This window comes from Patella vulgata, chromosome 6 (assembly GCF_932274485.2).
Source record: "Patella vulgata chromosome 6, xgPatVulg1.2, whole genome shotgun sequence".
NCBI lineage: Eukaryota > Metazoa > Mollusca > Gastropoda > Patellidae > Patella > Patella vulgata.
Genome location: NC_065884.2, coordinates 28,300,558 through 28,542,777, shown reverse-complemented (window position 1 = coordinate 28,542,777; position 242,220 = coordinate 28,300,558). Strand labels below are relative to the sequence as shown.

At 35.6% G+C, this 242,220-nt stretch overlaps 6 protein-coding genes and 2 long non-coding RNA genes across 11 annotated transcripts; 6 read left to right on the top strand and 2 right to left on the bottom strand.

The window, feature by feature from the left end:
• The first annotated feature begins 30,198 nt into the window (after positions 1-30,198).
• LOC126824329 (telomere repeats-binding bouquet formation protein 1-like) lies at positions 30,199-33,717 on the top strand. Its single transcript, XM_050553530.1, has 4 exons — positions 30,199-30,205; positions 32,152-32,294; positions 32,571-32,804; positions 33,706-33,717. The coding sequence occupies exons 1-4, from the start codon at positions 30,199-30,201 to the stop codon at positions 33,715-33,717; spliced, it is 396 nt and encodes a 131-aa protein (XP_050409487.1).
• Positions 33,718-71,077: 37,360 nt separating this feature from the next.
• LOC126825716 (unconventional myosin-Ic) lies at positions 71,078-153,515 on the bottom strand. 4 transcript variants are annotated; one of them, XM_050555482.2, is made up of 33 exons: positions 153,443-153,459; positions 138,597-138,649; positions 124,316-124,544; positions 122,165-122,280; positions 117,245-117,443; positions 114,856-114,936; positions 114,573-114,752; positions 112,143-112,238; positions 110,114-110,227; positions 109,488-109,559; positions 107,606-107,725; positions 107,221-107,288; positions 105,625-105,730; positions 105,361-105,441; positions 104,339-104,476; positions 103,886-103,981; positions 102,944-103,024; positions 101,956-102,061; positions 100,940-101,057; positions 99,538-99,651; positions 99,124-99,200; positions 98,419-98,487; positions 98,049-98,133; positions 97,539-97,698; positions 95,540-95,623; positions 95,209-95,302; positions 94,718-94,788; positions 89,580-89,721; positions 88,616-88,686; positions 85,352-85,390; positions 84,446-84,546; positions 75,816-75,915; positions 71,078-74,016 (listed from the first exon to the last, which is right to left on the bottom strand). In XM_050555482.2, the coding sequence occupies exons 3-33, from the start codon at positions 124,439-124,441 to the stop codon at positions 73,996-73,998; spliced, it is 3,126 nt and encodes a 1,041-aa protein (XP_050411439.1). In that variant the 5' UTR covers positions 124,442-124,544; positions 138,597-138,649; positions 153,443-153,459; the 3' UTR covers positions 71,078-73,995. The 4 variants fall into 4 exon arrangements, with proteins under 4 accessions (XP_050411439.1, XP_050411440.1, XP_050411443.1 ...); XM_050555483.2 differs by lacking the exon at positions 138,597-138,649 and having other exon boundaries at positions 153,443-153,515; XM_050555486.2 differs by lacking the exon at positions 85,352-85,390 and having other exon boundaries at positions 153,443-153,458.
• Positions 153,516-153,787: 272 nt separating this feature from the next.
• On the top strand, positions 153,788-162,222 carry LOC126825719 (G patch domain-containing protein 3). The gene is made up of 5 exons (XM_050555488.2): positions 153,788-154,210; positions 155,946-156,580; positions 158,212-158,386; positions 160,175-160,490; positions 161,096-162,222. The coding sequence occupies exons 1-5, from the start codon at positions 153,799-153,801 to the stop codon at positions 161,289-161,291; spliced, it is 1,734 nt and encodes a 577-aa protein (XP_050411445.1). The 5' UTR covers positions 153,788-153,798; the 3' UTR covers positions 161,292-162,222.
• Positions 162,223-162,355: 133 nt separating this feature from the next.
• Positions 162,356-170,731, bottom strand: LOC126825722 (uncharacterized). Its single transcript, XM_050555494.1, has 4 exons — positions 170,646-170,731; positions 165,861-165,958; positions 164,631-164,714; positions 162,356-163,162 (listed from the first exon to the last, which is right to left on the bottom strand). Exons 1-4 carry the CDS (start codon positions 170,681-170,683, stop codon positions 162,480-162,482), a joined length of 903 nt encoding a protein of 300 aa, XP_050411451.1. The 5' UTR covers positions 170,684-170,731; the 3' UTR covers positions 162,356-162,479.
• Positions 170,732-181,025: 10,294 nt separating this feature from the next.
• LOC126825723 (uncharacterized) lies at positions 181,026-183,124 on the top strand. The gene is made up of 4 exons (XR_007682153.2): positions 181,026-181,179; positions 181,961-182,074; positions 182,335-182,407; positions 182,612-183,124. It is a non-coding gene; the product is annotated as an uncharacterized LOC126825723 (long non-coding RNA).
• A 281-nt stretch (positions 183,125-183,405) lies between these two features.
• LOC126825724 (uncharacterized) lies at positions 183,406-187,031 on the top strand. Its single transcript, XR_007682154.2, has 2 exons — positions 183,406-183,661; positions 185,033-187,031. It is a non-coding gene; the product is annotated as an uncharacterized LOC126825724 (long non-coding RNA).
• An 11,734-nt stretch (positions 187,032-198,765) lies between these two features.
• On the top strand, positions 198,766-204,332 carry LOC126825718 (dopamine beta-hydroxylase). The gene is made up of 9 exons (XM_050555487.2): positions 198,766-198,916; positions 199,276-199,498; positions 200,131-200,359; positions 200,577-200,756; positions 201,029-201,183; positions 201,449-201,692; positions 202,025-202,121; positions 202,569-202,845; positions 203,203-204,332. The coding sequence occupies exons 2-9, from the start codon at positions 199,286-199,288 to the stop codon at positions 203,545-203,547; spliced, it is 1,740 nt and encodes a 579-aa protein (XP_050411444.1). The 5' UTR covers positions 198,766-198,916; positions 199,276-199,285; the 3' UTR covers positions 203,548-204,332.
• A 10,479-nt stretch (positions 204,333-214,811) lies between these two features.
• LOC126825720 (dopamine beta-hydroxylase) lies at positions 214,812-221,469 on the top strand. The gene is made up of 8 exons (XM_050555490.2): positions 214,812-215,015; positions 215,803-216,031; positions 216,132-216,311; positions 217,900-218,054; positions 218,351-218,594; positions 219,138-219,234; positions 220,060-220,333; positions 221,076-221,469. Exons 1-8 carry the CDS (start codon positions 214,812-214,814, stop codon positions 221,397-221,399), a joined length of 1,707 nt encoding a protein of 568 aa, XP_050411447.1. The 3' UTR covers positions 221,400-221,469.
• The last annotated feature ends 20,751 nt before the right edge of the window (positions 221,470-242,220 follow it).

The window sequence follows — 242,220 nt, the reverse complement described above, 5'->3', positions numbered from 1 at the left end:
TAAACACTAAAGCAAAGATATGCTAAACAGTAAATCTTATGCAAGAACCGATAGGAAAGCAAACATGGATAGATCAACCAGCACTTGACAGTTTTCATCAACCTTCCCTTGAAATGTCAAATTTGACAATGAACAATGTCAAATATGGCGCTATTGCGTGTTGCTCAGTGGTTCTTTTGGGGCGATAAGTTCTTCATCTGTGAACATACTCTCAAAGCATGTCAAATGTGACTATTTATCATATCGCAACCTGCATAGGTATTTACATTTCAACAAGCCAACAGTGAGGCTGATGTCCCCCGCCGAAATCCCCAAATAAATAGATGACACATATTAATTAATCGCACATCTATTTTTTTCAAAAGTATCGAGCAATCAAACTGATTATCAACTATACACGAAGTTTCATCACTCTCTATCAGATAGAATCAAAGTTATCTTGTCCCAAAGCATCGACCAAGGAAATTGCTTATCTCTGCTTAGCTTTAGCTCGATATGTTAATCATTGAACTCAGTCAAGGCGAACATCTACATCAAGTTTAAACATTCTACCTTAATTAGAAGCAGAGTTGTTATGTTCCAAAGTCTTGACCAATCAAAATGCTTATTGCTCCTTAGCCTAAGAAGACAATTCTCATCATCGAACTGAGTCAAGGTATTGATGTAATGAAATTATACACAAAGTTTCATCACTCTCACTTAATTAGAACTAAAGTTATCGTGTCCCAAAGCATCAACCAATCAAATTGCTTTTCTCTACTTACCATAAGCAGAAAATGCTCATCTTCGCACTCTATCAAGGCATTGACCTAATAAACACCTACACCAAGTTTGAACATTTTAGCTCAATTAGAAGGAGAGATATTGTGTTCCAAAGTCTCGGCCAATCAAATTGCTTATCGCTCATTATCGAACTTAGTCAAGGTATTGATGTAATGAAACTATACACCAAGTTTCATCACTCCCACTTAATTAGAACTAAAGTTACATGTATCGTGTCCCAAAGCATCAACCAATCAAACTGCTTATCTCTGCTTACCCTAAGCAGAAAATGCTCATCTTCGAACTCCATCAAGGCATTGACCTAATAAACACCTACACCAAGTTTGAACATTTCTAGGTCAATTAGAAGGAGAGTTATTGTGTCCCCAAAAGTGTGACGGACAGACGGACGGACAGACAGACGGACGAACCCATTTTAATAGTCCGCTGCTTTCTTCGAAAGGCTGGGGACAAAAATGAAATGAAATGGGGTTTATCACTTTAACGTCCTACTGTTCTGCTCCTAAACTGAGCTAATGAAGATGGGCATATGCCTTACAGTGTGCTATGAGGGAAATTATGCCCAGGCAGCGGCACTACAGCCTACTCTTATATCGAATTCCAACTGCCAAGGGATCTTTTACGTGCATACCCCGGTTTTTCATCCCATCCGCACGACTAGACAGCTGTCCTTGTCAGGCCCTCCATCCTGCATCACTGACAAGGGGAAACCACGCCGGAAAATCTGGATGAACTTTCTAGGCCAATGCAGGAATCGAACACCCGACCTTTAGGCTAGCGAGCCAGTGTCTTACCCACTTTGCCACCGTGATCCCCATTTACATTTCAATATCCCCTACTTTTTTTTTTAAGAGTATATTATAGACCGGAATTGAACATTTTGTGATGGAAAATTTAAAGTAAAAATGTATAATTGAGATCACAGGCTAACGATGACATGGAGAGTTGATTGTGGTCTGGATCAGTAAATAAATTCCTAATGAATAATTTAGACTTTCAGGCCTAAAGAAAGACCTGCCTGCAATAGGCATATTTAGCTCTTGCATAATATGCATGTTTAAGGGCTGATAGGCCTACTTTAAGTTCACTAGTCGAAAGAAAGTTTCTAGTTCACCTCATCACTGTATTTCTGATATCTGACGGGTTTAATATTCTTGAAGTATCGATGCAGATGCTGAGATCATCCCTTAGGATCTGATTTTAACAGTTTAACGTCGAAGATGCATCTGTACTAAGAGTCCGATTAGGCCTACCCAGGTTTACTATATTAAGAACCCTTAGCATTTAAAGGCTCAATACCACTCTTGTTGTAACTGAATAATATGTCCCAATCTTTATTCTGGTCAACAAATTGTACTATTTTACAATATTCTAATTAATTGATGATACAAATTTCATCTTAACACACCTAATTTAAAAAATTGGAAAAATTCAACTAAATGATTTGAAAAGCCTGACGTACGTCTAAAGCTTTTCAAATGTGACTTGGATTTAAAAATATTTTTGAACCCTTTGTACAAGTAAAATAGGATTTAATGGATAATTTACACAACAGGTAGGACACTAACACATCTAGTACTTATAAAATTGTTATTTTCTGGAGCTGTCAAGCCAGCAAGAGTGTTTTTGTCCCTTTAAAAGGTGAAATAAATAATCTGCATAGCACTTTAAGGACATCTTTACGCAAAGAAAATGTCGGGAATTCCTTCTAGAACACGCTTCCATGTCAAAGAAAATATTTTATCGAATATTTCGAAATGGAAGACGTACAGATAACAGTTTCTATAGAGAGAAACAGATTTAGTGTATTAAATCAGAGTTAGATACCTGTCAATCTTACTGTGGATTTCTGATGACAGCAGATCAACGGCATCACCCAATCTGAAAATTCTCACATTTCCATCAGTTTCATTCCATTCGATTACTTCCGTTGCAGGGGAGAATACTCCATTGAAGGTCCTGATTTTGCAAAAAAAAAGAATTATATTTGTTATAATATTTACTCTATACAATTGTTGAATATTTATTTCATTTGAACAATTCTTTACTTTCTTTTGCATGAAATTTAACAAAAATTGGTAATATATGCCGAAATAATGACTGCTCGTTGGGGGCCCCAAAATTTATTTGCCACAGAATGAGGGTAAAAATGAGATATCGTCAAATGTATGACAAATTCTCTAGAAACGTGTATTGTAGAGGAATGGTATGTCTTGGTATGCATCTGCACACCCAAATCCACAATTTAAACGATGTCATTAAAAACCAGCGGTTGTCATACAAGATACACCCACATTTTGCAAGAGATGGATAGAGAACAAGTTAAAAAAAAGGGTCCATTTTTTGTACAATCAGCGACCATAATCCAAGAAATGCACGAATATCGACATGGAATGCGATATTTGGGATATAAAGCTATGTTTTAAGTTTAGAGATAGAGAGTCCACAACCTTGGTATTACATACTTTTACACTAGTTAATAGTTTCGTATAAGGAGCGTCCATTTTGTCAGGCAGTTTCAGTTCGATTTTCGCGAAATTCGAACTCAATCGTCATTAGGGTGTAATGGAATATGGATACATCTAAACGCTTTTTAAAATCGGATAAAAATTGTGACCTCCAAAGGGTCCACAAGCTAAGTAAACACCTGATTTTTCGTACAATCAGGGGCCATAATCCAGGAAGTTACGGTCCGATATGCACAAATATTGAAAGGATTATAATCATACATTTCAAGTTTCATCAAAATCGAATAACAATGGTGACTTCTTGAGTATCAACAACCTTGGTACTTTCACACTATTTGCGTACAAGGAGGGGCCATTTTGTTAGGCAGTTTCAGTCCGATTTTGACGAAATTCGAACTCGCCGTCATTAGGGTATAACGGTGATATATTAAAACGTTTTTTTTTTTTTTAAATCGGATGAACATTGTGACCTCTAGAGGATCCACAAGCCAAAACATGATTTTTCGTACAATCAGGGGCCATAATCCAGGAAGTTACGGTCCGATATGCGCAAATATCGAGAGGAACCAAGATCTTTGGATTATTATCATACGTTTCAATTTTCTTCAAAATCGAATAACCAGCAACTGTCAGGCAGGATACGCCCACATTTTGCAAGAGATGGATAGAGAACAAGCTAAAAACAAACGCGATTTTTTGTACAACCAGGGGCAATAATCCAGAAAGTTATGGCCTGAAATGTGCAAATATCAAAAGGGATTGAGATCTTGGGATATAAAGATATGTTTTAAGCTTCATCAAAATCGGATAAAAATTATGACCTCTACACACTTCTACACAATTTGCGTACAAAGAGCGGCCATTTTGTCGGGCAGTTTCATTTCGATTTTCCCGAAATACGAATTCAATTATGGTGAAATGGTGATGTATTTAAAAGGTTTTGAAAATTGGAAAAAATTGTGACCTCTACAGGGACCATAATTCAAGAAGTTACCATCCGATATGAGCGAATATCGAAAGGAACCAATATCTTTGGGTAATAAACATTCATTTCGAGTTTCATTAAAATCGGATCCAAATTGTGACCTCTAGAGGGTCCACAACCTTGATTTACCAGATGTTTACACTATTTGCGTACTAGGGGCGGTCATTTTGTCCGACAGTTTTGACCTGATTTTCACGAAATTCAAACTCGACAAACATTAAGGTGTAACGGTGATATATTTAAAGTTTTTTTTTAAATCGAATAATAATTGTGACCTCTAGAGGGACCACAAGCTAAAAACGCGATTTTTCATACAATCAGAGGCTATAATTCAGGAAGTTACGATCCAATATGCGCGAATATTGACAGGAATCAAGATCTTTGGGTTATAAACATGTATTTCAAGTTTCATCAAAATCAGATGAAAATTGTAACCATTGGGGTGTCCACAAGCTAAAAACGTGATTTTACGTACGCATGGGCCATAATCCATGAAGTTTCGAGCCGATCCATGCCAATATCGAAAGGAACCGAGATCTTATTTATAAGAATTGTGATCTGTAGAGAAGTCCACAAACAAATTGTTAATGGAAATGCATTTCAAGTTTCATCAAAATCGGATCAAAATTGTTGCCTCTAGAGGGTCCACAACCTTGATATATTTACACTATTTGCGCACGAGGGGCGGCCATTTTGTCAGGCAGTTTTGGTCCGATTTATACGAAATTCGAACTCAACCATCATTAAGGTTGAACGGTGATATATTCAAACGTTTTTTTTAAATCGGATAAAAATTGTTACCTCTAGATGGACAACAAGCTAAAAACGCAATTTTTCGAACAATCAAGGGTTATAATTCAGGAAGTTCCGATCCGATATGCGTGAGTATCGACAGGAACCAAGATCTTTGGGTTATAAACGTGTATTTCAGATTTCACCAAAAACGGAACAAAATTTTGAGCTCTACAGTGTCCATAACCTTGATATACCATATTTTTTTTACCACTATTTGCGTAGGAGGAGCGGCCATTTTGTCAGCATTAAGGTGTAACAGTGATACATTCGAACGTTTGTCTTTTAATCGGACAATAATTGCGACCTTTAGAGGGTCCACAAGCTAATAACGTGATTTTTCGTACAATCAGGGGCCATAATTCAGGAAGTTACGATCCGATATGCGCAAATATCGAAAAAAAAAGATCTCTGGGTGATAATCAATCAGATGAAAATTGTGGCCCCTAGAGTGTCCACAAGCTAAAAACGTAATTTTACGTACAATCATGGGCCATAATCCATGAAGTTTCGAGCCGATACATGCCAATATCGAAAGGAACCGAGATCTTATGGATAAATGTTGTGACCTGCAGTGTGTCCACAAACATATTGTGGACGGACAGGGGCGACGACGTCCACAAGAAAATGACAAAATTATATACAATTGAATTTTTGATAAGCAGCGTAATACAGAAATGTAATGTTTTCAATTTTAATACCGACTTTGTTTACATGTTATGGATGGACCAAGTTTTACAATCCTTTTTTCATCAATTTAATTTATTTAAAATTTATTTAAATAGGAAGGTCTATACTGTTACATTGCAGCAATATTTGAATATAATTATTATTGATACTATATACGAGTACGGGTAAGAGAGAAAAACTTAGATGACAAGACCTTTAGATTGCTTCAATCCAGCGTTGGATTAACCATGGTGGGGGCCCTGGGGCCTGGAACATGTGGGGGGCCCCTGATCACCGACTGCGGAGCTGTGGCCGGTGAAGCCGGCCACTGCGTGCGCCGAAGGCGCGAAGCCCCGCAAGGGGGATCGGGGACTCCCCCACCCCCCGAAAATTTTCAGAAATTGGAGCCATTTAGAAGTACCTCCCCCAGAAAAAAATAAAATTCTGCCACAAAATTAGCGCATTCTGGCGTTATTTCAGTGGACCAATCCATGCGAGTGCTATGAAATGATGGCATTTCTAGAGGAGGGGGCTGGACGCAACTGAGATTTTGTGGGGGGGGGGGGCCCTGGGGCCTGTGCCCCATGGTGCCCCATGGTTAATCCGGCCCTGCTTCAATCAATAGTGCACTTTATTACCCAGAATAAGTTTTCATTTTTGGAAATAGTATAATAATTCTTTATCAAATACATTCAAAATGTAATACATACGAGGGCTGACTGAAAAGTTCTAAGCCTGTAAAGGATAGATCAATTAGGTTGAAACAAACTTTGCCATAAGAACTGCACCTGTAGTTTTATTATTGTCTTCGTACCAGACCATCGTGTGAACCTATCCATTGAAATCACTAGAAGTGGGCAAAACTGGCTATAGGGCAGTCATCAAGTACCTGCAACTGAAAGGACTAACCCCAACACAGATACATGTGGACATGGTCTCCGCTTTATAGGGGATGGTGCCCCTTTCTTTTTCACAGTAAAGTAGTTGGCTACAGAGAGAGTCTTGGCGATGACCCGCGTACTGGAAGGTCATCAAAAGCAACCATTCATGAAAACATTACCTGGATGCATAACATGGTAATGGCTGATCCACAATGGCTGACATATTGCCAGTGTTGTGTTCATCTCTCATGAGTGGGTTGAGCACATTATCGCCAACGAGCACAAGTATTGAATGATAAAAGTTTCTGCAAGATGAGGATGAGTGCCTAAGCTCTTGACTGCGAATCAGAAACGTGTCAGATTCCTGATGTCCTGTGACAATTTGGGCCGTTTTGAAGTAAATCCTGATTATTATGTGGCCAGATATGTAACCATGGATGATCTGTTTCCAAACATGAAAAAGGAAGTAGCCGGTCGTCATTTTCGTAGTAAGGATGACGTCATGTCAGCTGTTAAATTCAGGGTGGCTGTAGAAAATTTCGTCCTGGTCGACATCCATGCCTTGTATAAATTTTGAACAGGTCTTTCACAGTTAGGTTTAGAACTTTTCAACCAGTCCTCATATGTGTGTGTGTGTGTCTGTGTGTGATTGTGTGTGCATGGGTGTGTGTGTAATTTTGATATACATATCAAATGTTTATAGTTTATAGTTCAATCCTAATTCTTGCCAAAATGCTTGACAATGACATGATCACAGAGTTATGCAAATTGGTAAAGCTTGTTTTATTATTATTTTTTTTTTTTTTTGTAAAATGTACCCAGGCCCGCTTTTATAATTCTAATTTAGATTTAAAAAAAAGATTAGTGCCAATAATTCTTCCGTTTAATCGAAATTGAAAGCATTTCAGCCACATGACGCGAATGCTTATAGTTTTTAATTCACCAGTTTTGCCCACTAGGTACCTACCGATTTCCTCTACTTTACATACATTGTATTTTTTTTGTTGTTGTTGTTCTTGTTAATGTATACCAACAATTAAAAAAAACCAAAAAAAAAACCCCAACAACAAAAAACCGTTACTTGGCATAGCTCCGGACCCTTGGACAAGTGTCCAAGCTGCCCCCCCCCCCCTCTCACGGGCCCTGCTATTAATTCTACTTCTAGGCTAAATGTCTTTTTTTGGTACCGGCACTGTAGGCCTATTATATAGTATGTTTATCAACCAAAGAGTATGTTTAGTAGGCTAGGCTATTTATTTCAGGTTGAACACTAAATTATGCACCTTTGTAGCCTATGTTGTCTGCCAATTTGTGTTCGACTCAAGCCGCCTTCTATTATTTATTATTTAGACGAGAGATCTCCAATTAAATTGTATAACTAAGGTGGATTTCTTAAACGGCATACATATATTGGCTAAAATAACAATAATAACATTCAATTGTTTGCCTCTTAAATTAATGTGGAGAGGCTTTCTTTGTCAAACCGGGCACCTGTTGAAACGTCATAGTGTATTCCTGACGTAACACTGAAGCCTTGACAAACCAGTCTAGACCGGATATCGTCTGTCCATTTAACATCTCAGGGTGACGTCCCCTTTAAAATCACAACAAAACCAAAAACGACTTGCGGTGCATTTTAATTTAGTTAGTTTGCACGAAACCAGCTCATGGACTCTATTATAGTCTGAATAAAATGGATGGTAACATTGAAGCCCTAGACCTTGTCAATTTTTCGCCAGAATCGGTAGCCTACGGATACTAAAACGTGTTAGGCCTATCTATTTACTCTTCTGTTGCCAGCACTGCTGGTTTTGGTCCAATTTCAATTTGAGGGTGGTTCTACTACTTACTTCTATCTAGTCTAGTACTTTAGTAGGGTAGCCTACTCTAAGCCAATGACGTCTACTTTATTAATACGCCATAATACTAATGGCTATCTGCCCAAGTCAACCAATACGACAGTTTCCATGGTTAGGAATTAGGATCAAGAAAGGCGACGTGGGCAAATTACTAGTAGGCCTAGTAGTAATAGTAATGGCCAAGAACTCTCTACCCAACGATTCATGGAGTGTATTACATATAGTTATTTAGGTTTACTGTTTTCTTCAAGATTGTTTTTGGGTAAATGTTTATTAAATTTATCACTTAAGGCAGAAAAAGCTTTGATACAAATTAAGTTGCTATTTAGTAAAATTGACCACCCATCATAATCATTAAAGTTAAAGTGTATCATTTAATAGTACAGTATAATAAAACCTATTCTTTTATATGGCTCTCAAGTATGGGGCTATGAATATCGAGCGGATATAGAGAAGGTAGGCCTATACACCAGTTTCTGTAAATTTGTATTAGGTACATAAAACTTCAACAATCCCAGGCCAGGGGCATTGGGTTAATGTGGAAGACAGAATTTAAATGTATGTCCACTCGACACAAACCAGGTCATTTCGGGACTAACATATGGTTTAATTTTATTCCAATAATTCGATTGCGCGTAGGGGTCTTTAGCTGTGGGAGGAAACCGGAGGACCCGGAGAAAACCCACGAGGTTGGACAGGCGACCATACTTGACTCAATGACAGACCTTATGATACAGCGCGCACATACTAACCATTCGGCCATCTACCCCCCCCCCCCCTTATGCTTAGGAATTTAGATTTTGCAGGCCGCAAAATCTGGGTCTCAAACATTAGATTACCATTTTATTCTCTTGGTTTTGCTTGTGTAGGCCTATTTAACGTTGAAATAATTGGTGATACTAATAACTTTATTGGAGTCGTTAAGCAGAGGTTACAGAATATGGTCGATACGTTTAAACAGTTCTGGGAGCTTAAAAGAGTATAGACATTATAAACATGAATTATGTCAAGAATTTTACCTGTCTTGTAACGTAAGAATGGCATAGGCGAAATATAACTCACTTACGATTAAGTCAATTACCACTGGCGACCAACCATCATCGTTTACGTGTTAAAAATTCATCACTATGTCCAATGTGTAAGATGGTTGACGAAGATACTTACCATTTTTTTATTTGATTGTACAGCTTATGAGTCATTAAGGAATCAGATGCCTGTTAAATTTGCTAAAGGGTATTATGATCAAAATCGATTTTACAAGTTAGGCACAACTAAGAATAGAGATTTCATTATTGCCATATATAGAGAAGGCTTTATTGTTAAGAGGATTGAAAGTTAACCCCCGCCATTGAAAAAAAACCTTGAACATTATTAATGTATATATATTTATGTTCTTCGTATTGCAAATATATACAAATGTCATAATAAATGTCACTGTATTATGGGTCATTGACCTGATATATATATACTGAATAAAGATTTATTATTATTATTATTATTCCTAGAGGACTGGGCTCTAGTCAGGGCTCTTCTTAATCTTTTAAGCCCCGTTTATCCCTAGCAATTTTTCAAAAGTAAATTTACATCCACTCTGTTTTGTTCAGTAATTTGAGTTTACTACTAACCATGAATGGTTTATTATGATTAAAAAGAAAATATGTATCCAGAATCCTTAAATTTACGTCTTCTAGGTTGGGAAACCTTGCTCTAGAAGTAAATGTCCCCCCCCCCCCTTTCGCTTTGGATTTACACGTGTAATCACTACCGGTAGTGGAATGAAATTTGCAAAAGGCCTAGACAATGTTATTGAAACTTACAGTAGATAAATCTACCGAAAGGGTAATCAAAGTCAATAAAGATACATTGGAGGCAATATACCAAATACTATAAAATAGCTGGCTTTGTCGGTCGTGGCCATGTAGTATCAGGTGTTTTGAAAACACTTAGACACCTAATCCATTAAATTAAGCCAAATTGATGAATCGATAGACCTATGATCTAATTGCCTTTGACTATAATTCATGTTCTGTTCTCTTTTATAATTTCAGAAATAGAAACTGATATAAGAATATTGCTAGAATGTCTTCGATGCCACCAAAAAAATCCAAAAGCGCTATCAAGAACACTGATGACATTATCCTCATTTCTAACAACAAATGGTACAGACAATTACAATTGAAAAAAAAACCTCCTTTCTAACGGAATTCCTTAATCGTTAAAAGTCTTGTTTCGTCAACTTTGTCGCTACAGCGACGATAAAATTTGTCGCAATTTCTAGACGTCGTCTTTTGGTTTTGTCGGGTTGTCTCCTCGGGTTTAGGCTACAAGTCATATTCTCTTTGATCGATCGAGAACCAAACCAATTAACAATACTCAAATGCCATATTTCAGAAGATGCAATTTTTATTTTTAGAATAATATAGCTTATATTTTCAGATGAGGCTAAAGAATATTTTCAAGAAGAAAAAGGTTTGCAGTATGTGTACAAGATATTATTGAATGCTAATTGCCCAGAGCTCAAACATGCGTGTATGTTTTGTCTTGCTTGTGCCGTAGATAAAAATGGTAAGTCGTTTAGTAAATTGCATTGAAGGTTATGGTAAATGAAATGAAAGGAAATTGGGTTTAACATCCTACTTTTTTGCACCTCTGTATCGACTGGGATAATGAAGATGGGCGCACGCTAATGTGCTATGAGGGAAATTTTGTCCGGACAGCGGCACTGCGGCCTACCCTTATTTCGAATTCTGCGAAGGATGCTTTTACATGCACACAAATGTATATCTGGACCCCAGTCTTTCGACCCATCCGAATGACAAGGCACTGTTTACTGTTACTTGTCAAAACCTCCGCCCTGCCCCACAGACAAGGGGAAACCACGACGGAAGTGGGCTAAATCTATATGTTACGGCAAACTAAATTTTCGTCAAGGTTGCTGAGATGTAAATAAGGTTTAGGAACGTGATTAGTGGTTAGGATAAGCGTTGGGCTATTTCCAGGATTGGCATTAGCGCTAGCCCTATTTACATTTCGGGACCTTTGACCAAACTTGAAGCTGGCCTTACCAAATAGATCTAACCAGTTCGTCATTATTCGATATTTGTATTGTCCCGTGAAATAAAGACACAACTCGGCTATTAAAATTGGTACTTATGGTCTGTCTACGTTTTTTTTCAGTCCTTTCTCAAACTATTCTTACCAAGAGTGAAATATTCGATTACCTGCACACAATCTTGGAAGACGATGACAGACAAAGTGTGAAAATTAAACAGGCTGCCATATTTCTTTTACTGTGTATAGTTGCAAGTAACAGTAAGATTAATCTCTCTCTCTCTCTCATTATTGCCCCCACCCCACCGTTGTGAATGTCATAAAGGACAAAGTTCTCCTTCAAATTTTTTAAAAAATCAAGTGGGATATATGAGAGTTATATCCTTGTTTTATTCTGTTGCTCGCGATTCAGGACAAAATTAGGTAGGAATTGTTCACTTGCCTTCCTACAATTTTCCATACCGATACAGTGTGCTTTAGCCACAGGTTATGTCTATGAGGGACGCGATCAAATTCTTAAGCTAAATATTTGTGAGATTATAGATGCATAATCTCTTGTCATATTGAGTAGCGTATTATTGCGTGGATTAAATGTGGAGGTATGGTTTGTTAACTTTTGATAATTATTTACTACATGATTGTGCCTAAATTATAATCAATTTTCAATTATAACATTGACCACTCTACAGAAGCAGGAACCCCTTCAGAATTGGGAATATCTGAATAGAAAGTTATTTCCCTTTTTACGTTTTGACTTTTAAATCAAGCGACTGCCGTACAGAACAAAGCTATAGTTAGAAATATAAGCTTGTCTCATTTCAAATTTGATTTTTTTATTGACGTGCCTCATGGGATTGATCATAAATGTCAGTTAAATGTAAACAATAACGGGAATTAAATAATTAAAATAAATGTATTAACTCCATTTATTCAGGCGTTGGACAGAAACTTGCCAGAGAAAGTCATTGTTTGAATGACTTGATGATAATATTAAGGTAAGAGTAAGAGCAATCCTATTACTGGATCGTCTCTTCAAAACATTGTCAATCGATTATGCTATTTTAGACTAACAAGGTAGATTCAAATGAATGAGTACCAACGATACGACAAGTCGTCTTGCGATAAACGGAATAAATAAATGAATGGAATGGGGTTTAACCCCCTACCTTTCTACACCAACCGAGTTAATGAAAACGGAAATAATGTGAATTAAAAAGAAAAACATGGTGGTTTGAAACTAGATTCCATATTAAAATTATTCTTTTTATCATCTGGTAGTACAAATACTACCGATCTCTTATTTAACTGTTAGCACGAGGGGCTTACTCTTAATAGAACACAGTATATCGAAAGTTCACATAGCTAACCGCTGACAATATAATATTGTTTTACTAGAAATGTTACTATTTTATTATTTTTAAAAGAAACATGCTGGAGAGTATGATTGAAAGAAAACAAGGAGTTAGTAGTGAAACATCTAAAGATTTGTGGTGCAGTGTTACTAGTACTCTTAGTATGTGTGTCAACAATCCACAAAACGGTAACTTTATTCAACCTAATAAATACGTATCAATATATTCACTGTTTTGTCTATAAAAATAATATACCAACTGTAAAATTTAAGATAATAAATAGTTTCGAATTTCTTTCTAAATCAAATCAAATAATTGAAGACTGGTGTTTTGGGTCAATATGGTCCAAAGTATTGCAAAACGTGATGGACGGGAAAATATATGTTATCCCAAATTTAAATGATTTCATAAGAAATTGACAAAATTATGGATAATCAAAATTTTGACAAAGCGGCAAAGGTTAATACGAACATGGATGAATTGTAGCTTACACTGGAACTATTTATCGGTGATTAGTAAAACTGGACTTTATAAATGCTGGAAAAAAATAGAATCTAAGCTGCAGATTAGGTAATACCTGATATTTTGTTTCGTTTTTCTTCTGTTTTTTTTTTTTACACTGTATTCAATTTAACCAACGTAATATCGCCACGGTGGTCTAACAAGAAGAGTAATAAAGTATTCCAGATGGAAATAACCCCATACGCTTTCCCATAATCCACATACGCAACCATGTAAATGTATATGAATAAAAAAAAATTAACAGCGTCTGAACGATGACTTAACATCATTTATTAGTATGGGGAGAATGTACAAGTCAAGTACACTGTATTTTTTCCATTTTCATTAACGGTTCACACTACTAGAATTTGTTAATAACGTAATAATATCTAAAGCATTATTTCATGATACCCAATCTATATCTTTCAGTTGAAAATCAACGCAAGTGCTGTATATTATTGCCTCTAGCTTTACAGTTTATACAGACGAATAATAATCCAACATTTATCCGATCTCTGTTGGCTTTTATTGGATTAACAGTAGCATCAAACGGTATAAGCATGGTAACTCTGTTGCATGTCTCTTAATATGAATCAACATTACGTGCCACGAAAACATTTATGGCAATCCATGTTTCAGACAATACCTCACGAAAAATAAAAAGGGTCAATGTCTAGCATTAAAGATTTAAACCCTACCTCCAATGCAACGTTTAACAAAATTGAGTGCGTCTCGGTATCTATCGATTCGTGGAGTTTTACAAATTTGTGGGGCTTAGTTGAAGATCTGTTTAGATTTTTTTGAACAGAGTTGCTGCATATGCTACATGGGTGGGGGCCCCTTGTGGATAATATTAAACACGTCTTCTTTCGGAAGCTTCCATAGATGATAGATATTTTTTTTTCTAAACAACATTTATTCACAGAAACTGGATTGGAGAACAGGCAAAAGCCTATATACCCCCTCTCCATAAAAGTACAAACATAAATATATAATGAAAAGTAAAGTAAAGTAAACGATTAAAATATGAGATGGCTATATACACTATATACACGATATGTACAAACCACAATCAGAATGTTTATATTTCATAAATTTACATACCGAATTTTCAAAATCTTTGGGAGATGTCGAGGAAGTTGTTTCTGTCTTCAGTTCCGAATAATAAATTTTGAGATGATGATAGATATATAATATTTTTTCAAAATGAAATTGCTGGACACTATAGAACTCTATGCGGGGGAACATGCACCATGAGTAGACAATTATTGGACATTTATTCATTGCCATTGATGTATATAATGTCAAACTATCCATTTAGCACAAGTAAATACAATCATTGTATAAAGCAAAGGGATGCTCTTGTATTTTGGTGCAGAAAAAAAGTATATAGACATTCTGGGGTAGTCCATTTCACTGGTCAGGCCGAGAAAGTTCATCAGGATTTTCCGACGTGGTTTCCTCTTGTCAGTGGTGCAGAACGGAGGGCTTGACAAGGGCAGCTGTCTAGTCCTTCGGATGAGACGAAAAACCGAGGTCCCGTGTATATATTGGAATGAACGTAAAAGATCCCCTGGCAGTTGGAATTTGCCCGGGCAAAATTTCCCTCATAGCACACAGTATGGCGTATGCCCGTCATCATTAGCCCAGTATAGGAGTAGGACGTTAAACCCCATTTCATTTCATTTCATTTCCGTTATCATCATGTATTACAGTAAATAACCAGGTTCGTGTAAGAAAATGTGGGGGTATAGATATAATTATGTCTAGGATAATAGATTGGATGAATCTAATAGATGAAGATTGTGATTACTTGTCATTAGCTGTGAATGCTGTTAGCACCATTCACTCTTGTATATCAGATAATGGTAAGTGAAACAATATTACACCATTCTTTACTCACTGTTTTATTAATGAATGGTTCAATTTAATGAATTGACTCCACATATTATATGAAGGTAATTGTGGTAATTGATTATCCCATCGACAACGTCACAGCCCAAACAGTACCGTTAAATGCCCGGCATATTGGAAATAGTGAGTCTTGAAGCTACCATTTCCCAACTGCCACTAACAAATGAGCTATATTAGATTTGGCAATATTATAGTTAATTGATTTTTATAATAACGAACTCTTAATATTTATTTCAGAATTAAATGGTAGAGAGTTTGTGGATGTTAATGGGGTGTCTGTATTATTTACACTTCTAAACCAACCATACTTAGATGTCACAGAACAGCTACAAATAATTCTTACCTTAGGACACGCTCTTCATTTAAATCAAGGTATTTGTTTTTTTAAAAATCCTTCATGAAATCATAATGAATAATTATTCTTTTTATCACGCGAGACAAATCTATTGTCACTATTGTCAAATCCAGAACATTGAAATTCTGTTAAAAATCTTAAAGTTCCCCGATAGTCATTTGCTTTTTGTTCGGATTTTATTTCAGCGGTTTAATTCGCCCTAAAATTGATTATGTAACATTTATTTAAGAAAAACAAATGCAAAATATCAACTTTAGATAATCTCCCGACTAGGATTCAGTCGGATTCAAAAGATGGCGCTGGCTTGCTTTGACGATTTCCCGTTTATATGATCCGCCGAGGATGCCAGATTCATATATTTGTAAATACTGAACGGTTTTCGACTGACATTTGTTTCTGAAATCAAGCTTTCACAACATTGTTATGTAGTTTGCAATGGATAAATCATCCCTCAAATGACGATCAAAGACTTCAATTTGTATTTTTTGCACAAGTATTAGTTGTTAGAATTGTACATCCCACCATATATAAAGCCTCAGATAGCATTTTTTTTCAGATGTGCTTAATTACGTAATAGCAACAGTCTTCACATTACAATAGTAGGGCCTACATATTTTTTATCAATCTGATTAAAATACAGATCTATATTTCGTTTCGTTTTTTTATACTTTCGATGGCCTACACTACATAAAGATTTGACCGGTTGTTGCGATAGGTCATGTCAAAGGTCATACGAGCGGCGTTTGACCTATGACGTCAGATATTATTAACCAATCAGCATTGATGTTACTAGTGGATTACCCACAGTTCCGTGCAAACCACGCCTAAAGCTCGCCGCAACAGACCGTTTCATTGGCTAATACCTCACACCATTCAGAAAACGTTAATGATAACAGCTCTTCCAGATCCTAGTGTGTAAAGACAAGTAAAACAAAATTTTGAACTATAAAAACGAAACGAAAGAGGATCTGTGTTTTAATCGGATTGATTTTTTATACGCCCCCATTTCAATGTGGAAGTATTATATCATCAACATATCCATCCGTCGGTCTGCCGAAAATTGGCTTGTGAACGCGACAGAAGCTACAATGTTTAACAGATTTGTTTCAAGTATGATGTGAAACAATAAGGTCATGAGAGCACGAACCCCATCGATATTCAACGTTTCGCAGTTACCCCCCTTTCCCGAAGAGGTAGCCACGGTGGCTAGATGGTTAAAACGCTGGCTCGCTAGCCTGGAGGTCGGGTGTTCGATCCCTGCATTGGCGGAGAAAGTTCATCCAGATTTTCCGACGTGGTTTCCCCTTGTCAGTGGTGCAGAACGGAGGGCCTGACAAGGACAGCTGTCTAGTCCTTCGGATGATACGAAAAACCGAGGTCCCGTGTATATATTGGAATGCACGAAAAAGATCACTGGCAGTTGGAATTCAATATAAGAGTAGGCGATAGTGCCGCTGCCCGGGCAAAATTTCCCTCGTAGCACACTGTATGGCATATGCCCGTCTTCATTAGCCCAGTATAGAAACAGAACAGTAGGACGTTAAACCCCATTTCATTTCATTTCTTTCCCGAAGACCCTGTTATCGCGATAGTGGCTACAGTTTTAAACAGGTTTCTTGAAGGCAAAATGGATCTTTATCAAATTTGGGCTTTCTTTCGAATAGGCTGCTGTCAAGACATAGTTATAGAGTGGGACTGTTTCCAGCTATGCGTGACTATCTTTTACTTATGACATAAATGTGAACGACCCAGCTTGTGCCTTTAATGGTTATTATGACAGTATTCCTTGTATTACGAACTTCTTATTGCATGACTTGTTTAAAATTGTTTTATTATATATATCTTAGTAGTTAATTTCCTTTGTAGACAGGAACGATCTATTGGAAGTTCGGAATCAACGGTTGTTAGTACATCTTCTTACAGAGACAGAAGACGAAGAATTAATGAAAGCTGTTAAATATGTCCTACAGGCGGTTTCATGTTAGTGTTACTATTAATATCATTAGTTTCAGTCGGTATGATAGTTCAACTTTTAATATAATTATTTTGTGTTAAAGTAGCTAAGTCTCTAACTTAATATCATCAAAAGTCTTCGACATTGTAAACACGAATTATTTGTCAATTCAAATCAACATCGATGTTGTGATCTTACCGGGAAAAGATGGGCTTCCGATATTTAAGACAAAATAAACATTTTACCATTGGTACACGAATCGTGTACCAAAATGCGTTTCAGCGCCATTTGTAACAAGGAACTCGAGGAACGAGACTAGACAAATTGTCAACCGGTGACGTCATATTCTTATCTGGAGAGCATGCGCAATAAATACTACCGGTGTAGACTGTAATAACCAGACGCTACAGATTGGCATTCGATTGAGACTTCTGGCATATTTCGCGGAACATAACTGATTATTTGAGAACGCGGGGCGGCCATTTTGTCTTGTCAGTTTTGGGCCGATTTTCACGAAATTCGAACTCAGCCGTCCTTAGGGTGTAACGGTGATATAATAATACGTTTTTTTTAAATCGGATAAAAATTATGACCTCTATAGGGTCCGCAAGCTAAAATCGCGATTTTTCGTACAATCAGGGGCCATAATTCAGGAAGTTACGTTCCGAAATGCGCGAATATCGAAAGGAACCGAGATCTTTGGGTTATAAACCTACATTTCAAGTTTAAACCAAATCGGATAAAAATTGTGACCTCTACAGTGTTCACAAGCTAAAAACGTGATTTTACAGTCCGATACATGCCAATATCGAAAGTAACCTGGGTCTTAGGGTGATAAACCTATACTTCATGTTTCATTGAAATCGGATAAAAATTGTTCACAAAAAATTGTGGACGGACGGACGGGCGGACAGGGGCGACGACAATATACGTCCACATGAAAATGTGGGCGTATAAAAACAGAAATGATTGAATGTAAATCAGTTTATAGTCATTCATATTTCATTATTATATGCGTGTCATTTCTAGGTCCCAAATATTAGCGATTTAGCTCCTTTACTGCTTAATACTATTGCTGAGATGATTTTCACAAATTCTAAGGCATAAGTATTATATTCTGTCAAATCTGTTTTCCAAAAAGTGCCGTATTCTAAAATATACCAAATATGTCATTATATAGTGATGCAAATTTTCTTGGACTGGTTTAAAGAAGCTTCAACTTTCATTATATATACCTAACTTATTTATAACTCACGTTATTTCAAATTGCACTAGCGGTTAGAAACTTCAAACCAGAATTGAAACCAAAATAAAACAAAATACTGGACTGGATAGACGTATTTTTTGACTTTGAAAGAAAATGAATAAACACATTCGTGTTCAATTTATACACTGTGAAAAATAAATGTAGAATTACAGTGATAAATATGTAATTATGTAAAACTACCACTACATGTTTTTATACCATAAATTTACTGTATTAGTGAGCTAACATGGGATTACTGTAAAAAAAAAAACCCTGTTAAATTAAAAATAAAAGTGTAGTTTTACAAGTTAGAACCGTATTTTTATTACACGTAATCTGTATTGATACAACTATGTTAGTTAAAAGTACATGTATGTTTTTATGGGTAATTCTACTATTCAAACATGTTTAAATACGGGATTTGTGTACAATTACAGGAAACGTGTAATTGTACATCTCTTTAGAACTTTAACATTGATAGACTTTTAAGGCTTCATTACTTTTCGTCTATAGTATAGTCCACTTATGAGGGGGTCACGGTGGGTAAGACGCCGGCTCGCTAGCCTGGAGGTCGGGTGTTCGATCCCTGCATTGGCCGAGATAGTTCATCCAGATTTTTCCGGCGTGGTTCCCGCTTGTCAGAGGGAGAGAGAGAAATGGGGTTTAACGTCCACTCGACACAAACTAGGTCATTTCGGGACTAACATATGGTTTTAATTTTATTTCAATAATTCGCTTGCGCGTAGGGGTCTTTAGCAGTGGGAGGAAACCGGAGGACCCGGAGAAAACCAACGAGGTTGGACGGGCGACCCTACTCCTTGTCACGTACAACCGGGGATTCGAAACCACGCCAGTCGACTCAATGACAGACTTTATGATACAGCGCGCGCACGCTAACCATTCAGCCATCCAACACTCCCCCCCCCCCCTTGTCAGTGATTGCTGTCTAGTCGTTCGGATGGGACGAAATACTGAGGTCCCATGTACACGTTGGTGTACACGTTGGTATGCAGGTAAAAGGTCCTTATTAAACTGTTAAAATTATATGTATTTACAGTTATAAGTATACTTCAAATTTGTAATATCACATAGTTTGTTAATTTACATTTAAAACCATGTAAATGCATATGAAAACAAAGCTTATGTAAGATTACATCAAACTTAATGTAGAATACAATTGCCATTTGAATTATTATTTTTACAGCAAATTGTAAATTAACTTTCAAATAGTGGCCACATCGATTATTCCCTCTTTGGCCACATGTAAGATTACATCAAACGTAATGTAAAAATACAGCCATATGTCATTTTACATTATTTGATCTGTATATTAAGAGAAATGCCATTTGAAATAGTATTTTTACAACAAATTGTAAATTTACTATCAAATAGTGTTCAAATCAGTTATTCCCCTCCGACTACGTATCGAATTTTGTGCAAAATATTGACTGTTATGTCAGTCAGATTAGTCTATTTTAGAGAAATAGGTTATTGAAAACCTGAATGCACCTAACTGGCGTATGGAGACAATGATATGCCATACATAGGGTCATTTTGCTTCGTGTTATGCCTCCTACTCTTTCCATTGTAAGAAGCAGAACAGTAGGACGTTAAACCCCATTTCATTTACTTTCTTCCCATTATCGAATGATGCTTTGCATGCTCGGCTGAAAGGTCAGCAAAACTTTATGTGTTCGCCAGGATCTAACCTAGGACAACTTAGCCGAGCGGGGACAAACACATTCAAAGTATATTTCAAGTAAATTTACACTTCAAATTGTATTTTACCGTAAAATGACTGGCAGAAAGTTCCAGAAAGTCCCAGTAAAATCACTGTATTTTAACACTGACTGGTAGATTTAGATTTACAAACACCACGTAAATTTACAGTGAGTGTGAAATAACTTTGAGGTAAATTTACAAACACAGTGTAAATTTACAGTGAGTGTAAGATAACTTTAAAGGGCCAATCCCGATAATATTTTGGAGACTAAAACTGGTTAATCTTGTGTTAAAAGCCCTTAAAATCCTCTACCTTAGGGCCGAGCAACTAACTCGATATACGTGATACGTTTTAAAACAACTTAAACCCGTCAGTCTTAATCTGGAAGTGGGGACCTGTGCCCAAAGCTGTATTATGCGGTGTCTGGATAAAACCAGCCTTTTATTTTATAAAAATAATGTGTAGGTGAAATTTACCTTTCGTTATCAAGTACAGCACATGGGTCATTCACTGTATAAACCTCTAAAGAAACAGGAATCGATTATCAGGTCACCCAACGAAAGAATTGACCCAAAAATCTTAAAAGGGTTACGTGTCCGGATAAGCAGTTTTGACGTTCACGTCCAAATGACTCAATATTTTGAGCTGAAATTTTGAGACAGGGTAAATACACCATTTCTTTATATTTTGGCGCTTAACTTTCATACGTACTCGGACTTTTAATTTTGAGACTCTGTTCAATTCGGTACAACCACAGTGTAAATTTACAGTGAACGTAAATTTCCCTACTTTCTATTTACAAGAATAAGTTATTTTACACTCACGGCAAATTTACATGCCGTTAGGTGAAAATTTACAAGTCAGTGTTAAAATACAGTCAATTTACTGGCACCTTTCTGCCAGTCAATTTACGGTAAAAATACACAAATATACGCTTCAAAAAAAGTAGGGGATATTGAAATGCAAATACCTATGCAGGCTGTGATATGATAAATAGTCATGGACACTTGACATGCTTTGAGAGTATGTTCACAGATGAAGAACTTATCGCCCCAACAGAACCACTGAGCTGCACATGCGACACGCAATAGCGCCATACACGTGGGAGGGGTTCATTGTCAAATTTGACACTTCAAGGAAGGGTTGATGAAAACTGTCGCGTGCTGGTTTATCTATCCATGTTTGCTTTCCTATCGGTTCTTGCATAAGATTTACTGTTTAGCGTATCTTTGCTTTAGTGTGTTACGTTTAATTTGATCGGGAGACGTGTTCGTCGACGTCAACGTCAACCGACAGCACTGCGAGAATTGGACGTGGCACTGCAAGAGGAGTTGGTCAGATTGCCCAAAATCGTGATTGGACGGTTGATTAGGAGCATGCCACGACGAATTGCTGAATGTCAGAGGATTGGTGGAGCAATTTCCTCATTATTAAGACAAAAATCAAAAACGTCCATTTTCACTTTTGACGGTGTATCTCCTTGCGAGTGAAATGGGGCTGTCAGATAAGCTGCCCATATGAACTGTTTATGTTCATGTGTAGGCAATTGGTCTGTTATTAACATACACTGGTTACCTCTAATAAAAACAGCAGTGCATTTCCGCCGTTTTGTATTGTTTCTGAATATCCCCTACTTTTTTCGAAGAGTATATTGTTTACAGTGTAAAACAAATACTCGACTCGATTGAGCTATTACTATTCCTGTAAACCTTAAACCAAAACCTATCAAAATACTGCACTTGACTGACATATTGATGTGGACTTTAAACCAAATAAACAAACCATGAAATACTGCACTAGCTATAGTATGTTTAAATTAAAAGAAAACAAAGTAATGCACAAAAACACATACTTATGGAAAAACAGTTACTTATTTATTATGGCGACGTTTCGAAGAGTATTCTCTCGGCAATACTATATACCGGAAAACACAGGAAAACTACCGGAAAACACCATGTTATACTGCATACCGGAAAATAACGGAAAAACACTAAATACCGGAAAACACCCTAAATAGGGTTAGGTTTTCCGGCTTTTTCCAGATGACCAGCGGTGGGTTAGGGTTAGGTTTAGGTTTTTCCGGTGTTTTCCAGAGAACCAGGCTCCGAGTTACCTATTTACGGTGTTTTCCGGTATTTAGTGTGTTTTCCGGTATTTAGTGTTTTTCTGGTGTTTTCCGGTATTCAGTATAACATGGTGTTTTCCGGTAGTTTCCCGGTGTTTTCCGGTAGTTTCCCGGTGTTTTCCGGTAGTTTCCCGGTGTTTTTCGGTGTTTTCCGGTGTTTCCGGTATATAGTAAAGCCCGTTATCAAGCTAAAACAGTAATACGAGTTGTTGTTTTTTACAGCTTTAACGTCCAATATAATAAATATAATATTTATGGACAGGTTGATTTAATTAAATTATTTACAAATGAAAATTGTTAAAAACACAAAATAAAAAAGTCCTCCGATATCCAAAGTTTCTTAAAACACTTATAAATTCGCTGTCGTGAAAAGAGAGGGCTGGCCATCTTCTCCCTTTGTCAGTAATACAAGAATAATGAGACCAATATATACAGAAAAACTATAACAACAATTCATGAAACCATACAAGATTAAAGGGGGTATTCTACAAAAACTAATTAACACTAAGGTTAAGTGTAGCCATGAGTAAAGTTGAGCAATTAAGTAGCTACCGACAGAATGGAATAGTACCTACAATACAATTATCATATACCATGGTATGTTTAGATAAACGGTAATTAACTTGAAGCAACTACGATCGTATTTCTGTGATTAGATGTTCAATTAGACTAAAATAAACCTTATTATTGTAATAAATCTAAAAAGGGAGTAGATATAAAAGATAATATTGATAATAATATTAGGAAAATGAAAATAATAATACTCATAAAAAGTTATTAAAGGTTGGCTTTTCCACAGTACTGAAGAATGAGTAGGGGTGATGGAAAGCACAGTATTTAGGTTATTTAATAAGTCCATCATTAGCAGGCCTACTAAGCAGGAATATCCATGTGTCACGGTTAATGTCTGGGCTGTTTCTTTTAATGTGTATGGCCTCAATAAGTTTGCGGGTTTTTTTCTATAGGGCGGTTGGCTGCCAGAGTTTTATATGTTTTAATTCTGTGTCCTGAGTAGGTCAAAGAAGGGACGGACTGGCGGTCGGAGTTCCGGTGATTTTTCCTACTCCAGCGCAAGACTTTTGGAGAATGGTGCTCTCTATCCTAAGTAAAAGGGTCCAACATTAACTTCTTAGGGACCCTCGAGTCTACCATACTCGCAGACTCCTTCTCAGTCCATCCCTTTGTCAAAGGTCACTATTAGTAGGACATGCACAATCTACCTTAAATGCATATTTCAGTAAAAGCGCAAAATAATCATCAAACTGCTCCTTGGGACTGCCTGGAGTAATACAAATCCTTCTGCGTAGGTCAAATGTCACCATTTGCATGACTCAGTATAATGCATATCTAGGTACAAGCACGAAATAATGGCGTTCTATTTCAGCGACTTCCCGCGTCTTCTTTCAAGTGCGACGTCTTGTCGAAAAGTCGACGTCGCTTTTTTACTCTACAGCGTAACATTGAAAAAGGCGTTGCTTTTTTGAAAGGCGAAGCGGGAAGTGGCTGAAATAGAACACCATATATACGAAATGGGTATCAAACCAATCTTAAGGACCGCCAAGAGCAATATGAATGTTAAGTTTTAGGGATTACCCCCACCCCCTCCTTCAAAATTTTACGTACACCTAGTGCACATTTTTATTCAAGTACATCTCAACTACAAGCACAAAATTGGTGGTCTTTCTGACATGACAATATGAAAGCCTCTGATTTGTCAGTTTTCAGAGATTAATCCACTAATGAAAAGGTCAAAGGTTAGCACGGGTTGGTTCTGTCAAGTTTTACATTCAATGCACATGAACGAGGACTTGTACTGGTGACATTAAAGGCGTGGTCGACCAATGGTGACCTTTGGCTTACTCAGATGTGTATTATACCCACAATTTACCATTCCAAAGTCTTGATATTGAACCTAGAGGGGCCCAAGGAACAGTTTGATAGCCAATTTTTGCTTGTACTTCGATATGAATTTAAGGTAGATTGGGCGTTGTCGACAAGTAGGTTAATCCTAAAAATTGGCTAATCAGAAGGATTTATATTGGTTCCTTTTTTTTTCAGTCGATGAAAGTGCCAGAGAAAAACAGAAAGAACACGAAGAAAGCATAGATAAAGAAAGGTGATCAGCTTTTGGTATACGACTCAGTTTTAAAAAGAAAATGAATATTGTTAAAGAGCCATTATGGCTGTTTTATACGCCCACATTTTCATGTGGACGTATTTTGTCGTCGCCCATGTCCATCCGTCCGTCCACCATTTGTTTGTGGACACTCTACAGGTCGCAATTTTTATCCGATTTTGACGAAACTTGAAATATAGGTCTATCTCACAAAGATCTCGGTTCCTTTCGGTATTGGCATGTATCGGACCATAACTTCATTATGGATTATGACCCCTGATTGTACGAAAAACCACGTTTTTAGCTTGTGGACACCCTAGAGGTCACAATTTTGATCCGATTTTGATGAAACTTGAAATGCATGTTTATAACCCAAAGATCAGTACGATTTCAAAATCAGACAGGCACTTTAATCAAATCATTCTAGAAAACGACTTACTAAATGGATCAAAGCAATTTTTTGTGAACAGTATGTTGACACATTAGTGATTAATTCATTGAGACATTACGAGAAGGTTTAGAGTCTGTATACAGTCTATACATCAGTATTTGGTGTGTCCAACGCGAGTGTCAATAACAGCAGCGCAGCGTCTGTACATGGAGTGGACCCGACGATTGATGAAAGCCATTGGCACCTGTAAACACACTCTCAGAAAAGCCTGGCGCAATCCATCGACTGTGTTTGGTCTCGGTTCGACGTTATTAAGTCTCCTCTGAATTTCACCCCAAAGATGTTCAATCAGGTTTAAGTCCGGACTAAGGGCTGGCCAGTGCCTAAGGTTGAACCGTTCTGCTGTAGAAAATCCCGAGTAACTCTGGCGGTGTGGGCACGGGTGTTGTCATGCTGGAAAACGTTGTTTCGATGACGTGGGAAATGTGGTATCACGTGGGGTCTGAGAGCTTGATCGATGTAGCGCATTGCTGTGATGCCGCCTCCTCTTCCCGGACCAAGATTTTGGAACACCACAGGATCCACTCTCTGGTTCAGGCCGATTTCACCCCAAACCATTATGCTTGGACCTCCCCATGAGTCTCGTTTCATAACATATTGGTCAGAATAACGCTGGTCTCATCAACGCCATATTCTGGTCCTGCCATCTGCAGTTGATACGCACTACTAACTCTCATCTGTTCTGGTGTTGTTGTACCGGTTCGGGGGCGATCACCCGTGGTGTTGGTGGCCCGAAAGCGTTGCTGAAGCCTGTAGATGGTCCGAACATTGATCTGGAAGTAATTGGCAACGGCTTGGGCAGTGTGGCCAGCGTCGAGTCTTCCAAGCGCCTGGTTTCCCCGAGCCGTCGTGAGTCGTGGCATGCTGCTGACGTTGTAGTGTGAATGATTCAACCAGGTATGGGGGTGCATTTTATAGGGCTGGTCCCCGTGAACAGCACGTGCAGCATACGTTACATGAAAATCATGGAGAACACATTACCATCTCAGAAGTCAGGTTGCGTTTTTGAGAACATTTCCTGGGTTCAATTCTGTGTATGGGAAGGAGCCTTATTGCTCAGGTAAAGTTGGAGATGTGGTCACAAATATACAATAAAAACATTTGGCAAGTTGTATGCAATGCGTCTATTCAGAGTAACATACCAAAATGACTTTTCTTTTGCTACTTAGTATATATCACAGTTGTACACTAATGATGGTTGCAAAAATATGGTATATCAAGGTTGTTGACCTCCCAGAGGTCACAATTTAGATACGATTTTGATGAAGCTTTAAATATATGTTTTTATCATAAAGATCTTGGTTCCTTTTGATAATCACACATATCCGAATGTAACTTCCTTGATTATGGACCCTGATTTGTCGAAAAATCGTATTTTTAGCTTGTGGATTGTCTAGAGGTCACAATTTTTTTCCGATTTTAAAAACCGTTTAGATATAACACCATTCTACCATAATGGAGGTTGAATTCGAATGTCGGGAATATCGAAATGAAACTGCTCGACAAAATGGCCGCTCTTTGTATGCAAATTGTGTATAAGTATGTAATACAAAAGTTATGGGCCCTCTAGAGGTCACAATTTTTATCCGATTTTGATGAAACTTGAAACACATCTATATATTCCAAAAATCCCAGCCCCTTTTGATATTTGCGCATTTCACACCATAACTTTCTGGATTATGGCCCCTGATTGTACAAAAAATCGTTTTTATTTTTAGCTTGTTCTCTATCCATCTCTTGCAAAATGTGGGCGTATCTTGTCCGGCAGGCGCTGCTTAACAAAACAATTTGCAATGGAGACAAAATTTGTTATCTGAGCTGTCAATGTCCCAATAACAGCATTTCAAAATTATCTTTAAAGGACAATATTGGTGCCAGTCATTATCACATATGTGATAGAGCTGGTTAAACACATTCCAAATATAATTTTATCTCAGAGATCATTGCTACGATAGCTGAGTAATACAGTTTTTCTGAATCGGAAGTGACGAACGCCAAAGGAAAACACGAGTCGCCTCTCTAAATAACTGATTGATGTGACGAATGATAACGGATATACGGGCGAATTTCTGCTCACTAATAATTCCTTCGGAGACCAAAAGTTATTATATGGGACTGTAAGAGGATACCTGACAATTCAATAAAGTAATTGAATGTCATTAGATAAGAGAACACGAGAAAAATAGAAATAGTCCGTACATTCCCTTGTTTATATTCATTCTATACCTTATAAAAACATGGTAATGTACGGACTTTTTCTGTTTTTCTTGCGTGTTCACTTCTCTAGTGACAGTCAATTCTTTTTATGAATTGTCAGATATCCTCTCACAGTCTCACACAACAACTTTTGGTCTTCGAATGAATTATATTTAGAAACGATTATAAGTAGCTACATGTATACCAATACAACACCTCACGCCTAAGGCTACTGGTAGCAGATAACCTTGGGCCACTAGCAGCAGCCAAGTGGTTTTAATACAAAAGTACTAAAATAATTTGTTCGTTACGCGTGAACTCCTAAGGTTCATTTGAGACCAACGCAGATATTTACATTCATCATTAATTAGCCGTCTTCTTTGACAAATTAATCATTCAATATATTTGTTTCCATTATGAAGCAATCATGTATAAATCGACTTGTGTCCGTTTAGATTTTTTTTTTTTTTTTTCTACGATATCACCTTACTTGGAAGTGGACGTAAAACCCCAGAAACCTACCTACCTACCTTTAGATTTTTCGCCTGTCCAACCTCGTGGGTTTTTTCCGGGTCCTCGGGTTTCCCCCCACTGCTAAAGACCCCTACGCGCAAGCTAATTATTGAAATAAAATTAAACCATATGTTGGTCCTGAAATGACCTAGTTTGTGTCGAGTGGACGTTAAACCCCATTTCTCTCTGTCTCTCAGTTTAGATTTAGAGTCTCCTCTGTGATTTTTTTGCTTATAGATTATTATCTTGATTAGGGAGACGAGTATGGTGATATTACAGAAAATAACAGAACTATCTAATAAACTTGATGCAATGGACAATGATATATTAAGTAGAAAGTCTGTTGATGTTCAAAACTGGTTAACAAGAAAAAGCGATGATAATGCTGAACAGTTTTCGGTAAAATATAAGGTAATGGTGCGGATTTTTAAAAAGATTTTGTTCATTATTCACTACAAGAATTGTTTTTAACAATGGAAAAAATACATTTCATGGTGTTAATAAATGGAGTGGGGTGGAGTTTAACACCTCGTCAACAGAACGTTTTGATCATTTTGAGACTAGCATTTTTTTTATTTCTATGGTTACGAGTGTTATTTGAGGGAGGAGAATTTTTCCAGAATTGTGACATTTTCTATTCTTCTTCTTCTTCTTCGATTTCCATCTGTAAAGGGTGCTGTTATACGCAAGCCATATCTGGACCTTGGGCTCTTAACCCATTCGGAGGGGTGGGGGGTGCGAATGGTTTTAACCTAATAACCTAATACCTAATAACCTCGTGGGTTTACTCTGGATTCCTCCCACTGCTAAGACCCCTACGTGCAAGCGAAGCATTGAAATAAAATTGAATCATACATTTATTTCAGTCCCGAAATAACCTAGTTTGTGTCGAGAGTGGACGTTAAACCCCATTGCCCATTGCTCGCTCTCTCTCTCTCTCTCTCTCTCTCTCTATGTTAACCCACTCGAATAACTAGGCACGCATATTTTGTCCCGGTGTTACTACAACCCGGTTGCTTAAAGGCACAAATAAAAGAAAAAATATGGTTCATATATCTCACAAATGAAAAAAGTGATCTTTTTTTATTGTAGACACTTTTTGAAGAATGGGCTGCCTTAATACTACTTTATATTTTTTATCTAAGACAGATAACGATGGGAGTGTAAAATCAGCAGAATCAGCAGATACTTGTACCAATATTAACTTGAAATGACCATACAGGATTGATCAATTTAAAAATTACGTGTAGGATGTTTTCTTATGGAAAAAAACCCCTACCCTGGAAGAAAAACCTGTTACAGGTTTAAAGAAAAACTTTCAGAAGAATAACCCCAAATTTCCTGACTTTCAGACCGCAAGTTATTCTGTGCATAGAATATACTCCAAAAATCAAAGAGATTTACCGTTACAGGTTTATAATTTTGTGTAATTAACCCACAAGACTAAAAATGAACTTTTGGTTGCCCTGTGAAAGCTACATGTATATCATTCATATCTCTCTTGGAAACAAAAGTATATGTATAGTACTGATTGATTGTTTTTGTTTTGTTGACAGGATGAGAGTCCACAAGCAGAGACATATGACACGACCGATACCAATCGGAAGAAAGAACAACTGTTATTAAAAGAAAGGACCACACTTGCGCTAGACTCCAAATCTGACAATTTGAAGTCACCTGAAATTAATTTGGTAACAAGGACTATCTGCCCAGACACCATCGAAGAAAATACGCACATAATTACCAAATTTACTAATTTTTTACGTTCTAGTTTTGAACTTTCAAATTCGGCCCAGAACACAAATTGCAACAACAATTCCAGCCAGGAAATTTTGAACAACTCTGATAACACTCACAAACAATTTGTTAATGATTCAACACTTCTTGCAAATACGGCCGACTGCACATCTTTCAGTTACCGAAATAATTCCACAGTTTTGGCAAATTATTGTCACGAACATTTAGTAAAACCAAATTTCAATAACAATAATGAACAGTTCGACGTAGCGAGAAACCCGGTTTACAAGTCCTGCGATTTGAATCACAGATGCCACCATTCCACGCCGAATCATTGTAAAGATCAAAATTTATGCATTCATTCGGAACTCTGTAGACATCCAGAGCAGTCGCCAATATTTAGTCCATCTAAACAGAATAAATCCATTGGGGATCGTATTTGTACTGACCCACTGCTTGCCTCTAGCGATGTTTACATCAAACCAAAATCTACTTCTCCGGTAAGATCAACAGCCGATAAAGCCATTATGACCGGTAATGCAATTGATTTAGATTCAGACATAAAACATACGGAAGATCCAGTTGATCTACTTAATAAATCTCGTCCAAAAGAACCACAAAACGGTAAGCATCAAATATTAGAAACAAAGATATTATCGACAAAAGATGCATTCACAAATGTTCATTTAGATGTCACTGATGAACAAGTTCAAATCAATACTGTAGAAAGGTCGATATTGAACTACCACCAAAAGACCCCACAGCAGAATGGAACGAAAAAGCTTAACGATGACCTAAGATTTGTAAACAAACAGGCGTCTAATAGGACACTAAATATACCAAATAAAATCACAACCTCGAATAATGAGTCGAATTCGTTACACTTCGTACAAAATCCAAGTACCATTATTAGATCAAAGCTTCATGACCAAGACTTGTTTCAAGTTATTGAGTCCAGCACCGAGGAAAGCGGGGTTATCGAGCAGTTTGCAAAACCAAAGAATCCTCCCCTGAGAAGGCGTATCAGACATACCCCGTGTATGGGTTCTGCGCAAGTCGCTGGAAAAAATATACAACAGACAATCAAGAGAATGGAAAGAAAGATACTACCACCAAGAGAATCACACCAACAGCCTGTTCGTCAAGATTATTCATGCCCGTCCCCTGCCCTGTCTGAGTTTGATTTCAAGCTACTACAAACAGCAAAACCAGATACCTTTCTGTCAAACAGATCTGTTATTAACGAGGACGTGAAAGTAAATAATATCAGTGAAACGTATGCTCCCAAGAGAAAAGTGCTTTCTCCAATAACTACACCTGCATCTTCTACCACAAACGGCTCATTCCTAACAGAATCCGATAGCTATCAGAATGATTTAAATGCTGACGAATCAGTCTCAGGTAAAAATATGAACCGATAACATAAATACATAAGAGTAGTACAACAAACGAATTTCAAAAAGTGTAAGTGTTCTAAGCCTCGTGCAGGACATTAGCTATTTTTTTACTGCAGCAAGGAGCTATTTTTTGGAATTGTTTGCAACAAATCTACCAGGACGAAGTAGTATCAGAAACAGACTCCCGATTCATTTGTTGCTAACTGATGCCAGTTGCTAATGCTAGCCGTTGCTAACGAAAATATAATCTCTTTTAATATAGCTTTAAATGGTTTTAGATGACGCTCGAGTGATGCGTGCAGAATGTCAATCATTATGGAAAATTCTCCATAAGATCTGATTAGTGGTCCATAAGTCCGGTCCTTAGAAAAAAGACAAAATACCTATCAAATTAGTAGATTGTCACGAGTTGACTAGCATTATCCATTATATATAGATTAGAGGTCAGGTTATCATTAATCCTATAATTATTCTTTATTAATAAATAGTCTTTTGTTTGCAGTCTTACTCAATCATTGTGTAGCAATATAACATTTTACTAATTTTAATGTATGGGAAATCTTTTTTTTTCTTTTTACAAATATTGTCTAACCAAGAATCGGGTGACGAAGTTATCACTGATAGAAACCACAATAAAAAGAAAAAATCTGGCTGTCCAGGTAATAAATATTGTATGTATTTGTCATATGAATTATTCAAATGGATTTGACCACCTCAGTTCATAATAAGTTGGAAATGCGCATTAATAGTCCGTCGATAGCCCTGTCAGAAACTTATTGATTGGCGTATGTCCTTGCGGTTCGATTAATTCAGATTAATACTCCTCATTTTGAATCTTTAATATTTATTCCGTTCTGACCTGTTTGTTATTAATATACAAACGGAAATCTTTTATTTCTTAATTACCCGTTGATGCAGTCATCTTGTGTATCATTACAGTATCAGATTGCAAATTCTTTTATTCCTTTTCTATAAGTTTGAAGTTGTCGTGTACATCATTACAATTATAGAAGACAGATCATGTTTTCCATTTTCTATATAATTCTGAACTTACCATTCCAATAACAGGATGTTGTGTACCAGATCTTGCAACACTTATCAACAGCCGAACTTACAACATTGTTCTTGAATCCAGTACACTGACTTGTTCTTTCCATCGACATATAAGGAAATTAGAGAGAGAGTTCATTAAAAACACAAAGTCACATACAGCAGGAAGTATACGTGTAATAAGAAAATCAAAAAGACAGAGTAAAAATGAAAAGAACTCAAGTAATGTATATGAGTTTCAAAGTCCTTGCGACAGAAAGGTTTGTTTATTTTGGTAGCCGATACATTTTCTACAATTCTATTTTTTGCATTTTTATATATTTTATATATAGTTTTAATGATATTTTCACAAAAGTTCAGAATGAATGTCGTTTGGATTTTGTTTTTCGTATATTGCCTGGTGCATTTATATGTATAATATGAAATATTTCAAAAATAAATATATCCAAAAGGTATCCCCACCAGAAGTTAACGAGTCTAGTAGTGACGAAATATTAGCATGGCGATTAAGGATGAAAAGGAACCAGGAAAGAAGGAACCGTGTTGAATACACAGACCAAGAAATAGATAATCTTATAGAGGGCATTGAAACATTAGGAAGTAAATGGAACCAAATTCTTCTTACCTACAAATTCCACCCTTCCAGAACCTCTGTAGATCTCAGAGACAAATACAAGAGTTTGATAGTAAGTTTGGGCTATTGGTTTTTTTTTTTGGTTTTTTTTAAATATAAGCCAAGTATTTTGATATCCAGATATTTTTAGATGTCCATAATATAGAACCTAATAATAATGTAAAGTATGCGGCAAGGTAGTCAAGTGGTCATGGATCAAACCTAACGACATATGTTCTGATTACTTCTTACATAATGTAAGTATCGAAATGAAATAAATGTGTTTTACGACCTACTTTTCTGCACCAACCGGGATCATGAAGACGACATATGTCAATAGCAAAGCGGGTAAAACAAATTGATTTTGTGTAAGGATCTTAATTTGTAGAATTGATGCCCAATAGCAAAATACCTCCCCGCATTTAAAACTTAAATAGCCATATGTGAATATTAATATCTGAAACCAACTATATATACAAAAGCGCATTTCAGTAATCGATAGGTAATGATTATGAAGACTGTAACATTTTTATACGCCCACTTTTTCATGTGGGCGTATATTATTGTCGTCTCCTCTGTCAGTCACAATTTGTTTGTGGAAACTACAGGTCACAATTCTTATCCGATTTTGACGAAACTTGAAGTATAGGTTTATCTCCAAAAGATCTCGGTTCCTTTCGATATTGACATGTATCAGATCGAAACTTTATGGATTATGGCCTCTGATTGTACGAAAATCCACATTTTTAGCTTGTGGACACTCTAGAGTTCACAATTTTCATCCGATTTAAATGAAACTTAAAATGTATATAACCCAAAGAGTTCTTTTCCTTTCGATATTCATGCATATCGGACCGCAACTTGTGGCCCCTAATTTTACGAAATATCGCGTTTTTAGCTTGTGGTCCCTCTTGAGGTCACAATTTTTATCCGATTTAAAAAAAAAACGTTCAAATATATCACCGTTCCACCAGAATGGTGATTGAGTTCGAATTTCATGAAAATCGGACTGAAACTGCCGAACAAAATGGCCACTCCTTGTACGCAAATAGTGTAAAAGTATGTAATACCAAGGTTGTGGACCTTCTAGATGTCACAATTTTTACCTGATTTTGATGAAACATAAAATATATGTTTATGTCACAAAGATCTCGGTTCCTTTCGCTATTCGCGCATATCAGACAGTAATTTCCTGGATTATGACCCCTGATTGTACGAAACATCAACTTTTTAATTTGTGGACCCTCTAGAGGTCACAAATTATTCCGATTTTAAAAACCGTTTAAATATATCAACGTCATACCATAAATTTCCTACAAATTGGACCGAATCTGTCCGACAAAATGGACCGAATCTGTCCGACAAAATGGCAGCTCCTTGTATGCAAATATTGCAAAAGTATCAAGGTTGTGGACCTTCTAGAGGTCACAAATTTTATCCGATTTTGATGAAACTTAAAATATATGTTTATATCCCGAAGATCTTGTATGGCAACCCCATACAATGAATATTGACTGAACATGTAACACTTTTGCCCTAGAATGTCCTTTTTGGGCCGAAACATCAATCGTCTTCAATCTATAACAAAATATGACTATAGGGGTGTCTGATACACTTATAGAAAATGGGAAAAAGTGACAGAGCTGGTATGAGAAGAAGACACAAAATACCTTTCTCCATGTGTGAAGAAAGAAGATTGAAACGAGGAATTAAGGTGTTGGGATATAACTGGAAAGGAATCCTTAAAAACTACAAGTTTTCAAATAGACGGACGGCAGAAGATCTTCGTAACAAATGGCGGAACATGAATAAGAAATAGACTAACAGTAACTGGTAGTTTATGAAATATAAGTTATTAACTTAAGCTATTAGATACTTTTGTTCTGTGTGATGTACATAAAAAAAACATTTACCGTTCTGTTCGAGAATTTTAATTGTTTACAATTGCTGTCGGGTTGATCTATTAAGAAATATAAATTAATCTTTATTGAGAATATCAATCTCATTAACTATATTTGTTTATTTATAGTGCATTCGTTTTTATCTATCACCGACCTATCTTCACAAATTAATTAGAAGCCTTTCTTTTTGGCGGATATCAGATAAAATATAATTTTATATTCTTATAATGTAATTGCTATGATGGTTACAATTGTTTTGTTTTTTTAAAAAAAAATCCTCCCATGTCTATATAAAGGTGAATGTGAGGTTAGTGGTGGATAATCCAAAACTTTGATTAGGCTTCGATATTTATTATAACTGGAAAACGAGTAACAACAAATACGAGCCATATATGGGGTCTCCCCTTATCAAGTCACGTGACAAACAAAGCTGATTAAAATAGATCCTCAACTGATGAAGTAGTAGCCTATTCTTGCGATTAAAATGTTTTGAGAAAGATTTGAAGCAAGCTTTTGATAGATAAATAAGTTTGAATATGTTTTTAGTCCAAATATATCATCAAATCACACAGTTTGTACGTGGGAAGCATCTTTAATCTGCATGAATTTTATTTGCCAACATGTTTCACGCAACAATATATGGTGCCTTAACACATTCAAGATTTAGTTTCAGCTTAACAATGAACCATTACAATGAACTATTGTTTTTATTAATCTGAATTATAATTTCGCTATTCTATGGCATATTTATTCTATCCAAAGAATTAACGTATGCTCATCTAGTGGTAGGACGTTGGTTCGCTAACCTGGGGGTCGTGTGTTCGATCCTGCATTGGTCGAGAAAGTTCATCGGGATTTTCCGGCGTGCCCACCACCCCCATCTCCCTCCCCCTTGTCAGTGATGCAGGACAAAGTGGTCTAGCAAGGGACAGCGTACAGTCGTTAGGATAGAACGAAAAACCGAGGTCCCATGTACACATTGGCGAGAACTTAAAGATACATTATGGGAGATAAGATGACGAGATGGCAGTTCTCGCTATAATAGTTAAAAACTAGATAGTGTAAAGGTAATTTGCTGAAAATTTCAGTCAAATTGATCCACTATGAGCCGAGAAAGAAGCGTGTGAAATTTTGGCATAGTCTCGGTCATCATTACTAAAATCATTAATATAAACAGCAAGTCTCGATTATCCACTTTTTTTGATTTAATTATCAACGGCCGTTAGCGGCATATAGGAATCTAATCCAGCCAACATCGAAGGCTAGCCTTGACATCAAGAGTTAATTATGGTCTGGATAAGTTAATTAATGTCTAATTGATAATTTAGATAACATTTCAGGCCTAAAGAAAGACTTGTAATAAGCAGTGCCGCTGCCTGGGCAAACTACCCCTCATAGCACACTGCATGGCGTATGCCCGTCTTCATCAGTCCAGTCGGAGCAAAACAGTAGGACGTTAAACCCCATTTCATTTGATATAAAGCTCATCTAACATAATTCAATATTTTATGTGTATGTCAGTAATGTCCATTGTTATAACGCCAGATGTTTTATTTGCTTAGCAATTATGGATTTGAAGTTGGGACACACAAATTCGAGAATATGACATTTTCTCATAGTCAGTTGTCGCCATTATCCCCTTGTCATTTGATCTTTGATTTGCAGTTGTTACTTTTAAGTTCTATTTAATTGTATTCAGCAGTTAATTTGTTATATTGGAATATCGATGCTGTTAATACATATTTATATATTTTGACCACTTGTCTTATTTCCACCGCCAATTCATATAATTATCCAACTTGTAGCAAAAAAATCATTAAAGTTGGTGTATTAGTCCTGCTTCATAATTATGTATCTTGACTTAAAATAACAACTCTAAGGGAATATTGTCTAGAAACGCATTAAAGGGAGTCATTGGCAGTCATTTTAAAATCCACGATTGCCAAAATTGTTTTCTAGCGAGCTGTCGAAACGCAGTTTGTAATTGACATAGACTATCCGTAAGCACCTTCATCTTGAAAGGCAAATGCGAAGCCTGAGCGGGGACCCCGGACCGCCTGCCTCGAGTGCAATTTCTTAGGGAGCGCATAATTTCCAAAGATAAAAATAAAAATGTATAGATCTGTGCGGAGTGGTTTGCGGTATAAATAAAAAAAATATTAGAGACTTTTGGCAAGCGGAATTTTTCACATCCGTATTGCGTATCCGTATCTAATCGTATACGTGATCCGTTGCGTCAATGTATTTTTAAGAATTTTGGCATACTTTCGTTCAGCGTACGTATGAGTAGCTGAGCTGAGCTTAGTTCTATTACAACATGATTGCGGTTATCTACCAAAATCACCATCAGTGAGAGTCAAGTGCCTAACCTACAATTGCCTAGACTCGACAGCAATTTTTGGTTACACTACCCTTTACTGTAGAATCACATCATTTACAGATTTGCATGGTCCCACCTCCCTAAATCAGCATGCAGACAGACAAACAGGAAAATACTAATTAAAAATAATGAATAAATTTCAGTCTTTGCCATGGTTAAAATCACATCAAATATACACCTTCGTGTTCTAGGATACACATAGATTCATAAAAACGCTATGACACAACATTTCACGTCTAAAAATAGCAAAAAAGACTATAAAAAGACAACGATTTTATACGGACCTTTCCGTATGAAAGCTGTTCGATACGCGCTGCCGTATCCGTGTGCCGTATCACGTATGAGAAATATACACTCATTGATAACGATAACGTCACACGGAAAATCCATACGAATACGGGACTTGAATTCAAGGGAATTAGAAATAACATTGCACAAAGCTCCTTGTCTATATATTTTTTTCATGTAAATTTGTTTCTTAAATCGGGAAATTGATATTGAAAATATGGACAAACTGAGGGGCTCAGGTATAAGTTAGTGTTTGGGTAACACAGATACGACACTGGTGTTCATGTTGTGTAAATATATCCGTGTTTAACACAATCTCAACATCACAGACCTTGATAAAAGATATTATCTTGTTAAAAATAACTCTAACACTAACCCCTAGGGGTTAAAAAAATATCAGTTCAAGTCATTTATTACAACACTGGTGTAAAAGAGCAGACGGCAAGAAGGGAATTTTTTTTTACGTGTTTTAGATTTTGTTTTAAGGCTTCAAACGATTTTTTATCCATATCATGACCAAAACGTAAGACAAAGAATTAATGTTGATCACAGACCTGCTAATTTACGAGAAATTTTAGGAAATTTCGACTGAATAATGATCAAATGAGACTACTAAAATTCAACATAGATCCCAGTTACTTAAATTTCTGGAAGCGGTTAGTTTTCCCCAATTACCTTTCTTTTGGTGTTTTTATTTTAGTTGGTCAGCTCATGCAAAGAATTGAATGCATTAGAACAGAACACAAAAAAAAGTGTAACATTTAAAAATAACACTTTAGTGTTACAGTTTTTTTAATTTATTTTCCACCAGTATTAACACTGGTATTAAACTAGTTTAGACACTGGTGTAAACACTAGTAGTGCTATATCGAGAAGCTCAGGTTAAGACACTAAAAAGAGCACTGTCTGGCAATGTCCATCCATGATCCCAGTAGTGATGCTGAGCAACTTATATGAGCATTTATACTTCCAGAAAATATCACAGGCTAGCGTTGACACCGAGAATTGATTATGGTCTGAATAAGTTAATGTCTAATTAATAATTTAGATAACATTTCAGGCCTGCAGATTTAGCTCTTGCATAATGTATATTTAATTTCTACATTTGTTAGATTAAAATATCGGTAGAATTATTGTAATCACAGGTGCTGAAAACATCCTTGTAGTGAAATGGGGTTTAATGTGTTACTTTACTGCACCAACCTAGATATTCCACCCACCCCATCCCCTCCCCAACCCCCGCTTCAGACACCAGAGTTATATTTGGGGAGATCGTCGGTACAGTGTTCGACACGTTCTTAAACCTTTTCAGGATTATGGGTTTAAAGAACTTCAAAACTGTTTTGTTTCAAGGGTTGTAGAGTGTCTGGGAATGGTGAAGGGTTGCGAATAGGGCCAGTCGTGTCTAGGGCCGGGCCCATACCTACAGATTGTTATAATCATCATGGTTTATAAAGGATTTAGCGAAAATGGGATTCCTTTGTATGCCCTTACGGGAAACAACCCTTTTCATGGGATGGAGAGGAAAAATGCGCTGAGCAAGCTGTAATAGTGAGAATTTTATTTTAGATAAAGATGCTTCAAATACGGAAATCGGGACTGTTTTTAAACCAGTTACAGAATCTCTAAAAGTAGCTTCTCATTGACTCCTGAGTAAAGTATACTACTCTGAAAGAGCTTGTGGTCGTGGTTCAATTGCAATTTACCCGACAATGCAGCTTGTATGTATTTAGCAAATTTTTACCTTTACGGATCATAAGAGAAGATTTCTGTAGGTTTATATGGAATGCTACAAAAAAAAGAATAAACTGTAGTTTTTTTTTCAAATGACTATAGATTCGAAATAATTTACTATAGGTTGCATAGGATCTTTAGTTGAGATTATTCACAGTGTCATTTCTAACATAATTCTTCGATGTTATAATTTTCTAAAGAACTAACTTGTATCCTCGTGAAACATTAAAGTTGTCTATGATATTATGCAGAACTCCATAGAAAATTATAAATTGTTCTGTAGTACGGTAGATTTCTATAGAATTTACATGTAAAATTAAAGATGCATTATTTAAGAGCAAAATCTGCTCATACTATTCGAATATTCAACAGGTTCTGAAATTTGTATTCGAATATTTTCAATATATTTAAAGTGGTTTATATTCAAATTTCAATTTATTATCATTCCTAATTAATTATTAAATACGTGAAATCTCTGTTGACTCGTGATCAATGCACAAGATAATATTTTAGCAATTGCAAGTAGCTCTTTTACGTAAACTGCCAATTTGTACACAAGAACTCGGCCTTCCACGACATCAAAACAAGTTTTTCCATCACCAATGTATAGGAATTCTTCCGCGCTGCATCCGAAACGAAAGACATCTCTTTCATTCGTGGGTCTAGCACTGCAGCAATTTCCATCATTTCACGGAAATCATTGTCGTCTAGTCGCTTTTCCATGTAAGCAGAAAACAGTCTCTCTATATTGGTGATGAATGTGTGTTCACCCAGATGTTTCTCCATGACGAATCCAAGTAAATTCATCGCAATGGCATATATTATGGATGATTTCGTACTGTGAGTTTAGCTACACATTTGTTCAGATCTAATGTGAAGTCTCTCAAGGGAGTCACATACTGATTTAGCTTTCACCCAGAATTCAGCATCGGGCTTCCTGGCTACTTACCGAATAACTGTCTCTGAAGACGGTATGTAAGGGCAGCACCCATAAAAGCTGAGAGAGAGAGAGAGCGAGAGCGAGAGAGATGGGATTTAACGTCCACTCGACACAAACTAGGTCATTTCGGGACTAACATATGGATCAATTTTACTTCAATAATTCGCTTGCGCGTAGGGGTCTTAAGCAATGGGAGAACCCGTAGAAACCCCCCGAGGTTGGGCATGTGACCTTACTCCTTGTCACGCATACGCTAACCATTCGGCCATGCCCCCCGCCCCCTCCCCTTACAAGCTGCAGTCAGGTAATCTAAATAAGCTTTGAATGTAAATGTGACAAGTCGCCTTCAATAATATTTGAGAGCAAATAGAATAAATAATGTAGATATTCGAAAATATTCGAATACGGTGATTGCTATTCGAATATTATATTCGACGAGCGAACATTCGTGCCGAACACTATTCAAAGTCTCTATTTGGCTTCAAATGTTATATAAACAATTGTTTAGACATTTATTCACACGGCAATCTAAATAAGCTTTGAAAGTAAATGTGGAAAGTCGACTTTAATAGTATTTGAGAGCAAATAGAATAAATGATGTAGATGTTCAAAAATATTCGAGTACGGTGATTGCTATTCGAATATTATATTCGACGAGCTAATATTCGTGTCGAACACTACTGAAAGTCTCTATTTGGCGTCAAATGTTATACCATTATTTAGACATTTATTCACACGGCATGTCGTTAATCAACTCTCTAGATAACCGGATGGCCGAGACTTATTTGGGTTGAAACACAATCACCATTTAATAATTTAATTTTAACATGGATGGTCTAGACTTAGTCTCGATTGTCAAGTACCGTAGTTACGACAATGAACAATCTACGCCACATCTTCCAACACTGATAACTTCGTTCAGAATAAAGTAATTTGATGAATTTTTCAGTATAATCATTTTTCATTATCTATTTTTAAACGCCCACATTTTTATGTTGACGTATATTGTCGTCGCCCCTGTATGTCCGTCCGTCCGTCCACAATTGTTTGTGAACACTCTACGGGTCACAATTTTTATCCGATTCAACGAAACTTGAAATATATGTTTATCACCCTAAGATCTCGGTTCCTTTCGATATTGGCATGTATCGGACTGTAACTTCATGGATCATGTGAACAGTGTGGAGGTCACAATTTTTATTCGATTAGGTTTAAACTTGAAATGTAATACATATAACCCACAGATCTCGGTTCCGTTCGATATTCGCGCATATCGGACCATAACTTCCTGAATTGTGGCCCCTGATTTACGAAAAATCGCGTTTTTAGCTTGTGGGCCCCATAGAGGTCACAATTTAAAAACCCGTTACAATATATCACCGTTACACCCTAAGGTTGGTTGAGTTCGAATTTCGTAAAAATCGGACCGAAACTGACTGACAAAATGGCCGCCCCTCGTTCGCAAATAGTGTCACAATATAGTGTATCAGGGTTGTCGACCCTCTGGAGGTCACAATTTTCATCTGATTTTGATGAAACTTGAAATGCATGTTTATAACCCACAGATCTCAGTTTCTTTCGATATTCGCGCATATCGGACCATAACTTCCTGAATTATGTCCCCTGATTGTAAGAAAAATCGCCACCCCTCGTACCCAAATAGTTTAAACATCTGGTAAATCAAAGTTGTGGACCCTCTAGAGGCCACAATTTTGATCCGATTTTGATGAAACTTGAAACGCAAGTTTATATCCCAAAGATCTCGGTTCCTTTCAACATTCGCGCAAATCGGATCGTAACTTCCTGCAATATGGCCCCTGATTGTACGCAAAATCGCGTTTTTAGCTTGTGGTCCCTCTAGAGGTCACAGTTATTATTCGATTTGAAAACCAGCGGCTGCCAGGCAGGATACGCCCACATTTTGCAAGAGATGGATAGAGAACAAGCTAAAAACAAACAGGATTTTTTGTACAATCAGGGTTAATAATCCAGAAAGTTATAGTCTGAAATGCGTAAATATCAAAAGGGAATGAGACCTTTGGGATATAAAGATATGTTTTAAGTTTCATCAGAATCGGATAAGAATTGTGACCTCTAGAGGGTCGACAACCTTCGTATTGCATACTTTAACACAATTTGCGTACAAAGAGCGGCCATTTTGTTGGGCAGTTTCATTTTGATTTTCCCGAAATTCGAATTCAACCTTCATTATGATGGAATAGTGAAATATTTAAACGGTTTTTAAAATTGGAAAAAGAAAATTGTGACCCCTAGAGAATCCGCAACCTAAAAATGCCATTTTTCGAACAATCAGGGGCCATAATCCAGGAAGTTTAGTTCGGGTATCCCTGATTATCAAAAGGATCCAAGATCTTAGTGTGTAATGGTGACATATTCACACATTTTTTTAAATCAGATAAAAATTGTGACCTCTACAGGGACCACAAGCTAAAATCGTGATTTTTTTTCAATCAAGGGCCATAATTCAGGAAGTTACGATCCGATATGCGCGAATATCGAAAGGAACCAAGATGTTTGGGTTATAAACTTACATTTCAAGTTTCATCAAAATCAGAAGAAAATTGTTACCTCTAGAGGGTCCACAACATTGATATACCATATTTTTTTTACGCTAATTGTGTAGGAGGTGCGGCCATTTTGTCCGGCAGTTTTGGTCCGATTTTCACGAAATTCGAATTCATCCAAAATTACGGTGTAACTGCGATATATTTGAACGTTTTTTGAAATCGGATAATAATTGTGACATCCAGAGGGACCTCAAGCTAAAAACGGGATTTTTCGTACAATCAGGTGCCATAATTCAGGAAGTTACTATCCCATGTGCGTGAATATCAAAAGGAACCAAGATCTTTGGGTTATAAAATTACATTTCAAGTTTCATCAAATCAAAAGAAAATTGTGACCTCTAGAGGGTCCACAACATTGATATACCATATTTTTACGCTATTTGAGTACGAGGGGCAGCCATTTTGTCTGTCAGTTTTGGGCCGAATTTTACAAAATTATGACTGCTATAGGTCCACAAGCTAAAAACGCGATTTTTCTTACAATTAATTCAGGAAGTTAGGTCCGATATGCGCGAATATCGAAAGGAACCGAGATATTTGGGTTTTAAACTTACATTTCAAGTTTCAACAAAATCGGATAAAAATTGTGATCTCTCCACAACATTGATATACCATATTTTTACGCTATTTGAGAACGAGGGGCGGCCATTTTGTCTGTCAGTTTTGGGCCGATTTTCACGAAATTCGAACTCAACTATCCTTAGGGTGTAACGGTGATATATTTAAACGGTTTTTTAAATCATATAAAAATTATGACCCGATGAAACTTGAAACGCAAGTTTATATCCCAAAGATCTCGGTTCCTTTCAATATTCGCGCATATCGGATCGTAACTTCCTGAATTATGGCCCTTGACTGAACAAAATATCTCGTTTTTAACTTGTGGTCCCTGTAGAACGAGAACGAGGGGCGGCCATTTTGTCTGTCAGTTTTGGGCCGATTTTCACGAAATTCGAACTCAACCATCCTTAGGGTGTAACGGTTATATATTTAAACGGTTTTTTAAATCATATAAAAATTATGACCCGATGAAACTTGAAACGCAAGTTTATATCCCAAAGATCTCGGTTCCTTTCAATATTCGCGCATATCGGATCGTAACTTCCTGAATTATGGCCCTTGACTGAACAAAATATCTCGTTTTTAACTTGTGGTCCCTGTAGAAGTTTAAATTCTAAAAAAAACAACCGTGTGAATATATCACCATTACACACTAAGATCTTGGTTCTTTAACTTAACTTCCTGGATTATGGCCCCTGATTGTTCGAAAAATCACATTTTTAGCTTGCGGATTCTCTAGAGGTCACGATTTTTTTCCGATTTTAAAAACCGATTAAATACATCACCATTCCACCATAATGAAGGTTGAATTCGTATTTCGGGAAATTCGAAATGAAACTGCCCGACAAAATGGCCGCTCTTTGTACTCAAATCGTGTAGAAGTGTGTAATACGAAGGTTGTGGACCCTCTAGAGGTCACAATTTTTATCCGATTTTAATGAAACATAAAACATATCTTTATATCCCAAAGATCTCTGTCAATTTTGATGTTTGCACATTTCAAGGCATAACTTTCTGGATTATTGGCCCTGATTGTAAAAAAATCACGTTTGTTTTTAGCTTGTTCTCTGTCCATCTCTTGCAAAATGTGGGCGTATCCTGCCTGGCAGCCGCTGGTTGTACAATTATAGCAAGAATGTCTAGCCCTTTATCTAAATCTTACGTAATGCATCTTTAATAAACCAAATGAACAAATACTATAGTCCCCAAAAGAACAATACCAGGAAAATAGGCTACACTGCCGGGTTCATAATGACATCTACTTTTCATTCATAGTTTAATATAATAGAATTGGTGAGGCGCGACGTAGGATTCTGTAGACACAGTTTCTTGCAGAATTCTCTTTGTAACCAGTATTAGCCTCCTTTATTTTAGTGTCTATACAAATGGGTTTAACGTCCTACTTTTCTGTACCAACGGGGCTAAAGAATATGGTCATACGCAATGCAATGTGCTATGAGGGGAATTTTGCTGGAACAGCGATACTACGACATGCTCTTATTTCGAATGCCAAATATCAATGAGACATCTGTTTGTCGTCCCACCTAATAAAAACTAGACGTTGTTCCTAGGCAGGCCCTCCATCCTGTCAAGTACAAAACCACGGCCGAAAATTCCGAGGAATTTCCTCCGCAAACACCAGATGCACCCGAGATCTCCTAGCTCGCGAACAAACGCCTTCCTCAATGAGCCACCGCGGCTTAGTGTCATAGCAAATTAAACAACAACCTAAATGAACTAGAGATGCTTGTCATCACGAATCAGGTGAACCTACGGCATAATGCAATATAATATCTACAAATTAAGCTTATCAATTTAGAAGAAATCATGGGCCAACTTATACTTTTTCCCCAAAATATGAAGATAAAAAAAAAAATCAAAAAAAAATCTATAGCATAGCAAAGTACCAATCCCCACAGAAAAATAAAATGTAATCACCTAAATTCCAAACTAGAATAATATAGTAATCGTTCCTATACATAACTGTAGAATTTCCTACCGAAACCTCTATTAAAATCTACAGAATATAGTATTTTCATATAGATATTTTGCCTGCTGGCACTTTAATCCTCATTTTAATCCTCATTTGAAGGCTTGGATTGTCAGTTCAGATCTTAAGAAATTGCAATTAAACACAATTACAATTGAGGAAGACGGAATATAGGCCCGTTATGCCAATCTCCAAAACTGGTGTAGTGTGAACTGAATCACAGGAAAAGTTCCTAAAAGTTCATTAGTTTGTGTCGAGTGGACGTTAAACTCATGTGTTTCTCTCTCTCTCTCGATTTCTGTTTGTGAATGTGTGGTGCGGTTCTCTTGCACTTTTATGTTTGAGTACCTTTGATTGTATACACATTGTCTTAAACTCTATATTTAATAAATATTCTATCGTATAGGGGCTTTAAACAAAGAAGTTTGCGCAGCAGATTTGAAACCAAATGTTGCATGCGTAAACGCATGCCCACGCAAATACTTAACTGTTGCCGGAACATCAGGCAAAAAAGACAGTGCACACTGATTTTCTGTCGCAATTTTCTTGTTAAATCACTTCTAAAATTCCGGTCGCCATAACGTTAGGTTTGTCGGCTGTACCTAGTGTCTGCCAGAGGCGCATATATATAACTGAAAATCGCCAACAAATGCATCCTCGCTATCCCAAGTGGTCTCATTCCGTTCTACTCCACTATACCCTGCGTTAATCTATAGGGTTTCCGCTATTTCAAATTATCTGCCCTGGCCTGGATTGTAACTAAAGTCTACGAACCAATAAAAAACAGTTTACAAACCAATGAAACGGCCTTCGTTTCGCGTTTGTTTTTATAAGAGTAGATAACCCTATTCATGTCCATTTACTGAATGATTTCTGTAATAAATGTATATATTGCTAATTCATTTATATTTAATTGTATTATCAAAATCTGTGGTATGAGTCGCTGATTTCAAAATATGTATAACATCTATATGTTTGACTTTTGTTATTATAACTATTCATTATTTGTCTGAAATGTTGCATTCTGTTATTTTTATTATTATTGAACTTGGCAATTTGATTCTCAATGAAACTCTTGAACCTGCATATAAACACCCGTACCGTCCGGTCTTCATTAATATATACTCTTCAAAAAAAGTAGGGGATATTCAGAAACAATACAAAACTGCGGAAATGCACTGCTGTTTTTATTTGAGGGCGGCTTTATTTCATTCGCAAAGAGATACACTGTCAAAAGTGAAAATGGACTTTTTTGACTTTTGTCTTAATAATGAGTAATTGCCTCACCAATCCTCAGACATTCAGCAATTCGTCGTGACATGCCCCTAATCAACCGTCCAATCACGATTTGGGGCAATCTGACCCACTCCTCTTGCAGTGCCATGACCAATTCTTGGAGTGTTGTCGGTTGACGTTGACGTCGACGAACACGTCTCCCGATCAAATTAAACGTAACACACTAAATCAAAGATACGCTAAACAGTAAATCTTATGCAAGAACCGATAGGAAAGCAAACATGGATAGGATAAACCAGCAAGCGACAGTTTTCATCAACCATTCCTTGAAGTGTCAAATTTGACAATGAACCCCTCCCACGTGTATGGCGCTATTGCGTGTCGCACATGCAGCTCAGTGGTTCTGTTGGGGAGATAAGTTCTTCATCTGTGAACATACTCTCAAAGCATGCCAAGTGTCCATGACTATTTATCATATCACAACCTGCATAGGTATTTTGCATTTCAATATTCCTTACCTTTTTTGAAGAGTATATTATATAATTACTGCTATTTGTTGTTAATAAATACGCATCAGTATAATTTGGACTTCTATCATTTAGGCTACCTTCTGGTTAATTGCGTTTTTCTTACTTTACCCGATAAGAGTTACTTACCTTTGCCAACTTCCTTTTCAATTAACGATTTATGGGATAGGTCGATAAAAATATCACAATCACCAAGAGCAGATAACTTGAAAACGTGCCCCCCCCCCCTCAATAGATTTACCCAGGTGTTAGTGGAGTAGAGCGGAATGAGACCACTGGGGATACCGAGGGTGCATTAAATGAAGCTTGGCATGCATGCTTGCCTTAGAAACTGGGTTTTTTTTGCCTGGATCCTGTGCTATTCGGAATAAATATAGTTAAAATACAAGAGGCGGCCGTAAACTTAACTTTAACAAAACAAAACAAACCAAGTATTTATTGATATTTGAAAGCGCAGAGTAGAGAGAGGACTACAGATGAATTATCCACGATTTTACGCTCTTATTATAATCGAAAGACGGGTATTTTCACACCAAATTTGAAACAAATCCGTTAATGACGGTAGTCTCTATCGCGTTAAAGGCAAGGTAAAGTGACACCATCTTGTTGTATAGTAGTCTCAACACCAACAAGGCTGAAAATATTATATTCCAACACAGAAAAGTGGTCCTTGGATACAAACGTCCAAAATAAACTCTATTACTCACAATACACTATTTCACTGACAATACCCCTTTAATTCGTACATTCGTATGTTATCACGTAAACGAAAATTTCAGTTTCATCACTTTCTTGCCCAATCGCGGTTACACCTACAGACAAAATGATAAAACTTGGGGACAGCTATTATCTCTCTATTTATACTCTGATCTATGTAGTACAGTAGTCGAGTCCTAGATTTTCGAGTTGCTTTCCTATTTCCTTGTAGTGTGAGATATCCACGTCTTGCTACCACGGGGTTTGGATCCGCCATTTTCTTTTCCAATCTTGAAAATGACCCTTCATGTCTTTAGACGAGTGATGCGAATAATCGTTAAACTGACAACGCTTAGCGAACATTGTATAGGTATGCTAAGGTTTCATTTACATCACCATACATACATTTCGTATTCCCTTTAGTAATAACACATTTCCCCGTGGTATAAATGTAAACAATGTTTCGTAGGTAGCTTTCGTGTCCGAATATCTGCTATGTCCTTGACCTTATGCTAATATCAATGAGCAAAGTGTTTATTTTAAATACAAATTTTTAATTTTTTAATTTAAACAACTGCGGAATATGATTAATTCATATCAAAATACAAATGAGATGTCATTTACGGGATTTGATAATATTAAAAAAATAAGTCAGGCATGAACTCATTGATGCGAGCAACACTTCCTTTGAGCGGTAATTCGGCACAGAAAGGTAAATAAAAATGCAGTAAATACTTTTTGACTAATACTATCACAATTATCCTTACATCAGGTGGTAAATCGTAATATTATAGACTATTGCGCTTCATTTGCAAGAACTGTCACATCTTTTAATATCAAAATTATTCATATGGACCGTTCTGTAAATCGATGAAAACAGAAATGTCAAAATCTAAGCTATCATGCCTGCCGTTATCAAGTGTTGGTAAATGTTAGCAAAAAAGGCTTGTTTCTAAATTTTGGATAGATTATCATTCATTTATGTTAGAATAATAATCATTTTGAGGGTCTCATATAGAATGTGTTACCTAGATATAATTTCTATAGAGTACCATTTGAAACACATCATATTAATCATTTAGCTGGACCTTTTCACATTCAATAGTGGACTATTAGTGTACAATCTAAGATTAAACAATGTGTTGAGTGTAAATAAATATTGAATAAAATTTATAATAAATTATTTTACTGTAGAACTTAGTAAAAATGTTCAATCTTTAATTGTCAGTACATCTTTATGCTTCCTGGCACAAAGTTTCAAGGGGTGAATTAAGAAGTCATACAAATGGTAACAATGTGTATTCGTTATAAAATTATAAAAAAAATTGCTGAAAACCAAAAGCAGTTTCAAGGAAATTGTGATGCAGTATTTACAATATTCCATTCAGACCTGAAACATTTAATCCAGATGATGTTTATGATGGGACTCCATACAAAAAGTCTGAAAGTAGTCCTTTGAAAAAAATGGAGGATATTTGAAAAATAAAAGCAGAGACCCCCCCCCCCTTTTTTTACTGCTGGAAATGCCTTTTCTCAGACCTAAATATGTCGGTTCCCAACCCGTTGCAGGGATCCCAAATGACTCAAACCATCGACTCAAACACACCAGTCTGGTCTAATTAATGCTTCCACTTTCAAACGAAGTCTTGTTGTTTAGCTGACGGTGCCCTAATCCTATAGAGTGACTATAGACAGACATCAATGAGTGCAACTTGATGTAGCATTGTTTCATGTGTGGACAGTACAAGTTACAAGGCTTAAATAGTGAAGTGGCTAGGGAATAGATTCGTCTTTTTTCCCATCATAATGCCTCGCTCGCCTTGACAATTTTCGAGTCGCATGTTCAACTGACTTTTTTGCTCGATTTTAAGACTCTTTTTCAACGATTTCCGAACGTTTACTTAGTCGAAAATATCAGCCAAATATATAGCTCTTGGAATGGCTACAGATGCAAGGATATGACGGATAATTTTCTTGGGGGACCCCCCCCCCCCCCACAAACCCCCCTCGCAGCGGCGTGCCCCGTCTCCGCGGTCAGTGCCCTCATTTTGCGGCGCCCCCCCCCCTTTCAAAATTCCTAGACCCGCCCCTAAAAAGGTTAATTATATGGACGTGGTGTGCTAAAACAAAGATAGTTATCAAAATTTGAAGTGTTGATGGTTGTAGTGTATATATTCAGGTATCTCTGTGAGACTTTGTGATTTCCCATGTTGTTTACCCCGAGGCTGTGCAGTGTTGAATGGTATATTTGCTTCATATTTTCAAAGTTACAAATTTCAAAGTCAATAGTCTGGAGGTCGTGTGTTCGATCCTTGCATTGGCCGAGAAAGTTCATCGTGATTTTCCGCATAGTTCCCCCTTGTCTCTGATGCAGGACGGAGGGCCTGACAAGGGACAACGTATATCCGTTCACAAAGTCCTGTGTACACATTGGTGTGCACGTTAAAGAACCCATGACAGTTTTAATTCGTAATAGGAGTAGGCCGTAGTGCCGCTATCCGGGAAAAATCCCCCTCATAGTATACTGTATGGTGTATGCCTTTCATCATTTCCATTTACAATGCTGTAACCATCTGTTTCGGAGAGTTGGGTGGCCGAGTGGTTAACGCATGCGCGTTGTATCATAAGGTCTGCCAATGAGTCAAGTTGCGTGATTTCGATTCTCCGCTTGTACGTGACAAGGAGTAGGGTCCTCCGGTTTCCTGCTATACTGCTAAAGACGCATACGCTCATGCGAATTATTGAAATAAAATTGAACCATAAGTTAGTCCCGAAATGACCTAGTTTGTATCGAGTGGACGTTAAACCCCATTCCCTTTCTCTTCTCTCTCGCTATCTGTTTCCATGTGTTGAGTGTGACTAGAACCAAATATACAACTATACCATCTGCTTGAAATCAACTGCCACTGTTGCTCATTGTCGCCAAGTCTATTACTCCAGGTATAACTTGATTCGTTTTGTTACAACGAATTACTTTCAAATAACGTTCTCTAAATCTTTTGCTCACGATCAGATATAACACGGGATTAACACAACACGATAGTTTGGCAGTCATCACAGGCAAAGCAGTAACCCACAAAGGTATGCCCTGTGGGTGTCCAAATGTGTAGCACAATGAAAATAAGGCGTAGGGCATCCAGCAAACCACGAAAACAACAACCAAAGTAAAGCAAACCTGAAATACAGAAAGATAGAATGTGATTCAGATACCTCATTATTTTACCACCAATCGTGAAGTTCATGCATGTACATACTAAAATACAATTTATATCTTTATTTTATTTTGATTTTAAATCTATTCAGACGTGCAGTCTGTGTTATTTATGTGACTGCAGTGCAGTGTCTAGTGAGTTTATATAAATAGATTTGTGGAATATGTTTTGGCGTACGAGGAAAACAAAAGAAACAACGAATTGAACTAGAACTTCGATGCGGCTTTCATTGATACCACGTTATCCTTGAGCTGACGTCATTTCCCGTACCAATGAAACCGTTAAAAACATTTCCACATACGCATGGCACACGTGTTATAAAATGGATGCCAAACAACCACTGATAAAAAAATTAAATGATATGAAATGAAAAAAAAAAATAAAAACGTTTAATATTGAGATTGTCTTCGTATGCATTATTAGTGTACAGATTTATGAAAGTTATGGAGAAATAATTCAAAATATAAAGACTCTGAATATAGCTAAATTTTACACTTCTTTTTCACCATAAAATCGAAATGGCAGAAATATGAAACCGAAATTAAAATAACTGACTTCAACGTTTTATATCCACCTATAGGGTCATCCATCTTACAAAAAGACAAGTCTCCGATCTATAAAATTGTAGTTTTTGTAAAAATTATGCCACTTCCGCTGCCTACAGAAAACTTTATCGGTAACAAAGAAAATGATAATTGGGGCCACGTGGCATATGAACTTTGTTTTATGAAAATAGAATAATAATTGACACTTTTAATGACAATGAACCTTCAGAAGTTACTTGTGGGGGAAAATCGTAATTGTAATCAATTTGTATAAATAATATATATTTGCTTTATGAATCAAATAGTGTCACCTTTATAAAAACACAATAATAAATGACTGTTTTACAGGCAAAATAACGTAAAAGGTGACTCTTGCGAAATTGCCTATTTCTCGGCAACTGCTCACATTACAAACTAATTTTGGCATAGATTGTCTTCCTATGCAGTAGTGCTACAGGTTTATGAAATTTATGAAGAAATATTAAAAAATAGATTATAAATAGCTACAAAGCCGAAATTAGAAAAAAAACCGTTTCAACATATTCTCCGCTTTAATTAGGGGCATTCATCTTGATCTATCATATTTGTAAAAAATAACATTTGCTTTTAAAAGATATTCCGACCTATCAAAATTGTAGTTTTTGGCAAAATTACGCCACTTCCAGTGCCGACTGACAACTTGATCGGTTATAAAAAGTTGAGACTTTGCACCATTGAGCATATTAACTATGTTTTATACAAATCGAACAATACATAATTAGCCTAGAACCCATAAAAGAAATTAGCTACTGGTGGCTAAGGAAAATTATCGAGACAAAAACTGTTTAAATTTTTGCTCAAATAAAATGATACTTTAACCCTGAGTAAAATGCCATAAAAAATATTCATGTATCAAAAGGTTTTTGTCAAAATTTGGCACCTAATATCCGAGAAGTTCAAAATAGTTTTAATATCTAAGTCACAGTCACTATAATGTTAACAAAAACAATTGTGTTTCACACAAGCTACGCTTTGTGAAACCCTAATAATAATCTTAACACAAACAAAGGTGTTTCACGCGTACTTTTTCATCGTGTCACTTTAACTGGCATATATACTATTAAAAAAAAGTAGGGGATATTTGATTTTGGGGGCATAATACTAAAATATGCAAATGACTACGAAAAAAGTCACTATAGAACCTAACAGAAGAAACATTTCCAGTTACATGTAACGCCCAAACGCACCAATAGCTACCGCATGGAATGCAGGTGATGCTTGGGATCATCATGGGGGTCCAACCCAAGATTTGCACGACTCTGACTTTGAATGTTACAGTCATTGTGGCATTGAATTCCAGGGTGGAAACATCAGTTTAATTGTTTTAGTGACCAGAAAACAAATTTTGATATGCGTCGGCTTACCCAAAATGAAAGGTTACGTGCCCTTGGCATGCTACAGATCGGCACAACACAGGCGGTTGTGGCGCGGACGATGAATGTTTCTCAGTCTGTCATAAGCAGGCTATGGTCCAGATACCGTGATACACAATCTGTACAGGACAGACCACGCTCAGGTCGACCAAGGGCGACAACTCAAGCCCAGGATCGATTTATCCGTACCTTGGCCTTGAGAAATCGTGTCATCACAGCAAATCAGATCAGCGCTCGTCTTCAAACAGTCACTGGTGTGAGAGTGAGTGGCCAGACGATTCGGAATCGACTGCATAGGGGTCACCTTCGCACCCGACGTCCTCGCGTGATCCCTTGTTTGAGAGATCATCACATTCAGGCAAGACGTCGTTGGTGTAGGGATCGTCAACACTGGGATAATCGACGCTGGAGCAATGTGATGTTTTCAGATGAGTCAAGGTTCACTGTTGATTTTTTGGACAGACGTAGGAGGGTGTGGCGTCGTCGAAACGAGCGCTTCCAAGACGTTAACGTCATCAGACATGATCGATTTGGGGGTGGTTCTGTTATGGTGTGGGGAGGCATCACTGTTGCTGGAAGAACGGCTTTACATGTTGTTGCAGGGCGTGTTACAGGCCAGTACTACCGGGACAACATCTTGGCAGTCCATGTTGTGCCGTTCGCACGACGTCATGGCCGCCGTTTCATCTTCCAGGATGACAACGCAAGATGTCACAGGGCCAGGATCGTTACAGGTTACCTCCAACAACAGAACTTCACCACATTACCTTGGCCAGCACTGAGTCCCGACCTCTCCCCCATCGAGCATGTCTGGGACATGCTTGGACAGAGGTTACGTCAACGTCAACAACGTCCTGCCAATGTCCAAGAACTTGCTGCTGCGTTGCAACAGGAATGGGACAATCTGGACCAAAATGACCTTAGACGTCTCATTAGGAGTATGCCACGTCGGATCAATGCTTGTTTGGCAAACAGAGGAGGATTTACCCGTTACTGACTTGGTTGTGATGCTGTGGTAACTTTGCTGTTTGACCCCGGGTATCATTTTACCCTTATAATGGTCAGTCTGTGCCTTACTTAGTCTAACGATCATTTGGAATAAATCGATGAATGTGAACTTCATTTCATTTTGTCATTTGTTTCTTCGTCAGTTTCATTAGGTGACTTTAATAACACTTAAAAATCAAATATCCCCTACTTTTTTTGAATAGTATATATTTGCATCTTACCTTGGTCAAAACACGGTCTCTCTTAACTCTTAGCGATATGATGGTCTCTTTACGTGTTACACACATGATCTGAACATAGCAGAAACACATAACAATAATACACAATGCCACCATGGAAACCATAATAGCTATATAGATACGATCTTGTAGTCTATGGCTATACCAGTTAATCGTGCACGAGGTCTATAATGAAAGAAATAATTATATATATAAAAGGCTTTACGCAATCCCCACGGGATTTTGACTGATATCGTTCAACATAACATTAGCACAAATTATTTCAACACCTATTAATAATTCCTACAGATCACTCAAAAGACTATTAATTAGTTCATTACAAAATATACAAAAGTACAAAAGTGGTGACAATGGTTCATGACTAAAAGGTCGGCTGGAAAACGTCGTTAGTAACGACGGTAATTAGTAGGTCTATACGTTATTATTTTTGGGCGTGGGAACCCGTAAGAATCGACATGAACGCTTTTTGGGTGGAACAGCGACCAGAGTATTGCGAAGAGTGACCGCCAAGAAATCATAATATGTTATTATGCACATTCTACAAAATCATATCCAAAATTTGATTCATTTGACAAAAACGGTGCTATACTAATCACGACCAAGAGCTGTTTTTGCCGGTAGCCCTCAAAGTATTGCAAAAATTGAACAACAATGAAAGATGTGTCATAGATACGAATACTCTTCACAGGATATCCAAAATAATTATGGATAATTGAAATTTGGACAATTATTTGGACAATTTCAATTATACATAATTTTGTCAATTATTTTTCTGAAATCCTTTAAAATTTTGGATATGACGTATTCTGAATAATAAATGACTTTGATTTTCAATCTGATTAAAATTAGATATCAATTACGCTTGGGGCTTTTTTTTAAAAATGTTATGCTACATTGCAGTGTAAAATCAGAAAAACGAGCTATTATAAACGTTCACGTGGCGCATTTCATTAGCAAACATTAATTTTGTATACAAACCAAAAAGGGCTCTTTATGATAATTAGTTCCGGTTATAAATGGTATAACACTCCACACGAACGACTGTATCCACGTCGATGCAACAGCTCTTATCATAAACACGTGTTTTCGACTAACTGAAACTAAAAATTGATGGCATATTATAAGTAAAATTGTAGTATTTGAGAAAAAAAACCCTTTAAAATTAAATTTCTGGCTAGTACTTTCATCGTGTTAAAACGAATCGTCAGGCCATTTTATATATAATACTGAAAACCAGAAAATGACCAAATTATGGGATTTCAATTATATGTAACCATGTCGTCATCGCAATCAAATTAAATGCGTTTGCAAGGTCAAAGTCATTGCGTCATTGTCTTTGATATTCTGTGCTATTACGTCGAACATTTCATTTCACCCGAAAACTTCCTAGATCGTGACATAAAGCCATTTGGAGTTTTAACAATGAATATATAGATTATCATACAAGTCAAATAATCAACCTCTGAGGTCTGCCTAGAAATGGTTTCACTACTGATGTCTTCCGTCTTGGTCCAGCCACAGTAGTAACCGTCCTAGGGCCTTCCTTTGAGCAAGTTTTGTAGTCAATTGACTACAAAAAAGTTACTTGCCTATAACTCCCTTAATCTCCAATAACACTGACCCCAAATGAAAATGTACTGTACATAGCTTAATATAATAAGCTATTTCCCATTGAAATAAAGGTGAAACCTTACCGTATAATTATATGATTTGATTATACCCAAGTGCTATGCGAAATTTCTGTTCAGTTTAAAATGGCTGCCGAACCAGAATCATGGGGTGTCATGTCACTCGAAAATACAGAAAAACTGTTCGGTAAGATAAGATTATGATTTCAGTGTTCTACTCTTCACTATTTGTAACATAATTACTTATTTCCATGCAAACTTTGATGATTTGTGTTGAAAATTTTGCAATAGAACCTGATTTTACTTGCTCAAAGCCTCGAATAGTGTATCAATTGCAGCCGTAGATAAGAATTATCACGGCTAAAAATTGCAGCTAAGGTCTGTCCAGATTAGTACATCGATAGCAAAAGATGCGTGTTATTATTAAAGAAGAAAAAAATGGAAATCAGGTGGCTAACTTAATGTAAGTTTAAGATGCGCTGTGGAATATTTAAATAAAGAGCTACTCGTTCTAATCTAATTAATATCACGCCTATCCGATTGCATAGAGAGTTGATTATGGGCTTGTCATGTAAATACATGTCTAAAAAATAATTTATGTAACATTTGATGCTAGAAGAAGACCAGCAATAGGCAGATTTAACTCTTACATAATACAAGTAAAAAACGTGATTTAGATAATATTCTGTCAAAATTGTAAAAAGATAATGCTTATGGGTTTCCACAAATACATCTTCACATCTGAACCTACAAATCTCATCTTCAAATCTCAAGCTGAAAATTAGTGAAAATCCCATCCCCAGATCTCAATCTAGAAATCTCATCTTGATAACTTAAAGGCTCAATACCACTCTTGTTGTAACTGAATAATTTGTCCCAATCTTTATTCTGGTCAACAAAATGGTGATACAAATTTCATCTTAACACACCTAATTTAAAAAATTTGAAAAATTCAACTAAATGATTTTAAAAGCCTAACGTAAACCTTTTCAAATGTGACTTGGATTTAAAAATATTTTCGAACCCCCTGGACAAGTAAAACAGGATGTAATAATGGATAATTTACACAACAGGTAGGACACTTAAACATCATTATATTTAAAATTGCAGGATCGATTTGTAAACGGAACTAAACTAAACTAAACTAAACTAAACTAAATCCCCACCCAAACTACACAATCTTTAGCCTGTATCTTATGGAAGACCAAATTGGACAATATTCATGATTCTTGTTTCTACATTCCAGTTTGAACATTTTAGACACGGACGCAACATTCTAAACTATTGATTCTTGTTTCTACATTATTATGTATCAATTGCATAACGCCCTCTGGTGTAATAATGTTGATAATTCATTATATTTTTCTGGACATTTTCATTTCAAGATTTTAACTTTAAGACTTTGAAATGTAGAAAATATTTTCATAAGAGTTTAATTTCCAGATTTTTTTAATATACTTTCAGAAACCAATGAATTGAATTCTTTGTCGTGTAAAATTAAGAAATTATTTTTTAATTTTAATATTTAATGATACATAAAAGTTACCGATAAAACGCCGAAAATGAAACATAAAGTCAATTTTTTGTTTAAAATGTTGATTTTGTGCATGAAATGTTGACATAAGAATGTAGAAACAAGAATCATTAGTTTAGAATGTTGTGTTCGTGTCTAAAATGTTCAAACTGGAATGTAGAAACAAGAATCATGAATATTGTCCCATTTGGTCTTCCATAGTATCTGACAAGTTTAAACTGTAATCTGCAACATTTTACGGTTTTAATAATAATATTACAAAGTCACATTAACGGCGAAATCCTGGTTTACAAAGTAATTGCTTCAGGAGTGAAGCACATCAAAACCGGTATAAGTTCTGAAATGTGCCATTTATTATTTGTTCAAACAAAAAATGATCAATAAGAATAACTGATAGTCAACCAATATGTAAACGCCAATTTACGAAATGGAACATCCTTATAGTTCGTACCTTTTGGTACATGACCCAATACATTAATTAATTCCCAATTGGTATTGTTATAATTTTTTGTCATAATCATCAGAAACGTAAATTACTGCGTTTTAAAAAAAACCCAAAAACTATACAGTGCACGCAATAAACGTGCAAATATGGTAATGAAAGTGCTTCTGATGAATTCAGTGATTGCTAACATATATTTTGATACTAACTAGTTCAATCTGTTATATATCGTGTCTAAAATCCCATATTTTACCGGCCATAGTGGTCGTAAACGGGGTCAAATCACGTGTGTCCGGCTCTTATTCGAAAGATCACTTCAATATACCTGTATGCCAAAAGTGAGCCAATTTCACTTGAGCGACCTGACTAAAAGAGCTTTAGCATAGAGACAATATGCACTGTATAGTGTATACCTATTTTTTTTACTAGATGTCAAAATTCTATACAATATGCGATATTGACGACATACCTGAATATTTTCGACAGATAACAAGATATCTTTCTACACTAATAGCGCAGGAACTAAGTAAAGCTGTACATCCAAATAAGTAACCCAGAAAACCATATAATTGGCACCCAATATCTCCAAATAACCATCTCTACAATAAAATAGTGCATATTTTTGTTTGTAACTGTTAATTAGCTTACCAATATCCTGATTTTTACAATCACAATCATTTGCGTAGTTAGGGGTGGACATTGGGTCATTTATTTCAGATATGTCAAGAAGGAACTTAATAATGCTCTTTACTGAATGTTTCACTTAGTGTGTGCGAGTGGGAGTAAGGGCGGGGTGGAGAGGGGAGGGGACGGGGTCACACTCAACAGTTATACCAATGTTAGTCATTTAAAAAATAGTGTTGTCCCAATCGTTCTTTTTGGAAATATTAATTACACAGATAGTTCGTTCATGCACTTTGTTCAAAAATTAAAAGAAAACTAGCGATACAGGTAATTCAAAATACTAGATTTAGATTGAGGCCCTTTCTTCTGACAACAGAGAAAACTGCATGAGCCGTTACTTAAAGAAACAAATAATATGGGTTTATATCATAAAAGCATTACGTGTTCGACCGATAACCAGTTTTCCGGTGATCTGGACACTTTATTTAATATAAAACATATCGTTTGGTAGATGATCTCGTCCGCTTCTGGATTGGTGGATGTCATCGTTTTAGTGTTTAGGTGCCAGGCCCGTCTTATCGTGGCCTCCCCTTACTCCACTATCCCACTCTCTGGGTTTGGTATCAGTTTTATTTGCGGAATAGTGTTTAGGTGCCGAGTTCGTCTGACCGTAACTCCCCCTTACTCCACTATCCTGCTAGTTTGGTAGATGTCATCTTTGTGGGGTTTGTGTTTAGGTGCCAGGCCCGTCTTATCGTGACCTCCCTTACTCCACTATCCCACTCTGTAGGTTTGGTGTCTGTTTTTGGTGGAATAGTGTTTAGATGCCGAGTCCGTCTGATCGTGACTCCCCCTTACTCCACTATCCTGCCAGTTTGGTATAACTACCCTATGTAATTTAGTGTTTAGATGCCGGGCCCGTCTAACCGTGACCCCCTCTTACTTCACTATTCTACTTAGTCCAACTGTGTCCATTAGGGCGTGGATTTGTTCGAAGATTTGCAGTTTCAGATCTGGTCTCGGGAAGAGTAGGTTCTTAGTGTTGAATGTTTTGTTGTTGGTCTCCATTGTTCTCACTAGTTCCCTTCTCTCCTCCTCGTATACCTCGCAGTCTACCAGGACATGGTTGGTGGTACATTCTTCTCCGCACTCACAGATGATGACTTGGTGTTTGTAGTCTCGCAGCCGCTCTTTCACCCTTAGCTTCCATATAAGTCTACAAATATCTCTTCTAGGGTGATTGAGTGTTGTCTTTGTGTAGATCTTGTCATCCAGCCGGAATCTGTATGTGTCAAGTTCAACGAGATTTAATTCCCAGATTGAATTGACCTGTCTTTTGACCATACTGTAGATTTCCGTGGTGCTGTAGTCTATGGTGCGCAGTGGTGCTGTGTCCTTGAGACCTTCATTGGCGAGTCGATCTGCCTCCTCGTTTCCTCTAATGTTGACATGTGATGGAATCCACACGAGTTCTTCTTTGCTTCCCTTCTCTAAAACCCTCTGGTACAGCTGCCTGATTTCCAAAATGACTTCTGGTCGCTTGGAATGACGAACTTACTAGTCTTTTGATGGGAAATCCATGATATAGCGTCACGAATGGCCACAAGCTCTGCAGTGTTCCCCGTTTGGCAGGTATATTCCAAACGAGCGTGTCTGCAATGAAAATACGGTGTACTTATAATAATTTAAAATCGTGTAGCCTATCCAGAATGAAAAGGACCACACAATCAAATGAAAGCATCCCGTCGCGCAGTATACGTCCGCATTAGATGTGGGCGTATAAAATGGATTGTTGTGATAGACTTACCCTTGTCTAGACTTACCCCAGCAAAATTTGAAGAAGCGACAAATGGAAAACAGCAAGCTGTCATGGCTACATCAGCTGCCGCCAAATTCATCAATAACATATCTACTGAAGTACGAAATGATTTCTCTGATATAAACATTATTAATGCTAAACTATTTCCAACAGTACCAATTATACCTGAAAAATTTACAAACGAAAGTTATAGAATTAATAAATAATACACGCAGTTCAAAAGTAACTAATGACTAATGAACTTTTAATCAGTATTTTTAGTCTCGATCTTTCTAGGCAAGCTTGTCTGTTTTTAGTTGCTTACTACGTCTAGACTTACACACGTTTCTGTATATGGCACGTATATTTTCTACCGACATAATCCTATATAATAAACACATTCTTGACATATTTTCAATACACTCATAATCACTGTGCGCATGCGTTACGATGATAGATGGGCGGGGGGGGGTGCAATGAAATGAAATGAAATGGGGTTTAACGTCCTACTGTTCTGCTCCTACCTAACATGGGCTAATGAAGACGGGCATACGCCATACAGTGTGCTATGAGGGAAATTTTGCCATCCGAACGGCTAGACAGCTGTCCTTGTCAGGCCCTCCGTCCTGCATCACTGACAAGGGGAAACCACGCCGGAAAATCGGGATGAACTTTCTCGGCCAATGCAGGGATCGAACACCCGACCTCCAGGCTAGCGAGCCAGTGCCTTACCCACTTAGCCACGTATCAATTAAAGGAGCTAAATCGCTAATATTTGGGACCTAGAAATTGACACAAATGGGTCGCGACTCATATAATAATGTAATAAAATGTATATAAACTGATTTGCATTCAATCTTTTCCGTTTAAATCTAATTTCAAATCAGCTATGTTAAATGTATATAAACTGATTTGCATTCGGCGAAATACGTCAGAAGGTTCAATCGAGTGGTAATTTCTAGCGTCTGGTTATTCCAGTCTACATAGTATTTATTGAGCATGCTCTCCAGATAAGATGGCGTCACCGTTTGACAAGACATGACTTGTGGAATATGTCTAGCCTCGTTCTTCGAGTCCCTTGCTACAAATGGGACTGAAACGTAATCGTGTACCAATGGTAAAATGTATATTTTGTCCTAAATATTCTATATCAGAAGCCCATCTTTTATCGGTGAGATTACAACATTAATGTTGATTTAAATTGACAAATAATTCGTGTTTTCAATGTCAAAGACTTTGGATGATTTTCAGTTAGAGACTTAGCTACTTTAAACTATGATGTAAAACATTAACACTATTAATGGAAACTAACAACCGTGTGTTACATAGTCTGCAAAACCGTGCCAAAAAATATAGGAAGCACAGCCACCAATTCATTGCTTCACGTTGTGTTTTAAAATGGACTTAGAATGGGACATAGAAATATACTTCCCCACGGACTAAATATGACTTCAAATATATTAGTCTCCGTCGTACAGAAAAATATCCGTACGTTGAAGACTATGACGTTCTGTGTGACCGAGACTACAAATATATCTACCTAATAACTCAAAGAACACACTGTGTTTTATATCAAGCACAGATACAAGTATATTTCAGTCTCCTTTAACCGAATGCAGATCCCTTTTATACCTGATTCCTGGGAAGAGCGATTTATTATATTTTTGATTGGTTAAAGATGGGTTCCCAGCAAAGTATTTATCGGGTGGTTATTTCCAATAAAAGTATGGCAATTTTGGCATATATGGAAAGTAGAGATATCCAATCTTACTAGAAAAATACTGGATTCCCCGAAAAACACTCATGGAGCGTATACAGGACAAAAATGTATGGGTTCCCCCAATCGACTGCCTGACGATTAGGAATTTCTGCACGCGTGATGTCAAAGGTCACACGCGAACATTAAGCGTTTGATGTACAACTTGATAAACTTTATGAAGAGTTAGACGTGTACAACACTTTCTGAGATAAAAATGACGGAAAAAGACGCGGGTAGTGGATAATCCGTGAATTTAATTAGGATTCGATATTTGTAATAAATAGTCAGCGATTAAAGACAACATCGTCTTATGTATGCAATGAATTCTCCTCTGACTTCCAAGAGAGGTAAGTCACGTGACGTAAACATGACCTAGTTTGGTCGAATTTTTATAGCAGGGCATTCCTTCGCAATTACGATGTTTGAGAAGGATTTGAAGCAAAATTATGACAAATTAATTAGTTTGAATATGTTTTAGTCCATATATACCATAAAATCACCCAGTTTGTACGCGGGAATGTATCTTTAAATTACGCCAGAAATATGCATGGAATTCATGACTTATAGAAATAGGGAGATGCTGACCAAAGTACTAATTTCCTATACGTAAAACTAGCTCTGACATCATGTCTGGTGAATTTCACTTTTTTATTTAACGCGCAAGTACGATATCAATTTGAAAACAAGAGAGGAAATGGTGTGTTTTTTTAAAGGGAAATGTCAGTACTAGTCAGTCACTGTATTTTGTTAAAGAGGCATTATTCAAGCGCTAAATCTACCGATTTGCAGGTTATTATTTTAAATGCATCGAAGCAATATTAAGCAGCGCCTTGTTTTCCCGCCTCTGCAATTGATACATTCTTCGAGGCTCTGCGCAATCCAAAATAGCTTGAAAAGAACAATTCTGAACACATAGCATAACAGTCTGGTCTCACCCCCTTTCTACAAATGTGAGAGCTTGAGTGGAAATATGTCGGTATGACTGTAGAAAGAAAGCGAAATTATCAAATGGAGTTAGGTGTGGGTGTGGGGGCAGAAAAAATTATGCTAAAATCTGAATATGCAATAGTTACTTTATATTCTACCCTCACTTTAAGGCTGTTGATGAATGACGCATCCCAAAGATCACGTGTTCCCATCTTCCGATCAGGGTTGAAAGGTACGAACAGTATACTAAGTACGGTACAACCAAGTGAAATATTTATACTGTCATGGACCACTTGCCGAATGACCTTAAAGTATGCACCCACAGCATTACAAAGCTCTGCATTATTCATGCAAAATATTAACAGCGGGTCTTGAAAAAAGAAAACATTCAAAATATCAATCAACAATGCACTACAGAAACTAATGATGGTTTTAGGCACATAAACCCAAATTTCCGGCAAATTTTCAAGCTCCAAGATTATTCAGATGTAATCCATCAGTTTGACCGATATTAGAATGTTTCACAACCGCCCAGTACCCCCTTTTCTGAAAACCTTAACACTAACTACAATTAAATATATCGTTAAACTGTGTTTAACGCTACAATTGATACAGTCTAAGAATCCTTACGCAAGTTCAAATAGGTTCAAACACACAACACAGTTGGGTTTCCTATCATATAGTAATGCGGTAAGGCTTCACCTTTATTTCAGTGGGAATTGGTTTATTATATGTTCAGCTATGTGCAGTACAGTTTTTTGTCAGTTTATGTGTAAATTAAGGGAGCTGTAATGGGGATATAATTCGTGCATTTATTCATTCGTTCCTTTATTAATTCATTCATTCATTTAATGTCCAATGTGTTGTTTTAATAACTTATTTAAATTTCAATAGATTTCTTTTAATACCGATTATACCTGAAGCCATTAATCTTTAACTTGGTAACCGATGGTGGACAGCCAACTCATTAATAGTTTATACTGTATTTTAAGCTTAATCCTTATTATTTCTATTATATGTAATTAGTATCTTTAATGTTTTATTAACGGAGTATATTTAATTTAATCCTTAGATGCGAGCTTCTTTAAATACCGAATTGTACATTCATTCAAGATTCTAGGTTTTATCCCGTTTCCAGGACAGTCACTCCGCCTGTCGGACGTGCTGTTTTGTGTATATGATATTTTATGTTTTCCGGTTTTAAACAGTTTAAAGGATAATTCCAGTGTGTATTTATTACCGAAGATTTACACTGTTACAGAGCTATAGGCCAGTAACGTTTTTGTAGTCATTTGACTAAAAAAACTTGCGCAAAGGAACTCGGTTTGACGAGCCACTACTGTGGCTGGAGTAAGGCGGAAGACACCAGCAGTGGAATCATTTCTATTTTAACACATGCTTATTTACCAAGTCGCAACGAGCTTTAATATCTTTTTTTTCTGTATACAATATCTCAGAAAAAATTAAAATAGTTTCCTTAAAACATCGTATTAATACAGACATCAAGTCTTTTAAGCTTTCCATACAGACAGCTAACTGATCGAATTTTTTCAAGTGTTTATTAATGCCATTGGTACCAACGTGCACTATAAGAATATTACATGCAATAGACTTAGACATGCAATGCAAATTATGAATTATATCTAAAATTCTCTTACCGGCTATGCACAACAGCTTTCCTTCCGTAACAAATGGTTTTAGATTAGACACGATCGGATTGCCAATAATGACAAACGGAAAATGAGATCATATCATGGAGGACAGAAAATTTTAAATTAGCTACATTTCCTTTAAGTTGGGGTGTTAAACGAACGACCCACAAATTCCACGGTAAACTTAATTTGTCTAGCTTGAATCCAGACTTCGAAGGATATAACACAGCCGATTTGTCCCCCTTAAAAGCCAACAAATTAGCTTCATGGCAGAATCGTGCCAACTTTGGAAACCATGCAGGGGTGGGAGATAACGCAGGCACTATAACCGTACAATGTATAGATTGTTCTTCCAAAAACATTAAGATGGATGGAATTAAATTAAAAGGGGGGAAACATAAGGGTTTTCATCATCTGTTATGATTTGAGCAAATACGTTAACTCGAGTCGATAAAGGCGTTTCAAAAGGTGTGTAATGTTTTAATGGGGAGCTATCCTAACCAATCATACAGTTAGAATCTAACGTCATTAGATTTAAAGTGTGAGGCCCAAAGAACTGCTCTACCCTTTTAAAATGTCATATGCGAAATACAAGCATCTGACTTGGTCAAGGTTCTGAAAGGAGCATCGGCTTCGTTAGAGGCAGACAATACATAAATCAAGTTAATATAAATATTGTATTCCACATTAAGAAATGACAAGTCCTTTAGGATGCTAGTTAGAATAGGCGACCGGCACATCTGATTATTCCAGCAGCAAATCAATACTTTGTTCTCGACACAAGCACCGAGTCTATTGTTTTGGCTTCCTTAACAGCAATAGGGACATCTAAGAAAAATTTGTCCAAATAATCATGGATTACACTTGAACCTCCTTTAAAAGTAAATTTAGCACTCCATCTATAATCTGAAGATATTCTGGCTTCCATGGATTAGAATCATTCCAGTTATCTAGAAAACGCCAAAATTCAAGTTCATTTCTTAATTTTTGCGAAATGCGTATCTTATCGCAACCATTTCGACCAAAAATTGAAATACAACGGAAACATTCGGAAACAAATAGCTTTGCTCCAGGTATCGCCAAAACAAACGAAATGCATTTTCCTGGGAATCTTTGAAGGGATAGCAAATTTACTTCCTTGTGAGAAAAAGTGAAGCTTACTTTAAGAATTTTCTAGGAACCGGGCCCTGATATCCAATATTTAAGAACAAATAAACATTTTACCATGTTTCAGAGTGCGTTTCAGCGTCATTTGTAACACGTGACCAGAAAGAACGAGGCTACACATATTCCACAACTCCTGTCAAACGGCGACGCCATATCTTATTGGAGAGCATGCGCAATAGACTGGAATAACCAGACGCTAGAAATTGTCATTCGGTTGAGACTCATGCCGTATTTCGCTGGGACATAACTGATTTGAAATTAGAGTCAAAACGGAAACAATTGAATATAAATCAGTTTATATACAATCAGTTTACATTATTATATGCGTTGCGACCCATTTGGGTCAATTTCTAGGTCCCAAATATTAGCGATTTAGCTCCTTTAACATTTGATGTTTTACATTTAACTCTTGCCTTAGAGATATTTTGACTTTATCATTACCGGTAGGCTATTAGGACTTTGTACATTGTACTTTTTACATACATTTGTATAATTAATGGTGGAAAAGACATTGTAGCAGAGCATTAATTAGCCTAATATTGGCAACGATACCCTTCCATAGTTTCCACATATCGGTAGAAATCAAAACGGACAATATTGCGCAAACATACGAAACGGAAATAAGAATCTCGCAAACTGTTTACACGTAAGAGGCAACAAACTGATTTTTTTCATCCACTTCGCTATGAAAAATCACAAGAAAAGATCCCAGAGATTGTGCCAATTTACTTGTTTTAGACACTGATTTATGACGGTCAAGGTCATAGATCTCGGGCTCCGGGTCAACCTGGGAGAAGCCGAGTATCCTGCTAGTATTATATAAAATGTTATAAAATCTGAAAAGGCACAATGAAGATAAAAACGTAAAAAGTATATTCGTATAAATCAAGATTCAAAGAGCTAGAATGAATTGATTTGGCCGGGTCCGCCCAAGGTTCTTTTTTTATATTTCTTTTTCGAAAATGTCGAAAATAAGAATTTAACACCTTTCAGTTCACTAGCCGTGGGTTAATTCCTAGAAATAGTCCCAAAATGACCTAGTTTGTGTCGAGTGGACATTAAACCCCATATCTCTCCTGCTATTCCTAGAAAAAGGTCCATATGGTTTTGCATCGTTTACACCCCCTCCCCCAATCTGTTTTACAGACCTAAGACGAATTGTAGCGGCCAAGCGAATATTCACTGCGGATCAGTGTGCCCCTCCCCTTGTTCAAAATTTCCTATTAAAATATAATAGCCTAAAACTGAGACAGTCTGTCCAGGGAATGTCCTAGTCAAAGTTACTGAGTCGTGAGACGAGAGAAAATTATAGAATATGCACGGAGCTCACAAAATCAAATTATTTTGTTCCCCGGCTTTACTGAGCTTGGTCTGCCTAATACATGTATATAGTAAGATGATTTCCACCCAATGAATTCATATAAGAAATTATCTTACAAACATGGAATATACTTTATATTTATTCGCAAAGTCCATTTTAATAGATCTTGAATAAGAATTCAAGAGGCATTGGCGCTTTGATAAGCCAAGCCCGTTGATACCCCCCCCCCCCCACACACACACACCCCAAATATGTTGGTTGTATGTTAAACAATAAAATTAGAATTCTAGTTCTATGGTTAAACTGGAGACAAGCCTGTAGCTGAGCTTTTCAAAATCCTTTACTGACTTGTTTTTTCTCTCCATAATTAGACTATTGAAAGTTTATTTTGAATACTACTATCATGTAAAACTATTCCCATTTTTTTTCTTGGAGGCCATTATAAATTCCGAAATTTTCCGATTTATATTTGGTTAGGTTTGACACTTACCCTAGAAATGTCTGAATTGTGAGATCTGTATATATTATTTTATTTAATATTTGTTCTAAATTGCAAATGATGAAATATTTTAAATTTCTATTATATCAGTACAAATAATTAAATATGGAAATTTTCTGAATATATCAATTCCCTTTTGTTGGTGAGAGTAATTGTCTTAACTATTCATATTGTTTATTTATGTGTCTATGATATCTGGCTGCCCTTCAAAAATTTAACAGACGCGTGGTTACTTGTATATTTCACCCCTAAGTTGAATAAAAGAAAACATACCTGTAAGTAAAAGGTAAACTCCTATTATAAAATACATCCATGGCTCCAATTCCTCTGTTTCGAGAATATCACTGAAATGTGTCCCATTTGTGTCCATCATTGTAAACTTTACTTTCACACAGTCCTGTCGGTATGCCTATTTCTAATGCCTAGTAATGAATCACGTACAAAAGCTCATTACATTTGGTTGGACGGGGACAATAATTATGGTCTCTAATCTGTATATGTAATATGAAAAAATAACGCTGGCCTTAGCAGTGCATGTTTTAACTAACAAAGGTAAAAGGTAAAGTTATTACTTTCGTAAACTAACTAATTAAAAAGATACAGTAATTAGCGCGTCGTATTAGACTGCATTAACAAATCGTTTAAGCGTACATCTAGGACAATCCTTATTGATTTTTTTTGTCTTTTGAAGATATAATAAAGGTATACACGAGAAATAGCCGCAGTTGACGTTCAATTATATAATCCCATTTTCACATGTCAACATACATTATAGCCTACACGGTTTTACACAAGCTGGGAACATTTTCATATTGTGATCGGCACAATTTGTAAATGACTTAAATTGCTATTAAAGGATCCGTGCTAATTAAATACCGCCAAAATATCAGTATTTTGTTTGATTACCAAACATTATCTACCTTGATAGTTAACTAAAGACATAAGTAAATATATTATACGGAAGACCATATAGGGTCAATTAAATGAAAAAAAAAATGAAATGGGGTTTAACGTCCTACTGTTTTGCTCCGAACTGGGCTAATGAAGACGGGCATATGCCATACAGTGTGCTATGAGGGAAATTTTGCCCGGACAGCGGCACTACGGCCTACTCTTTTATCGAATTCCAACTGTCAAGGGATCTTTTACGCGCACGCCAATGTGTACACGGGACCTCGGATTTTCGTCCCATCCAAACGACTAGACAGCTTTCTTTGTCAGCCACTCCGTCCTGCATCACTGACAAGGGAGAACCACGCCGGAAAATCTGGATGAACTTTCTCGGCCAATGCAGGGATCGAACACCCGACCTCCGGGCTAGCGAGCCAGCGTCTTAGCCACCGTGATTCCCAAGTTATGAGGTTCGGCTGACTATTGTAATTTCAAGATAGTCGTTCGCGGATTTCTTTTCATAATTAGTGTAAATTTTCAATTTCTAAGATGGCAATATATCTATCATAATTACAATCAAATATGAAATGGTATTCGTCTTCTATTTCATTATTATTACATTGTTTACATAAACGGTCATGTGGCAGAATATTTATTATAACGACTAAACTCACAGTAGACATTGATCAGAAAATTCATTAATTGGAAGTAGTCCTATATTAAATAAAGCAATTTCCTTAAATATGGAATGTTAAACTATGATACTACAACCGTTATAATGATAACATGTATCACTTAATTATAAAGTCTGGTCATTTAAACATACATTATGCAAGAGCCAAATCTACCTATTGTGGGTCTTTTTTTAGGCCTGAAATATTATATAAACTATTGTCATGAAAAGACCGTAATCAACTCTCGATGCGATCTCATGTGTTCGATTTTCGTGGACATGAATCCGATCTGCTGCTCAACGCTTATTGATGATTAAAACGCTTATTGATGATTAAATGCAAAAATAGATAATCGAGACTATGTGTTTTATCGTACCGACTTAAATAATGATGATCGAGGCTAGGCCTAAAATTCAATTGCTAATATCTCGGTTCAGAGTGGAACAATTTGACTGAAATTTTTAGCATATTCCCATTACGTTATCTAGTTTTTAACTATTATAATGAGGTGTCAGCCCTTTATCTAATCTTCCATAATGCCCATTTAAAATTCAATCGCTAATATCTAGGTTCAGAGTGCCACCCCTTTATCTAATCTTCCATAATTACGAAAGCCCAGAAGGCTCATTCCAAATTGTAATTTTACACAACTAATTAGTGCTAGATATCTGATGCCTGGGCCGGATAAATACACGTTCCAAATTACTAGATTTGGAATTTCGAATCTAGTAATTTGGAACGGGTGTTTATCCGGCCCAGGCATCAGATAGGTAAACTAGCACTAATTAGGTTGGTTGTGTTAAATTACAATTTACTTAAATTCTAATTTGTTTAATTGGGGGGGGGGGGCTGCCAATTTGGTATTTTATTGGTAAGACATGAATTTTGAAATTTGAAATTTGAAATTTGGCATTTTGAATTTTGGAATTAGCCTTCTGGGCTTTCGTACATAATACCCCTTTAAAATACACATGTTCGTGTTAGCACAAATTATTATTTACCTCGTTTCTGAAAATATTTTAATCACTTGTTACGTTTTTCGGAATAGTATCGATACATGAAATCTGAAAAGTAAAATAAGGTAATTGCTTGTCCCGATCCAGAGGATCTTCAGCATAAAATATATCACCCAATGTTCCATTTCGAGCATTGAAGCTACCATCTATAATATTGTTTAAAGAGCTGCGATGTCAAATATTTTTGAAGGTAATAATTAAACTATTTCAATACGTCGTTCTCAATACTGAAGATGGATTTGCTTATTTTACACCAAACTAAGTAACAGATGATCAGAGTTGCTACTATTTCTTGCACACAGAAACCTGTATAATCTGATAAAGAATATTTATAACAATCTAAATCTACTTGCTCTTGGTTAACCTAATCCTCCATAAAACAAACAAGATCTAAATTATTTACAAAATGTTCTATTCTACCTCTACTGGCTATATCATTTGTTGGAAGACCATCGATGTTCCAAAAACCCTATTATCAAACTATGCATTATTTAAGCCCCATGCAAAGTACAGAGAGTTACATAAAACAGGTAAATATATAATTATTATAAATCAAAACAATGGACTGGACTGGATTCCATACCACGAAATAATGAAGTTAATAAACCTGGGGCAGGCCCGTAGCTAGCCCAAAAATGTTGGGGAAGGGGGGGCGGTGTAAGGGTTTCTGGGTGCACCGATGTACCTACACCTGACGGTCCACGGCGAATGACAAGGTGGATGGCGCATCCCTTTACTGACTGCACAAAACTTGTTCCAATTGATCCACCCCAAATGGTAATGTACATTACACGTGACTGATGATGAACCCTGGACAGAAGAATCCATTTCTGATCTAGTGGGAAGTGTCACATAACAGCGGGGAATTGGCACCAAGCGACATGACTCAATTACAGACCTAATGATCTAAATCACATGCGTTAACCCATACGGCCACACATACCCCCAACACAGTAGGGATCAGATTTTTTGAAGGCATAAAGATAGCCATACAAAGCCCTGAAATATGCCAACACAGCAACTTTGTCTGGAAAACAACAGCTTTAGACAACTTATCCAAAAGGACAATTTTGCTGTGAACAATTTTGATAATGTTGCTTGCATGACAACTGCCTGGAAGAGTTTCATAATATGACCATTCACCACAACAACTACAATGATATCTTAATGTTCTCCTTTATTTATTGTTTGTACATATATAGTAAGCTAAATAAATGGTCTTTGAATTACAACAAAATTATATATCTGACATAACATCAACATAAAATACATCCAAATCAATCCCTTCTCTTTCTGTATAAATCAATTTAATACAATATAGATAGAAACCTTGTAGACTACAAAAGTTGAATATTTTTACAAATATATTGTAGTTATTTTTAAAACAAAATTGTGGGCACTAGAGTTCAAGTAGAAATGAAAAATGTCGATGAGATTTCATAAGAAAGCTTTAAACCATAATTGTTAGTAGTAATGTAGATTGGAAATTTAAAACATCCAAATATACTGAATTTTGACATGGTTCCTACATGCCCAAGTGAACAACTAGTATTCCCAGTATTGAAAACTCTAAGAAGGACCATTAATATTTTAATGTATATTTTCCATATAATAATTAAATTGTAAAGCTGATACCTATATAAATATATTATTCGCATATATTAATCATGCAATGATATTCTGTTTTGGAGCCACAGTAGCTCAGTGAGTAAGGCACTGGCTGACTTAGCAAGTGGGCCTGGGTTCCATCTCAGTGTTGGCCAACAAAGTTCTTGGGATTTTCCTTTGTGCTCACTTCTTGCTGGTTATACAGGGAGGAGGATCTGGCGAGGAACAGCGTTTAGTTGTTCGGATGTGACAAAAACAATCAAGGTCCAACGTACATGTTGGCATGCACATAAAAGAACCCTTGAAGTTGGTATCTGATCAAGAGTAGGAGGAAATGACACTGTCCAGGCAAAAATATCCCTCATAGCACGGTAGTGAATATTACCTGGGGTCCCTCCTTGAATTCATTACCAAGAAATCTATTATTTTAAACTATAAGGACGCCACAACACAACACATATATTTCTTTTTAAATAGTATTCTATTATATGCATATAAGGGTTATGATGTTTTTCAAGAAATAATGGACTTGAACTATCTTAGGGCTAAATTAACATGTTGTAGCTAGACTGCTCAATCTGACCAGGCTGAGAACTCATATTGGGTCAGGAATTACCTTTTAAAATATATATCGGTTGAGATTAATGTCACCATAGACAGGATACTATTTTTAGTTTTGATAATGATGTAATGTGAAATATAATACAAGATTAAATGATATTCCTAGTAACTGCAAAGGGTTGCCTGGACACAATGTGGCAAAGTCAATTACCAATCTACTTATAAAATAGTATTAGATCTAATTTAAATATCCCAGTATTAATATTAAAGGCTATAAATATAAAATATTTTGAAAAAGAATACATATCAATATTTTTAAAAATCATTTATGATATTCGTAGGAAAGTTAGATAGCAAGTAAATGAAAAAGATTATCACAGCTTATCAAATGCATCAGTTTTATATCAATAAAGCACTTTAGTAAATAGGAAAAAGTTCTACAAAATCTCTTTGACAAAATGAAATATATTATAAACTTTGTAAAAAAAAAAAGCATGTAGGTTTAGAGGATGAGTTTTGATAACATATATCAAGCATCAGGGAAAACCCCCAAAATGTTTTCTTGGTAATAATAAGTATGATTTGTTATATAACAACAATATAAGCTTACAGATATTATGGTTCTATAACTTATAAGCGTCTTTAAAAGGGAATATTCATGTAATAATGGCAATAAAATGCTGAACGACAAGAATCAATAACTATGGTACTGTCCTTGGCCATCTTTATCAGGAATTAATGATACCAAGATGATTTAAACAGATAACATGTATATTTGTCTAGTTAGAAATTACACAATAATAAAAAAACTAAATGTTCCAAATAAGATAACCAATTGTTTTTTGTTTTGAAATATTGTATATATTAAGTCACTTCCCGAAAATATAGCTTTTTTAATCAACAAAGAATGAAAGATCAACTGGGATCTATGTAAGGCAATCTCTGGTGTATTGCAAATTTAATCAAAATACAATCTTTCATTTGTATTTCCACTTTTAATGTTTAATTAACAATAAAACGTCCTTGACCTTTGTTGTATATTAAGGGTAAAATAAATTTATAAACAAGTTTCCACCTTCACTTAACAGTTCTCCCTCTCATCATGAATCATATAATGTATACTAAATAAGGACAAAATTATATCATTTCACAGCACTATGCAAGTTACATAAATTCTCTCTAAATATTAAACAATATGAACACAATTTGATAAAGTATAACCAATTCTTCAATCAATGTAAATTTGACTCTAAATATGCAAAAAAATAATGATATAAAACAATATAGATGTATATATAGAGAAATTTCCTTTTAGTAAAAGAATACTTTTACTTATTAAAGACCTTTTATTATTTTAGTAGCAAAAAGACCCTTTATCATTTTAGTAACAAAACGACCTTTTATTATTTTAGTAACAAAACGACCTTTTATTATTTTAGTAACAAAAAGACCTTTTATTATTTTAGTAATAAAAAGACCTTTTACTATTTTAGTAAAAAAAAGATTTACCTTTCAGTAAACAAAGGTTTTCTACTTTATTTTAAATGGTAGATGTTTTAACTACAACATGAATTTTATCTAGTATTTTGTACAAATTCTCTGACAAATCACTGTAGAAATTTGTTTTTTTCATTTTCCATTTACTTGACAAACAATCAACACTGATGAAAAATTACTATAGTTCGAGTAAATTACTGTTTTACTAAATAACAAAATAAATGATGATAAAAATTGATCACCATATACGTTTTTGTAGTATCATGTTAAACTGGGATGTACATGTATGTTGACCTGTCACTCCAGTTGTTGTGGAAGCAGTTTAGATATTTAAGCATCAAATCTTGGTCATCACTATAATATTTGAGATACGGAATGCAAATTTTTGTGCGAATTGTTTTTCTTCCTGTTACGACAATGGGGGGGCCACCTGAAAATATAAACACAGAGTTATATTTATAATATATTTACTCGCTTGTGCAGAGGTGTCTTTAGAGGAGATAGAACTGGTTAAACACTTTACAAATATAACGACAGATATGTAATACAGATTTGAAGAAACGGAAGTGACGCAGAAAAAATGGAAAACAAGATTTATCCTTCTATATAAAAGATACACAGACAAATTTCTGCTCACTGATAATTCCTTTGAAGACCAAAAGTTGTTATATGAGACTCTGAGAGGAAATCTGACAATTCATAAAAAGAATTGACTGTCACTAGATAAAAATGAAATCTTTTTTAGAAAAAGATTGTGCATTACAATGTTTTCATTAAGTATTGAGTGAACAAGCCAAGAGTGAGGCTGATGTCCCCTGCCGAAATCCCCCCAAAAATAGATGACACATATTCATTAATCGCACATTTATTTTTTTCAAAAGTATCAAGCAATCAAACAAGTTATCACCTATACACTAAGTTTCATTACTCTCTATCAGATAGAATCAAAGTTATCTTGTCCCAAAGCATCGACCAATGAAATTGCTTAGCTCTGCTTAGCTTTAGCTCGAAATGTTAATCATTGAACTCAGTCAAGACAATCACCTAATGAACATCTACATCAAGTTTAAACATTCTATCTCAATTAAAAGCAGAGTTGTTATTTTCCAAAGTCTTGACCAATCAAATTGCTTATCGATCCTTAGACTAAGCAGAAAGTTCTCATCATCAAACTTAGTCAAGGTAATGATATAATGAATCTATACTCAGAGTTTCATCACTCTCACTTAATTAAGACCATAGTTATCGTGCCCCAAAGCATCAACCAATCAGATTGCTTATCTCTGCTTAACGTAATCAGACAATGTTTATCATCGAACTCTATCAAGGTATTGACTTAATAAACACCTACACCAAGTATGAACATTCTACCTCAATTAGAAGGAGAGTTGTTTTCCAAAGTCTTGGCCGATCAAATTGCTTATCGTTCTGCTTAACCTGAGCAGAAAATGCTCATTATCAAACTTAGTCAAGGTATTGATGTAATGAAACTTTACACCAAGTTTCATCACTCACACTTAATCACAACTCAAGTTATCGTGTTCCAAAGCATCAACCAATCAAATTGCTTATCGCAAATTGCTTATCTCTGCCTACCATAGGCAGAAAATGCTCATCTTCGAACTCCATCAAGGCATTGACCTAATAAACACCTACACCAAGTTTGAACATTCTAGCTCAATTAGAAAGAGAGTTATTGTGTCCCCAAAAGTGTGACGGACAGACAGACAGACACGCGAACCCATTTTTAATAGTCCCCTGCTTTCTTCAAAAGGCGGGGGACAATAAAAACAAGAGAATGTACAGGCCTTTTCTATTTTTCTCCTATCTAGTGACAGTCAATTATTTTTTTTAGCTGTCAGATATCCTTTCACAGTCTCGTATAACAACTCTTGGTCTGTTATCGCTCATTACATTTTTGTCCTTCATGCGCTCCATGAGTGTTTTTCAGGGAAATCCAGTATTTTGCTATTAAGATTGGATGTTTCTACTTTCCATATATACAAAAATTGCCATACTTTTATTGGAAATAACCACCCGATAAACACTTTTCTGGGAAGTAGCTGTAACCAGTTCTATCAAATATGTGATAATGAATGACACCAATATTGTCCTTTAAGGTTATTCACTAAATACATCCGGGACAGCATTTTTAATAATGTGTCACCATTACTTAATTTCTTAGCTCTATATGTTACCTTATTTGTATCAAGATATTCTCATACTTACCACACAAAGTTGTCCATTTTTTCCTTTTTTAATATTATATGTTGAACCTTTAGAGAATTCAATAAGACCTTGTTTACCACTTAACATATCATGATTAATACTGAAAATAACAAAACAAATCATGTTAATACTGAAAATAAGGAACAACCATAATTAGTACTGAAAATAACAAACAAACATGATTAATACTGCCCCCCCCCCCCCAAAAAAAACCCCTGAACAATTGTGAATAATACTGAAAATAATGAGCAATCATGATTAATACTGAAAATAATGAATAATCATGATTAATACTGGAAATTAATTGAATCAGGATTTAACATCCTACTTTTGTAATCAAGTAACACAATTCTGAGAGGTTTTGCTTGAAATGTTAAATGTTGAAAACAAATAATCATCGTCCTTTTACTAATCTGATTCTAAACATATTATTTAAAATTCAAAAAGGGTCAATAATAAATTTAGTCTCTAGAGCGTCAAAAATAAATTGCGAATTTCAACACGGCTTAGCCTTATACAACCAACCTTTAAAATATTCAAAGAGAACTTTGTCATGGAATAAGTTCGCAAGTTTTAAAAGCAATGATGTGAAAGGTAAAAAATTCTAAAAGTTTCTTATTACCTATAAATCATTTATTGTAAATATACATTAATCGAGGCATCATCATTACTGACCATAATAACTATATATCTCTATCATTAATTAATAGCAGCAGACACACTATTTTCTGTTGTATTACAATCATTAACAGAGATATATTACCATAATATTACTTTTCATATAAAAATTTTGACTACAAAAATGGAACTGTTGAGCTATACAGTAAAATTCATCAAGATCAGTAAATGTCCATTAGTGCCTTTACCAATTCATCAATTCTGTATTATAATTATGAGTATCAATCAAAATAGCTAATTACACTGATTACAGAAACACATGAGATAATGAAACAAGACATTGTTATATGGTTAAATTATTTGGAATGATATATCGAAGCATATCAATTGATAGTAACCAGGAGAAAAGAAAGCGCTAGTGTGTACAGTATAAACGGCATAAAAAAAATGTCCCATCTGTTTCTCTGTTTTAACAAAAGATAATTATGACCGTTTCTTGGATCAGGTGAACCTGTTTAAGTGTTACTCATAATTAAATAATGTGCTAATGATGTCACCAAGAGTACTAGGTCTTTCAATTTTGATAAGATTCTCTTTTACTGACTATTCAAAAAAATTACAGGAAACTTGAAACATAGCATTGTCAGACAATAAATACACAAGCACCAGCAGCTTTATGATAAAAAGCAAAAGACTTTCAGCATTTACAAAAGGGATTGGTAACTCCACATAAACTTGATGTGCAACTCTGCATTCACATAGGGTTTCATCTTATGATAATTCGCTGAAGAATCCCAGCATACAACCAACATGCAATAATTTTGAGTCGTTTTACATTACAAGGTTTTATTGTATTTTTCGTCTTTATTATAATAAAATGATTCTTGTCTTCAATTCTACATGTTTATTATTCAAACACTTATTGCATATAAGACAATATAAGTTAAGTAGTATTAGTAAGTACAGCTTCGTGCATGGCTCTCATCATATCATATTCTCGAATGTTCAACCACATGTCTGATTCTTTATTATTGCGCATGTCCAATCTCACTGTGTAATAAATATAATAAATACAGAAACAATGTACAGCAATAATAAAACTTAAGACACCACATATTTCCCCCCTCTTGGAAAAATATGTAAACTAGGAATGAAATATAATATCTCATTATATACGGTATACAAATACTTATCTAAAACAGCAGTTCACATCAATAACTAATATCTCTTAAACATGAATAACATTTTACATAGAAATTTTCGCCTACATGTATTAAGTAAATTCACCATGTATATTCTTATAAGTATCTAGGAATTACTCTATTTCTCATTGGATATCTACGTACTTGTACTGGATTTACGTCTTGTAAAGGACTAACAACATTGTTATTATTTTGTACATCGAAATTTGTAAGGATTTCTATTATTTATTTCAGCATCCTTATACAGATCTCATTTGAACTCTTCTACATAGTAACATCATTAGAATGCCATTTTTTTTTCCATTTTTCACAGTAACAATATTTCCTTGTATCTCAACAATTTCTGTAGGCATTGAAAAGTTTGAACTTAACTTATTTCCATGAATTCTCTTATACTTAATTCTTACAATATCTCCAATCTTAAACTTATGTTTAACTTCTCTGTATTTATTATCATACCATGTTTTCATTTTACTTTGATTTCTGCTTACAGTATCATTATAAGCATTATTATTACCCATGTTTACAACATTTTCAAAATTATCAGGAGGTTTTAATAAACTGAGTTTTGTCATCATTTCCCTTCCTGTCATAAGAAAATAAGGGGTTTCATTGGTTGTATTATGCTTAGTAGATCTAATCGTTTGCAAGACTTTACATAATGCAGAAGTCCAACTAATTTTAGATCGAACATTAGTTTGTAATAACAACTCTATCATACTATTTAAGCCTTCTATAGCTCCATTGGACTCCGGATGATAATTAGGAGTTCTGATATGATGTATACTCAAATTATCTAAGAAATTGACAAATTCATAGCTAACAAATTGAGGTCCATTATCAGAAGTTATTGTAGCCTGTATACCCCATGTGGTAAATAATGATTCAAGGAAATTAATGACACAAGAAGTAGTTATACAATCTGACATACAAGACTTTGGCCAATTACTATAATAATCTATAACATTTATAAGATATCTAGCGCCTTGCGGAGCATTTTCAAAGAGTCCCTGAATATCAATAGCTATATCACACCATGCCTAACAGAAGGTTTCCTTTGATTAACGGACTAGTAGTTAATTTTGATGATTTATCACTAGATGCACATAAATAACAGTTATAAATTAAATCTTCAATGTCTTTATCCATACCAAGCCAAAAGCAACTGAACGTAATTTCTGTTTAGTTTTGACTATTCCGCGGTGTCCATCATGAGCTAAATTAAGAACATCTCATTGAAGACTTTTTGGAATTACTGTTCTTTCACCTCGACCAATGCAGCCATTACCGAACACAAATAATTCATCTTTGAGACGGAAGTATGGAAGCACATCGTCGCGAATATCTTTTTTAGCAGGCCAGGACGTACATAAATAATCAAGAACAGTATTTAAAACTGAGTCTATTGCAGTTTCACTGGCAATAACACTAGGTGTTAATTTCAGAGAATCGATAGTAAGGGAATTACACAAATTTATCTCACCAATTAAAATTTCTGAGGCACGAGCATTTTCGCGAGATACTTTAAGTAGTCTTGATAAACCATCAGCTATTACATTGTGTGTACCCTTCTTATATTCCATGACAAAATCATACTCAAGTAACGAAGCTGCCCAGTGAGCAATTTTTGCTGGCTTATGTCCGGAATTGTTTTCCGTAGATTGTAACAATGTTATTAATGAACGGTGATCAGTGACAAGTTTAAACTGACGTCCTCGCAAATAATGATCCCTTTTCTTTACTGCCCACGTACAAGCTAAAGCTTCTTTTTCGCCAATGCTGTATTTTCTTTCACAATCTGTAAGAATTTTAGACGCGAAAGCAACAGGTTGAATATCACCTGAATCTTGAAGTTGTGATAATTCAGCACCAAGTGCATAATCTGATGCATCACATGTTACATATGTCGGTAAATCAGGAATATAAAATGCGAGTATTGGGGGTGTTGTCAGGAGTGACTTCAACTGAGTAAAAGAATGTTCTTGTTCCTTTGACCAGTCCCAAGGTACATTTTTACGAACTAATTTAAGTAATTTACGAATTGGTTCTGTAAGCTTTGCAAAGTTGGGAATAACATTTGAGTAATGGTTGAAAAATCCTAGTATGCTCTGAACATCTTTAACATTCTTCGGAGGCAAAATATCTTGTACAGCATCAAAATTTTTATTTAACATATTTACACCCTCTGACGAAATACAAAAACCAAGCCAATTCACCTTACTGACTTTAAAGTGGCATTTCGACGGACTTATGTAACATAACTTCACGTAATCGAACATCATGTTTATCTCCAGTGTCAGTTACTATCAAAATGTCGTCAAGTAGGTTATATACACCATCACAACCAGTCAAAATAATGTCGCATCATTTTTTGGAATGTGCCTGGTAAATCTGATAATCCAAATGGTCCTGTTAAGTAACAAAATAAACCAAAAGGAGTAATGAATGTAGTGATTTCCTGTGTAGGGACATCAAGGGGTATTTGGTGGTAAGCAGAGTTCATATCCAGTTTAGTAATAAAATTGGCCTTTTTTATTGAACCGATTAAAGTCTCAATATTTGAAAGTGGATATTTAACTGGGAGAAAGTTTTTATTCACACATCTTAAATCAACGCAAAGACAGATTTTGTTATTTTAACGACGCGGAATTACAACTGGGCTTACCAACTCTTGCATGATCAGCTTTTTCAATTATTTTCTTCTGTAGTAGATTATCAATTTCTGATTTCATCTCATTTTCCAGTGCATAAGGTATAAGTCTACTTTTTTGAGTTACAGGTATTGCATCATCTTTAATAATAGATTTGTGTTTGAAATTAATAGCTTTTCCAATCCCATTGAACACTTTAGGAAACTCTTCTTTCAGTTTATCAAAACTTTCTATGCGATTGATAACAAATTCGGATTTTACCGTTGGTCCTAAGGAAGCACCATACACAGGCCAAGTTTTTACACAAATAGTCATTTGTAATGCAGTTGTCAAGTCAAGTCCTAAAAGATTATCTCCAGCATAAACGACAAAGAAATCTGCAAATACTTGTCTGTCTTGGAACACTACAGGAAGTTGTACCACACCAGCAACATCTAAGGGAGTACTATTATATGATCGTAATGTTATTGTTGCTAAAATATTTATCATAAATATCTTTATGCAACAATGATAACGGTGAACCTGTGTCGATAATGAAGTTAATGAGAATACTATCAACTAAAATATCACAGAGATGTTTCCGAGGTGTAAATGTTGTATCTACTGATAGGATTGTCATCTGATTAACATGATCTACTGAACAGATACCTGATTTACATATATGTGCGAAGTGTCCTTGTTTGTTGCATTTATGACAGTATTTGTTTAAAGCAGAGCAAAAAGGATAGGAGGCTCTATGTTGAAAACTACCACACCTAAAACAATGTTGTTTTGTCTGACTAAAATTGAGCGGAGGTCTAGTTTTGGTTGGCAATCCTTGCATTTGACAACTGGGTCGAAATTGTTGATTATTTGCTGTGCGAACTGGATTACGAGGCTGAAATCTTAGCTGAAAAAAACTGTGGTCTTAGTCCTCTAACTTGGTAATTGGATCGAAATTGTACTTTGTTTGGCACATAAAAATTATTGTAATGTGACTTTGAAAACTGGGTATTACTCCAGCGGTCATTATTATTATTATTGTATGTGCGATAATTTCTGTTACCGATACTTTTAATTCTTTGCACAATATCCATCATGTGATTATTATTTGGCCTCGATAGAAGAGATTGACATTCAACTGTAGCAAGTTCGATTTGTCTGGCAATTGTTATTGCATTCTCAAGTGTCAAGCCATTGCCTTCCATCATTAAATGTTCCTTTATAGTTTTACTATTCGTTTTTCAATGAGTACATCACAAATCATTTGAACAAGCATCCCTGCATGATAATCACAGTTTACACTAAGTCGACTTAGTTCCGATACATATTCATCAATAGTTTCGCCATTCTTTTGTGCACGGGACATAAATCTACAGCGTTCAACAGTAACATTGTACCTTGCTCCAAAATAATTATCTAACACATCAAGACAACTTTCATAAGTTGTATCTTCATCGTTGAGCGAGTCGTAAAATGCCTTGCCGCGTGTCCCCAAGCAATGAAGTAATAAAGATTGTTTTCTTCTATCAATATACAGCAATAATAACACTAAAGACACCTTCAGGTTTTTAAGTCACACAACCAATAAATCTGCACAAAATTACTGCACACTTTTAAATGTCTATATATAGGGTTGACAGGGGCAGTAACTCTAGAAAATAGTAATAGACGCCAATTTGTTGTGTGTGGAAGGTTTTTAGAAGAAATAGTGAATGGTTATTGAGATTTGTCACAAAATGATATCCACTCGACTAATTAAAAAAACCTATCCTCTTTATGAAACCTAAATCATTTGAACTAGATCCCTTAATATCTTGAACGCTAAAAGACAATATTGATCTTTTTCTTCTCCAAAATTTTAAAAGCCAGTCATCTCAAAAGTGGTGGGCTCGAAAGACCATAGCAAAGTAGTCATCAGATCCCTTTTGAAAAAGCCATCCTTAGATCTGGTTACCTTAAAAAGCTACAGACCCTTAAGCAATTTAAGTTTTATCTGCAAAATATGTCTTACTTAACCTCAAGAACCATCTTCAGTCAGCATAAGCAATACCACAGCACTGAAACCACCCTGATAGATCACTAATAATATTTATCGAGCTTTAGACAACCAACAGTTTGTAATCCTTCTACTCGACCTAAGGGCAGCATTCGACACGTTAGATAGTGAAGACCTACTTAATGCTCTCTGGCAAGGGTTGGTCTCTGCGCTACGGTATTACTGGGGTTCAAAAGCTATCTAATCAATCGTAGTGTCACTGTAGATGTCAAGGGGAATAAGTTGTGTGAACTCTCTCTTTTATGCGGTGTGAAACAAGGCTCAGTTTTAGGACCCATACTATTAATCATATTTTACTAAATCATTAACAAAAATAGCAGAGAAACACGGGTTATCCATACATTTGTTTGCCGATGACAAACAGTTATACTTGTGCTTTGATACCAATTCTCGCATACAGACAGTTAAAGATACAGAGAAAGGTCTGGCTGAAATACATGACAGGATCACTAGATATTTTCTAAAATTGAATCCTGATAAAACTTAACTTTTGGTTCTTTGAACAAAACAACAACTATCTAAATTCGCTGAAATAAACATTCATCTTCAAGAAGAAACAATTCTCCCAAAATTAAAAGCCAAGAATATTGGAGCTACTATTGACCAAAACCTGTCATTCAAGTATCATATACAGTCAATATGTTCATCTGCCTATCACTACCTTAAACAGATCTCCTGAATACAGAAATATCTTACTCCAGCAATAACAGAAAATCTCATCCATGCCTTCATCACTACAAAACTAGACTACCACATTGCTCTGCTCTATGGACTTCCCGACTATCAAATCAGAAAACTACAAAACATTCAATCATATCTCCCCAGTCCTCCATTCCCTTCACTGGGAATGCAAAGTTTCAAGATGATATGTTAAGAAATGTGGCCTGTAGATGACAAACAAACAAATACAAGAAATGGAGGTGGCTCTGCCCCTGGGGGTCAGGCATGCACCAGAAACAATAGAGATCATCCTTAGGGTATAAGGAATGAGTATTTAAAGTTTCAAGATGATCACTTAAGAATTGTGGCCTGTTGGCGACACAGACACACAGAAAGGGGCGAAGGCAATATACATCCACATTGATTATGAATGTGGACATATACTCTTCAAAAAAAAGTAGGGGATATTCAGAAACAATACAAAACTGTGGAAATGCACTGCTGTTCTTATTAGAGGTAACCAGTGTATGTTAGTAACAGTCGAATTGCCTACACATGAACATAAACAGTTCATATAGGTGGCTTATCTGACGGCCCCATTTCACTCACAAAGAGATACACTGTCAAAAGTGAAAATGGATGTTTTTGATTTTTGTCTTAATAATGAGTAATTGCTCCACCAATCCTCAGACATTCAGCAATTCGTCGTGGCATGCTCCTAATCAACCGCCCAATCACGATTTGGGGCAATCTGACCCACTCCTCTTGCAGTGCCACGGCCAATTCTTGCAGTGTTGTCGGTTGATGTTGACGAACACGTCTCCCGATCAAATTAAACGTAACACACTAAAGCAAAGATACGCTAAACAGTAAATCTTACGCAAGAACCGATAGGAAAGCAAACATGGATAGGATAAACCAGCAAGCAGCAATTTTCGTCAACCCTTCCTTGAAGTGTCAAATTTGACAATGAACCCCTCCTACGTGTATGGTGCTATTGCATGTCGCACATGCATCTCAGTGGTTCTGTTGGGGCGATAAGTTCTTCATCTGTGAACATACTTTCAAAGCATGTCAAGTGTCCATGACTATTTATCATATCACAACCTGCATAGGTATTTGCATTTCAATATCCCCTACTTTTTTTTTAAGAGTATATAAAAAGGTTACATGTCCGGATAAGCGGTTTTGACATTCATATCCAAACGACTCAATATTTTTAGCCGAAATTTTGAGAAAAGACAAATTTCCCCTACTTTTTTTTTGAAGAGTATATAAAAAGGTTACATGTCCGGATAAGCGGTTTTGACATTCATATCCAAACGACTCAATATTTTTAGCCGAAATTTTGAGAAAAGGCAAATTTCCCATTCCTCTATATCGGAGACTCTGTTAAAATCGGGATGGTCCCTTTAAATAGTAATAATATCATCTACATATTTCATATATAATTTGACTTACTTTCCATCTGTGGCTACTTGGACAACATCTTGTTTATGACCAGCTATAGCAATCTTAGTTACTGCCTCTATCACATAATCACTCTGTAGGATCAAATCACCCTAAAATTATATAATTTAAATATAAACACCCACTGGCACCAACACCCATGTTATAGTCAAATATAAATATCTGATTACTGATAGAAATGAATGATGAACATAAAAAAAAGTTTATAGTTATGTTACAAGACTTCTAAGATTGCCATCCCGGAATTTAAATCTATGATATAATGTATGTGAATTCCATTTTATTTTTTAAAAAATATCACCCACAATTAACAGCATTGACCACTGCTCAAAATAACATTTACCTTCAACAAAATAAGTGTGTAAATGACTTTTAATTCAATAAGATATATTGTGATGACCATCCACCGTTATCTAATGAAATCAAACAATACAAAAAGCTCAACATGCTTAATTAACCATCAATATTGATATCAACCAAATTAAACTAGCAACAAAATAATTTTGGATCCAGTCTTAAGTAATAAAGGACAGAAAACACACACAACACATATAATTAAATTGATTTGAAAATGCCCGGTTCCATAACAATTTGAAATTGTGTCATTGAATTAAAAAACAAAACGAGACCCCATGCATACTACTAAAACCCATACTTCATGATGATAATACCCAAGCTATACTCATACATTAAATAATACTATATAACTGGATCCCCTTTGAGATTTACATTTCTGATCAACCCTTTGACTTCATTGGCTTCTATATATTTTCAGATTTATTAAGAAATCTAGATTTTAGACATGCCTGTTTTCCTGTACAGAAATAATATCACATAATACATTTTCCTAGCTGTAAAAAATGAAATCAGCCAAAAATAAAAGACATTCTTGAATACCTTTTTACTTTCACCATCCTCATTTAATTCATCGTCCGACTTTAAATTTAAACATGAAATGAAATGAAATGGGGTTTAACATCCTATTGTTCTGCTCAGACTGGGCTAATGAAGACAGGCATATGCCATAAAGTATGCTATGATGGAAATTTTGCCCTGGCAGTGGCACTATAGCCTACTCTTACATAGAATTCCAACGGTCAAGGGATCTTTTATGTGCACGCCAATGAATACATAGGACCTCAGCTTTTCATTCCATCTGAACGACTAGATAGCTGTCCTTGCCAGGCCCTCCGTCCTGCACCACTGACAAGGGGGAAACACGCTGGAAAATCTCGATGAACTTTCTCTGCCAATGCAGGGATCGAACACGGGACCTCCAGGATAGTGAGCCAGAGTCTTAGCAATTTAGCCACCATGGCTCCCATATAAACATGAACAGAAAACATGAGAGTATGACTGATGAGTACAGACCATTACAAACATATAAATATTTGGAGGAAACTGAATGATATGAATTCTGATTAGATGATTAAAAGATGAGTTGAGTATATAAGATAAAGAGTACAATTAGAAATAGTTGTGAATCATTTGATTATTGTATTTCCACTGTTATGTTGAGTTTGAAATAGCAGCTTTATTATTTATTTATTATGAATGGACATTTGACCAAGAAAATGGGTTGAACTTCAACTTCAGCTGTTGAAGCCATCTAATTGAATGACAAAATCAAGGAGTGGATGCTTTATGTGATCATTCCTTAAAGAAGTAGGAATTCAAGAACTATTATTAAATTTAAATTGATTGTTGAAATAAGTCATACCCTTGAAAAGTTATTGAATAAAACAAGCTCTATAATTGTTATCATTAAATTGTATGTTACAATGCACATAAAACAAGCTCTTAAATAAGACAGCTCTGTAAGTGTTATTAAATAAGACAAGCTCTTGAATTGTCATCATTAAATAAGACAGCTCTGTAAATGTTATTAAATAAGACAAGCTCTTTAAATGTTAAACAGGGTTTAATGTTCACTCGACACAAAGGTCATTTCAGGAGGAACATGGTTCAATTTTATTCCAATAATTCACTTGTGCGTAGGGGTCTTTAGCAGTGGGAGGAAAACCCTACTCCTTGTCAGGTACAAGTGGGGAATCGACACCAGACTCAATGACAGACCTTATGATGCAACGCGCATGTGTTAACCATTTGGCCACCCTTAAATAAGACATGTTCCTTTAGGCAACACAAATAAAATAAGTTGTTTCTGGGGCACTGCCGGCACCCAAAAATGGTTGCAGTCTTTTTATTGATATAATAAAAACAAAAATATGCTGCATGGACCTACATTCGTCATACATGTATGTCCATTTAAGTGTATTAAAATGATTTAGATAAAAATACTTATTTACGGGTCTTTATTATCGGTAATGAAAAAACCTCCATATTTAAATCATGTGATATTGATTAGCTCTCCTGATGAAATAGAAGTTGATACGTCCACACAGAAACTAATTGACAACAAAGTTAAATGCATATTACCGAGGTGTTAGTTAGAAACAGACTTTACTGAATGCATAACTTCAGTGAAATATGATTGGATGTAATTGTATGAAAAAATCTGTCTAGGAGAAGTTGTCATTTTGTGAAAACAGGATTGTAACGAAAACGTTTGTAAAAGGTTCTTGGATGGTACGACCCACTCTTATGTGCATGCTTAATGGAAATCATGGTCTCACATGTAATTCCGGATGACTTTTAAGTCTACAATTTACCACATAATATGTACCACTTTTTGATTGTCATGTCCAGGGCTGTCGGTAATTTTTCACAGATGATTATAACAAATGATTATATTTCATTTTTAAGATTTTTTTTTTAGAATTTTAGCATGCTACAGGTAGCTGTGACCATTTCTGAATGTAGACTTTTGATTTGGTCTCATGTCTGAAGCCAATTCTTGGCAGTGGCTTCCGAAGTCCCACTCATTTTAATTCTTATTTCTTCGTTAGAAAACAATTTCGTCTGCTTTTTATCGTGTGTTACTATTTTTGTTCAATCGGATGCTCACAGTATTTTTCGAATAATCTCTATCTATAGACGCACGCGATATAAACAATAATATTTTATGGGAATTATTACATTGATTTTTCATTTTGCAATACTTTTTAAGTCGTTTACATGTATTTATTTTGTATAGTTTATTTACAATACGTGGGGCATACACTGAATTTGTTTTTTCAAATTGAATACTGATATAATTACTCAAAATTGACATGTCTCGCAACATGAGTGGTACTACTTGATTCCCTATTTCCGGTTTAATAGTCCCAATTCATAGAGTTATGTCCCTGTATTATATAGTATAATGAATTGTGTCTGGGTAATTCGAGAAGAAACTGTCAAGACGGAAAATTTGGTTTTGTTTATAACATTTTATTTGACATTTTATACACGTTGAAAGTGTTGAGAAAGCCCTCTAGTCTTCAAAATGTGGATATATCTTCATGTCAATATCCAATCAAAAACGTTAAGATTTTAATTTTTGATTAGCAACGGACAAAATATGTATAGCAAATTGCGCTGCGATACTGGTTGTCGGCAGCCATGGTAATATCTTTATTGATTTCCATTTAAATTGAGAAAGGCGGTATACATGTTTACATGTAGCCTTGGGATTGACAAATAGTCATTGTAACCTTTATTTAAGATATCGGTATTTATATAATATTTTTAATTAAATTTTCCTTTCAGTCAGTGTTCAGTGCTACATTTTCAGCTGTAAGTTGCCCGAGAAACAAGATATTTATTTTGTGTGCCTTAAGTGTTACCATTAAATAAGACAGTTCTTTGAATGTTATCATTAATTAAAATACAGATGTGACATCACCCTTTGATGTTGGCGTACCATTATTTCAAATAATCGTACGGGCAACTTGCCAATCGTACCTTGTCAAATATTAGACTCGAGTGACGTATTTCACTTTAAACGCACGTGCGGAGTGTCTGTATTTTAAGATGTTTAATGGTCTCGAGCTGAGACATTGCGTAATATATTGTAAAAACACTCGAACCTGACGGTCCTCTTGTTGTTACAATATATTACTTAATGTCTCGCTCTCGACCATTAAACAATACATAATGCAAGCGCTTTTGCATGTTATCATTAAAATGTATGATACAGTCCAAATAACACATGCCCTTTAAATGTTATCATTAATTAAGACAGCTTTCTGTGGCTAATTATGTCATGCATAAATTTACCTTGCTTCCATTGTCTGTTATGTTAACTGTCAATACAAATAAACCATCTGTATATGGACTAACAATAATGCCTACAATAAATGTATAAAATAGTTTTAATTTTATGTAAGGCATAAAAGATTGATTGGATTGACCTTACCAATATCTGGATAAACATTAGGAATCACTTAAGGTGTCAGTGCCACTCCATTATTGAGAGAGAGAAATGAAATGGGGTTTAATTCTCCAAACTGGGCTAATGAACAGGGCATACGCCATACAGTGTGCTATGAGGGAAATTTTGCCCAGACAGTGGCACTACGGCCTACTCTAATATCTAATTCCAACTGTCAAGGGATCTTTAACGTGCACGCCAATGTGTACATGGGACCTCGTTTTTTCGTCCCATTTAAACGACTAGACAGCTGTTCTTGTCAGGCCCTCCGTCCTGCATCACTGACAAGGGGGAATCACGCCGGAAAATCTGGATGAACTTTCTCGGCCAATGCAGGGATTGAATACCTGACCTCCAGGATAGCGAGCCGGCATCTTACCTATTTAGCCACAGTGATCCCCCTGAGAAAGAGGAGAGAGAGAGAGGGAGAGAGAGAGAGAGAGAGAGAGAGAGAGAGAGAGATTTAACATCTACTCAACACAAACTAGGTCATTTCAAGACTAACATATGGTTCAATTTTATTTCAATAATTCGCTTGCGCATAGGGGTCTTTAGCAGTGGGTTAAAACTGGAAGACCCAGAGAAAACCCATGAGGTTGGAGTCACTCTGTTGTAATGTCTACAATAAATTTACACCTCTAAGGGAATGTCGCTTAATTTGCATGACATTTATTTCAATATATCATTTTCTTACAATTAAACCATTTGACACCAAACTTAAGATTAAATTGGTATTCCAATGCATTCATTAGATGACCATTACGAAAAATGCACTGTATCTGGGTGCATATTTGCAGTTTTTGTACCTACCACTAAGATGCTGGAAAGGGAGTTTATCTTTTACTTTAAAATCTTTTTCATTCAAAACATAAATATTTTTTTCTGTTACTATCATCACTCTGTTTCTGGACTTGTAACCATGACGATCATATTTGGTAACTGCTGAACAATACTACAAAAGTTTTAAATAAATACATAGCATGTTGCATTATGTTATTGGTATCAAAATCTAAACAATTTAATTACCAAAATGCCACAGTATGAGGCTGATGTCCCCCGATAAAATCCCAAAATAAATAGATGACACATAAAATGTTAACAATCAAACTCAGTCAAGGTTTTTAAGTAGCTGGTAGTGAAACTATACACTTAAGTTTCATTACTTTCGATCAGTTAGAATCAAAGTTATCTTGTTCCAAAGCAGCAACCAATGAAATTGCTTAGCCAATCAAATTGCTTATCGCTCTGCTTACCCTGAGCAGGAAATACTGATTATCAAACTTAGTAAAGGTATTGATTTTGTCATAAAACTATACACAAAGTTTTATCACTCTCAATTAATTAGAGCCAAAGTTATCGTGTCCCAAAGTATCAACCAATCGAATAGCTTATCTCTGCTACCCAAGCTCATCTTCGAACTCCATCAAGGCATTCACCTAATAAACACCTACACTAAGTTTGAACATTCCAACTCAATTAGAATGAAAGTTATTGTGTTCCAAAGTCACGACCAATCAAATTGCTTATCGCTCTGCTTACTCTGAGCAGAAAATGCTCATTATCAAACTTAGTCAAGTGTTGATGTAATGAAATTATACACCAAGTTTCATCACTCTCACTTAATTAGAACTAAAGTTATCGTGTCCAAAAGCATCAACCAATCAAATTGCTTATATCTGCTTACCCTAAGCAGAAAATGCTCATCTTCGAACGCCATCAAGGCATTGACGTAATAAACACCTACACCAAGTTTGAAGATCGTAGCTCAATTAGAAGGAGAGTTATTGTGTTCCAAGGTTTCGACCAATCAAATTGCTCATCACTCTGCTTACCCTGAGCAAAAAATGCTCATTATCGAACTTAGTCAAGGTATTGATGTAATAAAACTATACACCAAGTTTCATCATTCTCACTTAATTAGAATAAAGTTATCGTGTCCCAAAGCATCAACCAATCAAATTGCTTATCTCTGCTTACCCTATGCCGAAAATGTTCATCTTCGAACTCCATCAAGGTATTGACCTAATAAACACCTACACCAAGTTTGAACATTGTAGCTCAATTAGAAAGACAGTTATTGTGTGCCAAAAATTGTGACAGACAGACGGACGGACGGACGGACGGCAGACAGACAGACAGACAGACGAACCCATTTTAATAGTCCCCTGCTTTCTTCGAAAGGCAGGGGACAAATAAAATCAATATCACAACTATGAACTTCTATGAACTTATTGACTATGGGGCGCCATTTGTAAAATAATTATTTAATTTTTTTTATAGCAAAAAGCATTAGATTTAACTCCGAATATATATATTTAGATAAATATTAGAACAAAAATGGCATATATGTAAACATCAAAAAATATAGTAGCTAAAAGTCGAGTTTTTGGTCTATGAAAAACTTTAAATGTTATATCTTGATTTCACATCGCTTAGTTAAATATATAGCTAAATGTGCTGTTTTTCCTAGGTATAAATGCTAAATACTAAATCACTGAAAAATTAAAGTTAAATATTTAGCTAAATATATAAACATTTAGCTAAATATATAAACATTTAGCTAAATATATAAACATTTAGCTAAATATATAAACATTTAGCTAAATATATAAACATTTAGCTAAATATATAAACATCTAGCTAAATATATAAGCATTTAGCAAAATATATAAACATTTAGCTAAATATATAAACATTTAGCTAAATATATAAACATTTAGCTAAGTATATATATTTAGTTAAATATATAAACATTTAACTAAATATATAAACATTTAACTAAAGAAATATATTTAGTTAAATATATAAACAGTTAACTAAATATATAAATATCATGCTAAATATAGCATTCAGGTACTAAATAGTACTGTGTTGTGCAGTCAATGGAAAGTTGTACACTATGTCATTGTTTAGTGTGAAGTCACTTACAACAATAATTATTTTACAAACGGCGTGGTGCGGTTGCGCTTTGTAAATTTAACTATATGTTTAGCTAAATATATAATTATTTAGTTAAATATATAATTATTTAGTTAAATATATAAATATTTAGTTAAATATATATTATTTAGCTAAATATATAAATGTTTAACTATATATTTTAACATTTAACTAAATATATATTTAGCTAAATGTTTAAACATTTAACTAAATATTTAACTAAATATTTATATATCATCAAATCTCTTGTTTTGGTCTTAATATTCAATGCTAAATGTTAAATATGAAAATAGAGACAAATCAAGAAATATTTATATATATTATGTTAAATATTGAATTTTTGTTTTATTTTTAGTTTAAATATTAAAAGTGAAAAATTTGCACAAAAGTCGAGATTTAACTATATATATAAATTTAAATTAAATCTAGTGTTTTTTGCTATATAAAAAGCTAAATAATTAATTTACAAACGGCGCCCCATAAGAAATATTTATTAATCTTCTTTAAAACCGCCACACAATATCTACATTTCATGTCAATATTTTATTTCTTGATTAAATAAGAATTTTCGTTTCAGCTGGTTTTATTGTGTGGCTTCTTATAATAATTTGGTTTCTTTCAATCAAAATCAAACAATGAATATCTTTCCTGGTAATGAAACCAAAGATTGTTTCCCCAAAGATGTCCTTGTAAACATTAATAAGTATTTTTGATGTAATTATTGACTAGATTTCATGTAGATAATAGAAAATATATATTCAAAATTAACAGATCATATATATTTTAATTTCATTATCACGTTTTGGATCAGGTTGCTAGGCAAAATTAACAGAGGAAGACTGAAAATTAAAAGCCTACCACTACTAGGATTACTTTTAAACGACAGCCTAATATATGCCAGTGATAATTTATTAGGCTACAAATACAGTGCACACTTTACAGATTTTATCACACAACATGATCACTCTTAATTAACAATACACCCAGCGGTCTCTTAAACATATGGCTGACAGTCTATTGCATTATGCATTTTTGTTGCAAAACTATATTTATTTGAAAGGGTCAAACATACTGCCAACAACATATAACAACTCATTTGTATGCCTGGCATATTTCTGATTATTTGTGGATAATGGAAAATCACTGACGATAACAGTTAGTTAGATCATAATTACTGTGCATATCAAATCTCTATCAGTTGCTAGGCAACATGACAGTTACTTCCTTAGTGCAAGACTGATAGTTAGGCCATATTTGATGATTCAGATTTACCAGTTTGTGAAAACACATTTTATGCTAAAAAAAAAAAAGATTGCTATGTTCATGTTTAAGCAAAGATGGAAAGGATGACCTCAATATTTGTTTACAATACCTGGTTTGAGTCTAGATCACTGATGGGATTTTGCCTGTATATTCCGGACATGTCCAACGCTATTTTCCAAATGTCCTAAATTGTCCGACATGAAAAATGCCCAATCGGACATCAATACATGGTGAATAATACTCAAAATTCCAAAATTAATATAGTGTACTGAGTGTATAACTACCACCCAACCCGATTATTGTTGATAATAGGTGGGATTGATTAGGTAATTAAGTGATCAACGTATTTATTGTGTTATACCGTCTATACACCTACCTTGATTAACTACTTAATCTGCCTTGATTGGCTGACTTAATCCTTTGTCGGACAATTCATCAATCCAATCCTGAATAGAAGTCATTGCCTCTCCTTTGTCGGACTATATATAAATCCAATAAGAGTGATTATAAACTGGTAGACCAAGGGTTACCACAAGGCGACAAGACCGCCTTGTTGTGCGACAGCACCTTCAGATGGGTGGAATTGGCCTAAACGAGAGAGTGGGTCCTGTGGTGTTCTAAAATCTTGGTCCAAGGAGAAGAGGTGGCATCACAGCAGTGCGCTACATCGATCAAGCTCTCAGACCCCATGTCATACCACATTTCGCACGTCATCGAAACAACGTTTTCCAGCATGACAACGCCCATGCCCACACCGCCAGAGTTACTTGGGACTTTCTACAGTAGAATGGTGTCAACGTTATGCTCTGGCCAGCCCTTAGTCTGGACTTAAACCTGATTGAACATCTTTGGGATGAAATTCAGAGGAGACTTAATAAAGTCGTACAGAGTCTAAACACAGCTGATGGATTGTGCCAGGCTTTTCTGAGAGTGTGGTTCCAGGTGCCAATCATCTGGTCCACTCCATGTACAGAATGTATACAAATCATTGTACTTTAGGAATGTATACAAATTACTGCATTTTAGGGTATATATAAGTTCATATAGAGTATTATTCACTGAGCCACTGTGACTCCCATCTATATGTACAACTATAACTTGAGTAGGCGAATTTTCCAATTTTTGTTCTTTGTTCATTTGAAGAAATTTTTATTTCATAGCCTTTTACTAAGAATAGAATAAATATAAGGCCCATATTGATTGGTCAATTAGAAAGTAATTACAACATTCTGTTTTTTTTTTCAAAGTAAAATTGTTTTGTTTGGTTAACTGAACTAAACCAAAGTGGAAATCTGGGAAAGTAAAATGAGAAATTAGCAAACAGGAAACGTGTTTGGAGTTGGAAAAAGGGGCCTATTTTGAATGCATTTACTGGACTTTCTGGTTAAATTTTGAATGGGGGTAGTGTTTTTAAATAAAACTTAAGCAAGCTATTACCTATGTCGAGGTGTATTACGAAAAGGTAGTGGTTTGACTTTGTCGTGCAAGTGCTATTTAGCAGTTGATGTCACCCAATGGAGAAATAGAGCAATAGGTTCTGCGACATGTTTTTTTCACATGTCAATTGTCGTGCCTTCATCAGTATATGTAAATGTGGACTATAAGTCTTGTTTTCCACGAAAAAAAAGGAGCAACTTCTTGCATTATTTTTAGTGAAAGCATACTAAGTAACTGAAACAACTTGTGAGTTTGCTACAGTAATTTACAATTTACAAGAAGATGTCAAATGCAAAATCAGTACTTACAATAACTTTCTCGTCTAACTGTTTAACAGTCGCATCAAATACACTGTTTTTCAAGGCTTCATGGTGGGCAGCTGAAATGGAATCAGATAAAAGATGAAAGTAACGGACCCCCAAAAGTTTCTGTAATACATATTTGTCAAGAGTTTCCCAATTTTACGATTTGTTCTGATTGGTATGTTATGGAATCCTTTAAACATTATATGCATTATAATCAATCTTGAACATTTAGGAAATTTTCATTAGTACACCTGCTATTTAGAAACTGATTCATTATTGACTATCAAAACTTTGTGTATAACTTTTATTTGGTAATCTACAAATAGTTTATAGAGAAATATGGTAACACAGTATTGACATATTTTGGTTTAACAATTCTAGTAATGCCAGCAATGACTCATTTTGAACCATGTGGGGAAATAAAATTCTTAGCTATGATACCGGACAACCATTTCATTTATAACTGATACCAGGATGTACAAGGTTTATCTTACCAAGTCGACTGTCAATAAATGGTTCCTTTATGCTGAATTTATAGGATTCTTTCTTCCCTTTAAATAACCTTTCTGCTATCACTTTCTGTTCCAACTACAATTATAAAACATATTTATTATAAAATTTCTTCTTTACGTCATAAAGTTCAGACAGACAAGACCCTATCTTTTTTTAATGTTCAAGACAATGCTTGTTCATTTGAAAATTAAATCTAACCCGCCATTTTGAGATGTACACACTGTTAATATATCAGGTCACCATCAGATGAATCAGAACAAAACATATACAGATAATGTATTTTATATTGTCACTTAGGTGTAAAATATTTACCTGTATTTTTTTGGCAGGTTTCAAGTTCTTGATATATTTCAATACTAAATTCTTCATACACAGTTTATGTAGATCATTTGATGTCTGGAGAAAAACAAAAACAAAAAAATGGAAAACACTTTCTCCTTTTATTTTCCCAATAAAAAATAACCCTAAATCTCCAAAAAACAACAAAAATAAGAACTTTAAAGAGAATCTTGATTCTCCTGTTCCAGAAAACTATTTAGCCCAACGCAAAATGGCCTTCGCACTTATTTCTGTTTTTGTGAGTTGTAGAAGACATTCGTGAAAAATATTGTCCCACAACATTCTAAATATAGACAGTGAATATCAGGCCTCCTAGCATGCCCAGACAGGAAACTGCATCTCATTCCCAAGATTTAAAAAGTGAAAACTTTAAAAGCGGGGGTATAAAAATACATAACTTTAAGTGAAACCAGCACATACCATGCAAGATACGCCCACATTTTGCAAGAGATGGAGATTTTTCGAACAATCAGGGCCATAATCCAAGAAGTTACTGTCCGAAATGTGCGAAGGAACCGATATCTTTGGGTTACAAAAGTACATTTCACTTTATTTTCCATACAATCAAAGGCCATAATCCAGGAAGTTATGATCTGATATGCATGAATATCGAAAGGAACCAAGATGCACAAATATCGAAAGGAACCAAGATCTTTGGGTTATAAACATGTATTTCAAGTTTCATCAAAATTGGATAACAATTGTGAGCTCTAGAATGTCCACAAGCTAAAAACGTGATTTATCGTACAATCAGGGGACATAATCCATGAAGTTATGGTCCAATACATGCCAATTTTGAATTTTGGGAGATAAACCAAAAATTGTTACCTGTAGAGTGTCCACAAACAAACTGTGAATAGACAATCTGAAGTCCGGATGGACAAGGGCGATGACAATATACGTCCACATGAAAATGTGGCCGTATACAGTGCTCACTCTTGGTTCCATTTTTTTCAGCCAATTTTTTATTTTAATTCATTAATCATATATTTTTCCACCCCAAAAAAATAATATCTATTAGGTTTTTCCAGTAATTTTACTTTCAATGTAAATACCGGTACATAAAATTATTATGTTACAATTTACAAAATTCTTGTTTGCTTTGCAGAGGACCATTTTTTGAACGCTTTTTTAGTACACTACAACCAGTTTTGAATGAATTTGTAACAAACCTTAACCAAGGATTTGAAAATTGCCATTCATCCCTAAAAGATCGAACTTTTCCAAATACACTTAAAATTTTACGCTTTTCGAAATTTTTCTCTGACGCGGACTTTTGAGGTAGGCCTAGACCTATTGTTTAAGTGAAAATCACTTCAACATACAAGAATATAATATCATCAGATGAACAAGAGTATCATCATTAGGCTGGAGCATTTGGTGGTGGCATACTTATATAATCTACTGTTTATATTAGAGGTAACCAGTAAATGTTAATAACAGGCCAATTGCCTACAGATGAACATAAACAGTTCATATGGGCGGCTTATCTGACAGCCCCATTTCACTTGCAAAGAGATACACTGTCAAAAGTGAAAATGGACGTTTTTGATTTTTGTCTTAATAATGAGTAATTGCTCCACCAATCCTCAGACATTCACCAATTTGTTGTGGCATGCTCCTAATCAACCCTCTAATCACGATTTGGGGCAATCTGACCCACTCCTCTTGCAGTGCCACGGCCAATTCTTGCAGTGTTGTCGGTTGACGTTGACGAACACATCTCCTGATCAAATTAAACGTAACACACTAAACCAAAGATATGCTAAACAGTAAATCTTATGCAAGAACCGATAGGAAATCAAACATGGATAGGATAAACCAGCAAGCGGCAGTTTTCATCAACCCTTCCTTGAAGTGTCAAATTTGACAATGAACCCCTCCCATGTGTATGGCGCTATTTTATCGCCAAAATCATATTTTTATCTCAATTGGGCTTATAACAAAAAGGAAAAAAAAATTTCAAGGTTACCTCTTCCAAAAGTTCTGGTGCTTTGGGCCATTTCTTGTTTAAAACATTCTTTGGCAATTCATTTTTGAGCTTTTCAAGGAAATTCCACTTGGTGTATTTAATAAAATGTTGGTTTTCATCACAGGCAGGTTTCTTTCTGTTCATAAAGCCTATGATAAACCTGTATACACAAATATAAACTCCTACAATAACATATTTATTCCAATATCATTTAAATATTCTAAAAGACAATGCAAGAGAACTGGGCAGAAAGATATAAACAAAACAAATGACATAATTCGATACATATTCCCCAAATAAAACAGAGAAATGAAAAATATTCAAGAAATGTATGTGGACTATGGTGTTCAAATCAAAGTGGTCACTTTCATGATAAAAAAAAAATACTCTAATGTCAATGTAACAAGGTTATTTTTTTTTTCACTATTCACTTATTTGTATTAAAATATCATCCAATTGTCAATTAAATTTAAATTTGATAAAACATTATAATAGAAAGGTTTAATTTACTTTCTGACATCTTGAGCAGCTTTCTTGCGTTTTTCCAATAATTTCTTAGCAGCATATCTTCTCCAATGACACTGAACAATAATAGCTGTAAATTGAATCAAAACAAATTGCTTTTAGTCAGGATATTTCCTGACTATTATGTGCATTTCAGATGAAAGATAAATGTGCACTGAAGGAAGTAATAATTAGTTTTTATTTTCTTTGTTCTAAAAAGACATATTCACAATCTTGATAGACCATATTATGTAGAAAAACATTCCTTATATCAGTAAACATCTTAATTGAAAAATTAAAAAAACTTTCTTTTCACTAGTTCAATATTCTCCTTACATGGAGATAGTTAATTTAGATAAAATCCACATCATCATACCTGACAACCTCATGTGTAAAAATTTCTTTCTTTGTGTAAATCCTCTGTACTGGGATTGGATTTGAGTTGCTGAAAAAAATTTAATAAAATATTGGTAAAGAGTTAATCAAAAAAAAAAAAAAAAACGCTTTCAAACAAAAAAGGACAGGCAAGCAAAGCATGAAAATATCTGATGATCACCAAATTTAATAATATCAAAGTTTCCTTGTCGGAAATCTGATTCTATCATGATCACAGGCTTGAAAAAATTTGTAGCCTCTATCATGTTAACAAGGTTTTTGGAAAAGAATGGTTAACTCTGAAACGGAAGTCTCGGAGAGCTACCTATTAATAGGGTTTTGTCCTTTCATGATTCCATGAACTTCTACGGCCAACAATGGGAAAAAAATTGGGACCTCCAGGTTAGAAAGACAGCTCCTTACTCACTGAGTCACTGCAGTTCCCAGTTATAAAAGTGGATGGTCTATACAAAATTTTATTTTACTCCACAGCTTTCAAAAATTACCCTATATCTTCTTATCCCATTGACAGCCAAGTTTCTGAACGTAGTACCCACAGATGTTGTCTGGATTTAAACAAGCTTAGTTTGCAGCTAGAGAACTGGTCACTATTACTGTGGGCACTACAACGTCAGAGCCACTTGTGTTGAAAGGGTTAATAATAGATAGGTCAATTTGAAAGAAAATAATTATATACTTAGCTCACCTAAATCATGTTTCTTTAATTGAAAGGCATCTTCTGTTGCAAATAAAACTCGAGGAAATCGGATAAATAACTTTGTCCTGAAAAAAAATATAATATTTCTTTTCCTTCTTGAAAAATATATAATTGAACAAGCATTTATAAATGATATTTTAATGTTGACATAAAATCAAACATTCAAATAATTTTTCAAATTGGAAATTTGAATTGGATTCACATGAAGATTTCATGTCCTCAAGACTTCAACTAGTAAATAAAGCGTAACCTAGTTCTTAGAATAGTAAATAACTACAAACAGGATAACAGCTAGTTCGAGGATGAGATAATTTGAGAATATAAGTTGTTTTTAAAAGATTCTCATTGATTTATTTCAGGAGAATCCTAGGTTTGTATTTTGAATAATTTGTTTGTACTTACTTTCCCATACGGAAATCATCTTGTTGATAGTTCAAATAATTAACTAATTCTGCTGTTCCCTCTTTAGGTAAACCATGGTAATGGGGCCATGTTGATGGACAGAGGCACTTATATCTGTAATATCGATTAATGGATTAATAAAATGATTTCCAGTGAGGTTTATTTCTGGAATATTCTTGTATGTTTTCTTAAGACTGTTTAACCTGTTAAGTGTGTAGGGCTTTATATAACGTCCTGGACAACTGCCACTCACTGTGTGTAGGACGTAATATAACGTCTTGGAAGTATTTTCCCCAACCTATTCCTAGAACATAGTTCGTCACGTGGTGGGGATTCCCCCACGATCGCAGCATGTGTATAATGGCTCTCCTGAGTGCGTTGGTTACGTCTGGTCGAGGATATCTTTGCCTGAACATTTGCAAGACGACACTGATGATCGGGATGAGGCGTATTTGATAAACGCTAGTGATATAGACACTGAATCTGAGCCTGAGGGTGATGATCTACTGTAGTACTACAGACTTTTTTTATTTGTTGTGTTCCTTGTGATCGAAAATAATACTACAGCAACAATGATTTCACAGCTTTATTGGTAAACTGGCAATAACTTTGCAGGTTCCTCGTTCTCAATAGTAATGACTGGTAGGAATTTCTGGGTGAGCTCTAATCCAGCTCGCCTCTACACCCTAATTTATACCCCCTAATTACTGCAGGTCTTCGATAACCTTGACGTTAATTTCCACGCCATATAAGGAATAAAACTCTTTATTTTCCATAAATAAGATAGGAAACATTACCTACTTTTGGTCTATCAACCATAGGTCAATAAACAGCTAGAATTTGATGACTATTTGACAATGATTATAATTTGACCAAAATATCACTGTTTTTTTACGAATAACTATATCCACGTTCATTAAGTACGTGTGATTTGACTTTATAGACAAAATTGAAGAGACAATTTTATAAAGACCCAAAAATGTCTCAAGGGCCAAAGTGCTACACCTGGCGATCTTAGTGCCAGTAGTAGTGATAATGATGGAGCTGCTGGTGATATGCTTTATAATTAAAGGGAAGGGACTCCGTTTACCGTTAGTTTTAATATGGATTCGGACTACTATCATTTGTATTCAGGAATAAAAAGGTTCAAAAATGACGTTTTTCGTCAAATTAATTACACAATAGGGGGTAGTTAACGTTTTAAAAACTACATGCTCAACGGGTTAAAGACCACAATTAGATTGTCTCCCCTTAACTATACCCTCAACTGAGGAAGCATTTACAAAAGACGAATTAATGTGATCATTCCCAAAGCAAAGCCAAAATCCACTGAATGCTGAATGCAAGTACCTATCTATAATTCAATATACTTATTGATTTCAAAGTATACAAGTTGACATACCTGCGTAGAAATACTTCATAAGGTCGTCTATAAGCAAATCCCGCTCTTCTAACACGTAAGTTCTCCATTAAACCAAGATATTTAACTTGATGGGTTACAATTCTTTCATCAAAAACACCTGAAATTTTATAATATTTCACATCAAATATTTTTCAATAACATTGCAATGATAAATTTTAAAATCAAAGATATAGCAGACATCCACATATTATCAGATCTTCTTGTTAAATGTACTAATTACTTGGACCGTGAACTGAATGGGGCTGCATTTACCACATAGCTGATTCTCACAAAAGTAAGACTGACAAGGATTATCTGACAATTTGATTGATTTCTTTAATCAACATGTAATAATCAACTAGATTGATAAATGGCAATATTATTAAAACTTGACTTGGGGTGTTACATAGTGTAGGTGACAGCAATGTCTTGTTTTTAAATGACATTAAGGAAATTAAAATTTCTTGACAAAAGAGAAGCCATGAATTGTTTTCAGGATTAAAATAAAAAGGCAATCACATTGATTAAGTAGTCGATCAAGGCAATTAGAATTCCTCTCTTTATTGGTTGATTTCTCAGTTGTTATTTGTCAGACAAACAACTATTTTTCCCTACCTTAATAGTAAGTGCAGGAGGACTTCACTACATGCAAACAGAACCAAAAAGACAAACATGCGGATGTGGCACTAACTACACAGATACTGCTAGCAATAAACAACAAATATCGAATCACGTGAATGGATCTGGGGTAAATCGTAAGTTTCCACTGTGCTGTACAGTCCCGGGACTGTAGTGATACAGACTGTACTCAAAATGAAAAAAAATAACAATTTTTTTCAAGAGAGAGGCAAGAATGTGACTGATCATGATATTGGTCATCTCTTGAATGGCATTTTATGATGTCTGGACTGTAGAAATAACAACATATAATTAAGTCAATGTATTTAACATATGAAACGTGTTGTATAGTTGTATATTATGACATACTACTGAAGAGGATATTACTAGAAATGTACCTGCTCGTTTATATTCATTAGGTTTAATACATCGTACATAAGATGGTTCTTTAGACATTAATATATCCATTAACATTGATAAACTAGTTTTAAACTGGGTAGCTGCCTGAAATAACAAATCAATGTTTCCAAATGTTGAATAAATGTCTAGATTCTATAGAATTACATAAATTGACCAAGATTTACTAACAATGCATAATTCTGAAATATTGTTTACAATATATTAGACACAATACTGAATTAGCATTTTTGGTGAATTCTACAAGAATTACTACAAAAATTATTTAGAAGTTTGTTTACATAGACCTATTAACAATTAGTGATAATATTGATATTTCAAGCCAAAAATCTTAAAACCTGAGAGCAAAAATTCTTGTTCACACTAGCATATTTTCATATTTCTGTTTTAACTGATTCCATATATAAATGTGTGATAATGTTAATCACTAACTAACAAAAGCAGATTGTGATGTAATATTTAAAACAATTATAATCCAAGAGAAGGACGATAAAGGAGGGCGGAAGATTCCCTGAAACAGCGAAGGCATGTCTGGATCTCAGTGATACATCCGGGGACGAGCAGGAACCGATCTGTGAAAAATATCAAAAAACAGTATCCCCGGCAACAAACTTGTTCAGTGATAGATACTTAATACAATTGATATTTGGGTTGTACAAAAAAATAATCTAGACAGTCCTCCAAAAACATCTCAGGGAGGCTTATATTTTTGTGTTTTTATTTTTCCAAGAATTTTCATGTGGCTAAATAACTTATCACAAACATCACATTTTAAGGTTCTACATTTATTTCATCATAGTTTAATTCATGCTGTTGACATATGAATGAGTGTCAATCAATTTAGATCTTTTTTACTTTTAGAAATAGAAACAGGTCTGTGAAGTAGCGGAATATGAGAACAGGCATAATAAATCTTACCACAATTGATATTATCTACGACAAAAATGCAAAAGATGTTTTATAACTTACAGTTTCTGGTCGTTTTTTACTCTGTAATTCTTCTGATGGGAAACATTCGGATGTAATTAAATTAGTTGTCTGACTCATAGCCTGTAAAATTCATTGAAATGGTTACCATATATATTTATCTAGCTATTCTATAATTCAAACAGAATATGAACATGTGTATAGGGCTGACAATAGTACAACCAGTGTATAGAAACATCAACATCTTTCTGAAGACAAAAATATTCACGTCTATATTACTTTATGAGACGGATCCACGGAGTCAAACAAATAGCACTGAATACAAACTACAGATATTCATCAACACTCGTTTCCGAATGACCCTGCATATAAAATTACCAAACAGGAAATGTGGGGAAAGAACAAACCAGAAAGTCAAAGACAAATTTATTAAAGATTGCATTACAAGGCAGGCACTGGAGTGGAACCCACAAGGCAAGTGAAAGCAAGGATGCTTAATGACGACCTAGAGAAGATACAAGGAATTAAATTCCATTGCTGGCTCGTCGGGAGAAGTAAAGAAAACTTTATAAGTAATCAACAGAAATTTACTGTGATGTCCCACTTGAAGAGTAGAATTCAGATTATATACATTATCATTGAATAATTAATCTGAATATAAAATTTTGTTAGTTGTGTTTTTAGATGTATAGATTAGTGATCATACAAATAATCACATTTGAATAGTATTTCAAGGCTATTTGATCTGAGTTTTTGAAATACATCATCCGATGTATGGATGATGAGTGTTTTATCTGGCCCACTAGTATTAATATACTCACCAGCAGCAATGATGCTAACTATCAAATCAATGTCAACAAGTTTAAAAAAAACTCAGACCATAATGGTATGAAATATACTGTGAACAGAAAGAACTAAAGAAGAATAGGGCTGGCAATTAGATTTTGCAATGCAACTGATGGAGAAATGCAGAAATTGACTTACCTCTTTAAGATCACGGAATAACAGATCATTGTTTTTATCCAAAAAGCCTTTAACATTATAAGTCACATCTCCGGCATAATGAATCAATCGAAACTCCTAACAGTAAAAAAAACATTATTATTATTAAATACTTTTAGCACATATGTGCAGGATACTGTCTGCAACTATGATCCAAATATCCTGCTTTCAGTAAAATACACGAACTTGAATGAGTGAAATTTATCTCTTAAATACATGACAATAATATTGTAATATGTTTAAACGGACACGTTACTGGACCCAATTAATAATCACTGTTTTTGCAGGATGTTAGTTTATCCCAGAAGGTTTAATATATTTGCCAAAGAATGCCATTATTTAAATTTCCAAGGCGAAAAATGTCTTACTAGTACCACATTGGTCTCATTACAGTTGACAACAACATACACAACAGTTTAATCACAACTAACTTACATCTCTTTGTATAGTTTTTCTGGTACTAGAACTAGCTATTTTATGACTAACGAAATGTGGATGTTGTCCAATAGTTTCTGATAATTTTTCTAAGAAAGTTTCATCGGAAGGTTCACCAGGTCGTAAACATTCTTCATCCTAAAATCATAAATATATAGGTTTTAAAGGTTTAGTTGAAGTCTACATCAAAATACTAGCATCAGCTACAGCAAATACTTTTGTATTATTCTGTTATATGTGAGTTTGCTATCCATATTACAAAGTAATAAATCTACAAAAACGGGCCGTAACATTAACAATGCACCAAGTGTCATATATTCCCGAAGTGATGTAAGTTCCTGACGTGACATAGATTTCCTTAAGCAACATATATTTTCTGATTTCTGACATATATTCCTGAAACAATATATTCCTGAAGCAACATATATTAATGAAGCGACATATTATATTCCTGAAGTGACATATATTCAGCTCATTAACCATTTCTACACATACGGGTGACTCGTTTTAATTCATCTACTATGTGATGTAACCTCTCGTTAAGTATTTAAAAAGTTGTTGTAGGACCAGAAACAGAGATACTTTCGATAACTTTTAAATGTAGCAATGGTTAATGAGTTGATAAGGCTTGTAAACACTGCTTCAGGAATATTCAAATGCCTAGATTAAATCTAAATATCAAAGTTAATCCAGTCAATCTGTAGAGAACTCCACCTTGGAGAGTGCTGACCAGAAATGTCAACAAAACTCAATGAAAAATTAAATATTTTATCGCTCAAAGTCATACACCAAATTGAATGAGGTATTAAGATCTATCTACATGTACACTGGCACCTCCCTTTAAGGTAAAGGTGAACATTACAGAAAACCTGTTTAGTATGATATAGGTACCGGTACCGATTGACTGATGTCTATAGTGACATCCTTCTGTACATTACAGGGTATATCAGTAAATCCCAACAACTGTGACCTAATAAAGTCCCAAAGTATTTTCAATTTCAATGAAATGTTAAAAATCTTACCAATATTGCAATGATGCCCATCGGTTTTCCTTCCACTACATCACAAATAATCTTGTTATTAAAATATTGCACTGGAACCCACTGAAATACCAAAAATATCAATTATTAACAATAAATGTTACATTGACATTTTGAAGTTACACAAGTCACAATATATGAAGATTTTGTAATTAGAAATGAAGTTTTAAATATGTATTTAATCAAAATGCTCACCTACATACATACAAATTGATGTTTTGTTATAAAAACTGAAGTAAGACTGACCTCAATTCCCTCTCTTTGATATTCTTCCTGTTCAGATTTTAATGTCAATTGAATAAATAACTGTTGTAATTTCTCATTACAATAATTTATACAGAACTGTTCAAAACTGAAATAAATATAGGTTTACATATTTTTTGTTTATAAACAATAGGGATTGGGGAACAGGTATAGCCTATTAAAATTCTCGGAATAAAGCTAAGTGACCAAAGGTTGTCATGTATTAATTCTTTTGTAGATAATGGGAGCATTATAAAACAGATCAAGAGAATCAGTAAATTTTTGGAAATAACAGCTCCCTAACATAGCTCAACTGCATAATCATAGACCTAATCATAGATTTCTAATGACTTTCACATAAAACTATTGTTCAATTAAACCTCTTCTATTGGTTTAGAAGAACCCTATTCTCATCTTGAAGTAGACCACGTTTCGGCCACTGTTAAAAAAACCATGTGGACTATAGCTAACTGATGGACTAAACATTGTACATTCCTTCACAACAAACCACACACAAATTTTTGAACAATTGTTTATCATTTATATGCAGAATAAGTATAAATTAGACTTTTTACTTATTGACAGAAAGAAAATGTGACAGTAATTAAACAAAAACATAGTATAGCAAGAAATATATGTACACCACTTGTCTGAATTTGACAGGATCCCTATTTATCTTAATCCAAACAATCCCAGCAGGTTTGGAGGAAAAATCTTAAAAATCAGTGTGCAAATTTTGTTACATTTTTTTTCTTTTTGCCTTAAAGGACAATATTGGTGCCAGTCATTATCATATATGTGATAGAGCTGGTTAAACACATTCCAAATATAATTTTAATACAGAGATCATTGCTACGATAGCTGAGTAATACAGGTTTCCTGAATCTGAAGTGACGAACGCCAAAGGAAAACACGAGTTATCCCTCTATATAACTGGCTGATGTGACGAGTGATAACAGATTCACGTCCGAATTTCTGCTCACTAATAATTCCTTCGAAGACCAAAAGTTGTTATACGGGACTGTAAGAGGATACCTGACAATTCAATAAAGTAATTGAATGTCATTAGATAAGAGAACGCAAGAAAATTAGAAATAGTCCGTACATTCCCTTGTTTATATTCATTCTATACCTTATAAAAACATGGTAATGCACAGACTTTTTCTGTTTTTCTTTCGTGTTCTCTTATCTAGTGGCAGTCAATTCTTTTTATGAATTGTCAGATATCCTCTCACAGTCTCACACAACAACTTTTGGTCTTGGAAGGAATTATTAGTGAGCAGAAATTCGCCCATGTATCTGTTATCACTCGTCACTTCAGTCAGTTATATTGAGGGATGCCTCGTGTTTTCCTTTAGCGTTCGTCACTTCTGATTCAGGAAACCTGTATTACTCAGCTATCGTAGCAATGATCTCTGTGTTAAAATTATATTTGGAACGTGTTTAATTAGTTCTATCACATATGTGATTATAACTGACACCAATATTGTCCTTTAAGACAAATTAAACAAGCCCGTACAGTGGATGGATGGACTTAGATGACAACAATATAATTATCACACATGAGATATGAGTGTATAATAAAAATATTACACATACCTATTCATAACAAAGATTTCAAAACCATATATATCTAATAAACCCATCAAAGAACATTTTAATTTATCCTGAAATTAGCAAAAATAAACAAAATGATATCAAGTATGAAATTCTGCAAAAATTATTGATTTTCTATTTGTTGAAGTAGAAATAAAAATATATTTATTCGACGTGCTACTAGGTCTGTCATAAGATTTGATTTCAAATAATAAAGCTAGCACAGAAAAAAAACTCCCATCAACCTGAAAATATATCTAATCTTCGGAGTGTTCACAAGGAATTGTGGATGTTTGGACAGGTGGCCACAATATACAACCACAATGATCACAATATACTATCACACTGACATGTGGGTAGACAAAAAAATTAAATACATCTTTATTACCTTTTTGGCTAAAGCTTTGTTGATTTTTTGCACCATCCAAGTAAAAAGTCGATCATAAATCCCCTTAGCTAAGGCATCTCTGGCATACATAGCTTGATCGACATTCAATGGTGTTTTTAACTACAGGAAAAAACCTCCATATTAATGACAAAATGATTTCATCCAATAAAATAAAAGTTTAATTTGGAAAATAGTTAACTGAAGGATACTGTAATATACTATTCAAAAAAAGTAGGGGATATTTGATTTTTAAGTGTTATTAAAGTCACCTAATGAAACTGACGAAGAAACAAAGTTCACATTCATCGATTTATTCCAAATGATCGTTAGACTAAGTAAGGCACAGACTGACCATTATAAGGGTAAAATGATACCCGGGGTCAAACAGCAAAGTTACCACAGCATCACAACCAAGTCAGTAACGGGTAAATCCTCCTCTGTTTGCCAAACAAGCATTGATCCGACGTGGCATACTCCTAATGAGACGTCTAAGGTCATTTTGGTCCAGATTGTCCCATTCCTGTTGCAACGCAGCAGCAAGTTCTTGGACATTGGCAGGACGTTGTTGACGTTGACGTAACCTCTGTCCAAGCATGTCCCAGACAAGCTCGATGGGGGAGAGGTCGGGACTCAGTGCTGGCCAAGGTAATGTGGTGATGTTCTGTTGTTGAAGGTAACCTGTAACGATCCTGGCCCTGTGACATCTTGCGTTGTCATCCTGGAAGATGAAACGGCGGCCATGACGTCGTGCGAACGGCACAACATGGACTGCCAAGATGTTGTCCCGGTAGTACTGGCCTGTAACACGCCCTGCAACAACATGTAAAGCCGTTCTTCCAGCAACAGTGATGCCTCCCCACACCATAACAGAACCACCCCCAAATTGATCATGTCTGATGACGTTAACGTCTTGGAAGCGCTCGTTTCGACGACGCCACACCCTCCTACGTCTGTCCAAAAAATCAACAGTGAACCTTGACTCATCTGAAAACATCACATTGCTCCAGCGTCGATTATCCCAGTGTTGACGATCCCTACACCAACGACGTCTTGCCTGAATGTGATGATCTCTCAAACAAGGGGGGCGCGAAGGTGACCCCTATGCAGTCGATTCCGAATCGTTTGGCCACTCACTCTCACACCAGTGTCTGTTTGAAGACGAGCGCTGATCTGATTTGCTGTGATGACACGATTTCTCAAGGCCAAGGTACGGATAAATCGATCCTGGGCTTGAGTTGTCGCCCTTGGTCGACCTGATCATGGTCTGTCCTGTACAGATTGTGTATCACGGTATCTGGACCATAGCCTGCTTATGACAGACTGAGAAACATTCATCGTCCGCGCCACAACCGCCTGTGTTGTGCCGATCTGTAGCATGTCAAGGGCACGTAACCTTTCATTTTGGGTAAGCCGACGCATATCAAAATTTGTTTTCTGGTCACTAAAACAATTAAACTGATGTTTCCACCCTGGAATTCAATGCCACAATGACTGTAACATTCAAAGTCAGAGTCGTGCAAATCTTGGGTTGGACCCCCATGATGATCCCAAGCATCACCTGCATTCCATGCGGTAGCTATTGGTGCGTTTGGGCGTCACATGTAACTGGAAATGTTTCTTCTGTTAGGTTCTATAGTGACTTTTTTCGTAGTCATTTGCATATTTTAGTATTATGCCCCCAAAATCAAATATCCCCCACTTATTTTGAATAGTATATAAACAGTCAGTACATATACATAAAATGAGATATATTGGAGACAAAACAAGAACTATATCTCAAAATATTGAAGGATTATATCAATCATATTCAATTTGTAGAAACTCTTCAGTAGACTGCAGTATTAAGATATGAAACATTATTACTGTATATGACTGTAATTACCTTTTCTCCTCTAGCATCTATAGTTCTATTATGTAAAGCTGATTCTAAGGTATCTCCTTCACATCCTAATAACTGTAATATAACATCTTATATAATTTATAAATATTCAATATAAATTTTAATATAAATGTCAATTGTTCTCAAAATATTTTTAAACTTACACCAAATAGTACCAATATACAGATCTGACTTAATTTTTAATGTTGGTGACTGGGTTATCTAGTGTATACTTTCGATGGCCTCAACTCCATCCATATAGATCTGACTGGTTTGTAAGGGTGGCCATGCCAGGGGTCACATAAGTGAACTTTGACTGAATGAAGTAAACTATTTTGTCTAACTAGTTTTGATGAAAAAAAGGAAAACAATTTATTATAAAATCTGCAAACGTCAATATGATGCATGTTCACATTTTCTTGAAATTATCTGAAATAGTTTTTGCAACCCCCTCCCTCTCCAAACTCCCAGACTGACTCTTCTGGTAAGTTCAAAAAGTAAATAATATATAAGAAGAATATAAGAATAAAAAATACGCCACAAATAAGCCTGTTCAGGAACAACTTTAGTGACAATTATCTCAAATGGTAAACAGGTAACGTTCGTAGCAGTAGTATTATAATCATTACCTGCGCTATAACCAGTCCCTGTTTATCATCTGTTAATTTAGCCATTCCACTCTCATTAACCTCATAGGTTAAATCACCTAGATGTAAAACTGATGCTACGATACAATACAGTGCCTGTCAAAATATATAAAATCACACAATTACATTTACAAACACTTTAAATATACCAAGTTTAACCAGCACAAAAGCAAGCGGTTGCCATGCAAGATACCCCCCGGTCCCACATTTTGCAAGAGATGTCAGCACGTGCACGTTGTATCATAAGGTCTATCATTGAGTCAACTGTGTGGTTTCGAATCCCCGGTTGTACCTGACAAGGAGTAGGGTCGGGTCGCCTGTCCAACCTTGTGGGTTTTTTCAGGGTCCTCCGGTTTCCTCCCACTGCTAAAGATCCCTATGCGCAAGTGAATTATTGAAACAAAATTGAACCTTGTGTTAGTCCCGAAATGACTGATTTTGTGTCAAGTGGACTTTAAACCTCATCTCTATCCTTGTGGATTTTCCAGCCCAGTTTCCCCTAGTCAGTGATACAGAATAGACAGCCTTACAGGGAAAAGTGCCTAGTCATTCGGAAGAAAAACCATGGTCCGGTGTGCTTCTTGGCAGCGCACGTAAAGGAACTCTTGACAGTTTAAAATTGCAGCAAGAGTAGGTAGAATGAAGCTGTCTAAACAAAATTTCCCTCATTGCACACTGTATGGCATTTGCTTTTCTATCCCTTGACGTAGAGAGAGACGTGTGCTTTTATTGGGTAAAATTGTCTATTGACAAATGTACTATAGACTAAGGGGAGTAACTCCAGAAATTGAGTTTTGTGACATGTGACCGATTGGACATCAAGACATGGTGAATAATATTCAAAATTCCAAAATTAATATTGTGTATAACTACTACACAACCAGATTATCGTTGATAATAGGCTGGACTGATTAGGTAATTAAGTGATCAACGTATTTATTGTGTTATACCGCCTATACACCTACCTTGGTTAACTACTTAATCTGCCTTGATTGACTAACTTAATCCTTTGTCGGACAATTCATCAATCTAATCTTAAACAGACGTCATTGCTTCTCCTTTGTCGGACTATTCATTTTAATTGCATTGATGTGAGCTGACAATATGTATAAACTAGTCATACATGTCACATATTGTAAGAGTATATATTATAACACCCCAAATCAATATATCCGTTAACTTGTAAATCAATATATCCGTTAATTTCTCTACAATATCACTTCTGTGGAAGCAGACGTTAAATAAAGCTATTTAACACACACACGGTTATAATACAATATCGAAAATTAAAGTAGAAATCTCGCGAGATGCATGAAATTAAGAGAGATGTAAACCTGACAATTGTCATGAGTAATGTCGGAGAACAGATTCTATTTTGATGGCATATTCTCAGGTTTATGATAATATTCTGAATAGGGTTTTTTTTTATTTATTTTTTTTTTTTAAAAAAAACTAGCTGAGAAATGTCGACAAATATTTCGATTGGAATAGTGTAAGTAGTTAATTGTTTCATACGATAGTGCATGTGAGTGCTATCATTAGCAGATGATGTCACTTGCTCGGTATCATGGAGCGATGGTTACAGTAATTTTGAAGGGGAATTTGAAAAAAGTATGGGTCGACAGTTGTCAGCACGCTTTCATTCTATCGTATTACATCAACATGTAATTTTGTAGGAATATTACTGACATGAATTTGAATACCATACAGGAATTATAATTATATAAATATGAAAAATAACCTGGTGCATCTATCTTTTATTACGTACAGATATGAATATTTTGTTGACACATGATATTTAATTGTGGTCTGAAACTGCCTGCTTAATATAATGATAAGAGTTATGCCCCTTTATTTTCGGTCAAAATGTCCGACAAGAAAATTTTTGAAACCCAACACTTCTCCTGATATACCCTAAAATATGTAGAAAACACAATCGTGAGGCCTATAAGAAAGCACATCGAGTAATTATTCTCAATTTCAACAGGATGAAAAAATCTTTATGACTTACTTCTTGTTCCTTCTCAGAAAAATCACACGTTTCCATGGCTTCCTGTATAACTCGCAAATTCTGGTCATCATGTGTAACATCATTAGAACAATTACCCTGAATCATAAAATGGCAAAAATAGCTCAATATTGTTCACTAGTCAATTTTCTTCTTCGTAAGCAGAACATAAAAATGTTGAATTTGGAGTACTTGGTAAAAAAAAAAGTTTTCAAAGAAGTGCATTATAAACACTACTGGAAACTTTAATAAATCAAGATACAATATCTACGAATATCATCAATGTATGAATAAAAGTTACCTATCACAACAAAAATAATACTGTGCACTGTAAAGTTGATATGGTTCACATACGGACGAAAAACGTTAATAGGTGAAAATATATGACACAAAACGATCAAAGTCGTCAATTTATAAAAAGCTGGCCATTCAAAAACAGATAATAAAAATGAATATATCAAAAATTTACTCATTGGAAAAAGAGTTCATCCACTATGAATGAAAATCACAAGTTGCAATATTATTTATTCATGTAAGTGTATACAGTAGAATCTGTATGACCAGCCACTCCATTTCAGCAACATCTCCTTGTAAGTGGTCACAATAAATTCCCTGCATAGAAATTCTTTGGTTTCATCTCTTTAATAAACAGTCACTCCTCTAACGCAGCCAGCGGTCACTGTTTTAGTTATTCAACCGCCATTGTTGATACCGTCCTGTCATACCGCATCCACTAATCCTGTGATTTACAGTTAATTATCTGGCCCCACACCAATTAGGTAAAAAGAAGCGTGAACATAACAATAAACCCTTGATTATTGGTTAATTAATTTTTTGTTTTATTAAATGACAAACGCTGATCATTGTTTTCACACCTAACAAAACATTATTTGATATCGATTGAATAGACTAAATGTACCGTCTGTCACAATCATCCGGTATCTATTTTCCATTACATACAGAGTTACACCCCCTGAAAATCGGTGACAATTTCAGCAATAGTTGTTTTGACATGTGCTTTTTTGATAAAATAATTCAGGGATTTTCTTCACAAAAAAGAATTACTTAAAGATACATTATGGGAGATAAGATAAAGAGATGGCAGTTCTCGTTATAATAGTTAAAAACTAGATAGTGTAAAGGTAATTTGCTGGAAATTTCAGTCAAATTGATCCACTATGAGCCGAGAAAGAAGCGGGTGAAATTTTTGCATAGTCTCGGTCATCATTACTAAAATCATCAATATAAACAGCATAGTCTCGATTATCCACTTTTTCTGATTTAATTATCAATAGCCGTTAGCAGCATATAGGAATCTAATCCAGCCAACATCGAAGGCTAGCCTTGACATCGAGAGTTTATTATGGTCTGGATAAGTTAATTAATGTCTAATTGATAATTTAGATAACATTTCAGGCCTAAAGAAAGACTTGTAATAAGCAGATTTTGCTCTTGCATAATGCGGCCCGTCTTATAACTGGACTTTCAAATTTTAGTCATATAACACCAATATTATTTAACCTCCACTGGCTACCTATTACTTACAGAATTGACTATAAAATCCTACTATTAAACTTTAAATGTCTAAATGTTTTGGTTCCTGTGTACCTATCTCAGCTATTACATTTCTTAATAAATCCAACCGCCAACTCTGCTCCAGTAGGGATAACTGGTTACTTTGTGAATCCAATGCTAAGTCATCAGCGGGAGAAAAGTCGTTCACTATTAAAGCTCCTAAACTATGGAATAAATTACCATTAACAGTAAGAAGTTGTGAATCACTTCAGACTTTTAAAACTAATCTAAAGACTTTTTTATTTTCTAAAGCATTTTATAGAATTCTATAACTTAATTTTATTTCTTTTACGCTTTTATTATTGTGATACTTTTAATGTGTACCAATTCATTGTTTGTATTACTCCCATTAGTTTTTATCATATTGTCTATCTGCATTTTGGAATTTTATTGAATTGTAAAATTCATCTGACCACTTTTGTGAAAGGTGCACTATAGAAATACACAAAAATAATAATAATAATAATAATAATAATAATAATAATAATAATAATAATAATAATAATAATAATAATAAAAATAATAATAATAATAATAATAATGTTGGTACAAAATGATACGTTTGTAGAATTTGTATCAGAGATTTAACTCAAAGAATTTCATTATAAGCAACGGCCAAATTTACCGATGCGAGTATTAATGGTTGTTTCCATTACATCTAAGTGATCTAACCGTTAAAATTTTACTAGATGTCAACACTAACAACCACTGAGATTTCATTAAGAGGTCACTCTCGTTAAGCGTTCAGTCATAAAGATTCTCTGAGTGGCTGCTGAATACAGATTCTACTGTAGTTTTATCAAGTGCCAGAGTTCTATAGTATAATAAATAATTTTATTTAAATGAACTTTGACCTACCTGATTTAAATAGAAATATTTATCCGGATTTCTGTCTAATTTCAGTTTTTCTAATAAAGCCGGACTACCACCCTGTATTAACTGATAAAATATATGAAAATTTCTTTCTCCCTGACCTTGGTGTACAACACGAGACTTCTCTAATAAATAATTTAAAATATGGCCTCCCACTGGTGCTCCCTGAAATAAAGAAATATATTTAACATTTCAATACAAATCTGGTCACAAAATGTTTTAAATGACTGAAAATGAATATTTGAATAATGAATAGTTCTAGTCATACCTTATAATCAAACTGTATATCCATGTACTTTCCAAAGCGGCTGGAATTATCATTTCTGTTTGTTTTGGCATTTCCAAAACTCTGAAATAAAAAATCAAATTCAAGAATCCCATTATTTGTAAAGATTTCACCCCCCCCCCCTCCATATAAATAAAACCAGCTATGTGTTACATCTTGGAGAATATGCTATGTATTTGACATATATATTTTACAAATAATATTTATACTGAAAGGTGCATTATGCAAGAGCTAATCGGCCTATTGCATTTTTCTTTCTGACTTTAAATGTTACATAAATTATTAAACATTTATTCACATGGCAAGCTATTTATAATTGGTTAACTTTAAAAGAGAGAGCGAGAAATGGGGTTTAACGTCCACTCGACACAAACTAGGTCATTTTGGGACTAACACATGGTTCAATTTTATTTCAATAATTCGCTTGCATGTAGGGGTCTTTAGCAGTGGGAGGAAACTGGAGGATCCTGAGAAAACTCACTAGGTTGGACAGGCGACCCTACTCCTTGTCACGTACAACCGGGGAATCGAAATCCCGCCAGTTGACTCAATGACAGACCTTATGATACAGTGCTAACGATTCGGCAATCCAACCCTTCGGTTAAAGTCAAAATGGGCAATTGAGACTTCATTTGTTATCATAGCAATGGTACTTGATAATCAAGACTATTTATAAAAAAATTGGTAAAAACTTCAAACTGATCAAAATTTTGGATATATTACACATGTCAAATCTTGTCAAAACTTCAAACATTCATCTCTCTGAATAAAGTAAATTGATAGAAATTTTGGATCTATATATTTTTCATTATCTGTTTTTGAAAGGCCAGCTTTTTATCTAAATCAAACTACTTCAAGTTTCTCAATAGGCTTTAGCTTGTCAAAAATTTTAAACATCCATGTTTAAATAATGCAGCAGAAAGCTAGTGTGGGGTTGTTTAAATTCATGTATACAAGTTGAACAATTCTGTGTACCCTCAACAATTCCAAGCAAACACCAAATAACCTTTATTTAGAACTTTTTCATGTTTATTCAATTTCTAAAATTAGTTAAATGCCAATTCTTCAAAAGCTAGGCTTTGGTTCAGAAGAGGAAATAAATACACCTATTTGCACAGATTAAGGTCTTTTAATACACATTCATTTAACTATTCAGAAGAACCAAAGAAAACAAAAACAAGAAAAAAACAGTAGTTGCCAGTCAAGATACACCCACATTTTGCAAGAGATGGATAGAGAACAAGCTAAAAACAAAAGCAATTTTTCGTACAATCAGGGGCCATAATCCAGAAAGTTATGGTCTGCAATGCGCAAATATCGAAAGAGACAGAGATCTTTGGGATATATAGGTATAATTTTTAAGTTTCATCAAAATCAGATAAAGATTATGACCTCTAGAGGGTCCACAACCTTCATATTACGTACTTTTAAGCAATTTACGTACAAAGAGCAACCATTTTGTTGGGCACTTTTGTTTCGATTTATCGAAATTCGAATTCAACCTTCATTATGGTGGAATGGTAATAATATATTTAAACGGTTTTTAAAATCGGATAAAAAATTGTGACCTCTAGAGAATCCACAAGCTATTCAACACGATTTTTGGTACAATCAGGGGCCATAATCCAGGAAGTTACCGTCTGATATGCGTAGAGAGCAAAAGGAACCAAGATCTTTCGGACATAAACATATATTTTAAGTTTCAACAAAATCTAAGAACAATTGTGACTTCCAGAGGGTCCACAACCTTGGTATGACATACTTTTACACTATTTGCGCACAAGTAGTCACGATTTTGTCAGGCAGTTTTGGTCCGATTTTCACGAAATTGGAACTCAGCTGTCATTAGGGTGTAACTGTGATAAATTTAAACGTTTTTTAAAATTGGCTAAAAATTTTGACCTCTAGAGGGTCCACAAGCTAAAAACATGATTTTTTGTACAATCCAGGAAGTTACAGTCTGCAAATATCAAAAGAAACCACGATCTGTGGATTATAAACATACATTTCAAGTTTCATCAAAATCGGATAAAAATTGTGACCTGTAGAGTGTCCACAAACAAATTGTGGAAGGACGGACAGACGGACTGGGGCGACGGCATAATACGTCCAAATGAAAATGTGGGCGTATAAAAACTTAGTGAAATCCTTTTGTCTGCATGCTTTTAATCTTTACACATAATTTATAAACTTTATGCACATGCAATTACTTCTGTATTGTACAGTAATCGACTATAAACAGTTTCTATCTAAGTTATCAATCAAGCTTCTTTTAGAATTGATAATTTTCAAAATATTTAGACAATTAACAATTGTACAAATATCAGTTACAAATTTACAAGAAGATTGAGCTACAAATCATATGGATTACCTCTAATATAGGATTTGACTGTAATAATCTATCCTTAACTCTCTCTACATCTACAGAATGTGTACTATTAGCTGCTATGTATTGTAAGATTTTCTTTGAGGCTTCTGTTTTACCAGCGCCAGATTCTCCTGATATTAAAATGCACTGATCTTTATTTTCACCTCTCATAGAAGTATAAGATGCATCTGCTATAGCAAATCTGAAAAAAATAAAACAACTCTTGAAATTAACAAACAGTAAACTTTCAAAATCTAAATTCTTTAACAAAAGTACAACAGTGACTATTGAAGGTAAATAAACATTCTGAGAATATCACTGAACTAACTGAATCAATACAGGTCCCTTGTCAATCCTTACAAACTTGACAATGCCTGCATTTATAAGAGGCTGATACTATGAATACATTTTTGTTAATATAATTCTGTACAAAATTTCTATCCAATACCCAAATCCTTAACCTAAAATAATTCTGGAAAAACAGAATTTTCATTGATTTTATGTCAATTAAAGGCAATCTACAGCAGTGTATGCTTTAATCAAATATATCCAAGTTTAATCTAAAAATACCAGAAAACAAATATCACACGACAGGACAGAATTTTTATTTACTTAGTTATATTTTTAACATGTGCATAAAACAGGGAATCGCTTGAATGTTTGTGCGTGTGAGTGTCTGTGTGTGGGTGGGAAGGAAGCAGTCAGCAGTGGGTCCACCCTTGTATTAGTAAATCATACACATTACACAGTAATTTATATTTTTAATGGTACAGATTTAATCTGAAATTTTCAGCTAAATAAATTGAATTATATTCCATAACACTTCTATAATTAAAAGTATAGGATTTGATCAAAAGTGCAGATAAAGAAGGATACTCCTAGTCACACAGTCAATGTGACCTAACGTAGTTTACAATATCCAACATAAATCAACAAATGGCATCCATGTTGTTTATTGACACTCAACATAAAAACATTTAATATTGATCACAAGTCTGCATTGTCGTCTGCATTTGACTGCACAACTCCGACATAAACAAACACGTAAATGTTGTCTAAGTCAGACAGCTGGAAGACATTTTTCGTAACAGACATGATAGAATCAATGAATTTCGACTGATCTCGACCAATGTTGATATCAAGCTAACAAACAAAGATGCAGTAACCTCTAAGATATTCTTGTTTATATCTTTCACAACACAACAACTTATCACATTTTATGGTTAATTATAAATATTTTAATTACATCTGTTTTAGACACTTTTCATGGTTAATAATAAATATTTTAATTACATCTGTTTTAAACTATTTTATCTGAATGTAATTTCATACTTCTATTTCCTCATTCAGCTATCAAAGCAAGGATGTTTAAAAAGGTGACTCTTCTAAGCAATGGCTGTTTTTCTTTTAAACAATTTTTCCAAAGCTAACACAAGTAACGGTAATAAATCTTACAATTCTAAACAAATGCCACAACTCCTCAATCTAATTACCTCCATTTAAGTTTTCAAATGTAATTCTTTTATCTCTTGGTGTCCGCCTGCATGAAATCTATTAATGTTTTTAAGGTACCTACTATATACTCAAGTTTTATAATGTAAGTTTATCTGTAGCATCAAATGAAAAATGTTTTCTATCATTTGAGAATTTAGAGGACCAACTTAAAAAATAAAAACTGTTATTTTGTTTTATGTTACAACAAAATTAATTATATTAATATGTTTTCATAATAAATATAAGAAGGAATGTTTTTGTACTAAAAAAGCTAAATATAATGTTGGCGTCTTAATAAACATACATTATACAAGAGCTAAATCTGCCTATTGCAGGTCTCTCTTTAGGCCTGAAATATCTAAATTATTAATTAAACATTAATTAGCCTATCAAGACCATATTCGTTAGCCGATCAAGACCTTATTCAACTCTCGATGCCATAGCTAGACTGCGATATTTAGCGGATTGGAATACATTTTGTGATGTATGATGTAACGTCAAAATGGATAATCGAGACTTTCTTTTTTATCATACCAACTTTAGTAATGATGATCGAGGCTAGGCTTAAAATTCATTCGCTAATATCTTGGTTCAGAGTGGAGCAATTTGACTAAAATTCTCAGCTAGTCTCTTTAAGATATCTATTTTTTAACTATTATAGCGAGAACTGTCAGCTCTTTATCTAATTGCCCATAATACCACCTTAATTATACATGTTTTTTCAGAGTAATGTAATACAAGAAAACCATTAGAGTCTAAGATTTTATTTTTTATCTCAAGTTATGATATAGCGAACACAAAAAACCAAATTCAATTGCCATTTTCCTAGAAATTATGCAATTTATTAACCAGTTCCTGTTTATATAGAAATGCTTGGATATTTGTGTTTATAACAAGGAAGTACATCACCTTCATCATAAACCAATGCTTCAAATTTACTGGTTAGTGTCTCTGAATTTTCTAATTCCTAGTTAAAATTACACTGATCTAAGAAAGATAAATCATAGCCATCTGAATGGAGAAGTTTTCTAGAAGTGGTAAAAGAATTATAAATTTGAGCAGTAAGGGAATTATGAATATCACAGTACCATCATTTTTATAACTCTTTTAATAAAAATTATGAATAATTTCAGGAAAAACCTCAAAACAACTCTTATTATACATGTAGCCTACTAATTATAGAGCTGCAGACTCATCCATTTCAATGAAGCAGACAACACTTTAAGCGAGCTATTGTTTCAGTATGTATATTACCCTGATATATCATATTAATATCTTCATATCCCATTGTTGTAATGCTATTTGCACAATCCCGGTGTCTTAGAAAAAGTAAGAGTACATGACTTTCTCACATGTTTTTGCAAACACTGATATCTTATTAAAGTAACTGTGCACAATTTCATTTTTTTAGGTAAATATTAAACTTCTTATGGCTCAATCCAAGCTAATTATGAAAACAAAATCAAAATATCAACACTAGATAATCTCCTGGCTTGGATTCATCTGATTAAAAACAGGCCCATCAATTAGATTTCGTGAAATATAAAGATGGTGGAAGGCTTGTTTACATAGGGTGCCACATAAATCGATGGAATTTCGGTTCATCAAATACTGAAAGTAACTGAACCATTTTTGGACTGATATTCCTGTTACAGATTCAATTTTATCAATATTGTAGTTGGCAAGGGATTCCTATATTTCTCAAATCACATTCAGAGACTTTTAAAGAATTAAACCTATTTTAATTATTTTGTCAATATTTCATTTTATTTTATGATCAGTAGTGGAATATCGCATTTTATCAGTGAAATAAAAGTGTTATTCCACTGGCTAGCAGTAGTCCATGTTGTTTTTACCTAAAATGATTGTAAAATCATAAAATAAATAGAACATTTGTCGTTTTGTCGTGAACAACATATTTTATTTCATCTCTAAATATAAGTTTTCTTGCTTCTCGATGAAATAAAATATGTTATTCACTCTAAAACGACAAATATCCTCTATATACTAATAGTAAGATGTTTATGCTTCAATAACTCGTCTTAGTTTTGCAATTCTGCTTTCTCAGATAGTCAGGGGAATATTAAATTTCTCTTGAAGTACATGTATTTTGTAAAATAAATAATCTTTGGGGGCCAAATAGTTTCAATACATTTTCTAATCAATGATTTTCTATTTAGCACAGTCAAGTCATAATATCTTGATGAAATATTTATAATTAATCTGATTTTTAATCTCTTTCAAATTATATCCTGAATAGAGAAGTGTGTACATGAATAGGTCATACATTCACACATAGAGCAAAAGAAATAATGGATGGTAAATAATTTGATCATCCCCGATTTTAATCTTTAAAATTATGAACATTCATTTAAGGTAGATGGAGAATAGAATGGCAATCCTACAGAGTCTACATTAAAACTTCAGGGCGTTGTCTTTTAATTCAGTCTGTGCTACCTACACAATCTTATTGAGTTAAAACATTGATTATCTTATTATTTCTACTCTAAATCTTTTAAACACTAATAAGTAGCAGGTAATACGACCAGCAGAAAAAACATCAATGTAAGAATATGTGAAAAACAGTCTAATGAGCCTAAACAAAATCAATATCACAAATCTCTACATTTAAATGAAGTCTTCCAATGTCTTTAGCTAATTACATGTAAAAAAACATGTGTATCATACCTATGGTACAATCTCTTAAAAAATACAATCAATACTTCTTTAGATACAGTATATAAATCTCTTCTGTTGAAAAGCACAAAATCAATCACATGTATATACTATATGTACTCTTTTTTGACAGTTTCCACATCTTTAATAAATTACTTTAGGTGTGCAATGTGAGGGAGTAGAATTTGGCCAGAACAGTGACATTTCCAACTACTCTGTCTCCTTTATGATGATTTGTACTGTAAAATATTCTTTCATGCAAAAGTCCACATGGACATACGTGGACCTAAGTTTTTCATAAGTCAACTACTGTATATTAACACTTTCCACTTGTCTTTTCAGGCCTGCAAACTGACAAATGACAATCTTATCTGGTGTGATTTGAGTGTCCTGTGCTATAGGATATTGTCCAGTGATCTATTATTATAAACTTACTGAAGTCTTGCATATAACACAGCCAATATCAGCCTTCTGAATGACAGCCGTTTGTTATATAGGCCTATGTTAGATCTTCTGTAGTGTAGAAAATCTGAACCATAATAGTGGAATGAAATAATGATAAAATATTAATTTTAATGGTTCTTAATTAAAGTTCAGATACTTAATAACTGAAACTTAAAAAACTCATCATCACACAGAATATGATATCAAGTTTATTATATTAGAAATAGGGGTACACCGAAATCCTGAAAATAGGGTTTCTGTGATGGAATAAATTGATTACATTTTTTTAGTAAATATGGATTTACTTACATGTGAGGGGGCAACTCATAGAAGTTGACATTTCGATATGTTTGTATAAATTCTGTGTTGTAGATATCTAATTCATGATATGGATTTATAGATACTAATACAGGACCAATGTATGTCTGCAAAAATAAAATAAAACATGGTAGAATCAATACTTATATCTCATCAATTACAGGTATACACAAAACTTTAAAGGACAATATTGAGAATAAAGTCTTTTTTTAACAGATTTTTTTTTCAAATTTGACAAGAAGCATTAGGACTCCGAGATGATCAACTCTGGGGCTATAATTCAGGAAATTAAGTTTGAGTATCCGCGATTATCAAAAGGAACAAAGATCTTATTGTGTAATGGTGATATATTTACAGGTTTTTTTAAATCAGATAAAAATTGTGACCTCTAGAGAGACCATGAGCTAAAATCGTGATTTTTCGTACAATCAGAGGCTATAATTCAGGAAGTTCCGATCCGATATGCGCGAATATTGAAAGGAAGCGAGATCTTTGGGTTATAAACTTGCATTATAATGTTTCATCAAAATCGGATCAAAATTGTGGCCTCTATAGGGTCCACAACTTTGATATACCAAATGTTTACACCATTTGCGTACGAGGGGCGGCCATTTTGTCCGGCAGTTTTAGTCCGATTTTCATGAAATTCAAGCTCCGACAAAATTATGGTGTAACGGTGATATATTTGTGTACGAGGGGCGGCCATTTCGTCCGGCAGATTTAGTCTGATTTTCATGAAATTCAAGCTCCGACAAAATTACGGTGTAACGGTGATATATTCGAAAGTTTTTTTAAATTGGATAATAACTGTGACCTCTAGAGGGACCACAAGCTAAAAACGTGATTTTTTGTACAATCAGGGGCCATAATTCAGGAAGTTACGATTCAATATGTACGAAAATGGAAAGGAAGCAAGATATTTGGGTTATAAACATGCATTTCAAGTTTCATAAAAATCAGATGAAAAGTGTGACCTCCAGAGGGCCCACAACCCTGACACACAATATTTTGACACTATTTGCCAACGAGGGGCGGTCATTTAGTCTGTCAGTTTCGGTCCGATTTTTACGGAATTCGAACTCAGCCATCCTTAGGGTTTAACGGTGATATATTTTAAAACGTTTTTTTAAATAGGTTAAAAAAGGAAGTTATGGTCCGATATGCGCGAATATCGAAAGGAACCGCGATCTGTGGGTTATAAACAAACATTTCAAGTTTAAATCAAATTGGATAAAAATTGTGACCACTACAGTGTTCATAAGCTAAAAACGTGATTTTTCGTACAATCAGGGGCCATAATCCATGAAGTTACAGTCCGATACATGCCAATATCGAAAGGAACCGAGATCTTAGGGTGATAAACCTATATTTCAAGTTTTATTTATTGAAATCTGATAAAAATTGTGACCTGTAGAGTGTTCACAAACAATTGTGGACGGATGGTAATGGACAGATTTTTCCATTTTCTCTTATCTAGTGAGAGTCAACTCTTTTTATAAATTGTCAGATATCCTCTCACAGTCTCATAGAACAACTTTTGGTCTCCGAAGGAATTACAATGTATCAGTAAGCAAAAATTCGAACATGTATCTGTTATCGATCGTTACTTCATTCAGGTATATAGAAGGACAACTCACATTTTGCTTAAATTGCATCTATCATTGACAACTCATATTTTGAACCTTTGGCACAAATTGGTATAGTAAGCTTGGTGGGATTTGTACAGAAAAATTAAAATGGCACAAACACAGGACCACTAAGTAAGGTAAAAACAATACATGTCCACTCAATACTGACCAGGTCAGTTTGGGACAAACATGGTACATATTGTGCACATGAGTCTTTAGCGAGAGGAAACTGAAGTACACAGAGAAATTGATAAGATTAGGAAGAGGACCCCACAACTTGTCACGTACAAACTCTAGATCAAACCCATGACCTGCATACATATGAGGCCTTGTGATTTACAGTGCATGGGTTTGGCCACCAAATAAACCTCCCTTCTTTCAATATGACCAGTGTCCTAAAACCAGGGTAATAAAATAAACACTAGGTGAACAAATTTAATAATTACAGTACCAATTTTTTTGGTGTTACTGTTATTACATATTTTGTCTTGAAAATTATACTAAAGAGACTTACATAGATGAGATTTCCTTCAAATCTTTTGCGTAGGTTATCAAGAAATGCATCTTGGTTATGATAATCTTCTAGAAGAACAAAATCTTGTACTCCAAGATGGTCTCTCTTGTGTAGCTCATTCTCCATATTGTGCGTAGATATATATGTGCTTGTGCAGATGTTATTCAGAGGACTAGAAAACTTGTGATATCATTTAAAAGGTGATCATTTTCATCTCTTCAGGTTTCTTCTGAAAAATAAGATCCCCAAAAATTATAAGTTTTATCATAAATTAGCAATTTGGCCAGCCATGTTGTATTTTATTAGTAATTTAATCTGTCTTATATGCAAATCTTTAATTTCAGATCATATGTTGATTGTCTAGACATAGTCTTTTTAAAAATAATCATCATATTATAATAATCCATAACTCTGAAGTCGTCTTCAATTGAACCAGTCACAATCATGATAAACGATTCCCTTGTTACAAGTTGTATGCATAACACTCACAAACATCAGAATTATAAGATTCTCACAGGAGCATCCTGACTGCAATAGTAACTGGGAAACAATTAAGTTATTTTTTAAAGCACAAACTAATTGTTAATTGCATGTCCTTGTACTATTAATAGAACCACTTGATTTTAATCAGATGAACTCGCTACTGCTTTCAATACTTAAGTCTCTCAGTGTCATTTGCTTTTTTCGGAAAATACAAAATTTCTATGACCTAATCCACACTAATATAGACTCAAATTGATTATTTAACATTTAAAGATGCATTTTCAAAATCTAAATCAACAGGTCTTTTTTCTGGTTTCAAATGTTATATAAATTTTCATTTAGTCATTTATTCACATAACAATCCCACAAGACCATCAGATGGCTTAGATATTGAGTGGATAAGACAATGCCAACTATAAGTATTTACTGGAAATTTTGTCAGCACTTTGAGAAATGAAATGGGGTTTAACGTCCTACTGTTCTGCTTCTAAACTGGGCTAATGAAGACGGGCATACGCCTTACAGTGTGCTATGAGGGAAATTTTGCCCAGGCAGCGGCGCTACGGCCTACTCTTATAATATCGAATTCCAACTGCCAAGGGATCTTTTAAGTGCATGCCAATGTGTACTCAGGACCTCGGTTTTTCGTACCATCCGAACGACTAGACAGCTGTCATTGTCAGGCCCTCCGCTCTGCATCACTGACATGGGGAAACCACGCCGGAAAATCTGGATGAACTTTCTCGGCCAATGCAGGGATCGAACACCCGACTTAGTCTTACCCACTTAGCCACGTGATCCCCAGCACTTTGAGCATACAGACTTTGGAGTCTAGCGCCTTATAAGTACCCTTATTATTATCATTATTTATATCTACATTGTACGTCAAATATTAATATGGTGACACTGAAAATCAAAACTACGTTTAAATATCCTGACACTGGCAATGGATATAATAATATAAACCTTCAATCGGTGGATACAATTTAAGCACTTTCTCGTCAAAACTTTCAACATTCATAACTTTGCTCAATAAAGTAACTTGACTGACATTTTAAATATACAGTGTATTCATTTGTTACTGTCTACTTTCTTTATCTAATTCTTTATCTAAGTCTTACATCATGCCTCTTTAATTAAGCAAACAAAATCAATTAATATCTCCTGATTTGGATTCAGGACCCTGCTCTTTCTTAGAGTTATACAGCTTTTATGATCTTTTACAAAATTAGATTTGGTATATATCATATATTAGACACTGATATATATTACATAAACAGGCTTATAACAAGTAATAAATATTTTATAATGTACATGAAACTCCAATATCATGACATCAGTGTTCAATTAGCCAAGTTCCTGTATGGCTCATTAATTGGCATCCATATTACATCAACAACTGGTACTAAATAATTAATTATAGATTTTTCACAAATTGAAGCAATCGTTCCTCAAATAAATCTGGGTGTTATGTTTGAAAGTGAATATGTTAGGAAAAAAAAAAGCTCAAGAAAACAACACATACATGTCTATAGATAAATGTGTGCACCTTATTTTTGAAAAAAATTACTCAATGTTTTATTACGTTTTGTGCACTATAACAGATTGTTTCTAAGTACTTTATATGGTCTTAACTATTTAATAATCATCCAAACAATTCTTTAGGGTGTGCTGGAACAAAACATTCATGAATTTATGTTGATATTATAAGTATTTACTTTCAATATCTGAGACATTTCATTTGTTAATATACATGTAACACCTTTTGTTTTGTGGTATAATCTATATATGTCCTCAAGGCAGAGTCAAAATCGAATTACAGTTCACCAAATACAACAGACAGGATACAACGATTCTCTCATTTACATTCTTACACTTTACAACACTAACTGGCAACTAAACAAACATCTTCTGAAGAAAGTGACACCACCCACAACTGTCTGTGTGCAAGAGTTTGTCTTGTGCATCACCTCAAAAATTTTAATTGAATGACATGTATAGACAAAGCCTGATAAAAAAAAATGTGTACAAATTAGTATGCATAAACAAAATGAGGAGAATAATAGAGTTCAGTCTCTTTAATTTAAGTTGAAAATAACATATTAAATTGGGTTCTTCTGATGTGTTATTTTAATTAGTGACATTGAGGGGACAAACTTGATTAAATGGAAGTTGGCTTGCTTACTATTTTAATGTTAATTAGAAATTCTAATTTCTGTTTTGTCCGTGGAATACAAAATCAGTTATATTTCAACACTGACTTTATCTATAGACATGAGCCACAGTGGCTCAGTAGGTATGACCACACACACGATCACTGGGTCAATCCCGGTGCTCAAGTTAAGGCTGAGAAAATGTTTTCCAGTCTGATTTCCCTTGCCATAAGGGCAAGACGTAGTCCCTGGCAACGAAAAGTTGTCTAGTAGTTCTGATGGGCCGAAAATCCACGGTACACACTTGTCCTTGTTGGTGTTCATGTAAAGCCAACCTTCACAGTTGGAATTTGATGAAGAGCAGATGGAACTGCCACTGTCCGGTCAAAATTTCCTTCATATCACATGTTAAATCCCATTTCATTTCATTTATATGTCGATTACATGTATTTTCACCCCACAAACAAATGACATACATATCCAATTAAAAATCTTTTTGATGGGCCAAAATCAAAGAGGTCTACCTATTTTAAAGATGCATCATGTGAGAGCTAAATCTGTAAATTGCAGATCTTTTCTGGCTTCAAATGTTATATAATCAACTTTCTGGACCATCAAATGGCTCCGATTCCAAGTAGATAAGAACACTGCTATCATTTAAAAGTTTGATGATAAAATAGACAATCGATTTTTAGTTGTGAATTTCAAGTTAAGTTTCTACTATAATAAACATTCTAAGCTGCATTTTGTCAAAACCTTCAAACCATCATAAAGTAATTTGATTGAACTTTTCAACATATTCATTTTTCATGATCTATTTTTGAACCATTATTCTAATAGGAAGAATGGCCAGCTCTTTATCTAAATCTTACATAATGCTTCTTAAAGTAATAGTCCTTATTAAAACTGAAGAAATCAAGTTTCAATTCCTTCCAATGCTATAAGAAACATACCTACATGTATTTAATATCACTACCCTTAAACTAATCCTGACATAGAAGTATATTTGATACTTCCTGGTCTTATGTTTATGTACAACAGTTTCACTTCAATGAATAGAATACAAAAAAACAACAGTGTGCCTGTTCATTCCTGTACTGAAAATTAACTTTTTAGGAATCAAATTTCCTTTCATCGAGCGTCCAGAAAACAAATAGCTACATACATGTACTATATAGTACAGCTACTTTAAAAACAAAAGTATTTCCAATACAAACCTATAAGCCTTCCTGTTAAATCATCAATGAAATGTCTCAATAACCATATTTGTCAAATACTACAAATGTATATAAGTGGAATATTTTATTATTCATTACATCACATTAAGTGCATTAAAAGTGTGCTCTCAGCTTTGTGTTCATGGATGAGTAATTGACAAAAAGAATTATTTGTCTATTGAAGGACATGAATATAACAACTTCTAATACATTTTTTGCAGTCTTTATTATATTCAAATGTGTAAGCTCTAAACCTCAATTGTTGCCAAGTTTCCACCATCATCAAATACCTAATTTGTAAAACCATCCAGAGTATAAATAAACATGTAATTGTACCTTTTAATAACACATTAATTCAAATTCAAGTGGGTTCATTCACAAATTCTTAAACCCCTAAAGCCAATTACATGGATTTCAATTATTAACATAAATCTAATACAGTATATCTTTGATTATATTTAGCTGCAGTATACATTAAACTATATACTTTACATTGTACACATACTGTTCTGCTCCTACTGGGCTAATGAAGACGGGCATACGCCATACAGTGTGCTATGAGGGAAATTTTACCCGTAAAGCAGCGCTATGGCCTACTCTTATTAGTTTTTCGGAAATACGTCCAATCTCATAATGTTTCTGTATTTTCTTCTTTTTTTGGGGGGGGGGGGGGGAATTTAGTCAGTTTGTGCAGCCAAAACTGTACATAGTGCAAACATTTTGTCAACGCAGACGTTGTGGCCTCTGTGGATCCATTTAATAAATATAAATTGGGTTATTTTTGATAACTGTCCTACACCACTGACAAGGGGGAACCATGCCAGAAAATCCCAATGAACAGGGATTGACACGGGACCACCAGGTTAGGGAGCCAATGTCCTACCCAGTGAGCCACTCTATCATACAGACTATGATGACAGTTTTAATTACTAAGCTTATGAAGCAAAAAGAAATGAAATGAGGTTTAATGTCCCACTTTTCTGCTTCAACTAGTCCTATGAAGATGGTCATAAGCCATTAGATGTGCAGTGTGCTGTGAGGGAAATTTTGTCCAGGCAGCGGCACTACAGCCTTCTATATCGAATTCCAACAGTCAAGGAATCTTTTATGTGCACACAAATGTGTATACAGGACCTTGGTTTTTCGTCCCATCTGTCATGCCCCACTGACAAGGGCGAACCATGCTGGAAAATCCTGGTGAAGTTTCTATGCCAACACCGGGACCGAACTGGACTCTTTACTGCTTTGGTAGCCTATCAGGTATATGTAAAAACCTTTTCCCAAACTGACTCTTTAGTAAAGTAGCCCTGTTTGTCACATTTTATTTTAATTGTTTTTTAACACCATCCACCTGAACAGTATGATCTTCCATAATATGCTTCTTGCAATTGTAATCAATAAACCATATCCTGAGCCCAAATCCAGTCAATATTGGAGACAAGTTTGGACTAGATGATCGAATCTAAAGTAAATTCAGGTAATCACAAAATTTTACCCACTATTCCCAATTAAATGGCTGTAGTTTTTCAATAAAGCTCAAATTAAACAGGCAACTTAAAATAAAGACTGACTTACTGTAATATGACTAGTCTACATTGTACAATCTGAATATCTTGTCTATTTGAAAAACAAGTAGTTTTCAACTGATACACAAATCATGTGACAAGTTGCATGTTAAGATTTGGTCAGTTTATGTATGTATCATCCATCAAAATCTAACAAGACAACAACAACACCTTCTGTCCACCTACAAGTACCTGCAGGCTTCAAATCAAATTACATACTCTATATATTTCCTCTACAGTCCTGATCTTAATCACTGATTTGAAAATCTATCCAAAACATATCTCGTACCAAAAGCATTACATTTATGTCTTTCGAGATACTTAAAAGCTGGAAATTTGAACACACCGTAGTTGCCATTATACATCCAAGACAATGAATGAATGAGTAGTCAGTTACGAGCAATGCATGCATTAAGATAGTAATGACAATTAATAAACGTGCTGTTTCAAGATCTAATTAACTTGTTTAGTCTAAATTATTGAATTATTAGACAATTTGAGCCTTTGATTTGATTATTCCTGGTCATCATAAATATTATACTTTCACTTCTGATAAACATAAGTCTAGAGGTTCAATCATCGAAGCTTCAATAAACACATCTTTCATAGTTGATTGAAGTGTACGAGTCACTTCAACACTTGTTTCTAGGTGGTTAACAATGTTTGACTTTTCACAGAATGTAGCTCTTCAACAGGTGTTCTCAATGTATCAGAAATGAATAATTTCACATAAATCAGACTTCTAACTATGCTGGTTCTCTAAGCTGATCACTCTTAATGCTTCCACTGATATTCCCAACAATGATTTATCTAACATACCACTGTCTTTTTAAATCAAGGATAGAGGGCCTAGCCCAGAAACAGTGTCTTGTTGTTAAGATGGGACAAAAACCAAGAGGCTATGTATATACTGGCAAGAAAGTAAAATATCCCTTTTGCTGTCAAGGCAATTAAAACTTTTCTAAAAGTACATTGCATAGTGTATGTCCGTCTTCATTAGTCCCATTGGTGAAACAAAGATTAACGTTAAGCCCCATTTAATTTAGATAATATAAACACATTATTTATACATAAATTTGCATGCTCTGTCAAGTGTCAACTCCTCAAATAAAAGATAGGTTGCCAGGCAACAAAACATACGCTCCCAGCAGCTAAATCGTCCGAGCGGTTGACAAGGGTTGTCGCATATTTATTCTTTTGTAGTTAGGGGCATTTAATAGACAATTTCATACAGATGACATTATAATTTTCACAGGGTACAACAAAGTGAAACAAGGGCCATAACTCACGTCGTAATTAACAGAAATTGCTGAAGTTCAATAGGCTTCTTTGTTTTACTAATTCAAATAATGCATGTAAATTTCATACAGATTGGATGATAACTTTTGTCGTTCGAACGTTCACAAGGTTCAACAAAGTAAAACAAGGGCCATAACTCTAGAAGTAATAGGCGGATATTGCTGACATTCAATAGGCTTCTTCATTTCACTAATTTAAATGATGCATATGAATTTCATTCAGATTGGGTGATAACTTTTGCCGTTCGAGCATTCACGAGATTCAACAAATTGAAACAAGGGTCATAACTCTTGATGTAATTAATGGAAATTTGCTGTAGCTCAATAGGCTTGTTCGTTTTACTAATTTAAACGATACATATAAATTTCATACAGATCGGATAATAACTTTTGTCGCCTGAGTATTCACAAGGTACAATGTGAAACAAGGGCCATAACTTGCGGCGTAATTAACAAAAATTGCTGAAATTCAATAGGCTTCTTCGTTTCACTAATTTAAATGATGCATATAAATTTCAAACAAGATTCAACAAAGTGAAACAAGGGCCATAACTCTTGATGTAATCAACGGAAATTGCTGAAATTCAATAGGATTCTTTGTTTTACCAATTTAAATGATGCATATATATTTCATACAGATCGGTTAATAACTTTTGTCATTAAGAGCGTTCACAAGGTGCAACAAAGTGAAACATGGGTCATAACTCCAGAAGTTATTGAAATTAAATAGGCTTCTTCATCTAACTAATGCAAACAACATATATCAATTTCAAAACAATCAGATGATAAATGTAGTTTGTAGAGTGTTCACAAGAAATTGTGGACGACGGACGGACGGCAATAGACGACTACATTTACATATGGGCGTATAAAAATGATATCAAGTGTTCTAGAAAGAGTAAGCACACAGATATTATTACTGTATACATGTACATCCTGTAATCTGAAACATCTCAAGGTCAAGATATAATGAACCTATTTTAAAACAGTACTCAGGTTTTATCTTTAACTCTACCATACTTATCTTTGATCTACTGGCAATGTGGTATCTTTTCAGGAACAATTATAAACTGTTTGATGACAGGTAAAATTACTACTTTGTTTTGTATACATCAAACAGTGATACCATGGTGATTATCAACTTAAAAAACAAGTAATTCATCAGAAATAGCAGTAATTATGTTCCTGTGACGTCATATGTAATACATATGGTAGTTTCTGGTTTAAAGTTAATAAAATACATTACGTTTAGTAGTGCAGACTAAAGTAATTGATTCCGATCAAGCGATTAACAACACTGTCCTTTTAATAATACATGGTTCACTGTTACAACAACTTGCATTTAAAGATTTATTCATTCACTGCTCATTACTAGGTCAACTATTTCCACCTGGACAGTTTTATTTCTGATAAAATACTGGATTGAAAGTGATTGATGAGTTTAAGATAAATAACATTATGAGGAAATCCTATCTTGACAACCAGTGGATCTGACAAGTATGGCTATAGGTGGCAAATAATTTTTAATATGTAGCGCACCCTTCTCCCTTCAAAACTGTTTGCACATTAAAATACTTAATTGACAGTACAATTGCTAATAAAGGTAAGTAAAACTGGGAGAGTACATAGAAAAATATTTGAAAACCCCACAAAAGGTCAAAACATGATATACATTACAAGCTTCTACTAATGTGATAAATGTCCAGCTTGATCTGTTAAAGTGACACAAACAATAAACATTATGTTCAGGGTTAATGTCCACTGTTAAAACAGTGTTCAGTTTCTTGTTTAAATTGCTTAATCTAGTGGGAACAATGTTTGACCTACACCTACAAGTAGTAAATGAAGGAGTACCAGTAAACTCGTGTTTGGCATACCATTTGATTTGTTCTTCAGAGTTGATCGTAACATGACATTTAAAGCTGTTTGTAGCCCTGTACATAAGATCAAGCTTTCTATGTAAATTCAACATGTCTGATAGAATTAATTGCTTTGTGTATCACACCTTACAGAAATTTGTCATTCATTCCAATTACATTTGGGGGACTATGAAGCAATTATAACCAGAAAACAACTCTTCCAATGTCATCATAAATGATATGTTAAATAAGTGATCAACCCCTTTGTATAATACTGATAAAAATTCATAATAATTATATGCGATCACTTTTGAAACAATCTATGTATTAAACATGAGGAGCAAAGACAATGTTGCAAGCTAATCATCTTGAGTGGGAGTTGACAGAAAAAACTCAACATACCCTACCACCTGTCATATTGTCATCAACTATTTCTTTAATATGGCTAGTCTAGTTTTACTAAGAGTTTGATTGACTTCAATTTGAAAACATAAAGGAAAGAAAAAAAAAATACAAAATAGTATTAACAATTAACTTGAGTTAGTCTAAATACATGTAGAGTATAAACTGAGTGACTTGTTTCTACATGTATACAGATACGGATTCACCTGTATACATTATTGGTAGAAAATACAGGAAAAAAACACAATGTCAAATGCTCAGCATTATCCTTACGAATACTTATACAGGTCTTCTTGTACTAAAACCACTGTTTTAGACCCGCCCTTTCTGCCTACATCTCATCTAACATAACACTATAACTACAACTGACTTCCTGTACATGTGAACATTGACTTGATTGAAAGCATCCTAACAATTACATGATCTGAATTCACAACTTGTGTAATCTGCTTCAACACATAAAGACTGTCCCGCAGAGACCAAAGACATGCACCATGAGTTTTATGGGTACATCAGATAATGCAGTCGGCAGGACTTACATGCACACTGTTTAATGGCCACAAAATGATCAAATAAAATACCTTCCTGATACAATATCCATTTAAACTGGTAAATCGTAACCCCTAGTTTTATTACTTACTATCATACTAAATCATTACCCAGTAACAGTATTTACCTACACATACCTATAAATACTTATCTCAACTATACCTTAATCAGGTCATTTTATAAGGAAAGTTTTGTAAGTAAACTTAAACTATTATATGAAGCACTTGATCTTCTCAAATGTTAAATATTGCCTACAGTGTACAGTTAATGTCATTGATGGTAGTAGTGGTAATCTGAATATCATAAAACAATGTATTCATCTTTAACCACATAGAAATACATTATCATGGTACAAACAGTATTAATCTTAAAAATTTTTTTTTTTTAACCAGTTTCTGTTGACCCTGGTCTAATATTTTGATAAGGATTGTATAAGCTTATATTGATATGATCTGAAATGTTTGGTTATAAAACTTATAAACAAACTGCTGTAAGCTTATGATTATATTGATATGATCTGAAATGAAATTTTAATCCTGTTTCTTTAAAGCACAAATATGTAAATTAAAGTGACAAGGACAAGTGGCTGTTTCTTGCCATGCCCTTTACCCAGCACCACTGAGAAGGAGAAACCAGTTTGGAGTAAGTTTCTCGGGTCACCACCGGGATTGATCCTGGTACCTTGTTAGAGTGAGCCATCACTTTATTCAATGAGCCACTGAAAAATATGAATATAACGATGATCATTTCCGCCCATAATGCAGTAAGACCAACTAATTTAGAATTAGTTATTAGAATGTAGTTTACACTATAAATAACTTTTACTTAAAATAACTAAACTACATTGCATTTCAACCTCTTCATATCTAGATCTCATTTCAAACTGACTTTATAATTAAATTGGAAACTATGGTGTCATTTTTATGCAATAAAATTTACTTACTTACTTACTATCTAACATGTGGGTAAATATTTATTTATCATATTATATATTCTATTTTCCAAGAAGAGATGGACAGAAATAACCAGAATGTAGAACATGATCTAAGATTCAAATCTAAGTAAATATGGTAATCGATCCTTAATATTAACATGTATACATACATGTATGCATATACATGTACATAATAATATTTCACAATTTCAATGCCATATTTTGCAATATCATACTCAAAAATATATTTTGTAGGCTTGTTATATAGTACATGTACCATATGTAAACAAAGTAATTTGGGTCATGATTTAAGAAGGTGGAATATTGACAGAATTCTTCCTCTCATGACCACAATGCTTCACAACAGATTTGAAACAACCCATTAACGACTGTAGCCTCTATTATGTTCATAGGGTTTCAGATAAAACTCTGGAACAGAACGTAGTGAAAAACTAAATATCGATGACCCCAACAAATGTTTTGAAAATTGGTTAACCAGCGGCTGCCAGACAGGATACGCCCACATTTTTCAAGAGATGGATAGAAAACAAGCTAAAAACAAACAGGATTTTTTGTACAATCAGGGGCAATAATCCAGAAAGTTATGGTCTGAAATGAGCAAATATCAAAAGGGACTGAGATCTTTGGGATATAAAGATATGTTTTAAGTTTCATCAAAATCGAATAAAAACTGTGACTTCTAGAGGGTACACGACCTTCATATTGCATACTTTTACACAATTTGTGTACAAAGAGTGGCCATTTTGTCAGGCAGTTTCATTTCGATTTCCTGCAAATTTGAATTCATCCTTCATTATGGGGGAATGGTGATATATTTAAACGGGTTTTAAAATCGGAAAAAAAAATTGTGCAAGCTAAAATTGCGATTTTTCGAACAATTGGGAAACATAATTCAAGAAGTTATGTTTGGATATGCACGATTATCAAAAGGAACCAAGATCTTAGTGTGTAATGGTGATATATTCGAACGTTTTTTTTTTAAATCGGATAATAATTGTGACCTCTAGAGAAACCACAAGCTAAAAACATGATTTTTCATACAATCAGGGGCCTTAATTCAGGAAGTTACTATCCGATATGCCCGAATATCGACAGGATCCAAGATCTTTGGGTTATAAACATCCATTTCAAGTTTCATCAAAATCAGATCAAAATTGTGACCTCGAAAGGTTCCACAACTTTGATATACCAGATGTTTAGACTAATTGTGTACGAGGGGCGGCCATTTTGTCTGTCATTTCTGGTCCGATTTTTTCGAAATTCGAACTCAATCATCCTTAGGGTGTAACGGTGATATATTCAAACATCTTTTTAAATCAGATAAAAATTATGACCTCTATAGGGTCACAAGCTAAAAACGTGATTTTTCGCACAATCAGGGGCCATATTTCAGGAAGTTACGATCCAATATGTGCGAATATCGAAAGGGACTGAGATCTTTGGGTTAAAAATTGTAACTTCTATAGGGTCCACAAGCTAAAAATGCGATTTTTCGTACAATCAGGGGCCATAATCCATGAAGTTATAGTCCGATACATGCTAATATCGAAAGGAACCGAGATCTTAGGGAGATAAACCTATATTTCAAGTTTCGTTGAAATCGGATAAAAATTGTGACCTGTAGAGTATCCACAAACAAATTGTGAATGGACGGACAAACAGGGGCCACAGCATAATACGTGGGCGTATAAAAACTATAGCATAACTCTGATATGGAAGGCCCCAGAACACTGAATATCGATAGGGTTTACCCCAGGGATCTTAATCGGCTCATTATAGACGGCTTAAGTCGCCTGATGTTTGAAAAAGCCGATCGATAATACAAGAACCGGACATTATGGTTTCATAAATCTATCTACTTTTGGCAAAATTATAACAGATTAATTATTACTTGTTGATTAAGAAGTCAATGAACTTGCTTGTCGGCTACAATAACAGTCATACCTTAGTCAGAATATTCATTTGATGGCTTCACTGACCAGTTGCTACTTAAATTTTGTCATTGAACAATTCCCTGATAGAACACCGAATATAGTTATTAATAAATTAATAATATATTTTCCTGACAGAATCACCCATTGCGAATTCCTGATGACATGTGACATGCATGGACTGGAATTAGAATTAGGTCAATAAGCCAGCGATGATGCTAGATTTAGTTTTAAATAATGTTTACCATTATAATTTTTTTATTTTATACACATAATGACAGAGGCTTAATTTAAAAAATATTGTCATTATTATTGAATGATATGGTATAGTTTACTGATTTTTATTTTATGAAGCAATTTCAATGATGGTTGTCACATGATCACTGTGCCGATGTCTATCATCTACGGATAAATATAAACTTTGCAAGCTTTGTGAAAGACAAAAGCAACAATTAGTGTTAAAATTGAAGAAATGCTATGGTGAAATTGCTTCTTACCATTTTGGCACAGATAGTGATATCCCTTTTAAAGATTCAAATTTTACAATATTGTAATTCGCAAGGAATTCAAAATCCCTCAAATTATGATCAGCAGCTTTATAAGGTCAGGCCTTTTGAACAATCCTCTACTGAACTCATTCAGAACAGCTGCAGGAATCGGTTTGTAGGTTTGTTTCAGAAAATTATTTTTTTATCAGCCCAAATCTCTATACACCATGACTCAATTGTATTAAAACTCGTAGCAACGAAAAGTATTTTGTCCCAGATAGTGTATATGTGTACATGTAATACCCCAATGAATAAGTTTTTATATATCCTAATTCTAGAATTGACTTTAGTTTATTGATCTGCTAGAACAACACAAATAATCTATTAGTACTTTACACCAATATACATTTATGTATTGACTTCTATTAGTATTATCACGACTTGAATACATTGACACCTATAATAACTCCCTGAGGACATGTCACTAATTATACATTATTCAAAATGAAAAAAAAATCACAAGTTCTCTTGATCCATATGTACATGTACCTTTCTTGTACACTTTCCAACAAATCGGTTGTGCTTGGAAAAATGAAAATTAACAATAAATTGATCAGAATAATACAATGATTATTAGAAAAGGCCTTGTTTAAAGAAATGAAATGAAATGAAATGGAGTTTAACGTCCTACTGTTCTGCTCCTAACCTGGGCTAATGAAGACGGGCATACGCCATACAGTGTGCTATGAGGGAAATTTTGCCCGGACAGTGGCACTACGGCCTACTCTTATATCGAATTCCAACTGCCAAGGGATCTTTTACGTGCACGCCAATGTGTATACGGGACCTCGGTTTTTCGTCCCATCCGAACGACTAGATAGCTTTCCTTGTCAGCCCCTCCGTCCTGCATCACTGACAAGGGAGAACCACGTCGGAAAATCTGGATGAACTTTCTCGGCCAATGCAGGGATCGAACACCCGACCTCCAGACTAGCGAGCTAGCGTCTTACCCACTTAGCCACGTGATCCCCCCTTGTTTAAAGAGCAAATAAACAGAATTTCATTTTTGGATGAGAGGTAAAAAGGGTGTATTCAGAGCAAATAATTTCACTGGGACAAAATGTAGATGTTTAAGGGGATAGTGCCTAAAGTAAGTTAAAATAAAATCTCTGTATTCAATAAAAAAAAAAGCTGCGAACACATATTTGCCTCCTCTACTTGCTCACAGATGGGTTAGTTCTTTATAGTAACATTGTGTCTCACCAATGATAAAATCGTATCAGCAGATTATCTTTTTAATCTACAATTCAAACAAGCCTAAAATATTCATAATTCCCGTAAACAGTCTTCATATTCCAAAATAATAAAGTTAAATATATACCTTTTGGGTAAAACTACCGCTCAACAGTAAGTAAGCCCAAAGTACACCTTCTTCTGTAAAGACAATAAACTAATGGTAAGTATATCATCAGCAAACCTGATACCAATACTCTTATATTACGAAGTAAAAGGTTCCACACCCATTTATTATTGATTGACAAATATATTAAGAGCTTGCTTCTAGTGAAAGGGAATGACATTCCATTTAACCAGGTAGTGAACAATTCACATGGTCCCAACTGATTATTATTTGTTATTATCCTTCGTTAATTAATATATTTCAATCTCAGATTTTTCATAAAGACGACAAAGTAGCCCTCTTCCTTTTTTTTTGAAAAGTCTTTTTCAATCTCAGATTTTTCATAAAGACGACAAAGTAGCCCTCTTCCTTTTTTTTGAAAAGTCTTTTTTAAAAATTCAGGTAGTATGTATGTGCTTTCATATTTTTCAATATAATACCCGCAGTGGCTTAGAAAAATCAAGGTCCTGTATACATGGAGTTGGAATTTAAAGAGTAGGTGAAAGTCCCAATGTCCGGCAATGCACATCTTGATTGGTTCAGAAAAGTTAAAACTAAAATGTGGTAATCCATAAGCTCTTTTAATTTCACAATTTTCTTCGGTTAAATACGTCACAAACTGTATCCCTAGAAGTGGCAACACAGAAATATCAATTTGTAACGACTACATGTACGTACCCAGAACTTTTTCACCTCAAAAGCTCATCCATTTGAATGTGAATGCTGCACATCATAAACACCCACACACGCTGAACATTTCTAGTAGTAGGAGCAGTTTGCCGGTCAGATCAGAGTTAGCCGTACTGCAAATGAGTTCAGATCTAACTAGATGGGATCTACTTGTTGGTCCCATGCTTGTTTGTCCGAAGAAGGTGGTGACATTTTATAACAGCTTTGTTCGAGTTATTTTTAACTTCACCTTAGTATAACAAGTTTAGAGAAACAATAAGACCAAATTCCAGTTGTATACAAGTTGAATGCCAATTAAGTCTCTATTTCTTTACGGTTTATAGACTTGAGTGAAACAAAGAGCACTGAATAAAACCACAGATATTCATCAACCCCAGTTCTCCAAACTCTTCATTGGTTATCAGCCAGTGCTTGAATCAGTCTGATTAAAATAAAGATCGATATTTTGTTTCGTTTTTTGTTCTTTTGATGGCCTCTACTATATGAAGATCTGACCGGTCATACGAGCGGCTTTTGACCCTATGATTACCCAATCAGCGTTGATGCTTCTAGTGGGTTACCCACAATTCCATGCACCTCAAGCCAAAAACTCGCTGTAACAGGTCGTTTCATTGGCTAATCCCTCACATCATCCAGAATACGGGATATATAACAACTCTTCCAGATCCTAGTGTAGTAAAGACAAGTAAAACAAAATTTTGATCTGTAAAAAACAAAACGAAATAGGATCTGTGTCTTAAGGCAAGTCAGGAGTAGAAAAGAAAATAGCTTTAGAGAGAGAGAGAGAGAGAGTTTAACATCCACTCGACACAAACTAGGTCACTTCAGGACTAACATAATATGGTTTAATTTTATTTCCATAATTCGCTTGCGCGTAGGGGTCTTTAGCAGTGGGGAATCGAAACCACGCCAGTTGACTCAATGACAGACTTTATGATACAGCGACAGCGTGCACGTGCTAACCATTCAGCCCCCCCAAATAGCTTTACACAATAATCAACAGAAATCTACTGTAAAGTCCCAATGTTAGACTGGAAACAAACAGAACTAACAAGTAGAATTCAGATTATATATACAGATAGTACAGTACATAATTTACAAAATTTGAATTTTTACTGAATTTCGTGCATTGATTTTAGCACACACAAGTACATGTAATACAGTAACTTTAAAATTTACTTTACAGAAAATTGTTTGAGGAGAATTTCCATTAGCACATGTTATAAATGTGAGCTTATTACCCAACTCTCATGAAGTAGTATTTAATAATGAAACAAGATATTGTTGTCAATAAGTATCAACATGGATTTTCATATACATAATTCCCTACAGCTTAATCTGTGACATTACATTTACTACTGCAATTCATTTATATTGTATATCACCTTGGAAACTGTGTGGTGTTGGTAAAATGAACAATTTCAGTAAAGATCATATAACAATATCATATTAAACATGTTTTCTAGTTTTAATAATGATATCAGATGATTATTTATTTTATAACTGAAGGATGTTTCTTGATATTATGGTAAGCATACACTTAATTGTAGTATTGTGCAACTGAACAGTAATTTCTTTCATAGAGAGTCTGAAAAGGTACATAATTATTGATCAGTGATTTTGATTGATAATGTTGGTAGTTTGGAGCTTACATAATCAGTTCTCATTATAAATAGTACCCAGGGGTGAGGTGAGGCTTCCATAATCAATTCTCATTAATAGCAGGGGTGAGGTGGAAGCTCCTACAGCAACACCTGATACAATACAAATACTGTTCATATAAATCTCAACAGGGAGGCCATATGTTATCCATTTGTACACTATCACATGCTTTTTAAAAATTCAACAAGCTGATGTCAGCGCCTCAATCCCAAAATAAGTTGATGACATTCATTAATTACTTACATACTTATCAAATTGCTTACCACTGTGCTAAGCCTCAGCTTATAATGCTCATGATCCAACTTAGTTGAGGCACTGCGATGTAATAAAACTACACACAAAGTTTCAGCACTCTTACCTGCTTCATTTATTGTGTTCCAAATCATCGACTATCAAATTGCTTATCCCTGCTTAGCCTACATGTAAGCAGGAAATGCTGATCATCTACAACAAGTTTATACATCCACAAAACCAAAACTAGGTCATTTTGGGACTAACACAAGAAACAATTTTATTTTAATAATTCAATTGCATGTTGGTGTCATACTGTCATTACTATTAGTAGTGGAAGGGAAACTGGAGGACCCTAACACTGTCAAGACATTCACTTAATCAACATTGCACAAGGTTATTGAGCTCCAAAAAGTGTGATGGACGACAAACCTACAGATTAATTCATTTCAATAATCCCCTTTCTTCAAATAGTGGAGGAATGGGACACTAAATAATATTAATTACTACATATATGTATATGTATTAATTATAACCCTTGTTCATTAACTGACTACTTTCAATACTTTTACTAATTAGATAACACTGCTTTCTTTTATTTTTATACTAACTCACAATAAACCAATACTTGTGCTAAGAACTTTCATATATAGGTATACATAACTACTTATAAAACAGGACATAATCTAAAACTGTAAAAGTTATCAATCGGAAGTATGGGATTTTTTTGAAAAGGGTTACTGACAGAGGGGTCCAACTTAGTTGATTTAGGTCAGAGAACCCTGGGGGTTTTAGGATACCAAGTGCCTCAGAATTTTAGTATTTTTTGACAATCTTAGTACTAGATATGCTTACAATCTGATCTAGTTTGGTAATGCAGTCAGTTCATTAGAGAACGGTATCTCTCAATATACATTGTAACAAGCTTAATAAGCACAGAGACGTTATAGAGCGAAGTTCAGTGTAAAAAAACCCCAAAGTACTGAAGTGCTTCTTCAGTTATAATTCATCCTTTTGAAGTGTGTTCCAGACCTTTCTTGCTTGATGAATTTTAATACAGGGAATCTGAATTAATTCTATTTTCAAAAATACTGGGAACCCACATATTTAGGACTGAAATGAATACAAAGACTACTGGTAAATTTTACCCATCAAAACAGTGCTGGTAACATTGAGTTAAATAGTCTTGTATTATAAAGCACCCAACTATCATGACCAGGTTACCTCTGTGCTTGAGGGAATAACAAGACAACATTTTCACAATATACATTTAAACTTTTTTAATAGAGGGCAAACTGATGCCCCCCCCCCCCAATATGAAAAAAGGGTATGTAGGAGACAGTGGCCTCTGGCACCATTATACATGTATATACATGTGGTCAATCATGGTGTGAACTTTAAAACTGTAAAAATAGTCAATCTCAAGTCGACTACTTGCGCTTGTCAGGCTATAAGAAAATCACACTGGCTAGACATCTGGGAGCATTTATAATGAAGAAGCTACATGTAATAGTAGTTCTGATTCCGAATTCGAATGTCTTGTTCTCCTTAGGCCTGTTCATCTCCCTTTTTTTGGTCTTTAAATAGTATATGGTAAAGCTATCTTTGAATCATTTTTGAAGACACAAATACATTCAATTAGAGATAGGGTAATTATTGATGAATAGATCCAACGCTTAGTACGTACTGTTCACTCAATTTTGTTGATGCAGGTGTCAAATTTGCCTCTGGTGAAATATCCTATTATTTAGTGATATTTTAAATCAATTTTATTATGTAATTACACATACATGTACATACAGTACACTGTAGTTCATTAATGTTTGATAAAGAAACAAAATGAACAATGGTCCAAGCGATATATATGATTTATTAACACTTCTGAATTATAGAAATTTTGATAAAATATAAATTTTAGGGATGCAATGAACAGTAACATTGACATTTTGAAAATTTTTTGACAAGATATTGTGAATAAACAGAGAATCTCCTACGAGTCTTTTTTTGATATCAAAAAAGACTTGTAGGAGATTTTATTCATCATCCAATCCTTTATGACATGCACAAATAAATAAATATAATTCTTTGCTATAGATTTCACTTTTACTGAACCTGATTACATTGACCCAGTGTTTCCATCAAGGTCAATTAAATAAAAATAGTTCATTTTTTAATTAAAAAAAAAAGAAATTACTTTTATTAATAAAATATGAACTGTTCTTTGAAATTAAAAAAAAGTAGTTCCTTTTCAACTGACCAATCAAATTAGTGTAAAGTGATATCTCCTAGGAGATATCGCAGTAGATTATAAAATTTATCACACAAGCGATATCTACTGTATAATGTATTACTGGGTGATAAAACTACATGAACACAATCAATAAAATACTGTTTTATATTTAATTTTTGAAGGTGAACATTTTTAACCAAACATATACTGCTTATTTGTGTACCATCGTTTAAAAAATATCAAAATAATATCTATTTTAACATACATGTAGTACACATCTTCTTTACTTTAAGGAGCTTAAAAACTTACATTTTGGAGAACCCTTAAAATAGAGTACCAGCCTTTGTTAAAATGTGATAATTTGAAGGATTATGAAGCAGCTTCTACTCCTTTCAACCAAACCCCTAAAGAAATATGGTAAGCAGTTTGCCATTCAAATAATGTAACAAATATAAATATTTTTTTAAATTTAGTGAAATATAGAACACCTTTAGAAATTTGTAAACTATACATATAAAGACGGATGTACCCATTGTGAAGAAATTCATGCATGTTACCTCATTTAGAATGATAGGCTACTTCAAGACTGGGTTATTTTCTGGAAAGATATTAAATAATTTTCCAGTACAAGATGTACATGTAATGTATAAATAATGTATATTTTTAGTCTTGCCACTTTATTAAATGAAGATGTTTCAAGGAGATACCAGTAAAGTGAAAGAATGACATAAGAAATTCCCATTTATCACAGTCCACTGTAAAACACAGTACAACCTTCACCAATCCCCAAAACACAAAAAAGTGTCTTGTTTAACTATTTCCATGGACCATATTATAAGGTCCATGCTATTTCGAAAAGATACTTTGTTTCGATGAATTAGAAAAGAGCAAAATATTAATAACACTAAGTACTATATATTCTTTGAATGGCATTTAGTAATTGGAACATAATCAAAAACACACTTTTATGGATAACAATTACTATGGTTTATTCACTGCGACGTTTCAACAAGGTTTCACAAGTCGTTATCAAGCATATATACAAATAGATAAAAAATGAGAAAGATATGAATATAAATACAAACATCAGTGCGAACTATCCAATGGAATGCAAGGTGAGTGAGCATGATTAGCTATAACAAGCTATTGATGTAACAAAGGTGCATAATCGTATATATTAGAGTTGGCTTATTGTACAATTAAAAGATGAAACAGGGCATTAACCAAGATTAACAAATATTGAAACCATACACAGTGTACCATAACTGAAACCAGTATATACTAAGATTACTAAATAAACACACATAAAGATCAAACTGGGGGTTTATAGAATTATATCAAACCATAATGTTTACATTGATTATAACAGTTAAGAAATATAGAATTTTACGGTTATGTTTTAAAGTTAAGTAATAAGTTGCATATATGTATTTACAAGGTGAATATATATCAAAGGGTTGAATAAAATATAAATAAATAATGATAAATTAAGCAGAGGGCCCTATGATGAAACCTTTTTATAATTATAAATATGAGAGGTATAACATAACATAAAATACTGTGAATAGCTAAATAAATTATAGAAATTAATTGAAACATACAAATTTTACATATTGTTAACAGAGGATTATAAAATGTGAGGGTTGTGGGTATGGAATATACAATGAATTCGGTATTGGAAAATGCCAGTAGCTAAATATGGTTTTGCATGGGGAATTACTTAGGGGGACTGTGTTACAATTTGATAATGCGGTCATATGCTCTGGGGATATAGACGCCTGGGTCTCGATTCAGTTTCGGTTCATGTCTTCTGATATTGATCGCCTCATGTATTCTTCTGATTCTTTTGCTGTGGTGGTTCACAGCCAACGTTTTAACTTTGGTCCAATCGACAAGGTGTCATGGGTTGTCATTCAGATGTTCAGCAACTGCAGATTGGTTGGTGGGGGCTTTTGACATGTGTTCTTTCAGTCGGATAACTAATGGTCTTTTAGATTCTCCAATGTAACTTAGCTGGCAACTGCAGTTGATTTTGTAGACACAGCCTTTTGGTGAGAAGGGTTTGGTGGGGTTCAACTTTCCATTCGCTTTTGCTATGTCTTTGGTTGTTGTTTCAATATCTGCTTCCCTTTTCAATAATCTTCTGATTTGGTGAGAGATGTTGCCATGGAATCTTCATACCTTTCCACGGCAACATCTCTCACCAAATCAGAAGATTATTGAAAAGAGAAGCAGATATTGAAACCACTTTCTTGAAGGGCACAACAACCAAAGACATAGCAAAAGCGAATGGAAAGTTGAACCCCACCAAACCCTTCTCTACAAAAGGCTGTGTCTACAAAATCAACTGCAGTTGCCAGCTAAGTTACATTGGAGAATCTAAAAGACCATTAGATATCCGACTGAAAGAACACATGTCAAAAGCCCCCACCAACCAATCTGCAGTTGCTGAACATCTGAATGACAACCCACGACACCGTGTCGATTGGACCAAAGTTAAAACGTTGGCTGTGAACCACCACAGCAAAAGAATCAGAAGAATACATGAGGCGATCAATATCAGAAGACATAGACATGAACCGAAACTGAATTGAGACCCTGGCGTCTATATCCCCAGAGCATATGACCGCATTATCAAATTGTAACACAGTCCCCCTAAGTAATTCCCCATGCAAAACCATATTTAGCTACTGGCATTTTCCAATACCGAATTCATTGTATATTCCATACCCACAACCCTCACATTTTATAATCCTCTGTTAACAATATGTAAAATTTGTATGTTTCAATTAATTTCTATAATTTATTTAGCTATTCACAGTATTTTATGTTATGTTATACCTCTCATATTTATAATTATAAAAAGGTTTCATCATAGGGCCCTCTGCTTAATTTATCATTATTTATTTATATTTTATTCAACCCTTTGATATATATTCACCTTGTAAATACATATATGCAACTTATTACTTAACTTTAAAACATAACCGTAAAATTCTATATTTCCTAACTGTTATAATCAATGTAAACATTATGGTTTGATATAATTCTATAAACCCCCAGTTTGATCTTTATGTGTGTTTATTTAGTAATCTTAGTATATACTGGTTTCAGTTATGGTACACTGTGTATGGTTTCAATATTTGTTAATCTTGGTTAATGCCCTGTTTCATCTTTTAATTGTACAATAAGCCAACTCTAATATATACGATTATGCACCTTTGTTACATCAATAGCTTGTTATAGCTAATCATGCTCACTCACCTTGCATTCCATTGGATAGTTCGCACTGATGTTTGTATTTATATTCATATCTTTCTCATTTTTTATCTATTTGTATATATGCTTGATAACGACTTGTGAAACCTTGTTGAAACATCGCAGTGAAATAAACCATAGTAATTGTTATCCATAAAAGTGTGTTTTTGACTAAGTACTATACATGTGTATTAATTAAAAACAATACATTATCTAAAACTGAAATTTGATAAACACAGATATGCAAGTTCTGCTTCCACCAAAAATTGGTACAGAACTTTGCATTTACAATACAATAAAGTATGCAACCAAAACAAGGCATACAGTGCTATATAAGTGTTAGCAAAATAAATACAAGGCCATTTAGCAGCACACCAAGTGTTTCATTTAACATTTCGAGTGATTAATTGTTGAAAACATAAAGATACATATATGTTATAAAAAGATTAATCTATTAGTTTGATCAGTTAGTTCTATCTTTACCCCTATATTTTGGGGCCAAGTAACCACAATTATAATATAGTAAATGCAGTCTTTATAATATTGTCATCGATGGATTATTACACATCCTCTTTAATTGATCTATTGTCATCAGCCAGCCAATGATTCAACGAGACCTATAGCAAACACTCTCTGCATAAAACAGAACAAATGGTTTGATTAGAGGCTAAAAGATGTCATCTTCTAAAGTTATTTAATTTAGGCCAAAGATTTTTCCAATATTTCAATAAAAGAACATGTTATAATTGCCTGAAAAGTTAGTTTTTTTCACAGAATCGTGAAGACATGTGCATGGGCAACTATAGGCGTTTAGGTACAATATTTGGTGCAGGATGACTGCCGACGAACTTGACAAACAAATCAGTGAGCATTACAACACCATGCACAAACATACAATGTAAGCAACCTATGCACTGCTCTGATGTTTAAATAAAGTTCTCTCTCTATAAATTTTTAAATGGTTGACTTTGAACATTTTCAATCATTCATATGATTAGGCTGTTGTCCTAAATATCTAATTACAACAGAATCAACACAAATTTAAACAAATTTCATATTATTATTATTGTCTAAATTTGTTTTATATACTAATTATGTTTATTAATTTAATCATACAGAAAATGATGTGACAACTGTTGCCATGAATTAAATAAAGTACATGGTAGCATGATACAGAAGTCTCTTTGTTTGAAAACATTATGACTAACATGAGAATGAGTAACAAATTGTTTACCAGATTAATGGGGCAATACATGCAGTCTGACAGATAAAAGTACATTATATTCATATGATTCCTGCTTTTAGTTCATCAACAGCAATGCTGATAATAAAAAAATAAAACTTAAAACTAGAAGATTCTTCCAAAAAATTATGATAAAAACATTACATAAAATACTGCAGTAATCCAAATAATCAAAAAAATACATATATGTTGATTAGATGGACATACATGTACATGTAATGCCTTGATTTGATAAATTGTCCATTATGTACAGTGATTTTACATGAATATAATTCAAGTATGATGATTCATTTGGAATCAATAAAACCAATCATAAATGGCTGTCAAGCCAAATCTTAGTCTGACGAATTGCAAAAAAATATATTTCATCCATAAACGGAGAAAGTATGGTTCAAAAAGTCATGAATGGGAATACAGACGCCTCTGTTGTATCTTAGCAATAAATAGAATGAGCAAAACCGTGCCAATTTTCTGTGAATCATCCACTAAAAATAAAACAGCTGATATCAAAGGATTAATGGGCTACTGACCTCACAGATTTTCAACCAAATGAAAGTTATCTTCATTAAACATAAACTTTAAGAGAAGCTGGCAGATGAATAGACTAAAATTTATATGAACATGTGTAACCAGATAATGAAATGTTATGGTTATCAGACATTCTCAACTCTAATCTTCTAATAAAATTTACCTACTGTATACCAAAAACCAATTACATTTACTTCAATAATAAACCTAATTTTGGTTCATTTGGAGATAGCAGTTTTCCTTCACATGCCTGAGAGTTGTGAAGGCTGCAACCTTTTATAATTACAGAGAGGATCCAGGATGCTGTTGAGACTGGCACTACATCACATGTATGTAAAACTGCTTGTCAACAGACCTATAATTTACTACTCGTAAAACAATAGGTGTTTTGGGGACAGTGGGAGGTACCATTCACCATAAACATTTTTCATATTCATGTATGTAAATGATTATTTTGCTAATATCTACATTAGACGTTGTACTTTTAAATGCAAACACAAAGTTCACAGTAGAAATGGTTCCACTACTGATGTCTTCCGTCTTGCTCCAGCCACAGTAGTGGATCGTTCTAAGACCTTCCTTTGAGCAAGTTTTATAGTCATTTGACTACAAAAAAGTTACTGGCCTATAACTCCCTTAATTTCCAATAACACTGACCCCAAACTGTACTGAACAAAGCTTAACATATAATAAACCAATTAACATTGAAATAAAGGTGAAATTATATGACTTGATTAAACCCAACTGCTATGCAAAATTTATGTTCATTTTAAAATGGCCGTCGAACCTGAATCACCTGATTTCATGTCACTCTCAAATACAGAAAATCTGTTCCGAAGTTCGGTAAGATAAGATTTCAGTGTTCCACTCTTCACTATTTGAAACATAATTACTTGTTTCCATGCAAACTGTTATAATATCTGTTGAAAATTTGCAATTGAACCTAATTTTACTTGTGGAAAGCCTTGAATTAAGTTGAATAGTGTATCAATTGTAGCCGCGGATAAGACAGGACATGGGTACAATATTGTACATGTGGATAAGTTCCCAGCTGCATTGTAAACATGTAAATTTAAAGACAGGGTTATCTCTGGTCTTCAAACTTCTGTGAAACTCCTTTATCAGCTGATCAGTTGCATGTAACTGTTGAATAACTTCTGCTTCCCTCTTAACAAACCATTGTTATTTCCCTTGGTAAACAATATTTTCCTTTGAAATGAACTAACTTAAAATATTTCAGAAGAGAGTGAACAACTTCTGTATATTTGCTTTGGTTGTGACCTGAACCACATACAATGTACCCAGAAATCTAATTATGACGGCTTTACCATTACATGTACAAACATAAAACTTCCTTTTTGTTATAATATATATTTCTAACTAAAGACTAATAAAGAGGCACAAAAATGTAGATTTCTTTTCTCACTTCGCTAAAATCAAGATTTCTAATGCACTAAAATCTTAATCAATTTTTAAATGTCATGAGGTAATTGGTGCCGTAGGCCTATTCTTACTAATAAGGGCATACCACAATTAAGCTACCAGTACATGTATAATAATATAGTACAAGTATGTACATTTGTAATAGCACAAGTCATTTGACCTGGAGGGTAAACCCTTGTCAGCATGACTTTTGTGTCATAGTCTTTGAAGTCACCACATGCAAACATTTTGAGATCTCCCCACATCTTCTCTGGGTAATCGGCTGATTTGGACCAGATTCGTGGCTGTTTCGGACCAGATTCTTGGCTGATTGGGACTAGATTTTTGTCTGATTCGGACCATGACAAGGCTCATTCGGACCATTATTTAAATTACGAGAGTATTTAAAATACAAATGTATGTTTGCATATATTTGATAATAAGACAAAAATGACAATAAATAGTGTAATTAGTGATGACTTTTAGTCCGAATCAGCTGTCCGAATCAGCCATGGTCCGAATCAGCTTGATTTCCTTCTCTGTATGTATACTATTCAAAAAAAGTAGGGGATATTTGATTTTTAAGTGTTATTAAAGTCACCTAATGACACTGACGAAGAAACAAATGACAAAATGAAATGAAGTTCACATTCATCGATTTATTCCAAATGATCGTTAGACTAAGTAAGGCACAGACTGACCATTATAAGGGTAAAATGATACCCGGGGTCAAACAGCAAAGTTACCACAGCATCACAACCAAGTCAGTAACGGGTAAATCCTCCTCTGTTTGCCAAACAAGCATTGATCCGACGTGGCATACTCCTAATGAGACGTCTAAGGTCATTTTGGTCCAGATTGTCCCATTCCTGTTGCAACGCAGTAGCAAGTTCTTGGACATTGGCAGGACGTTGTTGACGTTGACGTAACCTCTGTCCAAGCATGTCCCAGACATGCTCGATGGGGGAGGGGTAATGTGGTGCTGTTCTGTTGTTGGAGGTAACCTGTAACGATCCTGGCCCTGTGACATCTTGCGTTGTCATCCTGGAAGATGAAACGGCGGCCATGACGTCGTGCGAACGGCACAACATGGACTGCCAAGATGTTGTCCCGGTAGTACTGGCCTGTAACACGCCCTGCAACAACATGTAAAGCCGTACTTCCAGCAACAGTGATGCCTCCCCACACCATAACAGAACCACCCCCAAATCGATCATGTCTGATGACGTTAACGTCTTGGAAGCGCTCGTTTCGACGACGCCACACCCTCCTACGTCTGTCTAAAAAATCAACAGTGAACCTTGACTCATCTGAAAACATCACATTGCTCCAGCGTCGATTATCCCAGTGTTGACGATCCCTACACCAACGACGTCTTGCCTGAATGTGATGATCTCTCAAACAAGGGATCACGCGAGGATGTCGGGCGAGAAGGTGACCCCTATGCAGTCGATTCCGAATCGTCTGGCCACTCACTCTCACACCAGTGTCTGTTTGAAGACGAGCGCTGATCTGATTTGCTGTGATGACACGATTTCTCAAGGCCAATGTACTGATAAATCGATCCTGGGCTTGAGTTGTCGCCCTTGGTCGACCAGAGCGTGGTCTGTCCTGTACAGATTGTGTATCACGGTATCTGGACCATAGCCTGCTTATGACAGACTGAGAAACATTCATCGTCCGCGCCACAACCGCCTGTGTTGTGCCGATCTGTAGCATGCCAAGGGCACGTAACCTTTCATTTTGGGTAAGCCGACGCATATCAAAATTTGTTTTCTGGTCACTAAAACAATTAAACTGATGTTTCCACCCTGGAATTCAATGCCACAATGACTGTAACATTCAAAGTCAGAGTCGTGCAAATCTTGGGTTGGACCCCCATGATGATCCCAAGCATCACCTGCATTCCATGCGGTAGCTATTGGTGCGTTTGGGCGTCACATGTAACTGGAAATGTTTCTTCTCTTAGGTTCTATAGTGACTTTTTTCGTAGTCATTTGCATATTTTAGTATTATGCCCCCAAAATCAAATATCCCCTACTTTTTTTGAATAGTATATTTGTCAGGCAATAGACTGTTTTTCCTGACCATTACAATTTTTGCACTATGTTATGGTATCATCAATATTTATGTACTATATTATTAATTACCATAATAAAAGTGAAAAACACATTACACAGGCTCTCTAGCCTTGACCATGGAGGAAATTTGTATACTATATCTGAAGGCCAACTTATGTTTGTCCATATCATTTTTTATAATCATTCACTTGTACAAATTTGTGACACATAAGACTTTGCCGCAGCTATAACTATAATTTTACAACAAATACCATGTAGTATGTAGTAATATTATTTATTTATTAATATTTGGAATGGAAGGATAACAGATTGTGATATGATGCCACTCCTGTAATCCTAATAGAAACTGAAGTGAAAGTCCAAAAATCGTAAATAAAATTGAATTTGAGTTTGAAAATCTGACAATTCAGCCAATTCACATAATCTGAAAATCTTAAATCAAAATACTGGGCCATTTGGAAATAATCACAGGGTAACTCATTCTTCAATTACAAGTACATGTATAAGTTGCAAGTGACTTGATAATTGCGAAGACTGTGCTTACCACACTAACTTCGGCTAGTATAATATAAACATATTATTACAGTTACAGGCACTTGCATGGCCTGGATTTGGGGAGACTTATGACAAACTCCTTATTGACAATGAAAACTTCATAAGGCTTCAGATAATTGTACTTCGAAATTAACTAGTTTTCATCACTGAGATCTATCTTGGACTTCAATCTAGGAGAATGAGGTGTGAGAGGTGGAATAAAGTAATTGAAATTGTCAAAGAAATGAAAATAACAACATATTCTTATCATATTTATCATATTCTTGAAACATCACAAGTAAGTAACATAACCATGATATATGAAGCAAAATTATATAAGCTTAAATAAGCTTGTTTTTGTATCATATCTTTAAAAAATTGTAATGTAATATTATGATATTACCGGTACACAACACCCAACAGAAAAAAAAATACAACTCTCTAACCCTAGAACATTATTTTTTGAAGAGGCCAATTTAAAACATTGAGCGGCATGCTAATTTTTAGGAGGTCGGCCCGTCGAACCAGGTAATTGCGAGACAATCCCTTATTAAAAGAATGCCTAAAGTTAATCCTTGTAAACAACGGATTTCTTGATGAATGGTCGGACCCATTGAACTACCGTACTTCTTACCTGCTTATGTCAACTTTACGTCAGTCGATAGAAAGAGCGAAGAAGTATCTTCATAGACATAGGCTTTGTGAATGTCGGCATAATGTAAATGTTACCGGTGTCTTATCTGGCTGTAGGCCTCCAGTTACATACACTGAGTTTCAAACTAACAAAGCACGATCCTTATTTCGTGACAATCAATAATTATGACATAACCAACACATTTCCATATTTTTCTTTTTAAAAGCGCACTATAAGCCAATAATAGTCATAAACATTAAAAGCGACGAAGTAATTAATATGTTGCATGATAAAAAGTTGTCAAAAAGCACCCACCTTAAGGCGAACTTTGGGTATTCTTTAGCACACTTTATCTGACAGCTTCTACCGTCACTGACTCATTTCCGTCACGTGACCTAGGGTGTATCCCATGCGGAAGAGAGATAAGTGACTATGGAGAGTTTGATTTTGTCGATAATTTTATAAGTAAAACATTAAATTATATTATAATTTTAAGGATTATATAATCTGTTATATTGACACATCTCCAACGGGTCTACATTGGTTTATGACCCCCTTTAAGTATGTGTTATTGAAATCTACACCCTCTTTACATAATGAACCCGAACATTTTCTAAAAATAGAGAAAATCAACGTCTAGACAACGTGAGCGGTATTCCCCTTCTAAGAAAATGGCGTCAGATAGTGATAGTGAAACTTGTATTGCTGTTGTAAACAATATTCCTCCCTTCTACCATTCGGTGGATTTACGAAATTTTTTCTCACAGTTCATAGAGAGTGGAAGATTTGATTGTTTTCATTTTAGACACCGACCTGAAAAACAAAAACCGTCTAAAGTGACGCAATACGAAAATTTACATGAAAGTGTAAACAAAAATGAAAGTAGCAGCAAAACATCCACGACATGCTGTGTTATACGTGTGAAACGACATAATTTAGACGATTTACTTAGACTTTATAATAAGGCAAACTGGTTAGCGAAAAGTGGAGATTCTTTAGCAAGTGTCTGCTATATTTCAGAAATTAGACTTGACAAGAAAAATGAAAATACACCTACGGCTACATGTAAGAGTGCTTCAAATGGTAAGCCTTTGATTTTTTTGTGGACTTTATTATAATATAAAAGTGACTTAAATTTTAGTTTTTATTATTTGTTAACGTGGATACTCAATTAAATGTTTTCAAACTGAATTCTTTCCAACATAATTAGAATAGAGACATTAAGGAGAGTGCAGCATATTGTATAAGACAATACAATAAAACATGGACAATTAATTATGGCACTACCATCAACCCTTAACTGTAAGGCCAATTAAATTCTTTTCGGAGTCCTTATATTTAGACAAATTAGGCTAACAGTATGTTGACTTAACCAGGGGATCCTGAAATAGCTCTATAGATGTTTTATTACAGGGATTGAAAGAATAATTGTGTACTGTACTTGAAAGGTTCATGAATTTGCTTGTTTTGTAGAACAGTGAAGTAACTTCTTTGAATAGTCTTTTTAAACAAATTAGTTTTTACTCTTTAATGAATGTGACATTTTCCCCATATGTTGTTCTAGCAATCTGTGTAGGAAATACATGTAGCCTATATGTAGGTCAAAGAATAATTAAAGTAGTAGAGGCTGTGTTGTGCCTATAGGCTATGAAATTGAACAGGTTTGACATTCAAACTGTAAATTATGGTATTGGATTGTCTACATGTACATGCAATCTTTCCAGAACACCCAAATATTACTTGCCATTGATCGGCATGGACTCCTCGAGGATATCCCGTTTTGGCTTTGTATCTGGTTGAGCTTGGTTCCTTGTAAATTGTGAGAAACCAAAATGTATCTCTTTTATAAAAAAATTGAGAATGGATTTGCCTTCTTGCTTCACTGACTTTCATTGTCTTTATGGAACATTCTACATGTTACTAATAAGTATTTCTGATTCATATTTATTTGTTATTTTTATGTACAGTGTATACATATAATTAGATCTACAGAGTACTGCATCAGACATTGACATCCGAAATTTGAGGAAATCAAAGGGTCACTCTCCTAAGATTGTATTTGAGGGCGAGTAAGCTACCATCACAGTCTACAATGAGTATCGTTTATATTCTGAAAATGTGGATGTATAATGTTGTTACATACGACAATCTGTCGGCCACACCAAGAGACTGAAGTTATCATCCGATTAAATTGAAACACAGTGTGTGTGTGTTCATGAGAAGAAGTCTATTGATTTTCAACTATTTCCGATAATTAATGCCAGAGTTACTACATGTACCTTTTATTGATTTGAAAAATCTTGCAGACGCCCCTGGAGGCTAAAGTTTTCATCTGATTATCTTTGAATTTATAATTTATAGTATTATCCAATTCATTTGAAATTTAAACACAGTGTTTATGTTTATGATTCATAATAGCTTAGTGATTTTCAATATCTCAAAGCTAAAGTTATTTGATTACTGGTACCTTACATGTACATATTTTGTATAATAAATGTTAGATGTTGTACTAGAAGCCAATGATCACATTTTAATTATTTCTGATAATTACTTCATGGGTGGATACTTTTGATCAGTTTTTAGTGTCTTGTAAATGCTCCTATTAAACACCAAAAAATAAATATGTGACAACCTGTGTGAACGATTTGGATGCTGTGGGCTTATGTTTTGTTGCCTGGCAACCCACACGTCTCTTTATTATTTTCATGTATGTTTATGTGATGGGGAATCAAAGTGTGATGATGGCCTATAAACGTCCAGTGGTAGACTTACATGTATAAGTTTTAGACTAATTTCAGTATGTTTTTTGTATTTGTAGCATCTAATGATTTTTACCAGACTAGAAATGAAAAGAAAAAAATTCCAGAAGACAGAACTGATTTCACTGAATCTGACCTAATGAAATTACCAGAGTTAAATCCCCCACAAATGATGCCATATGGAAATATAGGAACTCCAACGAAAATATTCCTAAAATTTATCAGAGAATGCAGATTACCTCCAAAAATAATCCAAAAGCTTGGACTTCAGTTCCCTCGAACAAAGCCAAGGAAAATGTTTGGTTCTGTTCCATTTGATTATGGCAGTGAAGTAAATGATTTTACGAACAGTTCTGATTCAGAATCAGAAATAGTGTCACCTCAAGAGGATAAGTCTTTCTTAAATGCCAAAAACAGACTTTCTCCTTCTAAAACATCCACAGTGCAACAAGTTTGTGAAAATTCTACACATTTAAATTCAAAGCTAAGTGAAACAGAAATAGACTTGTCTTCTGTGCCTATCAGAACCAAATTACTACAGGATAAAGAGTCAGATGCTTCAGCATCTGTAGATACAGAAAATGATTATTTATCAAAAAGAATGGCAAAGAAAGCCGAAAAAAGAAGAATTCGAGAATTAAAAGCAGAAAGAATTGAAGAGAAATTGATTGGTGATGAAAGTGAATCAGAAGAGGTAAGGGAGATAATTCAATCTACTTCTGGACTACAGTAGCAGTTATTTTTCCATTGACTTCACTGGGATAACCATGGACCGTATAATAAAGTCCATGGCTATAACATCACACAGTCACAGGTTGTAGCCTTTAGCTCAACATTCCATTGGTTCCAATATTTAAAGGGGACCACATTTGAAAGTCTTCTCATCAAAATTTTGTAAGGGGTTAATTTGATGTAGGATTTGATGTTGACTGGGGTCAAAATGTCACTTCCGACGCAATGATTGCTCTGCACAAAGACACTTTGTCCCTCCCCCATCCCTCTCCTATAATATCAGTATCAGTATTACCCAAGACTGAAATTGCAAATTTGTTCCCTTTTCTCCAATTCTGATCTAAAAAGTCAACCCAAAACTGCAGGAAAACGAGAGAAAAATTGTCTAATTATAAATACATCAATGGAAATAATTACTACAGTAGTTTTAATGTTGCCTTTAATCTTCTTTTTTTTTTTAACATTCTGATGATCTTAATGGGGTTTTTTAGCAGTGGGAGGAAACTGGAGGACCCTTTTCCTTGTCACGTACAAGTAGGGAATTGAAACAAACCACGCTATTTTGACTTGATAACAGATCTTTGATGATCAAACGTGTTAACCATTCAACCACCACTTTAACCTCCCATATTGACAAAGAAACCAACATGACACAAACATCTAATAAAGATATTGAAAGGTGTTGACCATTTCTTTGCTACACCCGCTCAAAGGAATCTATCTATACAATATAAATTTTCTCTAAAGTTTTGGTGAATATCTGTTTACTCGAATCGTTTCGCAACAAAATCATGACTATTCATCAAAACCTTTGAGAAAATTTATATTCAAACACTCTTCTGCAAATCTAGACCAAAAAGTCAACAAAAATTGACATGCAAAAAGGAAGGAGATTTGCTAAGATTGTGAGATGTCATTAGGTAAGATATATAAAGGGAAGACTTAATAAATTTAGGGTGTTTTGCATGCCAACTTTTTATATATTAGTAAATATTGTCACCCTGATTTTTTTTTAAAACTGTCTGTAGAACTTTATTGAAAATCAGGAACATGCAACAGTATTCCACAAAGTTACTCTAACTGGTCACTGAAACCTGTAAACACTGTACATGTACGCTCAAGAGTTTTTGAGATTTTTATTATCAACCTTGCTAAAGTTTAATCCTTGAGTGGCATTTAGTGATTGAGCACATTAAAAAAAACCCACAAGTTATATGGAACACAATCACTGGTTTATACACATATAGCAAGAATACAATAAGAGAATGCTTGTTGAAATATCGTGCTATACATGTATGTGTATAAACCAGTGATTATTTTCCATATAAATTGTGTTGTTGTTCAGCCAAACCAAAGGAGGAATTCTACTGGAAAATATACGATCACATTTCAATGTGGGTGTTTAAAAACAGTTTATAAATTTAAAAATTGTCAACTTACACAGTTTTGAATACATGTACATGAATACAGAAAGAAAAGGAGGATAATGTCAGGTCAGCACCAACTGGGGTATGACAGTTGTATGTTATAATTAGTAAGTACAGGTAGCGTAGTACCATAGTTGAATTTTTATGACAATTTTATCTTTGTCAGGATAATGATGATTGTGAAGAATGGGAAAGACATGAAGCAAATTATGATGATCCCTCCAATCAAGCTAGAAATAATGAAAGACTATTTGAAGAGAGAATCGAGTTAAAATGGGAGAAGGGTGGCAGTGGTTTAGTCTTTTATACAGATGCACAATACTGGAAAAAATTTGAAGGAGGTATGAAATCATGGGGAGCAAGAACAAACAGGAAAATTGGCTCTAGACCAATAGACACCCCCCCCCCTCACACACACACACACACACTTCCCCTGGATGGTAATATTCAAATTTGATCTAAATAAGAGAAAGTTAAAAGAAAAGTAAATTTAGTTACCGCCACCAGGGTAGTGTTAAACTATGACAAAAGGGTTAATCATTAATAAAAACTGTGAGCATATTTTTAGCATTACAGGAAGTTTTGCGGACATTATTTGTGGCCAATGAAATGATGTAACACTGGAAAACTGCACAGACATGTTTTACTTATGTATATATATATTATAGTGTCAGTGTGTTTTAATTGTGTTCTCAAATTACTGTAGGCCTATTTCTATATTATAACATTTTTTGATTAAATATTTTTAGATTATTCTCCACGAGCAATTGTCTGGAGGCATTTGTCATTGACCTGAAATTATGATGTTCAGTATGAATTAATGAATAGAATAGAAAAATAGTATTTTTCATTTGCTTTTACAGGGGTACTAAAACCTCATTGATTTGGCGTGCTCATGATGTTCTAAATTCAGAATAGTTGTCCCACATGTAGCTTTCTGTATTGTTCTGTATAAAATACAAATCAGTTGACCGGAGAATAGTCAGTAGACTGGTGGAGTGTGACTAATTTTAAACTAAAGGCACATAGACTATTTCGCACTTAAAAATGCCCCTATGTAATGGTTATAATTTATTAAATGCAACATGACCGTTTATTTAGTGATGATAAATATAGGCTCGTTATACATATATGACACATGTATGACTATATATATTATGTCGTGGCATAATTATCGATATATATTTGGAGATATTTTTTTTTTTTGGTGAGGCAGTTTATGTAGATTGTATGCAAAATTTGAGATAAACTTGCCAAGCCTTTTCCCCCCAAGAAGTTTAATGAATGCTAATGAGAAATACTGTACTCAAATAACTTGGATTTTCGAGAATTATTCCAAGTTTATTTTGAATATTTTATTTTTGATATAATTACCTTTACTGTCCTAAGGACAGTGATAATGTGGCTTTAGATAGCAATCGCATACAGCTTCTTGTTTTATTTTGATATACTTTATTTATTTTTATACCCCGGGTCCCACATTTTTATGTGGACGTATATTGTCGTCGCCCCTGTCCGTGCATCTATTCACATTTTGTTTGTGGACAATTTTTATCTGATTTTGACGAGACTTGAAATATATATTTATATGACAAAGATTTCAGTTCCTTTTGATATTGGTATGTATCGGACCGTAATTCAAGGATTATGGCCCCTGATCGTACGCATGTTGCGGACATTCTAGAGGTCACAAATTTTATCTGATTTTGTTGAAACTTAAGTATTGTTTAACGGTCGAGAGCGAGCCCTTTATTAATATTTTGTAACAACAAGAGGGCCGTAGTTCGCGACCATTAAACGACTTACAATACAGACATTCCGCACATGCTTTTACAGTGAAATACTTTACGCGAGTCCAATATTTCACTTGTATAAATAATGTACGGTTGGCAAGTTGCCCGTATAATTATTTGAAACAATGGTATGCCTAAATCAAAGGGTGACATCACATCTGTATTTTAAAACATATGATTATATCTAAAAAGATCTGTTCTTTTCAATAGTGATGCATCCTGGATTATGACTCCTGATTGTATGTAAAATTGTTTTTTTTAGCTTGTTCTTGTAAAATGTGGGTGTATCTTGCATGGCAACCGCTTGTTAGTAACAACACAAATATTTTTTTGTAGATTTTGATGAACAATGTGCTGATGATTGGGATGTTGATATGAGTAGTTATTATGAAGACGGAGCAGGAGATAAAGATGCTCGTGACCTCATCACGATGAGACAAGAGAAGCGACGTAGGGATGGCATTGCAAGTGGAGACCGGTTCTTGGAAGGGAAAATCGGTAAATTTGAAAAATATACAAAAGGTGTTGGTAGAAAAATTATGGAGAATCAGGGATGGAAGGATGGACAAGGTTTGGGAACAGCAACTAATTCTGGCATTGTTGATGCTCTAGAAAATGATGGTCAACATCCACGAAATAAAAAAGGTTTAGGGTAAGTCTACTTACACATTTTCTGACCAAGACCTGTTTTACCACAATGTCCGTCGTCCACAATTTTTGCGAACACTCTGCAGACTATCTTTATCATCTTATTGTGTTAAAAAGACAAAGGTTATCATCCAATCTGTATGAAATTTAATGTATCATTTAAATTAGTGAAACAAAGAATCCTATTGAATTGCAGCAATTTCTGTTAATTACGTCTAGAATTATGTGCTATGGCCCTTGTTTCACTCTCTTGAACCCTGTGAACCCTCTAACAACAAAAGTTATTCTCCGATCTGTATGAATTGATAGTGCGCATCAGATGCAACTATGCTTCCTCATTGGCGCGGATTCCATATACATACATTAAAACATTTTTTTTGGGGGGTGCAAGGGAGGGGGGGATTGCAGGTTGAATTTTAAATTTGCAAGAATCATTCAGTCATCACACTTTTATTCTGAACAGAGTTACTGCCCCTGTTATTTATTGCTCTTTTCTTCACATCATATTATGAAAGGTGTTGATTGGTGTCTTTTTCTGTACCTGGTAAATATTTTTGTATTCCTATTTACAGTATTTTAATTTTTTTTTTTTTTTTATATAATTTACAGGTTTAATGGTGAAAAACTGAAAAAAATTTGTCCAAGTTTTAAAAAGAAAGCTAAGAATGATCATTTAATAACAACAATATATGATGATCCTAGTGTTACAGATCCCACAGAACCTTTATTACGGAGAAATGAACCGTATATTATAAAACATACACCTGGTATTAGTCATATAGAGTTTATGAAAAGTTGTGATTAGAGCTTGGATTTTGTTTATAACTAATTTTATTTAAAATGAATATGATAGAAATTTGAACAATTTCATACATAATTTATTTCCTATATAATGTATTTTAATGTAAATATTGCTGTATGTATAAACTTTATACATAAAGCACTCCTGACTGAGCATCAATAAAACATGAACAGTGGTCTGTCTGGCTTGTATATAAAGATGAAAAGTTGGAGGGAAATTGAGTGGTAAGTGTGTGCTTTAAAGGGGAAGACCAATGATTTTCAACAAGGTTTCCATAAATCGTATATATATTGATAAATAATCCCCTCTGTAACACAAGCAAAAATTAGTAAACAATTAGTCATGTGGCGTGGATTGAGGCACAGCGTACTGTTCAGTATGGTTAAATTACGCGACGACTTTGTGTACTAAACATTAAAAAAACATAAATTTGTGTTTATAATGTCCTAATAAACAGCCCATTTGATCAGATTTTTGGCCAAAGGTCGACGCATGAATACAATACAGCAGTAAACTTATGCCAAATCTGTATGCTTACTATAGAGCCCAGTGAGTGTGTTGAACCAACTATGTCACATCCGCTTTTAATAAAAATTAATTTCTCGCTTACAAAATCTTTTCTGCTTGTGCTACAGGGGATTATTTATCAATATATATTTAAGGTTTATGGAAACCTTGTTGAAAAAAGTTGGTCTTACCCTTTAAATCATAAGGTTTATCATTGAATCAAGTGGCATGGTTTTCATCTTAAGAAGTAGGGTCATTTCGGGACTAACATATGGTTCAATTTTATTTCCATAATTCACTTGCGCGTAGGGGTCTTTAGCAGTGGGAGGAAACCGGAGGACCCGGAGAAAACCCACGAGGTTGGACAGGCGACCATACTCCTTGTCACGTACAACCGGGGATTCGAAACCACGCCAGTTGACTCAGTGACAGACTTAATGATACAGCGCGCACGTGCTAACCACTAAGCCATCCAACCCCCCAAATCGGGACAGACAGAGCCCATATATCAATATCCAGCCATAACTTTGTTTTGTGCGGGATAAATATTGAACTAATACTCAGATTTTTATTTTATTAGATTAAATATTTAAACAACAATAACAACTTGCACAGATCAAAATGATCAATTATTACAATTTTTTTTTTCGATCTCATCTCTATTTATAACCAATTTTTCAAATGTCAAATTTTCCTCTTTTTATGTGGCATGCTGTTCAAAAATCTTTCAAATCTTGACAGCTGTTCATCTTGTTTCTGAAGAAATTCTTGATGTTGAAAAATCTGTTCTCGTTGCAATTCAACAAATTCTTTCATGAAATCGGTAATAGGTTCAGAATCATTCAATCGTTTCCTTGATCCTCTTTTGCATGAATGAACACAATTGCAAGAATCTTCTGAATCTGAATTATTCCCATCAGAAAGTAATGTGTCGCCATTATTAATAGTTTGTAATGACTCCATTTGAGCAATGACTAGACCTTTTTCGGGAGACTTTTCAAAACTGTTATTACTTGCAGATGTATTTATGTACTTTTTTAAAGCAGATTTGCAGAATTGGTTTATTTTGGCTAACTTAACACGGGTCGTATCAGCATACATTTCATGAAATTCTTGAAAATAATCAAATGGTCTAGAACTTAACCCATCCTGGGATGCCATAGCAATATATGATCGTTTTAATGATTTCCATTTGTTAATTGCTTGATTAGTTGTCACTTCCCATCCATCGTTTCGCATTTCTTCAGCAATTTCAGCCCAAACTTCAAAATGGACCTTTCTAGTAAGAAATGCTGGTTCTTTTTCTATACGAAGTTTTACAAGGACATCAGTTTCGTCTTTGGTCCACATTTTTGGTAAACTGTTTTCTGAAAGTAGAAATGTTAGTAGTATACACGAGTTTGCTTGCTAAATGAATGTGAACTCCTAGTTAAGACATTAGAATCTGTCCATCACTTAGCTGTATAATTTATACACTCAGAATCAGGGTTATCTGATGTCAGGTATATTGGAAGAAATAGGTTGCCAGGCAACGAAACATACACCCACAACAGCTAAGTCACCTGGGTAGTCAACAAGGCTTGTCGCACGTGTTTTCAATTGTTTGTCTGATGACCTTAAGCAATTTATATTACCTTTGGCCTCTAGAAGGTACACAAGATTTTCAAAGTGATCAAGGACCAGAACTCTGGCAATAATTATCGAAAATAGTTGAAAATCAATAGGCCTCTTCGTCTCATGACCTTAAACAGTGCGTACAAATTTAAAGTCAATTGGATATTAACTTTAGCCTCTACAGCGTCCACAAGATTTTTCAAAGTGATCAAGGGTCATAACTCTGGCAGTAATTATCGGAAATTGCTGAAAATCAATAGGCGTTTTCGTCTCATGACCATAAACACTATGTACAAATTTAAAGTCAATCAGATATTAACTTTAGCCTCAATTGGGGGGGGTGGGGGGGGCGACCACATTTCAATGTGAGCATATAAGAATAGGGTAGACTCTAATATCGCTCTAGCTCAAAGAAGATACCATAATCCAGTAAATTGTACATTTATATTTTGTTCAGTTTTCAATTATTACTTTTTTATTTCTGTTCAATATACTTTTCTAACAGTATTTGCCTTTATTTCCTATGTTTACAGTGGCTAAGTGTTTAAGATAGAGAGAGAGAAATGGGCTTTAATGTCCACTCAACACAGCATATGGTTCAATTTTTATTTCAATGATTCGCTTGGGGTTAGCGGTCTTAACCAGTGGAAGGAAACCAGAGGACCCAGGGAAAACCCACCAGGTTGGACAGGCAACCCTACTCATTGTCACATACAACTGGGGAATCGAAACCACGCCAGTTGAATCAGGGACAGATCTTATGATACTGTACGCGCTAACCACTCGGCAATCGTGATTGGGCGGTTGATTAGGAGCATGCCACGACAAATTGCTGAATGTCTGAGGATTGGTGGAGCAATTACTCATTATTAAGACAAAAATCAAAAACGTCAATTTTCACTTTTGACAGTGTATCTCTTTGCGAGTGAAATGGGGCCGTCAGATAAGCCGCCCATATAAACTGTTTATGTTCATTAGTAGACAATTGGCCTGTTATTAACATACACTGCTTACCTCTAATAAAAACAGCAGTGCATTTCTGCAGTTTTGTATTGTTTCTGAATATCCCCTCCTTTTTTTGAAGAGTATATAAGAGTAGGCACTGTATGGCGTATGCCCGTCTTCATTAGCCCAGTCGAAGTAGAACAGTAAGACATTAAACCCCATTTCATTTCATTTACAAATTTTGTCCAAATTTATAATACATATATATGTATATACCTTTTGTTTTAAATGGCTCCTTTGGTTTCTGTTCAGAATTTGTTTCTTTCAATGTTAACAAAAAATTAGTTCTATAGACTGGATCTACAAAAAAAAGAGAGAGAAAACTGCAAAGAAACAACTTTTAATTTTATAAATATTGTTCACTTGTAAAAATATATTGTGATAAGTTTTGCCTACACAGTATGTCAACATGCAATATCTGAAAGTACATATATATCGTAATATTTTAATGAATAATTTGTTTTAGCCTACATTTTTTTTTTTAATTTTAATTGTCAAAATCACTGAATTTTTGTTTACGGATAATGCCTCTGCAGATCAGGACCGTCATCATTTGATAGATTGTTGTTGGTTAATAGACATTCTAGAACACACAAGTAACATATAAATCACTTTATTTTCAGTATTATTAAATAAAATCAATCTGATTAAAACACAGATCCTATTTCGTTTTATTTCTTATAGTTCAAAATTTCATTTTACTTGTCTGGAAGAGTTCTTATATTACCGGCGTTTTAGTTGAAGTGAGGGATTAGCCAATGAAACGGTCTGTTACAGCGACTTCTTGGCGTGCCATGCATGAAACTGTGGGTAAACCACTAGAAATGTCAACGCTGATTGATTAATCAATGTCTAAAGTGATCGGGTAAAAAAGGCGCTCATACAACCCCTGACACGACCTTCCAGTCTAACTTGATCTTCATGTGGTGTAGGCCATCGAAAGTATAAAAAAACGAAACCAAATAAAGATCTGTATTTCTAATCATACTGAAATAAAATATATACGCTTACACTAAAATTTAGTCAAATCTGTCAATCCACAAGCTAATGTTATCATCCGATTAACTTGTAAATACACAGTTTTATGGCCCTTGATCGCTTATGGATGTTCTAGTGACTAAAGTTATCATCCGATACCGGTACACACACAGTGTTTATGTCCAGAAGCCAATTGATTCTCAATGATTTCCTACAATTACTACCATATTTATTGGCCTGAATCATTTTGAACAGTTATTTTGAAAATGATATGATTTTAAGTGATTTTTTTATCATTAGTTGCAGAACCTCTATAAAGGCTATGGTTGTTGAGATGGACATTCTTTATGGTTGGCTAGGACGGCTTAGCTGCCGTGGGCCTGTTCATTACTAAATAAGCTAAATTACTCAGAAATACAAATCTTACAAAACTTTCAAATTTATAAACTTTGCTGGTCTGATACATACCATTTTGAATTTTGTTCATTTCATCTTGTGAAACAATTGATGAATATGTTGTACCGTCAGCATCAGTTAACTGTAATTGTATATTTTCACTCGTTTCCCTGCAATAGTGATAAATAAAATGATATTTTCTATTAACTTACACCATACCAAGATATAAATTTTAAAATTATGTTTACTTTACCACATCAATTGACTGAAGTCATCTAATTTTGATAAACATTTTGTTATTGTTGATCTAAATTAAAATGCCTGATAATCAAGTAGAGCTCCAGTCATTACTATGATTTGTACCAAGTTTGAATAAAAATCTTTCAAAAACTCTAGCCTATATTGTGTTAACAAGAAACTTTCTGGTCGGAATGAAGGGGTAATAACTCTGGAACAAAAAGTTGCAAAGTATGCAATCATCACCAAATATTTGAAAAAAAAATATGTTAAAAACTCTTGTCTCTATCGTGTTAACAAGCAATTGTTGACACCGGACCAACAGCCCTGGTTACAATTACGGTATGTATATGCCCAAACTATGTGTGTGCCTATAAAAAATGGCACTCTAGTTTACAACTACCACTACAAGGGTTATGGCTATTCAACAACCGGAAACCAAGACAGACCAAAAATCTGATCAAACCTGAAATACTTTTCAGTCAAAACGACCATACAGTGGACTGGTCATAAGAATTCAAAACGATCAATTAAATATTTAGATAAATTTAGACCACAATTTTGGCTATTTTGGTTTCCATTCTTTTTGAACATATCATAGCAGTTCTAAATACTGAGCAAGACTAAACCATTTTTGGACTGATAATTCTTTTAGAGATAAAAACTTTAACAATGACTTAGTACTACATGTACATGTAGTCTGCAAGGGATTAACTAGAAACCTTAACAGTATTTTGCATACCATTTTTGTTTACCCTTTGAAATTACAATTTTAATTTAAAGGTCTGGTGCATCATTTAGCACTATAGGAATCCCTTGCAAACTACAATATTGTGAAAGTTGAATCTCTAAAAGGAAAATCAGTCCGAAAGTGGTTCAATTTCATTCAGTTTTTAGAAAGTTAAATGTTAAATTGAAATTTCAAAAATCTATGCTGCTCGCCATCTAATATCGGTAGCAGAGAAACCTAATGGGCCTACCCGGTAGTATAAATCTAAATAAGTGTATATAATGCCCTTGCTTGGGCAACTGTTTTGTATTGTGCAGGAATGTGGTGGGAGGGGGGAAAGTAAAAAGCAGGAAATTTGATAATGTTGATACAATGTAGCAATAAGTGGGAGGAAACCGGAGGACCTCAAGAAAACCTGTAAGTTCGGACAGGCGCCCCTACTCCTTGTCACGTACCACACCACTTGACTGACCTTATGATCTAATGATCTAACACACACCCTGGCAACATCTTGATACATTTTTACATAATTATGGTTAATCGATCTATTCTATAGCGGTAATATGAAAGCTTTTTTTTTTTTTAGCTTTGTACAAGATGACGCCCAGTATAGTTTACCTGTGACTCACATCATATGGCATCGATAACATATGTGTGGTAATACAAACTGGTCCGAGCAGAATTGCCCATTTACACTAAATTTGTTTTTATTTATTTTTCTAATAATTTAAAAGACAGGTTGCCAGGCAACGAAACATACGCCCACAGCAGTTAAATCGTCCGGGCAGTCAAATATTTTTACTTCTTTCGGTAATGAAACATTTATAATACACTAAAATCTGATTAAGAGTAACAACTCATGAAGTAATTATCAGAAAACCATTAGAATTTGTTTGTTTTTTATATAGTTCTTCCCCATGCTAACGTTTAGTATACAAAACTTTTAATATCATGGATTTACCTGTTCAAGTCATAAAAATTCATTGAAAATCAATATACTTGTTTGTCTCAAGATCTTAAACTCTGTGTATCAATCTGAAGTCAATCGGATGATAACTTTAGCCTCTAGAGCATCACAAGATTTTTCAAAGTGATCAAGGGCCATAACTTTGACAGTAAATATCGGAAATCGTTGAAAATCAATAGGATTCCTTTGTCATGACCTCAAACACTGTGTATAAATTTAAAGTCAATCAGATATTCACTTTAGCCTCTAGAGCGTCCACATGATTTTTTGAAGTGATCAATGGCCATAACTCTGGCAATAATTATCGAAAATCACTGAAAATGAATAAACTTCTTCGTCTCATGACCTTAAACACTGTGTATAAATTTAAAGTCAATCGGATATTAATTTTAGCCTCTAAGGCGTCCACAAGGCCATAACTCTGGCAGTAATTATCGTAAATCGCTGAAAATCAATAGGCTTCTTCATCTCATGACCTTAAGCACTGTGTATAAATTGAAAGTCAATTGGATATTAACTTTGGCCTCTAGAGCGTCCACAAGAATTTTTGAAGTGATCAAGGGCCATAACTCTGGCAGTAATTATCGAAAATCGCTGAAAATGAATAGACTTCTTCGTCTCATGACCTTAAACTCTGTATAAAAAAGTTTTAGAATTTAATTTGAAGAAGAAATAAAGGTAATATTGCAGGCTAACTAACTTGCCCCAATGTCATCCCTCTCAGAGATATCAGCGACCAAGCAAATATATACTGCTGATCACTACGATCAGGGCCTGTGAGAGGGGGAGAACAGCTGGGACACTTGTCCAGGAACCTGGATCCTAGAGGGGCCTGGAGGTATGTCAGGTAATATTTAAAAAAAAAATTGTTGGTATAAATTAATAAAAAAAACATACACTGATACTTGATCGTAAATGGAAGCAAATTGGTGACTTTTCTGAATGTGGGCATCTAGTGGCGTGGGTAGGATAAGAATCGGATTCTGTCAATCTACTATTTTTGGAAAAATTGGTGAATTAAAAACTATAAGCCACCTGCCCTGATGTTCACACAGTGGTGTCCCAGATCAGCCTCATTCCGCTTGAGGCTCTCATCACCGTCAGTGTACCAGCCCCCCACCCCCTCAGTTTGAATCCAGTTCAACATAATTTTGGTTATTGAAAAAAAAATAAACGAATAGTTTAGTTGAAGAAAAAAATTTATTTTTGATATTTTGGCGTCTGATTTATGATGAAAAAAGTTTCTTCTGGATATTTTGGCGTCTGGTGGTCATGGTTTATGTTTTTCCATTTGTTTGCTTGCTTAAAATTTCCTGTCAAAATTGCGTACATCAGTAAAAAACTAAAACATTGTACATGTATTTGGTATGCCATGTGGTGAACATTGAGTTGAATCTCAGTTTCTGTGTTTTAGCAGAGTGACTTCCAGTTACCCCAGATCTAGGCCAAAATGACGCTAGAGACCATGGGGGGGGGGGGGACAGATTGAAGGCTTCATTAAAATCTGAAATGTATGTCCTGATTTACTGGAAAGAAAATGTTTCCGATCAACGTCAAAATTGATATGGGGTCCTACAAAATCCACTGAAAAGAATCCACAAATAAACATAGCCAGTAGAGTCATCTGTCAATGTTTCTTCAATTTTACTAATATAGGCTACCTAATGATTCCACTTAATGTCAGAAATTTATCCCCTGTACTTTTACTATAAGTCCCCATGTATATAAATGTTATGTATGTTTATTCACTAATTGAAACTGATTAATCAGATGTATTAGTATTCAATATGTGCTTGATCATTAGGTAAATATCTTAAACAATGTATCTGGTCATTATTTTACTTTGACGTGCAAGTTGCTGCAACTTTCCTTTCCATCTATGAAAATGGCAAATTGGGTTCCCTGCGCACATGAATCGATTACGGTACATCATTTAGGCTTAGGGGTACCCTACAAAATATGTTTATTTAATGTCACATATTCACTGTGCCCTATGATCCATCGTGCCCCAGTCACCCCTAATAAATTAATTTTCAATTTAATATTTCAAAATTTATTCAGATTAAAATTAATTAAATGGCTCCAGATTAAAATGAATAAAATTGGAAGTAAATACCATTTATTTCAAACTAAAATATTTAAAGATACATTATGGAAGATAAGATAAAGAGCTGGCAGTTCTCACTATAATAGTTAAAACCTTGATGGTGTAAATGGACTAAGCTGAAAATTTCAGTCAAATTGCTTCACTCTAAGTATAGAAAACCTTATTTTAAAATCTCTGTAGCCTCGATTGTCATTGTTACCGCTGTCACAATAATTTATATTAATAAACAAAGTCTCGATTATCCATTTTTGCGTTTAATCATCAGCAGACGTTGAACAGCAGATTGGATTCAAATCTGATGAAAATTGGACAGGTAAGATGGCACCGTGAGTTGATTATGGTCTTTTCCTGTTAATAAATGTCCAATTAAATTAATGGTTTATATGACATTTCAACTTCAAGTGCAATAGCCTAGTCAGATTTACCTCATATAATTATAATACTTGTTTCAGAAATGTCATAAAAATTAGCATTTTGTTTTACAGATCTAAAATTAAATACTTAAATAATAGCCAATTTAATATGCGTAAGTAATAATGAGTTACGCGCGAGAAAGTAAGCATATTATTAGCTGTAACCTAGAAGTGAGAATTACGTCGTGAATTCCGCTCCATATATCTGTTCTTACACCCTGCTCGACTCTCGTGTTGGCCGTCCCGTGTTCTTGTTGGAACACTATGTTCTTGGTTGCCTTCGGAACAGAGCATTGGTAGTAAAACTTGCAATGATCACCACCTTCATTTCAAAAATAAAATACAAAGCCATGGTTATGCTATTTATCGCAGCTAATGATAAATTAAGTGTAATTACACCTACAGTGAGTTCATTTCTTCGTCCTGTTTTGTGTTCGCCATTTTGATCTACGTTCACGGACAGCAGCGCGTGTTCGATGTTAACGGAAGTTGTTAATTGTGGACTTAGACTAGTGATTCTTTTTGTTTCATGCCTATCCGTGTCATGTTGTGCCCTATAACATTTTTTAAAAGGATTTCGACGATCTTAATCTTTATAATAACAAATAGCCCATGGCACAATCATCTGATAAAAATAATGGGTTCAGCCAGGTGAGCTTGCGTTTAATTTAAAGTGCGTGAACTAAACCAGCTCTGGTCTATTCTTTCTATCTTATATGTATACCGTAGCTGCGTAGGCCTACCTCTATTCCTAGCTTGTGATTTGCTTCTGAAAAGCCATTACAACTTCCTTGTGCCTGGTTCCTGAAAAGTCAATCATGTAATCCAGTGAACTTTTTAGCCCCCCCCCCCCCGTACGAAGGGGTACACCGGGGTCCTCGCCAGTTGGATCATGACGTCGCCGGGCCGGTAGCCTAGCTCAGTTGCTGACAAGATGCAACATGACAATCTAAGGTAGGGGTGGGGGTCTCTCCTCTTGGGGCTTAAGGGGTCCGGGGTCCCCCCCCCCCCCGAGATATGTTTTGAAATTTCGACCTGAAATGGTGGTCTGTGGAGAATATCACGGGCGAGAAGTCATACTTAGTTCTAAGCCTAAAAAAAACTATCGCAGAGAGGGGCCCAGTACGAAGGGTGGGTGTGGGGGGTCCCACTGCCGTCCGGGCCCGATGATATTGGTTCGCGATTCTTGTTAAGCGAGTTGGTTGAGTGAGAAACGGGGGCCCGACGGAAATATTTTTGACAATTAACAAGACCGCTACCTGTCAACCAAAAATAATAATAATAATAATAATAATATCTTTATTTCGAAAGGGTGAACAAACTAGGTCCGATATGTATGGACCTTTCTTACACGTTGTGCCCTTTATAACAAAAACAATAAAAATAACAAATATAACAACGGTTATCAATTGAAATATTGAAATGAACATTAAACATAATGGCTAACATATCGATCTTGCACCAATTATTTACCGTGTGGTACATGTATTACCGGTAGTATTAGTAAGATGATGGTTTATGTTTGAAACATATTATTAGTAGTAAGTCTTCGAAAAGAATGAACATTTCTGCAATTTGTTTTTATGGTTTCAGGTAAATCATTCCACAATTTTGCACCTTTATAACGCAAACTATTCTTAATAATATCTAAATTCGGTCTGAAAAGGGTCAGTCGAGAATAAATACTGCTATAAGGAGTCTTATAATTCAATAATAGATTAGATAAATAACTTGGACAAACATTGTTAAGTATTTTATATATGAAAATAAGTTTGTTTAACTTATGTCTTGACTCTATATTCAGCAGCTTGCATTTCCTTAGAAAAGGGGGCAAGTCAGTAGAATGTTCTTGATCAAAAATGAGTTTGAAGGCACGATTTTGTTGACGCTGAAGGAGTAAATATGCAGTTTTGCTACAGTTATCCCAAATAATAGTTTCGGTTTCGGGTTATGGAAACATTTCTGATATCGACTACCTAATAATTTCAAAACTCATCGAAAAAAGGCCACTATGTTTCACAATTTTTGGGAAATGGGTCTTCATTATTTTCTCTAACGAATATATAAAAAAAAAAATTGTCACCAAATCGCCGGGCCCCTTCTCAGAGCCCGTGCCAAGGCATTTGCCTCGGTTGCCCTCGCCATGATCCGTCACTGCCCCCACCCCCCGGAAAATTTTGAAAATTGGACGGCCGCAAATGTGTTTTCCAGTCCAGAAAATCGTTCCCTAGCACACTCTGAACAATGAACATTGTGACAAGACAGGGACACACGACAGTGGGCCACTGGGCAAGTCAGTACAAAATATATGGTAGATCGATGTCAGAACAATAGGCTAACAGAGACCATGGGTGTGAGGTGCCACGTCCCCAAATCAATACTCCACATGATGATGCTTGACTGCTGTGTCTATTACAAACAGTAGGTATTTTTAGAATTATGGTCGGCAATTTTTTTATTTTTTTTTTTGGGGGGAGGGGGGGGGGGGGGCAGAGAAAACCAGCACTTATTTATTTTCCCTATTGGCCTATTATTTTTTTTAAAATTAATATACAAGCGTATATATAATAAAATAATATTAAGCTCGATGTATAACTTCTTCACTCAGAGAGACCTACACTTCTGTCACCTAAATGCATGTCATTGAATTGATACAAAAAGTTCGGATTTCAGACCATTTCACGGAATATTGAACATCGATAGTGCTCACATCCCCTCATGACCCCACAGCGTCACACCATGTTTGTAAAAAAGGTGGGGGTAACTCTGGAGCACAGGGCTGGATTAAAGGGTGATTGGATGAGCTCTGAAAGAATTGTGTACCATATATGAATATACATGTATATGTTGTAAATGTTTGTGCCGAATAAATCTATCTATCTATCTGACATACAAATTGCATTTGTATGAGTGTGACAAATGGGGGAATAACGGAACGGAAGGTCGCAGAACTAATGCTTCAAACCTAATTTTAAAAAAATACATACCCGTTACAACTGTTGACACAGTTTGTAGAAACAAAGTCACACCAAATCTGAAAACAAAATCCCGTGTAAAACTGTAGTCTTGATCACGTTAACAACCGAATTGTTGACGGATTGATGGACAGGGCAGACGATATAAAACGCCCAAAATGAAGTGTAGTCATGAAAAACTGCCCGCATCGGCCAACGCTGGGGCATAGGGGACGCTGGGCCATATATAGGAGGGGGGGGGGGGCTTTTCCAGAAAGAATTGAAAATTATAGCCGTTTAGATTCCTGGTCACCAGCGAGCGCCAAAGTCGCAAAGCGGGGGCATGCAGGGACATGTCTTTGCCAACTAGAAGGCAAATATATTATATATTTCGACAAATGTATTATATATTTCGACAAATATATTATATCTTTCGACAAATATATTATATCTTTCGACAAATATATTATATCTTTCGACAAATATATTATATATTTCGACAAATATATTATACATTTCGACAAATATATTATACATTTCGACAAATATATTATATATTTCGACAAATATATTATATATTTCGACAAATATATTATATATTTCGACAAATATATTATATATTTCGACAAATATATTATATTTTTGTTTTTCACTTTATCCGCCTGCCCGAAAAATCTAATCGCCCGAATTTTAGACAGCCTCCTGCACGCAACGCCGGATTAACCACGGGGCACCATGGGGCCCAGTCCCCAGGGCCCCCCACATTAGAGGGCCCCCATAAAAATCACAGTTGCGCGCCTCGAGCATGGTCGGACCGAGGACGCCAACGGCCGGTGACCTAGTGACGGGGCCCCTCCGATGCTCCGAGGGCCCTCCATCGGAAGTCCCTGGGGCCACATTCCCCAACGTTGAAGCAATATTGAGAATATATCTGTGTATGATGATATCTAATTGTTCTGGGGAGAGATCTTTCTCCAAATTTAAAATTATCTCCGGTCTACGATGGGTCAGGATAGGCTAGTGTATTTGGTTCGGCTGGCCTCTGAAAGCGATATCCTGCGCACCATCAATGCCGAAGAAACCATTGCAAAATTCGCCAGGGGCAAAAAAAAGAAGAGTGTTCATCCATTGATCATTATCATTCGGCTCTAACTCCGCGTAACTTGACCCCGTATAAAGCGAATTATCGCTAACTCGGAACAAAATTCGTTGAACGAATATTTTCTTTCGTTTTCCTTTTATAAAACATCGAATAACTCGGAAACTGTAACTCGAATTATCGCATAGCTCGAACCAAATTTCCGGTACAATCCTTATCGAAGTCTTATATTTACATCGCCTAACTCGAACTGTAAATAATGGATCTTGCAGGAGAGTGTGCCTTGGCAACTTTCCCGGAAACTTGAAGATTTGAAAAATAAACGCTTTTTGTGGCTTTATCTAAGGGTGTAACACATGGTCTTTTATTGTCGTGAGATCTTCTATCGGACCGAACATCGTCTAACTCGAATTATCGTATAACTCGAACAAATTACCCGTCCCCATCATTGTGAGTAGCGCGAATTTTGCCTCTGATTGACGTACGATTGTATATAAGCTGTTGTTGTTGTTGATGATATTTGTTGTGGGTATAAGCTGAATTTGATGAGATGCACATCATGATCACACGAAATATTCAGATTTCTTGATTAAATCTCGTATTACCATTTGGTACTTACAGTGTTAGACGTTCGTCAAAAATCGAGTCCGGCTTGGTCGTAACGTTACGACCTCCATTCATCAAATCATCGTGGGGGATATAATACGATTCCGAATCAAGTGACCCCGTTATTTATCACTGAGCGACTTCACAATTAGGTTTGATGTAGCTCTGCTCACTTACAGTGGTGGATTTAACGGGCTCAATGGGCTCCAGCCCCCTCCTCTAGAAATGCGATCATTTCATAGCACTCGCATGGATTGGTCCACTGAAATAACGCCAGAATGCCAGAATGCGCGTCTGCCTCTCTGAGACCGGCGACAGAACGATTAGGCCCTACTTCGCCTTCGCGGGCGAACGGGGTGGTGTGTGTCCGACCTGTGTGTTTCGGCAGGTGTCTTTCGAAGGCAGGTAAATCTGCTTGCAAACGACTAGGGTTTGTGCGTGTCGGGTTGTAGTACTTGGTAGAGCGGCCTGTTGTGGCTGCGATGCGTTGAGAATTGTCCGTCGACTAGGAGATTTGTCCGCTTCAGACGGACAGAGCTCTCCCTCTGTATATTTGTTTTTCTCAGCTACTTCTTCACTTCCACTTCGCACGCCGCGGCCGAGGGTCTCCTGGTCAAGAGAGGAGAAGAAGAAGAAGAAGAAGAAGAAAGAGAAGAAGGGGGCGCATTTTTACCCGTTTGCCCGAAGGCCCGTGTCTACACGCAATCGGTGTGGGACTTGTGCGAACGAAATGACGGACAGGGGGAAAAGAGACGGCCAAGAGTGCCCCGTCTCGAAATTTGAGAGAGATGCGGCCGAGAGGCGGTCGGGCTGGAATTCTTCAGGAAATCACGTTTCCGGCCTCAAATTTCTGAAAATTTCAAAGGGGGGAGACCCTCCCCCCTGAGACCCTCCCCCCTGAGACCCCCCTTACGGGGCTTCGCGTCTTCGGCACTCGTGGTGGCCGGCTAGCTCCGCGGTCGTTGATCAGGGGCCCTCCACATGTTCCAGGCCCCAGGGCCCCCACCATGGTTAATCCGGCGTTGCCTGCACGAATAAGGAGAAAGAAGCAGCGTGGCAATACTGTTTGATACTGACAAGTGAAAATCACATGTTTTTGTTACTAATTGAGAGAGGGAAGTTAGTGTATCTGTAGATGCCCCCCTAGTAACGCAAACCGAAGGGTGTATCTGTAGATGCCCCCCCCCCCCCTTGCAACGCAAACCGAAGGCGTTGACATCTCAAAACAAAGAATACCAATTATAAAATTGGAATAAGAAGTGAGATTATAGTGTTTCTATGTTGAATTATGACTAGTCAATATATATATATATATATATATATATACGGAAGATGTAGAACTATTTGGTGGCATACAATACAGCATAACACAAATTATGTCATTTTCTATGCACTGCGTCAGGTATACAAGATTCACTCTTAACGTATGCCGAAATTAAAAAAAAAAAAAAAATAATTTCATACAACCGAAATAAAACTGATTTTATGTTCAGCAGTCGACCTGAATTAAATGGGTTATCATAATTATCCAATTATTAATTTCAATTAATTTAGTGTAAAATAAAAGTAGGACGATACCATATTCATTGAGCCTAAAACTATATTTGAGTATTTATGTTTATGCTATCACAGAAGCATTTATCAACCTCAGCAGGAAAATAAATTTACGCGATTTTGAATAATATGTTAAATATTTCGACGATGGTGTCTCAGATATAGATACAATTTTGATTTTTTAAAATATTTTTGAGTCTTATTTATATTGCTTAAACATAGATTTTGGCTTGTATTTTTTTGGGAAAAATTATACACCTCATTGGCCTAGCAATGGGCGAATCTATACTACAGTATATAAGGAACCGTGAGTGTACATTTTCTTTATATTACACATACCAACATATAGAGAGGTTATTATTGTGACAGCCACATCGTAGTTCGCATAGCTTATAGGTAGATTAAAAACAACACGCCACACATTTGATGAAAGTATATGAAACCCCAAACACTAATCTGTAGTTAAACAGATAGAAAGGTCGATCTAAAGGTAACCGTTTTAAGATTCGGTATATTGAAATACACTGGTTGCAAGAAAAATATCCAACAAAGTTTCAGTCCTTTGTAAAATAATTTGAACCATGTTGAGATTGACAATATAATTTGAATGGAATTGTTACTTGTGCAATACGTGTTATACGAGTATTTCCTCAAAAGTGGTGTTTCCGCCGACTCGAATCGATTTCCAATCAGCAAGGGTTCTTTAAAATGCGGGAGCGACGGTGACACAATGAGTATGGTACTTTCTCCCTAGTTCAGCTGTGAACGTTAGGTCTCATTACAATCGCCCTGTACGTTCAGGAACCGTTCTATTGAATCCTTGTCGAAAATGAAATCGCTTCCCATTCAATTTTACTTGGCCTACGTTGGGATTTGAGCCCGGTACATTCTAGTCGACCACTATTCCGATAAAATAAGTTTGATAGCACCCCAAAACCCACTAAATTGCTAGTCACAAACTATTGTCACTAAATCAATGAAATCCGATATATTATTCAAGAATAAATATTCATAATAGTTGCTTTGTGACCCAAACAATTCAAAGATTCACAAAAAAACTAAGATTAACAAACCAACGATAGTCAACTGTTTGAAGGTCGAAACAGCAATTGACCAGCAGATGTGAAAAATGAAAGCCATGTGCCAATACGTATATACATAAAAAGTAAAATGATAATTATTTGTGAACTTATTAACTACATGAAACATATCCAGTTAATAAGAGTGATAACACACAATGTCTAGTACATGATAACCGTCTCTTGCTGGCCATAATAGATACTAGTAATTCAACCACTCATACAGAATCCTTAACTAGTAGCTGCTGAAATCAAAGTACAAATTATAGGTCTATGAATCTAAAAGTGTTGATCGCTAATGCATTCTTAATCATTATGCAATACTTCGTCTTTCGATTGGTTGATCAAAAGGAACGAGTAAAATAACCGGCGATAGCTTTATTTATCACCCAATAATACATTCTACAGTAGATATCGCTTGTGTGATATATTTCATAATCTACTCCGATATCTCATATCTCCTAAGGAGATATCGCTTTACATGAATTTGATTGGTCAGTTGAAAAGGAACTACTTTTTATACGCCCACATTTTCATGTGGACGTATTATGCCGTCGCCCCTGTCCGTCCGTCCGTCCACAATTGTTTGTGGACTCTCTACAGGTCACAATTCTTATCCGATTTTGACGAAACTTGAAATATAGGTTTATCCCCAAAAGATCTCGGCTGCTTTCGATATTGGCATGTATCGGATCGAAACTTCATGGATTATGGCCCCTGATTGTACGAAAAATCACGTTTTTAGCTTGTGGACCCTATAGAGGTCACAATTTTTATCCGATTTCTTGAAACTTGAAATGTAAGTTTATAACCCAAAGATATCGGTTTCTTTCGATATTCGCGCATATCGGACCGTAACTTCCTGAATTATGGCCCCTGATTGTACGAAAAATCGCGTTTTTAGCTTGTGGACCCTATAGAGGTCATAATTTTTATCCGATTTAAAAAAACCGTATTATTATATCACCGTTACACCCTAAGGAAGGTTGAGTTCAAATTTCGTCAAAATCGGCCCAAAATTGACACCCAAAATAAATGGCCGCCGTTCGTTCTCAAATAGCGTAAAAATATGGTATGTCAAGGTTGTGGACCCTATAGAGGTCACAATTTTTATCCGATTTTGTTGAAAATTGAAATGTAAGTTTATAACCCAAAGATCTCGGTTCCTTTCGATATTCGCGCTTATCGGACTGTAACTTCCTGAATTATAGCCCCTGATTGTACGAAATATCACGTTTTTAGCTTGTGGACCCTATAGAGGTCATAATTTTTATTCGATTTAAAAAAACCGTATTATTATATCACCGTTACACCCTAAGGAAGGTTGAGTTCGAATTTCGTGAAAATCGGCCCAAAATTGACAGACAAAATGGCCGCCGTTCGTTCTCAAATAGCGTAAAAATATGGTATATCAAGGTTGTGGACCCTATAGAGGTCACAATTTTTATCCGATTTTGTTGAAAATTGAAATGTAAGTTTATAACCCAAAGATCTCGGTTCCTTTCGATATTCGCGCATATCGGACTGTAACTTCCTGAATTATGGCCCCTGATTGTACGAAATATCACGTTTTTAGCTTGTGGACCCTATAGAAGTCATAATTTTAATCCGATTTAAAAAACCGTATTATTATACCACCGTTACACCCTAAGGAAGGTTGAGTTGCCCAAAATTGACAGACAAAATGGCCGCCGTTCGTTCTCAAATAGCGTAAAAATATGGTATATCAAGGTTGTGGACCCTATAGAGGTCACAATTTTTATCCGATTTTTTTGAAACTTGAAATTTAAGTTTATAACGCTAAGATCTTGGTTCCTTTCGATCTTCGCGCATATCGGACCGTAACTTCCTGAATTATGGCCCCTGATTGTATGAAAAATCACGTTTTTAGCTTGTGGACCCTATAGAGGTCATAATTTTTATCCGATTTAAAAAAACGTATTATTATATCACCGTTACACCCTAAGGACGGTTGAGTTCGAATTTCGTGAAAATCGGCCTAAAATTGACAGACAAAATGGCCGCCGTTCGTTCTCAAATAGCGTAAAAATATGGTATACCAAGGTTGTGGACCCTATAGAGGTCACAATTTTTATCCGATTTTTTTGAAACTTGAAATGTAAGTTTATAACGCAAAGATCTTGGTTCCTTTCGATCTTCGCGCATATCGGACCGTAACTTCCTGAATTATGGCCCCTGATTGTATGAAAAATCACGTTTTTAGCTTGTGGACCCTATAGAGGTCATAATTTTTATCCGATTTAAAAAAACGTATTATTATATCACCGTTACACCCTAAGGAAGGTTGAGTTCGAATTTCGTGAAAATCGGCCCAAAATTGACAGACAAAATGGCCGCCGTTCGTTCTCAAATAGCGTAAAAATATGGTATATCAAGGTTGTGGACCCTATAAAGGTCACAATTTTTATCCGATTTTGTTGAAACTTGAAATGTAAGTTTATAACACAAAGATCTCAGTTCCTGTCGATATTCGCGCATATTGAATTGTAATTTCCTGAATTATGGCCCTTGATAGTAGGAAAAATCACTTTCTTGTTAGCTTGTTCTCTATCCATCTCTCGAAAATGTGGGCATATCCTGCCTGGCAGCCGCTGGTTTATTTTCAAAGAACAGTTCATTTCTTATTAAAAGTAACTTTTTTTTTATTAAAAATGAACTATTGTTATTCAACTGACCTTGACGGAAACACTGGGTCAATATAAAGGACTTTGCAATGGTTGAATTGATGTCAAAAAATGATGTATCACTACGCCGTAATGTTCATTAAAAGTGAAATCTACAGTAAAGAATTATATTTATCTATTTGTGCATGTAAGAAGGGATTGGGTGATAAATAAAATCTCCTACTCGTCTTTTTTGATATCAAAAAATATCAACTTGTGTTGATATTTTTTGATATCAAAAAGACTGGTAGGAGATTCTCTATGTAATACGATATGTATAATTGATATGCGTGTAAGACTGGTTTGTCTATCGTATGTCTTTGAATTAAAGTAAAAGAATTGCGAACTCCGTGCCATTGATGGGAGAATATGTTCTTTAGTTACTCACCAAAGAAGTCGGCGTTCCACGAATAACCAGAACATTTGGAATAAATAAATTTTGTTCCTGGCGATCTAGCGGAAATTGCTATTATTAGTAGTTAACATGGCCAGCCTTTGTTAGTTGTTATTTTTGCCCCCCCCCCACCGCTTCAACCCCCACCACCTACACCCACATATTCTAGTAATTCTAACAACTTTCGGCGCATTAACGTATGTGGTCAATAATAACCATAATCCTGTTAGTCCAATGAAATGTGTCAAAAGTTATATTTTAATTTTGAATAAACATGACCTTATAGGCGAGAGGCCTGTTTTATTTGCATATGAGTATATTCGTGTCAGTATCTTTCCAACTAAAAAGACTAACTTGGATGTGACAACTTTCACTGTAAATGTTAATCCAGCAGAAAAGTCAAGTTGTTTCTGTTCTACGGAAAATCGCGATCGCTTGACATTTTCGTACAGATCATTGAAGATTGCTTCGTCCCTTTACTAAAGACGGAGTTTTTAAAAGGAGATGACGGAGCGCGGGCTAGTTACCACCATCAATAATTATAGCTCGATGGCTCTTCTATATACAGTAAGATTCTTGAATTGTCTTTAAATATAATAATATGGTTTATTTACTGATCGTAAATTGTGATTTCCTACTTGCTTCTTTGTATTCAGTTTTGTTTTTGTTTTTTGTGACGATGGAACATGTACCCTATATGTATTAAATACTGAAGCGTTTCTTTATTGAATTTAAGAGTTTAGACTACTTTTTTTTAATACATTTCACCGATGTGGTTACTTGTATAGTTGAATTTTACTACACATGCTTACATTCGTATTTCGTGTAGCATATAGCAGATCATGACTCATGCTGGCATTACACAATGGGTTCTTTGGGTTGTATTCCTAATTGTTTTCAAATTTGAGTGAAGTCTGTGTCACTACAGACCCGGGACTGTACAGCGCAGTGGACGCTTACGGCTAGCCCCCCGGATCCATTCACTTTTTTTTGAATTGTCTGTATGTTTGTGTTTTCCTGAGTATGATGTCCTGTCCGTGTATTTGTTTTTGTGTAAATTTTGTGTGGTGCAGTCCCCCTGCACTTACTAATAAAGTTTCACTTCAGACCAGAGATCGGCGAAGGTGGGAGATATTTATCAAAACAGCGAAAATATCTCTATTACGTCCAATGGTCTTGCGTTAGCGGCGTAGTTAATATTGCATAAGTTATTAGTAATGATTTATCAAGGATTGAATTTTACTACGTGGCAGTGTAATACATTTTTTGTTTATGAGTGAAAATATCATACCCCCCCCCCCCCTGAATAATGTATTTCTATTCCCAATAACCTTTCTTTCTATTTTAGGTATTGCTAATTTTGGGGTGCTATACAAATTATGTATTATCAGGAACAACAGGTGCCCTCACAGCTGGTAATACTGGTACAAGTACTACTACCACTGGAATCGATCCATGTGCTGTAAGTACAATATTAACTATACACAGCTTTTTAGCACCAATACATTTGCAGGTTGACAATGTCGTAGTCGTAATTTTGATGTGGGTTGGCCACAGTCCACGAATTTGATCCCCCATACCCGTTAAGGTTTTCAGAAGGCCGCTAGCACTTCTGGCTACGCTGTTGTTTATTTCAGTGTTTGTTTTATGCAACATCTCCAAATGATATCTTCCTTCTAAAAAGGTCAAGTACTCCCTAATATATTTATACTCTGTTGACAGGGAGCAATATGTCCCGTAGGAACAAAATGTCGAATTATGCAGACTATGAAAGTACTCAAAGTTACTTGCGTTCGTAAGTATAAATTTATATTTTCTTAAATATTTTCTGATAATATCCTGTATTCATTGTTTGCTAATGATATTATAATTATTTCCATGGCAGCTCTGTTCAAGATATAAGTTCATTCTACAATTTCAGTTTTCGATGTGATAGTAGGTGTATAAAAAGTCACTTATTTTTATAAACCATTTTTATGTTTAGTTTTTTTTATTTCAGCCAAGAAAGCTATGTCACAAACAGGAAATTGTCCAAGAGGCCGCCCAGTTGTGAAAATATCAGGTCGAGACCTACACTGTACCACGAGTTGCCCTTCTCCAACAAAATGTATTGGTAGTAGATGTTGTCCTACAATCCCAAATGTTGATGCGAATGGTAGTAGCGGGACGTACATCATGCAGGAACCGATACTAGGGGTAGGGGGTGGAGCATACAACATGCAGCCCAGTAGTACAGCAGGCAGTGCTGGTACTGGAGGAGCAACGGTCATCTTAGTTCCCACGCCTGTTGGCACTGGTGGTATGACAGGAGGCATGGGCGGAGGAATGATGATGCAGAAGCCGCCAATGATGCAAACACCTATGCTGATGCAGCAGCCGATGATAATGCAACAACCAATGATGCAACCCCCTATGATGCAACCCCCTATGATGCCCCCTCCAATGATCCGACCTCCGATGATGCAAGGTGGGGGAGGCTATGGTGGTGGTGGATATGGGGGTGGGGGTGGACATTACGGTGGCGGCGGTGGCTATCATGGGGTTGGTGGTGGTAATGGTGGGGGTGGTTATGGTGGAGGTGGTGGCGGAGGAAGCTATGGCGGGGGGCATGGAGGTGGTGGTGGTAGTGGTGGATATGGAGGTGGTGGTGGTGGATATGGAGGAGGGGGTGGTGGATATGGAGGAGGTGGTGGTAGTAGTAGTGGATATCAAAGTAGTGGTGCATTTCTTGACGGAGCCCATTCTCATTCTGGTGGGGGAGGGGGTGGGGGTAATAGTGGATATCATAGTGGAGGTGGGGGAGGGTACAATGGTGGTGGCGGAGGAGGCAGCAGTGGGGGCTATCACGGTGGCGGTGGGGGGAGCAGTAGTAGTGGTTATAGTAGTGGAGGTAAAGGTAGCAGTGGCTACCATAGTGGTGGTCGCGGTGGAAATAGTGGAGGAGGTGACTTAGATGGAGCCCATTCGCACTCCGGTGGTGGAGGTAGAGGCGGAGGTGGAAGTAAGGTTGGATATTCTAGTAAACCTCGACCCCAAAGACGCCCCCAGGGTAAGTGCAATTACATGACTTAGATTATCGCTTTTTGTGGCAATATATTTTAACGTGGGCTTTTGTTTTCATCCTAGAATACCTCATAACACTTTGCTTTTGTTTGATAAATTCTACGCGCCAAAGTATTCGTTTCTACTTATTTGTCGAAAGATCTTCAGAATCAGGTGGCTCTTACCAAATCGATCAGGTTCACATTTCGGTATCAGTATACTGCTGTGAAACGCGACACCACTGCCTATGCCATTTATCTAAGAACTGAATCACAATTCTGTACCTGAATTGTATAATGAAGCGTTTATAATTTTGAGACGTTTAAAGGACAATATTGGTGTCAGTCATTATTACATATGTGATAGAATTGGTTAAACTCGTTCCAAATATAATTTTTAACACAGAGATCATTGCTAAGGGAGATGTGTAACAAGCACGTGAAGATACCCACTCACCGTCCCATATAATAACTTTTCAACCTCTACGGAATTATCAGTGAAATGAAATTCGATCGTTTGTCTGTTATCGCTCGTTACTTCAATCAGTTATATAGAAGGATAACTCGTGTTTGTCATGTTTGGCGTCACTTCCCGTTTCTTCACGTTCTTGTTACACATCTCCCGTAGCAGTGATCTCTGTGTTAAAATTATATTTGGGATGTATTTAACCAGTTCTATCAGATATTTTATAATGATTGACACCGATATTGTCCTTTAAAAACATGGTACCCTTTAAGAAAGAAATCAGTGTAATAGCATATATTTCTTTTAACATTTTCATTTGACCGTACGCTTTGTGTCTGAAGCTATTGAAATCGGATTTGACGGTGTCGGCGTATTTCAAAACAGCATTTCTAACGGGATGTCTGGCTTGTAATCCGGTTTTACGTAGGCTTTATGGACTGTCGTAGAGGTCGCTGTTGTGAACCTTTTCCGCAAATGACGTAACCGGAAATGACGACCCCGGGCAGGTGGGGTCACTCTTGTTTGGCCTGACTTTGGGCGGTCATGTGTTGAACTTCGCTGTCGGCACCTATCTCAAAGGCGAGAAATAATACTCTGGGTAACATTCAGCAGTCTGGCTACATCTGTCTGGGATTCGCGTGCTTGTAGCCGACCGATATCGTTGTTGCGTTGGTCTTCGTTCAGTTGTGGCATCACTTGGCTCGTTGAGTGTTTACATGTGCAACTGAGAACCCCGGAGATTTTAAAAGCCTTAGATTTGGGTTTCATGCGAATAGTATCTATTGAATAACGGGCATTATGGTTCAGTTAAAAATACAAACGTAATTAACCATGCGAACCCTCGAAACAGAAGTAATATGAGGTGTTGAAAGTTAAATCTTAAACAGTCTGTTTATGATATTCGTATTTTCAGGTAAACCAGGTAGTTGTCCAAACCATGTTCATGATCTTGGTGGGTGTTTTACCAGATGTCAGAATGATTCAGATTGTGGTGGTTCAGATAAATGTTGTCAACAAGGATGCTCTAGAATATGTCATCATATTTAAAAAAAAAAGAAGTTTCACTGATGCATATATATATATATATTGAACATTGTTAATTAAGAGGGGTAATATTTTAATCATCAGGGTCAGGGAAACAAATTGAAAAAACAAATAACAAAACGACTATGTACGCTATAGGCCATAAAAATCGCAATTTTTCTAACAGATCAACAAAACCTCAAATCAATCAAATTTTGAGTCTTGGTGATAACGCACACAACGATTCAAATTCAGCCTGCAATGTACGCTAAAGCAGAATGAAAACTGTTACAATATATTTTCAGAAATGTCCTTAAAAACCTAAAGCCCTGTATTTCTTTTAGGATTCTAACAGGGCCAATGTAGTAATTTTATAATGAATGATAAACTTGTCTGCAAATAAGTAAAAGGAGACCTTCAACTGCTAACCAGACCTTCTTTGCAATTTATACTACCAGAAAGACACCTTTAAACAGAAGCACTGATTTAAAATCGTGTTCTTCTGGATTCCTACAGATTTTTAACTCTAATCATCTTGGATCATTCCGCCGGACAGACAACAGAAAAAGTCTTCAGTAGACAGCAACAGTCGTCATGATTTTTATATATTACCACAATAAGGGGCAACATATAGAATAAAACTAAGGGCCACTTAATATTTGCAAAACTTTCTTTTGATTTCACGTCATCATTATGCGTTATGGGTAAAATGTACACTGAGACGCAATGAAAGCGTAACTCAGATTTGACTGCAAGTACTGGTGAGACATGATGCAGTTGGAATGTGATTTTTAGCTTGATTGTAGGTTAGACAAGAAAATCCAGAACAACCCTCGGAGAACAAAATAACTTTACAGAGAAATGAAGGCAGATGAGGTAAAAATCAAACTTCCATCGCCACACGCCGTCGTCGCATAAAGGAGATAAGCCCCCGAGTAGCTAATTGTGGGATCATTTTTGTTGTAATGGTGTTTCCAATGGGCCTGGTATTCATGCCATCTTGAATTAAGAATATCGCTATTCTTTGAAACTTTGAAATTACTAGACCCATTGGAAGAATCATTACAATGAGAGTAGTTTCTAATAAATTCTGTTCTGAAGAATACGCGAACACTCCAAATAGAATGGCAGTCATTTGTGTCCGCTTAGTTCATTCTACATATGGATAATATTGAGTACTTAGAGGTTTAGCTCCTTTAAGCTGTCACCTTGGCATATCGTTAGGTCTCCCAGAGGGCCGTAGGTGTTGTTCTGGTCCTAGCTTTTTAAAAGCTACAGTGTACTTCGTAGCTGGGACAGACACCATACATTCGTAATTTTTAACAATCTCATTCTGTTGAATCCAGTATGCGATCGTGAAAACGCTATCATCGCGTGGCATTGTAGAGTCCTGTTATTACATTCAAGTGTATTTCTCAAACGAGATTTACAATCATCTGTTTATTAAAGTGATGCGTTTTCATTGCGTCTTAGTATAATTCGGCTATATCTAGCTAAGCAATGGTAATTATAGTTATTATTTTTTTTGCGTGTTTTTTTTTTATCTAAGACACCAAACTAGTATGCAAAAAAGGTGTTTAGTTTAGTTCATTTGCGTCCTTTTCCGACTTAATCTTAAATAGTTGTAATCATCTTTTAATTAAACAACTAACTGGAAATCTGAATTGCATTTATTTTTCTTGGTGAGCATGGTATTCATTAAACGATCTGCTTAAAGCTAGTGTTAATGTTTTATAGTTCTTTTAACAACTGTAAACGGCACACGAAACAAGGGTTTACGGACATAGTTTTATATCATAATTTTACCTCCTATCTAGTTTTATCAAAAACTAAACTTTTTGTATGATTTTTTTTTATGAAAATTATTGATAAAATGTTTTATTAACTTTGGACTTTGTGTTTTTGTTTTGCGATTAGTTTGTCTTTCCCAGGTACGGGCGTTGTAGGTAATGCGTAGAGTGACTGCGTGATGCGTTGCGCATCTTAACAACTGTGCACATAGATAAATATTATATTCCTGTTATTTGGTGTCACTATTTGCATCACGTTTATGGATTTTGTCATATTTTATAATAGTTATAATGTACCAGAAATTGAAACAACTTTTTTGGGTGAAAAGTTTCAAAGACAACAAAAAGTAATCTACGGACTCACTAACCCAGAGGCCCCGGGGCAGATCTCGGTGTTGACCGAGAGAGTTCGTCGGGAACCCTGTTTTTTCTTGTCAATAACACAGGACAGAGGGGCTGCTAAGGCACAAAACATTGAAAGATGCTGGTTGCATATCTTTTATAGTTTAGAGTTAGGCTGGAATATCTGTCTCTTTTACCAAGCCCTTTTTATGGTTATCCGTATGGAGATGGCCAGAGAAGGGTCACGCGGATTTCCCTTTCCTAAACACTCACGGCCCTAGAACACAATAAGTATTTTGACCAATTAACTTAATGTTAAATCTTGTTTCTTTTGACCAAAATTTTGGTAAACAAGCTCGGACTGAACACTTTCTATAACAAATGTTACAAAATAAACAACACGTTAGCAGGTCTATTACTAAAGTCTTGTCAGTTGTAACTAACCAGAGGAATGTGCAGGGCAATATCCTTTTAGAACAAAAATTATAGGCGCTGCACACAATTGGACACTGGACAGATGTGCCTTGTGTATTAAGACTAGGGTATGAAGTGTTAGTATGTCATAGGACGAACAATTTTTAATCTACGTGATTATTCTGTAATCATTAATAACGGTAAATGACTAATTATATGGAAAGCTATCTTACCGAGTTAGTGATAATGTTTTCTTTGTACAAGATGAATGTTGCACAACTTTATTTGAAATGAATCTACGCACTCGAGGGGGGGGGGGGAGCGTTCTGTCTTCTGAAACCAGGTGATTCTCAAGTGCGCTATTTAAGTTCGCCATATGTAGCGAGGATTAACTTAGTCCGAAAACATTTGAATTAAATCGACCTTTTCCGCGATTTCGTGGGCGTACAGTCCCTAAACTCAGGGGATGTGCAATTAAGAATTTGCATTCTGATCATTGGCCATCATGGTGCCCCGTTAGGCATAATGGCAATTTCGTCCGCGAGAATATATAGGATCGACGGTCAGCTTGCTCCCCGATTCTACATTTTTATTTGGTAAAACAAGGGGCGGCTGGAGAGGTGAACCTTTATCTTTTAAAAAAAAGAACCAAAAACCACTGCCATTAGATTGTTCTCAACAAGTATTTTGTGTGGTTGTTCAATGTTTGAGTGACTTTACTTCTGGTTGGTGTATAATTCTACAATAAATACCGAAATTGACAAAAATTACTAAAAAAACAATACAGGTTGAATTGCAATTTCATCATTATTCTGGGTATGAAAAATAAGATGTTGTAGATATTTTGCATATATGTATCTCTTTCGACGAATTTGCATTGTAACCATTGGGGGGGGGGGGGTATGAGAGTTCCTAGTTTCTAGAATTCTGCAATTATTTTGGTATAGCTACGATCTCAGTAGAAAAATGACAGATCGGCAATAACCGGTCATATTTTTTTGACAATAACAGCCCCACTGCAGTAATATGTTAATGACGCGATACATTTCCATTAAATTGTTCTAGTTTATACAATGTACAGTGATATACATACCGTTGGTGTTCTCAAAATTAAACATATTTGTTTTAGGGACCACACAAGTCGAGCGGGTCGGAGAACTGTACTTGTAATTAGCATTTCTCGGGTTTCAATCTTGGCAGAGGTCGACTGTCGAGAAAATCGTTTGGGGTTTTTCAAGTCTTGCACCGACTTCTCATGGGTAACGCCCGTCAAGCTAACAAGGGAAGTGTGTTTAGTCATTTGGATGTGACAAAGAACCGGGATGAAGTCATGTCACGTTGACGAGTACGTATGAGAACTTTTGAAAGTCGGAATTAGAGGAAGGGTAAGCGGAAATGCCACCACTCGGTTTAAATTCTCCCCCCTCAAATTTCATCAGTGAACAAAATATAATCATGTGTTGGTCTCAAAATGACTGGAGTTAATATCTCAGTCAAGGGTGTGAAAATTGTAGCACTACCGCTGCAACATATCTTTTTTTTCGTAAATGTTTTTCAAAAACAATAGATTTCAATAGCAGTTATCGAATATAAAACAACATTATTAGCAATACGCCGGGCTATTGGCTTTGTTAATCAATCTATCATTTGAGAAATTAATTAAAATTATGTCAGCTCCTACACTTTGGAATCCTAAAGGCCTGACCTTGACGATACATTGCGTGTACGAAAGATGCAAGTAGCGTTATTTTCTTCCCGAATAATTACTACCGATTAAAACGCAATAGGTAACACAAGAAATGAATTGTAAATCATTGATGATACGCTTGGGTCAGCAATCATCATCATTTGTAAATTTATACAAACGAAGACAAGAACGTGTAGCAATCGAAACTTCAAATATGTATATAGGAATGAATTGTAAAAAATAACGAATTTAACGCATCAAACTTTATTATATGACAGTAGTGGAAAACGTGATTGTTTAAGCAATACGAACATGATAAATGATTGGAAAAAAACCCAACCATGACCATCTCGGTGGTAGTAACCGTCTATTATGGCTCTACAAAATCAAAGCTGCTGATGAAAAAAAGGTTTGAGGCCAGCTATAGGGTTTTCGGCATTGTCTTTGTTTCAATCTACCCCCTGGCTCGCTAGCCTGGAGGTCGGGTGCTCGATTCTTGCATTGGCCGAGAAAGTTCATCCAGATTTTCCTGCGTCGTTCCCCCTTGTCAGTGATGCAGGACGGAGGGCCTGACAAGGACAGCTGTCTAGTCGTTCGGATGGGACGAAAAAACGAGGCCCCGTGTACACATTGGCGTACACGTAAAAGATCTATTGACAGTTGGAATTCGATATAAGAGTAGGCCGTAGTACCGCTTTCCGGGCAAAATTTTTCTCATAGCACACTGTATGGCGTATGCCCGTCTTCATTAGCCCAATTCGGAGCAGAACAGTAGGACGTTAAACACCATTTCATTGCTATCCCCTAACTTTTCAAATCCCCATTACGACATTTATGTGAAATCCGGTAGTTAAGTCACCACCTTCTTAGACTTAAGATATCCTTTGCGCGTCTATGGAGTTATTTAATAGGAGTCATCTCCCTTTATTCAGAGCACATCAAAGTAACTAACATCGAAGTTCCGTTTTCAAGTCACTTGAGCAGGAAACGTATGGAAGCCTATAACTACCATTCATAATTTCTACTTTTCGCCCCTTCAGAAAGCGGAAGTCGAAAAGTAGAAGTAAGGACAAAATGTGAGGCGACAGCATCATAAACAAACCAAAATCGACTCGAAAATAGGAAACTAAGAAATAATACACGGCGGTAATAGCGCCCCTGGTTTTATTTCCTAATTTCTAGTTTTCGACTTGCATTTTGGCTTGTATACCGTGTTGTCGAATTTCGACTTAGTCATATTTTTGTATTTATTGATGGCAATACCAAGTCAAAGTGCAACTCGAAAAGTAGAAATTAGGAAATTCACACACCGCGCTATTAGCGACCTATTAGTGTGGCTTGCTGTCATACTGTCGACTTGTTATAGCCTCTACATTCCAGGTCACATTTGAATACGCGCATTGATAATTGAATTTCGTTTACTGTGGCGTCATATAAGCATGTATTATAATACAAGTTTTCCGTATTGGATATTATGATTTTATTTCAAATTATATTAACACAACGGGTAGGAAATGTAAGAACGAGTCGAATAGCGACGTTTCATTACAGCTGCCAAAATGCTTTAATTTTAATGTGAAAAACGAGTGTGATTGTAAGCCACTCTTACAAATGAAATTGAAATTTCTATGAGTATTCAGATCTGGATCATTACGGTACCTGAAATTACGTAACCCCAGTCCTGTAAAAGTCTAACCAGGGTGGCTAGACTCAGGAAACCACTATATCGTGAAATGGTCGTCTAGAGAACCCAATGTTAACTACAATCTACGAAATAGACACAATATTCATGTTCCACCTAACCGTTTGACCATTTATCAACAGTCGTACTTCCCATCGATTATTCGCGCATGGAATTCACTGGATCGTACTATCAGAGAGCTTCCTGCATTTTCTACTTTCAAGTTAAAATTGCAACTCGATGAAGAAATGTCACGGTTCATTGAAAATTTCCGTCATAGCACATGCTTATCTTCAATAGCCCGATTGGTGCAGAAAAGTAGGAAAATTGAATGAAATGAAATTGTGTTTAACGTTCTACTGTTCTGCCCTGACCGGGCTAATAAAGACTAGCATACGCTATACAGTGTAGTGTGAGGGAAACTTTGCCCGGGTATCGGCGCTACGGCCTACTCTTATATTGAATTCCAACTGTCAGGGGTTTTTTTACGTGCTCGCTAATATGTACACGGAACCTTGATTTTTTCGTCCCAGCCAAAAGACTATACGTTATCCCTGCTAGGCTCTCCGTCCTGTACCACTGTAAAGAGGAATCCCGCCATCTGATTAAAATACAGATCTATATTTCATTTCGTTTTTTACACTTTCGATTGCCTACACTACATAAAGATCTGACCGGGTGTACTTGTCTTTACTACACTTGGATCTGAAAGAGTTGTTATCATTGGCGTGTTCTGAATGATGTGAGGGGTTAGCCAATGAAACGGTCTGTTACGGCGAGCTTTTGGCGTGTTTTGCACGGAACTTTGGGTAATCCACTAGTAAGATCACTGCTGATTGGTTAATCAAATGTTTGACGCCGTAGGGTCAAAAGCCTCTCATTTCATTTAATTTTCCTACTTTTCTGCACTAATCGGGCTATTGAAGATAGGCATGTGCTATGCAGAGTGCTATGACGGACATTTTCAATGGACCGTGACATTTCTTCATCGAAATTAAACTGAAAAGGATTCTTTTATGTGCACGCCAATGTGTACACAGGAGCTTGTATTTGTCTCATCTACACAACTAGACACTGTATACTTTTCCAGACCATTTGTCCTGCACTACCGACAGGGAGAACTTTCTTGACCAACACCAGGTTCAGTGTATATAATCATAGTATTGAGAGGAATATGGCCAATAAGCCACATCACGACCACCCCACATGACGACACCACGACAACCCGACAAACAATACGACAACCCGACATCACATTTAATCCCGACAATACGACATTTTACGCGACATTTCGACATTTTTAATGTCGTGGATTTAGGGTGAACATGTATTGTCGGGTTAAAAATGTGATGTTGTGATGCCGGGTTGTCGTGGTGTCGGGTTAAAATGCGTGATGTCGGGTTGTCGCCCTATGAAGGACGACACCACGACATCACGGCATGATACCAATCAGCCACCATAGAATTGTAGTGCTGCAACAGTGTATACGGTTGCTACCACCGAGATGGTTAAGGAATTTTTTTCTGATCATTTATCATGTTCGTATTGCTTAATCATGTTTTCCACGACTGTCATATAATAAAGGTTGCTTTATTATATTAATACTGCCGCGAGAAGCAAGGCATGGGTTATTTTTCAAATTCATTCACATACATATTTAAGTTAGTTACGGATACATGTTCTTGTCTTCGTTCGTACATAAATTTACAAATCCATGATGATGACCGCTGACCCAAGCGTGCCACCAATAATTTACAATTAATTTATTGTCTTACCTATTGCGTTTTAATCGGTAATATTTATTTGAGTAGAGATACAGGCAATGTAGGCCTACCGTCAACGCCTTTCCGATTCTACAGTCTAGGCACTGACATAATTTCTATGAATTTCTCAAATGATAGATTGATAAACAACACTGAACGATTTCTACAATCTAACTTAAAGGCCAAAGGTCCTTGTGTATTGCTAATATTATTATGTTGTTTTCTATCGTTATACATTTTTAAAATAATACAGTTTACAATATCCATTATTATACTACCACTTTCCAAAAACTGCAATTAAAATCTAATGAAAAAGAAAACAATTGTTCCGGCAACGGATGCGGACTATCATAATTTATCATAAATTATTTTCATGCGTTACAATATGATATTTCGACATTTTACTAGTAGTGACAACTATGAATTTAATAGAGCACAGTGGAGCTCTTAAGGGGAGTAATTTGTGATTTTTGACAGTGGCGTTAATTCCATAGTTAAACATTCATGCTTTTTGGCTAATGTAGGTATTCCATATTTTACGTGTGCAGCGAAGCATAGCCTTTGAATATCGATTTATGGTAAGACACTTGGTTAAGGAAAAATTATTCAGTAATTTTATTCAGTAAAACTGGCTGTAATTGTGGGATAGCCGTGGTGGCTTAGTTGGCGATCTCGGTGTTCGACAAGAGGATTGGACGAAAATCCGAGGCTTGACCACCAACGTGTTTCGGCCGCTGAGATTTTTTTTTTTACCGCAATCAACACTCTTAGTCTTAACAGTATCTCCTTTATATATAATGACTAACCGATATTATAATATTGTATCGTTGTCCATTATTCTCCTAGCTGTACCGGAGCCACGGTGGCTAAACTGGTAAGACGCTGGCTCGCTAGCCTAGAGGTCGCGTGTTCGATCACTGCATTGGCCGAGAAAGTTGATCGGGATTTTCCGGCGAGGTTTCCCCTTGTGAGTGGTGCAGGACGGAGGTCCTGACAAGGACAGCTGTCTAGTCGTTCGGATGGGACCAAAAACCGAGGACCCGCGTATAGATTGACGTGCACGTAAAAAAATCCCCTGGCACTTGAAATTCGATACAAGAGTAGACCATAGTGCCGCTGCCTGGGCAAAATTTCCCACATAGCCCACTCTATGGCGTATGCCCGTCTTCATTAGCACGGTCGGAGTAGAACGTTAAACCCCATTTCATTTCATTTCTTTTCTTTCAGCTGTATTAAATCATGTCTATATAAAGAGTTATGTGTGTTATATGATTCATATTTTCTTCATGTCTATATAAGGAGTTATGTGTGTTATATAAATTCATATTTCCTTCCCTAATATGGGTGTATCAATGCCTAGTTTTATATATTGGGGAGGACCAGGTGGAGGGAAATTTGGATTTGACGTTTTCTCATAATTTTGACAGGAACATTATGGCGAGAATCAACGTTTAAGTCCAAAAGCGTGTTTTTTTTTGTATTTTCTTTTCGTTACTAAAATTCCATTTAAACAAATAAGTGAGAGGCTGCGAGCTTCCCTCGGCAATCTGGGGTACGCCACTCAAACTTTTCACAACTACACAAATTTCCAAATATGGCAAAACAAATATGCAAGCAAACGAAAACCGTATACACGGATTAAAAAGCACAAGGCGTGACATGTAAAAAGACACCAAGGTTGTTCATATTGATAATATAACAATGAGAATCATCGGTGATTCATTTCATATAATACGAACATATTATATTGGGAACCCTGATGTGTTATTAAGAGTCGGCTATATATTTCGATTTAATCACCGAACCTAATGACACCATCCAGTTTATAAAGTGGGTCAAACTTATGGTGGACATTATCGCACGTAATGCTATGTAAATAGGGGAATTTCATATGGACATATTAATATGGTAAAAACTGTATCTTCTATAGCGTTCCCAAGGTATTTAATTCCAGAGCAACATAAAAAAAAACCACAACTGAATAGCCCTAGTAAAAAACCTACATTCACATCTACACGACTGAATGTTATAATATTATTTGAATCTCACCGAAAACACAAGAGATGGGTTTAGCTTAAAATATCGTAATTACCATCAAGCCCCATCCTTAACAATCTTGAAAGTGAAAACCTGACGAAACTAAACATTTTGACTCGGAATATACCAGTTATATCGCGACTTAATATTGTACTACCCATTTACATGCAATGGCAAATACACTAAGGTTGCTTAGTATAAACAGGGTTGTAATCATATTTAGGCATCAAATAGTTTATTATAACAAACCTTGTAACACATTTTGTAGAATGTTTGTTTTTGAAATTAATGGTGGCTTTATATTGTATTAATTAATATCTTTGGCAAGTTATTAGATTCACATATATGTAGTATGTACTTAAATCAACTTAGGGAGTGAATGACATATTGTTATATCAAAAAGAGTCATAATGTGCTAAACATCCAATTCTAGGTTGATAACATATCTCATGGGAAGTTTCTCCAGTAAATTTCCACTTTCCAAATAATGGTGGGTTTCGACGTCATTTTAACCAATTATTTACATCGTATTTGACCAATGAGATAATTGAAGGTCCAAAGCCCAAAGCTACAAAACTATCATACTTGTGAGAATTGGCTAGACGGCAGTTTGGTTTCAGAAGGAAAAAGACGTAGCAGTTTCTATCAGCAGACCAGCGAGTCTGGCTGGCTGGATGAGGTTTAAGAGAATAACTTTATTCTATTATGCATTGTACCATATGTAAGCAGCTATGATATATAAAATGTAAAAACGAACTGTTGCATTGTTATTCCTGGTAAGACAAACGTATTAAGGAAACGGTACGAAGTAAATACACAACAACGTGAAGGGGAAGTAAAGACAGCTAGAGACAAATTCCAGACGTTCACAAGGCTACTAAGATATGTAGTAAGAAAGGATGCATTGGTCGTACGTAGGATGTGGCGACCGGTTTGAGAAGTTCCGCTCTCCACGTCTGACAGAAGGCCAAAGGTGCTACAATCAAGCGCATTTATTTATTGGTGCAGCCAGTAACACTTAACGGAAAGTCACGCTTAAGGACATTGGTTATAAATCATAATCTTGCTGGCATTATGTAATATTTTACCAAATATGTTTGTCAGTCTTTAGCTGTACGGGAAGGGAGAGGGGCGGAGGGTGACATAAATGAAATAGGCGTAATTTTTAGTAATGCTCATTAAAATCTGTCTACATGTAACTATGAAAATGCTCCACTCCAAATTCTTTAAAAACTGTAGCCTCTATCGCGTTCAGTCAATGTTTTTGAATGGGGTGTTATAGGGCAAGTCCAGAACGGGAGGTTACTTATCCCCTCATGACCAATCTGAAACACACCAAATCTGGAAGAGAAAAGAACAAATCGTAGTGCAAAATTATTTATTTCAAGATTTATGAAGGTGGCTGTTCTTCAAGCAACACTTGTCATAGGTATCTTAGCTTTTGCAAATTCCAATGCTGCACATCAATAAAAGATAGAAAATGGTGATCATGTACCACACCCTTGTAAACCCAATTTTATATGGAAAGGCGTGGGACATTTGAAAATGGGAGGAGGAGGCAATCGAAATAGTTTTGCAGAGGCGTTTTATATTCCAAATACATCTTTGATATAATAGAATATGATAGTTGATCTGAAATATATGAGGTTATTTGAAAATAACATTGTACTGATTTATCTGAAATTTTGTAGAGTTTTATGTTAAATTTAAATCTAAAGAGAAAACTGCACTTAATAGCATTTAACATTTATCTTTATGGGGCATTAGCATCCTTTTACTTTGGACTCGAAAATGCACGAAAGTTGGTGGTGTATATTGTATACAAAGTCCAGCTTAGACATGGGCAAAATGCCTCTCCCCCATCGGTTTAGGGGTGCCGTGCTTCATGGCAATAAGAGAAAATAAAACCTATTAAATTCCAGATTAAAGTTTCACTCATCGGTCTCACCGCGCGATGGGTGGAGACTGGGTGAGTCTGCGACCCCTCAACTTTCTCGGTGATTGGTCGAAACCTGTGGCGTATGAGATCGTGATCGCTCGTATATGCTAATTATCAGCAGCTTTTGATAGACCCTCGCCAGTCATTATATGTATTTCCGCTCCTATGTGCCATTCGGAACTGAATAGATTTCCTATTTGACCAGGTATTATGTCATTGTTTCTTGTATTGCAGGCCGCTTAATTGTGTGTTACTCATGGGTGCCATTCAAAATGGCATGCGTGGTAGTAGGAAGGATATTAAATACTCTTATCGTACCAATCACAGAGAACCGTAATTATTGAGCCATAGCCTTTCTCACTGAGCCACTGCGGCTCCGGAAATTTGCTGTGAAGCAATTGGACCGCGAGAATATGAGCTCTATCATTCTTTCCTGGACAGTGGCACTTCTTCATCGTATTCCAAATGTGAAGGTTCTTTTATGTAAACGGTTTCCTCCCACTGCTAAAGACCCCTACGGCAAGCGAATTATTGAAATAAAATGAACCATATTATTATGATAGTCCCAAAATGACCTAGTTTGTGTCGAGTGGATGTTAAACCTCATTTGTCTTTCTCTTTTATGTACACACCATAGGCTTGTCCCATCTCCACAGGGACAGTTTTGCCAGGCCCTCCGTCCTTGTACTACCGACAGGAAGAAACCAAGTCGCAAAATCTCTGGGAACTTTCTTGACCATCACCAGGATCAGTGTACATAATCCTAATATTGAGCATGGTAGCTTCTATTATTGTTCTGGAAAGGCGACAACCCGACTTCGTGCTGTTTTTTCTCGGTATCATGTCGTGGCGTCGACCTTCATAAGGCTCAAACCAGACAATAGGACATTTCTGCACGACATTTCAACATTTATAAGGTGTTTACGGGTAAAATATCGCGTTGTCGAGATGTCGGGTTAAAATGTGATGTCGTGGTGTCGGGTTGTCGCCTTATGAAGGTCGACATCACGACGTGATACTAATCAGTCACCATACACGGGTGACGACATAATGGCAACACAATGATATAATATGTCGTTTTACGCGTTCACAGGTCTTACATGTCAATGGTAACCCCTCGGCGTGGACGTGTTCGAAATTACGGAGAAAAAGCTATGATTTACGATTGCCGTTTACAAAATAATCACGTTCAGAAAGATAGAATATAAACGCGGAGATTAACATTACAATTTCCTGATATTAGTTATTGTTTAAGATTAGAAGGAACAATTAAATTTCACCGGAATTTTTTTATGACCAAATAAACAATCCATGCCAGAATGATTTTCTTTTCCTCGAGATTTGTGTTGTGTTTTGTGCTAATACCACTGTGTTGGTGACCCTTTTATTGGCCTTTCTTCCGGACGTTTTTTGTTTTATTTCCAGTAGTCCTCGGTTTCTGAAATTTAGGTCGTAACAACTGCTGCTTTATTCGGCTGTATGACGTCTTCTGAACTGGGCAAGATATGCGTGTTATTCCTAGAAATTCTGATATCACTTCTTATTTTCTGCAACGGCGTAGCTACGCTATATAGGTCACCAATGGTATATATCAATGACCTATAGTTAGATGGAGCCTAAAAGAGAAATCTTATGATCCAAATAGAGTTTCGGATAATCAGATTTTTGTGTTGATGCTTTCTTCGAAATTATCATCATAGTTTATACTTTAACTTGGATGAAAGGTATAGTCCAACGAATTGGCGAAAATTAATATTGAAGTCAATGGGGCAATAAATTGTGCTTCGTAATCAAACATTTGTATAATAAGAAAGAGGGGTTAATATTACTCCCATCTATAAAAGCATATACAAGCATTCAGTTAAATTGTTTACCAAGTACAAACCTATATAGAGTAGGCTATTTGGACATATATGAATAATATATCAAATAAATCTGATGACATTTAAAATAGAAATGACGACAGTTACCCGTTATTTGTATAAAAAGGGAGCGAATAGCGGAGTACAATACACTTGAAAAGCATTTTCTTACATCTGTACTAGAACGCTTGTATATAAACTTGAATGTGTGAGTACTGTGACCAGCGACACTACAAAAGTAACGCTTATTCAGATACGGGTAAGTTAGAGTTTTGAATAGATTCCCCGAGCTATAGTCTACCTTTCATGGATTACAAATCATAATTTCGCTGCTATCAAATACTCTTTTCGCATATTATTTTTTTTTATGGAATTAGTCCCTATTTCTTCGTTGTGGACGATGCCATAGTTCTGAAAGGTTGTAAGTGCCATTTATGACCCAAATAGCTCTTTTTGCATAGGATCATCAATGGATGTTGTCGTGATTGAAACGGCTTTTTCAAACGCTATTTACAGTAATAAAAACGAATTTAAAACCAGACGAAATATAAAACTATAACAGCAGACGAAAAACGAATTTAAAACCAGATTGTTAATAACATAAATATTTCTTTCAAGATTCATCATCATGAAGCTCGCAGTGCTTCGTGCAACACTTGTCATCGGTATCTTAGCTTATGCAAATGCCTATGCTGGATACCAAGAAAAGATACCAAATGGTGATCATGTGCCACATCCTTGTAAACCCAATTTTATATGGAGAGGCGTGGGGCATTTGAAAATGGGAGGCGGAGGCGATCGAAATAGTTTTGGAGAGGCGTTTGCAGCTGCTGGCCACACGGTAAGAATTATAACAATATTATGTTAAATGAAATGTTATACTTCAAATTATTAGATATTGCTATAAATGCATCATTTATCTTATTTTTTTTTGGGGGGGGGGCATGAGTAAGGAACATGGGCTAAAAATTCATTTCAGTTGATTGCACCGATATGATAAAAACAACGTATGTCACAATACAGCATGTGTAATGTACGGGTATTCCTACTCATTCAAGACTAACTGATAAAACTTTTCATTTAAGGATCCACATAGCTAAATATTTTATTTTGTGGAACTATTGTATTTAAACGTATGGTGTGTGTGCGTGGGGGGGGGGGCGTGTGCGGGGACATGCATGCAAGTGAGAAAGAACCCACGAGGTTGGACAGGCGACCGTACTCCTTGTCACGTACAACCGGGGAATTGAAACCACGCCAGTTGACTCAATGACAGACCTCATGATACCTGCTAATTATTCGGACATCCAACCCCGAATAGGAATGTATTATGTTATTTCAGTGTATACTTATTTCAGAATGGTGCATGTAATGTACAGAGGATTGTTTTTATGTTATTTCACAGTAGAATTATATTAGAAAGACTGAACATGATGTATGTAATGTATAGAGGAATGTATTATGTTATTGCAGTGGACTGAAACATTATGTCGGGCTGATTCCGATGGAGATGGTAAAACTAACGGCGAAGAACTGGGTGATCCACAATGTATTTGGAAACCAGACACTGTTCCTGATGAGGTAGCGAGCGTCACACATCCCGGTGTTTGTGATCCTTTTGGAAGTACCGAGTGCAAGGATAAGAATTCCTGGGTTAACTGTGATAGCGAAGAATTTAAATGCCCTTCTATACACGAAGAAGGTAAAGTTGCACCAAAAACTATTAAAAGTATTTTATTTCATATCTCTTTCTGACATTACAACTCAGGATGGTATTGTACCACAGCGACAAGAAGAACGCAACGTCCAGCATCTACACAAGACAATCGTGACATCACAAGAATTGTGTAGGTGAGATTCCTGTACTCACGAAATAAAATATTGTGATTAAATTTAAGAAAGCGTAATATCTTTTTCAGGTGTACAAAAGATGGATTTACGATTTCCGTTGACCAATGTTCCCGATAAAGAAACGACCTATATGTGTATGGGTTTTGAATTACCTAGTGACGAAGAGTACCATTTGATTGCGACTACACCAATCATCAATGAAACTCGAGTAATGCACCACATCGGTCTTATTGCCTGTGATGCGACTGGTATGTTTAATATTATTTTGACGTTTAGAAAGAAAATTAGTCCCCAACGTAATCCATAGCAATCCACTGTAAGATTGTTTATTGGGCACAAAAGAGTTTACGCCAACTATCATTAATATGCACCTGTGGATAACCATGCCTATACATTTGCCATATTTATTTTGTTTAGTGATCGTTATGCTTAATAAGTCAATTATACAATTCGAATTTTATTTTTCTGTAACGGGTTACATAACCTCTTAGTGGACTCACGGTTACATATTTCAATTTAGCTAAGGCTATGACCAAGCCAGAAGAATGTCTGATGGGTTTAACCGGTTGTACAAAACAAATAGGTTTATGGACTTTGGGCTTACCAGGAGAATGCCTCTATAAGGATGCAGGTTTCAGAATAGGCTTAAATGGCATGAAAAGGGGTGTACTTCAGGTAAATTCAATTCGAAAATCTATAACGAAATGCTATTAACTGGAAATCCATAGCCAATCCTTCATATCTGACTCTCATAAGTGACCATGTTAACCATTGGTCATCAAATGCTGTTATACCAGATTGGTGTGTTATTTATTAACGTATTATATGAAAATTAAGTAACCGTATTGTGTGTCTATTTCTACATAAATCCAAACTAAGAGAGTTTTAGCTATTGTCTACTCACTAACTATTTTACATAAAAGTTATGTTGATTCTCTAGTTTCATTGGACCAACCCAGAAAGAAGGGCTGATCTATGGGATTCATCTGGTATGACTATCTACTACACGAAGAATTTGCGAAAATATAATGCTGGTGCCTGGTCCACAGGTCAATTGTATCTTGAAATTCCACCATTGATGCCTAAAGTTGTGCAGCAATCAACTTGTTCTTCGCGTTGCACAAAGAAAACATTTAAAGAATCTATATTCTTAACCACTGGACTGAATCATATGCACTACCTCGGTAAGATGGCTTTCCATATAATTAACCATTTGACAAAATTGAACACTATGTAATGATTCCAGATTATCTTTTTAAAGTATTCATCTTACTGATTTTGGGGGACCTAAGACCCCGTCAATTCATGTAAAGTCGACTTTGATATGGCGTCACAAGTGAAAGATGGCCGTGATCACGTCTGACGCCTGTACTTGTTGTTCTGCATAGACCTTCACCCTGCAGTATTCCATGGCACACGGATGCCACACAGTAAGGATATAGCAGAAAGATCAAGCGTATTCTTTACACTATGGATTTTTTTCTGTTAGTACACTATTATATTTTAACATTATTAGGTGTATCCCAGTATGTCAAATTAACAAGGGCAGATGGAACGGAAGTGATGTTAACTAATGATGAAAAATATAGCTATGATACACCAGTCCTGTACCAGTAAGATTTATTTTTTGTAGCTAATATAATTTGTTACATAAAAAATCATTGAACACCACAATGTAGCCCTGTATATTCAATCCAAAATAAATAAAATTAGGCCTGGGAGTTCAATGAGCTAACACATATTGGTGTATAGTCGACTTAACATTTTTTTAAATGTCGACAAAGCGTTCATTTGATTGGGTGGGCGTATGGCGCTTGTCCAAAACTAAGACACCCCCGGTGACATTAGTCTCTTTAAAGAATGGACGAAATATAATGTCACTTATACTATTATGGTAGCAATGCAGGCGAAACTAATTATACACAATAAAACAAATATACTCAGATAATATACTGATTCCCAAATACAGCCTCGGGTATTTCAGAACTCAGTAATAAAATGTTGTAGGTGTATATCATTCCATGGCCATTGACACCATAAATGATTTATTTTTTCTCTAGATATGAGACTCCAATAGAAGTTAAACCAGGTGATAGCTTAGAAACAGTTTGTACCTATAGATCTATATCTAGAAAGAAGACCGCTCTATATGGAGAGGGCTCCTTTGATGAAATGTGTTTTGGCATTTTTACCTATTTCCCAGCCGAAGCACTAACATACCCTATGTGTGCAACATTAAAGGATTTAGATGTGTGTGATTCTCTTTTGGATATGAAATGTGATTATCAGGCTCTTGGAAACTTTTCTCACCCAGAAACAAGAGAGTTGATCGATAAGGTTAGTATCGTCTTTAGGGCTATATACAAAACATGACACAAACAGCTTCGAAGACTTAGCTGCTCTTGGGCTACTGTTTCGCAGAATTGTAGCTATGTAGCTTGGGTTTCTATTTTTCTATGGAAAAGCGCCTCGGGCGGACAAGAAATGTGGGTACAGTCATTTTAATGACCCCAGAATGCGAATGTTTGTAATTCCTCTAAAGAGTGTATATTATATGTATTGGTGCAAAAGAACGCTTGGTGTAAAATGCTAGGTTTAAATCAACCTCTCTAGCTACAGTAACAGTTTAACTTTAAACAAAACCAATAACCACCGAATGATAAACACAATTAAGAGATTATTATTTTATTTTAGGTGATGTCAAAATGTTCTGTTGAAAATCATTGTCTTCATGGATGTAGAGATGTTGTTCAAGACATCATTGCTAACCATGGTTGTTTTAAGAATGGCTGGGCTGACAGCATGTATTCTTATTTAAGCTCAGATGCGTTTCTTTCCATAGTGGGCGCAAATGATACAATCGAAGCTTTGCGTTTCGTCACTGCCATGAAATCGTGTGATTGTGCCACAGAGATCCCACTCGTATACGTTGCTCCAAATTCTAACACGAATGTATGTAGTAGAAATCTAAGTTATCCCACTTTTGTATTCGCTTGCTTGTTAGTGGGGATATCGTTGGCCCGAAAAAGTGTCCAATAAATCTTGTTTGAATTGAAGGAGCAGTTCCAGATTTTACAAAGTGTCTTTTGATATAAATAATCAGACACTAAAATATGAAAGTTTGAAATCCAAATAAAAAAAAAAGGTTTTAAATATACAAATTAAACGCCAAAATGTGAAGGTTTCAATAATATTGAGTCGTTTCAAAATAATCGCTAGATTTGCTAAATGAGGTACAATTTGGGGATCCATTGACATCCCCCCGTCCCCACACGAACACTGAAAGATTGCCATTCTTCGAAATTCACACAGCTTCAGATATTGTTAAACAAGACCAGAATTACACAGTTTTATTCCTTTAAATATATGGAACTTTAAATGATTATTTATTTACCCTGATTATTATGCCAAGACAATCATAGATATAATAACAAGATGTCTGTACTTAAAATGACTACAATCGATTCATTGATTTAGGTCAAAATAATGGATTGAATTGGGTTGACTTTGTGTTATTTCGATTAGTGAAAATTCAAAGATATTAAATCTATGTTTTCTAATTTTATTTAATTTTTGGCTTTCTGTTTAGGCTGTGGAAAAACAATATTTTATATCTTATTTATATGGGTAAAAGTTTCAAACAAAACAGACACATTGCCACATCACAAATTCAGTTTTGACCCAAATCCAAGAGATCTAGCCATTTTAGTATTAAGAATTTAATTTTTTATCGAACGTGTAAGATGCTATGTAGTCTATTGGTTTTACACAACAATGAATGGGTAATTCAAATAAAGTAATAATAAATCAAGAATTATTTAAAAGTGTTTAAGTTTCTATTTTCTGCCAGAATTTAGCCACTGCGATCAGTGGAATAGATAGATATTCGATATAATTACGTTATCTGTGTACCAAGAGTAGCAAAACACCATTTACGATGTTATTCGATATTCGTAGAAAATGTCCTCATTTTTCAACTCATCGAATAACAAAACATACCGCTGCATAGGCCCATTTTATTATTTGTCTTGATCAAATATTTATAGTCTATAAAATAAGCATTTCAGCTCTATATAACACAATAAGAGACGAGTGGGCTTATTCTTACAATATAGGACACACGATTTGAAATGGGACAAGGTTATGTTTTAAAACGACTAAGGTCAATATTAGTCAGAGTCACATGACACATGATTCATACAATGAATAATGATATGACAAAAACTAACAATACCTTACCTTACCCCCAATGGTGTAAATAAAATAGACTTCTTCTACGTCTTCCTGTGGTTCTACGTCCGCTTCCACCTCGTGTGATATCGCAGACAACTGTTTCAAAAGAATCTTAGTCCCCAAAAAACGTCAGTAATGATTGCAAGGTCAAGATTAGAGTGAAGGAGGATGCGGAAGGGGCGGGAAAATACAAGAAAGTATACTATACACCAAAATCCACGAATAATTATGCCTGTATATGAACAAAATCTGTTAAAAATTGTAGCCTGTAGACAAGTACGACAATCAATAATTACCATCCTGTTTCAAAATGAATGATCATGCGAAATCTGGACAAAATCTTAAGAATTATAGTTTGAAAGGTGTTTACTGACAACATATATACACGAAAACATCGACGTGCCCGGGGTCCGCGAGAGAGGGGCACAGCTGCGACACTTGTCTAGGGCCCGGAGCCTAGAGGGGCCCGGAGGTATTTTTTTTTTTTTTTTTAATGTGTTGGTATAAATTAATATAAAAAATAATGCACTGTTACTTGATCGTAAAGTAGAAGAAAACCGGCACGTCCTCGTTCCGCTTGAGGCTCTCGTTGTCGTCTTGGTATGCGGGCTCACTTCCGTTTGAATCCAGTTCAACATGATTTAATAAAGATAAACGACTAGTGATTTAAATCTCAGTGTCTGTGATTGAGCAAAGAGACCTCCAGTTACCCCAGATATAGGTCAAAATGACGCGTGAAAGATTTTTGAGCCCCGGGCTTGAAAGCACCCCTGTTGGTTAGACAAGCATCAGTAAGTCGGTTTCATCCTCTCTTCGAAAGTAAAGATCATGCCAAATTTGAACAAATACATTAAGAGTCGTGGCCTGTAGAGTGTTTACAGATCCTTGGGAGTCGAACATGCCCCAATGTAAATAGGTATCACCCTGTTATTGAAATATTTGTGGTACTCGAAAGAAAATCATTGTATATCGATTCACCAAAAAGGGGGGGGGGGGGCTCGCCGGATCAAGTGGAGTCTGGTTGATTTTCATCATAAAGGGGTGTGTGTCAAGTAGCTCAGTGTAGTCTGGGACTTTTTTGCCTTTAAGAGAGATGTTTAGGTAGTGCGGTGCATTATGGTGTCTGTAACAGCGACCATGGTATATCCCGGTTAAATATCAGACTATTGCCGAAACCTGGCAATGTTATTTCAAACACACTTCTTAGAATATACATGTAGACCATAACGTCAGAAAAAAAATTATGCAAAAGGGGGCGAAACCTAACTTAACATCGGAAACTTTTCTTGAAAAGGTGTTTCTTAGCAAAATTTATATACGTTTTGGCTGATTTAATTTTCTCCGGTAGGTTGTTCCATATAAGTAAGCAACATTTTAAGCAAGGGCCGTTGGTTAAATGTTGATATCTTTACACAATGGAGTTTATGTAGTGCGTATCTGGGTCGTTTATATTTGTGTAGTAATTGACACAGAAATGGACCGAAGAGGAGTCCGTCAGTATGGTAGACCCAGCGGCTCCCGAAGAAGTTAATGTTCTCGCGTAGTTCGGAGGCCTTTTTATACGCCCACATGGAAATGTGGACGTATATTGCGTCGCCCCGTCCGTCCGCCCGTCTGTCGGTTCCTCGGTCCTTCCGTCCGTCTGTCGGTTCCTCGGTCCTTCCGTCCGTCTGTCGTCCACATCTTCTTGTGAACGCTCTAACACCAAAAGTTATCATCCGATTGTTTTAAAATTGTTGTTGTTGGCATTAGTGATATGAAGAATCCTATTTAATTTCAATAATTTCTGTTTATTACGTCTAGAGTTATGGCCCTTGTTTTACTTTGTTGGACCTTGTGAACGCTCTAACGCCAAAAGTTATCATCCGATCTTTGTGAAATTCATATGCATTATTTAAATTTGTGAATCGAAGAAGCCTGTTGAATTTCCGCTCATTACATCTAGAGTTACGGCCCTTGTTCCACTTAGTTGGACCTTGTGAACGCTCTAACGCCAAAAGTTATCCAATTTTTGTGAAATTTATATGCATTATTTAAATTAGTGAAACGAAGAAGCCTATTGAATTTCAGCAATTTCCGTTTATTATGTCTAGAGTTATGGCCCTTGTTTCACTTTATTGAACCTTGTGAACACTCTAACGCCAAACGTTATTATCCGACCTTTGTGACATTCACATGCATTATTTGAATTAGTGAAACGAAGAAGCCTATTGAATTTCCGCAATTTTCCTTAATTACTTCTAGAGTTATGACCCTTGTTTCACTTTGTTGCCCCCTGTGAACGCTCTAACATCTAAAGTTATCTGCCGGTCTGTATGAAATTTATATGTGTCATTTAAATTAGTAAAAAAAAAAAAGAATCCTGTCGAATTTCAGCAATTTATTATTTCTATAGTTATGGCCCCTGTTCACTTTGTTGCACCTTGTGAATGCTCTAACATCAAAAGTTATCTGTCGATCTGTATGAGATTTATATGCGTCATTTAGATTAGATAATTACTTCTAGAGTTATAGCCCTTGTTTCACTTTGTTCAACCTTGTTAATGCTCGATTGATATGTATGAAATTTATATGCATCATTTAAATTTGTGAAACTAAGGTCTGTTGAATTTCAGCAATTTATGTCAATATTTCTAGAGTTATGGCCCTTGTTTTACTTTGTGAACCTTGTGAACTTTCGAATGACAAAATTTTTTGTATATTACTTCCAGAGTTAAGGCCCTTGTATAAAATTGTCTTGTAAATTATTCTAATTACCTACAAATGAATAAATATGCGTCAAACCTTATCAACCGCTCGGATGATTTAGCTGCTGTGGGCGTATGTTTCGTTGCCTGGCGACCTATCTTTAGTTTTGAGTTTACAAATTTGATGAATTGGTAACATATTGCCAAACGCTAAATTTGTGCATGGGCTAGAAACACCAGGTTATACTGAAAAAAGTACCATTTACAATCAGTTTCCCAAAATAATTCTAGCGAGATAAACCCATCCGAGTGAGGGAAATACACACGAGTTAAGGCTCGCGATCACCAGTTTATCCTGTAACTAGGTATTAGTTCGTAGAAACATTTGTAGATGTATCGAAGAGTTTTGTATTTCTGTCTTGATTTAATGGATAGCCAATGGATTTTCTTGATAAATAGAGAATTTTCTAAAAGTCCTTTTTGATATCAAAAAATATCAACACAAGTTGATAAAGTAAAAAAAGGGACGAGTAGGAGATTTTATTTTTCATTCAGTCCTTTCTTACATGCACAAATAAATAAATATAATTCTTTGCTATGGATTTTACGTTTACTGAACCTGATTACATTACGGCGTAGTGATACATCATTTTTTGACAGCCATTCAACCATTGCAATGTCCTTTATATTGACCCAATGTTTCCACCAAGGTCAATTAAATAAAAATAGTTAGTTTTTTTTAATAAAAAAGAAGTTACTTTGAATTGTTCTTTAAAAATAAAAAAGTAGTTCCTTTTTAATTGACCAATCAAATTCATTATGAAATATTACGAAACTTATCACAAAAGCGATATATGTAGAATGTGTTGTTGGATGATAATACAAGATAACTTGAATTTAAATTTTCAATTCTTGAGGATCTGTTTAATATTAGGCTGTATTAGTTTTGAGTGTGGAATAATGAAGATCATTCCTTTTGTCTTGTCTGATTTGTTTCATTAGTCACTGAGAAATCGCAACACTAAAAATCAAAGACGTCATTATAATTTACCAATTGACGATAGGATGGACATATTCAAATATCGTGTTTTAAACGTGGTTTATCTAACAGGTCTAATATATAGCCAGTAATTGGCTATTTTAACATGACTACGAATCTAGATTTTTACTTGCCGTTTGCTTAATTAATACCAAGAACAACAACTTTTGGTTTTATTTTATTTACCGCACGGAGACCTAATTCTGTTCAAAACTAATTAGATCTTTTTTCTTGGTAAAAGTAATGTTGCCTCTTTAAGCTAGAATAACAAACGTTACATTGCAATACAAAAATATTTATTTTGAGATTTGCGCTGTACCGTATCTACTTTATTTCTATATGATACCGTCACACTATGATGTAGGCCTTTGTCACTTATATAAACACGCGGGGTGACTTGGGTACTTTTAAACACACATTTGGAAAACGTACCATAACATATATGTAGGTTAGTTAAGAGTTTTATAAAGAGTTGGCCATTCTTGCTATACTAATTCAAAAATAGATGATAAAAAAGATATGTTGAAAATTCAGTCAAATTACCTTATCAAATGAACAGAATTGTCACTGTTGGAAGTTTGGACTAGAAATAGGCATCATATGTGTCTGCACCGTCTATAAGAATTAGCGATCGTTTGATTGACAGACGATATCTCCACCCACATATTCCCGATTATCAATTAATATGCCCAATGGCTATGGTAGCCTCGCTTGGCAGGCCTTTCATCACCAGTTTCCGGTAGTGACATCAGCGACTAACGACAAACGTTAGCTTGGTCCGCCATTTATTGATTTTTAATTTTAAATGGACGACTGTTTAAATCCAAACTGTATCCAAGCCATCCGTGGGTCTACAGAGTTGATTTTGAGCTTGTGTTAATAAAGGTATAATTAATAATTTCGATAACATCTGAAGCCTAGATAAAGACTTGCAATAGGCATATTTAGCTCTTGCATAATGTATGTTTCAGCGAAAGTATTAGACAACTGTCGACAGTGGAACACAAAATCAGTTTTATCTCCATTTTGGTTGTGGGCGTAACTCTTTAAATGTACAAAGAAACCCACACAGAGACTGGTATTTTTAGCCAAATAAAAGCGGTATATGTCAATTGAATTATGCGGGTTTGGTCATTATCTATCAACAAATTACGTCATTATTTTTTTTTATAAGTTTCTTCTCTGGAAATGAAAGATATGCCTGTTTAAATGGTTGTCACTTTTTAATGTTTTGAAATATTGAAACTATGCGGACTTTCTCTTCATAAATAGGTTTCAAAATGAAATTGCGAATCCGGACATATTTGAAAGCACATCGAAGAGGGGGGTGTCGAGGTGGCTTAGTGAGTAAGACTCTGCTGGTGCTGGGAGAGAAAGTTCCTCGTGATTTGCCGGTGTGGTTTCCGCTTGACAGTGGTGTGGAATGTAATAACTATCTTTATCATCCAATAACACTTTCTACGGTATATATCGCTTGTGTGATAACTTTCATAATCTACTAAGCAATATCCCATCTCCCTATCCCATGGGAGATATCACTTTACATGGATTTGATTTATACCCAAAGAATTATATTTATTTGTTCGTGTAAGAAAGGGTTTAGTGAAAAATAAAATCTTCTACATGTCTCTTTTGATATCAAAACAAATGTCAATACTCGTCGATAAAGTAAAAATAAAACCTCAGATAAAGCCAATGATCCGTAGTAGCTTAGGGAAACCCTAGGGTTGTATAGTCTATATTATATTAATAATTAATTTAATGACAAAATCCACATATTCAACTTTACATTGAACTGGATCTGACATGATATAGCCTTGAATGTGTACTGTAAAAGGTTGGAATGGCCTTGATGTAGTCATCTACTTCTGAAATCCGTACTCTACAATGAGAACAACAAATTATACAAATTATTAAAATTCACATCCATTGAAAAATTAAATTGATTCGAAAATACAGGTACAATTCTATAAGAGCCAAAAATAATTTTTAAGATCTATTGTATATAATTTAAAATATCTGTTATTTCTAATATTTACTGTTTGTTTCTTCTTGGTATATAGCTAGAACTGGGTCCGGTTCCTAGCTAGAACTGGGTCTGGTTCCTAGAAAATTCTTAAGTAAGCATAAGAGCCAAAAATAATTTTTAAGATCTATTGTATATAATTTAAAATGTCTGTTATTTCTAATATTTACTGTTTGTTTCTTCTTGGTATATAGCTAGAACTGAAACCGGTTCCTAGAAAATTCTTAAGTAAGCAAAGAGTCATGCTTCACTTTTACTTACGTAAGAAACTTTATAAAATACCGTCTCTAGAAAATTCGCAAGACCATTCTTACGTAAGCACACGTCAAGAATGAGTCAAAGCACACTGTGCCTGGTAAATTTGAACGCGCAAACACCAGAGAGGCTAGAGAACTAGCAATGGAACTAATGGACGCTAAATTGGACGGACCATCTCAAATTTTACACAGGTGGATCAAAAGATGCCACAAAAGGAACAACATGATATAGCATACACATACTCAAAGCAAGGCTGAATATCAGGAAAAGGCTACCATAACATTGTTCTGTTCACCGTAGAACTGATGGCCATTAAAACTGCACTGGAATGACTATCTATGCATATACAACGTACGGAAAAATGGTTGTGTTAATCGAGCAAATATTTACAATTCACATGTTGATCTACGTTATCTCGGGAAAGACAATTAAAAAATAAATTTGGACATATTTATTTTCTAATAAATCAACATGAAAGGGGGTTCAAATTTAGGGAACATGATAAATTAGCCCATCTCTGATTATTGAAACAAATACGACCATAAACGAGAGATTTACACCAATGATGTCACTACTCATAGATGAACCGTTGTACTTCCATTTTAGTATAATAAGCAAATCTTATTATATACAATTAGATTAGCTCCACAAAAATTTGAGAAGTGGTATCAGGTGTTCCAGTATGAGTGCCCACAACAACCCCCCCCCCCACCTATAGAACACGAAGTGATAGTTCCGACTTGAACTTCGGATAACCTTGAACCAATGCTCACCAGCAAAGTCACTGTAAATCGAAAAAGGTTATACACATGCACATAGGCGTACTGGTTAGGAGGCGGGGGAGCAGGAGGCGGGGGAGCAGCTGCCCCCTAACTTTCGAGCAGGCGGGTCAAGTGAAAACAAAAAAAAAATCATCTAGTTCGCAAAATAAAGTGTCCGAAATCTAATAAAAGACTAATTTTACTTTCTTTCAATTAAATACCAGGAATTTCTACTGAATTGACTATGGATTAAAACATTTTTTTTTGGAGTCACTTTTCGGGCATCGATTATTATTTGTGAATGCAGTTCAGGGATCGAACACCCGACCCCCAGGCTAGCGAGACAGCGTCTTACATCCTTAGCCACCGTGATACCCCCATCCCAAACGCAAACGCGTTTTGCTGACGTGAATCGTGATATTGGGAACCTAATGTATTAACATCTTCCTTTATAGGTGGATAACTGTTAGGGGGAGGAGGGGGCAGAATTCGAAATGCCCGAAAAAAATCGGGTTAGCCCCCCCCCCCCAAAAAAAAAAAAAATTCATGACCGGAAACGCATTTTCCTGCTATTCTAGCCCGTGAAAAAAGCAACTTCTAGTGTCTGGAGAAAATTAAAAAAATTTAATTGTCTCAAACGCGTTTTCCTGCTCTTCCAGCCCTTGAATATAGCAACTTAAATGTGGACCAATGTAGCTTACCTTAGGTGGCTGACCCGAATCCCACACAAACAAACAATCGTCGTGGGGGGTGGGGGTGGGGGTCTCTCCCTCCTGCAGAAAAGTTTGAAAATGTAACTATCGCAAATGTGTTTTTTCCGTTATTCTAGTCGGTGAGTTAAGCAACTCCAAAGTTGTCCAATGGTTTTGTTACCGAAATCCCACTTCATTTCAACCATTCAATGAAATTTTTGCAGCTGCATCTAGGATCGACATTTATTCTCAATTTATTTATTTCCTATGTGCATAATGGACGCACGTATATGTCATAGACGGGACATGTTTAAGGAACCTGAAATATTGGGGCATAGAGGGTCCAGAAGGTTGTCTCCTTCAAGGATGTGAAAAATAATTTTTGAACTTTGTATACCTTAGAGTTCTGATTCGAGTTTCTACCGAAATGAAGATTGAAATACCAAATTGCTTAATTCATGTTCCAAAAGTATTGTTTGGTTGGAGTAAGTAGTTCATAATATTTATGTCTATTGACCAATTGAAAGTTGACCAGCGTGTCAATAAGGTTACAATATTCTCAACTCTGCATTGATTGCTAAAAATCAACTTCATCCACAATGTCATTATTCAAAATATTATAATCTCACTACTAATTCTGATTCTAATGTGAATACTTTGTTTTGTGATGTGAAAGCTTCGCCTAAGAGCGATTGTCATCGGTTGTTGATCTTATGGGCGACGTTCTTCGTAAGAAGTCCAAGACTCAGCCAAGTACCACCGATATGAAAATTAGCATACTTGTTCCTTGGATAATGCGCATCTCTTGGTGGACTTCGATATTTTTATATGATGACACAATTCCAAGATGGTCTTGATGACGCCATACCGTGTTCTTGGTCTATAATACGGCGGTACTTATTTTTGCAAAGCATCGGGGCACTTGTCCCTCTATTTATTTTTCTAAAAGAATTGCCCTGAATGGATAATATCATGGCTTACTATGTCTACTGGAACGGCAAATTGGTTATATCACATTGTCAACCCATAAAACAAACCAACATATCAAATCAAATAATATCGATACAGAATTTTTACCCAAAGATGTTCTATGCCAATTTGAAGCATTCTAGGGTTAGCAGTTTTTAATGGAGCTAGACTCAATATTTTCAATATTATTTGGAATTAAAAACATGAATTAGAATTCAATATTGTCCATTTCAATCCATATCGATATTGTTGCCGTGAAAATAGGATCCTAATACCCAATATTTAAGACACAATGAATTAATATCAGTACACGAGTCGTGTATACAATCATTTCATGCGCCATTTGTAATATGAAAGGGGTTTTGAAATTAGATTGTTTGTATGGTTTGAGACAAATAGGTGAACCCATTGTTAATTTAAGATACATGTGTTTTAAGTTCAGACAAATGAATCGGACCAGTTTTCAAGAGAACCATATCCTACCTCTTTAATCACCTCTGCCAGTACATGTTAACTTATATTAAATCATTATTTTTTTCCGAGTTGCCTTTGGTTTCAAGGATACATAGAGATAATATCAGATTAATATAACAAAAATGTCATCAGTTGCTTAGTCATGTTTAAATTGGGAGATAATCACAAGGGTTTGGACAAACAAGACCCTTATATATATATATAGGTCCGATGGAGTTAAGCAATTCGGAGATAATCTGGTGGTTAAGATAAAAGGTTAACCCAGGTGTATAACATTGTGTTTTTGAAGGTAAGTTATCATTGTAAAACAATTTTAAAAGAAAATAATTTACGTATAATATTTCTAAAATATTTTTGTAGTAGGATTAGATCTATATAAACCGTAGTTTCAAATTTATTTCCAAATATTTTGGGTGATTTTCAAAGTAGAATGCAATAGCTTTAATTCATTAAATCGCCATTTATTATTGGAAATCCAAATAGATCTTCCATTGGTATACGAAAAATCAACGTATACTTATTGCAACGTACTCGAAAGGCGGCAGCATCAACAGAATGTGTTGCAGTTGTTACATATTCACATCAATATGAATTGCTACTCATTTTATGAAAAGCTGCGAAAGAAGAGACCGATAGCGGATCTAGAATCTGCGAATAAGGTACGGGAGGGGTAGGGGGCCAAATCTAAGGGACCATCAACAATCTCACCCCACAATGAATGTCACCAAAATACACGTAATTAAATGGAAAAAAAAATACTGTGCTCCCCGGTATAACATAGATCGTATTGCCTATATACTTGTTCGCCGATCGTTATTTTTCCGTAAAGCATTTTTTTTTCAAATTGACATAAAGTTTGTCATTTTTATGATTCTATTGAGTTTGTTATTGATTTTTTTTTTTTTTTTTTGGATGTGAACCTTAAGGGCATCCTTGGATAGAATAATTTATTATAAGTATTTCTCGATTTGTTAACCTTTGCAATATTTAATTTTCTAAAGAAAACCTATGTTCACCTTACATCACAACATGCTTTGACGACCTTTGCTTCCTTTTACTGAAAAGTGCCGCTGTTGTGCGTATATCCTTGTTTGAAAATTCAATGTTTACAAATTGTTCCAATTTTTAATTTTGATTTCTTACAGATAGAATATGAAGCTAGCAATGCTTCGCGTTTTTGCAATTGTCATAGTCAATATTGTCTATACAAATGCTTACGCTGGATATCAAGAAAGGATACCAAATGGTGATCATGTACCACATCCCTGTAAACCAAATTTTGTCTGGAAGGGTGTCGGCCATTTAAACATGGCTGGTGGTGGAGAGAGGAACGCCTTTGGCCAGGATTTTGCAAAAGCCAACCATGAGGTTACAGAATTGCCTAATGTCTACAAAATTTGATTTCTAATGAAGATATCACGAATTTCACTAAATTATTTATATTGTATTAGCCGTAATTCTAAAATAAAGCTATTATCATTTTCATTAACTAGTCGGGTGAATGACAACCATGCATATTCTATCTTCAGATACGCCTGATTCATCTTTAAAGACTTTTCGTACACGTTGATGGGATTTGTTTTCTTTCGCATTTCAATTCAAAGGCACATAAGCCCTACTCCTACTTAGTATGTATGTGTCAGACCAAGTTGTTTTGCTAAATAGGTTAACCTATAAAGCTGCAATTTTAAATTTAAAAAAAATAGTAACATGTCTATCACCGGCCCTGTATCAGTGAATTGTTAACCTGGTTGGTACCTGTTGTTAGCCATTACTCGTAGGTGTTAATTCCCCTCTTGAGATCCAGGTGTACACTATAGCTCCAAACAGCTATAAAGACTTACACACACCTATGATTATTTCTGAACACACCACGGTATAGCCCGGTTTCTTCTGTTTTCACTTCTGACTTAATGTTTCGCAATGCACGCTTTGATAGATGCCCCTGCATTTAGCTTTGCATAAACCAATCATTTTCAAAAAGATGAGCGCTTAATTAAATATTGTTATAACATTGGCGGTGTATTATGTTATTTCATTTGACTGTCGAATTTATGGTATAAAAAGAAAAATGATGCTATTTCAGTTGTCTATAGAATTATATCTGAAAGATGGTGTATGTAATATAATAAATAAATGTATATGGTTATTTTAGTGGACTGTAGAATTTTGTGAGAAAGATTCAGATGGAGATGGAATAAGTAATGGTGTAGAATTGGGGGATCCAAACTGTGCCTGGACACCTGGCACGGTTCCTCGCCACGTGACCGGTATAACACACCCCGGTGTTTGTGATCCGTGGGGAAGTGCCGAATGCAACGAGAAAAATTCCTGGGTTAAATGTGATAGCGACGAATTTAAATGCCCTGCAATACATGAAGAAGGTAACTAATTACAAATTTCAAAATTAAAGTACGAATACGTTAAATATAATAAAAAGAAAATTTATAATCTATGTATGTAATAATAAGTCGCTTGTTTCAGGAGTACAAAAGATGGATTTCCGATTCCCATGGACCAATGTTCCCGACAAAGAAACGACCTATATGTGTATGGGTTTTGATTTACCAAATGGCGGAGACTATCATATGATCGCAACTACGCCAATTATCAATGAAACACGAGTAATGCACCATATAGTTCTTCTTGCCTGTGAAGAGGATTGTAAGCTTTCATTTTCCCATTTCAAAATCATTATTAAAAAAGGCGACTTAAACAGTTTAAGAAACTCTAAGAAACATATTCCTGAATTGAGATCAGCTATTAATAATTAACTGTACACTGATAAAAAATATCAGAAATTCAGATAATGTGTCTGACAGCGATCTGCGAAACTCACCTCGCAGTTAACTTTACTTAATTGTGACGTTTACTTTATATTATGGGAAGAGAGAGAGAGAGAAATGGAGTTTAACGCCCACTCGACACAAACTAGGTCATTTCGGGACTAACATATTGTTTGATTTTATTTACATAATTCGCTTGCGCGTAGGGGTCTTTAGCAGTGGGAGGAAACCGGAGGACCCGGAGAAAACCCACGAGGTTGGACAGGCGACCCTACTCCTTGCCACGTACAACCGGGGATTCGAAACCACGCCAGTCGATATTATGGGAAGACATGGCGACAGCAAATCTGTTAATCAAGGAAATGATATGTATAAAACTATAATTTATTCAGTCAATTCTTGTCATAAGGATTATAGCCATAACAGTCGCGAGAAGCCAACGATATCAATGAATTGTTTTCGTCATATTATAAGCTGTTCTGTGGAAATTAGTAACTTGACCCAGTTTCATATCGGGTTAATCTCAAGATCTATTTTAAACCCTGTGATATCAAAAGTTAGAGTGTTCTTATCTTATCCGTAGTCTTAGGATTAGATTAATAACTTAACCCACTAGATTAACCACTTAACCCATTAGATTAACCACTTAACCCACTGAACAAGAATTGATAGTGCAGAATTTCATATTGTTGGCATTTGTTGTTACAAAATTTCACCTTTATTCAGTATCAGCCACATTGGTTTAATACAATTCTTAACTACACAAGTCGTCCACAGCAATTTTTTTGTATATTTCCAATATGGGTATTTTGGTAGATTGACATTTCTTATGACTGATCCTAAAATCCCCACATGTTTGAAAAAAAAATCAAAATTACTGAAATATGGAGCGCTTATAAAATACGTAGACAAAGCGACGGTCAGTGGTGAATTGAAGATACCAAATATTGTCTATATTTTACCTATTAATTCATATAACAACTCTTCGTTAGTACACCCCTTGTTCTAAGTGAAGGTGTCGCTGTCATATGGAATAATCTTTTCTAAATTTGTTGTCGTTGACCGGTTTTTCAAGGGTGATCATCAAGGGAAAGTGGACCTATTTGATCGGTGGGACGAGCATCGGATGTTCATCTGTATACACAAAGAATTCCAGACTGTTGGAATTCGAAGAAGAATAGGGGGACAATCACGCATGCGCCCAACGTACGCACATTGTACACATAACTATAATCAAAATTATAATATATTAATAAATGATCTGGGATATCAAACTCGACCCCATTACCGTTCCTTTTATTATGCGTATGCGTATATATTTTTTATTTTGAATAATGGTATTTTATTTTGAATATATATATATATATATATATATATTATTTCGAATATGAATATATATATATTTCTGCACACTGCTTTGGTTCTGTAATTGTTCAATACAATTATAGTAATTTTTTTATTGATAGCGGAGCAAATAACCAGCCCAAGGGAATGTTCGATGGGGTTAAGAGGTTGCACAAAAGCCATAGGAATATGGACATTAGGTTTACCAGGAGAATGTTTCAACAAGGAGGCTGGCTTTAGAATTGGTTTAAATGGTATGAAAAAAGGGGTACTTCAGGTATGGTATCTTTGGCTATTTTATAAGGTACCCCTCTTCTATTGCAAAGACGCTAGAGATTTGTGTACTTTGTTTCATTTCATGCATCAAAACATAAAAGTTCAGAAACCAACATTTCTGGTTTGCATATCCTGGGCATACCCGGTAACAATTCGACCGACAAAGTGCAGGTATATTTTACAGAAATACTAATATCTAAAACTAATTTTGGTGACTAATAACGGTGAAACAAAAATATCTAACATAAAGAGTATATATTATATGGCTTACAATGAACATTACATCTGATTTAACAGTTTCATTGGACCAACCCAGAGAGAAAGGCTGATTTATGGGATGCATCTGGTATGACTATCTACTACACCGACAAGTTGAGAAAATATAATGCCGGTATTTGGATAACAGGTCAAGTTTATCTTGAAATCCCACCGTTGATGCCAAAAGTTGTCCAGCATTCAACCTGTTCCTCGCATTGTACTAAGAAAACTTTTAACAGTTCCATCTTCCTTACAACTGGTTTAAATCATATGCACTACTTGGGTAATTTCTATATTTCATTAATCCGTTTGAGCGTAGAGGTCTTTAGAAGAGGGGGTGGGGTGAGTAAATCAGCAAAGAAGAAAAATTTGACGCCCAAGTCTTCTGTTTTAACATCGTGTACACACACACACATCTGTCATTGATGGAGTGCGTGCCACTTCGTCCACACTCAGCGCTGTCAAAATGAAAAGTTTGGTTAATTTTTCAACAAATTCAAAATACGTTGGTTGAGTCGTCAACACGGTATTGGTTATGCCATCGTCCTATTGTCTGACACAATCCCCTCTATTATCACAGCACAATGCAGCTTCTGTGTCACCTAACTCGATCGCGTCACTATTAAACTGGGAAGTAGTTATATATGTTAGCGGGAAATATTCATTTATTTATTTAAACGTTAAAGTGGAAATTATTAACGTGTTTAGCCGGAAAATATATTGATATTTAAGCAGGTAATATCTATTTCTCGGTTCATTACATATTTATTGGGTGCAACCAATTAACCACGTTCAATGCAATGCTAAAATGTAGATTTTCCGACAGGCATATCCCAATATGTGAAATTAACAAGATCAGATGGATCTGAGCTCATGATCACCAATGATGAACATTATAGCTACGATACACCTGTCCTTAACCAGTAAGTGCTTTATAATCAAGTTTTCACTTTAAAACGGTTGGCGAGCCGCGGAGACCATGGATGGATGTGTGCTAGCGATGCGGATATATACTTTTCAAAAAGAGTAGGGGGTCTGTTATGGTGTGGGGAGGAATCACCATGACTTGCACAACGGACTTGCATATTGTTCTAGGAAGGGTCACTGGTGTATACTACCGTGACAACATCCTGGCACCGATAGTTCCGCCCTTCGCTCAACCCACCGCGCCCGTGTCGTGAATGACTACCTCCAGCGTCATCATACATGTATTGTCCATATTATATGCCTTGGTCAGCCATGAGTCCTGACCTGTCCCCTATAGAGCATGTCTGGGACATGATCTGGAGACGTGTTCGTCGACGCCAACGTCAACCGACAACACTACAAGAATTGGCAGTGGCACTGCAAGAGGAGTGGGTCAGATTGCCCCAAATCTTGATTGGACGGTTGATTAGGAGCATGCTGATAGTCTGAGGATTGGTGGAGCATTTACTCATTATTAAGACCAAAATAAAAAACGTCCATTTTCACTTTTGACATACGAACTGTTTATGTTCATGTGTAGGCAATTGACCTGTTATTAACATACACTGGTTACCTCTAATAAAAACAACAATGCATTTCCGCAATTTTGTATTGTTTCTGAATATCCCTTACTTGTTTTGAAGAGTATATATGAGAATATATGAAAATACTAGTTCCATTATTAGTTATTCAATATATAGTGAACTTGAGTTATGTGTGTTGAATAGATAGTCTAAGCTTAAAGTAAAATATCATCTCTAATTAACTTTATTTTACACCAGGTACGACACACCAATAGAAGTTAAACCAGGTGATAGCTTAGAAACGGTTTGTACCTATAGATCTATATCTAGAAAGAAGACCGCTGTATATGGAGAGGGCACCTTTGATGAAATGTGTTTTGGTATTTTTAACTATTACCCCGAGGAGGCTGTTACAGCAGGGAGTTGTTTGACACGCAAAAACTTTGAATATTGTGATCTTTTTGATGGAAAATGTGATTTTCAAGCGATTAGGAATATGTCTAACCCCGATACTAAACAATTAACGGACAAGGTTAGTACGTTTTATGTTCCATTCAAGCAAATTACTCGAAGAGCTTGAGGACAAATATGACTGTGAATGGGGCGTTTCTCTACGAGTAAAGCGCTAGCTTACTAACAATGGTCTCCCGGATTCGCTTCCGGTGTTGATCAGCAGTTACCTACTGATTTTTCAGCTTAGGTTTGCTTTGTCAGTTTTGCAGGATGAAAATCATGACTTAGAATGTCGGTATTAGTTTGGGTGGGACGTGTACACGTTAGAATGTAAGTAAAAGAGCCCTTGAATTCGACGAATGAAGAGTACCGATTGTCGGGGCAAAATTTCCCTGCATAACGTATGTCAGTCTCCATTGGCCCGATTGGTGCAGAAAAATGGGATGTTAATCATTTTATATCATTTGTTTCGTTTCTAAATTAGCTTATAAATTTCAAATAGAGATATGTCTTATATAATACATATATTTTCAATTTTCTCTTTATGTCATTGCATCGGATTGAGATATCGATTGTTAGTAATAGTTTAACATAAATCTAAGGTTAACACAAGAAATCCATTGTCGTAAACCACACATTCTAAACATTGCCTCACAAAGCAGTATACAGGTATTCCCGGATTTATCCAACGATAAATTTATCCAGTTTTTTCTCCAAATTGGGGCAAATTAGTATGATTACAGAAGCTATCCAGACTGTAAAATATATATCTATGATGGAGTCATGGTTTTCATAAGATTTTATTTCGTTTTTCTGTTCAGGTTATGGATAAATGTTCCTATCAGGGAGAATGTCTTCATGGTTGTAGAGCTGTTGTAATAGATGTGTTGACAAATCACGAATGTTTTAAGAATGGATTGGCAAAGGGTATTACGTACAACAATTTACTTTCAAGAGGTGTCGATGACCCCAGTACAGTGCCTGCTATGCGCTTTGTAGCTGCTATGCAATCATGTGACTGCAGTACCGAGAACCCTATTAACTATGTTGCTCAGATAGGTGACCCCGAAATACCCAGTTCTGGTTACACCATAACAATGTCATTTACTCTGTTAACCAGTTTGTTGCTCTTGGAATCCATGTAAATCTTGTATATTGAAAGTGTATTAAGGACATCACTTTTATTTTAATCTCATTTTTGACACGGATTCTTACTTTCCAGTCTTAGAGTTGGCGAAGGATAAATTAGAGTTTACTGTATTTCTTCATATGTTTTAATTGTCTATTCTGAAAATACAATTTTCATTTAAAAAAGGAAAGGTCCTTATTAAGTGTTTTAGTTTTTATACGTATATTGTCGTCGCCCCTGTCCGTCCGTCCGTCTGTCTGTTCACAATTAGGTTGTGGACACTGTACAGTTCACAATTCTTATCAGATTTGGACGAAACTTGAAATATAGGTTTATCTCCAAACGATCTCGGTTCCTTTCGATATTGGCATATATCGGATGGAAACTTCATGGATTATGGCCCCTGATTGTGCGAAAAATCGCGTTAATAGCCTGTGGTCCCTCTAGAGGTCACAATTATTACCCGATTTAAAAAAAAACCTTTTGGATATATCACCGTTACACCGTAGTATGGTTGAGTTCAAATTTCGTGAAAATCGGACTAAAACTGCCGTAGGCTAATAGTGTAAAAAATTGTGGACTCTCTAGATGTCACAATTTTCACCCGATTTTGATGAAACTTGAAAGGTATGTTTATAACCCAACGATCTTGGTTCCATTCCATAATCGCGCATATCGGATCGTAACTTCCTGAATTATGACCCCTGATTGTACGAAAAATCGCGTTTTTAGCTTGTGGTCCTTCTGGAGGTTACAATTTTTATCCAGTTTCAAAAAACGTTTTAGTATATCACGATATACCCTAATGATTGGGTTCTATTTTCGTGAAAGTCGGATCAAAACAGTCGGACAAAATGGCCGCCCCTTGTACGCAAATAGTGTAAACATCTGGTATATCAAGGTTGTGGACCTCCTAAAGGTCATAATTTTGATCCAATTTTGATGAAACTTGAAATGCATTTTTATAACCCAAAAATCTCGGTTCCTTTCGATATTCGCGCATATCGGACCATAACTTCCTGAATTATGGTCCCTGATTATACGAAAATCGCGTTTTTAGCTTGTGGACCCCATAGAGGTCACAATTTTTATCCGATTTAAAAAAAAAAGTTACAATATATCACCGTTACACCCTAGGGATGGCTGAGTTCGAATTTCGTAAAAATCGGGCCAAAACTGACGGACAAAATGGCCGCCCCTCGTTCGCAAATAGTGTCAAAATATTGTGTATCAGGGTTGTAGACCCTCTTGAGATCACAATTTTCATCTGATTTTGATGAAATTCGATATGCATGTTTATAACCCACAGATCTTGGTTCCTTTCGTTATTCGCGCATATCGAACCATAACTTCCTGAATTATGGCCCCTAATTGTACGAAAAATCACGTTTTTAGCTTGTGGACCCCATAGAGGTCACAATTTTTATCCGATTTAAAAAGAAACGCGCATATCCGAAGGTAACTTCCAGGATTACTGCTCCTGATTGTTTGAAAAATCGCATTTTTAGCTTGCAGAATTTTTTTTTCCGATTTTAAAAACCGATTAAATATACTATTCAAAAAAAGTAGGGGATATTTGATTTTTAAGTGTTATTAAAGTCACCTAATGAAACTGACGAAGAAACAAATGACAAAATGAAATGAAGTTCACATTCATCGATTTATTCCAAATGATCGTTAGACTAAGTAAGGCACAGACTGACCATTATAAGGGTAAACTGATACCCGGGGTCAAACAGCAAAGTTACCACAGCATCACAACCAAGTCAGTAACGGGTAAATCCTCCTCTGTTTGCCAAACAAGCATTGATCCGACGTGGCATACTCCTAATGAGACGTCTAAGGTCATTTTGGTCCAGATTGTCCCATTCCTGTTGCAACGCAGCAGCAAGTTCTTGGACATTGGCAGGACGTTGTTGACGTTGACGTAACCTCTGTCCAAGCATGTCCCAGACATGCTCGATGGGGGAGAGGTCGGGACTCAGTGCTGGCCAAGGTAATGTGGTGATGTTCTGTTGTTGGAGGTAACCTGTAACGATCCTGGCCCTGTGACATCTTGCGTTGTCATGCTGGAAGATGAAACGGCGGCCATGACGTCGTGCGAACGGCACAACATGGACTGCCAAGATGTTGTCCCGGTAGTACTGGCCTGTAACACGCCCTGCAACAACATGTAAAGCCGTTCTTCCAGCAACAGTGATGCCTCCCCACACCATAACAGAACCACCCCCAAATCGATCATGTCTGATGACGTTAACGTCTTGGAAGCGCTCGTTTCGACGACGCCACACCCTCCTACGTCTGTCCAAAAAATCAACAGTGAACCTTGACTCATCTGAAAACATCACATTGCTCAAGCGTCGATTATCCCAGTGTTGACGATCCCTACACCAACGACGTCTTGCCTGAATGTGATGATCTCTCAAACAAGGGATCACGCGAGGACGTCGGGCGCGAAGGTGACCCCTATGCAGTCGATTCCGAATCGTTTGGCCACTCACTCTCACACCAGTGTCTGTTTGAAGACGAGCGCTGATCTGATTTGCTGTGATGACACGATTTCTCAAGGCCAAGGTACGGATAAATCGATCCTGGGCTTGAGTTGTCGACCTGAGCGTGGTCTGTCCTGTACAGATTGTGTATCACGGTATCTGGACCATAGCCTGCTTATGACAGACTGAGAAACATTCATCGTCCGCGCCACAACCGCCTGTGTTGTGCCGATCTGTAGCATGCCAAGGGCACGTAACCTTTCATTTTGGGTAAGCCGACGCATATCAAAATCTGTTTTCTGGTCACTAAAACAATTAAACTGATGTTTCCACCCTGGAATTCAATGCCACAATGACTGTAACATTCAAAGTCAGAGTCGTGCAAATCTTGGGTTGGACCCCCATGATGATCCCAAGCATCACCTGCATTCCATGCGGTAGCTATTGCTGCGTTTGGGCGTCACATGTGACTGGAAATGTTTCTTCTGTTAGGTTCTATAGTGACCTTTTTCGTAGTCATTTGCATATTTTAGTATTATGCCCCCAAAATCAAATATCCCCTACTTTTTTTGAATAGTATATATCACCATTCCACCATAATGAAGGTTGAAATTGAAACATGTTGTGACAACTCCGCAAGTTCATCTTCAAAGTTTGACAGATTCTAAAATTCATTTACTCCTAACATGTGCAATAGCGCAAATTCTACTCCCACGTACAGAATATTCCACATATTCCTCATTGAATCTTGGTTGAGACCAGACCCATTTTCTGCATGTAATCCCCAGTGTCCATATCCAGCTAATTCTTCAAAATCGGACAACAAATCGCCATCATATGATCATCACTCCATATGCTTAGTTAGTTCATATTCTGTTTCTCCGCTTTATAAAATGAAACTCTCCTGCAAGTTCAGTAATAAGCAGTAATGGTATTCCATAAAATTGTGACCTGTATAAGTTCATACGGGTAGAGCTAATTTTCGTATTCTCAATACGGCAAAGACGAGGTCTTGGGTTGCCAGACTGCATTTATGAAGATATGGAACCGGTCGAGGTCATTCCCGGTTCCCCATCAGAAGCGTCGTCGCTTCATATTTAAAACAATAACTAATTTTGGCGTACAGGGAGATGCCAATCAAATTCTAGATTTATACGGAAAAGAACGAAAGCATAGTGTTGTCACTACATAATTTAGGCGCTCGACTTATAATTAGTACCCTTCAGCATGAACATTCATTTTAACAAATATTGGCTGTCTGTTAAAGTAACGATGCGTCCTTAGCATTTCAAATTTCTCACTTCTTAATCCACGCTGACTGAACATAATCAAAATACCAACACTAGATAACCTACCGGTTGGGATTCAGTCGAGTTTTATTGTTTAAAATAAGGCATATAATTTCTATTGGCACACAGCCAACTTTGTAAATACTGAACGGAATTGAACCATTTTTGTACCGATTCATCTTTCCCAATATTCTAGATGACAATGGAATCATTTTGCTTAAAATGTGTAGCACTATGTGTCGCTGGTTAGATTTGGAAATCCAACAGACCCAAAATTCCCCGCAGCCGACGCATACCATCTTCTGCTACATATTTTATTAGCCTTGTGATCGTCTAGTATTGTCTCTGGTTATATTTGTAATTCTCTTCTTTTGGCTACGACCCCTTTTCACGTTGTGTTACTTGTGTATCTACCAGAAGTAACAATACAACAGTTCGTTTCTACATTTCATATCAAACACTGGATACATAGGTTACAAGCATAGATTAAAATAAAAGTCATTCTCTACTCTCTCAACCCCACCATTTTGCAGAGCTAGTTGACTGACGGCTATGAACATCGCATGGCTCTCCTACGACTTAGCGGGACATTCTGAATCCAGATGGTGTCTCTTCAATCTCAACGGTATCGCTCTCTCAGTGCATGCCTCTAAGAAGCTACACGGTGTCTAAAAATCGCCCACAGCTCAAGTGTTTTAATCATTGACAGTGTCCTTGAGACAGCCCTGTCAATTATTTAATTGGACAAATATTACGTAATTAATTATCATGATTGGTTACTAAGCTTAATGACGTCGAGAACCACCCATAAACAACAACAACACCTTCAATCCGCATCGATGGCATCCCGGTTTTAACTTGTTTTCATTATGACAAAGTGAGAAGATGACCCGCCCTCTCTTCTCACGGCTGAGTTTTAAAGTGACTTTTGATATTATACAAGAACCTTTTTATTATTAGTGTTTTTACCCATTTTCTGTATATTACTCCTTCATATGTAAATAAACCAACCTGTTCATAATATTATACAGTATTATGTATTGGACGTTAAATTTGTAATAAACAACAACAACAGAATCCCCCTTATATGGACAGTAGAAACTTTCCACCAAGAGTGTCACTCTCAGACGTGTTACCTTGTTTTCATCCTAGAAACAAATGTTTATCAATTTTAAACTGTTGTATATATAATCCTATAACTGTTTTATATCTAACCCTAGGACTGGGTTAATATTGTCAACACCATTTTTCTTTTAAGGATGTGTTATGTGTAATGAGCTCCTCGGTTTGATATTGTATCTCTTTTAAAATCACATTAAGAAACCTTTTATCCTTTATCAGCTTAAATTTTCCCAGTAAATGTTATATTTATGTTTTTCTTTTTACGGTGTATCTTTTTCGTTCATCTTTTAAATTACAGTACACAGCTTGTATATATCTGATAAATACATCATATTATGTTTGTATTTGAATGTTGTTTTGTGCATGATGCGTAGTATCTGTTTAATACTAACAATAATACACAGTATTACTATAAACATGCGCGCTAAGTGTTTGATACGGTTGAACCCCAGTTATATCATGTACCTAGTTCTTGGCACGGTTTTAATCCCAGTTGTACCTAGTTTTTGACCGATCTACTGACAAATAAACACACCTTAACTATTTATAATGTTATTGGTAATAAATGTGTGACAATTATGTCACATGGTTAGTTGAACTCCTCGCACGTGGAGAAATCAGGTGACATGACGACTGTCATTGATAAAAAGATTCTTACACTTACACTTAATAACCTATTTCGTGTGTTGTATGTTCCTTTCGCACCCTGTTAGATATTCTACTTGAATATATCCAGTCGTCAATGATCAATGATCAATGTCCAGGGAAGAGATTTTACACAAGCAGCAATCCGTGTTACTGCATCTATACATATACTATGTAAATATATTATTGATTCATTAAATACTAAAATATTATTTAATTCAAATAGGGCCATGGACATGGTTAAAGGCAAGGTAAAGTGCACCATCTTGTTTCAAAGTAGTCTCCTCAACACCAACAAGGCTGAAGATATTATTTCCCAACACAGAATAGAGGTCCTTGGATACAAACGTCCAAAATAAACTCTATTACTCACAATACACTATTTCACTGTCAATACCCCTTTAATTCGTACATTCGCGTCAACGCCGGATTAACCATGGTGGGGGCCCTGGGGCCTGGGAACATGTGGGGGGCCCCTGATCAACGATCGCGGAGCTGTGGCCGACGAATCCGGCCACCGCAAGCGCCGAAGACGCGAAGCCCCGTAAGGGGGGTCTCGGGGGGGGGGGGGTCTCCCCCCTTTGAAATTTTCAGAAATTGGAGGCCGGAAACGTGATTTCTTGAGGAATTCCAGCCCGACCGCCTCTCGGCCGCAATTCTCTCAAATTTCGAGACGGGGCACTCTTGGCCGTCTCTTTTCCCCCTGTCAGTCATTTCGTTCGCACAAGTCCCACACCGATTGCGTGTAGACACGGGCCGTCGGGCAAACGGGTAAAAATGCGCCCCCCTTCTTCTCTTTCTTCTTCTTCTTCTTCTTCTTCTCCTCCTCTCTTGGCCAGAAGACCCTCGGCCGGGGCGTGCGAAGTGGAAGTGAAGAAGTAGCTGAGAAAAACAAATATACAGAGAGAGAGCTCTGTCCGTCTGAAGCGGACAAATCTCCTAGTCGACGGACAATTCTCAACGCATCGCAGCCACAACAGGCCGCTCTACCAAGTACTACAACCCGACACGCACAAACCCTAGTCATCTGCACACACCACCCCGTTCGCCTGCGAGGGCGACGCTGTATCATAAAGTCTGTCATTGAGTCGACTGGCGTGGTTTCGAATCCCCGGTTGTACGGGGCAAGGAGTAGGGTCGCCTGTCCAGCCTCGTGGGTTTTCTCCGGGTCCTCCGGTTTCCTCCCACTGCTAAAGACCCCTACGCGCAAGCAAATTATTGATATAAAATTAAACCATATGTTAGTCCCGAAATGACCTAGTTTGTGTCGAGTGGACGTTAAACACCATTTCTCTCCGCGAGGGCGAAGTAGGGCCTAATCGTTCTGTCGCCGGTCTCAGAGAAGCAGACGCGCATTCTGGCATTCTGGCGTTATTTCAGTGGACCAATCCATGCGAGTGCTATGAAATGATGGCATTTCTAGAGGAGGGGACTGGAGCCCATTGAGTCCGTTAAATCCGCCACTGTAAGTGAGCAGAGATACATCAAACCTAATTGTGAAGTCGCTCAGTGATAAATAACGGGGTCACTTGATTCGGAATCGTATTATATCCCCCACGATGATTTGATGAATGGAGGTCGTAACGTTACGACCAAGCCGGACTAGATTTTTGACGAACGTCTAACACTGTAAGTACCAAATGGTAATACGAGATTTAATCAAGAAATCTGAATATTTCGTGTGATCATGATGTGCATCTCATCAAATTCAGCTTATACCCACAACAAATATCATACAACAACAGCTTATATACAATCGTACGTCAATCTGAGGCAAAATTCGCGCTACTCACAATGATGGGGATGGGTAATTTGTTCGAGTTATACGATAATTCGAGTTAGACGATGTTCGGTCCGATAGAAGATCTCATGACAATAAAAGACCATGTGTTACACCCTTAGATAAAGCCACAAAAAGCGTTTAGTTTTCAAATCTTCAAGTTTCTGGGAAAGTTGCCAAGACACACTCTCCTGCAAGATCCAGTTCGAGTTAGGTGATGTAAATATAAGACTTCGATAAGGATTGTACTGGAAATTTGGTTCGAGCTATGCGATAATTCAAGTTACAGTTTCCGAGTTATTCGATGTTTTATAAAAGGAAAACGAAAGAAAATATTCGTTCAACGAATTTCGTTCGAGTTAGCGATAATTCGCGTTATACGGGGTCAAGTTACGCGGAGTTAGAGCCGAATGATAATGATCAATGGATGAACACTCTTCTTTTTTTGCCCCTGGCGAATTTTGCAATGGTTTCTTCGGCATTGATGGTGCGCAGGATATCGCTTTCAGAGGCCAGCCGAACCAAATACACTAGCCTATCCTGACCCATCGTAGACCGGAGATAATTTTAAATTTGGAGAAAGATCTCTCCCCAAAACAATTAGATATCATCATACACAGATATATTCTCAATATTGCTTCAACGTTGGGGAATGTGGCCCCAGGGACTTCCGATGGAGGGCCCTCGGAGCATCGGAGGGGCCCCATCACTAGGTCACCGGCCGTTGGCGTCCTCGGTCCGACCATGCTCGAGGCGCGAAACTGTGATTTTTGTGGGGGGGTCCTCTAATGATGGGGGGGGGCCTGGGCCCCATGGTGCCCCGTGGTTAATCCGGCGTTGATTCGCGTGTTATCACGTAAACGAAAATTTCAGTTTCATCACTTTCGTTTCGAGTTTCTTTTCGATTTTCGAGTTGCTTTCCTATTTCCTTGTAGTGTGAGATTTCCACGTCTTGCTACCACGTCTTGAAAATGACCCTTCATATCTTTAGACGAGTGATGTGAATAATCGTTAAACTGACAACGCTTAGCGGAACATTGTATAGATATGCAAAGGTTTCATTTACATCACCATACATACAATTATGTCGTATTCCCTTTAGTAATAACACATTTCGCAGTTGTATCAATGTAAACTATGTTTCGTAGGTAGCCTTCGTGTCCGAATATCGGTATGTCCTTGACCGTATGCTAATATCAATGAGCAAATTGTTAATTTTAAAAACAAATTTTTATTTATTTAATTTAAACAACTGCGGAATATGATTAATTCATATCAAAATACAAATGAGTTGTCATTTACGGGATTTTATACTAAAAAAATAAGTCATGCATGAACTCATTATTGCGAGCAACACTTCCTTTGAGCGGTAATTCGACACAGAAAGGTAAATAAAAATGCAGTAAATACTTTTTGACTAATACTATCACAATTATCCTTACATCAGGTGGTAAATCGTAATATTATAGACTATTGCACTTCATTTGCAAGAACTGTTGTAACCGGGTCTAATTTAATCAAAAGACGAGGCTGTTTAAATCTTTATTAATAAACCCTGTAAAAATTTACATACATAGAATTAATATCAATGACATTTAACTTATAATACATATAATACACTTTAAAATACATCAAACATTACACTGTATTATATTATTATACTATATATTCAATTCTATACCGGTACTCATATCTTTACAGTAAAAATTTCTATAATATCTCTAATTATTAGATAAAACCTATACAAAATAACATACCCTGAAAGTGGTTTTAAAAAATCATATAACACTCTAGCAGTTAGAAGGTATCCTATATAAACATATGATTCTATGATTATTCTATGCTAAAACTAAACTTAAACTAAACCTAATTACCAAATGGTAATACTTATTGCTTAAGAGCTGTAGAATATGTATAAATGTATTTTACTGTGTATGTAAAGAATAATATATGAAATAACTAATTACATTCACCACATCCCCAGACAATACCAATGATATTCAAATACACATACCTTAATTCGATCAATGAAGACTTGACCAAAAGTATCTTCAGTAACTGCAATAACTTATTAAACTTTGAGCGCAAAATACAAGTTAAAGATTTGGAAGATAATCTTATGCATCTGACACATTCAAAATCCAAAGTTAGACTGATTTTGATTGTTACCCTTGTAACCCAGGAAGTTGGGTTTGTTAGGAAAAGTATCCAAGGAGATGATGAGGTGATAGTCACTGATGTTGATACAAAGACCTGTCCAGAAGCTGAACATCCAGTCACTATGAATATAAGGGTTCAAAGATCAGATGAAAGTGAAAGTTTGTTATTGTTTATTAAGCTGCTGTCAGTGTTGTACAGTGTAAACTAAAACCTATTATATAATTAAAACACCAAAATTCCACACTATCACATCTTTTAATTTAAAAATTAATCATATGGACCGTTCTGTAAATCGATGACAACAGAACTGTCAAAATCTAAGCTATCATGGCTGTCGTTGTCAAGTGTTGGTAAATGTTAGGAAAAAGGCTTGTTTCTAAATTTTGGATAGATTATTATTCATTTATGTTAGAATAATAATCATTTTGAGGTCTGATATAGAATTTGTTACCTAGATATAATTTTTGTGGGGAAAATTCATTTCTATGGAGTACCGTTTGAAACACATCATATTTTCTAATCAATCATTCAGCCGGACCTTTCCACATTCAATAGTGGACTATTAGTGTACAATCTAAGATTAAACAATGTGTTGAGTGTGAATAAATATTGAAAAAAATTTATAACAAATTATTTTACTGTAAAACTTAGTAAAAATGTTCAATCTTTAATTGTCAGTACATCTTTATGCTTCCTGGCACAAAGTTTCAAGGAGTGAATTAAGAAGTTATACAAATGATAACAATGTGTATTCATTATAAAAAATTGCTGAAAACCAAAAGCAGTTTCAAGGAAATTGTGATGCAGTATTTACAATATTCTATACAGACCCGAAACATTTAATCCAAATGATGTTTATGATGGTACTCCATACAAAATGTCTGAAATTTGAAAAAAAAAGTTTAATTATATGGTGTGATAAAACAAAGATAGTTTTCAAAATTTAAAGTCTTAATGGTTGTAGTGTATATATTCAGGTATCTCTGTGAGACTTTGTGATTTCCCATGTTGAGTTGTTTACCCTGTAGCTGCGCAGTGCTGAATGGTATATTTGCTTCATATTTTCCAAAGTTACAAATTCAAAAGTCATTATTTTTTTTATTTTCGTCTATTTTTTATTGTTCAGTATCATCTCAAGCACGTTTAGACACCAAAATAAAGGTACTAAAGGTGTTGTGAATGATTTTTTGAGGACCCCCCTATTTCATGTGTTGTGACAATTTTTGTCACTTTACCTTGCCCTTAACTGGGTTAGGTTAGTGTGCAATATTATCAATATTAATAGATGTTTTGCGGTCAGTACTTCTCGAGACAGCGAACGGATGATCCGGTGCACACAAAACTCTTAACTGATCAAAGAACTTCGTAATCGTATCCTTAATATTTATTAAAAATTTCATCTAATTTGGGCAAATATTCTCGCTTCTGTGGGCCCACAAACGTTTCCGTAAACGGAAGGGGGCATAACTGCGACACGGAAGGTCCAAATGCGCACCAAAGTCGTACTAATCCAAGATCGTTGGGATATTCACACATATTTGAAGCCAGATCTTAATCGGATTTATATTGTGGCCTAAACAAGGTCTACAACCTTGGTGGGTGGGGGGTAGATGGCCGAATGGTTAGAACGTGCGCACTGTATCATAGCGTCTGTCACTGAGTCAACTGGCGTTGTTTCAATTCCCCGGCTCTACATGCCAAGGAGTAGGGTTTTCTCCGGGTCCTCCGGTTTCCTTCAACTGCTACAGACCCCTACGCGCAATCGAATTATTGAAATTAATTTGAACCATGTGTTAGTCCCGAAATGACATAGTTTGTGTCGAGTGGACGCCCCCCCCCCTCCTCTCTCTCCCCCACAACCTTGGTATTACAAACTTTTACACTATTTGTGTAAAAAAGGGGGGGGGCCGATTTCAGGAAATTTGATAAATCAAATAACCAACGGCTGCCAGGCAGGATACGCCCACATTTTCGAGAGATGGATAGAGAACAAGCTAAAAAGAAAGTGATTTTTCCTACAATCAAGGGCCATAATTCAGAAAATTACAATTAGATATTCGCAAATATCGAAAGGAACCGAGATCTTTGGGTTATAAACTTACATTTCAAGTTTCATAAAAATTGGATTAAAATTGTGACCTCTATAGGGTTCACAACCTTATACCATATTTTTACGCTATTTGAGAACGAAGGGCGGCCATTTTGTCTATCAGTTTTGGGCCGATTTTCATGAAATTCGAACTCAGCCGTCCTTAGGGTGTAACGGTGATATAATACAACGTTTTTTTAAATCAGATAAAAATTATGACCTCTATAGGTTCCACAAGCTAAAAACGTGATTTTTCGTACAATCAGGGACCATAATTCAGGAAGTTACAGTCCGATATGCGGGAATATCGAAAGGAACCAAGATCTTCGGGTTATAAACTTACATTTCAAGAATCAACAGAATCGGATAAAAATTGTGACCTCTATAGGGTCCACAATCTTGATATATCATATTTTTACGCTATTTGAGAACGAAGGGCGGCCATTTTGTCTGTCAGTTTTGGGAAGATTTTCACGAAATTCGAACTCAACCATCCGTAGGGTGTAACGGTGATATAATATTACGGTTTTTAAAATCGAATAACAATTATGACCTCTATAGGGCCCACAAGCTAAAAACGCGATTATTCGTGCAATCAGGGGCCATAATTCAGGAAGTTACCGTCCGATATGCGCGAATATCGAAAGGAACCGAGATCTTTGGGTTATAAACTAACATTTCAAGTTTCAACAAAATTAGGGTGACCCACCATAAATAAATATCTCCATATATCTCCATATATCTCGACAATTACGCCACAATATTTATATATATGCCAAGCCTCAAATCAGTTTCACACAATTATAGTCACTAAATAAACGATCATGTTGTACTTAATAAGCTATGACCATTAATCATCTACAAATAATAGACTGAAAACTGGTTCCAATTGTCGTCCATAACATCCAGACACTTTTGAGTAAAAGATAGGTTACGTGCCCTTGTTTTGAAATTAGTCTCGCTTAACCAGTCTATCGACCATTCTACGTCTGATTGACAGGTCGGGATAATCAAGACTACTATTTTACGAAACATAACAGAAAGCTAGAACAAGAAATTGAATTTAGAAATAAGCACGTTAGGTAGCTCAACAATCGTTTTAAGAACCTTGTAAAAGTAAAATGAAACTACTGCTAGTATCATGTTCCTGTCTAACCCGAGTGATTCAGAGATATTATTTGTACTAAACCAAAAGATGCCGCTCTTAACGGTACAGTTAATGATAAAGCGATTTAAAAAATGAAACGAACGTAATTTCTAAATCTGCTGTAATAACCAAGAAGCTTAATTTCACTGCTATTCAAAATCGTCAACAATAAATTTTTTACGGCTGTAATAGTTGATAGATTTGTAGAGAATTGCACGTGCCATGGCTATTTATAGTATCATACTGTCAGAAAGTTGGTCTCGGCACGGCGAATGTGTACGCTTCAGTGGTAGTCTCGAACTATCAGCGGTGGACTTTATTTCTGTAGAGTACATGGGCCACCCTACAATTTGAAATCGGATAAATATTGTGACCTCTATAGGGTCCACAACCTTGATATACCAATATACCATAAAAATATTGGGCCGATTTTTACAAAATTCGAACTCAGCCGTCCTTAGGGTGTAACGGTGACATAATAACACGGTTTATTAAATCGAATAAAAATTATGACCTCTATAGGGTCCACAAGCCAAAAAACGCGATTTTTAGTACGATCAGGGGCCATAATTCAGGAAGTTACGTTCCGATATGCACGAATATCGAAAGGAACCGAGATCTTTGGGTTATAAGCACACATTTCAAGTTTCAACAATATCGGATAAAAAGTGTGACCTCCACAGTGTTCACAAGCTAAAAACGTGATTTTTCGTACAATCAGGGGCCATAATCCATGAAGTTACAGTCCGATACATGCCAATATCGAAAGGAACCGAGATCTTAAGGTGATAAACCTATATTTCAAGTTTCATTGAAATCGGATAAAAATTGTGACCTGTAGACAGGGGCGACGACAATATACGTCCACACGAAAATGTGGGCGTATAAAAATTGTGACCTCTAGAAGATCCATAAGCTAAATATAAACAGGGGTCGTATCGCGCAAATATTGAAAGTAACCGAGATCTGAGAGTTATAAATATTATTATAAGTTTCATCAAAATCGGATAAAAAATGTGAACCCAATAATCAATGAAGATATTATCTTTAGGATATACACCTATATTTCAAGTTTCTTCGAAATCTAATAACAATTGTGACCTCTAGAATGTACACAAACAAATTGTGAACGGATGGGCACACGGGTTGAGTGGGCCGACAGCGTGATACGTCCACATGAAAAGCATGGATGTCTTTATCGGAGTATTGACCTCTGATGAGATTGTACTGACATAAAAGTAAAAGTACATTTAACCTAACCACGATACGACTTGGTCTTATAACCCTTTGTATTTCAACGATATTTCTCAGCTCACCTGATTTCTCAACGTGCGAGGAATATAAATATCGTAATTTTTGTCACACATTCATTACGAATAACAGTATAAATAGTTACGGTGTGTTTATTCGTCAGTAGATCGGTCAAAAACTAGGTACACCGTATTTACCAGGTTCACAGTTCACTTTGGCGTTTTACCGGGCCAGAAATTACTTTTATGTTGCTTTACCCAGTTGCGCAGCCATTTCTTATTTTTTTTATGAACACCATGCTGTGAAATCAAACTGTGGTTCAGCTATAAGCTTAAATATACATTTTGAGAAAGAGCTACTTTCAGAACGATTTTGTTATTACTTGTTGATATTTTGAGTGTGGGGTGGGGCAATTAAGGCATGTTTCAACTCGGACATCATACTCGGCGGAGGACTGGGAAGTTCTAACTAGCTTAGTTTTCAAAAGTCGTTGCAACTCACCGCTGTGGAAAGTTTTAATATTTATTTCTCGAGAAATAAGCCTAATGTGTTGTAAACAAAACTGCCACACTCCAATTTATGTGCCAGAAACGTTTTAAACAAATAATCTAAACGACAGCATTTTTTGTCCTCGCAATAATAAAAGTAGTGAGACGGCGAGCTTTCAGCCAATGAAAATCTAGTAAATAGCAAATAACAATAAATACACGTGACCTTAAGGAGAATTTAATCGATCACCGTCGTTGTTTTGCTATAATATAATTAGGTGGATTTTTTTTTAGCCAAACTCGTTGTAAATCATATTTCTAATGAAAAGAAAGTGCGCGCTATTAATACTGGTATTTACCGGTGTCGGCTAACATGTAATAAGTGCATAAATGTGAAAGATTTAGGTCAGCAATGACTCATTGGGTAGAGTGTCCAACTGACAGCTGCTTACCACTTGGCGATTATGTGCCGTGTTTTCGGACCCTTCACCCCATCAGACGGACAGTTTTCCCCGATGCCAGACAAGCTTTACCCCTCTTACCCCCGTGAAGCCGCTGTCGGTAATACCTGACGGGCTTGTCCTCTCTCAACAAATTCTTAGCTGTTTGTAGCCTGTGTAAATGTGATGAATCAATTTATTATTCTCAAGAAAGTACACGACACTGTGGAATTAATTTTTGCATGCATCGTGTTCAACGTCCCACCACAGTTCCGAGTATTAAGATAATTTGAGAAGAGTTGGAAATGTTGTTTGATAGCAATGATATAGGCCTATATATAATCGAATATAAATATAGATAATTGCCAAATATCAAAATCAATCAAGGTGTGTGAAGCTATATTTTATTAGGGGCTCTCTTCCTACTGTATTTGTCTTTGCGTGTGTAGACATACATACTTTGCATTGTCGAGTTCACCCTAATATTAACTGGTTAGAATAGATCCCCTAAGCCCACCCTTCCTCATCTCTAATAAAGTTGACACTGTAGCATCCATATAATATAACTATGCATAAATCAAATGAAAGGCCCAGCCCCCCCCCCCACACACTGCTTAATCCCCCACCCTCCATATAAGGTTGGAAATACCTTTTAATATCAATATACCCACAAAACGGAAATTCCTAAAGCCCGACCACATCCATACCAAAGGCACCCCTAATAAGGTTTGGCAATGTAATAACAATTAACTGATGTTTTGTGGACAGTTATTTGTGTTTGCTAAATTATGACTCTTTGAAATTAATGCATAGGTATAATCCAGGTTGTGTTCTAATAACTGGCTAAAATGTCCCTTGTTTGTCCATTCCCGTATTTTAAAAAAAATATATAGACTACATGGTCTTGCTCAAAGGAGTGGTCTATGGGAGTTTTAAAAATAAATTATTTTTTTTAACTTTATTTATTAAAGATAATTGGATTATAGAGCAGGCAACCCCCCTCTCCCAAAAAAAAAAAATACAAACAGATATAAATATTATAATCAAAACATAATGAAATTACAATAATAAATCAAATACATAAATATACACATATATATATATATTACATACACTCACACACACATGTACACACTACACATACACTAATTCATTGATAATTAACATCAAACAACTGAGAAAAAATGTACCATAATAGACTAAAATAAATATGTATGCTGCACATGTCTGATATATAAAGAAATAGTTAAGATTTTTAAGACATGTAGTTCAAAAATTAAACATTAAATATTACTGTAATGACTTTAATTGACAAAAGTTCTGATTTTAATGAAAATGAATATGGAAAAAACAGTATGTACAAGCTCTGTTGATTAGATATGAATTTATAGGCTTGAATCAGCATACAATAGGTATGTAAAAACATATATACAAAGTCATTTTAAAATTTAAAAAAACATGTTGATTTTGATTTTATAATTATACTTAATCATTCATGGACTAAAGTGTACAAAATATGCATAATGAATTTGTTATGGTTAATATATGTTATAGCGAGTTCAATGATAGGTTCAATATTAACAAAGATTACTTGAATTGTAAAACTGTTCAAAATTTAAACTCGACTAATGATACAGATTTAAAACATTAGTTTTACTATAAAATAAAACAAAATTATAATTTGGTGGAATAACTTGATTTTAAAAATATCAGAAATCAAGAGAAAAAAAAAATCACTAAACTTCAGCCCATCATAAGGGACAGACACAAAAAAATCCCTGATGTAAGAGTTATAAACTATGTGAGAATGTAGCATTCAACTGAGGATAAAATCCATGCTCCCATATATTGCTTTAATTTTAGTAATGCCAGGTTAAAGGTGTACAAAGAATTGGGGATAGAAAATCATTTTAAAGAAAAGGAAAAAATAATAATACTTTTATAACAGATATTTGTTGATGTAATAATGAAAATATATATATATTTATTTTTTTTATATATAGTTTTTACATTCAACATTTTTCTTCATCATCATGATCATCATCATTATCATCCATAGCCATCTCTGTGGGTGTAGGTGTGGAATTTTGACAGTCTTTACATCCACATAGATCTGTACAGGAAAGAGCAGCAACTTTACCGAACATCTACAATTAATACAATTGTGTGATAGATTAAATTATCTTTGCTCAATTAACAATATATTACCAGTAATATAGTAACTTAGCTCAGACTTCCTGGGTGAATATTAATTTCTAAACTATAATTCTTGCATGATATTTATACTAGAATATATCGCCTAAAACTACGAAGCCCAATTAACCGGCCCACTAGATCCCTACATCCAAATTTTTTTTGGAGCAATGCAATCTCTAAATGTAATCAAAATCTAAAATTGCTTATTTAAATAGCATTTCCGCCTGTAGGATCAATAATCTTTGTAGATCTTTTCACGGCTTAGACTAATTACCTTTGATTTTTCTGTAAAGGCTATTCCAGGTTTTGTTTTAGACCAATCAGTGAATCACCGACGGAATATAAATTTGACAAAGTTCCATGGAACCTGACTAAATGGTTCTAATAAGAATGTAATTTTAAATATTATGTACTGTACTCCATATTTCTAATATTACTTTATTGAAAATGATATTTCATAACCCTTGACATTGTAATTAATGACTAATGTAATTTGTTAGTTATGTTTCATAAAAATGTTTTGCCCTTCACCAGTTTAGGCTTCGGTTTTGTTTTAAAACTTGAAAGTTTGCCCACCACAGGTTTGCATGATACCATGTATTGTGAACAAGTACTTTATATATTTCTTAACAACAACCAACGTGAACACTCACAGCCTAGAAAAAATTTAAATACTAAGACTAAGAAAATAATAATAATAAAATAACTAATAATAACATACAAACATACCTTCGAGTTCGAACACATCTCGGTACGTGATTGCAATGTTTTTTAATTTTTTCTTCTCCATCCAAAGTCTGCCACTGTTTTGAATATTCCACACAATGCCTCCAGGTGTTGTCGTTAAAAACCAGTAACTTGCAGGGCTGTGTTGCATTCTGATGAATAAGGCACTTCATTTTTCTGGTCAGAATGCCAGAAAAATGTGTCCTTGTTGACTATGTACGCCATGATTGAAGGATCGGGGATAGAAGTTTTCTTTATTTTGATTGGCCAAAATGGCACTCGGCATTGATCATAGTGCGTATTCCTACGCGTGTAATGTTTATTTTTTAGGTGATTAGGTTAAAAAGAATTCCATTTTTAAAAAATAATTATTAAATACTGGCACATGCTGAATGTGTGGAGATCTGTTTTTTTAAATTAGTACAAAGAGACGTGTAATTTAAAAAATTAAAATCTCCCACAGAGGTTGTTGCAACGAACTTGAACGATAAATTCCTTCGGTCTTTCGCCTATTATGGAGGTCAGTGTCGTTGACCGATGTTTCGTGTAATTATCGTTCTGGGAAATACATCCTGAATCTATAATACCCGTATGTGACCAGACAATGAAAAAAAAAGCATCCAGACCTTTATCTCTTGGTATATTATTCTTGTAATTTATTACACTGAAAAACATCTTGTGTTGAATCAACTCAATGATTTGTGTTAAACCTATTCTACACAAACTGGTGTTATTTTGCATTGCATTGACACAAACCTGTGTTGTTTTGCATTGCATTAACACAAACTTGTGTAGATTGATAAAATCTTGTGTTTTTTCATATAATTAACACAAGTAATGTGTACTATTAAGAATTTTTTTTTCTGAATTCGGTAGTCCACAGGTTTAAGAACCACTATAGATCATAGTTTGATCGACACGGCCTAAAATATTAATAATTCGTCACCCAAGAGTTATATTGTTCTATGTCCACTTTTTCAAGTTTTGAGAAAAATGCGATTGAAAATGTTGAGTTTCAATGCCGAGAAATTTAAATGCGTATTTATGTCAAATTTTGCTTAATGACAGACAATACTAACAAAACGATTGTTATGGTGTAATTTGAATGCATCATCTTTTTTTTAAAAAAAGGGGCCACATTCAATTTTTGGTAAAGTGGAGATAGAACAAAAAAATTTTGAAATTTTAACAAAGAGTTAGTTCAGATGAGAAAAATTGTTCTATGTCCAAGGGGAATTTTACATTTAACACTGGGATAGAATCGTGTGTGCTTTCATAACGCATACCCGTATAATTAAACTACATTCATGAACCTGACAATGTTGAAACAAATATTATCCTATAAGATAGTCTTTCTGAGCATGGTAACATGCCCATATTGGCAGATTTGGCCAAACAATATGAAAATAAGCACAACTTATAGTTCTAACCTTTTCAATTTATGCCATTTCGGGACTAACATATGATACACTTTTATTTTAATAATTCACTTGCACGTAGGGGTCTTTATCAGTGTGTCGGAACATGAAGACCCGGAGAAAACCCAAGAGGTTGGGCAGGGGACACTACTCCTTGTCTCATAAAAGCTTGAGTCACTTGACTCAATGCCAGACCTTATGATGTAAAGCACATGTGTTAGACCACTCGACCGCCACACCCCCTCAATTTTGAAAGGGAATTTGTCAAAACCCTGATGTCAATGACTATCTGTGTCATATAAATACAAGCACTTAAATACCCTTTATTACTAAAGTTGTCAAAACAACTCGCTCCTGTCTTTTTGTTTCCAGGGGATCACGGTGGCTAAGTGGGTAAGGCGCTGGCTCGCTAGCCTGGAGGTCGGGTGTTCGATCCCTGCATTGGCTGAGAAAGTTCATCCCGATTTTCCGGCGTGGTTCTCCCTTGTCAGTGATGCAGGACGGAGGGGCTGACAAGGACAGCTGTCTAGTCGTTCGGATGGGACGAAAAACCGAGGTCCCGTGTACTCATTGGCGTGCACGTAAAAGATCCCTTGACAGTTGGAATTCGATATAAGAGTAGGCCGTAGTGCCGCTGTCCGGGCAAAATTTCCCTCAGAGCACACTGTATGGCGTATGCCCGTCTTCATTAGCCCAGTTCGGAGCAAAACAGTAGGACGTTAAACCCCATTTCATTTCATTTCATTTCATTTTTGTTTCCAAGGTAATAAAGTTAATTTGTGATAATAATATTGAAATACCATGAACAGGTTATACAAGATGAAGTAACACCAACAACAAAGTCTTTATTATTGATAACATATTTACATCTTGAAATATTCATAATGTAGAGAGAGAGAAATGGGGCTTAATGTCCACTCGACACAAACTAGGTCATTTCGGGACTAACACATGGAAACCGGAGGACCCGGAGAAACCCCACGATGTTGCACAGGCGACCCTGTCGATCTACAGCAGGCATAAATTTTTACATTGCAGAGAGGTTTTTAATTTTATCCTGATTAAGTAAAGATCCACTTGATATCGGAATACTTTTTATTTTTGGCAAAGGGCTCAATAGATTTGGATTAATATTTCTCTCGGATCTACGATCAACTATTCTTACTTCAAGAAAGTTTTCCGTGTGACTTGTTTTATATAAAACATGGTAAGGATTTTGCAGTGTTGTCGGTTGACGTTTATGTCGACGAACAAGTCTCCCGATCAAATTAAACGTAACACACAAAGATACGCTAAACAGTAAATCTTATGCAAGAACCGATAGGAAAGCAAACATGGATAGATAAACCAGCACGCGGCAGTTTTCATCAACCCTTCCTTAAGTGTCACATTTGACAATGCAATTCAGTGGTTCTGTTTGGGCGATAAGTTCTTCATCTGTGAACATACTCTTAAAGCATGTCAAATGTCCATGACTATTTATCATATCACAACCTGCATAGGTATTTGCATTTCAATATCCCCTACCTTTCTTGAAGAGTATATATAACATTGACCTTTCAACTCTGTATGCACTGTTCTTAAGTCACGATTG

Bases quoted from the DNA above. Each gene is read 5' to 3' on its own strand.
- LOC126824329 (XM_050553530.1), top strand. The intron at 32,295-32,570 runs GTAATAAGAAAA...TATATCCAAAAG, and splicing joins ATACAGCAGGAAGTATACGT to GTATCCCCACCAGAAGTTAA.
- LOC126825719 (XM_050555488.2), top strand. From the start codon at position 153,799: ATGGCGTCAGATAGTGATAGTGAAACTTGTATTGCTGTTGTAAACAAT. The intron at 156,581-158,211 runs GTAAGGGAGATA...TATCTTTGTCAG, and splicing joins ATGAAAGTGAATCAGAAGAG to GATAATGATGATTGTGAAGA. The intron at 160,491-161,095 runs GTAAGTCTACTT...TATAATTTACAG, and splicing joins CGAAATAAAAAAGGTTTAGG to GTTTAATGGTGAAAAACTGA.
- LOC126825716 (XM_050555483.2), bottom strand. From the start codon at position 124,441: ATGGAGAATGAGCTACACAAGAGAGACCATCTTGGAGTACAAGATTTT. The intron at 97,699-98,048 runs GTAAATTAAACC...TTGTGTATACAG, and splicing joins GCTGCTCAAGATGTCAGAAA to GTTTATCATAGGCTTTATGA. The intron at 85,391-88,615 runs GTAAATTTATGC...TTAAATTTAAAG, and splicing joins TAACAGACAATGGAAGCAAG to TCGGACGATGAATTAAATGA.
- LOC126825720 (XM_050555490.2), top strand. From the start codon at position 214,812: ATGCTTCGCGTTTTTGCAATTGTCATAGTCAATATTGTCTATACAAAT. The intron at 215,016-215,802 runs GTTACAGAATTG...TGGTTATTTTAG, and splicing joins TTGCAAAAGCCAACCATGAG to TGGACTGTAGAATTTTGTGA. The intron at 218,595-219,137 runs GTAATTTCTATA...ATTTTCCGACAG, and splicing joins AAATCATATGCACTACTTGG to GCATATCCCAATATGTGAAA.
- LOC126825722 (XM_050555494.1), bottom strand. From the start codon at position 170,683: ATGGCGAACACAAAACAGGACGAAGAAATGAACTCACT. The intron at 164,715-165,860 runs GTATGTATCAGA...TTTTTTTTGTAG, and splicing joins AATGAACAAAATTCAAAATG to ATCCAGTCTATAGAACTAAT. The intron at 163,163-164,630 runs GTATATACATAT...TTCTACTTTCAG, and splicing joins GGAGCCATTTAAAACAAAAG to AAAACAGTTTACCAAAAATG.
- LOC126825718 (XM_050555487.2), top strand. From the start codon at position 199,286: ATGAAGCTCGCAGTGCTTCGTGCAACACTTGTCATCGGTATCTTAGCT. The intron at 199,499-200,130 runs GTAAGAATTATA...ATGTTATTGCAG, and splicing joins TTGCAGCTGCTGGCCACACG to TGGACTGAAACATTATGTCG. The intron at 200,360-200,576 runs GTAAAGTTGCAC...TATCTTTTTCAG, and splicing joins CCCTTCTATACACGAAGAAG to GTGTACAAAAGATGGATTTA.